The 239,779-nt window shown below is 43.7% G+C and overlaps 11 protein-coding genes, 1 long non-coding RNA gene and 1 pseudogene across 18 annotated transcripts; 6 read left to right on the top strand and 7 right to left on the bottom strand.

The window, feature by feature from the left end:
• Positions 1 to 16,669: 16,669 nt before the first annotated feature.
• On the bottom strand, positions 16,670 to 71,624 carry slc6a11a (solute carrier family 6 member 11a). Its single transcript, XM_041887893.2, has 14 exons — positions 71,369 to 71,624; positions 69,850 to 69,984; positions 68,861 to 69,001; positions 57,055 to 57,145; positions 56,679 to 56,811; positions 56,283 to 56,417; positions 55,715 to 55,818; positions 55,091 to 55,215; positions 52,113 to 52,225; positions 51,865 to 52,002; positions 49,628 to 49,730; positions 17,905 to 18,005; positions 17,563 to 17,733; positions 16,670 to 17,284 (listed from the first exon to the last, which is right to left on the bottom strand). The coding sequence occupies exons 1-14, from the start codon at positions 71,553 to 71,555 to the stop codon at positions 17,165 to 17,167; spliced, it is 1,797 nt and encodes a 598-aa protein (XP_041743827.1). The 5' UTR covers positions 71,556 to 71,624; the 3' UTR covers positions 16,670 to 17,164.
• A 41,245-nt stretch (positions 71,625 to 112,869) lies between these two features.
• LOC121575882 lies at positions 112,870 to 123,180 on the top strand. The gene is made up of 3 exons (XR_006002391.2): positions 112,870 to 112,998; positions 118,222 to 118,341; positions 123,095 to 123,180. It is a non-coding gene; the product is annotated as an uncharacterized LOC121575882 (long non-coding RNA).
• Positions 117,106 to 124,857, bottom strand: LOC121575881 (sodium- and chloride-dependent betaine transporter). 2 transcript variants are annotated; one of them, XR_006002390.1, is made up of 4 exons: positions 124,530 to 124,857; positions 123,102 to 123,236; positions 118,211 to 118,309; positions 117,106 to 117,537 (listed from the first exon to the last, which is right to left on the bottom strand). XR_006002390.1 is itself a non-coding variant. In XM_041889169.1 (3 exons), exons 1-3 carry the CDS (start codon positions 123,184 to 123,186, stop codon positions 117,446 to 117,448), a joined length of 276 nt encoding a protein of 91 aa, XP_041745103.1. In that variant the 3' UTR covers positions 117,106 to 117,445. The 2 variants fall into 2 exon arrangements, 1 of the variants encoding a protein (XP_041745103.1); XM_041889169.1 differs by lacking the exon at positions 124,530 to 124,857 and having other exon boundaries at positions 123,102 to 123,186.
• A 7,086-nt stretch (positions 124,858 to 131,943) lies between these two features.
• Positions 131,944 to 143,324, bottom strand: frs3 (fibroblast growth factor receptor substrate 3). The gene is made up of 7 exons (XM_041887892.2): positions 143,071 to 143,324; positions 141,779 to 141,903; positions 141,597 to 141,685; positions 140,729 to 140,915; positions 140,232 to 140,393; positions 136,033 to 136,157; positions 131,944 to 135,710 (listed from the first exon to the last, which is right to left on the bottom strand). Exons 3-7 carry the CDS (start codon positions 141,660 to 141,662, stop codon positions 134,322 to 134,324), a joined length of 1,929 nt encoding a protein of 642 aa, XP_041743826.2. The 5' UTR covers positions 141,663 to 141,685; positions 141,779 to 141,903; positions 143,071 to 143,324; the 3' UTR covers positions 131,944 to 134,321.
• Positions 143,325 to 148,310: 4,986 nt separating this feature from the next.
• Positions 148,311 to 151,210, top strand: tspo (translocator protein). Of its 2 annotated transcripts, none has more exons than XM_041887889.2 (4): positions 148,311 to 148,579; positions 149,899 to 150,076; positions 150,328 to 150,466; positions 150,717 to 151,210. In XM_041887889.2, exons 2-4 carry the CDS (start codon positions 149,901 to 149,903, stop codon positions 150,894 to 150,896), a joined length of 495 nt encoding a protein of 164 aa, XP_041743823.1. In that variant the 5' UTR covers positions 148,311 to 148,579; positions 149,899 to 149,900; the 3' UTR covers positions 150,897 to 151,210. The 2 variants fall into 2 exon arrangements, with proteins under 2 accessions (XP_041743823.1, XP_041743822.1); XM_041887888.2 differs by having other exon boundaries at positions 148,311 to 148,571.
• A 65-nt stretch (positions 151,211 to 151,275) lies between these two features.
• LOC121575071 (ubiquinol-cytochrome-c reductase complex assembly factor 2) lies at positions 151,276 to 153,190 on the bottom strand. Its single transcript, XM_041887890.2, has 4 exons — positions 152,990 to 153,190; positions 152,325 to 152,399; positions 152,015 to 152,084; positions 151,276 to 151,450 (listed from the first exon to the last, which is right to left on the bottom strand). Exons 1-4 carry the CDS (start codon positions 153,125 to 153,127, stop codon positions 151,338 to 151,340), a joined length of 396 nt encoding a protein of 131 aa, XP_041743824.1. The 5' UTR covers positions 153,128 to 153,190; the 3' UTR covers positions 151,276 to 151,337.
• A 55-nt stretch (positions 153,191 to 153,245) lies between these two features.
• Positions 153,246 to 154,268, top strand: LOC121575072 (mitochondrial import receptor subunit TOM6 homolog). Its single transcript, XM_041887891.2, has 3 exons — positions 153,246 to 153,416; positions 153,771 to 153,889; positions 154,002 to 154,268. The coding sequence occupies exons 1-2, from the start codon at positions 153,313 to 153,315 to the stop codon at positions 153,865 to 153,867; spliced, it is 201 nt and encodes a 66-aa protein (XP_041743825.1). The 5' UTR covers positions 153,246 to 153,312; the 3' UTR covers positions 153,868 to 153,889; positions 154,002 to 154,268.
• A 576-nt stretch (positions 154,269 to 154,844) lies between these two features.
• On the top strand, positions 154,845 to 156,450 carry LOC121575880 (annotated as a pseudogene).
• An 8,192-nt stretch (positions 156,451 to 164,642) lies between these two features.
• LOC121575069 (NAD-dependent protein lipoamidase sirtuin-4, mitochondrial) lies at positions 164,643 to 172,668 on the bottom strand. Its single transcript, XM_041887887.2, has 4 exons — positions 172,586 to 172,668; positions 165,690 to 166,180; positions 165,281 to 165,575; positions 164,643 to 165,054 (listed from the first exon to the last, which is right to left on the bottom strand). The coding sequence occupies exons 2-4, from the start codon at positions 166,178 to 166,180 to the stop codon at positions 164,902 to 164,904; spliced, it is 939 nt and encodes a 312-aa protein (XP_041743821.1). The 5' UTR covers positions 172,586 to 172,668; the 3' UTR covers positions 164,643 to 164,901.
• A 208-nt stretch (positions 172,669 to 172,876) lies between these two features.
• Positions 172,877 to 181,204, bottom strand: zgc:172271 (Saxiphilin-like). The gene is made up of 17 exons (XM_041887885.2): positions 180,913 to 181,204; positions 180,410 to 180,573; positions 180,157 to 180,256; positions 179,846 to 180,022; positions 179,105 to 179,267; positions 178,958 to 179,022; positions 178,668 to 178,825; positions 178,285 to 178,471; positions 178,022 to 178,170; positions 177,846 to 177,936; positions 177,668 to 177,727; positions 177,402 to 177,584; positions 174,651 to 174,798; positions 174,401 to 174,483; positions 174,033 to 174,217; positions 173,720 to 173,906; positions 172,877 to 173,611 (listed from the first exon to the last, which is right to left on the bottom strand). Exons 1-17 carry the CDS (start codon positions 180,965 to 180,967, stop codon positions 173,568 to 173,570), a joined length of 2,199 nt encoding a protein of 732 aa, XP_041743819.1. The 5' UTR covers positions 180,968 to 181,204; the 3' UTR covers positions 172,877 to 173,567.
• A 201-nt stretch (positions 181,205 to 181,405) lies between these two features.
• Positions 181,406 to 192,553, bottom strand: LOC123491682. The gene is made up of 8 exons (XM_045223325.1): positions 192,540 to 192,553; positions 186,812 to 186,907; positions 185,101 to 185,257; positions 184,933 to 185,012; positions 184,448 to 184,697; positions 182,583 to 182,782; positions 182,391 to 182,493; positions 181,406 to 181,979 (listed from the first exon to the last, which is right to left on the bottom strand). The coding sequence occupies exons 1-8, from the start codon at positions 192,551 to 192,553 to the stop codon at positions 181,800 to 181,802; spliced, it is 1,080 nt and encodes a 359-aa protein (XP_045079260.1). The 3' UTR covers positions 181,406 to 181,799.
• Positions 192,554 to 200,381: 7,828 nt separating this feature from the next.
• LOC121575067 (eukaryotic translation initiation factor 4E transporter) lies at positions 200,382 to 216,938 on the top strand. 4 transcript variants are annotated; one of them, XM_041887881.1, is made up of 19 exons: positions 200,382 to 200,702; positions 201,655 to 201,819; positions 201,913 to 201,986; positions 202,104 to 202,231; positions 202,463 to 202,722; positions 204,755 to 204,947; positions 205,688 to 205,887; positions 206,953 to 207,091; positions 209,280 to 209,459; positions 209,716 to 210,056; positions 210,926 to 211,006; positions 211,208 to 211,406; positions 212,898 to 212,998; positions 213,376 to 213,512; positions 213,948 to 214,020; positions 214,415 to 214,529; positions 214,847 to 215,173; positions 215,405 to 215,569; positions 215,776 to 216,938. In XM_041887881.1, the coding sequence occupies exons 2-19, from the start codon at positions 201,712 to 201,714 to the stop codon at positions 215,973 to 215,975; spliced, it is 3,021 nt and encodes a 1,006-aa protein (XP_041743815.1). In that variant the 5' UTR covers positions 200,382 to 200,702; positions 201,655 to 201,711; the 3' UTR covers positions 215,976 to 216,938. The 4 variants fall into 4 exon arrangements, with proteins under 4 accessions (XP_041743815.1, XP_041743818.1, XP_041743817.1 ...); XM_041887884.1 differs by having other exon boundaries at positions 209,716 to 210,005; XM_041887883.1 differs by having other exon boundaries at positions 205,688 to 205,857.
• Positions 216,939 to 218,128: 1,190 nt separating this feature from the next.
• patz1 (POZ/BTB and AT hook containing zinc finger 1) lies at positions 218,129 to 239,290 on the top strand. Of its 2 annotated transcripts, none has more exons than XM_041887880.2 (4): positions 218,129 to 219,468; positions 219,649 to 219,712; positions 220,757 to 220,928; positions 235,774 to 239,290. In XM_041887880.2, exons 1-4 carry the CDS (start codon positions 218,258 to 218,260, stop codon positions 236,292 to 236,294), a joined length of 1,968 nt encoding a protein of 655 aa, XP_041743814.2. In that variant the 5' UTR covers positions 218,129 to 218,257; the 3' UTR covers positions 236,295 to 239,290. The 2 variants fall into 2 exon arrangements, with proteins under 2 accessions (XP_041743814.2, XP_041743813.1); XM_041887879.2 differs by lacking the exon at positions 235,774 to 239,290 and adding an exon at positions 222,963 to 223,684.
• Positions 239,291 to 239,779: the final 489 nt, after the last annotated feature.

Genomic DNA, 239,779 nt, shown 5'->3' on the forward strand with positions numbered 1-239,779 from the left:
GGCCCATTCCTCCATGCAGATCTCCTCTAGAGCAGTGATGTTTTGGGGCTGTCGCTGGGCAACACAGACTTTCAACTCCCTCCAAAGATTTTCTATGGGGTTGAGATCTGGAGACTGGCTAGGCCACTCCAGGACCTTGAAATGCTTCTTACGAAGCCACTCCTTCGTTGCCCGGGCGATGTGTTTGGGATCATTGTCATGCTGAAAGACCCAGCCACGTTTCATCTTCAATGCCCTTGCTGATGGAAGGAGGTTTTCACTCAAAATCTCACGATACATGGCCCCATTCATTCTTTCCTTTACACGGATCAGTCGTCCTGGTCCCTTTGCAGAAAAACAGCCCCAAAGCATGATGTTTCCACCCCCATGCTTCACAGTAGGTATGGTGTTCTTTGGATGCAACTCAGCATTCTTTGTCCTCCAAACACGACGAGTTGAGTTTTTACCAAAAAGTTCTATTTTGGTTTCATCTGACCATATGACATTCTCCCAATCCTCTTCTGGATCATCCAAATGCACTCTAGCAAACTTCAGACGGGCCTGGACATGTACTGGCTTAAGCAGGGGGACACGTCTGGCACTGCAGGATTTGAGTCCCTGGCGGCGTAGTGTGTTACTGATGGTAGGCTTTGTTACTTTGGTCCCAGCTCTCTGCAGGTCATTCACTAGGTCCCCACATGTGGTTCTGGGATTTTTGCTCACCGTTCTTGTGATCATTTTGACCCCACGGGGTGAGATCTTGCGTGGAGCCCCAGATCGAGGGAGATTATCAGTGGTCTTGTATGTCTTCCATTTCCTAATAATTGCTCCCACAGTTGATTTCTTCAAACCAAGCTGCTTACCTATTGCAGATTCAGTCTTCCCAGCCTGGTGCAGGTCTACAATTTTGTTTCTGGTGTCCTTTGACAGCTCTTTGGTCTTGGCCATAGTGGAGTTTGGAGTGTGACTGTTTGAGGTTGTGGACAGGTGTCTTTTATACTGATAACAAGTTCAAACAGGTGCCATTAATACAGGTAACGAGTGGATGACAGAGGAGCCTCTTAAAGAAGAAGTTACAGGTCTGTGAGAGCCAGAATTCTTGCTTGTTTGTAGGTGACCAAATACTTATTTTCCACCATAATTTGCAAATAAATTCATTAAAAATCCTACAATGTGATTTTCTGGAGAAAAAAAATCTCAATTTGTCTGTCATAGTTGACGTGTACCTATTGTCACGGTTTCGGCCGAGGCGGCTCCTCCTCCTTGTTCGGGCAGGTTTCGCCGGTCGTCGTCTCCGGAGTTCTAGCTGCCACCGCTCTATGTTTCTTGTTTGTTTGGTTTTGTCTGTTAGTCACACCTGTTTTGTGTTAGGTCTCATTTAGCACCCTATTTAGTTTCCTTGTTGTTAGGTTAGTGTTGTGTGTAATTGTTCATGTCGTGGTTGCGCTACCCGTGTCGGTACGCTATTTTCCTTCGTTGCCTCCTTGTGTGTTTAGGAGAGTTTACGCACCTGTGTGTGCGCTCGCATTTACGCCTGTGTGCGTCCTTTTGCCTCCGGGCTGTTTTGGATATATTTTTGTGCTTCAGTAAAGTCTTGTTGGACTTATCCTCTGCTGCCTGCGCCTGATTCTACACCACACCTACACAGCACCGTGACAGAATTACACACCCTGACATGGAATCAGCAGGAGCACCCGTCGACCCCATGGAGGAGCGTCTCCTTGGTCAAGAGCACCGGATCAACCGAATCGGGCACGCCTTGGAGGGCGTCATGGACACCCTTCGTCGATGGGAGACCAGCGGGGTTCCCACAGCCCCACCTATCGCACCATCACCACCGGACAGCCAGCCCGTCCCATCGACCGGAACCCAGTGGGATTCGGCTCTCGCTCCCGAGGGCGTACGACGGCACCGCTGCCGGGTGTCAGGGGTTCCTCTTACAGGTGGAGCTCTACATTGCCACCATACACCCGGCGCCCTCGGGATACGAGAGCGTTTCCGCCCTCATCTCCTGTCTCACCGGCAAGGCGTTGGAGTGGGCCAACGCCGAATGGAGGGGAATAGACGCCGCCACAGTCACCTATGCGGAGTTCTCCCGTCGCTTCCGTGCGGTCTTCGACCATCCACCAGAGGGGAGAGCGGCGGGGGAACGTCTATTCCACCTCCGACAGGGGATGAGGAGCGCTCAGGCGTTTGCGCTGGAGTTCCGGACTCTAGCGGCTGATGCGGGGTGGAATGAGAGGGCCCTCATAGACCACTTCAGATGTAGCCTTCGGGAGGACGTCCGCAGGGAGTTAGCCTGCAGGGACACTACACTAACATTTGACCAGCTGGTGGACATGGCCATTCGACTGGACAACCTGCTGGCGACCCGCGGACGTCCCAGGTGGGGGCCTCCCATTCCACCCTCCAGCGCCTCCGAGCAGTGTCCGATGGAGCTTGGAGGTGCTGGCGCTAGAGGGAGTAGAGGTAGGAGCCCGAGGGGGGCAGTCTCCTGCACCAAGTGTGGGCGCGGAGGGCACACCGCGGCTAGGTGCTGGGGAGGGTCCCCTGGTGAGGGAGAGAGCAGGTCATACAGTGGGGAGTCCACCCAGGTGAGTAGGCGCCCTACTTACCCAGAGCTTTCTGTCGGACACATTACCTTACCTGTTTGTTTCCCACAGGTTGCACCTCGGTCCCAGCATAAGGCGCTAGTCGATTCAGGCGCAGCTGGGAATTTTGTAGATCGGAGATTCTGTGTTAAGTTAGGGATTCCCCTCCTTCCAGTCGAAAAACCCTTTCCTGTACATGCCCTAGATAGTCGTCCGTTAGGATCTGGGTTGATTGGGGAGGTCACAGCGCCACTTAGGATGATGACGCAGGGGGGTCATGAGGAGACGATTCAACTCTATCTGATCGACTCTCCTGCGTATCCGGTGGTACTGGGGCTTCCCTGGTTGATGACCCATGATCCTACTATTTCGTGGCGAGAGAAGGCTCTTAAAGGGTGGTCTGCTCAGTGTGAGGGGTTATGTCTGGGTGTTTCCGTAGGGGCGACCTCGGTGGAGAGTCCGAACCAGATGCCAGCACTGCACATTCCTCCTGAGTATGAGGATTTGGCGCTCGTGTTCAGTAAGACCAGAGCGGCACAGTTGCCACCTCATAGACAAGGGGGATTGTGCGATAGACCTCCAGACAGGAGCAGCGCTTCCGCGGAGCCATGTGTATCCTTTGTCACAGGAGGAGAAAAGGGCAATGGAGACTTACATTGCCGAGTCTCTGAGACAGGGATACATACGGGCCTCCACTTCTCCCGCGTCCTCGAGCTTCTTTTTGTGAAGAAAAAGGATGGAGGTTTGCGTCCGTGTATTGATTACCGCGGTCTCAATCAGGTGACGGTGAAGTACAGCTATCCACTTCCTCTGATTGGGACCATGACGGAGTCCTTACACGGGGCAAGGTTCTTCACAAAATTGGATCTCAGGAGCGCATATAACTTGGTGCGCATTAGGGAGGGCGATGAGTGGAAGACAGCATTTAGTACTACCTCCGGCCATTACGAGTATCTCGTCATGCCATATGGGTTAATGAATGCTCCATCAGTCTTCCAATCGTTTGTAGACAAACTTTTCCGGGACATGCAGGCGCAGGGAGTAGTGGTGTACATAGATGATATTCTTGTGTACAGTGCTACTCGGGCCGAGCATGTAGCCCTGGTGCGCAGGGTATTGAGGAGACTGTTGGAGCATGACCTGTATGTCAAAGCTGAGAAATGTCTGTTCTTCCAGGAGTCAGTTTCCTTTTTGGGTTACCAGTTGTCTGCGTCAGGGGTGAGAATGGAGGTGGACCGAGTGTCCGCCGTGCGTAATTGGCAAACCCCAACTACGGTTAAAGAGGTGCAGCGGTTCTTGGGTTTTGCGAATTACTACCGGAGGTTTATCCGGGGTTTTGGACAGGTGGCAGCTCCCATAACGTCTCTTCTGAAGGGGGTTCGGTGCGCTTGCAGTGGTCAGCTGAGGCGGACAGGGCCTTTGGGAGACTGAAGGACCTGTTTACCTCGGCGCCGGTGTTGGCGCACCCGGATCCCACTTTACCCTTCCAAGTTGAGGTGGACGCGTCTGAGGCCGGTATCGGGGCAGTTCTTTCTCAACGATCCGGTACACCACCTAAGCTCCGCCCCTGTGCTTTTTATTCTAAGAAGCTCAGTCCGCGGAGCGGAATTATGACGTAGGGGACAGGGAGCTGTTAGCCGTAGTACAGGCCCTAAAGGTGTGGAGGCATTGGCTTGAGGGGGCTCAGCACCCTTTCCTCGTTCTGACCGACCATCGTAACCTGGAATACATTCGGGCAGCTAGGAGACTGAATCCTCGCCAGGCTCGATGGACCATGTTTCTGCCCGGTTTGTGTTCAAGATCACTTACATCCCTGGGTCCCAGAACGGGAAGGCAGATGCTCTGTCCCGTCGGTATGACACGGAGGAGAGGTGCGTGGAGTCCATTCCCATACTACCGGGAGTCTTGTCTGGTGGCACCGGTGGTGTGGGAGGTCGATGCGGAGATCGAGCGGGCGTTGCGCACCGAGCCTAGTCCTCCACAGTGTCCGGTGGGTCGGGTGTACGTTCCGCTCGAGGTCCGGGATCGGCTGATTTATTGGGCTCACACGTCCCCCTCCTCTGGACATCCGGGTATTGGCCGGACGGTGCACTGCCTTAGTACGGGAAGTACTGGTGGCCAACGTTAGCTAGGGATGTGAGGGTTTATGTCTCCTCCTGCTCAGTGTGTGCCCAGTGTAAGGCGCCCAGACACTTGCCCAGGGGTAAATTACAGCCCCTGCCCGTTCCACAACGACCCTGGTCTCACCTCTCGGTGGATTTTGTTACCGATCTTCCCCTCCTCACAGGGGAATACCACCATCCTGGTCGTTGTGGATCGGTTCTCGAAGGCCTGTCGTCTCCTTCCCATGCCGGGTCTTCCTACGGCCCTACAGACCGCTGAGGCTCTATTTACTCACGTCTTCCGGCATTACGGGGTGCCCGAGGATATAGTGTCCGATCGAGGCCCCCAGTTTACCTCCAGAGTCTGGAGAGCATTTATGGAACGTTTGGGGGTCTCGGTGAGCCTTACCTCGGGTTACCACCCGGAGAGTAATGGGCAGGTTGAACGAGTCAACCAGGATGTAGGTAGGTTTCTGAGGTCATATTGCCAGGGCCGGCCGGAGGAGTGGGCGAGATATGTGCCCTGGGCCGAGATGGCACAGAACTCTCTCCGCCACTCCTCCACCCAACTAACCCCTTTCCAGTGTGTATTAGGGTACCAGCCGGTTCTGGCACCGTGGCATGAGAGCCAGATCGAGGCCTCCGCTGTGGATGAGTGGGTGCGGCGCTCGGAGGAGACGTGGGGACGCTGCACACGTCCATCTGCAGCGTGCCATCGTCGACAGAAGACGAGCGCCGACCTACACCGCAGTGAGGGGCCAGTGTACGCACCTGGAGATCGAGTCTGGCTCTCAACCAGAAACCTGCCCCTCCGCCTGCCCTGCCGGAAGCTGGGTCGGCGGTTTGTGGGGCCTTTTAAAGTCCTGAGGAGATTGAACGAGGTGAGTTACAGGTTAGAACTACCTATTGATTACAAGAATATTAACCCCTCGTTCCATGTGTCTCTCCTCAGGCCGGTGGTAGCTGGTCCACTCCAGGACTTTGAGATCGAGGAGACTCCTCCGCCCCCGTTGGACATCGAGGGGGCTCCGGCGTACACGGTTCGGACCATCCTGGATTCGAGACGCCGGATGGGGGGTCTCCAATATCTCGTGGAGTGGGAGGGGTACGGTCCGGAGAAGCGGTGCTGGGTGCCAAGGAGGGACATTCTGGATCCGTCCCTGATGACCGAATTCCATCGTGGTCATCCTGCGCGCCCTGCTCCGCGTCCCCCTGGTCGTCCCCGAGGCCGGAGGCGGCGCGCGGCTGTCAGCCGGGGGGGTACTGTCACGGTTTCGGCCGAGGCGGCTCCTCCTCCTTGTTCGGGCAGGTTTCGCCGATGGTCGTCTCCGGAGTTCTAGCTGCCACCGCTCTATGTTTCTTGTTTGTTTGGTTTTGTCTGTTAGTCACACCTGTTTTGTGTTAGGTCTCATTTAGCACCCTATTTAGTTTCCTTGTTGTTAGGTTAGTGTTGTGTGTAATTGTTCATGTCGTGGTTGCGCTACCCGTGTCGGTACGCTATTTTCCTTCGTTGCCTCCTTGTGTGTTTAGGAGAGTTTACGCACCTGTGTGTGCGCTCGCATTTACGCCTGTGTGCGTCCTTTTGCCTCCGGGCTGTTTTGGATATATTTTTGTGCTTCAGTAAAGTCTTGTTGGACTTATCCTCTGCTGCCTGCGCCTGATTCTACACCACACCTACACAGCACCGTGACACCTATAATGAAAATTACAGGCCTCTCTCGTATTTTTAAGTGGGAGAACTAAATACTTTATTTCCCCACTGTACATTTACCAACTGAGTGGAACATTCACATTACTAGGAGGGGTATGAGAAATCCTGTTGGAGGAAAAGGTCACGTGTACCGGTGTGATCATATGACGTCTATGCATTAATTAGAAACATGAATGGTTTGGTTGATGTGAATATATTAGAATATAATACATTTTATGTGAGTGTAATTTATTACGAGGGATTGGATAAAATAATAGGTGCTGACTTGCACACCCAAAAACGTAGACGTACGTGAGGGGTGGGAGAAAGTACATAGATCATTGATAGAAATAAGAGTAGGCATTATGATAACTATCTATCATTTTGAAGCAGAAGTATTTTAGTATAATAGGGGGAAAGAACATAATCCATTTGATTGAATTCGTTAGATCTGTTTCCAAATTAATGAATGTAGATTTGACTCGTTGACTGTTAAAGCTTCCAGCTTGTGAAATCTTAGTCCTGTAAAGCTATTTTCTGATAAAGTGTGTTATGTGCCAGATACTAAAACTACTGACCATTATCATTGGAATAAAGGAGGATTTACTTGTCATTTCAATTAAGCATAGATTCTGAATTGCTGACCTTAGCTGTTCTCTGAGAGATATAGCGGTGCATCACTGTTACACCAAACTCACTCCACCAGACCAAACAGATGTGTTATGAAACGTTTACCTTTGTCCTCTTTAAGCCTGGATCAGAGGTCTGGTTCAGAGTTGGGGTAAATGGGGTTGACTCGAACTGAAGGCAGTCGATTCAGGAAGCAAACTGAAATTTCAAAGCTGAAAAGGAGAAGCTAGACTATATATGCAAAAGTATGTGGACAGCCCTTCAAATGAGTGAATTAGGCTATTTCAGCCACTCCCGTTGCTGACAGGTGTATAGCATTGAGCACACAGCCATGCAATCTCCATAGACAAACATTGGCAGTAGAATGGCCTTATTGAAGAGCTCAGTGACTTTCAACGTGGCACCGTCATAGGATGCCACCTTCCCAACAAGTCAGTTCGTCAAATTTCTGCTCTGCTAGAGCTGCCCCGGTCAACTGTAAGTGCTGTTATTGTGAAGTGGAAACGTCTAGGAGCAACAACGGCTCAGCCGCAAAATGGTAGGCCACACAAGCTCACAGAGCGGGACCGCCGAGTGCTGAAGCGCGTAAAAATCATCTGTCCTCGGTTGCAACACTCACTACCGAGTTCCAAACTGCCTCTGGAAGCAATGTCAGCACAACAACTGTTCGTCTGAGCTTCATGACATGGGTTTCCATGGCCAAGCAGTCGCACACAAGCCTAAGATCACCATGCGCAATGCCAAGCGTCGGCTTCACCATCTGGCAGTCTGGCGGACTAATCTGTGTTTGGCGGATGCCAGTAGAACGTTACCTGCCCCAATGCATAGTGCCAACTGTAAAGTTTGGTGGAGGAGGACTAATGGTCTGGGGCTGTTCATGGTTCGGGCGAGGTCCATACAGAAATGGTTTGTCGAGATCGGTGTAGAAGAACTTGACGGCCTGAGCTGAGCCCTTACCTCAACCCCATCGAACACCTTTGGGATGAATTGGAACACCGACTGCGAGCCATGCCTAATCGCCTAACATCAGTGCACGACCTCACTAATGCTCTTCTGGCTGAATAGAAGCAAGTCCCCGCAACAATGTTCCAACATCTAGTGGAAAGCCTTCCCTGAAGAGTGGAGGCTGTTATAGCAGCAAAGGGGGGACCAACTCCATATTAATGACCATGATTTTGGAATGAGATGTTCGACGAGCAGGTATCCACATACTTTTGGTCATGTAGTGTATTTACATGTATGTCAAACTCTTTTCAATTTTGGGATTTTCAATTCAAATCCCTTCCTCAATTGACAGACTTCAATTCGAATTGACCCCAACTCTGGTCTGTATCATATATTGTAGGCTATATAATACATAGGCCTACATCCCACCAGTAAGGAGTAAGAATGAGCAGTGTTCGGTTTAAAGTGTTTTACTACATAAAGGTTAACAAAAGTATCTTATAAAACAGTATTAGTTCAAATAGAACATTTCCACATAAGTTGATATAATGACATATAGGTAACTGCCAAAATAAAGGAAACACCAACATAAAGTGTCTTAATAGGGCGTTGAGCCACCAGAACAGTGTCAATGTGCCTCGGCATAGATTCTACAAGTGTCTGGAACTCTATTGGAGGGATGCAACACCATTCTTCTACAAGAAATCTCATAATTTAGTACTTTGTTGATGGTGATGGAAAATGTTGTCTCAGGTGCCGCTCCAGAATCTCCCATAAGTGTTCAATTGGGTTAAACCCCCCTTTGCTCCTTTGCGACCCCTCTTTCAATGTCACTGAGATCTCTTCTTCTAGCCATGGTAGCCAGAATAATGGGCAACTGGGCATTTTTATACATGACCCTAAGAATGATGGGATGTTTTAATTGCTTAATTAACTCAAGAACCACACCTGTGTGGAAGCAACTGCTTTCAATATACTTTGTATCCCACATTTACTCAAGTGTTTCCTTTCTTTTGGCAGTTACCTGTATATACAATGTTCCAGGTGTACTTGTTGACTTTCAAAAAATACATCAAAACCCCTGCTGTGGTAGATTTGACTTGCAAGACCAACAGTTCACCAAGATATAACATGATACAGACATCAGAAATGGATTTGAAGTTTATCAGTAGACTGCAATGTAATGCATAATCTTTCGTGACCAAATCACGCACAGCGGTTTATAACATTATTGTTTAGAATTAGATCCTGAGGTTGTTCATTTTGGTTGTTCAAATAAGAATAGTTCATTACAAATGGGATGATTTGATTGCATGTCAATTTATCCGGTTGTCACGCCCTGATCGAGAGAACTCTCGTTGGTTGGGTCAGGGTGTGAGTTTTCTGTTGAGATCTATGTTAGTGTATTTCTAGGTGGTAGATCTAGGTTGTGTTTCTATGTTTGGCCGGGTGTGATTCCCAATCAGAAACAGCTGTCGCTCGTTGTCTCTGATTGGGGATCATACTTAGGTAGCCTGGTTGCCTACCTTAGTTGTGGACTAAGGTAGGCAACGTTACGTTGTTTCTTGTTTTGTTGTATGTTTATTTAGTTAATAAACATGTACGCTTTTCACGCTGCACCTTGGTCTGACCCGTCTCTCAACGATCGGGACAGAAGATCCCACCAAACGAGGACCAAGCAGCGTGCCCAGGAGCAGCAGACACCCTGGACACAGGTGGAGGAGCAGAGATCATGACTTGGGGGGAGATAAGAGAGGATCTGGCCAAGCATATGGAGGCCCTGAAAGGGAAGAGGGTGGAGAAGGAGAGAGTAGCCGATAGAGGACCCTGGGCGAAGGAGGAAGCCCAGGTAGGAGAGGAGCAACGGCGACACCGACGGCGCCGGCCGAGGAGGAAGCCCGAGAGGCAGCCCCAATAAATAAAAATTTGGGGGGGCAAAAGGGGTGGTCGGGGATCGAGAGAGAAGAGCCCCGACCACTGCACCCAGTGGGGCTTCCAGAGGAGTCCTCACTGGAGGAGGATTGGGCGCGGAGAGTAAAGGACTGCTTCTCGCACCAAGCCAGTGGTGCGTGCTCCCAGTCCGGTAAGGTCCGTGCCTGCTCCTCGCACTAAGCCAGTGGTGCGCGCTCCTAGTCCGGTAAGGTCTGTGCCTACTTCTCGCACCAAGCCAGTGGTGCGTGCTCCCAGTCCGGTAAGGTCCGTGCCTGCTCCTCGCACCAAGCCAGTGGTGCATGCTCCCAGTCCGGTAAGGTCTGTACCTGCTCCCCGTACCAAACCAGTGGTGCGTGTCGCTAGCCCGGTACGCCCCGTACCTGCTTCCCGCACCAAGCCAGTAGTGCGTGTTCCCAGTCCGGTACGGCCCGTTCCTGCTCCTCGCACCAGACCTGTGGTGCGTGTCTCCAGTCCGGCCCGGCCCGTGCCTGCTCCTCGCACCAGACCTGTGGTGCGTGTCCCCAGTCCGGCCCGGCCCGTGCCTGCTCCTCGCACCAGACCTGTGGTGCGTGTCCCCAGTCCGGCCCGGCCCGTTCCTGCTCCTCGCACCAGACCTGTGGTGCGTCGGCCCGGCCCGTTCCTGCTCCTCGCATCAGACCTGTGGTGCGTGTCCCCAGTCCGGCCCGGCCCGTTCCTGCTCCTCGCACCAGACCTGTGGTGCGTGTCCCCAGTCCGGCCCGGCCCGTTCCACCAGTGCCTGGTCCAGCACCGGCCAGCTGCTCCATTCCGGAGCCAGAGCAGTCCGCTCCAACGGGATCCAGTTCAGCTCTGGTCAGCGGCTCTACTCCGAGTCCAGACGTCAGCCCCTCTCCAGGTTCGGGGTCTCCCACACCAGGGTCCAGACAGGGATCGGTGCATCGTGGGAGGACTGAGAGGGGAAGCTCCGCGTTGAAGTCCAGACCGGTCCAGGGGTACAACGCGAGGCAGTAAGGGAGAAGACGTCACGCCCGGAGCCGGAGCCGCCACCGAAGCGGGAAGCACACCCGGACCCTCCCCTGTCATGTCAGGTTTGTGCGGTCGGAGTCCACACCTTTGGGGGGGGGGGGTACTGTCACGCCCTGACCTATAGAACTCTTGTTTGTTGAGTCAGGGTGTGGAAATCTGTGGTTTATTCTATGTTTATGTTCTAGTTATTCTATTTCTATGTCTGGCCGGGTATGATTCCCAATCAGAGGCAGCTGTTGCTCATTGTCTCTGATTGGGGATCATACTTAGGTAGCCCATTGCCTACTGTGTATTGTGGGATCTTGTTCCTGTTAGGCTGGTATGTGTATAGCCCTTTGGACTTCACGTTACGTTGTTTCTTGTTTTGTTTAATGTTTATTTAATTAATAAACGTACGCTTTTCACGCTGCACCTTGGTCCGACCCATCTCTCAACGTTCGTGACACCGGTAAAATAAAACGTCAACGTCAAAGCCTTGGATTGATGACCTACTGTACAGTCGTGGTCAAAAGTTTTGAGAATGACACAAATACTAATTTTCACAAAGTCTGCTGTCAAAGGAAATAAATGATCTCACTCCAATACATTTTAATAGAAAGTTAGCAAAAATAGATAAGATCTTGCTACCATGGAAAGGTAAATACCTGTCAATTTGTGGGAAAATCACCCTGATTAACTCTTTAGTATTATCCCAGTTTACCTATTTGCTTATGGTCTTGCCTACGCCTAGCGAACATTTTTTTTTAAATTATGAGAACTAAATATTTCATTTTATTTGGAACGGCAAGCCAGACAAAATTAAACGGGCCTATTTATATAATGAATATGAATTCGGAGGACAGAAATTATTAAATATTAAAGCATTAGACCTATCACTAAAAGCTTCAGTCATACAAAAGTTATACTTAAATCCGAACTGGTTCTCTAGCAAATTAGTAAGATTGTCTCACCCAATGTTCAAGAATGGCCTTTTTCCCTTTATTCAGATTACAACCTCTCACTTTCAGTTATATGAAAAGGAAATAATCTCCCAAATATCACTATTTCTAAAACAAGCCATAGAAAGTTGGTTGCAATTTCAATTTAATTCTCCAGAAACTACAGAACTGTCACGCCCTGGCTCTGGGGACTCTCGTATGTTGAGCCAGGGTGTTTATTTTGTTTAGGTTCAAGTCGTTGTCTATCTATGTTGGCCTGAGTGACTCCCAATCAGAGGCAACGAGTGTCAGCTGGTTGTCTCTGATTGGGAGCCATATTTAAACTGTGTCTTTCCCTTTGTGGTTGTGGGTTTTTGTTCGTATTTGGTTTGTGTAAAACCGTAGACATCACGTTATCGTCTGTTGTTTTGATCGTGTGATCATTCGTTTAATAAATATGTTCACCCTCAACGCTGCGCTTTGGTCCTCCTCCTTAGACGACCGTGACAAGAACAAATAATGCAACAAATATTGTGGTTAAACTCAAATATACTAATTGACAAAAAATGTTTAAAAAAGGTATAATCTTCGTAAATGATATCATCGGTAGGACTGGTGGAGTTATGTCGCACATGCAGCTAACAAAAACATATGGAAATGTCTGCTCTACCCAAAATTACAACCAAATAATTGCAGCCTTACCGCAAAAATTGGAAGAGGAAAGTGGAAGGGGAGAAAGTAAGGAACTTGTCTGTCGGCCTTGTATTAAAGAACATAATTGGTTAAAGAAAACTGTGATAAATAAAAAAGTATCCCAGTTTCATTTAAGGACCAAAGGATTGACAGCCGTTCCATATAGATTGCAAAATAGTTGGGAAGAGATTTTTGACGTACCGATCCCATGGCATAGTGTTTATGAACTGATACACAAAACGACACCGGATTCAAAACTTAGAATCTGTCAATTTAAAGTATTATATAAAATTCTTGCTACCAATAGAATGTTATTTATATGGGGGATACAATCTTCCCAGCTCTGCAGATTTTGCTGCGAAGAGACAGAATCATTAGATAATTTGTTTTGGTACTGTCCATTTGTAGCTTGTTTTTGGACACAGGTCCAGGAATGGCTAAAGGATTGCAATATTTACCTGGAGCTAACCCTGCAGATAGCATTACTGGGTGATCTGAAAAGTCATAGTCAATCGATCAATAATATAATAATACTTTTATCAAAAAAAAGTATTTACAATCTGTAGAAACAATGAGAATAGAAAGGTTCAGAACTTTTGTAAAACATCACAGTACAGTTGAAAAATATATGGCAAATAGAAATCCTATATGGATGGTGTTAAGAGATAGATGGGTGGTGTTGAATGGAGTTGAAGGATGGGACTAATAACAACTAACAACAACTAATAACAAGATAACCAATAATGTAAGCATACTGTGTCCATAATAAGTATATAGGTTGTAGGTTGGGAGCTTTTGTGAAAGAGCACAGTTAGAAAGATATGGCATATAGAAGCAAACCGGATGGACATCATGAAAATGATCGGAGAGGTTGAGAGTAGAAGAAGTTCAGGAGAAAAAACAAACAAAATATAAATATTGTAAAATTGACTGTGTCCATAAAATGTATAGTAAGTATAATCTGGAAGTAGAGGCCTAAGCATTGTTGTTCACTAGTTTACTCCAATTAGGGAAGGGGTGGTGGGGTTGGAAAGTAATAAAGGGGAATATTTTTTTTTTTAAAGGATATGTATGTATGTATGTATGTATATGTATGTGTGTATATATGTGTATGTATGTATGTATGTATATATGTGTATATATATATATATATATACACAGTGGGGAGAACAAGTATTTGATACACTGCCGATTTTGCAGGTTTTCCTACTTACAGAGCATGTAGAGGTCTGTAATTTTTATCATAGGTACACTTCAAAAAATCCAGAAAATCACATTGTATGATTTTTAAGTAATTAATTTGCATTTTATTGCATGACATAAGTATTTGATACATCAGAAAAGCAGAACTTAATATTTGGTACAGAAACCTTTGTTTGCAATTACAGAGATCATACGTTTCCTGTAGGTCTTGACCAGGTTTGCACACTCTGCAGCAGGGATTCTGGCCCACTCCTCCATACAGACCTTCTCCAGATCCTTCAGGTTTCGGGGCTGTCGCTGGGCAATACAGACTTTCAACTCCCTCCCAAAGATTTTCTATTGGATTCAGGTCTGGAGACTGGCTAGGCCACTCCAGGACCTTGAGATGCTTCTTACGGAGCCACTCCTTAGTTGCCCTGGCTGTGTGTTTCGGGTCATTGTCATGCTGGAAGACCCAGCCACGACCCATCTTCAATGCTCTTACTGAGGGAAGGAGGTTGTTGGCCAAGGTCTCGCGATATATGGCCCCATCCATCCTCCCCTCAATATGGTGCAGTCATCCTGTCCCCTTTGCAGAAAAGCATCCCCAAAGAATGATGTTTCCACCTCCATGCTTCACGTTTGGGATGGTGTTCTTGGGGTTGTACTCATCCTTCTTTTTCCTCCAAACACGGCGAGTGGAGTTTAGACCAAAAAGCTATATTTTTGTCTCATCAGACCACATGACCTTCTCCCATTCCTCCTCTGGATCATCCAGATGGTCATTGGCAAACTTCAGATGGGCCTGGACATGCGCTGGCTTGAGCAGGGGGACCTTGCGTGCGCTGCAGGATTTCAATCCATGACGGCGTAGTGTGTTACTAATGGTTTTCTTTGAGACTGTGGTCCCAGCTCTCTTCAGGTCATTGACCAGGTCCTGCCGTGTAGTTCTGGGCTGATCCCTCACCTTCCTCATGATCATTGATGCCCCACGAGGTGAGATCTTGCATGGAGCCCCAGACCGAGGGTGATTGACTGTCATCTTGAACTTCTTCCATTTTCTAATAATTGCGCCAACAGTTGTTGCCTTCTCACCAAGCTGCTTGCCTATTGTCCTGTAGCCCATCCCAGCCTTGTGCAGGTCTACAATCTTATCCCTGATGTCCTTACACAGCTCTCTGGTCTTGGCCATTGTGGAGAGGTTGGAGTCTGTTTGATTGAGTGTGTGGACAGGTGTCTTTTATACAGTGTGATTTTCTGGATTTTTGTTTTAGATTCCGTCTCTCACAGTTGAAGTGTACCTATGATAAAAATTACAGACCTCTACATGCTTTGTAAGTAGGAAAACATGCAAAATCGGCAGTGTATCAAACACTTGTTCTCCCCACTGTATATAAAAACATGGGGGATTGGAAGTGATGCAGACAATTACATTGATGGAAGTTCCAATCTATCTGCAATATTAAGCTGATCTACCCCCTAAAAAAAAAAAGTCTGCTGCCTCAGTTTTGATGATGGCAATTTGCATATACTCCAGAATGTCATGAAGAGTGATCAGATGAATTGCAATTAATTGCAAAGTCCCTCTTTGCCATGAAAATGAACTTAATCCCCCAAAAACATTACCACTGCATTTCAGCCCTGCCACAAAAGGACCAGCTGACATCATGTTAGTGATTCTCTCGTTAACACAGGTGAGAGTGTTGACGAGGACAAGGCTGGAGATCACTCTGTCATGCTGATTGAGTTAGAATAGACTGGAAGCTTTAAAAGGAGGGTGGTGCTTGAAATCATTGTTCTTCCTCTGTTAACCATGGTTACCTGCAAGGAAACACGTGCCGTCATCATTGCTTTGCACAAAAAGGGCTTCACAGGCAAGGATATTGCTGCTAGTAAGATTGCACCTAAATCAACCATTTATCGGATCATCAAGAACTTCAAGGAGAGAGGTTCAATTGTTGTGAAGAAGGCGTCAGGGCGCCCAAGAAAGTCCAGCAAGCGCCAGGACCGTCTCCTAAAGTTGATTCAGCTGCGGGATCGGGGCACCACCAGTGCAGAGCTTGCTCAGGAATGGCAGCAGGCAGGTGTGAGTGCATCTGCACGCACAGTGAGGCGAAGACTTTTGGAGGATGGCTTGGTGTCAAGAAGGGCAGCAAAGAAGCCACTTCTCTCCAGGAAAAACATCAGGGACAGACTGATATTCTGCAAAAGGTACAGGGATTGGACTGCTGAGGACTGGGGTAAAGTCATGTTCTCTGATGAATCCCCTTTCTGATTGTTTGGGGCATCCGGAAAACACCTTGTCCGGAGAAGACAAGGTGAGCGCTACCATCAGTCCTTTGTCATGCCAACAGTAAAGCATCCTGAGACCATTCATGTGTGGGGTTGCTTCTCAACCAAGGGAGTGGGCTCACTCACAATTTTGCCTAAGAACACAGCCATGAATAAAGAATGGTACCAACACATCCTCCGAGAGCAACTTCTCCCAACCAAAAGTGATAACTAAGTGGCTCGGGGAACAAAACATCGAAATGTTGGGTCCATGGCAAGGAATCTCCCCAGACCCTAATCCCATTGAGAACTTGTGGTCGATCCTCAAGAGGCAGGTGGACAAACAAAAACCCACAAATTCTGACAAACTCCAAGCATTGATTATGCAAGAATGGGCTGCCATCAGTCAGGATGTGGCCCAGAAGTTAATTGACAGGATGCCATGGCGGATTGCAGAGGTCTTGAAAAAGAAGGGTCAACACTGCAAATATTGACTATTTGCATAAACTTAATGTATTTGTCAATAAAAGCCTTTGACACTTATGGAATGCTTGTAATTATACCATAGTAACATCTGACAAAAATATCTCATAACACTGAAGCAGCGAACTTTGTGAAGACCAATACTTGTGTCATTCTCAAAACTTTTGACCACGACTGTATACTGAGTGTATTAAGCCTGGTCCTGGACTAAAAAGCATGCTCAATGGAGATTCTCCATTGACCATGCTTTTTAGTCCAGGATTAGGCTTAATCTGTGTCTGGGAAACCGGCCCAAAATGTTTAGGCGATCTAGGTGTAGCTATTTAATGAATGGTCTACAACCCACTAATCATTTCATTCATATAAGAAAAAGATGTTGCTATGATTTTTCACATTATGCTATAGATATTAAGTTGATTAAGCTAAATAAAACTATATGATACTGCACTCACTATACATTATACTGCAGTCCAAACCCAATAACCCCCAATTACTCAAGCACAACTCTGAGCAGCTACATTAACTATATAAAACACAAAGCCCCCCAAAACCCTTAATATATATATTTTAAGTTACAAAAATAGACTAGAATAGACTAAAAAAAGGTCTGGTTTCCCGGACACAGATTAAGTCTTGTCCTGGACGAAAAAGCATGGTCTCCATCCCCAAATTTGTTTTGTCCAGGACTAGGCTTAATCTGTGTCCGGGAAACCAGGCCGAAAAGTAATAGAACAGTCAGTCAGTCTATAGATTATTGCTGTATGTCTTCTCATCGTCAGTAACACGGTCTAGAGCATAGAGACCTGCCATCTCCTCCTTCATCATAGGAAGGTCATCTGCTGGCCGACAGATTGCCTGGAGGCGCTGGGGAAGCAAAGAGGTCTCAATATAAGTATAATCAATTTGCTGCAAAAGTATTCTTACAAATCTCAGAATAGCTCAGCAACTCTATGCTAGAGATGAAAGGACCAGATGAAAGGTCCCAGCCTTTCCGATCAGATTAATTGAATTGTATTTTGCCTTTTTCATTTAAACTTCCTAGATTGTTGACTTTGTAAATATGACAAAGTGCAACAACAAGAATCTTAATTTGATGCAATCATTCACACTTTTAAATGTTCCCATAATACAGTGCCACTGACCTGCCAGAAAGTCCCTTTGACCCGGTACAATTTGTAGACCATGGTGATGGGGATGAGAGAGAGGGAGGACATAGCCAGGAACCAGCCTAGCCAGTAGGCCCACCACGGGTACACATATGTGTTGTTGAAATTCAAAGGGCTGTACTTCAGCAGGGAGAATACAAAGGTTCCCTTGAAGAGAAAAAAAGTTGTCCGAAATATGTTGTTTCATTGTTGTTTTGATTATGTCTTGCCTTGACATTTGATAGACAGCAGAAAGTTTTATAAACATAATTGCAGTTGTATCCATAAATAAAAATAATTAATTAAATAATGATAAAAATGGACTGGGTTTAAACTCACTGTGCAGATAGTAGGGGTAATGTAGAGCCAACAATACTTCACCAGGAAGGAGGGCCTATAACCAATCATTTCCTCAATGTTGTCACAGAAGCGTTCAGCACCTTGGACATAGACAGACATGTTACAGGATGTCACGGTTTCGGCCGAGGCTGCTCCTCCTCCTGGTTCGGGCAGGCTTCGGCGGTCGTCGTCCCCGGAGTACTAGCTGCCACCGATCTGTGTTTCATGTTCGTTTGATTTTGTCTTGATGTTGTACACCTGTGTCTAGTTAGTCCTCGTTAGTGTCCTATTTAGTTCTCGTTGTGTGTGTCTGTGTTTGTGTGTGATTGCTCTTCTGTTTTGGTGTTTGAGCTACGTACTTCCCTCCAGTGTTTGGAGAGGTTTTCGCACATGTTAGTGCGCCGTTTGTTTGAAGCCTGTGTGCGCCGTAATTTCGCCTCCGGCCTCCTCGAGCTTCTTTTTTGTGAAGAAAAAAGATGGAGGGTTGCGCCCGTGCATTGATTACCGTGGTCTCAATCAGATTACTGTGAAATACAGTTATCCACTCCCTCTGATTGCGACCATGACGGAGTCATTGCATGGAGCGCGGTTATTCACAAAACTGGATCTCAGGAGCGCGTATAACTTGGTGCGCATTAGGGAGGGCGACGAATGGAAAACAGCGTTTAGTACCACGTCAGGTCATTTCGAGTATCTCGTCATGCCATATGGGTTGATGAATGCTCCATCAGTCTTCCAATCCTTCGTAGATGACATTTTCCGGGATATGCAGGGGCAAGGGGTGGTCGTGTACATTGATGACATTCTGGTGTACTCGTCTACCCGAGCCGAGCATATAACCCTGGTGCGTCGTGTATTGAGGAGGCTGTTGGAGCACGACCTATATGTCAAGGCAGAGAAATGTCTGTTTTTCCAGGAGTCGGTCTCCTTTTTGGGTTATCGGTTGTCCGCGTCAGGGGTGAGAATGGAGGTGGATCGTGTGTCCGCTGTGCGTAATTGGCAAACCCCAACCACTGTCAAAGAGGTGCAGCAGTTCTTGGGCTTTGCGAATTACTACCGGAGGTTTATCCGGGGTTTTGGACAGGTAGCAGCTCCCATCACGTCCCTTCTGAAAGGGGGTCCGGTGCGCTTGCAGTGGTCAGCTGATGCGGACAGGGCCTTTAGGAGACTGAAGGACCTGTTTACGTCGGCTCCGGTGTTGGCGCATCCGGATCCCACATTACCCTTTCAGGTTGAGGTGGACGCGTCTGAGGCTGGTATAGGGGCCGTTCTCTCTCAACGGTCCGGCACGCCACCTAAACTCCGCCCCTGTGCTTTTTACTCAAAAAAGCTCAGCCCGGCGGAGCGTAATTATGACGTCGGGGACAGGGAGCTGTTAGCTGTAGTTCAGGCCCTTAAGGTGTGGAGGCATTGGCTTGAGGGGGCTCAACACCCTTTCCTCATTTTGACTGACCATCGGAACCTGGAGTACATCCGGGCAGCGATGAGACTGAACCCTCGCCAGGCTCGATGGAGTATGTTTCTCACCAGGTTCGTATTTAAAATCACGTACATCCCTGGGTCCCAGAATGGTAAGGCAGATGCGCTGTCCCGGCGGTATGACACGGAGGAGAGGTCCGTTGAGCCTACTCCCATACTACTGGAGTCTTGTCTTGTGGCACCGGTGGTGTGGGAGGTCGATGCCGAAATCGAGCGAGCGTTGCGATCGACCCCAGCCCTCCACAGTGTCCTGAGGGTCGGAAGTACGTTCCGCTCGAGATTCGGGATCGACTCATTTACTGGGCTCACACGTCACCCTCCTCTGGACATCCGGGTATTGGCCGGACAGTGCATTGTCTTAGCACTAAATACTGGTGGCCCACGTTAGCCAGGGATGTGAGGGTTTATGTCTCCTTCTGCTCGGTGTGCGCCCAGTGTAAGGCGCCCAGACACCTGCCCAGGGGTAAGTTACAACCCCTGCCTGTTCCACAACGACCATGGTCCCACCTCCCGGTGGATTTTGTGACAGACCTTCCCCTCTCTCAGGGGAATACCACCATCCTGGTCGTTGTGGACCGGTTCTCTAAGGCCTGTCGTCTTCTCCCTATGTCGGGTCTGCCTACTGCCCTACAAACCGCAGAGGCCCTATTTACCCACGTCTTCCGGCATTACGGGGTACCCGAGGATATAGTGTCTGATCGAGGCCCCCAGTTTACCTCCCGAGTATGGAGAGCGTTCATGGAGCGTTTGGGGGTTTCGGTTAGCCTTACCTCAGGGTACCACCCGGAAAGTAACGGGCAGGTAGAACGTGTCAACCAGGATGTGGGTAGGTTTCTGAGGTCGTATTGCCAGGACCGGCCTGAGGAGTGGGCTCGGTACATTCCCTGGGCCGAGATGGCCCAGAACTCTCTCCGCCACTCCTCTACCAACCTAACCCCCTTCCAATGTGTGTTAGGTTACCAGCCGGTTCTGGCACCTTGGCAGCAGAGCCAGATCAAGGCCCCTGCGGTGGATGATTGGATGAGGCGCTCGGAGGAGACGTGGAACGCTGCCCACGTCCACCTGCAGCGGGCCATCCGTCGTCACAAGGCGAGCGCCGATCTCCACCGCAGTGAGGGGCCGGTGTACGCACCCGGAGATCGAGTCTGGCTCTCTACCAGAAACCTACCCCCTCCGCCTGCCCTGCCGGAAGCTGGGTCGGCGGTTTGTGGGGGCCTTTTAAAGTCCTGAGAAGATTGAACGAGGTGTGTTATAGGTTACATCTACCTGTTGAATATAAGAATATTAACCCCTCGTTCCATGTGTCTCTTCTCAGGCCGGTGGTAGCTGGTCCACTCCAGGAAGGTGAGATAGGAGAGACTCCTCCGCCCCCACTGGACATCGAGGGGGCTCCGGTGTACACCGTTCGGTCCATCTTGGACTCAAGACGCCGGATGGGGGGTCTCCAGTATCTCGTGGAGTGGGAGGGGTACGGCCCGGAGGAGCGGTGCTGGGTGCCGCGGAGGGACATCCTAGACCCATCTCTCCTGTCGGAATTCCACCGGGACCATCCCGCGCGCCCTGCTCCACGTCCTCCTGGTCGTCCCCGAGGCCGGGGTCGGCGCACGGCTGGAGCCGCGCGTCAAGGGGGGGGTACTGTCACGGTTTCGGCCGAGGCTGCTCCTCCTCCTGGTTCGGGCAGGCTTCGGCGGTCGTCGTCCCCGGAGTACTAGCTGCCACCGATCTATGTTTCATGTTCGTTTGGTTTTGTCTTGATGTTGTACACCTGTGTCTAGTTAGTCCTCGTTAGTGTCCTATTTAGTTCTCGTTGTGTGTGTCTGTGTTTGTGTGTGATTGCTCTTCTGTTTTGGTGTTTGAGCTACGTACTTCCCTCCAGTGTTTGGAGAGGTTTTCGCACATGTTAGTGCGCCGTTTGTTTGACGCCTGTGTGCGCCGTTATTTCGCCTCCGGGATTATTGTGCTCATTTACTACGTGAAATTTTCACTAAAGTCTTTTGGACTGAGCTTCTGCGTCCTGCGCTTGATTCCTGCACCACACCCACCTTCAGCACCCCTTGACACAGGATACCCACTGGGCAGACATTGGTTGAATCAACGTTGTTTCAACGTAATTTGTCAACATATTGTGACGTGGAATCAACGTGGAAAATACATTGGATTTTTAAAAAGTAATCAACCGGTACTGTTTTCATCTCATTTCAACCAGTGTTGTAAACATTGAAATATGGGTAAAACTTACATTTGAATACATTGACTTAACCTGACTAACAGGTTGTTACATCCATTTAATTTCAACATAAACATCAGAACTATGTATACATTGAAAGTGTGTGGAAGATTCCACGTAGAAACGCAAACAAATATTTGTCATCCTATATTCAATTGTACACTGAGTGTACAAAACATTAAGAACACCTTTCTAACCCTTCTCCTAACCCTAACCCTAACCCTTTAACCTAACTCAAGGGGGGGGCAAAGTACGGCCCGCCGGGCACTCAATCCAGCCCGCGAGACATTCTTTAAATGTATTAAATATTATTATATTTGAGTTACGATTTTTGGCCTAAATTACTCATTCCATGATATACAAACAACCTCCAATAGATGGCACTGTAGCCTGGCAGCGCGCTCTGTATTTGGGCCTACAGTCAGAATCAGAATCCGCTCAGTCATCATAGCCACTTCATTGCTTGACGACTCTTGACGTGAAAAATGAGTGCTGCGAAAATGAGTGGCTCTAAATGTAGTGTGTTTAAAGAAGAATGGACAGCAAAATACTTTTGCCAATAAAGTGTTGCCGTTTTTAAGGAATATAATCTCAATCGTCATTTTTCAAGCAAGATAGCTAAAAGTGTGTTAAAGCTGGAAAATGTTGTCGAAGTGTGTTGTAAAACTTTTCAACTTTATATGGGCAAGGGGGCTTAACCATCGTCAGTTCATTCAGCTGCTCAATGACACAGAGGCAGAGCACCAGGACTTGTACTATTCAAATGTGCGCTGGCTAAGCCTGGGAAAAGTATTTTGCCGTGTGTGGGAACTGAGCGGGGAGATAGGTATGTTCCTTGATCCGGTTGGTAAAGCTGACGACTTCTCCGAGTTGAAAGACACATTCTGGCTGGGCGACTTTGCTTTCGGTGTGAACATATTGGGGCATCTGAACGATCTAAATGTGAAACTGCAGGGAAATTGTGTTTTTGTGCATGAACTGTGTTCCAACGTGAAAGCATTCAAGGCTAAACTTATGTTGTTCTCCAGACAAATGAGCAGCCGGTCTCTCATTCATTTTCCTACACTGGCCGCACTTAACGCGCCCACATCGCAGTGCGGCACTGAGACATACAGTAGCACTTTAATCGACCTGCATGCTGAGTTTTCCCACCGCTTCTCAGACTTCACCAAGATTGAGACTGAGCTGGAGCTTGTATCATGCCCCCTGTCTTTCGACAGTGAGAAAGCACCACCAGACACACAATTGGAGCTCATCGACATCCAATGTGACAGTACTTTGAAGGAGAACTACAAAACAGCAACAATAGACCAGTTATATGTCTCACTGAATGAAACAAAGTTTCCAAACTTTAAAAATCACGCCCAAAGGATGCTTGTTTTATTCGGGTCCACATATGTGTGTGAACAAACGTTCTCAGTCATGAATTACAACAAATCCCGTCACATGTCAAATTTAACAAATGACCACTTGTCAGTTGTTCTGAGAATCTCTACATCAAAGATGACAGCAGACTTTGATGCCCTTGCCAAGAGAGGTGACCAGACCCATTGTTCACATTAAGACTAGAATAACCGTGACTGGGGTAGGCAAGGATTATGCTTTTTCATGTTGATGGTTATGCAGTGAGAATTATCCAGCAATGTACTTGGATACAGGTAATAACTAATCAGACGGATTTGGGCTGAGGTGATTGGATAACTGTAAATATGGCTCACAATGGAGATGAGAATTGTTCCTTAATATGCTTTCAAAAAGACCATTCCAAATGAAACGGATGCTCTTACCATATGTTTCACTCAAATTTTAGATCCTGCTGTTACATTTTGCATGTCTCTAGTCATATAATATATATATATTTTTTAAAGTTTGCATATTGTGACTGTAAGTTTGATTGTACTTTACAAGGGTAGAGATGCAGGATCTGTGTGTGTGTTTGACTGTGTCTGTGTTGTTATAAATTATATCAATTTTGTGAAAAATGTGTAGGATAGAATTGTTCTGCAAGCATATGTACACATACAGTACACTAGTAGTTGTACTATATATTATGTGGCCCTTCACTTGGTTTCAAAAACTCAATGTGGCCCTTGAGCCAAAAGGTTTGCCCATCCCTGACCTAACTCCTAAACTAGCTAAAGTTAGCCACCTAGCTAGAATTCGTAACATACCATACGTTTAGCAAATTCATAACATGTTGTACGTTTAGCAAATTCGTAACATATAATACAAATTCTAATTTATAACATATTTCTTTCTTTCCGTTGCATTGTTCCGAACAGCAATATAAAGTTCTGAACTGGTCGAACCAATAAAAAGTGCTGCTTTATATCGTTATTTTCTGTTCCTTTTTACATTTAGCTCGACATTAAATCACTTCACCAATCAGTGTGGATAGAGCAGCTTGCTAAGGAGTGGGTAAGCTATTTCATCTTTATAGGGAAGTAATTAAGAGCAAACAGTATTTTGCCGTAACAGCATGGTTTAATCATAATGAAAGACAAACACACACACTGCACTGTGCTGCCAGTCACCATGGACAGACAAGTGTATGGCGCAAGATGCGACTGAAATTTTGCGGGTGGGGAGAGAGCGAGAGAGGGTGGAGGAGGAGGCTTGGCTTGAAGTGCTGGCCATCTTGTTATGACATGCATTATCTGAATTAGGCTTCTATGGAGGAATTTTGAATGTCTTTGAACTTCAGAGATGTGGCTTAACGTTGGACCAGAGCTAACAATCTTGTGTGTACAGAGCAGCACTAGAATTAAAAACACGTCTTACCTTTTTGTAGTTAGTAAATCAAAATGTGAAATGTGATAACTATAGTATCCTTAACTAGCATTGAAAAAGTTAATCCATTCTTCTCTATTTAAAAATCTCTCTCCCTAATTTCTGAATCACGCTTGTAATGTCGTCAGTAGGCTATAGTAAGGGATGCTTCGGAGGGGGCGGGGCAGGTAGTCTACATACGCACAATGGCAAAGATTTCCAGCTGGCAGGCAGACACCTTGAGTGACACAATGAGGGCTTTGCATAGGCCCTTTGTTGCGATATGCTTGTAATGTAAAATAACGTTATTAATCGGTTCCCATGCTTTTAAAATAACGGTTCTGTTTCAGAAAAGTATAGATCACTTTCGTTCCCAGTTCTGATTCTGTTCCTCGAATAATTTCATTATTTTCTGTGTTTTGATTCAGTTCCCTGAACCGGTTCCAACCCCTGATTACAAGGGATTGGAGCAAGCAGGTTGGCTGCTAGGCATTTGATTATTACAGCATATTAATACTAGGTGTTTTATATCACTTGCACTTCTAGAGGCCTAAACAAAGTCTTCCAAACTGTCTGTGATTACAGGGCAAAACAGATGGACATGGTTGAATATTCAACCATTATATGTTTAAGACCCACTGCCAGTTTGATCGATCCCCTATATAAATGTTTTATTGTTAGGGAACTACTACCACATATCACTTAAATTGATACAGGACTCTCACTAACGGGTGGAACAAATATAGCCACTTTCAAGGCACGCCTTAAAATATGTTAATGAACCAGCGATTCTTTCCCCTCCACAATATGTTTCTACAATGCACCATCATTCATAGTGTGCGGAATTAAATACAGTATACAGCAAAACAGCAATACAGTACATTTTTGTTGAATTGTATTAAAAGCTGTTTTATACCACTGACAGTGAATACAGGGCAAAACAGATCAAAAGGACATGGCCAGCCACTCAACCATTAAAGGTTTGTGACTTGCTGCCACTCTGGCAGCAATTGGACAGTCAATTACTGTAGAGTTTCAGGACAAGGTTTCTAGAATTCCTAGAATACAGTATATTACTGTATTCTGTGGGGGTACAGTATTCTCACTCACAGGTGCAACAAATATAGCCTCTTACAAGGCACGTCTTTAAAATATGTTAATGATCCAGAGACTCTTTACATATTTTAAGACTCTTTACTTTGTTTAATGCTGTTGCAGATAAGCATGATCCGTATAAAAAACGATGGTTAAAGGACAGACCTAATCCTTGGTTCACACATGAATTGTCTGAGAAAGTACGGGAAATAAATATAGCCTGGGCTGATTCCTTCAGACATTTGAGAAATAAATGTCTATCTCCGGAAAAGCAAAATCAACATACTTCTTGAATTGTGTATCTGAGAGTGGTGGTAATCCAGATAACTTCTGGAAAGTGGTCAAATCGTTGAAACAAAACTCCACCCCCTCATTGCCACTGCAGGGTATGACAGCCTTTGGTCCCATAATAGACTAAATGGATATTTGTGGTGCTTTTAATAACCATTTTGCCTCAGATGGCCACCTTTTTCAAAGAATAGTTTCTGAGAATTCATCTAATTTCTCTAGAGTGAGTTTATTTAACACGAAACTGATTGTATAGAATGATGTACACCCAGCCACAATTTTTTTTAAATGTTAATTTCAACAATTTTATGTCTATGATGTATTTCAGGGGTGGGAAAACCTTTTGGCTCAAGGGCCACATTGAGTTTTTGAAACCAAGTGAAGGGCCACATACTATATGCGTGACAAAACATGTGAAGCCTTTATTCATTTTCACATTGACACGCAACTAATGGTGTACTGTATGTGTACATATGCTTGCAGAACAATTCTACCCTTGTACCATCTCTACTGTTGTTTTTTGTGAACAAAATTGATATAATTTATAACATCAGAGACACAGTCAAACACACACAGAGATCCTGCATCTCTACCCTTGTAAAGTACAATCAAACTTACAGTCACAATATGCAAACTTAAAAATAGATATACAGTGAGGGAAAAAAGTATTTGATCCCCTGCTGATTTTGTACGTTTGCCCACTGACAAAGAAATGATCAGTCTATAATTTTAGTGGTAGGTTTATTTGAGCAGTGAGAGACAGAATAACAACAAAAAAATCCAGAAAAACGCATGTCAAAAATGTTATAAATTGATTTGCATTTTAATGAGGGAAATAAGTATTCGACCCCCTCTCAATCAGAAAGATTTCTGGCTCACAGGTATCTTTTATACAGGTAACGAGCTGAGATTAGGAGCACACTCTTAAAGGGAGTGCTCCTAATCTCAACTTGTTACCTGTATAAAAGACACCTGTCACGGTTTCGGCCGAGGCTGCCTCTCTTCCTTGCTCGGGCAGGCTTCGGCGTTCGTCGTCTCCGGAATATTAGCTGCCACCGTTGTATGTTTCTATGTTCGTTTGGTCTTGTCTGGAATTGTACACCTGTTGTCGTTTAGTGTCATTAGTGTCCTATAAGTTCTCGTTGTGTTTGTCAGGTGTTGTGAGTGATTGTTCCCATTGTCGTGTTGGTGCGCTACCCGTTTCGGTGCGCTATTTGTAGCTTGCCTCCTTGTATTTTTAGGAGAGGATTTTCGCACATGTTTAGTGCGCCCGTTTGTTTACGCCTGTGTGCGCATTTTCTCGCCTCCGGGCTGTTTGGATTGTATTTTTGTGTGCTCCACTAAAAGTCTTTGTTGGACTTAACTTCTGCGTCCTGCGCCTGATTCCACACCACACCCACCTACAGCACCTACTGACAGAATCACTCACCTTCTGAATGGAATCAGCAGGAGCCGCAGCAGCACAGGAGACGTTGGAGGATCGGGTTCGGGAGCAGAACGACCAGATCCTGCGGATCGGGACCGCCCTGCAGGATGTGATCAACACGCTCCAACGCTGGGAGACCCGAGGAACACCCCCAACGCCACCGTCCCTACCATCACCATCAGCAAATCAGCCCATTCTCGCTCCGGAACCCAGAGGAGTTCGACTCTCGCTCCCGAGGGCCTACGATGGGACCGCTGCCGGGTGTCAGGGCTTCCTTCTCCAGGTGGAGCTTTACCTGGCCACCGTGCACCCGGCGCCCTCGGGACACGAGAGCGTGTCCGCCCTTATCTCCTGCCTTTCCGGCAAGGCGTTAGAATGGGCCAACGCCGAGTGGAGGAGGATAGACGCGACCACCATCACTTACGCTGAGTTCTCCCGCCGCTTCAGGGCGGTGTTTGACCATCCACCAGAGGGGAAAAGCAGCGGGGAGCGTCTGTTCTGCCTCCGGCAGGGGAAGAGGAGTGCCCAGGAGTTCGCGTTGGAATTCCGTGACTCTAGCGGCGGATGCAGGGTGGAATGAGCGGGCCCTCATCGATCACTACCGCTGTAGTCTACGTGAGGACGTCCGTCGGGAGCTGGCCTGTCGGGACACCAGCCTCTCTTTCGACCAGTTAGTCGACATGTCCATCAGGCTGGACACCCTGCTGGCTACCCACGGACGTCCCGAGGAGGTCCGTCCATTTCACCCTCCAGCGTCTCCGAGCCGAGCCCCATGGAGCTCGGGGCGCTGGCGCTAGAGAGAGGAGGGGTCGGAGTACGAGGGGGTCCATCTCCTGCACCAACTGTGGTCGGGAGGACACACCGCGGCTAGGTGCTGGGGATGGCCTCCTAGGGGAGAAGACGACAGGCCCCGCACTGGGGAGTCCTTCCAGGTGAGTAGGCGCCCCCACTCACCCAGAGCTCTCTGTTGCGCACTTCTGTATACCTGTGCGTTTTCCACAGGTAGCACCTCATTCCCAGCATAAGGCGCTGGTAGATTCAGGCGCGGCTGGGAATTTTGTTGATAAGAAATTTTGTTTAGCCTTAGGGATTCCCCTTCTCCCTGTTGACGTCCCCTTCCCCGTTCATGCCCTAGATAGCCGTCCGTTGGGATCGGGCTTGATCAGTGAGGTCACGGCGCCACTTAGGATGTGTGCGCAGGGGGGTCATCAGGAGATGATCCAGCTATTTCTGATCGACTCGCCTGCGTATCCGGTGGTGCTGGGCATGCCCTGGTTGAGTACCCATAACCCGTTCATTTCGTGGCAGGAGAGGGCTCTGATGGAGTGGTCTGCCCAGTGTGTGGGTCGATGTTTAGATGTTTCCGTAGGGGCTACCTCGGTGGAGAGTCCAAACCAGGTGCCCGCATTGCACGTTCCCCCTGAGTATGGGGATTTGGCTATTGTGTTCAGTAAGTCGAGGGCGACGCAGTTGCCTCCCCCATAGGCAGGGAGATTGTGCGATAGACCTCCAGGCAGGAGCTGCGCTCCCACGGAGCCATGTGTATCCTCTGTCTCAGGAGGAGAAGAGAGCTATGGAGACTTACATAGACGAATCTCTGAGACAAGGATACATACGGCCCTCCACTTCCCCTGCGTCCTCGAGTTTCTTTTTGTGAAGAAAAAGGGACGGTGGGTTACGCCCGTGCATTGATTACCGTGGTCTCAATCAGATCACGGTGAAGTACAGTTATCCACTCCCGCTGATTGCGACCATGACGGAGTCATTGCACGGGGCGCGTTTCTTCACTAAATTAGATCTCAGGAGCGCGTACAACTTGGTGCGCATTAGGGGGCGATGAATGGAAGACAGCCTTTAGTACCACCTCGGGCCATTACGAGTATCTTGTCATGCCATACGGGTTGATGAACGCTCCTTCAGTTTTCCAATCATTCGTAGATGAGATCTTCAGGGACATGCAGGGGCAGGGGGTGGTCGTGGTACATAGATGACATTCTCGTGTACTCGTCTACCCGAAGTCGAGCATGTGGCACTGGTGTGCCGAGTGTTGCGGAGGCTGTTGGAGCACGACCTGTATGTCAAGGCAGAGAAGTGTCTGTTTTTCCAGGAGTCGGTCTCCTTTTTGGGTTATCAGTTGTCTGCGTCAGGGGAGAAGATGGAGGTAGACCGGGTGTCAGCCGTGCGTAATTGGCAAATGCCAACCACTGTGAAGGAGGTGCAGCAGTTTTTGGGGTTTGCGAATTACTACCGGAGGTTTATCCGGGGTTTTGGACAGGTGGCAGCTCCCATAACGTCTCTTTTGAAGGGGGGTCCGGGTGCGTCTGCAGTGGTCAGCCGAGGCGGACAGGGCGTTTGGGAGGCTGAAGGACCTGTTTACCTCGGCTCCGGTGCTGGCGCATCCGGATCTCTCTTTACCATTTCAGGTAGAGGTGGACGCGTCAGAGGCCGGTATAGGAGCCGTGCTTTCGCAACGGTCCGGCACGCCACCTAAACTCCGCCCCTGTGCTTTTTATTCCAAGAAGCTCAGTCCGGCAGAGCGAAATTATGACGTAGGGGACAGGGAGCTGTTAGCCGTGGTACAGGCCCTAAAGGTGTGGAGGCACTGGCTTGAGGGGGCTCAACACCCTTTCCTCATTTTGACGGACCACCGTAACCTGGAGTACATCCGGGCAGCTAGGAGACTGAACCCTCGCCAGGCGCGGTGGAATATGTTTTTGACCCGGTTCATATTTAAGATCACATACATCCCTGGGTCACAGAACGGTAAGGCAGACGCGCTGTCTCGGCGGTATGACACGGAGGAGAGGTCCGTGGAGCCCACTCCCATACTGCCGGAGTCTTGTCTGGTGGCACCGGTAGTGTGGGAGGTCGATGCTGAACTCGAGCGGGCACTGCGCACCGACCCTAGTCCACCTCAATGCCCGGAGGGTCGGAAGTACGTTCCGCTCGAGGTTCGGGATCGATTGATCTATTGGGCTCACACGTCACCCTCCTCTGGACATCCTGGTATCGGCCGGACAGTGCACTGCCTTAGTGCTAAGTACTGGTGGCCCACGTTGGCGAGGGATGTGAGGGTTTATGTCTCCTCCTGCTCGGTGTGCGCCCAGTGTAAGGCGCCTAGACATCTGCCTAGGGGTAAGTTACTACCCCTGCCCGTTCCACAACGACCATGGTCTCACCTCTCGGTGGATTTCATCACTGACCTTCCTCCCTCACAGGGGAATACTACTATACTGGTCGTTGTGGACCAGTTCTCTAAGGCCTGTCGTTTGCTCCTATGCCGGGCCTTCCCTACGGCCCTACAGACCGCCGAGCGCTATTCACCCATGTTTTCCGGCACTACGGGTACCCGAGGATATTGTGTCTGATCGAGGTCCCCAATTTACCTCCAGAGTCTGGAGAGCCTTTATGGAGCGGTTGGGGGTCTCGGTGAGCCTCACCTCGGGTTACCATCCGGAGAGTAATGGGCAGGTGGAACGTGTGAACCAGGATGTGGGTAGGTTTCTTAGATCTTACTGCCAGGACCGGCCGGAGGAGTGGGCACGGTACGTTCCCTGGGCAGAAATGGCCCAGAATTCCCTACGCCATTCCTCCACTAACCTAACCCCTTTCCAATGTGTGTTAGGTTACCAGCCGGTTCTGGCACCTTGGCAGCAGAGCCAGATCGAGGCTCCTGCGGTGGATGAGTGGGTGCGGCGCTCGGAGGAGACGTGGGAACGCTGCACACGTCCACCTGCAGCGGGCCCTCCGTCGTCAAAAGGCGAGCGCCGATCTCCACCGCAGTGAGGGACCGGTGTACGCACCTGGTGATCGAGTCTGGCTCTCTACCAGAAACCTGCCCCTCCGCCTGCCCTGTCGGAAACTGGGTCGGCGGTTTGTGGGGGCCATTTAAAGTCCTGAGAAGATTAAACGAGGTGTGTTACAGATTACAACTACCTGTTGAGTATAAAAGTATTAACCCCTCGTTCCATGTGTCTCTTCTCAGGCCGGTGGTAGCTGGCCCACTCCAAGAAAATGAGATCAGGGAGACTCCTCCGCCCCCATTGGACATCGAGGGGGCACCGGCGTACTCAGTGCGGTCCATCTTGGATTCGAGACGTCGGATGGGGGGTCTCCAATATCTGGTGGAGTGGGAGGGGTACGGCCCGGAGGAACGGTGCTGGGTGCCGAGGGGAGACATTTTGGACCCGTCTCTCCTGACGGAATTCCATCGTAGTCACCCGACGCGCCCTTCTCCGCGTCCTCCTGGTCGTCCCCGAGGCCGGAGTCGGCGCACGTCTGGAGCCGCGCGTCAAGGGGGGGGGTACTGTCACGGTTTCGGCCGAGGCTGCCTCTCTTCCTTGCTCGGGCAGGCTTCGGCGTTCGTCGTCTCCGGAATACTAGCTGCCACCGTTGTATGTTTCTATGTTCGTTTGGTCTTGTCTGGAATTGTACACCTGTTGTCGTTTAGTGTCATTAGTGTCCTATAAGTTCTCGTTGTGTTTGTCAGGTGTTGTGAGTGATTGTTCCCATTGTCGTGTTGGTGCGCTACCCGTTTCGGTGCGCTATTTGTAGCTTGCCTCCTTGTATTTTTAGGAGAGGATTTTCGCACATGTTTAGTGCGCCCGTTTGTTTACGCCTGTGTGCGCATTTTCTCGCCTCCGGGCTGTTTGGATTGTATTTTTGTGTGCTCCACTAAAAGTCTTTGTTGGACTTAACTTCTGCGTCCTGCGCCTGATTCCACACCACACCCACCTACAGCACCTACTGACAACACCTGTCCACAGAAGCAATCAATCAATCAGATTCCAAACTCTCCACCATGGCCAAGACCAAAGAGCTCGCCAAGGATGTCAGGGACAAGATTGTAGACCTACACAAGGCTGGAATGGGCTACAAGACCATCGCCAAGCAGCTTGGTCTTGTAGAGAAGGTGACAACAGTTGGTGCGATTATTCGCAAATGGAAGAAACACAAAATAACTGTCAATCTCCCTCGGCCTGGGGCTCCATGCAACTCTCACCTCGTGGAGTTGCAATGATCATGAGAACGGTGAGGAATCAGCCCAAAACTACATGGGAGGATCTTGTCAATGATCTCAAGGCAGCTGGGACCATAGTCACCAAGAAAACAATTGGTAACACACTACGCCGTGAAGGACTGAAATCCTGCAGCGCACGCAAGGTCCCCCTGCTCAAGAAAGCACATATACAGGGCCGTCTGAAGTTTGCCAATGAACATCTGAATGATTCAGAGGAGAACTGGGTGAAAGTGTTGGCATCAACTCAATTCGCCGTGTTTGGAGGAGGAGGAATGCTGCCTATGACCCCAAGAACACCATCCCCACCGTCAAACATGGAGGTGGAAACATTATGCTTTGGGGGTGCTTTTCTGCTAAGGGGACAGGTCAACTTCACAGCATCAAAGGGACGATGGACGGGGCCATGTACCGTCAAATCTTGGGTGAGAACCTCTTTCTCTCCGCCAGGGCATTGAAAATGGGTCGTGGATAGGTATTCCAGCATGACAATGACCCAAAACACACGGCCAAGGCAACAAAGGAGTGGCTCAAGAAGAAGCACATTAAGGTCCTGGAGTGGCCTAGCCAGTCTCCAGACCTTAATCCCATAGACAATCTGTGGAGGGAGCTGAAGGTTCGAGTTGCCAAACATCAGCCTCGAAACCTTAATGACTTGGAGAATATCTGCAAAGAGGAGTGGAACAAAATCCCTCCTGAGATGTGTGCAAACCTGGTGGCCAACTACAAGAAACGTCTGACCTCTGTGATTGCCAACAAGGGTTTTGCCACCAAGTACTAAGTCATGTTTTGCAGAGGGGTCAAATACTTATTTCCCTCATTAAAATGCAAATCAATTTTCGTTTTTCTGGATTTTTTTGTTGTTATTCTGTCTCTCACTGTTCAAATAAACCTACCATTAAAATTATAGGCTGATCATGTCTTTGTCAGTGGGCAAACGTACAAAATCAGCAGGGGATCAAATACTTTTTCTGCCTCACTGTATATTATATGACTGGAGACACGCAAAATGTAACAGCAGATGTGTAAAAAGAAAATGATTCTAACATTTGAGTGAAACATATGGTAAGAGCATCCGTTTCATTTGGAATAGTCTGTTTTTGAAAGCATATTAAGGAACAATTCTCATCTCCATTGTGAGCCATATTTACAGTTATCCAATCACCTCAGCCCAAATCTGACTGATTATTTATTACCTGTATCCAAGTGCATTGCTGGATAATTCTCACTGCATAACCATCAACATGAAAAAGCATAATCCTTGCCTACCTCAGTCACGGTTATTCTAGTCTTAATGTGAACAATGGGTCTGGTCACCTCTCTTGGCAAGGGCATCAAAGTCTGCTGTCATCTTTGATGTAGAGATTCTCAGAACAGCTGACAAGTGGTAATTTGTTAAATTTGACCTGTGACAGGATTTGTTCTGGGTGGGAAGGGGACCGTCACTTGAGTGTGACCCGGTAGGGAGGACGCACCCAGTCTCACACTAGGCAAAGGGAGTGTGAAGTGTGAAAGGAACTCCTGTTCTGGGTGGGAAGGGGACGCGCACCTCTCCTGGACCGTCACTTGAGTGTGACCCGGTAGGGAGGACGCGCCCAGTCTCGCACTAGGAAGGGGGAGTGTGAAGTGTGAAAGGAACTCCTGTTCTGGGTGGGAAGGGGACACGCACCTCTCCTGGACCGTCACTTGAGTGTGACCCGGTAGGGAGGACGCGCCCAGTCTCGCACTAGGAAAAAGGAGTGTGAAAGATGCACGAATGACTATTGAAATAATGAGAGTAGAAAGCTATAAGCTACCGAGTGGTCTAGAAATAAGGAAATTAAAAGTGATAAGGCGTTTTTTGAGATTGGCTACAAAAAGGTGGTGGCAATCAGGAGAGATAAGTGTGTTACGAGAAAGACAAACGCACACATTTACAATAACTGAATTTTGTTTGGGAGAATCAAGAGTGTGGACATACTAACAGTAGGGAAATGAATGTCAGAGCAAGACGAAACTAGGGAACAGAGGACAGTACGGATATTACAGAAAGCTAAAGGGATAAAAACACAAAAAGAGACAGAAAAAAAGAGAAAGAGAAGTGCTAAAAATGTTCCAGACAGAAGGAGAAGGGCTACTAAAAAGTATGCAAAAGGCTAGGAGCATGTTGAGAAAGGATGATGAAAAGACAAACAGAAATAAAGAGAACTGGTCCATAGGACCCCCACCATACACCAGCGGACAGTACCCACTAGTGTCTGGAGTGGTAGAAATAAAAGGAGAAATAGAACTGGAAGCGGAGAGAGGGACTCCATCTGTGCCTTCTCCAGCAAAAGAAAGGGGTGTAGAAAGGGTAAGAAAGACTGAGCAGATTACAGAAATGAACCCAGAAAGGTTTGATTGTTACGAAGGGGTAAGAGAAGCCCTGGAGAGAATGCAGGTAAATGAGGAAGATGATGAGGAATCCCTGGATGGAGATATGATAACTGAAATTAATGTGACCAGTAAGCTGGTGGACAGAGAAATAAAAAGACTGAAAAGAGGGCTGGAAAAAGAAACAGAGAAAAAGGAAAAATAACAGAGTATGTCCAGAGAATGGGACCTCAGAGAGCTAGAAAGGGAAGAAGAAGGGGCAGCAGCTAATTTAAGGGAAACACCATATGATAAAGAAAGAAGAGGGAAGGTTGCGGAATAGGAGAACGCTGAAAAAACCTGAAAAGTATAGGGCACAATGTCCAATCTTGATAAGAGGCACGCAAGGGCATTATGTCCCATGGGGATCGCAGGACCTGAAAGGATTGGTCACCCGCTTGCCAGATATACATGATAGGGTGGGCAAGTGGATAAGAACCTTCGAGGAAGAAACTATGGGGAAACTACTGGCTGTGGGGGATCTGAAGGCACTGTTGGCAAGGGTGGTGGGAACAGCAAAGATGGAGGATGTACTGTGTGCCAGCGGCCTGAGAATGGCGGTGGGAGATCCGCTGAGGGATGGAGTGGACTTTGACACCTACCGCCCTGGATTTTGGCGGGCCCTGAGAGCGGAATACCCGGCAAGGATTGACCCCATGTCCCTGAAAGGGGAAGCGATGGGAGAAACAGAGAGCCCAGCTGTCTATCTACATGGACAGCTGAAACGATGGAGGCTGGAGACAGAACGGAATCCAGAAGGGGACCCATTGATGACGACCCTGTTCCGGAATTCTGTGGTAGTGGCCATGCCCCAGCCGGTGAGAAGCAGGCTGGAGGAAGTGGTGGGACTAACCTCAAAGTCACACAAAGAATTATGTGACCATGTAATCCATGCAGTGGAAAAATACAGAAAAGACAAACAGAGACTCACAGAACAGGGAAAAGACATTCAGAGAAAATTGACACAACTCCAGCTGGAAGACAAACAAAGGAAAGAAAAAAGTTCAAGCTCCAGTAACCACACCCACGCCAGACGTAGGGCTGGTGGCCGCGGTCTCCTCCGGAGGGCCACAATCGCCCCCTATGCTACTTGCCCAAGTACAACCCACACCACCAGTAGTGAATGTATATACCCAACGACCCCAGCAATGGGAAAATAAACAACAAAGACCCCAACAGAATAATCAGAAGAAAGGGCCAAGAAGTCCGCAGGGGCCTCCTGGAGTTTGTTGGGGATGCCAATAGCCAGGACATGGCAGACGCAACTGCCCCACAAATCCGTGGCAGCCACGACAAGGAAATGGGAATCAGCTCCAGTTCGGTTAACAGCTGACAACAATTACGCAACCCTCCCCATATTAGTATCAGAACACACCTCTGTCAACCTATTAGGAAGAGACGCCTTGTGTAAAATGGACATACACATTCGTTGTACTCCAGAAGGGGTGATCATAGATAAAGCAGGGTTGAACCTAGCAAATGTGTACTGGCTAGGAGGCATTAAATGAGAAGTAGATAAAACAATGGCAAAATGGGGTAGGTTTATTAGAGAGCAGATACCTAAAGCAGAAAATACAAAATCATAATACCACTGCGCAATGCAGTACGACCCCCAATGTGATCCCCTCCTGGAACAACTGTGGTTGCTGGATGCACACGGAAAATCAGCCCCTATCATATCCCAACATATAATCATTGGGAAACAAGGGGCGGCTATGAAAGTAACAGACGTGGAAGGCTCAGACTTCATAGCAAGATGGCATAACATTCCTGGTGCTGTCCCCCATATTACCTTATTGGTAAATAAAGGAGCTGTAGCGAAAGATCTAGGTCCCATGATGAAGCGAGCAAAAGCAAGTCGATGGGACAAGACAGACAACCCCTTGATTTACCACTCGGTGGATAAATCATTCATTAAAATACTGTGTACCACAGTAATGACCGGTGACCCACAGGAGGTAGAGATTACAGCTAGGCAACAAGTTCAGCTAGGGGAAGCAATAACGCCAGTGGCGAGTCTTAGACAAGAAATGGAAAAGAACATACCTAGCAAGGTATGGTCACAGCATGACACAGATGTGGGACTGGTAGAATCAGCTAGTCCCATATACTTCAGAACAAAACCAGACGCAAAGCCTCCTTGGAAAGCCCAGTATCACATGAAACCTGAGGCAGAAGAAGGCATAAGCAAGACAATTGAAGGATTAATAAAAACAGGGGTGCTAATAGAGACGCAGAGTTGCTGTAACACACCTCTGTTGCCAATCCTTAAAGCAGACAAACATAAATGGAGGTTGGTACATGACTTGAGGACAGTAAATGACATAGTGCAAGACTGGCCTGCTGAAGTCCCAAATCCCCACACGCTGCTGACCAATGTTCCTCCAGAAGCCAAGTATTTTACATTTACGTCATTTAGCAGACGCTCTTACCCAGAGCGATTAGGGTTAAGTGCCTTGCTCAAGGGCACATCGACAGATTATTCACCTAGTCAGCTCAGGGATTAGAACCAGCAACCTTTCGGTTACTGGCACAACGCTCTTAACCACTAAGCTACCTGCCGCCATTTTACTAATCTGTGCTCCCTCCTTGGAACAATGTCATACCGATTCCATGAAAGTCTTGACAAAACTAGCGGAAGGGGGACACAAGGTATCGAAAACAAAGCTCCAATACTGCCAGCCTCAAGTTGACGGACAGTAGCTCATGGTACAAAGGCAATAGCACCAGGACAATTAGAAGGCATCAGCAAAACACCGCTACCCCAAACAGTTGCCCAAATGATGACGTTTTTAGGGATGACAGGATTCAGCTTTGAATGGATAGAGGAATATGCTGTCAAAACAGCCCCTCTACGAGAACTTATGAAAAATGCTGGGCAACTAAACCTTAGGGCTAACCTTGATTGGACGAATGATGCCTTAACTGCATTTGAAACGTTAAAACAAGAAATGCAGTCTGCCCCGGCTCCAGGAGCCTCGGACTACAAAAAGCAGTTTCTGTTATATGCAGCAAATCGGTGTGACCGTTATGCAGCATCAGTTCTTATGCAGGAGTCCTGCAGTGGGCGACGGAAGCAGCCTATTGCATACTTTAGCACCAGACTGGATTCTGTGGCGCAGGGATATCCACCCTGCTATTAGGGTCTAGCTGCTCTGCAGTATGCATACGACAAAGCATCCACCATTACTATGGGCTACCCTATAGTAATGTACACACATCATAAAATAGTGGAGCTAATAGAACAGGGACAATTTGTGCTTACCAATGCAAGAACTTTGGAATACATGACCCTATTAACATACCCAGATGTCTCCATTAAACGCTGTAGTACAGTGATCCCGGCAGAAAGAATTATGTTAGAATTCGAGGGTTTAGCACACAACTGTGTGGCAGAATCATTGACATTCACCCGGCTTAGACCACACTTAGAGTCAACACCATTGCCCGATCTGGGAAATGGCTATGTGGAGGACTATTTTGTAGACAGGTCTTGTTACAAAGACCACACTGGAAATCAGGCTGGATTTGCAGTAGTGAAGAAACAAGGAAGGGAATTTAGAGAAGTAATGACAAAACATTGCCCACAGCCATGTTCAGCCCAACTGGCTCAACTTAAAGCACTTACTGCGGCCTATATGCTGGGGAAAGGGAAGACAGTTAACATATACACTGATTCAGCCTATGCACATGGTGTGTGTCACCTGTTTGGGGCAGTCTGGAAACAACGGGGGTTCAGGAAAAGTGATGGCACGCCTATACAACATCACAAGCAAATTGTGAAACTTCTGACAGCACTAATGTACCCGACATGGCTGGCTATAGTTAAGTGTCAGGCTCACAAGAAAAGCCATGACTGTTATCAGGGGCAATAATGCAGCAGATGAAGCTGCTAAACAGGCCTTTCAAATGCATCATCCCGGTGCTAGCACCAATGGTCATTGTAGAATCTGCACCTCAGTTAGATTACATCATTAGAATGCAGGAAAGGGCAGGACCCTACGAACAGACAAGGTGGCACCAAAGAGGAGCTATGAAAGATGTGACAGGGTTATAGAGATCCCATGAGGGTACTATTGTAGCACCCACCATATTACTTAACCTGTTAATAACAGATGCACATGGTTTTGACCATTGCACAAGTGGGGAAGTGATCAGGAAGATCAAACAGCAAGGATATTGGTCACCATATCTACAGGCAATGGTAGATGATACATTGGCAAAATGTGAAGTTTGCGCGCAAAACAATGTGCGCAAGGGCATAACCACGCCTATAGGTCACATACCGGTCCCAGAGGGACCATTTCAACACCTGGTCATAGACTACGTGGATATGATTAAGAAAGTGAATGGAAAAAGATACATGCTTGTAATTATAGATAGGTTCAGTAGATGGGTAGAAGCAGTACCATCAGCAGACCTAGGATGTGGTCCTCTGTAGCTCAGCTGGTAGAGCACGGCGCTTGAAACGCCAAGGTAGTGGGTTCGATCCCCGGGACCACCCATACACAAAAAAAAAAAAAAATGTATGCACGCATGACTGTAAGTCGCTTTGGATAAAAGCGTCTGCTAAATGGCATATTATTATTATTATTATATTATAGGATCAGGAAAAGTAATCAAATTCCTAACCAGAGAAGTGATACCCAGGTTTGGAATACCGACAGAAATCAGTTCAGACAATGGATCGGCATTTATTCAGAAAACAGTAAAACAAGTATTACAACAGCTAAGGATAAAACAACGACTGGGATGTGTGTATCACCCACAGTCGCAAGGGATGGTTAAAATAATAAATGGAACCCTCAAGGCTAAACTGAATAAAATCTGTGCTAGTGCAAAGCTTAACTGGGTGGATGCACTACCGCTTGCTTTAATGAGCTATCGCATGCAAAATAACAGAAACACGCACCTAACCCCGCATGAAATGCTTACGGGTCAACCCATGCCAGTGCCAGTTCTGAGAGGACCCTATAAAAGGTCCCTCACTTGAACAATTAGAAATGGAACTCAAAGCATATGTGAGACAACTAACTGCTATACATAAGACTATTTATCTCCAGGAAAAAAGATGAGAACCAGAGCCAGGACCAGAGGTGTCCGGTCCGGTGGTGCCAGGGGACCAAGTGTAACATCAGGGTCTTCCGAAAGAAGTGGAACCAGCCCAGGCGAGAAGGTCCATACAATTGGTTTGCGTTACGCCTTCGGCCATACAGGTGGAAGGAAGCACTACGTGGTACCATCTGAATTACTGCACTCGAGTCCCGAAAGGAGTCGGTGCACTACCCGCGAGAGATGAAGCTGAGGATGCTGAAACACCCGATAGGGAAGAAGAGGAAACAGGAACAGAAGAAGAAGGAGAAAGGATGGAAGCTCAAGCAAAATAACCACTTCCTGCTGGAGGTGGCTTAGAATCAGGGGATGGGGGAGGATGGCAGTAGGAATGCTGTTGATGAGCTACGTACTCTGGCTGATTCCCTCAGTAGAGGGACAGATTTCTCTGCCTTTGACTGGTCCCCCTAACAGAATTTGGAAACCAAAACAGCTAAGAAGAATTGCATGCTGGCAATAGTGAAAAGCACAGAAACAAGAAAAAGACGAGAAACAGACAGGATTAGAATGTCCATTCCTGCACAAACAAGAACCACGACGGAAATACAGAAAGCATTCGCTATTAAGGAGCAAGGGTCAGATGATGGATTATGTGGGTGGGCCCATCACCTGGATTATGGGGAAACCACATGGGACAACAGTAACTGTGATATCAAGATAATAAAAGAAGGAGACAGGTGGACCATAGACATAAGAGCAACAGCCCAAGACCCAGATAAACAATATGATGTAGTAATTACAAGCACGACATTCCCAGGAGGCAATGCTGAAGTCATTATTCCTTGGGCACGTACACCAGCCCCCTTACCTACTAGGGCCCCAACAGACGTGGAAGAAAGGGTATGGAAAGAGGCGCTGGGCAATGACTGGTTTAAGTGGGCACAATATAATACATTAAAACTGAATAAAGAAAAGTGTCTAGTATGCACCCCCTCCCCATTAAAGGAACTGATAGTAGTACCAAATTCCCACAGCTACCAGGACTGTGCTGATTTTAACCACAACTTCTGTCATCTAAGAGACTGGGAGAGACCGTACTGTCCAGCAGAATGTTTGTCATATTTAGGAAACCCGGAATATAAACAATTTTATAGTCGAACAGGGTGGGGGGAGTGGTGTAAGCAATTAGATTTTAGAATAGAAACCAGGAAAATGGAAGCACTGAAATATCAAATAGATTATGGGCAGAAGTATGAGTGCTACAACAGAACAATCGGGGTACATGATTTGGGAAAATTCAAGGGAAAATGTGAAACTACATGGCACCTGGATAAAAATTATCTATTGGAATGCGTATATACCCCCCAAAGGAAAATCTATCATGCAGCAGGGTGAAGTACTGAAGTGATAGTTACCCCTGAAGTATGCATCAGACACTGGCACTACCGCTGATCGCTCCTTATGAGGATCAGTCGTTGGCTGTGGCAGATTTCTTCTGGATCTGCCAAGGGCAACTCAGGGTAACATTACCAAAAGGATGGAAAGGGCTCTGTGCCAGAGTACAGCTAATACAGCAAGTTGTAATAGCTGACTGGGAGGCCCTAAAGGTTGATGCGCAGGATACCCAATTAAAAAGATCAAAGAGAACATATCAAACCAATCCCAATGTACAGCTAGATTCTATAGGCCAACCTAACGAATTGAAAGCTAGAAGTGAAATTACATCAGGATTTGAATCAATATTTGTTTGGATAACTCCCAATAAAAATTTTGAATGGATCAATTACATTTATTACAATCAGCAAAGGTTCATAAATTATACTGACTCAGCATTGACAGCTCTGGGAGAACAAGTACAGGCAACAAGTAAGATGACCTGGCAGAATAGGCAGGCTTTAGAGTGGCTCCTAGTAGAGACAGGTGGAGTCTGTGTTGTGTTTGGGAGCGAGTGCTGCACCTTTATTCCCAACAATACTGCCCCAGGTGGAGCATTCACTGAGGCAATGATCAAGCTTAAAGGACTAAGACAAGAAGTCAAGAACAATGCTGGGAATGATTCACATGCCTGGGACTGGCTGTTTGGATAAAGAGGGGGTTCCTATATGTTATGAAAAGATGAAGCTGTATAAAAAGAGAGCTCCGAGTCTGGGACTGGCATTTGCTCCGCGGACCAGCTCGGCTTGTTACTTTGTAATAAAGTATATTCTGAACTCACAAGCTCCAGTGTCTGAGAGATATCTTTGAGAAGTATTTTCACAACAAAACACAGAGTCCACTTTTCTCATTTTCGCAGCACTCATTTTTCACGTCAAAAGTGGCTATGATGACTGAGCACATTCTGAAGCTGACTGTGGGCCCAAATACAGAGCGCGCTGCCAGGCTACAGCGCCATCTATTGGAGGTTGTTTGTATATTAGATCTGGACATAGCACTCTTTCAGCCACTATGCATGTTTTACATGTTGTGTTAAATTGCCTAGATCATAAAAATCATTGTGCTGCCTTATTTATAGACTTTTCCAAATGGGCCTGGATCAGGAGTCTTGCAAATGCTTTAAGAACTATCTGACAGCCAGGACACAATGTGTGCTTACTGATGATGTCAAGTCTAGTTTCCTCGATATTATGAAAGGTGTACCACAGGGATCGGTTTTGGGACCTGTTCTCTTTACTATTTATATAAATAATATTGGTCTATCTATTAAATCCTGCAATATTAATCTGTATGCAGACAATATCTATATGTATGCCATTGCACCAACTGTTGACCAAGCTATGTTAGAGCTCCAATCTGATTTTGTTACATTACAGAAAGCCCTTGTTGATTTAAAACTTCTACTTAATATGGGCAAAACTAAATATATGTTGTTCTCTAATTCAGTATCAGGATAAATAGATAGATACTAATGGTAATGGAAATCGACAATCAATGAACAGCAGCGTAGTGGTAGTAGGGGAGGGAATGGCCGGCAGGGATGTAGCTCAGTTGGTAGAGCATGGCGTTTGCAACGCCAGGGTTGTGGGTTCGATTCCCACAGGGGGTATGAAAAAATAAAAAATAATGTATGCACTAACTGTAAGTCGCTCTGGATAAGAGCGTCTGCTAAATGACTAAAATGTAAATGTAAATGTAGTACTGTTAATCTAATCAATAATAATTTTAGCAGCAGTACACTCTTAGAAAAAAGGTGCTATCTAGAACCTAAAAGGGTTCTTCGGCTGTCCCCATAGGAGAACCCTTCGAAGAACCCTTTTTGGTTCCAGGTAGAACCCTTTTGAGTTCCATGTAGAATCCTTTACACAGAGGGTTCTACATGGAACCCAAAATAGTTCTACCTGTAAACAAAAAGGGTTATTCTACTTGGAACCAAAAAAGTGTTCTCCTATGGGAACAGCCGAAGAACCCTTTTGGAACCCTTTTTTCTAAGGGTGTAGTTGTTAGCCATTTAATAGTCTTATGGCCAGGGGATAGAAGCTGTTTAGGAGTCTGTTGTTCTGAACATTGATGCACCTGTATCGCCTGCTGGACGGGAGCATGGAGAACAGACCATGTCTCGGGTGGCTGGAGTCTTTGGCAATTTTTCAGGTCTTTCTCAGACACTGCCTGGCATGTAAGTCCTGGATGGCTGGGAGCTCACCCCCAGTGATAACCTGGGCCATACGCACCACTCTCTGTAGGGCCTTCTGGTCGAGGGAGGTGCAGTTGTGATACCAGACGGTGATACAACGAGTCAGGATGTTCTCAATGGTGCAGCTGTAAAGTTCCTAAGGATCTGAGGGGCCATGCCAAATCGTTTCAGCCTCCTGAGGGAGAAGAGGCACTGCCGTGTCTTCTTCACAACTGTGCTGGTGTGAGAGGACAGTGATGTGGACACAGAGGAACTTGAAGCTCATGACCCTCTCCACTGCGGCCCTGTCGATGTGGATGGGGGTGTGCACCTGCCCCTGTTTCCTGTAATCCACAATCAGCTCCTTGGTCTTGCTGACGTTGAGGGATAGGTTGTTATCCTGGCACCGCACTGCCAGGTCTCTGACCTCCTCCCTGTAGACTGTCTCATTGCCGTTGGTGATCAGGCCTACCACCGTCACACCTTCAGCAAACTTGATGATGATTGAGTTGGAGAAGTACAGGAGGGGGCTAAGCACACACCGCTGGGGGGCCGCCGTGTTGAGGGTCAGCGTGGCGAAGGTGTTTTTGCCTACTCTTACCAGTCACTGTTCAGGCATTGGACTGTGGCTTCACATTTTATTTCAATATACCTCTTTATTTAGGTTGATAGCATCACGTTGAAAGAATGACGTTGATTCAAACAAACCATTTTACTATCAACATTGAAATAAGGTCAAATAAAATATGTCTAATCAAATCTCAAATTCAGCATACACTGAACAAAAAAATTAAAACGCAACATGTAATGTTGGTCCCATGTTCCATGAGCTGAAAAGAAATACATGTTTACATCCCTGTCAGTGAGTATTTCTCCTTTGCCAAGATATCCATCCACCTGACATGTGTGGCATATCAAGAAACTGAATTAAACAGCATGATCATTACACAGGTGCTGGAGACAATAAAAGGCCACTCTAAAATGTGCCGTTTTGTTAAACAACACAATACCACAGATGTCTCAAGTTTTGGGGGAGTGTACAATTGGCATGCTGACTGCAGGAATGTCCACCAGAGCTTTTGCCAGAGAATTTCATGTTAATTTCTTTACCATAAGCCGCTTCCATCGTCATTTTACAGAATTTGGCAGTACGTCCAACCGGCCTCACATCCGCATACCACGTGTAACCACGCCAACCCAGGACCTCCACATCCGGCTTCTTCCCCTGTGGGATCGTCTGAGACCAGCCACACGGACAGCTGATGAAACTGTGGGTTTGCACAACCAATACATTTCTGCACAAACTGTCGGAAACCGTCTCAGGGAAGCTCATCTGCATGCTCGTTGTCCTCACCAGGGTCTTTACCTGACTGCAGTTAGGCATCAAAACCGACTTCAGTGGGCAAATACTCACCTTCGATGGCCACTGGCACACTGGAGAAGTGTGCTCTTCATGGATGAAATCCGGTTTCAACTGTACCAGGCAGATGGCGTCGTGTGGGTGAGTGGTTTGCTGATGTCAACGTTGTGAACAGAGTGCCCCATGGTGGCAGTGGAGTTATGGTATGGGAGGCATATGCTACGGACAATGAACACAATTGCATTTTATCGATGGCAATTTGAATGCACAGAGATACCGTGATGAGATCCTGAGGCCCATTGTTGTGCCATTCATCCGCCGCCATCACCTCATTTTTCAGCATGATAATGCACGGCCCCATGTTGCAAGGATTGGTACACAATTCCTGGAAGCTGAAAATGTCCCAGTTCTTCCATGGTTTGCATACTCAACAGACATGTCACCCATTGAGCATATTTGGGATGCTCTGGATAGACGTGTATGACCGCGGGTTCCAGTTCCCTCCAATATCCAGCAACTTCGCACAGCCATTGAAGAGGAGTGGGACAACATTCCACAGGCCACAATAAACAGCCTGATCAACTCTATGCGAAGGAGATGTGTTGCGCTGCATGAGGCAAATGGTGGTCAACAAGTCAGTTCGTCAAATTTCTGCCCTGCTAGAGCTGCTGTAAGTGCTGTTATTGTGAAGTGGAAACGTCTAGGAGCAACAATGGCTCAGCCGCGAAGTGGTAGGCCACACAAGTTCACAGAACGGGATCGCCGAGTGCTGAAGCACGTAGTGCGTAGAAATCGTCTGTCCTCGGTTGCAGCACTCACTACCAAGTTCCAAACTGCCTCTGGAAGCAACGTCAGCACAATAACTGTTAGTTGGGAGCTTCATGAAATGGGTTTCCATGGCCGAGCAGCCGCACACAAACCTAAGATCACCATGCGCAATGCCAAGCGTCGACTAGAATGGTGTAAAGCTCGCCGCCATTGGACTCTGGAGCAGTGGAAACGCGTTCTCTGGAGTGATGAATCACACTTCACCATCTGGCAGTCCAACGGACGAATCTGGGTTTGGCAGATGCCAGGAGAACGCTACCTGCCCCAATGCATAGTGACAACTGTAACAGTTGGTGGAGGAATAATGGTCTGGGGCTGTTTTTCATGGTTCGGGCTAGGGCTCTTAGTTCCAGTGAAGGGAAATCTTAACACTACAGCATACATTGACATTCTAGACGATTCTTTGCTTCCAACTTTGTGGCAACAGTTTGGGGAAGGCCCTTTCCTGTTTCAGCATGTCAATGCCCCCGTGCACAAAGCGAGGTCCATACAGAAATGGTTTGTCGAGATCGGTATGGAAGAACTTGACTGGCCTGCACAGAGCTCTGACCTCAACCCCATCGAACACCTTTGGGATGAATTGGAACGCAGACTGCGAGCCAGCCCTAATCACCCAACATCAGTGCACGACCTCACTAATGCTCTTCTGGCTGAATAGAAGCAAGTCCCTGCAGCAATGTTCCAACATCTAGTGGAAAGCCTTCCCAGAAGAGTGGAGGCTGTTATAGCAGCAAAGGGGGGACCATCTCCGTATCAATGCCCATGATTTTGGAATGCGATGTTCGACGAGCAGGTGTCCACATACTTTTGGTCATGTAGAATGACTCTCTCAGAATGACCTTCTTGATCCAAACCAGTCAGGTTTCAGGACTGGTCATTCAACTGAGACTGCTCTTCTCTGTGTCACGGAGGCTCTCCGCACTGCTAAAGCTAACTCTCTCTCCTCTGCTCTTGTCCTTCTAGACCTGTCTGCTGCCTTTGATACTGTGAACCATCAGATCCTCCTCTCCACCCTCTCCGAGCTGGGCATCTCCGGCGCGGCTCACTCCTGGATTGCGTCCTACCTGACCGGTCGCTCCTACCAAGTGGCGTGGCGAGAAGCTGTCTCCGCACCACGTGCTCTCACCACTGGTGTCCCCCAGGGCTCAGTTCTAGGCCCTCTCCTTTTCTCCCTATACACCAAGTCACTTGGCTCTGTCATATCCTCACATGGCCTCTCCTATCATTGCTACGCTGACGATACACAACTAATCTTCTCCTTTCCCCCTTCTGATAACCAGGTGGCGAATCGCATCTCTGCATGTCTGGCAGACATATCAGTATGGATGACGGATCACCACCTCAAGCTGAACCCTGGCAAGACGGAGCTGCTCTTCCTCCCGGGGAAGGACTGCCCGTTCCATGATCTCGCCATCACGGTTTACAACTCCGCTGTGTCCTCCTCCCAGAGTGCGAAGAGCCTAGGCGTGACCCTGGACAACACCCTGTCGTTCTCCGCCAACATCAAGGCGGTGACCCGCTCCTGCAGGTTCATGCTCTACAACATTCGGAGAGTACGACCCTGCCTTACACAGGAAGCGGCACAGGTCCTAATCCAGGCACTTGTCATCTCCCGTCTGGACTACTGCAACTCGCTGTTGGCTGGCCTCCCTGCCTGTGCCATTAAACCCCTACAACTCATCCAGAATGCCGCAGCCCGTCTGGTGTTCAACCTTCCCAAGTTCTCTCACGTCACCCCCCTCCTCCGCACACTCCACTGGCTTCCAGTTGAAGCTCGCATCCGCTACAAGACCATGGTGCTTGCCTATGGAGCAGTGAGGGGAACGGCACCTCTGTACCTTCGGGCTCTGATCAGTCCCTACACCCAAACGAGGGCATTGCGTTCATCCACCTCTGGCCTGCTGGCTCCCCTTCCTCTGCGGAAGCATAGTTCCCGCTCAGCCCAGTCAAAACTGTTCGCTGCTCTGGCACCCCAATGGTGGAACAAGCTCCCTCACGACGCCAGGACAGCGGAGTCACTCACCACCTTCCGGAGACATTTGAAACCCCACCTCTTTAAGGAATACCTGGGATAGGATAAAGTAATCCTTCTACCCCCCCAAAAAAAATTGTAAAGTGGTTATCCCCCCCCCCCCAAAAAAAAAAAAAATTGTAAAGTGGTTATCCCACTGGCTATAGGGTGAACGCACCAATTGGTGAGTCGCTCTGGATAAGAGCGTCTGCTAAATGACGTAAATGTGCCCTTGAGCAAGGCACTTTACCCTAATTGCTCCTGTAAGTCGCTCTGGATAAGAGCGTCTGCTAAATGACTAAAATGTAATGTAAAATGTAATGTAGTATATCAGTGTAATTTCCTTGTAACCAATAACATATCAGTGTAATTGCATTGTAACCAACAACATATCAGTGTAATTTCAACCACCCAATCAATGTTCCCTCTAAGCGGCCGCACACCTCCTCCAGGACTGCCGCGCAGAAGAGATCAAAGTTTGCACTATAGATCAAAGTTTTCTCTAATGTGATCTAATCAACATAGTATCAGCCCCTTTTCAATGCAACAAACCAAACCAAATTTAACTTTGCAAGTTTGAGTCTGTGATATTTGTTGACTTTCTTTGCTAGTTAGCGAGTTATTAGCCCAGTTATAGGTAAGTATTGGTCAGCAATGGGGGAATTACTTCTTCCTACAAGAGCACAAAACATGTACATTTCAAACTGTTTTTGAAAAGCGAGTCTATTTATATTACATTTACATTTTAGTCATTTAGCAGATGCTCTTATCTAGAGCGACTTACAGTTAGTGAGTGCATACATTTTCATACATATATTAAAGGAACAATGTTGTATTTTGAGACAGGATATGCAAATATGAATATGCAAATAAGCCAATAGGCAGAGGGTAGCCTACATTGTCTAGTTCTCTGTATGGTAATAATAATTAACTTTATTTTGTAAAGTGGTTTCTTGCATCATGCAACACAATACAATGAAATGTACAGTCACCTACTTGGCCCATGATGTTACAGACCAAGTAAAAAATCATAAATTAATGTCAAGCCCTGCATAATCTAAAAAAGTTTTTAAAAGTGATGATGATGGACTGTAGGCTGCATTGAACACCACATAGGCTACTGTAGGCTATATCATAGAAATGAAAAGCTATTTCCATGTGAAAATGATATAGGATTTATTCCATTGGTTTTGTTGGTAGGCCACTCTGATAGACCTACATTATGCTCAAATAGCCACAATAGCCTATTGGCTACGGTCTAAAGCAGTAACTTAAAGCGGGTACAGCCTGTTACGGAATCAGCCGGGGCTGCCCCTCCTCCTTGCTCGGGCAGGCTTCGGCGTTCGTCGTCCCCGGAGTACTAGCTGCCACCGATCTATGTTTCGGTGTTTGTCTAGTTTGTCCTGATTGTTTGCACCTGTTTCCCATTATGTTATATTGTATTCCCTTTATAAACCCCTGTCTCTCATTGGTTATTGTGTGTGATTGTTTTCCGTTAGGTCGGCAGTGCTGGTTGTATGCGTTATTTGTTCCTCCCTGTTTGGAGGTTTGTTTTGTACTTTCTTTACTGTGTTAAGTAAAGTACGTTCTGCCAGTAGTTCGGTGTCCTGCGCTTGACTTCATTTCCCACATACACGTCACCTTGACACAGCCTCAGTTTTCACTGTAAACGCAAGCCGGAAGTTGCACAGAATTCTCACAATATTAAAATTTCCGCTCACAAGACCTGAAAAATACTTACGTGGAATTTTCAACGCAATTTCAACTTATACATAGTTCTGTTGATTATGTTGAAATTAGATTGATGTAAGAACCTGTTAGTCAGGTTATGTCCATGTACAGTATGTAAGTTGAAGTTTTACCATAATTTAAATGTTTACAACACTGGTTGAAATTAGATGAAAACAGTACTGGTTTATAATTTTTTTTAAATCCAATGTATTTTCCACGTTGATTCCATGTCACAATAGGTTAACAAATGACATTGAAACAACATTGATTCAACCAGTGTGTGCCCAGTGGGTACTCATGTCCCTTTAAAGACTTTCAATGAACAGTCCCTTTAAGGACTTTCAATTACTTTACATTTTTATAGTGAGAGAAAATCTGACGAGGAAGCTAGCTTTGCATATGTATGTGTTTGCCCATGATAGTGTAATTTCTCTATTCTTACCATATATCCATCCAATACTGAGTGACTGGCATATGGAGAGGAGCAGCAGAGTGGCACCACTGCACACATAATGATCAAACAGCTGGATGATGTAGAGGCCACCCTGCGAAAACAATAAAGCTTCAATATCAATGTTTACAGATTTACAGTGCATTCAGAAAGTATTCAGACCCATTGACTTTTTCCACATTTAGTTAACGTTACAGCCTTATTCTAAAATTGATTAAATAAATGTTTTTCCTCATCAATCTACACACCATAATGACAGAGTGAAAACATTTTTTTTGGTGTGTGCAAATTTATTCAAAATAAAAAACAGAAATACCTTATTTACATAGGTATTCAGACTCTTTGCTATGAGACTCGAAATTGAGCTCAGGTGCATCCTGTTTAATTTTATCATCCTTGAGACGTTTCTACAACTTGATTGGAGTCCACCTGTGGTAAATTCAATTGATTGGACATGATTTGGAAAGGCACACACCTGTCTATATAAGGTCCCACAGTTGACAGCCATGAGGTCGAAGGAATTGTCCGTAGAGCTCCGAGACAGGATTGTGTCGAGGCACAGATCTGGGAAAGGGAACCAAAAAATGTCTGCAGCATTGAAGGTCCCCAAGAACACAGTGGCCTCCATTATTCTTAAACAGAAGAAGTTTGGAACCACCAAGACTCTTCCTAGGGCTGGCCGCCCAGCCAAGCTGAGCAATTGGGGGAGAAGGGTCTTGGTCGGGGAGGTGACCAAGAACCCAATGGTCACTCTGACAGAGCTCCAGTGTTCCTCTGTGGAGATGGGAGAACTTTCCAGAAGGACAACCATCTTTGCAGCACTCCACCAATCAGACCTTTATGGTATAGTGGCCAGACGGAAGCCACTCCTCAGTAAAATGCACATGACAGCCCTCTTGGAGTTTGCCAAAAAGCACTTAAAGGACTCTCAGACCATGAGAAACAAGATTCTGTGGTCTGATGAAACCAAGATTGAACTCTTTGGCCTGAATGCCAAGCATCACGCCTGGAGGAAACCTGGCACCATCTCTACGGTGAAGCATGGTGGTGGCAGCATCAGGATCGAGGGAAAGATGAACGGAGCAAAGTACAGAGAGATCCTTGATGAAAACCTACTCCAGAGCACTCAGGATCTCAGACTGGGGCGAAGGTTCACCTTCCAACAAGACAACGGCCCTAAGCACACAGCCAAGACAATGTAGGAGTGGCTTCGGGACAAGTCTCTGAATGTCCTTGAGTGGCCCAGCCAGAGCCCGGACTTGAACCCGATCTAACATCTCTGGAGAGACCTGAAAATAGCTGTGCAGCGACGCTCCCCATCCAACCTGACAGGGCTTGAGAGGATCTGCAGAGAAGAATGGGAGAAACTCCCCAAATACAGGTGTGCCAAGCTTGTAGCGTCATACCCAAGAAGACTTGAGGCTGTAATTGCTGCCAAAGGTGCTTCAACAAAGTACTGAGTAAAGGGTCTGAATACTTATGTAAATGTGATATCAATATATATCTTTTTTTTTTATAAATGTGCAAAAATGTTTAAAAACCTGTTTTTGCTTTGTCATTATGGGGTATTGTGTGTAGATGTAAGAGGTGGGAAAAAACAATTTAATCGATTTTAGAATAAGGCTGTAACGTAACAAAATGTGGAAAAAGTCAAGGGGCTGAATACTTTCCGAATGCACTGTAGATCTGTAAACATTGATTGTACTGTATATTGAAGCTTTATTTTACTTATGTACTGAACAAAAAGATAAACGCAACATTTAAAGAGTTGGTCCCATGTTTCATGAGCTGAAATAAAAGATCTCAGACATTTTCCATACGCACAAAAAGCTTATTTCTCTCAAATTTTGTTTACATCGCTGTTAGTGAGCACTTCACCTTTGCCAAGATAATCCATCCACGTGACAGGTGTGGTATATCAAGAAGTATATCAAGAAGCTGATTAAACAGTATGATCATTACACAGGTGCACCTTGCGCTGGGGTTAATGTTATGCACAACCATAAAGGACTTGGATCAAAAAGTGCTGCCCAGATCAACCCTTTAATTGCCATTGTTTAGAAGTTATTTAACTTACCTCACTAAGGCGCTTCAATTTATGTTCCTGATATTATATGCTCAGATATCAGAGAACCACCTCTACCTGTAGTCACACAACAACAACAGCAATAACAACAACTAGTCTGACAGCTGGTGTGCAGTGGAGACCTGCGTCTGTGACCTCTCACCTCTGTGACCATGATGAGTCCGACCAGGTAGCAGCAGCAGCAGATGAGCAGCAGAATCAGCTCCCTCCTGTAGCCCTTTCTGATGACGTGTGGGTAGATGTCCGTTACTGAGGTCATTAGGCTCTCAAGGCCGACAAACTGGGGAACATGAGAGAGGACAATGTACTGTACATGGGAGAGGAAGGTAGAGGAAAGAACAGCAGGGACAGGACACCCAGGTGGAGGTGTTGGTGGAGGTGAGCTCTAACCTGGCCATCCACTCCCAATAGGATGATCATGGTGAAGAAACAGACAGCCCAGAACTGAGGGCAGGGGAGGAGGGACACTGCCTGGGGGTACACTATGAACACCAGGCCAGGACCTGCAGCAGGGCAACAAGGAAAAAGTTATAGAATATATGTACCCAAATGCAATTTGATTGAATTAATTGAACGAAACATTCAGTTATGTGTAATAGTATGTCAAAAAAGTTGAAGATTCTATGATGTGAGACAGTGGCTGTGTCCGAATACCCGTACTTGCATTCTAAATAGTAGGCATTTTGGGTATGCGAAAATATAACGTTTTATATATGTGACGTTTAAAAAGAAAGTATGCTTTAAATGCCAGGATGTCATACTCATTTAGGCTTTTCATCTAGTAGAATTTGCTGCACACTATTGTGGAAGAGAATCGTCTTTCGAGACCTACGTGTGTTTGACAACAGCTGACAATCAGCTGAGGGGACGCGCTGTACCAAAATGAACGAATGGCAGGAATCAACGCAATTGCGCATTAAATGCCGCATTCTCAGTAGTATGTTGATATTTGTTGGTTACTGCATTCGTTTTTACTAAACAGTACGTTCTAAATATTCATTTTAGTAAGTAGTAGGCAAGACATACAGTATTTCGGACACAGCCAGTGCTTTTACCAGACACAGTAGACAAAGGTGCAGACAAAATCAAGTTCAGATGAGGAAAGTGAGCAGTTACAGTTGAAGTCGGAAGTTTACATACACCTTAGCCAAATACATTTAAACTCAGTTTTTCACAATTCCTGACATTTAATCCTAGTAAAAATGTCCTGTCTTAGGTCAGTTAGGATCACCACTTATTTTTAAGAATGTGAAATGTCAGAATAATAGTCGAGAGAATGATTTATTTCAGCTTTTATTTATTTCATCACATTCCCAGTGGGTCAGAAGTTTACATACACTTAATTAGTATTTGGTAGCATTGCCTTTAAATTGTTTAACTTGAGTCAAACGTTTTGTGTAGACTTCCACAAGCTTCCCACTATATGTTGTGTGAAATTTGGCCCATTCCTCCTGACAGAGCTGGTGTAACTGAGTCAGGTTTGTAGGCCTCCTTGCTCGCACACGCTTTTTCAGTTCTGCCCACACATTTTCTATATGATTGAGGTCAGGGCTTTGTGATGGCCACTCCAATACCTTGACTTTGTTGTCCTTAAGCCATTTTGGCACAACTTTAGAAGTATGCTTGGGGTCATTGTCCATTTGGAAGACCCATTTGCGACCAAGCATTAACTTCCTGACTGAAGTCTTGAGATGTTGCTTCAATATATACACATAATTTTCCTTCCTCATGATGCCATCTAGTTTGTGAAGGGCACCAGTCCCTCCTGCAGCAAAGCACCCCCACAGCATGAGGCTGCCACTCCCGTGCTTCAAATCAAATCAAATTTTATTGGCCACATGCGCCGAATACAACAGGTGCAGACATTACAGTGAAATGCTTACTTACAGCCCTTAACCAACAGTGCATTTATTTGTAATAAAAAAAGTAGAATAAAACAAAAAAGTGTTGAGAAAAAAAGAGCAGAAGTAAAATAAAATAACAGTAGGGAGGCTATATATACAGGGGGGTACCGGTGCAGAGTCAATGTGCGGGGGCACCGGCTAGTTGAGGTAGTTGAAGTAATATGTACATGTGGGTAAAGTTAAAGTTACTATGCATAAATAATTAACAGAGTAGCAGCAGCGTAAAAAGATGGGGTGGAGGGGCAGTGCAAATAGTCCGGGTAGCCATGATTAGCTGTTCAGGAGTCTTATGGCTTGGGGGTAGAAGCTGTTGAGAAGTCTTTTGGACCTAGACTTGGCACTCCGGTACCGCTTGCCGTGCGGTAGCAGAGAGAACAGTCTATGACTAGGGTGGCTGGAGTCTTTGACAATTTTGAGGGCCTTCCTCTGACACTGCCTGGTATAGAGGACCTGGATGGCAGGAAGCTTTGCCCCAGTGATGTACTGGGCCGTACGCACTACCCTCATGGTTGGGATGGTGTTCTTCGGCTTGCAAACAGCCACCTTTTTCCTCCAAATATAACGATGGTCATTATTACAGTTCCATTTTTGTTTCATCAGACCAGAGGACATTTCTCCAACAAGTACGAGCTTTGTCCCCATGTGCAGTTGCAAACCGTGGTCTGGCTTTTTTATGGCGGTTTTGGAGCAGTGCTTCCTTGCTGAGCGGCCTTTCAGGTTATGTCGATATAGGACTCGTTTTACTGTGGATATAGATCATTTTATACCTGTTTCCTCCAGCATCTTCACAAGGTCCTTTGCTGTTGTTCTGGGATTGATTTGCACTTTTCGCACCAAAGTACGTTCATCTCTAGGAGACAGAACGCGTCTCGTTCCTGAGCGCTATGACGGCTGTGTGGTCCCATGGTGTTTATAGTTGCATACTATTGTTTGTACAGATGAACGTGGTACCTTCAGGCGTTTCCCAAGGATGAACCAGACTTGTGGAGGTCTACAATTCTTGGCTGATTTCTTTTGATTTTCCCATGATGTCAAGCAAAGAGGCACTGAGTTTGAAGGCAGGCCTTGAAATATATATACAGCCTATCAGAAGCTTCTAAAGCCATGACATCATTTTCTGGAATTTTCCAAACTGTTTAAAGGCACAGTCAACTTAGTGTATGTAAACTTCTGACCCACTGGAATTGTGATACAGTGAATTATAAGTGAAATAATCTGTCTGTAAACAATTGTTGGAAAAATTACTTGTGTCATGCACAAAGTAGATGTCCTAACCGACTTGCCAAAACTATAGTTTGTTAACAAGAAATTTGTGGAGTGGTTGAAAAGACGAGTTTTAATGACTCCAACCTAAGTGTATGTAAACTTCTGACTTCAATTGTATGTTGTCAGACAGTATTTGGGTTGATCAGGAGGATAATAGGGAGTCACACCCTTGTAGATGAATGCCCTTTAGAGCCTCACCTGACTCAGCAACGACAGAGATGTCCACACCCTGTTCTCGAGCCATATAACCCAGTATGGAGAAGATGGCAAAACCAGACACGAAGCTGGTCCCACTGTTCAACAAGCACAGGTAGAAGGAGTCTCTGCAAGGCACAAAACAGTTTTCAACAGTTTTCAACACGACATAGTCATCCTCTTTAACATGCAGTGTTGTCATTGGCAAGGGTCTAATAATATGTAAATACAGGTCATTAACATTCATGGAAATTGAGGTAGGGTTGTGACATGACATGTTGTGCCATGACTCCTGGCGTACTGTATCTGAATGAGCCAACTTTCATTATATGCTCTGAAGAGATCTTGACCTGTAGTGTTTTCCAGATTAAACCCTGATGTAGACAGGTTGCTGTCGAAACGTTATTAAGTGACTAGAATGAATGCATCAGAGCCATGAGACTGTGCAGCTTTTCTTTTCTAAGGGTTCTACTCCTCCAGCCAGCACCTCGCCTACACAGATGTGCCTTTTTACTGTCTCCAGACTGACTGAAGAAATCTTGTGGCTATGAATCCTCATGGCACTTCTTCAATGTGCCACAATGTGTCACATTTTTTATCAAACCCACAGCCTAGTTGAAGACTCACTTGTAGCAGTTGTTGTTGTATTTGTTGTAGCTTCCAAGAGAGGTCAGGTAGCCCATGCATATAGCGTAAGAATAGAATATCTGTGTTCCAGCATCCATCCAAACCTTAGTGATTAACAAACAGACAAAGAAGAGTTAAACTGAAGTCATAAACTGAACATGTCACAACGGAAATGTATACCAGTAAGATGTGATGAGACTACAGAAGGACTTTTTTGGACAAAGATCAAGCATACTCCTGGACTAAGACTCAATGGCCTTGTGGTTAGAGTGTCCTCCCTGAGATTGGAAGGTAGGGAGTTCGATCTCTGGCTGTGTCATACCAAAGACTGTAAAAATGGGACCTGATGTGTTTCTGCTTGGCACTCAGCTTTGAGGAGATAGATTGGTGGTGAGGCCCTGTGATAGACTAACATCCTGTCCAGGGGGTGTACTTGTACATCAAAGCTGCCTCACGCTACAGTGACAGGAGATACAGTAGGCTGCTGTTCCTATGAGCTTTTTAGTCCAGGACTAGGCTTAATCTGTGTCTGGGAAACTGGCCCATACACTTATACTACAGATAATACCTGTGGATCAGCTAGCCGTGTCGCATTGGGATACAAGTAGTAGAAGATGCCATCTTTAGCTCCTGGAAGGGTCACTCCTCTGACAAATAGCACCACTAGCATGACATAGGGGAAGGTAGCCGTGAAGTATGCCGCCTATGAATTAGCAGTACAGGGTTAGTACAATACAACAAAAAACCAGTACAGCCACGCATACCAGTATTACCACACTAACTATGGACCCATTATCTCACCAAGTAACTTTACAGCTACAGAAAATAACCGTCTCTCTGTTTTTTTTCTGTTTGGTTGTTTTCTTATTTTTTACCTCTGATTTTAAGATTGATTGAGATTGGAATGATGCATGATGCATGATTATGAAACTACTGTCTAACTACTATATCTTATAACCCTCACCTTCCCAGTAGACTTCACTCCTTTCCAGACACAGAAGTAACAGAGAATCCATGACAGTAGAAGACACAGAGCCAGCTCCCATCTAATACCTCCCAATGACTCAATCCCATCTGATATCCGCAGCACTCGCCGCCTGTAAGGAGAAAAGGTTGACACCGCAATACATTTGATCACCAAAATAACATGTATTGTATGTAAATGTGTTGTAGTCTATTGTAGTTTATTGTATTCTTAAAATAATAAATTCAACATTGTGATACAGTTCCCTTTAAAAAAACAAGACCATGGTACCTGATTAATTTCTCATGTAAGAAGTCAAGCGTCTAATCATGAAAGATGTATTGGTGAAAAAACACAGCATTTATTATAGACTTACTGCCAAAACTCCACAACGGAAGATGATGAATTCAGGAGAGAACCAGTCCAATTGCTGCTGGCATTATTGGTGCCAAATGTCACACAAGCATCTGAAATACATTGAAGTCTAGTTGTAGCATGTTATAAACTTGACAGCTTCAAGTGGATACGCAAGCTAATTTACAGATCCTCTTAATGTAATTGACACAAAAGCGACTCGTAAATGCTAAACGCTATGGTGCAGATTTATCAAACCTGGTTTGCATAGGACAGTTTTAGGGCCTGTTTACTTTTTAAAAAAGAGAGTGGGTCATTCCATGAAAAGAGTGCCTTTTGCGTTCCTTTGATATTTGAAGTAGAAGTTGTGCACCAATATTGCATTTTAAAAGCCTGTTATACTAAATGATGTTCCCTTTAATACAGTGGCTTGCGAAAGTATTCACTCCCCTTGGCATTTTTCCTATTTTGTTGCCTTACAACCTGGAATTAAAATTGATTTTTTGAGGGTTTGTATCATTTGCTTTACACAACATGCCTACCACTTTGAAGATGCAAAATGTTTTTGTTGTTGTGTGAAACAAAGAAGATATAAGACACAAAAACAGAAAACTTGAGCGTGCATAACTATTCATCCCCCCAAAGTCAATACTTTGTAGAGCCACCTTTTGCAGCAATTACAGCTGCAAGTCTCTTGGGGTATGTCTCTATAAGCTTGACACATCTAACCACTGGGATTTTTGCCCATTCTTCAAGGCAAAACTGCTCCAGCTCCTTCAAGTTGGATGGGTTCCGCTGGTGTACAGCAATCTTTAAGTCATACCACAGATTCTCAATTGGATTGAGGTCTGGGCTTTGACTAGGCCATTCCAAGACATTTAAATGTTTCCCCTTAAACCACTCAAGTGTTGCTATAGCAGTATGCTTAGGGTCATTGTCCTGCTGGAAGGTGAACCTCCATCCCAGTCTCAAATCTCTGGAAGACTGAAACAGGTTTCCCTCAAGAATTTCCCTGTATTTAGCGCCATCCATCATTCCTTCAATTCTGACCAGTTTCCCAGTCCCCGCCGATGAAAAACATCCCCACAGCATGATGCTGCCACCACCATGCTTCACTGTGGGGATTGTGTTCTTGGGGTGATGAGAGGTGTTGGGTTTGCGCCAGATATAGCATTTTCCTTGATGGCCAAAAAGCCCAATTTTAGTCTAATCTGACCAGAGTACCTTCTTCCATATGTTTGGGGAGTCTCCCACAAGCCTTTTGGCGAACACCAAACATGTTTGCTTATTTTTTTCTTCAAGCAATGGCTTTTTTCTGGCCACTCTTCCATAAAACCCAGCTCTGTGGAGTGTACGGCTTAAAGTGGTCCTATGGACAGATACTCCAATCTCCACTGTGGAGGTTTACAGTTCCTTCAGGGTTATCCTTGGTTTCTTTGTTGCCTCTCTGAATAATTCCCTCCTTGCCTGGTCCGTGAGTCTTGGCAGGTTTGTTGTGGTGCCATATTCTTTAAATTTTTTAATAATGGATTTAATGGTGCTCCATGGGATGTTCAAAGTTTATGATATTTTTTTATAACCCAACCCTGATCTGTACTTCTCCACAACTTTGTCCCTGACCTGTTTGGAGAGCTCCTTGGTCTTCATGGTGCCACTTGCTAGGTGGTGCCCCTTGCTTAGTGGTGTTGCAGATTCTGGGGCCTTTCAGAACAGGTGTATATATATATAATATAATATATAATAATAATATAATAAATATAATAATATAATATAATAATAAATAATATAATATAATATAAGTATATAAAATGTTTTTCTTCATTTTTACTATTTTCTACATTATAGAATAATAGTGAAGACATCAAAACTATGAAATAACACATATGGAATCATGTAGTAACCAAAAAAGTGTTAAACAAATCAAAATAGATTTTATATTTGAGATTCTTTAAATAACCACCCTTGCCTTGATGACAGCTTTGCACACTCTAGGCATTTTCTCAACCAGCTTCATGAGGGAGTCACCTGGCATCCATTTAAATTAACAGGTGTGCCTTCTTAAAAGCTAATTTGTGGAATTTCTTTCCTTCTTAATGTGTTTGAGCCAATCAGTTGTGTTGTGACAAGGTAGTGGGGTATACAGAAGACAGCCCTATTTGGTAAAAGACCAAGTCCATATTATGGCAAGAACAGCTGAAATAAGCAAAGAGAAATTACAGTCCATCATTACTTTAAGACATGAAGGTCAGTCAATACGGAACATTTCAAGAACTTTGAAAGTTTCTTCAAGTGCAGTCGCACAAACCATCAAGCGCTATGATGAAACTGGCTCTAATGAGGACCGCCACAGGAAAGGAAGACCCAGAGTTACTTCTGCTGCAGGGGATAAGTTCATTAGCGTTATCAGCCTCAGAAATTGCAGCCCAAATAAATGCTTCACAGTGTTCAAGTAACAGACACATTTCAACATCAACTGTTTAGAGGAGACTGTGTGAATCAGGCATTCATGGTACAATTGCTGCAAAGAAACCACTACTAAAGGACACCAAAAAGAAGAAGAGACTTTCTTGGGCCAAGAAACACGAGCAATGGACATAAGGCCGGTGGAAATGTGTCCTTTGATCTGGAGTCCAAATTGGTTTCAACCGCCGTGTCTTTGTGAGACGCGGTGTGGGTGAACGGATGCTCTCCGCATGTGTTTCCCACCGTAAAGTATGGAGGAAGAGGTGTTATGGTGAGGGGTTGCTTTGCTGGTGACACTGTCTGTGATTTATTTAGAATTCAAGGCACACTTAACCAGCATGGCTACCACAGCATTCTGCAGTGATATGCCATCCCATCTGGTTTGGGCTTAGTGGGACTATCATTTGTTTTTCAACAGGACAATGACCCAAAACACACCTACAGGCTGTGTAAGGGCTATTTGACCAAGAAGAAGAGTGATGGAGTGCTGCATCAGATGACCTGGCCTCCACAATCCCCCAACCTCAACCAAATTGAGATGGTTTGGGACTAGTCGGACCGCAGAGTGAAGGAAAAGCAGCCAACAAGTGCTCAGCATATGTGGGAACTCATTCAAGACTGTTGGAAAAGCATTCCAGGTGAAGCTTGTTGAGAGAATGCCAAGAATGTGCAAAGCTGTCATCAAAGCAAAGGGTGGCTATTTGAAGAATCTCAAATATAAAATATATTTTGATTTGTTTAACACTTTTTTGGTTTCTACATGATTCCATATGTTTTATTTCATAGTTTTGATGTCTTCACTATTATTCTACAATGTAGAAAATAGTAAAAATAAAGAAAAACCCTTGAATGAGTAGGTGTTCTAAAACTTTTGACCGGTAGTGTATACTGAGATCATGTGACAGATCATGTGTCACTTAGATTTCACACAGGTGGACTTTATTTAACTAATTATGTGACTTCTGAAGGTAATTGTTTGAACCAGATCTTGTTTAGGTGCTTCATAGCAAAGGGGGTGAATACATTTGCAAGCACCACTTTTCCCTTATTTATTTTTTAGAATTTTTTTAAACAAGTAATGTTTTTCATTTCACTTCACCAATTTGGACTATTTTGTGTATGTCCATTACATGACATCCAAATAAAAATCTATTTAAAATTACAGGTTGTAATGCAACAAAATAGGAAAAACGCCAAGGGGGATGAATACTTTTGCAAGGCACTGTATAGACCACCTGGAGAATTCAAAGTGCCAAATGTCACCCTCTGTGACTTCTAGGAAGATTTTAACCCACTTAACCCCAACATTTCTCCAGATTTTTACCATCATTGCAAAGCCTTAGTTATTTTGTTGCTTTGACAAAGTCAACAATTCTGAAGATTATTATTTATTTCATGTGATTAGAGATTCATTTGTGTATGTCCCTCATTTTAAGGTCAACCCTGTTACGTGAACTGAATTCTCAATGTAATTGTCACGCCCTGGCTCTGGGGACTCTTAAATGTTGAGCCAGGGTGTGGACTTGTTATGTTTAGTTGTCTATGGGTGTTCTAGTTCGTGTTTTCTATGTTGGCCAGGGTGGTTCCCAATCAGAGACAGCTGATTCTCGTTGTCTCTGATTGGGAACCATACTTAGGCAGCCTGTTGGCACAGTTGATTGTGGGATCTTGTTCTGTATAGGTTTGTGTTGGTGAACCTTTAGACTTCACGTATCGTTTTGTTGTTAGTGTAAAGTACTCATTAAAAGATGTACGCCTATCACGCTGCGCCTTGGTCTGCCTCTTACAATGATCGTGACAGAAGATCCCACCAAAATAGGACCAAGCAGCGTGTGCAGGAGCAAACGCCGGGTATGGAACAGGAGGTTACTCTGGTAGATGTCCTCCTCGGTTGGGGGATAATCACAGAGGAGGAGGCCGTCCGCTACCGGAGGGCGATGAGGGAGGATGCCCAGGCAGGAGAGGAGAAGCGGCGCCAACCGGGTCGTCGTCGGACAGGCGAGAGGCAACCCCAATAAAAAAAATTGGGGGGGCACACGGCATGGACGATGGGGATGCTGGAGGCAGCTACAGGACGTATCGGCGGATTAGGAGAGGAGGCCACCAGGTTTGGGGGGCTGGAAGGGAGGTTGGCGGAGCCTAGAGGTAGAGCAGAGCCAACTCCCCGTACTCAGGCTAGGCAGCGTGAGACTGGGCAGGTTCCGAGTTATGCGGAGCTGCGTACTGTGCCGCGAGTGGTCCGGCACAGTCCTGTACGTCCTGTGCTAGCACCACGCACGTGTCGTGCTAAGGTGGTCATGCAGCCAGGACGGAGTGTGCCGGCTCAACGCTCGTGGCCTCCAGTACCCCTCCTCGGTCCCGGATATCCTGCGTCAGTGCCACGTGCTGTAGTGCCAGTACGAGTGCACAGCCCTGTACGTCCTGTGCTGATGCCTCACACAGAGTGTGTAGAAATAGGCATTCAGCCAGGACGGGTTGTGTCAGCTCTTCGCTCCAGACCTCCAGTCCGTCTCCACAGCCCGGTCCGGCCTGTTCCTGCTCCCTGCACCAAGCCAGTGGTGCGCGTCGTCAGCCCGGTCCGGCCCGTTCCTGCTCCCCGCACCAAGCCAGTGGTGCGCGTCGTCAGCCCGGTCCGGCCCGTTCCTGCTCCCCGCACCAAGCCAGTGGTGCGCGTCACCAGCCCGGTTCGGCCTGTTCCTGCTCCCCGAACCAAGCCAGTGGTGTGCGTCGTCAGCCCGGTCCGGCCCGTTCCTGCTCCCCGCACCAAGCCAGTGGTGCGAGTCGTCAGCCCGGTCCGGCCTGTTCCTGCTCCCCGCACCAAGCCAGTGGTGCGCGTCGTCAGCCCGGTCCGCCCGTTCTGCTCCCGCACCAAGCCAGTGGTGCGCATCGTCAGCCCGGTCCGGCCCGTTCCTGCTCCCCGCACCAAGCCAGTGGTGTGCGTCGTCAGCCCGGTCCGGCCCGTTTCTGCTCCCCGCACCAAGCCAGTGGTGCGCGTCGTCAGCCCGGTCCGGCCTGTTCCTGCTCCCCGCACCAAGCCAGTGGTGCGCGTCGTCAGCCCGGTCCGGCCCGTTCCTGCTCCCCGCACCAAGCCAGTGGTGCGCGTCGCCAGCCCGGTCCGGCCTGTTCCTGCTTCCCGCACCAAGCCAGTGGTGCGCTTCGTCAGTCCGGCACAGCCCGTGCCTGTTCCACCGGTGCCTGGTCAGGCACCGGTCAGCTGCTCCACACCGGAGCCTGAGCAATCCGCTCCACCGGTGTCCAGTCCAGCTCTGGCCAGCGGGGCCAGACCAGACCAGGGGCGCTACGGGGGGGGGTAGCGAGAGAGTGGTGGTCACGCCCGGAGCCGGATCCGCCTCCGAGGCGGAATGCCCACCCGGCCCCTCCTCTGTTGTGTTTGGTTGGCGCGGTCGCAGTCTGCGCCTTTGGGGGGGGCTACTGTCACGCCCTGGCTCTGGGGACTCTTAAATGTTGAGCCAGGGTGTGGACTTGTTATGTTTAGTTGTCTATGGGTGTTCTAGTTCGTGTTTTCTATGTTGGCCAGGGTGGTTCCCAATCAGAGACAGCTGATTCTCGTTGTCTCTGATTGGGAACCATACTTAGGCAGCCTGTTGGCACAGTTGATTGTGGGATCTTGTTATGTATAGGTTTGTGTTGGTGAACCTTTAGACTTCACGTATCGTTTTTGTTGTTAGTGTAAAGTACTCATTAAAAGATGTACGCCTATCACGCTGCGCCTTGGTCTGCCTCTTACAACGATCGTGACAGTAATATAGTGAAACTATTCCTTTTTAAACCTTTTTTTCAAAAGTAACATTAAACATTGAATAGTCAGATTATAGTGTAAAAGCAGGTGAGCTGGTTCTACTCTTTTTGGCCATTTTCTGGTATTTTGTGGTGGAAAACTGAGCGGGTCAAGCACAACATGTCAACCCTGTTGCCCATAGATTAGCCTCTGCTGAGTCCCCAACAACTGAATGTTCCGGTTTTCAGGGGAAATGGAAAGAAAGCCTGTGTACATTAACAAGAGCTTTTGAACATTAACAAGGCAACACTTAACTCCTCCAACACATTTGCTGGATTCGTTGCACAGTGCAGAAGAGAACCTCCCCCGACAGTTGTTTTTCTTCTTGTCAAGACCAGTATGTAGGGTATTTAGATTCAGGCGTTTTACACCTGATATGTTAGGTTCCCATAGATAGACAGGCTAGAAATGTAACAAAAAAAATGCCACTCCCTGTTGCACTCAAGCTTCCATTCCCCCTGTCACAAGGGGATTTATGGCTGATGTAAGATTAAATCATCAACACTGTTACAGTCAACCCTGTTAATTTATTTGTCACTTAATAGGCACTTACTATAATCTTTTTTTTTTATGTAACCTCTTGAGATGGGAAAGCATGTTTTTTATGAAGTTGAACATTTGCTCTTTATGACAGAATGCCAAAATTTGGGGAAATCAAAGTTTTTTTGACAAAGTTACACTTCTCAAAAGGCACCGAATTGGTAGAACAACCAGAGTACATTTGAATGTACTTAATTCAACCTGAGCAAAGACATCCGATGACAAGGTAAAAACGTTGATGTGTGTGGGGGTGGGGGGCGTTGTGTATAAGATGGAAATGGTAGTGAGCGTTAGTAAACAGCCTACATCAGACAGCTCCCCTCCCCTCACTGTTTTGTCTGTCTTCACTGTCTTCTCTTAAACTGTCAGAAGGTGTTCACCTGAACACAGTGACTGTTCATGATCTCCACTGAACTACCATGCCTGCCAGCAGTTTAGAAATTTGGGTGGATAAGACTGGTTGAATTTTGTTGGCAGCACCCTGTGCTTAATAACTAAACTACAAATAAAATAAAATTATATTTGTCACATGCGCCGAATACAACAGGTGTAGACCTTACCGTGAAATACTTACTTACAAGCCCTTAACCAACAATGCAGTTCAAGAAATAGAGTTAAGAAAAGATTTACTAAATAAACTAAAGTAAAAAATAAATAAAAATACAATGAAAAGTAACACAATAAAATAACAATAACCAGGCTATATACAGGGGGTACCGGTACCGAGTCAATGTGCGGGCGTACAGGTTTGTCGAGGTAATTTGTACATGTAGGTAGGGGTAAAGTGACCATGCATAGATAATAAACAGCGAGTAGCAGCAGTGTAAAAACAAAGGAGGGGGGGGGGGGTCAATGTAAATAGTCCGGGTGGCCATTTTATTAATTGTTCAGCAGTCTTATGGCTTGGGAGTAGAAGCTGTTAAGGAGCCTTTTGGTCCTAGACTTGGCGCTCCGGTATCGCTTGCCGTGCGGTAGCAGAGAGAACAGTCTATAACTTGGTTGACTGGAGTGTTTGACAATTTTTTGGGGCTTCCTCTGACACCACCTAGTATATAGGTCCTGGATGGCAGGAAGCTTAGCTCCAGTGATATACTGGGCCGTATGCACTACCCTCTGTATCGCCTTACGGTCAGATGCCGAGCAGTTGCCATACCAGGCGGTGATGCAACCAGTCAGGATGCTCTCGATGGTGCAGCTGTAAAACTATTTGAGGATCTGGGGACCCATGCCAAATGTTTTCAGTCTCCTGAGGGGGAAAAGGTGTTGTCGTGCCCTCTTCACAACTGTCTTGGTGTGTTTGGACCATGATAGTTCGTTGGTGATGTGGACACCAAGGAACTTGAAACTCGTCGTGCTTGGCCATGCAGTCATGGGTGAACAGGGAGTACAGGAGGGGACTAAGCACGCACCCCTGAGGGCCCCCAGTGTTGAGGATCAGCGTGGCAGACATGTTGTTGCCTACCCTTACCACCTGGGGGCGGCCCGTCAGGAAGTCCGGGATCCAGTTGCAGAGGGAGGTGTTTAGTCCCAGGGTCCTTAGCTTAGTGATGAGCTTTGAGGGCACTATGGTGTTGAACGCTGAGCTGTAGTCAATGAACAGCATTCTCACATAGGTGTTCCTTTTGTCCAGGTGGGAAAGCGCAGTGTGGAGTGTGATTGAGATTGCGTCATCTGTAGATCTGTTGGGGGCGGAATGCAAATTGGAGTGGGTCTAGGGTTTGATGGTGTTGATGTGAGCCATGACCAGCCTTTCAAAGCACTTCATGGCCACCGCGGGCGGTAATCATTTAGGCAGGTTACCTTCGCTTTCTTGAGCACAGGGACTATGGTGGTCTGCTTGAAACATGTAGGTATTACAGACTCGGTCAGGGAGAGGTTGAAAATGTCAGTGAAGACACTTGCCAGTTGGTCCTCGCATGCTTTGAGTATACGTCCTGGTAATCCGTCGGGCCACGCAGCTTTGTGAATGTTGACCTGTTTAAAGGTCTTGCTCACATCGGCTATGGAGAGCGTGATCACACAGTCGTCCGGAACAGCTGGTGCTCTCATGCATGGTTCAGTGTTGCTTGCCTCGAAGCGAGCATAGAAGGCATTTAGCTCGTCTGGTAGGTTCACATCACTGGACAGTTAGCGGCTGGGTTTCCCTTTGTAGTCCGTAATAGTTTGCAAGCCCTGCCATGTCCGACGAGCATCAGAGACAGTGTAGTAGGATTCAATCTTAGTCCTGTATTGACGCTTTGCCTGTTTGATGGTTCGTCTGAGGGCATAGCGGGATTTCTTATAAGCGTCCAGATTAGTGTCCCGCTCCTTGAAAGTGGCAGCTCTTTATCTCTGTGTGGATGTTGCCTGTGGCCCCGTGTAGCTCAGTTGGTAGAGCATGGCGCTTGCAACGCCAGGGTTGTGGGTTTGATTACCACGGGGGGCCAGGTGGGCCAGTATGAAAATGTATGCACTCACTAACTGTAAGTCGCTCTGGATAAGAGCGTCTGCTAAATGACTAAAATTTAAAATGTAAATGTAATCCATGGCTTCTGGTTGGGATATGTACATAGGGTCACTGTGGGGACGACGTCGTCAATGCACTTATTGATGAAGCCAGTGACTGATGTGGTGTACTCCTCAATGTCATTGGATGAATCTCGGGACATATTCCAGTCTGTGATGGCAAAACAGTCCTGTAGCGTAGCATCCGCGTCATCTGACCACTTCCGTATTGAGTGAGTTACTCATACTTCCCGCTTTTGCTTGTAAGCAGGAATCAGGAGGATAGAATTATGGTCAGATTTGCCAAATGGAGGGCGAGGGAGAGCTTTGTGTGTAGAGTAAAGTTGGTCTAGATTTTTTTCCCTCTGGTTGCACATGTCACATGCTGGTAGAAATGAGGTAAAACTGATTTAAGTTTGCCTGCATTAAAGTCCCTGGCCACTAGGAGTGCCACTTCTGGATGAGCATTTTTTTGTTTGCTTATGGCCTTATACAGCTCGTTTAGCGCGGTCTGTTGTGGAAATTCTAATCAAGTGAGAGAGACTTTGTCATTTCTTCAAACAATCAATCTTTATTTGATATCGATTAATTATTGCAATAATGGAGCTGGTCAACGACCCACCCATAGGTGATTCGTTGAGAGACCAACAAACAAGAAATGCTGACGTCCTATATAGTGGACCTAAAAATGCTTAGTCATGGATGGTTCCACCCCTACCCAGCAGATCCGGAGCTACCTTGTTAATAGGGTGAATGCACCAATTTGTAAGTCGCTCTGGATAAGAGCGTCTGCTAAATGACGTAAATGTAATGTAATGTAATTGTTGTGGCTATGCGTATCAGGTCATAGTGCACAAACAAGTGATAACGTTAGTTCCGTTACTACTCATATCTCCACACAGCTGTGCCCTTGGAAGATAGTAAAAGACAGGATGAACTGAAAAACTGTGGTCACTCTGAGGCTCTTTGTCTTGAATGTGTGATGAGGTTACTTGGAAGCAACAAGAAATGGAAACAATACAGGTCTATCTGTTCCTCAAGTTTATCCCCATCCCATGTCCTTGACTACACGCCCAGACCAGCTGCAGGGAGCTAGAGGGAACCATCCTTTCTCAGAAGCACAGCATTTGCACTAAAGAAATGTCTCTACTATTGTTAAGCATATTAATTGCTAACTATAAATATTAAACAAATCAGGTAAATACGTGATCTTTCTCCCACAGGTCTTAGTGCCAGCATCGGTTTGTGGTGGCTACGAATAATATAGATGAGAACTCTCTTGGTAGATAGTGTGGTCTACAGCTTATCATGAGGTACTCGACCTCAGGCGAGCAATACCTCGAGACTTCTTTAATATTAGACATCGCGCACCAGCTGTTATTGTCACACCCTGGCTCTGGGACTCTATATGTTGAGCCAGGGTGTGTTCATTCTATGTGGTTTATTTCTATGTTGGGGGTTCTGGTTTGTTGTTTTCTATGTTTGCCTTAGTGACTCCCAATCAGAGGCAACGAGTGTCAGCTGTTGGCTGGTTGTCTCTGATTGGGAGCCATATTTAACTGTCTGTTTTTCACTTTGTGTTTGTGGGTTTTTGTTCCGTGTTCGGTCTTTGTCACCGTGGACGTTACGAGTCATTTGTTGTTTTGTTCGTGCTTTAATTTAATAAAGTAAACATGTTCATTCATCACGCTGCGCATTGGTCTCTCCCTGACGATCGTGACAGTTATTGACAAATAGACACACACCCCCGCCCCTCATCTTACCAGACATAGTTGCTCTGTCCTGCCGATGCACGGAAAACCCAGCCAGCTCTATATTATCTGTGTCGTCGTTCAGCCTCGACTCGTGAAACATACGATATTACAGTTTTTAATATCCCGTTGGTAGGATAGTCTTAATCGTAGATCATCCAGTTTATTTATCATTATTTAAAGTAGTTGCTTCTGCAACGATTATCGAATACACTGTTTGATTGCCCCCAAAAGGGAAATTTTCCCACGGACCTGTCACGCCCTGGCTCTGGGGACACTGTTATGTTGAGCCAGGGTGTGTAATTCTATGTTTGTATTTCTATGTTGGCCTGAGTGACTCCCAATCAGAGGCAACGAGTGTCAGCTGGTTGTCTCTGATTGGGAGCCATATTTTACTGTCTGTCTTTCACTTTGTGTTTGTGGTTTCTTGTTCCGTGTTGGTTGGTGTATGTAACCAGGGACGTCACGGTTTCGTTTTGTTGTTTTGATCATTTATTAAATAAAGAAGATGTTTGCCTTCAACGCTGCGCCTTGGTCCTCCTCCTTAGACGAGCGTGACAGGACATGACCTGCAATTATTATTATTATTATTATTAACTGAAAATATTGATTTCATATGTTTTTAATTTCAAGAGATTATTACATATATAGACCATATAACGTTTTTTTTTTTTTTTTTGCAGTCAGTGGGGGCCCACTGGGCAGCTGGGGCCTGTTTCAATTGAAACCTATGAAATATAGCAGTCTGCCTCTGCACCAAGTTTCAATCGAGTCACCAGTACTGTAAATACCTGTGTTCCAGGCATTGTTGCAGTTGGCCCATGGCAGGTCAGCAGTGAAGGATGAGAACAGGTAGAGAAAAGCCCATGCCAAAATCACAATGTAGGTCATACATCCATATATAGTAATCACTTGGGCGGCATAGCCCATTCCTGATGAAGACAAGAAGAGAAACATATCAACATGCTCATAAAAATCAACAACCTAACATGATTATCCCATTTACCTTGGCTATAGTTGAGTCAGATTTACCACAGGGCCCCAGTCATTCTGAAAATATGTCTAAAATCCAAATCAATTTATGTTATAAGTAGCCCTTTCTGAACACTGTTTGATTTGCATTTTTTTTAAATAACTTTTTTATTCCTTGAAAGTTAGTGTGCTTGCTTCAGCTGTGACTCAGACTCAGTTGGTAATAGTGTGGCTCTAGCAATGCCAGGGTCATGGGTTCAATTCCAAGGGTCTGCTAAATGGCATATATTATTATTCATTCAACATTTTTTATAAAAATGTAATGCAGACTGGGTCTTCAGAAAGGGACACTGTTGTAATATGAGTTAGATATATGAGTTGGTGTTTTAAACATATTCTCAGAATGAAAGGGACCCTATATAACTGCACAGAAATCTTAATGAATGAAGATCACAAACCAATTTTTTTCTTTGTGTCTCACCACGAATAACGAACGCACACCCTATCATAGGGCTTACTCACTCTACTCTCAGTCTCACTCTACTCTTCATTGCTGTGTGCCTTATTTTACTTAAAAAACGTTTCAACTATACATAGATGTACCATCATCTTTTAACTTCTCTGTGCTGTAACAAGACAATGCTACACACATCTACATTATGACGTTATCTGTGAAACAGAAAATAAAGGCTCATCCTACCAGAGAGTTTGTCACAATGATAACAATGTAGCTTACCTGTGCTGCAGCAAAGGCATTTGAAAAAGTAACTTTTAACTTAAGTGCACAGAACTGTACAGAAAAACTCACCCTCAAACAGCGGGCAGATCTTTCTCCAGCAGGTGATGCCCCCCTGGCTGGTGTACTGGCCCAGAGCAGTCTCCAGGATGAACAGAGGGATGCCACAGGTCACCAGGTACAGGATGTATGGGATGAAGAATGCCCCTATAGTACAGGCAGGAGTCATATATATTAGGCCTCCATTCAATGCTTAGTGTTCATCTATTTTCAAACTTTAAACTTTAGTTGACACAAATCTCGTGACAGCCTTAATATAGCTGATTTGGTTCTGGGTGCCGAGATTAGTTGACACTGAAAGCATACATAGTTCTCTGTATCTTTCATCATTATACATCTGAACAATGCCATTTTGATCTGGCTCTTGTGGATCACACCCTCAATGTGGCTCTCATAATACACCCGGTTTTAGTAATCACATTCCCATTGCCTGCGACAGATGACCTCTCAGCCAGGTTCAACCTCCGTCAATCCTGAACAGATCACGCCACTGATATCTAAATCTACTGTGTAAACCAAGCACACCGCTGAAAGTGCAGTGTGGAAAATTATGGAAAGGTATAACTCCTCTGTATCATTCAACAATCATCAATATTATTTTAAATTGTGACCATGCAAGGTGAATGAATGTGTACTTATTTATCTCAAAGTGATGGGAATGAGAAACCAGCACAATGATCATGGGGGCATCTGGGTTCACACAGTTTGCAGGGGGTTCACCTAAAGTATTTGGATGCAGATTTGTTTCTTTGTGTCATTTCAAGGAGCTTTATATCAGCTAAACAAAAAACCAATCCTCCTCTTTCCTCTTTTTGCCTGATTTAACACCTGACCAGGGAACAAATCAACCATGCATTTGTAAACAAGAGAGAGAGAAAAGTGGAATAGGACAGGATAATTTCATCATCATAATATCATAATTATGCTCTCACAACCCAACTTTTTATTGCAAACTTGGATGTAATGTTATTAGGAATGGAATGTGTTATACAACATTATATTTTCTAGTATCTATTTTATAATGACACACAAGTTAAGCCTGTAGTATATACTGTATTATAAACTGTATTATAAAATTGGTTGTTTTAGCCCTGAATGCTGATTCGCTGACAGCCGTGGTATTAAAGACCGTATACCACGGGTATGACAAATACTTTTGTTTTACTGTTATAATAGCAATAAAGCACCTCAGGGGTTTGCTGTTTGTGTCGTGCCTAAGAACAGCCCTTAGCCGTGGTATATTGGCCATACAGCACACCCCCTCGGGCCTTATTGCTTAAATAACATACACAATATGCAATTCAGTGAAAAATATAAAATAAGATAAAATATATTTTGGGTAAATGTTAATGTTCTCTGATATGACACTGAAAGATATTTAGGTACAAAATGACAAGACATTTAAGACTTGCCTGTGAGTCACGAATTAAAAAACTGTGACTGTTAGTCATGGGAATAAAACAATTAAGACAGTGCTGGTGACCATATTTACAGTGTTTTCACAAGCAAAAATAAGACTTTGTTGACTCACCCCCACCGTTCTTGTAACAAAGATAGGGAAATCTCCATATATTTCCAAGACCAATAATAGCGCCAGCCACAGTTAGAATAAACTCCATTTTGCTATCCCATTGGCCACGCTCCTTCACACTCTGTTGGGTGTCCTGCACCGGCCCTGGGAGAGCCTCATGCTTGCCTGCAGAGAGAGGAGCTGCCATCCTGCGAGTGAGAGAGAAAGGGTCGGGAGGCAAGTTCTGCTGGTGGAGTCAGTTGAGTTCCTGCCTGGAGGTCAGTGGTTGGTGCAATTGTCTGCTGCTGCTGCTGGAGCTTTTATGGATAACAGCACTGTCAAGATGACAGCTGCATCTGCCTGAGGGGGGACCCAAAGACATGTGGGCTGACATGTAATTCATTAGCTAGCACTTGATCTTGATATTTGAGAGCTGCACATTTAGTGTGACTAACTTATTGGACATGGTCCAAAAGAATGCCTGCAGGTCTGTGATCCATTTAGCAGGGATGGAAGAGATTGATGTTTCAGCAGAGCTACACAGAACAAATACCTTTTTTGGGGGGGTCGGGGGGTGTATATTTTTTTGCAATGGGGCAGAGATTTTAAAATTGCAATTTTATAGCTAATCTCATGCTATTTTACAAATTTTGCCATGAGACAGAGAAAATGTTGCTGTTTTAAAGCTAATTTCCTATAATTCAAAAGATTGTATTCATGGCTTATGAAGTCTTCATATACTATCTTGGGGACCCAACCTTTACATGGATCTCACAGATCCATTTAACACATTTCAACAGGTGAGGACCCTCAAAAGGGCAATTTTCTCCTTGTACATTAACTGCTATGATTATTATCCCACAATTAAAAAATACCTATTTCATAAGTGTTTCATTTCAGGCAATTATACAGTGTATACGCCCTATAAAGTAGTTTAATAATCAGATTTGCGTTCAGAATCAGTCAGTGGGGGCCCATTACATTAGAAACTGGTGAAACATAGAGCTAAGTCTGCCTCTGGAAAAATATGGAACATAAAACTAAAAACACAATTCCTGAAGCCTTGACCTTGCTTGGGCCTCAAGTCCATCATTATGCCAATGGAGTTCATCATGGGCATACATCTTGAGGTCCCAGATACCAGCACAATGGGGAGGCCAGCCTGAAATACGGTTGGTATTTATGTATATAGGGCTGCTGACTTCTTAGCTCTGTGAGTGGCAGGCTGCATATGGTGACTCGTAGAGGTGCAGATAGAGAGGACAGGGGTTAAGGCAAGCGGCTAACCAGGAGCCTTTGGATTTCTTGTATTACATAGAGTACAGTATTCTCGGAAATACATTGATACTCTTTTACAGTATGTAGATGAAAAAGGATGGGTTGAGACTAGGGTCTTTATCGTGCGTCTCGTGTGCTGTGTCTGTCTCATGTGCTTTGGGTGTGTACAGTTTTAGTGATGGTACTGTAAGTGCGCTGACGGGTCAAGTGTGGGTCCTGATCATAGACTTTCACCCTAGGAACAAAAGTTCCTAGCTGCACCTTTAACCTGGGCACACCACAAGGGATCCTCAGCTAGTATCCCATTAGTAAAGAATGAGCCTGAAGACAGCCGAGGAGAATGAATGAGCACACAGTCAATAAAAGTATTTGTTCTTTCACACTATGAGGGATGTCTCCTTTTCAATTTAGTGTAGGCCTACATGAGTTCTTTCAAACAGGTGAACAGGTGAACTGTGGCAAAAGGAACTTGACAGGCTAGACTATGGAAGGTTTTGAATTTGTTTAAATTATTCAGTGGTTGAGTAAGCTTCATTGTGATGATGATGATGATTATGATGATTATTATTATGAGACATGAAATCTGAATGAAAAGATGGAGATGATACGTACAGTGCCTTCAGAAAGTATTCACATCCCTTGACCTTTTCCACATTTTGTTGTGTTACAGCCTGAATTTAGAATGGATTACATTGAGATTTTGTGTCACTGGCCTACCCACAATACCCCATAATGTCAAAGTGGAATTAAGTTTTTATTATTACAAATTAATAAAAAATGAAAAGCTGAACAGTCTTGTGTCAATAAGTATTCAATCCCTTTGTTATGGCAAGCCTAAATAAGTTCAGGAGTAAAAATTTGCTTAAGTCACATAATACGTTTCATGGACTCACTCGGTTTGTAATAATAATGTTTAACATGATTTTTGAATGACTACCTAATCTCTGTACCCCACACATACAATTATCTGTAAGGTCCCTCAGTCAAGCAGTGAGTTTCAAACACAGATTCGACCACAAAGACCAGGGGCACCTATTGGTAGATGGGTACAAATAAAAAAAGCAGACATTGAATATCTCTTTGAGCATGGTGAAGTTATTAATTACACTTTGGATGGTGTATCAATACACCCAGTCACTACAAAGAGGCGTCCTGCCGGAGAGGAAGGAAACAGCTCAGGGATTTCACCATGAGGCCAATGGTGACTTTAAAACGGTTACAGAGTTTAATGGCTGTGATAGGAGAAAGCTGAGGTTGGATCAACAACATTGTAGTTACTCCACAATACTAACCAAAATGACAGAGTGAAAAGAGGGAAGCCTGTACAGAATAAAAAATATATATAAAAAATGCATCCTATTTGCAATAAGGCACTAAAGTAAAACTGCAAAAAAATGAAAAAATGTGGCAAAGATATTAACTTTATGTCCTGAATACCAAGCGTTATGTTTGGGGCAAATCCAACACAGCTCATCAATGAGTGCCACTCTTCATATTTTCAAGCATGGTGGTGGCTGCATCATGTTATGGGTATGCTTGTTATCGGCAAGGACTAGGGAGTTTTTTCTAGGATAAAAATAAACAGAATAAAGCTAAGCACAGACAAAATCCTAGAGGAAAACCTGGTTCAGTCTGCTTTCCAACAGACACTAGAAGACAAATTCACCTTTCAGCAAGACAATAACCTAAAACACAAGGAGTTGCTTACCAAGATGACATTGAATGTTCCTGAGTGGCCTTATACATAAAATGTTTTCTTGCATCATGTCGGTCTTCCTCAATAGCTGAAGGCGTCATGTCATGTGACCAGGGTGATTGAAGAGAGCGGCTTGCCTTGTCTAATAAGATCTTGAACTGCAGTAGGGTTATACCATAGACTGTATAGATTAAATGCTAACACTTTATTTGGACAGTCCCAAATAGATGGTTTGTAGATGTTCAACTAACTGTCAACAACATTTCTACTATCCACTAACCTTAACCCTCTCCCTCTCCTTAACCCTTATCTTAAATTTAACCATAACCCTAACCTTAACTCTTACCCTAAACCTACTCTAACCATAATTGTTCATGTCATAATAAAAAGTACATTTTAATTCTACATACATTTCAAATCTACATTCAATTTAAAAGAAAATAATAAAAACACTAAATATTTTTTTTTTAAATGAAGACGTGTAAAAATGATCAGTATGGTATCCTGAGGGGAAAAGTGCATGTGTTTGTTTCAATGTGTTATTACACACCAGAGGTGTATCAGTAGTTTTGTCTATGAATGCAATGTCCTGTGTTTCTCCAAAACAATGTACAAAAAAATAAAACAATTAAGACCTTGAGCCAATACAAAACAGATTCCCTTGCCTCACATTTGTTCACCCAGAATTGCAGAAATCGTCTTATTTTAATGTTTTATTTATTCCTTATTTTACAAGGTGAGTTGACTGAAAATACATTCTCATTTACAGCAACAACCTGGGGAAAATTACAAAACATATTAAAAATACATAGTTAACATATAAAATATATAAGCAAGCAAAAAAACAAACACAATAGGAAAGCTAAAACATAAGACCAAGCATAGAATCATGAGGAACAAACATTCTTCTTTAAAAAGGTCCTCACACAGCCTTCTTTCTGATACAGAGTGCAGTGATATGTGCTGAAACAATCGCCTGTAATAAAGCGTAATGCACTATGATAAACAGCGTCCAGTGGCTTCAATACAGTGGCAGATGCATTCATATAGACAATATCGCCATAGTCTTAAGACTGGAATGAATGTCGACTGAATGATTTGTTTTCTGTTATTTAATTAAAGGCATGACCTATTCCCAGGGGCATCATGCACCCATTATTTAAAAAATGCCTGGCTACATAGCTTGATCAAATTATGTACAGTGAGGGAAAAAAGTATTTGATCCCCTGCTGATTTTGTACGTTTGCCCACTGACAAAGACATGATCAGTCTATAATTTTAATGGTAGGTTTATTTTATCAGTGAGAGACAGATTTCTGGCTCCCAGGGGTCTTTTATACAAGTAACTAGCTGAGATTAGGAGCACACTCTTAAAGGGTGTGCTCCTAATCTCATCTTGTTACTTGTATAAAAGACACCTGTCCACAGAAGCAATCAATCAATCAGATTCCAAACTCTCCACCATGGCCAAGACCAAAGAGCTCTCCAAGGATGTCAGGGACAAGATTGTAGACCTACACAAGGCTGGAATGGGCTACAAGACCATCGCCAAGCAGCTTGGTGAGAAGGTGACAACAGTTGGTGCGATTATTCGAAAATGGAAGAAACACAAAATAACTGTCAATCTCCCTCGGCCTGGGGCTCCATGCAAGATCTCACCTCGTGGAGTTGCAATGATCATGAGAACGGTGAGGAATCAGCCCAGAACTACACGGGAGGATCTTGTCAATGATCTCAAGGCAGCTGGGACCATAGTCACCAAGAAAACAATTGGTAACCCACTACACCGTGAAGGACAGAAATCCTGCAGTGCCCGCAAGGTCCCCCTGCTCAAGAAAGCACATATACAGACCCGTCTGAAGTTTGCCAATGAACATCTGAATGATTCAGAGGAGAACTGGGTGAAAGTGTTGTGGTCAGATAAGACCAAAATCGAGCTCTTTGGCATCAACTCAACTTGTCGTGTTTGGAGGAGGAGGAATGCTGCATATGACCCCAAGAACACCATCCCCACCGTCAAACATTGAGTTGGAAACATTATGCTTTGGGGTGTTTTTCTGCTAAGGGGATAGGACAACTTCACCGCATCAAAGGGACGATGGACGGGACCATGTACCGTCAAATCTTGGGTGAGAACCTCCTTCCCTCAGCCAGGGCATTGAAAATGGGTCGTGGATGGGTATTCCAGTATGACAATGACCCAAAACACACGGCCAAGGCAACAAAGGAGTGGTTCAAGAAGAAGCACATTAAGGTCCTGGAGTGGCCTAGCCATTCTCCAGACCTTAATCCCATACAAAATCTGTGGAGGGAGCTGAAGGTTTGAGTTGCCAAATGTCAGGCTCGAAACCTTAATGATTTGGAGAAGATCTGCAAAGAGGAGTGGGACAAAATCCCTCCTGAGATGTGTGCAAACCTGGTAGCCAACTACAAGAAACGTCTGACCTCTGTGATTGCCAACAAGGGTTTTGCCACCAAGTACTAAGTCAGGTTTTGCAGAGGGGTCAAATACTTATTTCCCTAATTAAAATGCAAATCAATTTATAACATTTTTGACATGCGTTTTTCTGGATTTTTTTGTTGTTATTCTGTCTCTCACTGTTCAAATAAACCTACCATTAAAATTATAGACTGATCATGTCTTTCTCAGTGGGCAAACGTACAAAATCAGCAGGGGATCAAATACTTTTTTCCCTCACTGTACAAACATACCACCTGTGAATCCTGCCCATCACCGGCAGCTAAAATCAAACACTCTCTCTCCTCCTCCATTGACAAAACTATCTGCATGTACTAGAGTATCTAGCATCCTGCCTAGCATATCTTTGCTACGTGGTACACGTTGGAAGGAACCACATACTAGGGAGAATAGGAGGGGGGTACTCTTTGCCTGGTCCAGTCAGTGTGCCCCCTCCGCAAAATAGAGCTGACAGACCTTTTTATAAATAATTGTGATAAAACATGGGCTTAAAACCTGAGTTTAGTAATTCATTTAACATCTGAAAAATTTATTTAAACGTATTATAAAAATGTGCCCTTGTGTCCCCTATGGGCATGAGGCCTCTGCCTATTCCTATAAAAGAAGCCCATTTTAATTCTTAACTTATCAACATGCTTTTTGAAGTCAAGCCTTTCATCAATCCAGATGCCTTGATATTTATAAGCGTAGACACAATCAATGAAGGCACCATCAGATACATTTCTACGTGATTTTGAAAATAACATATACTTGGTTTTACCTGCATTAAGTTCCAATTCCAACAGGAAGGCCCTCAAAATTGTCAAAGACTCCAGCCACCCTAGTCATAGACTGTTCTCTCTGCTACCGCATGGCAAGCGGTACCGGAGTGCCAAGTCTAGGTCCAAAAGACTTCTCAACAGCTTCTACCCCCAAGCCATAAGACTCCTAAACAGCTAATCATGGCTACCCGGGCTATTTGCACTGCCCCCCCACCCCACCCCATCATTTTACGCTGCTGCTACTCTGTTAATTATTTATGCATAGTCACTTTAACTCTACCCACATGTACATATTACTTCAACTACCTCAACTAGCCGGTGCCCCCGCACATTGACTCTGCACCGGTACCCCCCTGTATATATAGCCTCCCTACTGTTATTTTATTTTACTTCTGCTCTTTTTTTCTCAACACTTTTTTGTTTTATTCTACTTTTTTTATTACAAATAAATGCACTGTTGGTTAAGGGCTGTAAGTAAGCATTTCACTGTAATGTCTGCACCTGTTGTATTCGGCGCATGTGGCCAATACAATTTGATTTGATTTGATTTGAATTTCAGTTCCGTTCAGTTCAGTTCAACAAAGGCTTTCTGTAAGGAATGTGGACTCAGTCAAAAGTTTGGACACACCTACTCATTCAAGGCTTTTTCTTCATTTTTACTATTTTCTACATTGTAGAATAATAGTGAAGACATCAAAACTATGAAATAACACATATGGAATCATGTAGTAACCAAAAAAGTATTAAACAAATCAAAATATATTTTATATTTGAGATTCTTCAAAGTAGCCACCCTTTGCCTTGATGACAGCTTTGCACACTCATAAATGTCAAGAACAGTAAAACAATTAATCATAAGGAATAAGGTTTTGACGTATCTGTCCTATATCTATGAGATATAAGAAAGGTAAGAAAAAATATATATACACTTCATATGTATGTATGTAAGTTGTGACACATTGTCAAGATGAGTGCAGCCATAAAGCATGGAGAAGGCTATTGTTACTGAACTATACGATTGTAAAAGTTTTAGTTTGCTAATGATTAACAACATTTGGTGATTTTAATATCATCAACAATATTTAGAATGGAAATAGCTGATTCATAAGCTGGTGTTATAAAATTGTTTTAAAAAAAACATTTTGTTATGTATCATAACAGCGTTACAAAAGAGTATTCCTAAAGAGCTTGAACAGATCAGTTTCAAGATAACAGTAATTGACAGTTTAACAAGGTATTTTCACACCTTTCCACTTACCATATCAAGGCTGTCATTTAATACACAAAGTGAATGAATGGGGCGTTATTTGGGCAATTATCTTTATCTGTTGAATCCAAGGTGTTAATGGTTGGATAATTTATTTGTGTCCTAACTTGATGTGTTCTGGAGTTCCATAAGAGACGTACATGGAGTTCCATACATGGAGTTTCATAAGACCTTATCTTTTAGGGATGATGTGCTGCTTTTGCACCTTTGGCGAATTCCTGAAGAATTACCTCCAGAATGAATGTCCTGTTAATTACGGTCTTCAAACCTGCCAATCCTGACAATATTTCCTTCAGATGCCCAGAAACAGTCTACTGCCTATTGCCTTGGTTGCTCAATACCTACTGCTTGTCTATTTTTCTTTCGTGTCTACTTTTGCTCACCAATTTCAGCTCGGTTATGCAATTCCTGATATGTTCTTTCCTGCTTAGCTTACATAAATTGCTCATCAATTTGAGCTGAGGAAGATAAGAAGAGTCAGCCAATAAGTAATCCCTATTACCTTGTCTTTAAGGGATGATATACTGCTTTTGCACCTTTGGTGAATTCCTGAAGAATTACCCTCAGAATGCCTGTCATGTTAATTAGTGGCTTGACACCTCAAAGAAATCCTGCCAATGTTTCCTTCAGATTCCCAGAAACAGTCAGCCGACAAGTAATTACTCTTGCTGTATGTACCTTGAAAACCATTTTCTATTCACATACTGTCCATACTGTCTATACACACACCATTCACATACATATATACAGTGCTATGAAAAAGTATTTGCCCCCTTTCTAATTTTCTCTACTTTTGCATATTTGTGATACTGAATGTTATCAGATCTTCAACCAAAACCTAATATTAGATAAAGGGAACATAAGTGAACAAATAACACAACAATTACATATTTATTTCATAAACAAATTTATGCAACACCCAATTCCCCTGTGTGAAAAAGTAATTGCCCCCTTACACTCAATAACTGGTTGTGCCACCTTAAGCTGCAATGACTCCAACAAAATGCTTCCTGTAGTTTCTCACGTCGCTGTGGAGGAATTTTGGCCCACTCTTCCATGCAGAACTGCTTTAACTCAGTGACGTGTGGGTTTTCAAGCATGAACTGCTCGTTTCAAGTCCTGCCACAACATCTCAATTGGGATTAGGTCTGGACTTTGACTAGGCCATTCCAAAACTTCAAATTTGTTGCTTTTTAGCAATTTTCATGTAGACTTGATTGTGTGTTTTGGATCATTGTCTTGCTGCATGACCCAGCTGCGCTTCAGCTTCAGCTCACAGACGGATGGTCTGACATTTTGCCATGTGGTTGTCACGGATTCTGCCGAGGCTGCTCCTCCTCCTTGCTCGGGCAGGCTTCGGCGTTCGTCGTCCCCGGAGTACTAGCTACTCCGATCGAGGTTTCGGTGTTTGTCTTGTTTTGTCTTGAGTAGTTACACCTGTTGTCTATTATGTTTGATTGTTTAGCCTATAATTTCCCTTGTCTCACGTTTGGTATTTGTGTGTTATTGTTTTATGTCTAGTCGATGTTCGGCCTTGCTGTTATTCCATATTTCGTATATGGTGTTTTTCCCTCCAGTTGCGGAGGTGTTTGTTTTGTACTTTACATTTAGTCAAGTAGTCTGCCTGAATCTCTGTGTCCTGCGTCTGACTTCACTCGCCGCGTACACATCACTCCCTGACAGTGGTTTTGTACTGACATAGCTCATTCTAACATTTCTACTACTGTGCATATCATTCTTAGTATATGTTGTGTAAATTCATCCGTTTTAAATACGTACGTACTGCATTTGGATTACTGTTACAGTGCTATTTGGTTTGTTAATTGGATCCTTTCCGACATTTATAGATTATTTGTACTTGTTTGACATTTTACTGCATTGTTAGGGAAGGTTACATTAAAAATGCACCCGCAATTGTGTAGGTCCTGGGTTGGTGTGGTTACACATGGTCTGCGGTTGTGAGGCCAAATTCTCTAAAACGACGTTGGAGGCGGCTTATGGTAGAGAAATGAACATTTGCTTTTTGGCAAACTTGAGTCAATTTTTTGGACAAGATGGGTCCCATTATGCCTGGCAAAAACCAAACACTGCATTCCACAGTAAGAACATCATACCAAAGGTCAAGCATGGTGGTGGTGGTGTGATGGTTTGGGGATGCTTTGCTGCCTCAGGACCTGGACGACTTGCCTTAATAGAAGGAACCATGAATTCTGCTCTGTATCAGAGAATTCTACAGGAGAATGTCAGACCATCCGTCTTATAGATTATTTATTTCTTATTTATACTTTTTATATTTTTAATGTCTTGATTATTTGTACTTGTTTGACATTTTACTGCATTGTTAGGGACTAGTTACATTAAAAATGAACCCGCAATTGTGGAGGTCCTGGGTTGGTGTGGTTACACCTGGTCTGCAGTTGTGAGGCCAAATTCTCTAAAACGACGTTGGGGGCGGCTTATGGTAGAGAAATGAACATTTAATTATCTGGCAACAGCTCTGGTGGACATTCCTGCAGTCAGCATTCCAATTGCAAGCTCCCTCACAACTTGAGACATCTGTGGCATTGTGTTGTGTGACAAAACTGCAGATTTTAGAGTGGCCTTTTATTGTCCCCCAGCACAAGGTGCACCTGTGTAATGATCATGTTGTTTAATCAGCTTCTTGATATGCCACACCTGTCAGGTGGATGGATTATCTTGGCAAAGAAGAAATGCTCACTAACAGGGATATAAACAAATCCGTGTACAAACATTTGAGAGAAATAAGCTTGTTGTGCATATGGAACATTTCTGGGATCTTTAATTTCAGCTCATGAAACATGGGACCAACACATTACATGTCGCGTTTACATTTTTGTACAGTGTAGTTTACCAAGCAATTTATGCCATGGGCAGAGGAAATGGCATCTCCTCGCCACTTTTGTATTCTCTTGAAAATGTAATCTCCTCATTGAATTACAAAAATAATAAATACATTTACCTTTATTTTACCAGGTTAGTCTCATTGACATTAACATCTCTTACAAGAGAGACCTGGCCAAAATAGCAGCACACAAAGTTGCAGACACATCTACAACAAAACACAACACTACAATTTACACATTGAACAGCAAGTTGGTTTGGGAAAGTGTGGTGCAACTAGAGATCAAAACATTGACAGCTTTAAAAACTAATTTAAAGCGATGAGCTCCTGTAATTTCAGGTCCTTTTGAAGCTTGTTCCAAGCGGAAGGGGCAGAGAACTGGAAAGCTTTTTACTGGCCTTAGGCACAATCAACAACAATCACTGCCATTGACAGTAGTCTTACCTGCCAGACTGTCAATTTGAACCGATAAACCTTCCAGATCATCCACATAGGCACCAGAGCCACACAGGTGAGCCCAATGAACCATCCCAACGCATACACCCAGTCAGGGCACACATATATTTTGTTTAACTTTAGGGGCTTGCACTGTACCAAGGAAAACATGAAGGTACCCTGAAGAGACACACACAAATACATAGGCATGTCATTCTATCATAAATTGTTGAGGATTATTATTGTTTTTGTAGGTATGTTGCATGAGATAATATCATTCAAATTAATAACATTATGGTTATAGGCATACCATGTCATCATAAATAGTAGTCAGAGTTTTTTTGCAGGCATGTTGCATGATATATCATTCATATTAAAAACGTAATAATATTATGGTTGATGTTTTTTATGTATATTTTCCAGAGTTGAAAAAAGTACCTAATTGTCATACTTGAGTAAAAGTAAAGATATCTTAATAGTAAATGACTCAAGTAAAAGTGAAAGTCACCCAGTAAAATAATACTTGAGTAAAAGTCTAAAAGTATTTGGTTTAAATATAATTAAGTATCAAAAGTAAATGTTATTGCTAAAATATACTTAAGTATCAAAATAAAAGTATACATCTTTTAAAATTCCTTATATTAAGCAAACCAGACGGCACCATTTTCTTGTTTTTTATTTATTTACGGATAGCCAGGGGCACACTCCACAATTCACAAGCATTTGTCTTTAGTGAGTCCGCCAGATCAGAGGCAGTAGGGATGACCAGGGATGTTCTCTTGAAAAGTGTGTGAATTGGACCATTTTAATGTCCTGCTAAGCATTGAAAATTTAACAAGTACTTTTGGGTGTCAGGGAAAATGTATGGAGTAAAAAGTACATTATTTTCTTTAGGAATGTAGTGAGTTAAAAGTAAAAGTTGTCAAAAATATAATAGTAAAGTAAAGTACAGATACCCCCCAAAACTACTTAAGTAGTACTTTAAAGTATTTTTTACTTAAGTATTTTACACCACTGATATTTTCATTGAAGAGAGATTTGGGAAAAGTAGAGAACCACTCACCAAACAGACTGTAGGGGTGACGTAAAGCCAACAGTACTTCATCACCGGCCAGGGACAATACCCAGTCATATCTTCTATGTTGCCATAAAGACGATATGCTCCCGTACGTAAACAGTATAATAGGGAGTTTGGGTCTACTTAATTTACACCAGCAAATTCAGGAAATTCATCTATATGATTTTCAAAGAGTATTTTCAGTCTGTGAATTGTTAAATTCTTGCTCTGAATTTACTCAGAGGGAAGCTTTTAAAGGTTTAATCTGAAACACAAATATTTTATGACCCCAAAAGGTTCAGCTAGGTTGAGTAAGAACATATAGGGGTTAATTACAGTGCCCTCTGTAATTATTGGGACAGTGAAGCATTTTTTCTTCTTTTGGCTCTGTAGCGGGTGATTTGGACGGAGTCAGGCGCAGGAGGGTAAATCACAGAATAAATGGTTTATTCTGCAAATACAGCGGTACGCAGCAATGCGTAAAACACTACAGTGCAGTATTACTGCGTACTGGAGAAAAACAAAGCACACGGGTAAATATCCCGGCGATACAAATATATAAAGTTCCACCAAGCTATCGTTACCTCCACAATAAACAATCACACACAAAGACATGGGGGGCAGAGGGAATACTTATACAGGTACTGATGAGGGGATATGAACCAGGTGTGTGTAAAAACAAGATAAAACAAATGGAATAATGAGATGAGGAGCGGCAGTGGCTAGAAGGCCGGTGACAACGAACGCCGAAGCCTGCCCGAACAAGGAGAGGAGGCAGCTTCGGAGGAAGTCGTGACAGGCTCTATACTTCAAAAGTTGCGATTTGAAATCAAACAATGACTATGAGGTTAAAGTGCAGACTGTCAGCTTTAAGTTGAGGGTATTTTCATCCATATTGGGTGAACCGTTTAGAAATTAAAGCACATTTTGTACATAGTCCTCCCAATTTAGGTGATTAAAAGTATTGGGACAAATTCACTTATATGTGTATTAAATCAGCAAAAGGTTTAGTATTAGTCCCATATTCATAGCACGCAATGACTACATCAAGCTTGTGACTCTACAAATTTGTGGGATTGTGTCATTTTGGAGTCACTTTTATTGTAAATAAGAATAGAATATGTTTCTAAACACTTCTACATGAATGTGGATGCTACCATGATTACTGATAATCCTGAATGAATCGTAAATAATGATGATTGAGAAAGTTACAGAAGTAAAAATATCAGTCTGCACTTTAACCTCATAGTCATTGTTTGATTTCATATCAAAACTTTTGGAGTATAGAGCCAAAGGAAGAAAAACTGCTTGACTGTCCAAATAATTATGGAGGGCACTGTATGTTCAGTTAAATGATGGTATCTCTATAATAAAGTATCATATCAGAATATATTCCCATATTCCCATAAATCAAAGATCCCTGAGAATAAATAATTTTAACTAGACAGCAACCAGATGGGTAAACACCTTTTGACAGGATTTCAGCACATTTCTGGATACGTTCCCACATGCTGCATTGGGTGTGTCAGCAAAGACCAAGGGCCATATTAAGCTTCTTAGATTAGGAGTGCTGATTTAGGATCCGTTTTGCCTTTTAGATCAAAATGAATAAGATTACACAGACAGGGGGGGACCTGATCCTAGATCAGCACTCCTACTCTGAGACACTTGAAACATATGGCCACAGATATCACCATACAGTTCATAGTATTCCTACACGTTTTCCAAAAAGAGGTCAGGAGACATACAGTGCCTTCAGAAAGTATTCACACCCCTTAACTTTCTCCACATTTTGTTGTGTTACAGCCTGAATTTAAAATGGATTAAAAAGAGATTTAAATAGAGATAATGTCAAAGTGGAATTATGTTTTTCGAAAATATTACAAATGAAATCAAAATTAAAAGCTGAAATGTCTTGAGTCAATAAGTATTAAATCCCTTTGTTAAGGAAAGCCTAAATAAGTTCAGGAGGAAATATGTGCTTAAGTCACATAATAGGTGCATGGTCGAGCAGTGCATTTCAAACACAAATTCAACCACAAAGACCAGGGAGGTTTTCCAATGGCAAATTTACTCTAGTGCCTTATTGCAAACAGGGATGCTCAAAGGGATATTCAATGTCTGCTTTATATTTTTAACCTATCTACCAATAGGTTCCCTTCTTTGCGAGGCATTGGAAAACCTTCCTGGTCTTTGTGGTTGAATCTGTGTTTGAAATTCACTCCTCGACTGAGGGAACTTACAGATAATTATATGTGTGGGGTACAGAGATGAAGTATTCATTAAAAAAACGTGTTAAACACTATTATTGCACACAGAGTGAGTCAATGCAGCTTATTATGTGACTTGTTAGGCAGAATATTACTCCTGAACCTATTTAGGCCTGCCATAAGAAAGGGGTTGAATACTTATTGACTTAAGACATTTCAGCTTTAAATTCTTTATTAATTTGTAAAAATGTCTAAAAACAAAATTCCACTTTGACATAATGGGGTATTGTGTGTAGGCCAGTGACACAACATCTCAATTGAAACCATTTGAAATTCAGGCTGTAACACAACAAAATGTGGAAAAAGTCTGAAGGCACTGTATTAGATTCATCCTTGGGTGTTGCTGTCTCATTTTACATTTACATTTTAGTCATTTAGCAGACGCTCTTATCCAGAGCGACTTACAGTTAGACTCCACCCCTCTTATTAGAAGATGCCTTCAGATCAAATCAAATCAAGCTTTATTTATACAGCTCATTTCAGACATGGAATGCAACACAATGTGCTTCACAGGAAAAAACAAATAAAATAAAAACGGAAATATTTACTACACAACAAATATAACAGGATAAAAAATTAAATAATAACAATAAAATCTGAATGACTAAAAGCATCCTAAGGAAAAGCAAAGCTAAAAAGGTGTGTTTTAAGATTTATTTTAAATATGTCCACAGTTTCGGCCCCCCTCTGGCAGGCTATTCCATAGGCTGGGGGCATAGTAACTAAAGGCTGCCTCTCCATGCCTCTTGGTCCTAGGCTTTGGGATAGTTAAAAGGCCAGTGACAGAGGACCTGAGGGACCTACTGGGTACATAATTTAAAAACATGTCTGACATGTATTGGCTTGCACAATCGTGGATTGATTTCTGAGAGAGAAACGGCCGCACCTTGGCAATGCTCCTCAGGTGGTAAAAAGCTATTCTGGTCACAATCTTAATGTGATTCAAAATTGAGTTCAGAATCTAAAATAAAACCAGCAATAGGTACCTCGGTCTTGTCTTGATTTAGCTGAAGGAAGTTGTGAGCCATCCAAGTATTTAAATCACAAATACAGTCTAATAATTGATCCGTGGAACTAAAATCCTCTGGTGACACAGAAATGTAAAGTTGTGTATCGTCTCCGTAGCAGTGAAAATCAATGCTGTGCATTCTGATAACGCTGCCAAGGGGTAACATACACAACATGACCAAAGGTATGTAGACACCTGCTCGTCAAACATCTCATTCCAAAATCATGGGGATTCATATGGAGGTCGTCCACAAGAGCATTAGTGAGGTCGGGCACTGATGTTGGGCGATTAGGCCTGGCTCGCAGTCGGCGTTCTAATTCATCTCAAAGGTTTTCGATGGGGTTGAGGTCAGGGCTCTGTGCAGGCCAGTCAAGTTCTTCCACACTGATCTCAACTTATTTATTTTTATTTAACCCCCTTTTTCTCCCCAATTTCATCATATCCAATTACGATCTTGTCTCATCGCTGCAACTCCTCAACAGGCTCGGGAGAGGCGAAGGTTGAGTCATGTGACCTCTGAAACATGACCCGCCAAACCACGCTCCTTAACACCCGTTTAACCCGGAAGCCAGCCGCACCAATGTGAGGAAACACCGTTCAACTGACGACCGAAGTCAACCTGCAGGCGCCCGGCCCGCCACAAGGAGTCGCTAGAGCGCAATGAGCCAAGTAAAGCCCCCCCCAGCCAAACCCTCCATAACACCAAGGGTCGGCAACCTTTTCCATTTGGAGTGCCAATTTATCTTACTATTTCTACCGATCTGTGTGCCAGTTATAATTTTCATATGCACATTTTCGTGGAACAGTTATTTATTTTATAATAAAGTCTTCGTATCTCAAAATCATTGTCATGTGGTTAATAAAAATGATATCTAAATGAGAATTATACAAATCACAAAGTAACTTCTATTGCCATTGCCAACTATGTAAAAATAACCTACATAAAGCCAGCAAATAAAAGCATTGCAGCCTGCAGGTAGAAAATATCCTGATAAAAATAAATCACATTGGCTACACATGGCCTGTCTGCAAGGAACTTGAAACATTGTATCAACTATCAACTTGGTCCGGCTGAAGCTCGTGCTAGCAAACTTACAACATTGTATAAAATATTCTGGACCCTCAGAGTTTCTCGCACCAGTGAGCTCAAGACAGACACAGCTGTATTTGCGCAAGGGATAAGAAGTAATCACGCAGAGTGGTTGTCGAAAGGGAGAGAGCTGGAAAGATTTTTCAAATAGGCTACTGTCATTCTCAATGGATGTAAAAACAGACTTCATTTACTTGCTTTTGAGGTGAAGAAAAAATTACTTTGAGAAGCTCCACAGCTCATTAGTGGTGGTGAGTTAAGACAACCAGAAATACTATCAGATCCCCAAATGGGCACATTTATAAGCCAACATTTGCGTGCAGGCCAGGTAGCCTATAGGCCTACTTCTATGCGTAATCAGGTGCACGTCCTTACTCAACATTGACAGGAGCGCTCCAAACAAAACACAATGAATAAATTAACAACTGGTAAATGGAATTAAATAAACCAAAACTTGTCTCACAAGTGTAGCCTAGGTTGTGCGCTCTGCAAACATGTCCACTCCGACAATGAGAACAGTAAAATACTGTAATTATAATATATTGAATGCTTTAACAGATATTACGGTAACCAAACAAACATTGCAGATGAGAAATTATGGGAATTCATGGTAAATGTCCTACTGGTGATCCTGGTGTGCCATCCCCGCGGCTTCTGCAATGGATTAGTCCACTGAGACAGGCGTCAATCAAGACATGTGCTATACATTTGTTTTTGTTTTGCAACTGCTCGACTAAAAAATATTCTCGGCCGACCAACAGCCTATGGACCTAACAATTGACCAGTCAACTAAATGGGGTCAGCTCTACTCTCATCATTTATTTTATATACTTATTACAGCAATTTTATGGCTTTCTGTAGTGGCCTAATGTTGGTGGGGCATTTTACCCTATTTTAATGTTACTCCTGAATCACTATGATCAATAAAAACTTGTGGCGAACATTCAGTATGAATATGCAAATTAGATCCGGTTTTTGGTTACTGTGTGTTAAACATTGAAATGTATCTACAAAAACAAACATAACTTTAAATGAACTTACATCACAGTGAAAAAACCTAAACACATTAAATGTAGTAAATATACTAAAGATGTATTAAATGTCTTTAACAGAGCCCGGACTTGAACCCGATCTAACATCTCTGGAGAGACCTGAAAATAGCTGTGCAGCGACGCTCCCCATCCAACATGACAGAGCTTGAGAGGATCTGCAGAGAAGAATGGGAGAAACTCCCCAAATACAGTTGTGCCAAGCTTGTAGCGTCATACCGAAGAAGACTCGAAGCTGTAATCACTGCCAAAGGTGCTTCAACAAAGTACTGAGTAAAGGGTCTGAATACTTATGTATATGTGATATTTCAGTTTGTAATTTTTAATACAAATTCAAATAACCTGTTTTTTCTTTGTCAATATGGGGTATTGTGTGTAGATTGATGAGGAAAAACAAATGTTTTATCCATTTTAGAGTAAGGCTGTAAAGTAACAAAATGTGGAAAAGGTCAGGGGTCTGAATACTTTCCGAATGCACTGTATGTTCTGAAATGCAGGCAATAGGAATTAAATATTTGAAATTCAACATTGTATCTTGATTGTGTGTGTAGGAAAGGGAGGGGGTGAGATGGTAGAGAAGGTAAAAATATGCAATCAAAATTGAAATTATGATGACTGAAAATATCCCAAAAAAATTTATAAGTACAAATTTAAAAAGAAGAACAAATAATTAAAGGGCAGCAGTACCATAACAATACTTTAGTCTGATGTTTGGACTGTTTGGTTCATGAATTAATATAAATAAATTCCTATCTTATGAAATCTTATCTTGTGAAATAATACATATTTAGACAATAGGACTTTGTTTCAATGTGCTATTTAAAAAATGTATATATTCTTGTACATTCCCTGATGTGATGTACAGTGCATTCGGAAAGTATTCAGACCCCTTCCCCTTTTCATCATTTTGTTACGTTACAGCCTTATTCTAAAATAGATTAATTAAAATAATTTCCTCATCAATCTACATAAAATGCCCCATAATGACAAAACGAAAACAGGTTTTTAGAAATTTTGCAAATTTATTACAACAAAAAAACAGATACCTTATTTACGTAAGTATTCAGACCCTTTGCTATGAGACTCGAAATTGAGCTCAGGTGCATCCTGTTTCCATTGATCATCTTTGAGATGTTTCTACAACTTGGTTGGAGTCCACCTGTGGTAAATTCAATTGATTGGACGTGATTTGGAAAGGGACACACCTGTCTATATAAGGTCCCACAGTTGACAGTGCATGTCAGAGCAAAAACCAAGCCCTTCTCCCTCAATCTGGCCTTTATGGTCGAGTGGCCAGACGGAAGCCACTCCTCAGTAAAGGGCACATGAAAGCCCGCTTGGAGTTTGACAAAAGGCACCTAAAGGACTCTCAGACCATGAGAAACAAGATTCTCTTGTCTGATGAAACTCTTTTCAATTTAAATTATGATACAAAATTCTTGCAACCAATATAATGTTATTTATGTGGGGGATACAATCTTCCCAGCTCTGCAGATTTTGCTGCGAAGAGACAAAATCATTAAATCATTTGTTTTGGAACTGTCCATTTGTAGCTTGTTTTTGGTCACAGGTCCAGGAATGGCTGAAGAATTGCAATATTTACCTGGAGCTAACTCTGCAGATACACTACCGGGTGATCTGAAAAGTCATAGTCAATTGATCAGTAATATAATAATACTTTTAGCAAAAATGTTTATTTTTAATTTACAATCTGTAGAAACAACGAGAATAGAAAGGTTCAGAACTTTTGTGATACATCACAACATCACAGTACAGTTGAAAAATATGGCAAATAGAAAGAGATAGATGGGAGGGGTTGAATGGAGAAGAAGGTTTGAACTAATTCCAGGTGAAGCTGGTTGAGAGAATGCCAAGAGTGTGCAAAGCTGTCATCAAGGAAAAGGGTGGCTATTTGAAGAATCTCAAATATAAAATATATTTTGATTTGTTTAATACTTTTTTGCTTACTACATGATTCCACATGTGTTATTTCATAGTTTTGATGTCTTCACTATTATTCTACAATGTAGAAAATAGTAAAAAAAAAAAAAAAAAACTTGAATGAGTAGGTGTGTCCAAACTTTTGACTGGTACTGCACACACACACACATATATATATATATATATATATATATACAAACACACATATACACACATATATATATATATACAGTGAGGGAGAAAAGTATTTGATCCCCTGCTGATTTTGTACGTTTGCCCACTGACAAAGACATGATCAGTCTATAATTTTAATGGTAGGTTTATTTGAACAGTGAGAGACAGAATAACAACAAAGAAATCCAGAAAAAAACGCATGTCAAAAATGTTATAAATTGATTTGCATTTTAATGAGGGAAATAAGTGTTTGACCCCTCTGCAAAACATGACTTAGTACTTGGTGGAAAAACCCTTGTTGGCAATCACAGAGGTCAGACGTTTATTGTAGTTGGCCACCAGGTTTGCACACATCTCAGGAGGGATTTCGTCCCACTCCTCTTTGCAGATCTTCTCCAAGTCATTAAGGTTTTGAGCCTGTGGTCCTCTGTAGCTCAATTGGTAGAGCATGGCGCTTGTAACGCCAGGGTAGTGGGTTCGATCCCCGGGACCACCCATATATATACAGTGAGGGAAAAAAGTATTTGATCCCCTGCTGATTTTGTACGTTTGCCTACTGACAAATACATGATCAGTCTATAATTGTAATGGTAGGTTTATTTGAACACTGAGAGACAGAATAACAACAAAAAAATCCAGAAAAACGAATGTCAAAAATGTTATAAATTGATTTGCATTTTAATGAGGGAAATAAGTATTTGAACCCCTCTCAATCAGAAAGATTTCTGGCTCCCAGGTGTCTTTTATACAGGTAACAAGCTGAGATTACGAGCACACTCTTAAAGGGTGTGCTCCTAATCTCAGCTTGTTACCTGTATAAAAGACACCTGTCCACAGAAGCAATCAATCAATCAGATTCCAAACTCTCCACCATGGCCAAGACCAAAGAGCTCTCCAAGGATGTCAGGGACAAGATTGTAGACCTACACAAGGCTGGAATGGGCTACAAGACCATCGCCAAGCAGCTTGGTGAGAAGGTGACAACAGTTGGTGCGATTATTCGGAAATGGAAGAAACACAAAATAACTGTCACTCTCCCTCGGCATGGGGCTCCATGCAAGATCTCACCTCGTGGAGTTGCAATGATCATGAGAACGGTGAGGAATCAGCCCAGAACTACACGGGAGGATCTTGTCAATGATCTCAAGGCAGCTGGGACCATAGTCACCAAGAAAACAATTGGTAACACACTACACCGTGAAGGACTGAAATCCTGCAGCGCCCGCAAGTTCCCCCTGCTCAAGAAAGCACATATACAGGCCCGTCTGAAGTTTGCCAATGAACATCTGAATGATTCAGGAGGAGAACTGGGTGAAAGTGTTGTGGTCAGATGAGACCAAAATCGAGCTCTTTGGCATCAACTCAACTCGCCGTGTTTGGAGGAGGAGGAATGCTGCCAATGACCCCAATAACACCATCCCCACCGTCAAACATGGAGGTGGAAACATTATGCTTTGGGGGAGTTTTTCTGCTAAGGGGACAGGACAACTTCACCGCATCAAAGGGACGATGGACGGGGCCATGTACCGGGGCATTGAAAATGGGTCGTGGATGGGTATTCCAGCATGACAATGACCCAAAACACACGGCCAAGGCAACAAAGGAGTGGCTCAAGAAGAAGCACATTAAGGTCCTGGAGTGGCCTAGCCAGTCTCCAGACCTTAATCCCATAGAAAATCTGTGGAGGGAGCTGAAGGTTCGAAGTTGCCAAACGTCAGCCTCGAAACCTTAATGACTTGGAGAAGATCTGCAAAGAGGAGTGGGACAAAATCCCTCCTGAGATGTGGCCAACTACAAGAAACGTCTGATCTCTGTGATTGCCAACAAGGGTTTTGCCACCAAGTACTAAGTCATGTTTTGCAGAGGGGTCAAATACTTATTTCCCTCATTAAAATGCAAATCAATTTATAACATTTTTGACATGCGTTTTTCTTTAGTTATATATTTTACAATAGTTATATTTTGTTTGCTTTTAGTCCTGTACTTCCTCTACCCTCAACCTCTCTGATCATTTTCATGATGTCCATTTGGTTTACTTCTATATGCCACATCTCTCAAACTGTGCTCTTTCACAAAAGTTCATAACCTATAACCTATACACAGTTGAAGTCGGAGGTTTACATACACCTTAGCCAAATATATTTAAACTCAGATTTTCACAATTCCTGACATTTAATCCTAGTAAAAATTCCCAGTCTTAGGTCAGTTAGGATCACCACTTCATTTTAAGAAAGTGAAATGTCAGAATAATAGTAGAGAGAATGATTTATTTCAGCTTTTATTTCTTTCATCACATTCCCAGTGGGTCAGAAGTTTACATACACTCAATTAGTATTTGGTAGCATTGCCTTTAAATTGTTTAACTTGGGTCAAACGTTTCGGTTAGCCTTCCACAAGCTTCCCACAATAAGTTGGGGGAATTTTGGCCCATTCCTCCTGACAGAGCTGGTGTAACTGAGTCAGGTTTGTAGGCCTCCTTGCTCGCACACGCTTTTTCAGTTCTGCCCACACATTTTCTATAGGATTGAGGTCAGGGCTTTGAGATGGCCACTCCGATACCTTGACTTTGTTGTCCTTAAGCCATTTTGCCACAACTTTGGAAGTATGCTTGGGGTCATTGTCCATTTGGAAGACCCATTTACGACCAAGCTTTAACTTCCTGACTGATTGCTTCAATATATCCACATCATTTTCCTTCCTCATGATGCCATCTATTTTGTGAAGTGCACCAGTCCCTCCTGCAGCAAAACACCCCCACAGCATGATGCCGCCACCCCCGTGCTTCGCGGTTGGGATGGTGTTCGTCGGCTTGCAAGCAGCCCCCTTTTTCCTCCAAACATAACAATGGTCATTATGGCCAAACAGTTCTATTTTTGTTTCATCAGACCAGAGGACATTTCTCCAAAAAGTACGAGCTTTGTCCCCATGTGCCCTGCAAAACGTAGTCTGGCTTTTTTAATGGCGGTTTTGGAGCAGTGGCTTCTTCCTTGCTGAGCGGCCTATCAGGTTATGTTAGATACTTTTGTACCTGTTTCCTCCAGCATCTTCACAAGGTCCTTTGCTGTTGTTCTGGGATTGATTTGCACTTTTTGCACCAAAGTATGTTAATCTCCAGGAGACAGAACGCGTCTGCTTCCTGAGCGGTATGACGGCTGCGTGGTCCCATGGTGTTTATACTTGCGTACTATTGTTTGTACAGATGAACGTGGTACCTTCAGGCGTTTGGAAATTGCTCCCAAGGATGAACCAGACTTGTGGAGGTCTACAATATTTTTTCTGAGGTCTTGACTGATTTCTTTTGATTTTCCCATGATGTCAAGCAAAGAGGCACTGAGTTTGATGGTAGGCCTTGAAATACATCCACAGGCACACCTCCAATTGACTCAAGTGATGTCAATTAGCCTATCAGAAGCTTCTAAAGCCATCACATCATTTTCTGGAATTTTCCAAGCTGTAAACTTCTGACCCAATGGAATTGTGATACAGTGAATTATAAGTGAAATAATCTGTCTGTAAACAATTGTTGGAAAAATTACTTGTGTCATGCAAAGTAGATGTCCTAACCGACTTGCCAAAACTATAGTTTGTTAACAAGAACTTTGTGGAGTGGTTGAAAGACGAGTCTTAATGACTCCAACCTAAGTGTATGTAAACCTCCGACTTCAACTGTACGTATTATGGAGACAGTATGTTTTAAAATAGTTATCGTGTTCTTATTAGTTGCTATTAGTCCAACCCTTCAGCTCCATTCAACCCATCCCTTCTATCTCTTAACAACATCCATATTGGATTTCTATTTGCCATATATTTTTCAACTGTATTGTGATGTTTCACAAAAGTTCTGAACCTTTCTATTCTCATTGTTTCTACAGATTGTAAATTGAAAATATTTTTTTTTGCTAAAAGTATTATTATATTATTGATCGATTGACAATGACTTTTCAGATCACCCAGTAGTGCTATCTGCAGGGTTAGCTCCAGGTAAAAATTGTAATTCTTCAACCATTCCTGGACCTGTGACCAAAAACAAGCTACAAATGGACAGTACCAATACAAATTATCTAATGATTCTGTCTCTTCGCAGCAAAATCTGCAGAGCTGGGAAGATTGTATCCCCCATATAAATAACATTCTATTGGTAGCAAGAATTTTGTATCATAATTTAAATTGAAAAGAGTTTCATCTTGGTTTCATCAGACAAGATAATCTTGTTTCTCATGGTCAGAGTCCTTTAGGTGCCTTTTGTCAAACTCCAAGCGGGCTTTCATGTGCCTTTTACTGAGGAGTGGCTTCCGTCTGGCCACTCTACCATAAAGGCCTGATTGAGGGAGAAGGGCTTGGTTTTTCCTCTGACATGCACTGACAACTGTGGGACCTTATATAGACAGGTGTGTCCCTTTCCAAATCATGTCCAATCAATTGAATTTACCACAGGTGGACTCCAACCAAGTTGTAGAAACATCTCAAGGATGATCAATGGAAACAGGATGCACCTGAGCTCAATTTCGAGTCTCATAGCAAAGGGTCTGAATACTTATGAAAATGTTTTTTAGTTTGAATACATTTGCAAAAATAAAAAAAAACAGTTTTCGCTTTGTCATTATGGGGTATTTTATGTAGATTGACGAGGAAATTATTTTAATTAATCCATTTTAGAATAAGGCTGTAACGTAACAAAACGTTGAAAAGGGGAAGGGGTCTGAACACTTTCCGAATGCACTGTACATCACATCAGGGAATGTACAGTCGTGGTCAAACGTTTTGAGAATGACACAAGTATTGGTCTTCACAAAGTTCGCTGCTTCAGTGTTATGAGATATTTTTGTCAGATGTTACTATGGTATACTGAAGTATAATTACAAGCATTCCATAAGTGTCAAAGGCTTTTATTGACAATTACATTAAGTTTATGCAAAGAGTCAATATTTGCAGTGCTGTCCCTTCTTTTTCAAGACCTCTGCAATCCGCCCTGGCATCCTGTCAATTAACTTCTGGGCCACATCCTGACTGATGGCAGCCCATTCTTGCATAATCAATGCTTGGAGTTTGTCAGAATTTGTGGGTTTTTGTTTGTCCTCCCGCCTCTTGAGGATCGACCACAAGTTCTCAATGGGATTAGGGTCTGGGGAGTTTCCTGGCCATGGACCCAAAATTGTAATGTTTTGTTCCCCGAGCCACTTAGTTATCAGTTTTGCCTTATGGCAAGGTGCTCCATCATGCTGGAAAAGGCATTGGTCGTCACCAAACTGTTCTTGGATTGTTGGGAGAAGTTGCTCTCGGAGGATGTGTTGGTACCATTCTTTATTCATGGCTGTGTTCTTAGGCAAAATTGTGAGTGAGCCCACTCCCTTGGCTGAGAAGCAACCCCACATATGAATGGTCTCAGGATGCTTTACTGTTGGCATGACACAGGACTGATGGTAGCGCTCACCTTGTCTTCTCCGGACAATGTGTTTTCCGGATGCCCCAAAGAATCGGAAAGGGGATTCATCAGAGAAAATGACTTTACCCCAGTCCTCAGCAGTCCAATCCCTGTACCTTTTGCAGAATATCAGTCTGTCCCTGATGATTTTCCTGGAGAGAAGTGACTTCTTTGCTGCCCTTCTTGACATCAGGCCATCCTCCAAAAGTCTTCGCCTCATTGTGTGTGCAGATGCACTCACACCTGCCTGCTGCCATTCCTGAGCAAGCTCTGCACTGGTGGTGCCCCGATCCCGCAGCTGAATCAACTTTAGGAGACGGTCCTGGCGCTTGCTGGACTTTCTTGGGCGCCCTGACGCCTTCTTCACAACAATTGAACCTCTCTCTTTGAAGTTCTTGATGATCCGATAAATGGTTGATTTAGGTGCAATCTTACTAGCAGCAATATCCTTGCCTGTGAAGCCCTTTTTGTGCAAAGCAATGATGACGACACGTGTTTCCTTGCAGGTAACCATGGTTAACAGAGGAAGAACAATGATTTCAAGCACCACCCTCCTTTTAAAGCTTCCAGTCTGTTATTCTAACTCAATCAGCATGACAGCGTGATCTCCAGCCTTGTCCTCGACAACACTCTCACCTGTGTTAACGAGAGAATCACTGACATGATGTTAGCTGGTCCTTTTGTGGCAGGGCTGAAATGCAGTGGAAATGTTTTTTGGGGATTAAGTTCATTTTCATGGCAAAGAGGGACTTTGGAATTAATTGCAATTCATCTGATCACTCTTCATCACATAGTGGAGTATATGCAAATTGCCATAAACAAAACTGAGGCAGCAGACTTTGTGAAAATTAGTATTTGTGTCATTCTCAAAACTTTTGACCACGATTGTACAAGAATATATACATTTTTTAAATAGCACATTGAAACAAAGCCCTATTGTCTAAATATGTATTATTTCACAAGATAAGATTTCATAAGATAGGAATTTATTTATATTACTTCATGAACCAAACAGTTCAAACATCAGACTAAAGCGTCAGTTGAACTTGATGTGCACACTCAGATTGCAAATAATATTGCTCTTATCCATAATAATCTCATAATGTATACTGAACCAAAATATAAACACAACATGTAAAGTGTTGGTCCCATGTTTCATGAGCTGAAATAAAAGATCCCAGAAATCCATCCACCTGTAACTCAGTAAAATCTTTGAAATTTTTGCATGTGTCGTTTATATTTGTGTTCAGTATAGAAAGCATACCTCCACTGTATGTGCGAACTGTTGGCTAGAGCGCATGTGCCAAGACCAGAGTGGGCACATTTTCTATAAAACGTAACAGTAGAGTTGAAAATGCGATGGAAACCCATTTCACTTTTTATTTTTTGGTACATGGGAATTTACCAGCAAAAGTTATTTTATGTGCACTACGGCATCACGTACAACCTTTTATCCGGAAAAAGTGAGTTTGCTGGAAACATCACTGGGGGAAAATGTGCATATCAGTTTCTCATTGAAAGATGGGAATCTGTAGAATTACCCCTTTATGAAACAATTGTTTTTTTGGAGTACGTTTCTTGGAATCATGTAGTAAACAAAAAAGTGTTAAACAAATCAAAATATATTTGAGATTTGAGATTCTTGAAATAGCCACCCTTTGCCTTTATGACAGCTTTGCACACTCTTGGCATTCTCTCATCCAGCTTCACCTGGAATGCTTTTCCAACTGTCTTGAAGGAGTTCCCACATATGCTGAGCACTTGTTGGCTGCTTTTCCTTCACTCTGCGGTACGACTCATCCCAAACCATCTCAATTCGGTTGAGGTCGGGGGATTGTGGAGGCCAGGTCATCTGATGCAGCACTCCATCACTCTCCTTCTTGGTCAAATAGCCCTTACACAGCCTGGAGGTGTATTGGGTCATTGTCCTGTTGAAAAACAAATGAAGAATGCTGTGGCAGCCATGCTGGTTAAGTGTGCCTTGAATTCTAAATAAATAACAGTGTCACCAGCAAAGCACCTCCACACCATAACACTTCCTCCTCCATGTTTTACGGTGGGAACTACACATGAGAAGATCATCCGTTCACCCACACCGCGTCTCACAAAGACATGGCGGTTGTAACCAAAAACCTCAAATTTGGACTCCAGACCAAAGGACACATTTCCACCGGTCTAATGTCCATTGCTCATGTTTCGTGGCCCAAGCAGGTCTCTTCTTCTTATTGGTGTCCTTTCGTAGTTGTTTCTTTGCAGCAATTCGACCATGAAGGCCTGATTCACACAGTCCCCTCTGAACAGTTGATGTTAAGATGTGTCTGTTACTTGAACTCTGTGAAGCATTTATTTTGGCTGCAATTTCTGAGGCTGATAACTCTAATTAACTTATCCTCTGCAGCAGAGCTAACTCTGGGTCTTGAAATGTTCCGTATTGACTGACCTTCATGTCTTAAAGTAATGATGGACTGTTGTTTCTCTTTGCTTATTTGAGCTGTTCTTGCCATAATATGGACTTCGTCTTTTACCAAATAGGGCTATCTTCTGTATAACCCCCCCCTACACTGTCACAACACAACGGATTGCCTCAAACGCATTAAGGAAAGAAATTCCACAAATTAACTTTTAAGAAGGCACAGCTATTAATTGAAATGCATTCCAGGTGAGTACCTCATGAAGCTGGTTGAGAGAATGCCAAGAGTGTGCAAAGCTGTCATCAAGGCAAAGGGTGGCGATTTGAAGAATCTCAAATATATTTTGATTTGTTTAACACTTTTTTGGTTACTACATGATTCCATATGTGTTATCATTCTACAATGTAAAAATTAGTACACATAAATAAAAACCGTTGAATGAGTAGGTGTGTCCAAACTTTTGACTGGTAGTGTATGTCACTGGGGAAGTTCTATGAAAACATTAGGTACTGACCTAATGAGACTCTTAAGGGAACGTTATCTAAAGTTGTGGGAACGATTACTGTCAGCTGGGAAAAGACTGAAGACTAGAATGTAATGTGTCACTCACCTCAGCAGTAGCTCTTGATGGTACCCCCTTCGAAACACAGTCAAGAACACTTCAGACAGACAAACTGTGACCAGGGGCAGAGAGAGGGGCCAAGTCATGCTCTACTCCTACTCGTGAAGTCGCATGAACAACATTAAGCTCAGTCACTTGACTCTAAGCACTGATTAGAAAAACCATCATAAGAAATAATTGTATGTCTGTAATTAACAACGAAATCAGACAAAGAATAGTACAAAGTTCTCCTACTAATGTAGCCCAAATGGATAATATATCAAGAATGATTCATCTAACTTTTGATGTGTTTGAACCTTTGTTGTCTCACCTGCGTGTCAAGACCAAGCAAGATGAACATGACGAAGAAACATATGGACCACAGCTAAGGTAAAGGCATCATGGCCACAGCATGAGGATAGGCTATGAACTCCAGGCCAGGACATGTGGTCCTCTGTAGCTCAGCTGGTAGAGCACGGCGCTTGTAACGTCAAGGTAGTGGGTTCGATCCCCGGGACCACCCATACACAAAAATGTATGCACGCATGACTGTAAGTCGCTTTGGATAAAAGCGTCTGCTAAATGGCATATTATTATTATGTCGAAACATGAACTTTCTCATTTTCATAGATACATAAATAACCAAACATTATGGAAGTATTGTTACATATGGAAGTTAGTGGTAAACTATGTAAGTTAGTGGTGGCCTGGTCCCAGATCTGTTTGTGTTGTCTTGCCAACTCCTATGGTCATTGTCACGAGGAGTTGGCAAGACAGCACAAACTGATCTGGCACCAGACAAGGAAGTTAGTGGTACTGTTACCAGATGCTGCAACTTCAGATATGGGCAGCCCCTGTTCATATGACATGAAGCCCAACACAGAGAAGATAGCAAACCCAGCAACAAAGCTTGGATCGTCCATTCACCAAATACAGCACGAATGTGTCCCCCTAAATTAGGTACAGCTGCTAAGAAAAGGTAAGATCAGCTCTGGTCAAAACTCTTCTGTACAGGAATTTAAATAACTATATTGTAGATAAGCTAAATCTTCAGAAAATGGACAATAAAGAAAAGAAGGCAGAACCATGCCAGCCTTAACGGCCAAATACAGACGTTTTTATATCAATATCAAATAGTTTATGGGTAACAAGTAAGTACCTTACCGTAATAGATTTCCATTAAAATGGGCGAAAACAGCTTATTAGCAAAAAGCTATTTCTCAAGCAAGATTTTTGCTAGGACTGTCTGGGAGTGGTCTAAGTGGGGAAGGGACAACTGAAAACGAGCTGGTATTGGCAGAGAGGTTTGGAACTCTCTTAGTTATTGGTCTATTAAAACATTTACCACATGGTGATATCACCAAGGAAAGCCGAAACTCCCACCCATGCAAACCTGCTGATTTGAAGGTCATGTGTAGATTGTATTTTCAACCAGCAAATATCAGGAAATAACACTGAACATTCTTAGAACGTTCTCTGAACGTTACTAAAGATTTATTGTGGTTTTTATGGAAAGCTTTCTTCATGTTCTGAGAACGGAATTTAGAGCTTATTGATGTTAAAGGTAGACTCAGTGATATGACGTAGATGCAGAAAGTAAACAACATAGTGGGTCAATTTCCGCAACAACTAAGCGTTGACGTGTGAGGCTCAACTTCTCCACTATTTTGTGCCCGTGGCTACCACGCTGTGAACAGCCTGAAGCGAACCCATGCACATGCGCAGATACTGTGTGTGACCGTGTGAGAGCAAAGTCTTGCATCTCGCTCATCTCAATATCTGCGGTGCTGCTCATGGCAACGTCATTTAGCTGAGTCTACCTTTAATGTGTACAATACTTTTTAAATTGAACAATCCCAGATATTTGGCAAGAACTGACATAAAAGAGAACCATATATTCTCTGAATGTAATGAGAACATCGCTTAAGTCACACAATTTTTTAGATTGTTCCCAGAATGTAGTAAAAATATGACATTAAATATAACCACATTTCAGGCTAAATTCCAGTTAAACTTGAAAAGGACAGTAGGCCTAACTACTTACAAAAAGCGTGCTTCTGATGAAAAGCAAAAAAATTAAATGGCCGTATTAGACTGAAGGATAGCCTATAAGGTAATTTCATCAAATTTGAGGCTCTCCATGCTCATTAGTTGCTCATTCAACATACAGTATTTGCTGCTACTTCATTCAATCCCCTAACTGTTTTACATTCCCTGAGATCAACCAGAAATGTTTCCATGGCCAAATATTCCCAGATTTTCATAAGGTCACACATGTGGTCTCTCATTTCTGCGTCACCAAATTTTGCACAAGGCAAAAGAGTAGGCTATAGGTGCGCTTCAATTGCTCGTTCGGTGCAGTGGACAGCAGCGGTGTATTGCTGCCAGAGCCACCCATTTCTCACAATGGTGATTGTTTAGTAGGCCTAAAGTTACATCAAAGCTGAATCAATGTCTTGGAAGATCACATAATGATTCATTAGTATTCTACATAACATAATCAAATATAATAGCATAGTATAACTTCACAGTTGTTACACCAAAAACATCACCTAATTTCTTATGAGATGTATAGGATGGTTAGCTAAATAGTCCCCCAAAAAATTTGAATGGGCCAAAACTCAACAGCGCGTGCCAGTGGTGTGCATGTAAGTGTATGCACATCAGTGTTCTAGAATATTGGACTGTTGGCTTTCATACTTTTCGAATTCTCAGCGCAGCTCAAGCAATTTCTCCAACTGACAACACATTAAAATGACTAGAGGATGAGTACCGGAGCTGCGTTGGTTGGGAATTTGGGCTGTGTGTCCCCCGCAGATGGTGGTCTCAGAGCCGCATAGCTATGTCAACAGCGTCCATGGACTATGATTTACATTTAAGGCCTGCCCATAACGTTGGCCCTGACCATGACTAATGTATAATTGGCTCCAGAGGCTTCACCTTCAAAATGTGTTGGTGTAAGCTTTAGACCAATGTGTCTTGTTCTGGATTTATAAAGTATTCTTGATTGATTAAATAACACATCTTTAATTAAATAAATCATTTGAATATTGAGCTAACTGTAACTCTCCAAGATAGTCTGAATCAAACACTAATCCCCGAGAACAGCCTTCAGGACTAGGGTTGTCACGATCGTCTAGGAGTGAAGGAGACCAAAGCGCAGCGCGTTGAACGAACATGACTTTAATTGAAAAAGCACCGAAATACAAAACAAAAGACGACTCGTGAAGTCCACAGTACAACGACTGAAACACGGAACAATAACCCACAATGCCCACAAGAACACATACAGAATAAATATGGCTCCCAATCAGAGATAACGAGCCGACAGCTGACACTCGTTACCTCCGATTGGGAGTCATATGACTAATCAACATAAAACCCAAACATAGAAATGAACCAACTAGATCCCACATAGAAATACACCCAAAAGAAAATGACAACCCTGGCTCACAACTAAGAGTCCCGGAGCCAGAACGTCACAGTACCCCCTAAAGGCGCGGACTGCGACCGCGCCTCACAACCCCACAATAGGGGAGGGCTGGGTGGGTGTTGCTCCCCGGAGGCGGTTCCGGCTCGGGCTTGACCACCACCCCACTATAGTTACTACCCGCTTTCTTAACCTCCTCCCAATGACCACCCTCCACTTAAACCCACCTGGATTAATGGGCAGCACCGGACTAAGAGGCAGCACCAGGCTAAGGGACAGCACCGGACTAAGGGGCAGCACTGGACTAAGGGGCAGCACTGGACTAAGGGGCAGCACCTGACTAAATGGCGGATCCTGGCTGGCTGGCTCAAGCGGATCCTGGCTGGACGGCTCATGGCTGGCTGACGGATCTGGCTGCTCATGGCTGGCTGACGGATCTGGCTGCTCATGGCTGGCTGACGGATCTGGCCACTCATGGCTGGGCGGAAGGCTCTGGCTGATCCCGTCTGGCGGAAGGCTCTGGCTGCTCCTGTCTGGCGGAAGGCTCTGGCTGATCCGATCTGACGGAAGGCTCTGGCTGCTCCTGTCTGGCGGAAGGCTCTGGCTGATCCTGTCTGGCGGAAGGCTCTGGCTGATCCTGTCTGGCGGAAGGCTCTGGCTGATCCTGTCTGGCGGAAGGCTCTGGCTGATCCTGTCTGGCGGAAGGCTCTGGCTGATCCTGTCTGGCGGAGAGCTCTAGCGGCTCCCGGGTCTGGCGGACGGCTCTGAAGGCTCATGGCAGACGGGCGGCTTTGTAGGCTCAGTACAGACGGGCAGTTCAGACGGCGTTGGGCAGACGGACAGTTCAGACGGCGTTGGGCAGACGGGCAGTTCAGACGGCGTTGGGCAGACGGGCAGTTCAGGCGCCGTTGGGCAGACGGGCAGTTCAGACGGCGTTGGGCAGACGGGCAGTTCAGACGGCGTTGGGCAGACGGGCAGTTCAGGCGCCGTTGGGCAGACGGGCAGTTCAGACGGCGTTGGGCAGACGGACAGTTCAGGCCCCGTTGGGCAGACGGCAGACTCTGGCCGTCTGAGGCGCACCGTAGGCCTGGTGCGTGGTGCCGGAACTGGAGGTACCGGGCTGAGGACACGCATCTCAGGGCTAGTGCGGGGAGAAGCAACAGGGCATGCTTGGCCCTGGGGACGCACCGTAGGCCTGATGCGTGGTTCCGGGAACTGGAGGTACCGGGCTGAGGACACGCATCTCAGGGCTAGTGCGGGGAGAAGCAACAGGGCATGCTTGGCCCTGGGGACGCACCGTAGGCCTGATGCGTGGTGCCGGAACTGGAGGTACCGGGCTGAGGACACGCATCTCAGGGCTAGTGCGGGAAGCAGCAACAGGGCATGCTTGGCCCTGGGGACGCACATAAGGCCTAGTGCGGAGAGCAGCAACAGGGCATGCTGGACCCTGGGGACGCACATAAGGCCTAGTGCGGAGAGCAGGAACAGGCCGGGCTGGGCTGGCGACGCGCACCGTATCCCTGGTGCGAGAGGCCGGAACAGGCCGGGCCGGGCTGGCGAAGCGCACCGTATCCCTGGTGCGTGGAGTAGGAACAGGCCGGGCTGGGCTGGCGACGCGCACCGTTTCCCTGGTGCGAGTGGCCGGAACAGGCCGGGCCGGGCTGGCGAAGCGCACCATATCCTTGGTGCGAGGGGTCGGAACAGGCCGGACCGTACTGGAGGCACACACCACTGGCTCTACCCCGGGGACTGGAACGGGCCGGACCGGACTGGATACACACCTCAGTCTCTCACGCCGTGCCTCTACATCTCCTTTCCCTACTCTGGCCAGTGACCCCCTTAACCTGGTAGCCTCCTGAATCCTTCCCTTCTCTGCCTCCGTCAGCCCCCTTAACCTGGTAGCCTTCTGAATCTGCCTTGTGACAGCCTCCTGCTGCTCAGCTGCCCAAGCCATGTGCATGTCCCGTCCTTCCGACGATGGCCCTGCCGATGCCGTTGCTCCTCTCCTGCCAGGTTCTCCCCCTTCATCGCCCTCCGGTACCGGACGGCCTCCTCCTGGGTAATATGTCCCCAGCCGAGGAGGACATCCACCAACGTTCTCTCCTGACCCGGCGCCTCCTCCCATGTCCAGACCCTTTGCTCCTGGACGCGCTGCTTGGTCCTTTTGTGGTGGGTTATTCTGTCACGATCGTCTAGGAGTGAAGGAGACCAAAGCGCAGCGCGTTGAACGAACATGACTTTAATTGAAAAAGCACCGAAATACAAAACAAAAGACGACTCGTGAAGTCCACAGTACAACGACTGAAACACGGAACAATAACCCACAATGCCCACAAGAACACATACAGAATAAATATGGCTCCCAATCAGAGATAACGAGCCGACAGCTGACACTCGTTACCTCCGATTGGGAGTCATATGACTAATCAACATAAAACCCAAACATAGAAATGAACCAACTAGATCCCACATAGAAATACACCCAAAAGAAAATGACAACCCTGGCTCACAACTAAGAGTCCCGGAGCCAGAACGTCACAAGGGTTGGGTTGGAATACCTGCCTTCCTCAACACTGTTTTACAGACAGACATATTGAGGTGTTTTAGAAATCATATTATAAAGAGAGAATACTGTAGTTGTCCAATGCAGTTTCGCGGGGCCCCGCATGGTCCTAGCAAGGGGGCAGAGAGAAAAATGTGCGGTTTTAGAGCTAATCTAATGCTATTTTACAAATTTTGCCGTGAGGCTAGGTTAAAATGTTGCTGTTTTAGAGCTCAGGGATTCTTGAAATATTGGACAATCCCAACTTTTCCCCCACAAATATTTGTGTTAATATTAACATTTTAAATATATATTTTGATAGTATCAGCTATCACACCATGTAAAGGAACAACCTCCTATAATTACTCCTTCAAACACCATAAAAGGCAATTCATTTTTACAATTAGGCTATTGTTCAAAGTGTTTAAAGGCCTTGATTGTTTTATTCTAACATTAGATTATTCAAATATGTAGCCTAATACAAATCTCCAAACATATTTTAGTTTTATAGCACTATTAAATGCTCCAGGGCACTTTTTTATTAATTTCTTGCATTTTTGCATGTTTTTCTAGATTTAGAACATAAAACAACATTTATAAAGCAAACATTATCCCTTAGGTCTAGCACAGCAAATATTTAAATTGTTTAAGCATATGTTGCAGAACAGTGAATCAAATATTTTTTCTCAATATTGGCAAAAAATCTATCTTAAGGGGGTTAGCCATCAGTGATGGAGTTGACAAGCCACTGACAGAGTTGACAACAGATAGTCTACTCAAAACAGACACATTTTGGCCTCTAAAAAGAAAAGTTCAAAAGGCCTACAAACGTTTATAAAAGATGGAAAATTATTCATTTGAAAATCCCCAATACAAACAATCATTCTATCAGATCTTTCAGCACTCTGACAGAGTTGACATTAGACAAAAATCTGATGGAGTTTTTTAAATATTATTTTTTAGTGGTACACACAGTAGCAAAAACAACATCTCTGTTGCTTTATGGCTCTAAAACTTAATTAAATGTAACATATTTGAACCTAAATTCATATTCTATCCTAATCTATAAGGCAGATGGAGTTCACAGTTTATGGTTTGTGACCATGGTGATTCCTATATTGTTTGTTTAAATCTATCAAAAGTAGAAAACGTTACAGATCATGAGTGGTACTACAATGAGGACATTAATTAGGGGTCCTTATGGTATAGCTGACCCTGCTCATTCATGATTAATTTAAGATTTTAGACAAATCTCCGGACACATCTTTCAGGAATCACAGTTTTGAGAGACATATTCTTTAAAGTCACAGAGGGCTACATAAGATAATTGTTTAGTTAATATCCATTATTGCACGTTTTTTAAATTGTAAACACTTTTTTTTCGGAGAGATTGAAATTGGGATCCTATGCTAAGGGCATTTCCAGGAAATTAATAATATTGAACGTATTTTGAAAATTCCCAAAACAAATAATTCCCTTAAATTCAAATAAAAATCTTTTTTTTCAACTATGAAAAAAAATGTTTTCCCTGCAGGAGAAGGATTGGCCCGACTTTCGAGAATCCCTGAGCTAATTTTCTGCTATTCTACACATTTTGCCATGAGGCTGCGAGAAAATGTTGCAGTTTTAATGCACATTTCCTGTAATAAAAAATTCAAATATCATGGTGTTCATATGCTATCTGGGGGGCCCAACCTCCGGGTTCTGCGTGGGTGGGTGCTATGCCAGTGGTCCAATTCCTAGACCTTTTCTGTCAGACACTAACTGTATGATATCTTCTGCACTCAAGACTCGTATCTTCAATTAGCAGCTGCAAAAACTCCCAAATTAAAGTGAATACAGCTGGTAGGATTGAGTCCTATTGATTTGCTCTGATGATGATGAAGTATTATGTTGAACACATTGACAATATGTTGAACTGCTATGAGACTTTTGTGCTATTAGGTTGAATTTGTTTCAAAGGATGTGTGTTTACATACTAGTTGGCAACAGGAGAGCAATAGTAACTGTACAGATGTAGGATTCTTAATTTGATCACCCTGTTGCATGAGAACTTTCCTGCAAATCAGGAAATGTTAAACTTGTAGTGTATTTGAGGTTTTTAAGGCTTCTGAAGTTTGTAATTTCCACTTTGAAATTTGACTTGATTTTCATTACAAAAAAATGTATCAACCCATGCAAAAATGTCCATTAATTATAATCCACATAATAATTCTAATTTCCTGTTGCTGCTGGATTCTTTTCCTGCTGTAGCAAACTGGATCAAATTAAGATCCTACATCTGTATAAATCTGTAATTGCTTTGTTGAGATAAGATCATGATAAAAATGACCTTGATAGCACTTTATTTTATGGTGATAAATTACCAGGTATTTAATTAAAGATTACATGGTTATATGGACATTAGATAATAATAACTTCTGAAATACTTCATTGTGAGAAAAAGTGATCATGAGAACATTAGTGAATGACTACACTTGACTGTCCAATTAGCTGTCACATTCCTCTTATCAAATCGACATATAGCCCACATTTAATAAAAAATAAAAAATATGAGTTTAATAGTTCAAGACAAGTATTGTGCATACAGAATGTTTATTGTTCTTGCACATACAGGAGCCATGGTTTTGTTTCGTCAATAGACACCCCATGGTTTTAACCCATTAATACAAAATGGTCATACCAAATGACTTATCAAATAACTTCCAAAACTAACAGTCAAAATATATTATGTTACTTTGAATGACAGTTGAATAAGTTTAAAAGCAAAACGAATATTTATAATGTCAAGTTAAGCTATACCTCTGTGTCAATTCCCATCAGCTAAACGGGGTGCCCCTTAAGCACCACAGCACTACAGGGGTGCTATCTAAACATAATATAGGCTGGAAATTAAAACCTTAGTTTGGACATCGGAGTTCAAACTTGTCTTGAAAATACATGACAAAAAAAATACTGCGCACTTAGATAAATTGGGGAAATATTTCAGATTAGGCCTATATAAAAAGGTCCATATTATGCTAGACAGTGGCTGTGTCCGAATACCCATAGGCTACTTGCATCCTAAATAGTAGGCCGTTTGAGTATCCCAAAAAATTAAGTTTAATAGTATGCAACATTTCGAAAATCGAATAGCCTATACTTTAAATGCCCAGATACTCATTTCTGCTTTGACAAAAGCTGATCAATTAGATATGGGGATGCGCTACTGAAATAAATGAAAAGAGGAAACAACGCAATCGTGCATGACGCATTCTCCATATGCGAAAATATAATGTTTTATAGTAGGCCTATGTGAATTTACGAAGATCGCGTATGGTTTAAATGCCAGGATGTTATACTAATTTCGGCTCTTCTTCTAATAGAATTCGATGCACACTTTTCCACAATGCATTGGAAGAGGTGGGCTGCGAGTTCTCTTCATGTATCCAAACAACAAAACTAGGCTACTTAATTGGGAAGATGCTGAATAGGGAAGTTTATGCGGTGGTGTTACAATGTAGGCTAAGTCGTTTTTGTTCTCCTTAAAATTATCAAGAGTATTGCATCGTAGGCTACATCTTTGAAAGCCGAAAACAGAAGTATTTTTATTTTTCAATTTTTTTTACCCAAAGTGGATTTCTGTTTTCTCATTGAAAAGTATTTCTTGTTCTATTGGCCTTCGCAAGAGCTTTTAAACTAAATACTAAACCATCTTTGGATTTCTGAATGTGTCTACACTGGGGACTCGGGATGTGGCTGGGTTATTGATGTCATGACTCATGTTAAATCAGTCCTTTTGATTGTAACCTATGGATTGTTTTAGTTTTGTAGGCTAGGCTACCTATTTAATTATTTAATTTATGGCTCCAGCCTTAGCAGTCATTCTGATCTCGTTTCCATTGATCAGTGCTTTAGTTTATTATGTTGCTGTCCAGCAGTTCTGAATTTGCGATGCACCCGACTGTCCACGTTTTTATATGCAATAGCCTTTTGATTTGAACATTTGAAAAGTTTTGGTGTGTGTACTAGGCTATTTGATTTAATTTATCAACTCAGCAAAAAAAGAAACGTCCTCTCACTGTCAACAGCGTTTATTTTCAGCAAACTTAACATGTGTAAATATTTGTATGAACATAACAATATTCAACAACTGAGACATAAACTGAACAAGTTCCACAGACATGTGACTTACAGAAATTGAATAATGTGTCCCTTAACAAAGGGGGGGTCAAAATCAAAAGTAATAGTCAGTATCTGGTGTGGCCACCAGCTGCACTAAGTACTGCAGTGCATCTCCTCCTCATGGACTGCACCAGATTTGCCAGTTCTTGCTGTGAGATGTTACTCCACTCCTCCACCAAGGCACCTGCAAGTTCCCAGACATTTCTGGTGGGAATGGCCCTAGCCCTCACCCTCCGATCCAACAGGTCTCAGACGTACTCAATGGAATTGAGATCCGGGATCTTCGCTGGCCATGGCAGAACACTGACATTCCTGTCTTGCAGGAAATCACGCACAGAACGAGCAGTATGGCTGGTAGCATTGTCATGCTGGAGGGTCATGTCAGGATGAGCCTGCAGGAAGGGTACCACATGAGGGAGGAGGATGTCTTCCCTGTAACGCACAGCGTTGAGATTGCCTGCAATGACAACAAGCTCAGTCCGATGATGCTGTGACACACCGCCCCAGACCATGACGGACCCTCCACCTCCAAATCGATCCCGCTCCAGAGTACAGGCCTCGGTGTAACGCTCATTCCTTCGACGATAAACGCGAATCCGACCATCACCCCTGGTGAGACAAAACCATGACTCGTCAGTGAAGACCACTTTTCGCCAGTCCTGTCTGGTCCAGCGATGGTGGCGACGTTGTTGCCGGCGATGTCTGGTGAGGACCTGCCTTACAACAGGCCTACAAGCCCTCAGTCTGAGCACTGATGGAGTGATTGTGCGTTCCTGGTGTAACTCGGGTAGTTGTTGTTGCCATCCTGTTCCTGTCCCGCAGGTGTGATGTTCGGATGTACCGATCCTGTGCAGGTCTTGTTACACGTGGTCTGCCACTGCGAGGACGATCAGCTGTCCGTCCTGTCTCCCTGTAGCGCTGTCTTAGGCGTCTCACAGTACAGACATTGCAATTTATTGCCCTGGCCACATCTGCAGTCCTCATGCCTCCTTGCAGCATGCCTAAGGCACATTCACGCAGATGAGCAGGGACCCTGGGCATCTTTCTTTTGGTGTTTGAGTCAGTAGAAAGGCGTCTTTAGTGTCCTAAGTTTTCATAACTGTGACCTTAATTGCCTACCGTCTGAAAGCTGTTAGTGTCTTAACGACCGTACCACAGGTGCATGTTCATTAATTGTTTATGGTTCATTGAACAAGCATGTGAAACAGTGTTTAAACACTTTACAATGAAGATCTGTGAAGTTTTTTTTAGATTTTTACAAATTATCTTTGAAAGACAGGGTCCTGAAAAAGGGATGTTTCTTTTTTTGCTGAGTTATATGTTACAGCACTTTGGTTTCACGAATAAATGTGTTGACATGGAACTAAATTATCAGTTTCTGTCTTCAATTCTTTTTAAATAGGATAGATTGGCTATATGTGATAGTATGCCTATAACCAGCCTGAGAAGGCCTCCATTCCTATTCTATTCAGAGTGAGGCCTGTTAATGCTTGCATGTCTGTTTAATGTGGAAAACTCCACCCGGACTCGTCCCCACCCCACCTACTCAGCCAGTCAGACGCCGCTACTGCGTTGTGGCCATGGCATAGCCCAACTGCATACTTGTTACTAAACGGTACAAGCTAAATAGTATGCGACGATGAGTAGCCAACATAGTATGCAGTTTAAGTATGTAGTCCGGTAGTATGGGTATTCGCCCTTACAAAAAATTATTGCAGTTTTAAAACTGCAATAAATGTGCATTAATTGCAGTCGACTGTGGTATTTTGGACGCAGTAATTGCAGAATAACTGCAGTGTACTGCAGTTACACTGCACTGTAACTGCAGTTACACTGCAAAAGTACTTCACACACTGGACAGTTTTATCTCCATCTCTACATTCAAAGACTCAATCATGGACACTCTTACTGACACTTGTGGCTGCTTCGTGTGATGTATTGTTGTTTCTACCTTTTTGCCCTTTGAGCTATTGTTTGTACCATGTTTGTGCTGCTACCATGTTATGCTGCTGCCATGTTGTGTTGCTACCGTGTTGTTGTTATGTTGTGTTGCTACCACCAGTGGCGATTTTAGCATGTAAATCTTGGTGGGGCCCAAAAAAAAAGTGGGATGCATGCCAGCAAAGGCACTATACAACACAACACTAAACTAAACAATACATTAATTGCACTATAACGGTGACCACAAACTGTTAGGTCCTACATAAAGCTGTCCCAACAGCAGTCCCAACAACTTACCACTGCTACACCTGGCTATCAGCCGAGCCTTGTCTGGCTGCGAAACAGTTCATTCAGCCTCATTTACTGTCTTTCAAAAAAGATAGCTGATATGGCTGACTTGCTTAAATAAATGTGGTTTCTACTGACAATTGAGATGAACAAACTATGGCATAATGGGACGACAAGCGGATAAGAGGCAATCCATAATTTCGATTAAGACATTAATGAGCGAGCTACTACCGACGTAGTTAATATAACTATTTGTTCAGCACTTTTGAAATGTACAGCGACAGAATTCCGAACATGGGCCGTTCTTACAATGTTCTCCCTGTACACCAAGTCAGAACCATAGGATAAATAAAGGGGGCATATAAGCAGACAATGAAAGCGCTTACAATATTCGATTATTACATTTCTCTAAAACAGGTTATAGGCTACATGTGCACCACCAAGTCAGAACAGTAGGCGAAATTAATAGGTGAAAACAGACGAAATTATTAGGATGAGGCACTTGGAACGCCGTTTGGGTCTGTGCGTGTCAAAACAGATACACGTCAAATAACACTATTTGACGCGTTAAATCAACTTTTCATTTGACACGTCAAATAACACAATTCTATTATAGAATGTTGTGTGTGCTGAATTTGCACGTGCAAGCCAAGCGCCACCACTACTATCAGTAGCACTGTCAAAGTTGTACAAAAAAAAGTCTGCAAACAAGCACACACCGGCCACGAACGATGTGTTTACAATACCGCATTGGTGAAAATATACCCAATTATTTGGATGCACATGGTCTACTAACAGTTTACTACACAACATACACTTAGCATTGCTTTCTTAGCTACAGTATACATATCTCCCTTGCATATTACATCATTTATGCAGCAGCATGTAAGAAATTTTTGGACTCACCTTGTTGTGTTGTGCTGTGCTCAGTAAAACAGGAAGGTGGCGCGGCGTTCCTTCGTGGGCAGATTTTGTCATCAAAGTCTGGCATTCTCTGGATTTATGGTGGGAACTCTGAAAAAAACCACACAGCCACTCCACTGAATAGCAGGCTAGTGATTGCTTTGCAATGCTTGCAGTTAGCCACTAATTCCTTCCAAACCACTCATTGTTGAATTTGCGATTTCCAACTTGTTGTGTAATGTTTATGTCCAATGGCCGATGAGAAACCGATACGTTTTATCTATAATTTCTCTGCATATGACAAGGCTTGAAAAGGATTTGCCAGTAGATTGTCGACTTGATTCATGATGATGACTACTCGGAATTCCAAGTCGGGAATTTCGGGCCTCTTTCTAGAGCTCCGACCTGAAGATCACTGATGTCATTATTCAACCTTGTTTTTTTTCAGAGTTCCCAGTTGTCTGAAAGCACCACAAATCCAGAGAATGCCAGACTTTAATGACAAAGTTTGATGATTCAATTTGCCGACAAGAAGGACCACCGCACCACCTTCCTGTTCAAGTTAGCGCAGCACAACAAGGTGAGTCCAAAAATGTCTTGTATGCTGCTGCATAAATTATGTAATATGCCAGGGATATATGTATACTGTAGTTAAGAAAGTAATACAAAGTGTATGTTGTGTAGTAAGCTGTTAGTAGCCCATGTGCCTCATCCTAATAATTTGGTCCCTTACCCCTCATAACCTAGCCTATGGTTCTGACTTGGTGTACAGGGAGGATACTGTAAGAACGGCCCATGTTCAGAATTCTGTCACTGTACATTTCAAAAGTGCTGAACAAATAGTTATATTGACTACATCCGTCTTAGTTCGCTCATTAATGTCTTAATCGAAATTACGGATTGCCTCTTATCCGCTCATCGTTTCTTTATGCCATAGTTTGTACATCTCAATTGTCAGTAGAAACCACATTTTGTTTAAGCAAGTCAACCGTATCAGCTATTTTTTTTTTTTAAGGAAGTAAATTAGGCTGAATGAACTGTTTCGCTGCCAGACAAGGCTCTGCTGATAGCGAGGTGTAGCGGTGGTAAGGATTCACTCCATGGTGCTGAAAATAACGCTCTGCTGTTGGGACAGCTTTGTGTAGGACCTAACAGTTTGTGGGTACTGTTTGTCACCGTTATAGTGCAATTAATGTATTCTTTAGTGTTCTGTTGTGTTGTGTAGTGGCTTTGCTGGCATGCATTAAAAACAATGTTGAGTTTGCCCCACCAATATTTACACACTAAAATAATTTTGCACAGAGGTACACTACCATTTAAATGTTTTAGAACACCTACTCATTCAAGGGATTTTCTTTATTTTTACTATTTTCTACATTGTAGAATAATAGTGAAGACATCAAAACTATGAAATAACACATATGGAATCATGTAGTAAACAAATCAAAATATATTTAATATTTGAGATTCTTCAAATAGCCACCCTTTGCTTTGATGACATATTTGCACACTCTTGGCATTCTCTCAACCAGCTTCATGAGGTAGTCACCTGGAATGCATTTCAATTAACAGGTGTGCCTTCTTAAAAGTTAATTTGTGGAATTTCTTTCCTTCTTAATGCGTTTGAGCCAATCAGTTGTGTTGTGACAAGGTATGGGGGGTATACAGAAGATAGCCCTACTTGGTAAAATACCAAGTCCATATTATGGCAAGAACAGCTCAAATAAGCAAAGAAAAACAACATTCCATCTTTACTTTCAGTCAATACGGAACATCAAGAACTTTGAAAGTTTCGCTAAGTGCAGTCGCAAAAAACATCAAGCGCTATGATGAAGCGGGCTCTCATGAGGACCGCCAGAGGAATGGAAGACCCAGATTTACCTCTGCTGCAGAGGATAAGTTCATTAGAGTTACCAGCCTCAGAAATTGCAGCCTAAATAAATGCTTCACAGAGTTCAAGTAACAGACACATCTCAACATCAACTTTTCAGAGGAGACTGTGTGAATCAGGCCTTCATGGTCGAATTGCTGCAAAGAAACCACTACTAAAGGACACCAATAAGAAGAAGAGACTTGCTTGGGCCAAGAAACACGAGCAATTTACATTAGACCGGTGGAAATGTGTCCTTTGGTCTGGAGTCCAAATTTGAGATTTTTGGTTCCAACCGGTGCGTCTTTGTGAGACGCGGTGTGGGTGAACGGATGATCTCCGCATGTGTAGTTCCCACCGTAAAGCATGGAGGAGGAGGTGTTATGGTGTGGGGTGCATGCTGGTGACACTGTCTGTGATTTATTTAGAATTCAAGGCACACTAAACCAGCATGGCTGCCACAGCATTCTGCAGCGATACACCATCCCATCTGGTTTGGGCTTAGTGGGACTATCATTTGTTTTTCAACAGGACAATGACCCAACACACCTCTAGGCTGTATAAGGGCTATTTTACCAAGAAGGAGAGTGATGGATGCTGCATCAGATGACCTGGCCTCCTCAATCCCCCGACCTCAACCAAATTGAGATGGTTTGGGATGAGTCGGACGGCGGAGTGAAGGAAAAGCAGCCAACAAGTGCTCAGCATATCCTTCAAGACTGTTGGAAAAGCATTCCAGGTGAAGCTGGTTGAGAGAATGCCAAGAGTGTGCAAAGCTGTCATCAAGGCAAAGGGTGGCTATTTGAACAATCTCAAATATAAAATATAACAGCCTCCACTCTTCTGGGAAGGTTTACCACTAGATGTTGGAACATTGCTGCGGGGACTTGCTTCCATTCAGCCACAAGAGCATTAGTGAGGTTTGGCACTGATGTTGGGATATTAGGCCTGGCTCGCAGTCGGCATTCCAATTCATCCCAAAGGTGTTCGATGGGGTTGAGGTTAGGGCTCTGCGCAGGCCAGTCAAGTTCTTCCACACATTTACATTTGACATTTTAGTCATTTAGCAGACGCTCTTATGCAGAGCGACTTACAGTAAGTAGTGAGTGCGTACATTTTCATAAATTTTTCGTAATGTTTTCATACACACCGATCTCGACAAACCATTTCTGTATGGACCTCGCTTTGTGCAGTGGGGCATTGTCATGCTGAAACAGGAAAGGACCTTCCCCAAACTGTTGCTACAAAGTTGGAAGCACAGAATCGTCTAGAATGTAATTGTATAATGTAGAGTTAAGATTTCCCTTCACTGGAACTAGGGGACCTAGCCAGAACCATGAAAAACAGCCACAGACCATTATTCCTCCTCCACCAAACTTTACAGTTGGCACTATGCATTCGGGCAGGTAGCGTTCTCATGGCATCCGCCAAACCCAGATTCATCCATCGGACTGCCAGATGGTGAATCGTCATTCATCACTCCAGAGAATGTGTTTCCACTGCTCCAGAGTCCAATGGCGGCGAGCTTGACAACACTCCAGCTGACGCTTGGCATTGCGCATGGTGATCTTAGGCTTGTAGCGGCTGCTCGGCCACGGAAACCCATTTCATGAATGCCCGACGAACAGTTCTTGTGCTGACGTTGCTTCCAGAGGCAGTTTGGAACTAGTGAGTGTTGCAACCGAGCACAGATTATGTTTACGCACTACGCACTTCAGCACTCGGCGGTCCCATTCTGTGAGCTTGTGTGGCCTACCACTTCGCGGCTGAGCCGTTGTTGATCCTAGATGTTTCCACTTCACAATAACAGCACTTACAGTTGACCGGGGCAGCTCTAGTAGGGCAGAAATTTGACGAACTGACTTGTTGGAAAGCGTGTAGCTCAGTTGGTAGAGCATTGCGCTTGCAACGCCAGGTTTGTGGGTTCAATTCCCACCGGGGACCAGTATGAAAAAATTTATGCACTCACTAACTGTAAGTCGCTCTGGATAAGAGCGTCTGCTAAATGACTAAAATGTAAAATGTAACATCCTATGATGGTGCCACGTTGAAAGTCACTGAGATCTTCGGTACGTGCCATTCTACTACCAATGTTTGTCTATGGAGATTGCATGGCTGTGTGCTGAAATAGCCAAATCCACTAATTTAAAGGGGTGTCCACATACTTTAGGGTATGTACCCTAAAAAGTAATAGATATGGGGCCCTCCCAGATTTGGTCCCTGGGGAGCATGGCAGCCATTTTTCTAAATGGCCGACGACGGTAACACTGTTTTACAATTCAGGAGGACTGTTTTGAGATAAATCACCAAATCTGTCACAGAGCTACATTTATGGGGAGGAAGAGAGAGCGAAATCTAGCTATAGAGTCAATCTGACTCTATAGCTAGATTTTGTAGACTGTCGTAGCCCACCCTGTCATTGCATTCAATAGCCCTCAGGCACCAACAGTCCTCTGACACCCTCTCGGGTGATGTCTATGTGTGATGGGTGATTTGAAGAAGTCAGGCGCAGGAGGATAAATCACAGAATAATAGGCTTTATTCCGGAATACAGAGTTACGTAGTAAAGCGTCAAAACAGTCCAGTGCGCAAATCAGGCGCACTGAAACCAACAAGGCACACAGGGAAAAATAACCCGGCAATACAAAATACAAGGAGCTCCACCGAGCTTCACTATCCTCACAATAAACAATCACACACAAAGACAAGGGGGAAGAGGGAACACTTATACAGCTACTGATGGGGGGATATGAACCAGGTGTGTGTAATAAACAAGACAAAACAAATGGAATGATGAGATGAGGAGCGGCAGTGGCTAGAAGGCCGGTGACGACGAACGCCGAAGCCTGCCCGAACAAGGAGAGGAGGCAGCCTCGGAGGAAGTCATGACACTATGTAGTTGAGGTCCCACTAAACCCCAGGAGGATATACTGTATCTACCATGTAAATGTCTCAAGAGATACCTGGATTCTAATATTTCAATTTGTGCACTATATCGGACACTTTCTTCGTCAAATTGCAACTGTACAGTTACTGTAACTCCAAAAATATACATACGTACAGTATTTAGCCTCCAGTCAATGTCTCCATACCAAGTTGAGGATCTCATCTTTCAGACGCAATTGGAACTGAGTTAATAGCCCATAGCATTGTAAAGTTAGAGCTGAAAATCCGATATGGCAGGGAGTCCATATCGCCCATATCGGCGGCCATCTTGACAGATTAGCTCAATCGCCAATTTCTCAGCCTCTGAGTATAAGAGAAAACACTTTGAATGAATAACAGATACATTTTCATGACATGTTATGGATGAAATTGATCAAAATAACTGTTCAAAAAATGAAAAACATACAGAAACGCCTATTTTTAAACATCAAATTTGACTATAAAGGTGTGAATATTTGTTATATATGTTATGAAAGGTTAATAAAATTAAAAAGTGTTACTGCTTGACAGACAGTGTCTCTTTACGATCATTACCTATTTGAAGTTGGTGCTTTTAAGTATATGTTGGCACTTTTAAGGTTAACTGTTATTACCTGTGTAATTCACTTATTTTCTGTGTTATTAACGTTATCATCTGTTAATACCTGTTATTAACTGCTATTACCTTTGTCGTTACATGATATTACTTGTGTTATCACCTGTTATTACCTGTTATTGCCTGTGTAATTAACCTATTGTATAGTCAATATGTTTATAACTGTAACTGCTATTGTTACTAACTGCTATTACCTGTTTTATTGACTGTTATTACCTATTTTACTGTTATTACCTGTGTTCCAGGTGTTTACCTGTGTTACTGACTGTTATTACCTGTGTTATTGACTGTTATTACCCGTGTTACTAACTGTGGTTACCCATGTTACTAACTGTTATTACCTGCGTTATTGACTGTTGTTGCCCGTGTTACTGTTATTACCTGTGTTCCAGGCATTTCCGCAGCTGGCCCATGGCACCTCATCACTGAAGGAGGAGAACAGGTAGAAGAAGGCCCAGGGCTGGATGATGATGTATGACACTGCAGCATACGCAAACAAAGCAAATGTAAATGTAAGTGCACTTAAATATAAATGTAAATGTACACAGTTTCCTGTTTACAGGTTTTGTGTTTTCCACTCAGATAAGGTTGGCTTAGTGGAAAAAAACATTTGGTTAAGATTGGCTGTTTTGAGTAAATTCATAATTGATATTCATTGACAAGCTGAACATGTTTGTCCTGTACTATTGTGTTTTCAAAGTCATTGCCGACTTTGAGGATTTAATCCTGTGATCCCTGATGTCTAGATATTGTTTTGGGGAAATCATGAAGTTATATAAAGTAATATACAGTTGAAGTCAGAAGTTTACATACACCTTAGCCAAATACATTTAAACTCTGTTTTTCACAATTCCTGACATTTAATCCTAGTAAAGATTCCCTGTTTTAGGTCAGTTAGGATCACCACTTTATTTTAAGAATGTGAAATGTCAGAATAATAGTAGAGAGAATGATTTATTTCAGCTTTTATTTCTTTCATCACATTCCCAGTGGGTCAGAAGTTTACATACACTCAATTAGTATTTGGTAGCATTGCCTTTAAATTGTTTAACTTGGGTCAAACGTTTCGGGTAGCCTTCCACAAGCTTCCCACAATAAGTTGGGAGAATTTTGGCCCATTCCTCCTGATAGAGCTGGTGTAACTGAGTCAGGTTTGTAGGCCTCCTTGCTCGCACACGCTTTTTCAGTTCTGCCCACAAATGTTCTATAGGATTGAGGTCAGGGCTTTGTGATGGCAACTCCAATACCTTGACTTTGTTGTCCTTAAGCCATTTTGCCACAACTTTGGAAGTATGCTTGGGGTCATTGTCCATTTGGAAGATCCATTTGCGACCAAGCTTTAACTTCCTGGCTGATGTCTTGAGATTTTGCTTCAATATATCCACATAATTTTCCTTCCTCATGATGCCATCTATTTTGTGAAGTGCACCAATCCCTCCTGCAGCAAAGCACCCCCACAGCATGATGCTGCCATCCCCATGCATCACGGTTGGGATGGTGTTCTTCGGCTTGCAAGCAGCCCCATTTTTCCTCCAAACATGGTCATTATGGCCAAACAGTTATATTTTTGTTTCATCAGACCAAAGGACATTTCTCCAAAAAGTACGATCTTTGTCCCCATGTGCAGTTGCAAACCGTAGTCTGGCTTTTCTGTGGCGGTTTTGGAGCAGTGGCTTCTTCCTTGCTGAGCGGCCTTTCAGGTTATGTCGATATAGGACTCATTTTATGGATATAGATACTTTTGTACCGGTTTCCTCCAGCATCTTCACAAGGTCCTTTGCTGTTGTTCTGGGATTTATTTGCACTTTTCGCACCAAAGTACGTTCATCTCTAGGAGACAGAACACGTCTCCCTCCTGAGCGGTATGACAGCTGCGTGGTCCCATGGTGTTTATACTTGCGTACTATTGTTTGTACAGATGAACGTGGTACCTTCAGGCGTTTGGAAATTGCTCCCAAGGATGAACCAGACTTGTGAAGGTCTACAATTTTTTTTCTGAGGTCTTGGCTGATTTCTTTTGATTTTCCCATGATGTCAAGCAAAGAGGCACTGAGTTTGAAGGTAGGCCTTGAAATACATCCACAGGTACACCTCCAATTGACTCAAATGATGTAAATTACAGTGAGGGATAATGTTATTTGATCCCCTGCTGATTTTGTACGTTTGCCCACTGACAAAGAAATTATCAGTCTATAATGTTAATGGTAGGTTTATTTGAACAGTGAGAGACAGAATAACAACAAAAAAATCCAGAAAAACGCATGTAAAAAATGTTATAAATTGATTTGCATTTTAATGAGGGAAATAAGTATTTGACCACCTCTCAATCAGAAAGATTTCTGGCTCCCAGGTGTCTTTTATACAGGTAACGAGCTGAGATTAGGAGCACACTCTTAAAGGGAGTGCTCCTAATCTCAGCTTGTTACCTGTATAAAAGACACCTGTCCACAGAAGCAATCAATCAATCAGATTCCAAACTCTCCACCATGGTCAAGACCAAAGAGCTCTCCAAGGATGTCAGGGACAAGATTGTAGACCTACACAAGGCTGGAATGGGCTACAAGACCATCGCCAAGCAGCTTGGTGAGAAGGTGACAACAGTTGGTGCGATTATTCGCAAATGGAAGAAACACAAAATAACTGTCAATCTCCCTCGGCCTGGGGCTCCATGCAAGATCTCACCTCGTGGAGTTGCAATGATCATGAGAACGGTGAGGAATCAGCCCAGAACTACACGGGAGGATCTTGTCAATGATCTCAAGGCAGCTGGGACCATAGTCACCAAGAAAACAATTGGTAACACACTACGTCGTGAAGGACTGAAATCCTGCAGTGCCTGCAAGGTCCCCCTGCTTAAGAAAGCACATATACAGGCCCGTCAGAAGTTTGCCAATGAACATCTGAATGATTCAGAGGAGAACTGGGTGAAAGTGTTGTGGTCAGATGAGACCAAAATCGAGCTCTTTGGCATCAACTCAACTCGCCGTGTTTGGAGGAGGAGGAATGCTGCCTATGATCCCAAGAACACCATCCCCACCGTCAAACATGGAGGTGGAAACATTATGCTTTGGGGGTGTTTTTCTGCTAAGGGGACAGGACAACTTCACCGCATCAAAGGGACGATGGACGGGGCCATGTACCGTCAAATCTTGGGTGAGAACCTCCTTCCCTCAGCCAGGGCATTGAAAATGGGTCGTGGATGGGTATTCCAGCATGACAATGACCCAAAACACACGGCCAAGGCAACAAAGGAGTGGCTCAAGAAGAAGCACATTAAGGTCCTGGAGTGGCCTAGCCAGTCTCCAGACCTTAATCCCATAGAAAATGTGTGGAGGGACCTGAAGGTTCGAGTTGCCAAACGTCAGCCTCGAAACCTTAATGACTTGGAGAAGATCTGCAAAGAGGAGTGGGACAAAATCCCTCCTGAGATGTGTGCAAGCCTGGTGGCCAACTACAAGAAATGTCTGACCTCTGTGATTGCCAACAAGGGTTTTGCCACCAAGTACTAAGTCATGTTTTGCAGAGGGGTCAAATACTTATTTCCCTCATTAAAATGCAAATCAATTTATAACATTTTTGACATGTGTTTTTCTGGATTTTGTTGTTGTTATTCTGTCTCTCACTGTTCAAATAAACCTACCATTAAAATTATAGACTGATCATGTCACGCCCTGACTCAGGGGACGCTTATATGTTGAGTCAGGGTGTGTAAATTCCTTGTTGTGCTTGTTCTATGTTATAGGATCTAGTAGGTCTAGATCTATGTTGGCCGGTGTGGTTCCCAATCAGAGGCAGCTGTCGCTCGTTGTCTCTGATTGGGGACCATACTTAGGCAGCCTATTGGCACTAGTGGGTTGTGGGATCTTGTTCCGTGTGAGGTATGTTGTTTGTGTACCTTGGACTTCACGTTTCGTTTATTGTTTTGTCGTTGTTTATTCGTTTCAAATAAACATGTATGCATATCACGCTGCGCCTTGGTCTGACCCGTCTATGAACGAACGTGACAGATAATTTATTTGTCAGTGGGCAAACATACAAAATCAGCAGGGGATCAAATACTTTTTTCCCTCACTGTAGCTGTCAGAAGCTTCTAAAGCCATGACATCATTTTCTGGAATTTTCCAAGCTGTTTAAAGGCACAGTCTACAGTATGTAAACTTCTGACCCACTGGAATTGTGATACAGTGAATTATAAATTAAATTATCTGTCTGTAAACAATTGTTGGAAAAATTACTTGTGTCATGCAAAAGTAGATGTCCTAACCGATTTGCCAAAACTATAGTTTGTTAACAAGAAATTTGTGGAGTGGTTGAAAAACTAGTTTTAATGACTCCAACCTAAGTTTATGTGAACTTCCGACTTCAACTGTATAGGGTAAGAAATTGTAAACATTTATTTAAAAAATGATAATTGACATATGGATTACAGTACTATTGCCTTGACAGCGTTCTTAGTATTTCATAGTGAGCAACATTTTCATATGAGTAGATCTAATGTGGCTATTTCAGCTTGGGGTTACCCGTTATTTACAAAACCCATCAGCACAGTAAAGTGCATACTGTACATATTGCTAAAAGGGTCCCTAAAATGAAATGTTCTTGCAGCCATAAATATCCTATATTTTCACTTTCTCACTCACACGCACGCACACACACACGTTGGGATTATATACACTACCAGTCAAAAGTTTGGACACACCTACTCATTCCAGGGTTTATCTTCATTTTTACTATTTTCTATATTGTAGAATAATAGTGAAGACTATATGGAATCATGTAGTAACCCAAAAAGTGTTAAACAAATCAAAATATATTTTCAGATAGCTACCCTTTGCATTGATGACAGCTTTGCACACTCTTGGCATTCTCTCAACCATCTTCATGCGTTTGAGCCAATCAGTTGTGTTGTGACAAGGTAGGGGGGATATACAGAAGATAGCCCTATTTGGTAAAAGACCAAGTCCATATTATGGCAAGAACAGCTCAAATAAGCAAAGAAAAATGACAGTCCATCATTACTTTAAGACATGATGGTCAGTCAATACGGAACATTTCAAGAAACAAAAGTTTCTTCAAGTGCATATATTATTTTGATTTGTTTAACACTTTTTCGTTTACTACATGATTCCATATGTGTTATTTCATAGTTTTGATGTCTGCACTATTATTCTACAATGTAAAACATTTAAAAAATAAAGAAAAACCCTTGAATGAGTAGGTGTGTCCAAACGTTTGACGATAGTGTATGTAATTCTATGCTTGCAGTGGTAACCTTCAAAGAGAGTGCAGAAGTGTCTCCAGCAGGTGATGCTGCCCTGCAAGGTGTACTGTCCCATGGCTGTCCCCAGGAGGAACATGGGGATACCACAGGAGAGCAGGAACAGGACATATGGAATCAGGAATGCACCTGTGATGATGGTTACAGCGTTGTTATGATTGGGGCCGAGTCAAAACACATACATCAGTCACAGATACTTGTTTCCCCTTTTACTGTTTAGGCCCCACAACTTTTCCAATCAAGCCTATTCCATTTTAAAAGCTATTTAGATTACAAGCTACATTACAAGTTCAGGTAGCAGGGACAGTGTACAAACAAAGCCTGTGAAAAAGTGCGCAGGTGTCTCGTGAGTGTGTGTCACGTCTCCTCCCGTTGCTCCCGTCCAACGCTCTGATTCGCCGGTCTACTGAGCCACCGGTCTGAGTGCACCACCTCGGCAACACCGGAATGGAAACCCAACGCACCCTAATCACCTCCAGCGCACCTGCACCTCATCATCTCATCACCACCCCTATTTAGCCCTGGACTGTTCTGGATGATGTTGTGTGTGATTGTTAAGCTTTGTGTTGTGTACTCTATCTTTGTTATTTCTCTTTGTCATTGTTTAAGTAAACATTGACCTTGTTAATTCCTGCGTCTGCCTCTTCGTATACTCAGTACTCGTCACAGTGTGAGGTAGTATCCCTTCCCTCCATTTTTATAACACAGATATGGGAACCTCCACAGGTTTCCAAACCCCACCAAGGTGCCTGCGATGGCCAAGAGGAACTCCAGCTTGTTGGCCCACGGTCCAGCAGCAACAGGCTCTTTTTCTGGCCCATCACCAGACTGCTGTCCTGGGCAGGCAAGCCATGACTGTTCTCCTTTGGCAATTTCCTAGTCATGGTCACCAGCACACAGCATTCTTTGCATTAATGAAAATACACCAAAACCTTGTTTATTTAGGTACTTGTTAAAAATCCTTAAAGACAAGCACCGAATTTGAGAAATGTTCTCTTTGCTTTATTTCCAATTACATATCACCCAATCTGTACGTTCTGAACCTAGTGATCCCACCTCTATAATGTGAATTGGTGCCAATAGGCGTTCCGTCATCTGCAGTTGGGCATAGATAATGCTGGATCTCCAGGTTGCACACAGAGATGCCTTAGACCCGTGGTATTCTCACAAGTGTCTTTGAGAAAATTCAAATGTTGCATCCATTGTTCTGTGTGTTACTGCCTAAACCTACTCAGCTGACCTTACTTGGCACCAGTAGTAAGCTTAATTTATTTACCCATTTAGGATTACCAACATTAGAAATTGTTCACACTTTCACCAAGTCACATACGAGTAAAATTGTATGTCTATATATCACAATACTACACCATTTGGATACCATAGAGTGAAGTAGGCAGAACAAACACATAATAAAGCACTTACCCCTCAATTAACATTCCCCCCAAGTCCTCCCAGGGGTGTGGGTCTGGGTCTTTGCTGTAACAACAGACTGATCAGTATTCCCCTCAGGCAGAGTGCTCCTCAGCTACTGCATACCCAGAACAAAGCTGAGATGTCATGAGTAGCCTACACCAACAGTACCAAGAAACAAGTCAAACAAGTCATTCTTAAATTCGTTTGGTTTAGGTTGTTGTTTTCCAGTAACAGCTCTCCACATCTTTCATCATAATCTTCATGCATTGCCTAGAGAATTTGGTGATGGAGGAGGATGAATACAGTATACTACAGGTAAACTGATAGAAACACGTCAGCCTGGCTTGTATGAGCTTGTTATTATGGTAAGAACTGCTACAGAGCAGAACAACACAGAACAACTTCCTGGTAGTACTTTTCCACTGGGACCGAGCGGCTGGGGTCATTGAGATTGGCTCAGTTGCTAACAATAAAAAAAGATCAGTGAGCTGTCTCTGGTTTGCAGGTCATTAGGCTTTGGTTATTTGGTAATTGGGAAATGCTGATCATGGACCACTTGCTATGTTGTTATTTTATGACCCCACGTCATGTCCCCCACCAGCCGCAACCACCCCTTCTTCATGTCCGTCCCCCGGGGACCCCCTGCTGGCCTACCACATGCCCGGCCTGTACGCCGCCGACCCCAGCATGCGAGAGAGGGAGCTCCGCAACCTCAGAGAGAGGGAGCTCGGCGAGAGGATGAAGCCTGGCTTCGAGGTCAAACCCACAGAGATGGAGATCATGCATCCATCAGCCAACCCCATGGAGCACTTTGCCTGACATGGAGCCATGGCTATGCCCCACTTCGCTGGGCCACCCCACCACCCCTTTGGCCACTTCCATCCGGCCTTGCAGTACCACCTGGAGAGGGAGAGGCAGGCGCTGGCCCTGGCCGGGCTCCAGATGCGTCCGGAGCTGAGCTACGCTGAGCGGCTGACTGCTGAGAGTCTCCATGCAGAGAGGATGGCGTCTGTGGCTAACGACCCGGCCGCCAGGCTGCAGATGCTGAATGTAACCAGCACTCCCACATCCACTCACACCTACACCTGCACCAGCAGGATCCACTCAACCAAGGTGAGGGTAAGGACACTTCTATGTTTTTTTCTATCTTGTTTTTGTTTCATCTTCAGAATATGTCAATAATCCCTTCTCTCCCTTTATTTATTTGTAAAACAAGAAACCTCTCTGTGTTTTATTAACCATTTATAGGGTGAATTTCTGAGATGTGCAGTATAAAATAAAAAATGAAGACATTTTAAATAAGAAATGACTACAGCTGAAGTGGCCAGGTGCAATGTTTTCATGCAGTACTTATTTTTGCCTAAAATCTTCTGAAATGTCATTCATTCAGAGAATGTTAAGGTGCAGGTGTAAACTTTTCACTAGGTTACTGAGTTGGCCTGGTTACATATCCACCATAGCAGCTGGAACCGTGCAGAAAAGGACAATGTGAAAATAAAATATACGAGCCAGCATTGTATGGTTTGGGACAGCCCTATAGTGTGAATATGTTTACCAGCTTGTGTCATTAACAGTTAACCCACTGGTTTGGAAACAAACTGGTTGGGCTTCTCAGATGATATCCTACCCTGGGATTAACACAGCAGAGAACCATTAAAGGTAAACATAATTATCATAGATAATGTAGTTCAAAGGTACCCATAGAAATGCAATGAGAATTCATTCTAGTTCTGTTAAGGTACCATTATCTACAGGTGTGTTTCTCAACCTGTTTTGTATCAGGGACTGGTAACCTAGTGTATGATCTACAATCTTTCCTTCTTCGGGGGACTACTGTCACGCCCTGGCTCTGGGGACTCTTGTATGTTGAGCCAGGGTGTTAATTTATTTGTGTAGTGTCTATGTTTCGTTTTCTATGTTCTGTTCTAGGTTATGTGTTTCTATGTTGGCCGGGGTGGTTCTCAATCAGAGGCAACGAGAATCAGCTGTTGCTTGTTGTCTCTGATTGGGAACCATACTTAGGCAGCCTTTTGTGCACTTGTGATTTGTGGGATCTTGTTCCGTGTAGGTTTGTGTTATTGACCGAGGACTTCACGTATCGTTTTGTTGTTTTTGTGTTATAATTAAAAGTACCTATTAAAGTATGTACTCATATCACGCTGCGCCTTGGTCCGCTCATTATGACGAGCGTGACAACTACATACTGTACATTCAAACTAGCACTGTAGAAGTGACCAAACTATTGTCAGGTAACCACTTCAGGTGCCGCTCATTGTCAGGAACCAGAGGTTGAGAAACATTGGTCTATAGGATGTCAATGCTCAAAAGCATAACATTCACAACGTGATCTGTTACACTGCCTGGGTTCTTTTGTTAACACTACAAACATGAATTATTGATCTTAATATGGGTTGGGATCTTTCCTCTAGCGTCTTATATTACTGACACCAAACGGAGTAAAAACAATAAAAGCTCTGCTTTATTTTTGACACAATGGTTCATTAGTCATGAAACAAGACAGACGTACCAACACGACAAGACAACTATATAAGTCATATATATTTACAGCTGGATCAAAATCTCTAGTACTTACTACAAGACCATGCACTCTGTACAGAAAATCATAAAACGTGTTACACAGGCAGACACCAAGTGCATGCTCAAAGTAAAGTAGTAAACAATATTTCACTTGCCTAAAGCAGTCTCAAAATGAATATCATGTTGAATTTCAGGTTTTTCGTAAAACAAAGGTAAAACAGCATAATTATGAAGTCATATCCTATTGAAATGTAAATTATCCACTCTTACTGGGGGGGTCATTCCATTTCAGCAAGCCATAACACCCACCATCTCAGATTGTTCTGAAATGGTTTCTGTAGTTAGAAACAGATAAGATAAGCATTCCTTCAACATCATTTCTTTCAAAGACAATTTTAATTGAGAAATTAAGCTAATTGATTGAACCCAAATTGGCCATTTTAAATGTATAGGATTCATATAATATTCAATAAATATAGTACCCAACATCGGATTTGTACCAAACCTCTTCATGACAATGATTAAGACATGAGGAATGAAAATAAAAGGTCTAAAGCCACCCACGGACCTGCCAAACCCCACACCAAGCCCACCCAATGGCCAGTATACAGTATCAGTTCTCGATGTTTGACAAGTTGTATGAAGCTGCGACTTCTAGTAATGTTTATTCATACTATGTAATGTATTCTCAGTGAACTTTGTGTATTTTCCACCCTGTTCAGAGAAATTAGCCATTGAAGTCACTTGCATTTCCCCCCATAAATTAGTGTGAAAGTTCCAGATTTTGCCCACTAGATGCCACTGTTTCTGCTTCTGCCACACACACTTTTATCAATTTTGCTGGTCTCTTGTGTTTATCAAATGGATCACAATATTTAATTTGGAACTTTGGGTAGAAAACCAATAGAGGAATTAAAATAAATTGTGTGGTCATCATCACAAGTCAAGCTAGTCATCCATGAAAGAAATTACATTTTTCCTTCTCTTAGCAACCTAATGCATCAACTCAACTCTCCTTGAATAGTCCAACAAGTGCTAGCTCTCTGAGAGGGCTATCCCTATGGTGCAATTATCATATGAAGCCCAACAATTTGATGGAGAAATGGGCTAATGACTAAAATGTTGTGACAACCCTAATAAAATTATACAATTATAAACCATTGCATGGTTATGTTTCAATAAAATTATTAGAAAATATCTCTATATGTTTTGTCTGGATTAGTTAGGCCCTTAGAGACCATAACATTGAAATCATTAGATCTGCTGTAGCCTAATTGTTTGCTTGTTCACCAGGAATGGTATAACTAATGCAGACCTTTTTTGAAGGAAATAAACCACACACACACAGGGGCTATTTCCTGGACACAGATTAAGGCTATTATAAGTACAAACTGAATTGCTTTCATGGAGGACTGGCTTGAATTTTGAGGAAAAAATGTTGAGCAAAAGCTATTGGTTTTCTACCCAAAGTTGTTGTGATCCATTTACTAAATGCAGCAAAATGGATAAAAGGGTGTGGCAATAGCAGGAACAGTGGCCTCTAGTGGGCAAAACCTGGTACTTTTACAATAATTTACTGGGGGAAATGCAAGTGACTTCAATGGCTAATTTCTCTGAACAGGGGAAGAAACCATCACCAAATTTACCGTGAATACATTACATAGTATGAATAAACAATACAAGCAGGAGCTTCTTAATACTTGTCAAACATAGAGAACTGATACTGTATACTGGCCGTTGGGGTGGGCTTGGTGTGAGGTTTGGGGGGTCCGTGGGTGGCTTTTGACTATTTATTTGGAATCCTCATATCTTAATCATTGTTAAGAAGAGGTTTGGTCCAAATTGGATGTTAGGTACCATATTTATTGAATATTATATGAATCAAACACATTAAAATTGCCAATTTGGGTGCAATCAATTAGCTCAATTTCTCAGAGTTCAAATTATCTTTCAACAGAATAATGTTACAGGACTGCTTATCTTATCTGTTTCTAACTACAGAAACAATTTCATACCAATCTGAGATGGGGGTGTCGAAATCCTCTTTCTTGTGCTTTTTGAGGTGGAATGACTCTGAGGTCAATTTGAACATGTACAGGCAGCTGTTGATAATTTCCTCCAATGGAAAGATTCAATGTTAAAAATCCACTTTGGATTAAAATGGTCATCAAAATAAAATGTTATTTACAGTAGAATTTTAATGTTGACATTACATTTAGTCACATACAAGTCCCGCTCTTCAATGGTTTATATACCATAACTCTCACCAAATGGCATGCATTCATCATTTTAGCATTCACCAAAATGGTAACATTCACCAAATGGCATGCCTGTTTAGTTTTGTATTGGGACATTGGTGGGACAGGGACAGTGAGGGGTGCAGACAACATCCTGTATTATGCTGGACATCTTGTCTCAGAGTGGTGGTATATAGAATGTTTTTTATCCCACAAAAATAATGAGATGCTATGAGTTTCATCTTTCCACATTTCAACAGATGTAGCAAAAATAGCTTAGTTACAGTAACTCCAATGAAGATAAGAGAAGACCTTCACGGCATCATACTCATATATATATATATATATGTGTGTAATGTGTAATGTACATACAGAGAGATACATACTTACAAGTAATGCAAATATACGAAGAAGAAATTCAGATTGCACATTTTGAAATTGAGACAAAACTTTTGAACACTCACCTTTTCTTTGTTTTCAGCAAGGATAGAAACATTAAGCATAGTTGCCCTTCAGCTATTCAGTCTCTCTTTGCTTATTACATTCATACCGCAGGTAAACCCAAGACCAGAGGGTGAGAGACAGAGTCATTGGCGTCTCTCAGAGAGAGTCCTATAGAGTTCCTAGTGAATCTCAGACAGGTGTGTCCCTGGCCTTTAGTCAAAGTCATAGTACTCAAGGACATTTGGCACTCAGTCAAATATTAGTTTACATCACAGTCATTTAGTTTGGCCTACCCAACCTTTATATCAACCAATCAATACATATTCCATCACAGGCATATTATTATCATCACCATTAACATACAGGTTCAACAGGTTTCCATTGCTCTGGTCTTATTGGACTAGAAGAGCATTAGCTCAGCATGTGATTGGATGAAAATAACAGACCCCTGTCAGCATCATCGTCACCCACCAGTGGATATCACACATGCATTCAATGGTAAATAAATAAACAAATGAACAAACAAACAAATATTTTGAAGTACAGTACCAAATCAATGTAACATTGAGCTACTTTGTTTGTACCTTGGTAATATTATGGCACTAAGTGCATTTTGGACCTAGAGTGGCATTTTGAGGGGCTGTGGAAGGAAATTTACTTATTTTCACATAATACAGAGCATTGTGGCAAGAAACGCCACCTTATGGTGATCTGTCTGTCAGGCAGTTGTGATGAAATTACAGAAAAGAGCAAAAACCAGTTGTTTGAATGAAATTCTGGTCAAACTTTATTTTATGGTACACATATTAGCCACTAATTTGTAGTTTATAACTGTGTATATACATAGCTCATAAGGCCTTTACTGTGTCTTATTAGCTATACATTAGGCCTTAATTAAGTGTTTTCTTATTTAAACATAAGTCATGTGTTACCGGACAATCCTTAATCGTTCATCTTTTCTCGCATTTTCAAGGAACATCAAAGTGACAATTGATATGACAAGATATGATTCCCAAAAAGTCCTTTGTGGTCACTAAAGTGTCACTATTTCTGGTAACACTTTAGTATAGGGAACACACTTCAAGGTACTATTCCTGTGTACCTTTAAAATTAAGTGTCACCAAATTGATTAATTGATAACAATGACTGACTAATGAATATATAAACCGTCAAACCTTTAGAAACAGTCCGAACCACTGTATCAGTGCAAACACGATACACAGATATGTTTGCCATATGCCTTCTGATACCTAACCTGACCCTTTAAAAGGCTTCAACATTCGAAAGCCACACATCCTCCAGAAAGCTTGGCAACAGTCACTTATGGCACAATTAAGTCAGGTGTTGAGTAAGCGCAAATCTGCTGTATAAGACAATCAAGAAAACAGAAACATACATTTTTTCACGTGCTAATCTAAGCATGTATACAATAACAAAGTTATATAACAGGGGGCCTGAGAGAGGAGGGTCTTACTTACAATGCTGATTCACATAAAAACAGGGGATCAAATACAACAGACCTGTAGAACCATCAACATTAACACCTCGAACCTCGCACACATTGGTCTGAATAAACCTCATCTCCAACAATACAACTCTATTAAACCATTATTGCGAAATGTAAACACCCTTTAAATGTATCATGAAAATATATGTGTGCAAACGGATATATCCCTGTCTGAAAAATATCCACCAATAGTGAGTAGACCTACGTATCTCTTTCCATTAGATTAAATAAGCAGTTATGAGGATTACAGTTGCTAGGCCTGTGCTGCACCTTCAGCCACATTACTTCAGATTAGACAGCCAGATTGTAATGAAAACAAGGTTTGGTATGTGGATTATCACACCAATCCAAGTGAAATAAGAAATAGAAATGAGAAATTTAAACTTCTTTGAATTACAAACACATTTTCATACTGGTAGCCCTGATGCAGTGATCTTGAGTGAATAAGAAAATGGTAGTTCCATTTACTAAACAATATGGTAAACAATTAAGCAATAAGGCCCGGGGGGGTGTGGTATATGGCCAATATACCACGGCTAAGGGCTGTTCTTATGCACGACGCAACGCGAAGTGCTTGGATACAGCCGTTAGCCGTGATATATTGGCCATATATCACAAACCCCAGAAGTGCCTTATTGCTATTATAAACTGGTTACCAATGTAATTAGAGCAGTAAAAATAAATGTTTTGTCATACCCGTGGTATACGGTCTGATATACAACAGCTGTCAGCCAATCAGCATTCAGGGTTCGAACCACCCAGTTTATAATCCTGCATAGACACTACCACCCCAACCTCTTCTTACTATCTGAACTTCTACCATGACAAATAGCTTACATACTGTCTCAATATGTTTATAGCAGCATAAAACCACTGGAGTTGTGAAGACTAGATAGATATAACGAATCCGTTGTCTCACTCCAATATGGCTGTCAATGTATAGCCTAGTCTATGAGGTGAAATGTGTCTTTCTTGCCCTTTGTTGTCCAGTTGACCTGGATCAGCTAGACAAATTCATGAGGAGGAGTACAAAGGGTTAACAATATATAAACCCTGACCCCGTACAGTATGTATCAAGAGTCTCAGAGTAGGAATGCTGATCTAGGATCCGTTTTTCCTTTTAGATCATAATGAATACAATGACATGGACAGGGGAGAACTGATCCTAGATCAGCACTCCTACTCTTGATATATACGGCCCTTGACCTCCAAGCTCTTTCCTTTGTTTTTGACATGTAGGCTAACTCCTTGCCTCTTAGCCCTCAGGTTTTCTATTACACATCCTAATGGCACATTGATTTGATTCATAATTTTCAAACAGGTAACAGTAATGATTTGGCACTTTAATATATTAATACAGTCTTTCTTCTTCAGAATGTAATGTTATTAATTACAGGCATAACAATGGTATTACAATGGTGTCCCAGACAGTATGATGATGACTGGTGATACTTTGGTCTCCAAATCACCAACTGACTAGATTACGAAAAACTGTTTGTCACATTTTTTAGCAAAACAATCACAATATAGACATCTCAATGAATAAATAAATAAATACATAATATCCTCAGCCAAATGCTCAATGATATAAGACTTTCCCATCAACAGTTAACATTAAACATACTGATATATTCCCCTTTAAACAGACCCTCAGTTGATAACCCTCAGTTATCAATCTGATACTTACTAAAATAGTAAACCAGTACTTTTTATGTGAGGTTATTATTAATATATTTAAGCCATTATCACAGGTTATCAACTTCTCTAAAAAATGTAAGTTGCTATTGGTCTCTATAATGTTGCAAAAAAACAACAACATCCATACAATATTTGGGCCTGTGTGATGACATCACCATCTCGAAGGAGTTTGTCAGATCACAACCTTTCTGTTACTCCAGAGCAGGGATTCTGAACTGTGGGGACTTCAAAGGTAAAAAAGTGCAAAGGTAACCATAGTTTAGGAATTAGATATGGATTCCTATTCAAGTGGAATGATATGGGGTCAGAGATGAATTCAATCATCTCAATAGCTATGTCGTGTGCGTGTGCGGATGTTGAAAATCTATCAACACACTGTATCATGCCATCAAGGTTACTATTATTTCCATTTTAGATTCAATTTCAACGTGAAAAATGTATGATATTTAATCTTGGATTAAGAGAGAGAAAATCTATTCATACATTTTCTTTCTGTTATGGGGTCTTTTTTAGACTAAAAATATCATACTGGATAGGATGTAAGATTACAATTCCAAAGGATAATGTGCAAACTGTACTGCTCTGTACTAATTCCTGAGGGCAGATAGTTGTAAATATATATAATCAACTGTCCTTTCTATCAGTCACAGGGTCAGAAGAAGTGCTAGTGAGGTGAAGAATGCACATTATTATAATTAAATTGAGGGAATAACAAACTGTTTTTCATATCAGAAAATGTTCAGTCAATTTTACAATGTAGACTAGTAAACCTGAACACGATAGTGGCCCATGTTCGTAAACAGGGACGTAAAAGAAATAAAACAACAACACTGAATGATAACGGAATGAGGAACCTAGCTACTTTATGATGGGCAATACTCTTATATCTAAAATCAACCATCAACTCGTCCATTCCTGCTCCCACCCTGAACCAAACCCGGGGCCTTGGCACGCAACGCAACCACCACAAAGCTAAAAAAAAAAAAAACACTGCCAAAAGGTTTAACCCAAAACAATGGTAGCTAAAGGGTTTAACCATAAACCCAGCCAACCACGACCAAGGTTTCTGCTGCTAACTCAGACAGCATCTCACCACAGTGAGAAAGTGACCCACAATAATATGGCAACTTCAAACCAATCTTGCTCCATAAAGTGGAATATGCACAGATAGGTTTTAGTTCGTTTTCTAATTAGGTACCTGTATATAATCCATCTGGCCAGGACAGGACATGACAGGACAGGACAGGCAGATGGAAGGATGAGAATGAGGGATCCAGTGTGCTGCTGAGTTGCCTATACCTGTCTGTCCACCCAAACCTGTTTCTCTCTCTACTCCCTCCCTTCATGTTTCTCTGTCTCTTCCCCTCCTCACTGCGTCTACAGAGGCAGGTCTGTGCTATTGTGGCGAGTCTTTCTCGATGTCCCATCGTCCCGGGGGAGGGCTTTCTGCAGGTTGGACATGGCTGCTGTCTTCTTCAGGTCAATCACTGCGTAGAACTCACTGCGCCGTGGGGCCTGCTGGGGGCCACATTTGAGGGGCGGCAGGCGCTGGTGCTGTGGCTGGGGCTGAGACTGGGCTCCCCCTCCTCCACTCCCACCGAGGGCCTGGCATGGAGGCTCCGCATCGAGGTCCACCTGGATGTAGTTGAGCTGCCTCGACGGGGGCATGTGACCGTGCTCGCAACCCTCCCCCCGACCAAACCCTCCTCCAGGCCGCCTACGGAAATCAAAGCTGAATATTCGGCCGCCCCGGTCCGACTGGCGGTGGCACGGCTGGAGGTGCTGGGGGTGAGGGGGGCAGGCATGTCGCAGCCGACTGGGCTGGACCTGCTCTGTGTTGACATAGTTCTGCAGGGCGTCGCGGTGGATCCCCCCCCTCCCCAGCCCTTCCTGGTGGTACCCGTTGGGCGTCCCTGGACCCTCTGAAAACTCGTACTCGTCAAAGTCCTCCTCCTCTTCCTCGTACTCCTCCTCATCCTGTTCCTCGTCATCCTCGTCCTGCTCCTCGTCTCTCTGCAGGGCGCGGTACTCCCACACCGGCGGCAGCGACGGCAGGTTCTCGTAGTTGAGCAGAGCTGTCCGCCGGTGACCCCCGCCCATCCCCGCGCCCCGCTCACAGGGGTACCCCTGGGGGGGCAGAGAAGATGGGCCGTGGGGGTGCGGGTGGAGTGGGTGTGGGTGTGATTGTGGGTGAGAGTGACTGTCTCCGGTGGTGCTGCTGCTGCTGCTGGAGCCCACAGACTGGGACATGCTGCTGGGGCTAAGTCTCAGCCGGCGGCCCCCCCTTAGGCCATTGATATTCTCGTAGGTGAGCTGGCAGCCCTCCTGGTGCTCGTGGCCAGGGTGCCGGTGCATCACGTGGTGGTAGTGAGGGTGGTGATAGGAGTGGGAGTTGCACACGTGCAGAGGAGGTTCGTCCCCCTCTGTCTCTGAACCTGTGGTGCCCTCTACAGGCCGCATGGCGTGGGGATTGTGACCACCGTGCCTCTCCCTCTCTCTCTCCAGCAGGTGGCGCTGTGCAGGGGTGGGTCCCAGCATGAATTTGACCTCCTGAGAGGAAGGCTGAAGGAATACCTGGGGTTCCTTGCGTTGTTCCTCCAGGGGACAACAGTGCATGCTGGCCTGCCCACCTCCTTGGCCCACGACAGGCATGGCTCCCCGGGTTGACTCGGGGAAGGAAGTAGGCCGCACCTCGGGTAGGGAGTGTACACAGTGTCGACTGGAGAGTTCCCCATCCACAGTAACAGTATTCACATAGGTGTGAGCCTGCAGAGGGAGAGGGAGAGGGAGAAGGAGAGAGAGAGAGAGAGAGAGAGAGAGAGAGAGAGAGAGAGAGAGAGAGAGAGAGAGAGAGAGAGAGAGAGAGAGAGAGAGAGAGAGAGAGAGAGAGAGAGAGAGAGAGAGAGAGAGAGAGAGAGAGAGAGAGAGAGAGAGAGAGAAAGAAGAGATTAGCAAGGACTAAGAGATCACCCTTCCCTAGGATATTACAGACACATTGCAAGGTGAGGAGTCAGCAGTGGTTACAGTGCTGCTCGGTTCGGCACTATAATGTGAAAATCATACTGGAGAGGTGAGGGGTCAGTCTTACCTGGTCCTCCAGGCCCATGTGGCTGTGGCCGTGGGGGTCGTCAGTTAGAGAGGGCTGGGAGGATTCAGCTCTCATGGGATACCCCGGGTACCCGTTGGGAAAACCCTGGACGGGGAATGCTGGAGCTGGAGACAGAGAACAATACACACGGTGTTGAATGGGAGTCTGGGTGAATGAGGTTAGATGTTTTTATGTCTAATGGCGTGTGTGTGTTTCCGGGTCTCCGTTAGCCGGTAATAGCTGGCTTTTGGCCGATAAAAAAATATGAAAAGCTGATAAATAAAATTGGAGCCGGCGCCGGCCAATTGTTCGGGAGAAGAAGAAAAATCCCATTGCAAAATAATCACGTCTCCTGAGTGGCGCAGTGGTCTAAGGCACTGCATCGCAGTGCTAACTGTGCCACTAGAGATCCTGGTTCGAATCCAGGCTCTGTTGCAGCCGGCCGCGACCGGGAGACTCATGGGCGGCGCACAATTGGCCCAGCATCGTCCAGGGTAGGGGAGGGAATGGCCGGCAGGGATGTAGCTCAGTTGATAGAGCATGGTGTTTGCAACGCCAGGGTTGTGGGTTCGTTTCCCACGGGGGGCCAGTATAAAAAAAAAAAATATGTAATCACTAACTGTAAGTCGCTCTGGATAAGAGCGTCTGCTAAATGACTAAAATGTAAATGTTTTTAGCCTATTCATTGATGGAAATATCAGGCTATGTAAATTCATTTGTCATGCTTTTCAGTCTATATGTTAATTTGCATAACTTTGTGGAATTAAATTGCTGTGTGTATTGTTGTTAGTTCTTATGTATCTTATTTATCACATGCGCACAGCATACAGATATAGAGCCTAGTTTCAGTGGAAAATCTGTCAGACAGCAGGAGAGTTGCTGCTACAGCTCCTCAAACAGATTGTTTGTTGCTGCTGTATTGAAACGTGCTTTTATAAGCCCAATGATTACGCAACAATTCTAAATGCAATTGCATGTCAAAAACAGTTTTGATGGCCACGATTAAAAATAGCTATTATTTTTATTTCTCAACTGGTAGTCTAATTGAAGCACACTTCCCATTTGCCATTTAAGTGCATCTATAGGCAACGTTAGGCAGGCTTTAGACCGTCACACACCCCTTTGCCATAAGCTGGAGGCAGTATGCATTTTGAAACCATACACTTATTTGTTTGAAACCTTAATTAATTTCCTTCATATTATGAGGCATGTCTTACCTTGCTTCAAAGTAGCCTAGCAAAAATCTGACCATATCGTGTAGGCAATTATTTTATAAAGACTTCCATATTGCAACCAGTAGCCTATTTCTCTCATGTTCTATTGGTTTTCAAATCAACTTTCTTTAATTGTCCAGTAGCCAAAGGTACAATCTAGTCATATTAGCAACCCATGCTAGTTGTTAAATCTTTAGATCTCCCCTCTATCTATATTTCTAAGTTTCACATGAAATTCCTCTCATGTGTGCACAGTCCAGCTTTTGACAAGTGTTTTCCTGCAAATTGCATTATGGAACGAATATTTGCGTGTAGCCTACTGCCTTGTGCACATTGCTGTGCTTATAATATGAATAAATAATAGTTTAGCAACATTTTACGCTAAACGTTCTGATCTGTTGCATCAGCCTCATTGCTTTTTAACGTTCATTCTTATGTAGCCTAGGCCTACTGGTTGGATGAATTTGGGATCTATTGTCCCACAACTGTCCCAGAGTCTGTTTGGAATAGGCTATTTCTTTCTCGCACAGAACGATAAGCTGACTAATAGAATAGGTAAACTTTTCTACTATGGGGGATAGTAGATTGACATAGGCTAGTGATTTTGCTGTTCGTTACTCGTCTTGTTGGCTGAGGAAATGTGGACAGTTATTCTAACATCTTCAAAGTGTGCATTGGAATTTGGTAAGAAGGACACATGCCGTTGCATCCTCGAGTTGCATGTTCTGTTAAGATGAACTACCATAATCTATAAATCTAATAAAATGTGATTTCTGTCATTTTGAGTACCTATTCAGTTACGCAGCCAATGCATATGGGTCCGGTAAATTTCTCAAATGTCTGGTCAATTAAAATGCTGCTGGTCAATTGTCCGGCGCCACATTTTCCTAACGGAAACCCTGGTGTGTGTGTGTGTGTCACGCCCTGGCTCTGGGGACTCTTTAATGTTGAGCCAGGGTGTTAGTTTCTATGTTTTGTGTTTCTATGTTGGCCGGGGTGGTTCTCAATCAGAGGCAACGTGAATCAGCTGTTGCTTGTTGTCTCTGATTGGGAACCATACTTAGGTAGTCGTTTGGCATTTGTGTGGTGTGGTATCTTGTTCCGTGTAAGGTTTGTGTTTGGTAACCTTGGACTTCACGTATCGTTTGTTGTTTTTGTTCGTGTGTGGTACATCTAATAAATTATGTACGCATATCACGCTGCGCCTTGGCCCGCTTCATTAAATGACGATCGTGACAGAAGATACCACCTCGACTGGGTCAAGCAGCGTGAAGAGGAGAGAGGTTGGACTTGGGAGCAGAGGATGGAGAGTCTGGCGAGAGCCATGGAGGCCATATCCACGGGGGAGAGACAAGCCCAATAAATTTTTAGGGGAGGGGCTCACACCGTGGACGACGGGGCTGCTGGAGGCAGATAAGGGGCGAGTTTGTGGACAAGGAGAGAAGGCCACCGGGTTACGGGAGCCATTGGTGATTAGAGGGAAGGAAAGTGTAGAGGCACGGCGAGAGGTACTGAAGTGTGTTGCCAGTCCGGTCCGGCCCATTCCTGATCCCCGTATAAGGCCAGTGGTGTGTGTTCCCAGTGCGGTCCGGCCTGTTCCTGTCCCTCGCACCAAGCCTGTGATGCACGTCGCCAGCCCGGCCCGGCCTGTTCCTGCCCCTCGCACCAAGCCAATGGTGCGCGTCGCCAGCCCGGCCCGGCCTGTTCCTGCCCCTCGCACCAAGCCTATGGTGCGCGTCGCCAGCCCGGCCCGGCCTGTTCCTGCTCCCCGCACCAAGCCTGTGGTGCGCGTCGTCAGCCCGGTCCGGCCTGTTCCCGCTCCCCGCACCAAGCCAGTGGTGCGCTTCGTCAGCCCGGTTCGGCCCGTCCCTGCTCCCCGCACCAAGCCAATGGTGCGCGTCGTCAGCCCGGTCCGGCCCGTCCCTGCTTCCCGCACCAAGCCTGTGGTGCGCATCGTCAGTCCGGCACAGCCCGTGCCCGTTTCACAGGTGCCTGGTCAGGTACCGGTCAGCTGCTCCACACCGGAGCCTAAGCAATCCGCTCCACCGATGTCCAGTCCAGCTCCAGCCAGCGGGGCCAGACCAGACCAGGGGCACTACGGGGGGGTTGTTAGAGGGTGGGGGTCACGCCCGGAGCCGGATCCGCCGCCGAGGTGGAATGCCCACCCGGTCCTTCCCCTGTGGTGTTTGGTTGGCGCGGTCGCAGTCCGCGCCTTTGGGGGGGGGTACTGTCACGCCCTGGCTCTGGGGACTCTTTAATGTTGAGCCAGGGTGTTAGTTTCTATGTTTTGTGTTTCTATGTTGGCCGGGGTGGTTCTCAATCAGAGGCAACGTGAATCAGCTGTTGCTTGTTGTCTCTGATTGGGAACCATACTTAGGTAGTCGTTTGGCATTTGTGTGGTGTGGTATCTTGTTCCGTGTAAGGTTTGTGTTTGGTAACCTTGGACTTCACGTATCGTTTGTTGTTTTTGTTCGTGTGTGGTACATCTAATAAATTATGTACGCATATCACGCTGTGCCTTGGCCCGCTTCATTAAATGACGATCGTGACAGTGTGTATGTGTGTGTATGTGTGTGTGGTGTATTGCATAGACTGATTAGTAATGTAACCTTTGTTTTACCCCCAAGTCATTGTGTTTTCTACCCTTCCACCTCCCTGTCTGCTCTACTCGTCCACCTCCCTACCTGCCTCTGAACAGGTTGGCTCATGGAAACTGGGTTTGACGAAAGGATTTACTGGAAGACATTTCGGCACCAGATCCCTGATATCCGGAAATATTACTGAGTTTCCCCCCCAAACTATTTTCTAATCTTCAAACACATATTCTCAGCTTTTGCTTCACATCTGTCCTGCATTGCAGTGAAATTGCTACACAAACACCTTCACAGCCTTCAACAAAAGCAAAGATGCAATCATGTACTGTAGATGACACACACGTGTGTACTGGATGTTTGTGTGTGTGTTTATATTTGTGTTTGTGCTTACTGTTGGGTGTCTGTGGGGTGCGAGGCATGTCTATCTCTCGTGCATGCCCGCTGCCGGGCATGATCATAGGCTCCTCCACCACATTGATACTGTTGCACTGCATCAGCTCCTGGAGAAGGTTGAAGATCTCCTCCGCACGAGAACATTTAAACGCAAAGATTCCTGCACGACCACAGAGAAAACACACACATAAATGTTGAAGTTATCTTAAATGAATCCAAAACTGTTGCTGTTTGAATGCAAAGATTCCTGACCGAAAGGAAAACCCAGAAGCAAATGTATAAGTTATCTGACAATTCACTCAATGACAACAACCAACTTTAGGCTGCTAATATAACAGCAGCTGGCCAATCAGTTAAGTACAATTCTCCCATTCTAAAAGTAGAACACAAACATTGCCCCTATTCAGCTCTGCATATACACATGTATGTACACACATTTCATAGGGCAACATTTTGTCTATGTAGTATTAGCTATTCCCGGTGTTTCAGATTCACCCTGTCCAGTCTGGCAGCGCCGGCCACTCTCGAATGAGAAGAGGTTGGAGTCGTAGCCGTAGCGCCGCAGACACAGGTAGGGCCACCGAATGGCGTCCCTCTTGCGTGTGTGCAGGATGAGCTCGGTCTGGGTGAGCTCCATGGTCCCAGAGCCCAACTCATTCCCCTCATCATCCACATTGGTTACCTGCCATGGGAAAATACCAAAAAGTACAATCAAGTTATCCCAGTCATGTTTGTGGTCCCACTTGAAACGAGCTACAACTTATAAAGGCTTTATATAGCATACATATAGTCTTTGTAAGCACGACATAGATGCAGAGCATAAATATGTGGCTAAATTAAGAAGACAGGTTATTGTATTTGGAGGTACATTGTCTATAATGCAGTCATTAACTGTATACAAAGATTAACAGAGCACAGTACAGATATTAGGTATCATTAGATAGCTGGATAGCTGACTATCCATTGCTCGATGTGAGCAATAATAGCCGAGGGAATAGGACAAAAAAACAGGAAAGAACAGTTCCTCATAACAATAATATACCATCGACTACACTCTCAGAAAAAAAAGTGCTATCTAGAACGTAAATGGTTCTTCGGCTGTCCCCATAGGAGAACCCTTTGAAGAAACCTTGTTGGTTCCATGTAGAACCGTTTTGGGTTCCAGTAGAACCCTTTCCAAAGAGGGTTCTACATGGAACCCAAAATGGTTCTATCTGGAACCAAACTGGGTTTTCCCTGGAACCAAAAAGTGTTCTCCAATGGGGACTGCCGAAAAACCCTTTTGGAACCCTTTTTTCTAAGAGTGTTGGTAGCTGATACAACACACACTAGGTAGCAAACAGATGAGGGTTTAGAGATTAACCTTGAATTTGGTGAGATGGTTGTCTTGGATGGGGTCTCTGTATAGACAGCTCCAACAGCTCCCCATAGCTTCAGCAGGACAGCTGAAACCTACAGGACAGAGGGAAAGATACAGTAGATAGACATTATCCTATGAACACACACGCACGCACGCACACACACACACGCACGCAGTATTCCTACCCAGTCCAGGCCATCAGTGGGAGTGATCCCAGCATCAATCCCAGAGTCCTCTGCTGAGTGTCATGGTGGAGAGAGAGCTAGTAAGTTTGATGGACATCTTCAACAGGAGCAGTATTTTCTCCCTCCTGCAAGAGAGGAGAGTAACATGGTTAAATAATGGAAAGAAGGTTTACTACTGGGCCTGTATTCATAAAGTGTCTCAGAGTAGGAGTGCTGATCTAGGATCAGGCAGCCCTCTAATCAATAATGATCTAAAAGGTTAAACTGATCCTAGATCAGCACTCCTACTCTGAGACGCTTTATGAATACGGGCCCTGGTTTACAATATATATATTTTTTTTTTTACCAAAGTGAAGTCACCCAAACTCTGAGTATGAAGTAGACTAGGCCTAACTCATCACCTGTATACCAGAAATAAATGAGGACAACAATATCCAAGATAAAACCAGACATTAGAAGTGTGGGTCATGAATCCAAAGCGTTTAGTGTAGTCTGGTGCCACCCTTGGGACCAGAGATAAATAGCATGTCAGCTGGCCCAGATATTGGTATTTCCACTACTATGATGCATCATTTATTTTAATTGATGGTCATGTTGCATTTGCTACATTACCATGTTTATTAGGCCAAACATGTTATAACTTCAGAAAATGACTACTGAGAAAAACTGACTAACATGATTGTGTGCAATCCCCCCAATCAAACTGGACTTCCATTAGATGCACCAGCTGTCAATATGTCTTACCTGCCGATAATATGAGACAAATGCTTTGATCATTCACACACGTGATTTCTGTTAGGGCTTTCATACAACATGTATACAAAATATAGCCTACTGTAATAATTTGTGGTGTTTCTAATAACATATAAGTAGCCTCTATCACTGTGCTGACATATGCGATCCTGTCCTGATGTGATTTAGGCACTACCCTGTATTATTAAGCGGGAGGAAAATGTAAATTGCTATAGCCATAATCATATTGCCCCTTAATATGACTGATTTCATTATGTCATCCAAACACTAAGAAAACGAAACGCATGAGGATATCTAAAAACAAAAAAAACAATGAATCGAGACGTCGCAATACAAACGCACGATGACACCGACAGCATTTATCGATTTGCAGCTCAACAGCCGAACAGGTTTGATTGTAACAGAACACCGTTTTTTTTTTTGTATTTAACACTGCACCGACACTGTGAAAATGGTAGGGGACACATAGCAGAAAGCCATATCGCAGATATAACAGGTTTACTAGCTAAATGAAACATATAGCAGCGGTTGCTACTCACATGTTTGGCAAGGAATGTTAGGCTGGCTATACGAATCGGGAATGATCAAGAAGACTGCAAATTGTTGTCAACGGCGGCTGCGAGAGGAGCTAGTCAGCTAGGAGTCGGTTTCTGATGCTAATGGATATGACACTTGCTTAATAAGAAAGGAAAATAAATTATGTGAAAATAAAGCAATAAACTGTTGTTATTTTTTTCCCTTTACGCCCCCTGCTGCAGCACGGGCCTCTCTTTGACATTTCCCGACCACCGGGTTGAGAGTTCACAATCAGACAACGAGGTTTTGTGGAGAGACAAGAAGGTATAGAACGCTGGAGGACTGGATGTGATGTTTAAGATGTAAATATGGTTTGCTATAGGACGAGCTATATATGAGTTACTGTAGGTGGAGCAAATCATCCCAGTATGATCAGAAGGGGGCTTTCCATCCATAGCCTAATGCTCTTGTGAGCACTGAGTCACTAACAAATCCAATCCATTAGAAGAATAATGAGAAGAAAAAAACACACGCTTTATCGTTTGAAGATCATCTACTTTTACCTAATTCATCACCAGATGTACACTACTGGACCATGCTGGTTTTTATAAGTCTAAAGGACATAATTTCACTGCCCTTCAACCTTATATTGTATTATTTCTATTATATTCCTATTCTGTTATTTTCTATGTGATATCCAAGTACATCAAATAGAATATAATAAAATATATTTAATATGTATACAGTACCAGTCAAAAGTTTGGACACACCTACTCGTTCAATGGTTTTCTACATTGTAGAATAATAGTGAAGACATCAAAACTATGAAATAACACATATGGAATCATGTAGTAACCAAAAAAGTGTTAAACAAATCAAAAGATATGTTATATTTGAGATTCTTCAAATAGCCACCCTTTGCCTTTATGACAGCTTTGCACACTCTTGGCATTCTCTCAGCCAGCTTCACCTGGAATGCTTTTCCAACAGTCTTGAAGGAGTTCCACATATGCTGAGCACTTGTTGGTTGCTTTTCCTTCACTCTGCCGTCCGACTCATCCCAAACCATCTCAATTGGGTTTAGGTCAGGATTTGTGGAGGCCAGATCATCTGATGCAGCACTCCATCACTCTCCTTCTTGGTAAAATAGCCGTTACACAGCCTGGAGGTGTGTTGGGTCATTGTCCTGTTGAAAAACAAATGATAGTCCCACTAAGCCCAAACCAGATGAGATGGCGTATCGCTGCAGAATGCTGTGGTAGCGATGCTGGTTAAGTGTGCTGTAAAATTATATCCTGTACATAAAACTAATAACACTTGAAACTATATTCTAATGTACAGACTAGAATATGTTCCAGGATTCATCCGATGTCATTGAGGAGTTTACCACATCAGTCACCGGCTTCATTAATAAGAGCATCGACGACGTTGTCCACACAGTGACCGTTCATACATATACGAACCAGAAGCCGAGGATTACAGGCAACATCTGCACTGAGCTAAAGGCTAGAGCTGCCACTTTCAAGGAGCGGGACACTAATCTGGACACTTATAAGAAATCCCGCTACGCCCTCCGACGAACCATCAAACAGGCAAAGTGTCAATACAGGACTTGGATCGAATCCTACTACACCGGCTCTGGCACTCGTCGGATGTGGCAGGGCTTGCAAACTATCATGGATTATAAACAAGCCTACCAGATGAGCTAAATGCCTTCAATGCTCGCATTGAGGTAAGCAACACTGAATCATGCATGAGAGCACCAGCTGTTCTGGACGACTATGTGATCACGCTCTCTGTAGCCGATGTAAGACCTTTAAACAGGTTAACATTCAAAAGGCTGCAGGGCCAGATGGATTGCCAGGACGCACACTCAGAACATGCACTGACCAGCTGGCAAGTGTCTTCACTGACATTTCCACCGCTCCCTTACTTTGTAATACCTACATGTTTCAAGCAGACCACCATAGTCCCTGTGCCCAAGAACGCCAAGGTAACCTGCCTAAATGACTACCTGTAGCCATGAAATGCTTTGAAAGGCTGGTCATGGCTCACATCAACACCATCATCCCAGAAACCCTGCACTCCAATTCACATACCGCCCCAACAGATCCACAAATAACGCAATCTCTATTGCACTACACACTGCCCTTTCCATCTGGACAAAAGGAACACCTACGTGAGAATGCTGTTCTTTGACTACAGCTCAGCGTTCAACACCATACTGCCCTCCAAGCTCATCACTAAGCTCAGGACCCTGGAACTGAACCCCTCCCTATGCAACTGGATCCTGGACTTCCTGACGGGCCGCTCCCAGTAGGTGTGGGTAGGCAACAACACATCCGCCATGCGTGCTTAGTCCCTTCCTGTACTCCCTGTTTCACGACTGCGTGGCCACGCACGACTCCAACACCATCATTAAGTTTGTCATTGACACGACAGTGGTAGGCCTGATCACTGATGATGATGAGACAGCTTTTAGGGAGGAGGTCAGAGACCTGGAAGTGTGGTGCCAGGACAACAACCTCTCCCTCAACGTGAGCAAGACAAAGGAGCTGATCGTGGACTACAGGAAAAGGAGGGCCGAGCATGCCCCCATTCACATCGACGGGGCTGTAGTGGAGCGGGTCGAGAGCTTCAAATTCCTTGGTGTCCACATCACTAAGGACCTATCATTGTCCAAACACATCAACACAGTCGTGAAGAGGGCATGACAATGCCTATTCCTCCTCAGGAGGCTGAAAAGATTTGGCGTGGGACCTCAGGTCCTCAAAAAGTTATACAGCTGCACCATCGAGAGCATCCTGACTGGTTGCATCACCGCTTGGTATGGCAACTGCTCGGCATTCGACCGCAAGGCGCTACGGAGGGTAGTGCGTACGGCTCAGTACATCACTGGGGCCGAGCTTCCTGCCATCTGTAAGGTTCTGTATTTATTTTCTTAGTCAACCTTGTGTTCTTCGCAAAAGGCAGGAATCATGGTCACAGGCAGGCAATGGTCATACACAGGTAGACAAACAGGCAGGAGAATCAAAAACTAGGACTGAAGGCTATAACTGGTTCTCACAAACAAGCTAGGAAAAGGCTTAGTAGAGTCAAAATGAACAATACCTCACAAGGCACAAACAGAATGAACTGAACTAAATAAGGAGCTAATGAGACCAGGTGAGTAACAAACACAGGTGAATTAAATTAACAAAAATGAAAGACAGGGCTACGTTCAGGAACACAAAGAAACAGGGCTACGTTCAAGAACACAAGGTTGACTAAGAAAATAAATACAGAACCGTACACCATCCAGGACCTCTATACCAGGCGGTGTCAGAGGAAGGCCCAAGTACAGGTACCCCTTGTATACAGTATATCCTCGTTATTGTTATTTTATTGTGTTACTATTTTTCCTTTAGTTTATTTAGCAATTTTTTCTTACTACTTTTTTAAAACTGCATTTGCATGCGACAAATACAATTTGATTTGATTTGAATGTGACAAATAGAATAGAATATAATATATTTTCAGTACAGCTGGTAAAAAAAGGTATTCTATTCTAATGTACCTGGATGTGATGTATGAAATATAATAGAATGTAATAGAATATAAATAGAATAGAATGACTTTATCTCCCTTAGATAGAATTTGTGGCATTTGGATGAAATAAAAAACACATAACAGCACATTTCACACGTGGCAAATAGCTTACATATACGTATTTATATCTTCATTGTTAGTGTTTTTGTTGATGGCCCCAGGCCCACTCTGTGATGATGGTATGGTATCCACATTTTACAGAGTATGGCTTTTTAAAAAGTGAAAGCTTGCGCAGCTTCTGCGCAGCATTCTAGACAAAAGAACGACTGGTAGAGGTTATTGAATTATCGTTCTCCTAGCAGCAGGATATTATGCTGGCAGCACGATCGTGGATAATGTATTTTCTAAATAAGAGTCCCCCTGCAAAGACATGCTAAACTTTGGGAATATTTTTTTTGCACTATAGTGCAGTACAACTGTTTTTTTACAGCATTGCAACCACCTTTGAAAAAATAAATGGATCATTTGACCTATTTTGAAAGTGTACACAAATACTGGTAGGCAATGTCCAATTGCTGACACAAAAAGCTAAGTTTGGTTTAAAAAAAATAAAAAATAAAATGTTATGTGGGTGATGGACATGCCTAGGCAAACAAACTATGAAGGGAAATAAGTGGCTACAGTTTACACTTTTTTGTTATTTAATGAAATGTTGTTTTTAGAAAAGGGGTGTTTTACCCAAGTACTGGGGTAACTGGTACTCTACAACCCAATATGTATCCCATGTACAGTCTATTACAATGTATTGCAATTGGGGCTATGGAGGGTCAGAGTAAAAAGACAGCAGCAGGCCATGCGACACAGCCCCCCTCAAAAACGAAACATATTTGGTTAGTAGAGACTGAGTATTTTCCACCCCACTTTAGCCCATTGGGTCCCACTGTAATGCCGGTGCGTTTTGGACTTCTAACTCATTTTGAACATTGTGTGTTTCAGCTACAGACTTCTAGGTTGTACCATTGGATTCGTCTATTTCTTCTGCATCTGTAGATACCAACCATTAGTCTGATTAATGGGGGGCTGAGCTAGAGCAGATGGGGTGGAGAACGAAGTGCTGCTGGATATGTAAGACACAGACAATATTTATCCCACGTACTGTCTAATATTACAGTGTATTGCATTGGGGGCTATGGAGGGGGCAGAGTGAAAAGCCAGCAGAAGGCTGTGGGAGACAGTCCCCCTCGAAAACTAACCATATTTGTTTAGTAAAGACCCTAAGGAGTATTTTCCACCCCACGTTAGTGGAGACATGTAGAAAAGTAAGTTATCTCTCCAGCCCAATATTCTCACCATACCAGTGTCAACATTTACATTTACATTTTAGTCATTTAGCAGACGCTCTTATCCAGAGCGACTTACAGGAGCAATTAGGGTTAAGTGCCTTGCTCAAGGGCACATTTACGTCATTTAGCAGACGCTCTTATCCAGAGCGACTTACAAATTGGTGCATTCACCCTATAGCCAGTGGGATAACCACTTTAACATTGTATGTTTTTATTATTGGTCTTGGAAAATGTTTTTTAAACTATCTTTTTTGTTTGTTTTCATAAATTACTTATTGCTTTTTCTTGTTGGCCATTGATTAAAATGTAATATCTTTTGAATGATTTATCCACATTGCAATGTTTTGAAATGCGGTCATTACCATACGAACGTGGCTTCATCATTTGTACTGCTAGCAGAATACTAGTGTTTATAGAAGGGTTTTGTAACACATTGGGAGTGTCCTCCTAAACAAGAACTGCATGATAAGAGAACCCGATCCTTGAGAGAAGCATTTTATCTTAGTTTTTCAGAATGTTTTAGAAAGGTGTTGTCTGGCCACCACTCTGTTCATTTGCTCACCCTACCCTGAACCGAAGCCTACAAGCTCTGTGTAAGAACCGAAGCCTACAAGCTCTGTGTAACAACATCCTCGAACTATCGCACTTAACAGGTAAGCAGGTAAGACTACATTGTTTTAATAGATTGACACAAGTTTGACAATGTTGCAATTTATCTTGTTAGTTGTTACAAAGTTGCAAATTAACCATAACGTTCAATAATCATAAACGGAACAGAGTGGAGAATGGAGAAAGTATGGTTTGGTATTTGATAAATGTTTCTAATGTTCTATTTCCTCTTCTGATGCATGAATGGGATCTTTGTAAAGCCTTATGTGTCATGTGTTTATTTGAAACTAAACTTATATAGCTTGATAATGCAATTTATTTTTCCGTGAAAGTGGCCTACTAGGCCTAGCCTTCTGCCTACAATAACTTTGTTGATGAGTTGCCAGGAGAAGTGCTTGCGCAGGGTCCTTACATCATGTGATTGAATGACAGTTTAGTAATTTAGGTCATCAAAGGGAAATTCATTTGCAATTGGCATAGGTCTACTCTAAACTACTTTCCAATAAAGTGTTTGTAGTTTATTAATTATACATGCAGGCCTATAGGCTATAAGCAATTATTCAATCTTGTTAATTTATTATACCATTTAGAGTGCAGCAGTTTGGTAGTTTAGTGTCATTTTAATTCTGAAGTTGCAATAGGCACATCAAATTATGGGACCCACTTTTGCTATACGTGACGTATAGCAAAAGTGGGCGTAGATTTCAGCGCACATACGGGTGCACAGTGTCGAGAACAAGCCCCGCTGATGTCTGGATCTTGCAAACTATTCAACACACTGCGCATTTCCAATTTACCCCAGTGTTTCACCCAAAAGGCTCAGACTTTTACGCTACCATCTACGCGGGCCGGCTCTAACTTGGGGCCAAGGCAAGGCCGCTGGGGATTTCCGGGCTACATTTACACAATAATGGCTAACTGTGAACATGGGTTTATAGTACACCTTTGAAGGTTAACACTTTCTCTCAAAGCAACTGTTTTGATTATGCAGAGGTTGTTGATTCTCTCTTCACAAGTCTCCACTGTCAGCCCTAGCTATGGAAACACAATTTAAAACATCAGGGGGTATACACTAGTGTAACACTGGTGTTACAGTCGAAAAGCAGCAATAGAGAGCAATTGGCTAAACCTAACTACAGTAATGGATGTTGCTGTTTCAAGTAAACCAATGTAATCGCTGAATGTTTGCATCGGACAGTCCTTGCACTTTGAAACCCACGCCCACTGAGCGAAATGCCTTGAAAAGAGTGTCCCATCCTATGAAATTATAGCCTACTTTTACAAGTGTAATGAATTCTACTGAATAATAATTAACAGGTTTAACCAACGTAATGAACTAATCATTAACAGGCAGCTCCCTCTCTTCTCCAGACATGTCGTGGCTGCCTATGCTTGGCCTGACTGCCCTGCCTCATCTAGGGGGGCTCTATGGAGGCTACGTGACACGCAAGCAGGTGAAAACCTGGTACCCCACTCTCAACAAGCCGTCATGGCGTCCACCTAATGCTGCGTTCCCGATAGTGTGGACCACCCTCTACACAGGCATGGGGTGAGTGAGAGACAGCATACTCTATCAGGTTGAAAACAATTCTCTAAACCCCTTCCATTATCAGATTTTAATTGCAACCTGTAAAGCTACACCTATCTAGATTCTACATAATAATGCTGTTTCCCAACTGAATGTGGTGGAAATCAGCTTCACACATTTCATTCAGTAAAGCATGTTACCACTTGTTTTTTTAAATGAATCATGAAATATGGAACTGACATGCATTTTATTTTTGATGATCACCCTGATAGGTATGGCTCCTACCTGGTGTGGAAGGAGTGTGGGGGTTTCACTGAGGATGCTGTGGTACCTTTGGGACTCTATGGGTTGCAGCTGGCTCTCAACTGGGCCTGGACTCCCATCTTCTTTGGAGCACACAAGTTGAAAATGGTGAGCTCTCAGATATTGCAATGGTTGTGGGCTGAGCAAAAGGACTCATGGCTTCCGGTTTTGAGATTGAGTTCTCTTGGTACATAAAAACGTTTTTTTTTAAAGAGCAGTACACTCAAAATGAGAATTTCTCTGAATATTATTTTTGCCATTAGGTGATCCGTAGACACTTTCCATTGTAAAAACCACCTCCATTCTGCTGCCGTGAGTGTGACATGACACATGATCCATTGTGTCCTCTCTCCCCCAGGCACTCATAGAGATAGTGATGATGACTGGTGCTGTTGGAGCCACCATGGCATCCTGGTATCCCGTAAATCGCACTGCCAGCCTGCTCCTGACACCCTACCTGGCATGGCTGTGCCTGGCCACTTCCCTTAACTACTGCATCTGGAGAGATAACCCAGATGAGGATGGAAAGGAGGAGTAGGCAACACGGTATTCTCTGTACTTGGTTCCAGCTCCATTGGCCAAACAATTAAGCCATTTGTATAATGATGACATGCTACTGCATTTTTTTATTTTGTACATAAAATGTTTCTCCCATAACCTAATCTCCAATGAGAAATTGGGGCTAGGCTTTAGTAAGATTTAAGAAATTATGTTTTTCACACCCCTTTAATTTATTCCAATATTTCTGTTGAAGAAGCTTACCATGGCTTTGCATTAGACTGATATTTCCTTGTCTTATTACAAGGAAAGTACATGCCATATGTTGTTCATATTAAAAAACCTCGTAATTTATATGCCCCGTCATTTCTTCTGTATGGTACAATGGCCCTGCTTAAATGACGAGAGAACCAAAGAAATAAGAATAACGTTTTATTTCTAAAGTGGCTGAAGGGGAAAGGAAACATATACAGCACAAGTGCTACTTGTTTTCAGGAGCCTTCTCAGGGGTGACATCTTCTGGTTTGGTGGAGAATCGCTCTGTGAGAGTTTTCCACAAGCCCTTCTTCTCTTCATCCATCTGCTGCATGCTACCTGAGAGTGAAGAGACAAGAGAGGGGTTAGAGAGACATCAGAACCATTACCACCCTGTGGAGTTCCTTTAGCCTGGGTGCCAGTCTGCTGTTTCGGCTCTCTTGCAGACTGGGTGCCAGCCTCCTGCTGAAAGTGTGCGGGTGTCTAGTCTGCCAGAGGGCCCCCAGGCTAGTGCTAGTCTGTCTCTCCTCTCTAAGGAAAAAGCTTCTATGAACATGTTGGTATCCTCAAAGTCCACTAGATGGTGCTATGAGGCCAATTAACACTTCAGGTGTTGTTTTTGAGACAATATCATGACTGATATAGTAGTCTATGCTTATTTCAATGATGTGTCTACAATTGACAGTAGTAGAAGACATTAAATAATAATAGAACATTTGTTATCATTGAAGAGAAATAGGGAGGTGTGTATGTCCTCAAAATAAATACAGAAGCATTTCACTTGTGATGGCTAATTTATTGCAACATAACTAGCCACTGTCATATTCACATAGCTGCAAGTATAAATTAATAAATAAAGTGAATACTTGGGAAAATGGATATGTAGAGACATTGTGTCCATACCTGTTGCTAATATCATTCTACATTCTTCCACTGTGACACCTGTAAAACTGGTGTCTCTTGTGCGGGGGAACTGTGAACAGATATTACAGGAGTTAAAGGTGATGATAACCCTGACTGACATCACTTGGCTGATTCCAAGCTCTTTCATAGCTGCTGCAAGAAGCAAATGTATCAGGTAATGGACAGATATCGTTCTTTGTGGTCCCGGCTGTGGATTTGGGCCTATCGGTTGGTTAGGCCTATGCTATGATATGATAGTCTCTACATTAAAGCCAATACAATATCAATAGGGATATAAGGGAATACTTACTCGTTCTCTGTATACGTTAGTGTTAATCCGTGCCAAGCTTTCATACATTTGATCACACTTCTCTGGATCCGAGAGCTGTCAAGAAAGATCAGAACAGTTAATAGGGGATCCATACAATATCCACATCTAGCAACTATCCACATACAAATAAGGGCATTTTGTAAGATTTGGGGGAACAATCTGTAAGATTTCATGCAGTTCAACTTCAAAATAAGTGTGCAAATAACTAATGTATAGTTTCGAAATGTCTAAAACCATCATGTTAATATTAGGTCAGGCTACATTTCCTCAGCCCCATTCCTCAATTTACTTAACAGTGGCAGAAGAAGGCTTTTCAAATGACAGATTATGCCTTTGCCTTTTATAAGTAAACCACCCCCTCTGTGATGCTGCACTTAGCCTACTGCATGATTGTTTGGACTGTCGTGTCTCACAACTCAATAAAATCTCTTGAAAAACATTTGAAAATAGCTCTACAGGTTGCGTTTTTCATTACTAAACATGACGCTTGTTTAGCATGTAACTGCAAGGTCGATATGGACGGGTGCCCTATCATCATCATCATCATCATCATCATCATCCAACGCTAGCTAAATTTCTGCCTGAAGCTATCTAGCCACATTGGTTGGCGTTCTCGTGAGACATATGAAGTGGAATCGTTTTACCTGTGTGTTTTCACCTTCACGAAAGGCATGGGCTACTCTCTGTCTTAGAAACGTTCCTAAATCACGGCCTTTCTTTGATTCGTCCCGTGGCCATTCTTCGCAGAGTTTCAAGAACCGACGGTACCGTGTTGCAGACATTTTCTGTTATGGAACACAAAAAATCACGAATACGTTAGATAACGACATCGACCTGAGTTTGGCCGCTATCGGCGACCGTAGTTAAAACCTCATGGTGTTCCGTACTGGTGTTACATGTAAATCCTTCCCCTCGTTGGGAAATCGTTATTTAGCAGAAAGGCAAGCACTCACGCTAAACACCTGAGATGAGTGGAGCTGGGAAAAAGGCTGTCGGAGTACCGTCTGGTGGTGTCGGGGCATGGATCAGTACCGCATATCGGTTCGCTACAGATAGGAATGATTTTAGAAGGTAGTTATGATTAAACATAAATATTTCGTAATGTAACATTCGCATAGTAGCTAGCTAGCTTGCTAAACATGTGCATGCTTTGCCCTTGGATATACCGGTATGATCACCCTTAACGAATTGCTCAGCAGTCCTTGCACGCATAACATCAAACGACACATTTTGTGATACTTTGTGGGGTTGGCCAACCCATAACAATACACAACCCCCCCACACACACACACACACACAAGTGTCAGAGTCAACGTGTAACTAACTCAGTGAATTAATTAATTATTGTCTCCAGTGATTTATTCATAAAGATCCTTTTGTTGTATATAATTATATGAATTCATTGTTTAATGTGTCTTTATATAGGAACCTACTGGTCAACCTGGGCCTTTTTGCAGCTGGAGTTTGGGTTGCCAGGAATCTCTCAGATTTTGACCTGATGTCCCCTCAACCAATCACGTAGTGCTATAACTGAATGGATGTCGGTAGGTACAAGGCAGGCCTCACCTTAATTCATGTTTGATTACCTGGTATATGTGTAATATTGGTTGTTGCTAGTTGAATGAACACCAGTATTAATATCTCTTTTATTTTCAGGTGTCTCGGACCAAAATGACAGTCGAAGGGACAAGATATTTGCTTTATATTTACTGTTTTATTGTTGGTTGGTGATGGAATGTTAAAGATTGTCTGGAAACTGGTGTGCCTGGTAATTACTTTATTCAAACTGTATTGCTTTCAGTATGTCAACACACTTTCAGTTCTTTTTTTAAATATTTTGTTCTTGTTAGATGAAATGCACACAGTGACACTATAACTTACGGCAATAATTGACCTACTTAAATAAAGGTAATAATACTTTAACACTTGTATCTTAAGTGCTAGAGAGAACATCAAAACTGGGCTAGGTATGAAATCATTCATCAAATATAGAAATTCTTCAAGAATCTAAGTCAGTGCATGCCCATTTAGACATGGGGGCAAGCGAACCTGCGTGTGCCATGCTACTGCTGTCAGTGTCAACAAGGAAATGCGACGACCAGAAGCAGGCATACTTTGAAGTTACCGTTAGATTGATGAATAGTTTAACTTGAGAAACAATGATATGTAGCCTACTAATTAATTAGTCAAAGTAAATTATATGTGGTAAGAAAGGCATGAGCGGTGTTCTAAGTTTTGTTCAATTCATTACTAGGCTAGCTAATGTTTTTTTTTTTGCTAGCTAGCTACACTGTGCTAGCTAACTACACTGAACAAAAATATAAACGCAACATGTAAAGTGTTGGTCCCATGTTTCATGAGCTGAAATAAAACAAATCCAGAGAAAGCTTTTCTCTCAAATGTTGTTTACATCCCTGTTAGTGAGCATTTCTCCTTTGCCAAGGTAATCCATCCACCTGACAGGTGTGGCATATCAAGAAGCTGATTAAACAGCATTATCATTACACAGGTGCACCTTGTGCTGGGGACAATAAAAGGCCACTCTAAAATGTTTTGTTTTGTCACAACACAATGGCTGCAGTCCTAACTCAAAGTAGACAGCCCTTGACCCTAAACCCTCAGCCCTTGAATTAAGTTTTACATCGTCACATCCGAGTGTACCTTAAATGTCCCTTGCCCAAGTGAGGGAGAGTAATGATCGGAGATGCAACGTCCTTGGTGGAAATCTTGAAGTTGAGCTTAAAAACAACCAACCTAAAGCTATTAATGTACCTAGCAAGCTAACGAAGTTAGCTACAGTTACCCATACTAGCTGTCTAGCTAGTTTTATAGTTTGGTCATTTATTCCAATACATTTCAGAATTCCCCCAAATATGTTTATGAAGCTAGCTACGTTTTATAGGCTCCTCACTCCGAGACTAAGCCAATTTGCCAACTCTAAAATCAATGTCATATATATTTTAGCAAGCTAGTATCATAATTTTGTCTGCAGATAGATTAGCCTAATTTATTTATTTCAATTGACTGATTTCCTCATATGAACTGTAACTTAGTAAAATCTTTGAAATTATTGCATGTTGCGTTTATATTTTTGTTCAGTATAGTTCCCCCTGCAAGCTCGCTATGCTTGAGTTTGGTGCAAAACTCCTACTAACACACACTATTTCAATTGCAATGAGTATTCTGAATAAATGTTTTGGTCAGCATAGCGTTTCATTTCCCACGTTCAAATCACCCTAGGAGCAATCCATGGCTTCTTCAGACCTCTTTGTTGTTGCTGCTCGCAAGTGTCTGCGAGTTAGAAAGAATCCGTTCTCTGCCTCTGTGAGTCTGAACCTGGCTGCTCAGGTCCTGGCTGTGGACTTGGGCCTGAAGCCTGCTCTGCTAAATGACAGTAATACAGCATCTGCAGAGCATGTCCAACAGTATCTAAACTCTCTGCAGGCTGCACAACTTGTGTCCAAATCTCTAAAGACAGTGGTCATCAGTGAGAATTCCCTGATTGTGAACCCATCCCTGACTATCACAATCCTGGAGGAACTTCTCCTGAGGGGGACTGTGACCGTCGTGGATGTATGTCACTCACTGGAGCAGCTTGCCGTCACTGAGCTACAGTGGGGAGCTATCAGGGACATGATTAAGGCTTTACTTGCTCATATCAGACAGTTTGGGCAACAGAGATGATGTGACACTTGGAATCTGTGCACTCTCTTTGGAATTCTATTGGGCTACCCCTCCACCTACTGCTTTGACCAGAGCAGGAGCTTTGAGAATTGCCTAACTATGACTCTACTGGTGGTGACCAAGGCTATGGCATCATGGCAGGTTGGTGATGTTGGAACTGAGGCGGGTCACAGGTATTGCCTGTATTCCTTCAGTACCCCAGAGGTGCTACAGGCAGAGACTCAGTCAGTGCTGGATAACTGGACTAAACAACTTCAGGAAGGCTTTCAGGAGCAGACTGTCTTCTCTGGACTCAGTGTGACCAGGTCAACTGTCACCTTACCTTCTGTGGCTCTGTGATTCCAATGGCACTATGTTGATGGATATTATAGAACATATTATAAAATGGAATTATATAAGTCGTTTTATTTATTTATTGAATATGTAAATCCCCCTCATTTGGTAAATGCATTTGTCAGGGGAGTTTGCACCCATAACTGATGCTGTGGTGTTGACATTACCTAAACCATGTATGTGCACTGACAAGACTAGATCCCCCACAATATTATTATTATTAGGCCTATATATCTAAAACTAATCTTTAAAACTCTGTAGTTATTGCACCTATTTTCCATATTGGTGGTTGTCTGTAAAGTATATACTAGTTAGCTAAAGCGATGGATAGACTAAGTGGAAAGTAGAATAATAACCATTCATTCCTATGGATGACTATTACTTCCAGGGAGGATCAATAAGGCGGGCGCTAACTTCAGAATAGTGCCCTGTCAGCCATAGAGTATATAGTGCCTTCAGAAAGTATTCATACCCCTTTACTTATTCCACATTTTGTTGTATTACAGCAGCGTTGTCAAACTCATTCCATGGAAGGCCTAGTGTCTGCTGGTTTGAGTTTTTTCCTTTGAATTAAGACCTAGACAACGAGGTGAGGGGAGTTCTGTACTAATTAGTGACCTAATTCATCAATCAAGTACAATGGAGGAGTGAAAACCCGCAGACACTCGGCCCTCCGTGGTGGAATGAGTTTGACACGTGTGTTACAGCCTGAATTCAAAATGGATTACATTTTTAAAAAATCTCACCCATCTAAACACAATACCTAATAATTACAAAGTGAAAACCTGTTTTTAGAAAAGTTTGCAAATGTATTGAAAATTAAATGCAGAAATGTCATTTACACAACAAAAATATAAACACAACATGCAACAATTTCAAAGATTTTACTGTTACAGTTCGTATAACCAAATCAGTCAATTGAAATAAATTCATTAGGCCTTAATCTACATTTTTACATTTTAGTCATTTTAGCAGACACTCTTATCCAGAGCGACTTACAGTTAGTGAGTGCATACATTTTTTGTTTAAAAAAAATCATACTGGCCCCCCGTGGGAATCAAACCAACAACCCTGGCGTTGCAAGCGCCATGCTCTACAAACTGAGCTACACGGGACCACTAATCTATTGGAAAAAATTGTGTTTGACCAGATACAATGCTATTTTACAGTAAACAAATTGACAACAAACTTTCAGCATGCTTTTAGAAACGGACATTCAACAAGCACAGCACTTACACAAATGACTGATGATTGGCTGAGAGAAATTGATGATAGAAATATTATGGGGGCTGTTTTGTTAGACTTCAGTGCGGTTTTTGACATTATCGATCATAGTCTGCTGCTGGAAAAACGTATGTGTTATGGCTTTACACCCCCTGCTATAATGTGGATAAAGAGTTACTTGTCTAACAGAACACAGAGGGTGTTCTTTAATGGAAGCCTCTCAAACATAATCCAGGTAGAATCAGGAATTCTCCAGGGCAGCTGTCTAGGCCCCTTGCTTTTTTCCATCTTTACTAATGACATGCCACTGGCTTTGAGTAAAGCCAATGTGTCTATGTATGCGGATGACTCAACACTATACACGTCAGCTACTACAGCAACTGAAATAACTGCAACACTATTTTTTGTCATTTAGCAGACGCTCTTATCCAGAGCGACTTACAGTTATTGAGTGCCTACATTTTTTTTCCCATACTGGCCCCCTGTGGGAATCGAACCCACAACCCTGGCGTTGCAAACGCCATGCTCTACCAACTGAGCTACATCCCTGCCGGCCATTCCCTCCCCTACCCTGGACGACACAGGTACATACACACATACATATAGACACTCACCCTACACACACATACACATGGATATTGTATTGTGAATATGTGATAGTGGAGTAGTGGCCTGAGGGAACACACTAAATGTATTGGGTATGAAATAGTGTTATGTTATGAAATATAATGTCATGTAATATTTTAAATTGTATATAACTGCCTTAATGTTGCAGGACCCCAGGAAGAGTAGCTGCTGCCTTGGCAGCAGCTAATGGGGATCCTTAATAAATACGAATCTATGGATTTCACATGACTGGGAATACAGATATGCATATGTTGGTCACAGATACCTTAAAAAAAGTAGGGGCATGGATCTGAAAACCAGTCAGTATCTGGTGTGACCACCATTTGCCTCATGCAGCGCATAGAGTTGATCAGGCTGTTGATTGTGGCCTGTGGAATGTTGTCTCACTCCTCTTCAGATAGCTGTGCGAAGTTGTTGGATATTTGCGGGAACTGGAACACGCTGTCGTACATGTCGATAAAGAGCATCCCAAACATGTTCAAAGATGTGTCGGCATCGAGTAATTGTCTCTGGACCCCTCCCAGTTAGGGGGAGTGGTGAGCTCTACAGCAGAGTCTCACAACTCAATCGCTGGTTGAAAACTGTTTTCTGCCCCTCCCAAAATATAGAATTTTTTGATAATTGGCCCTCTTTCTGGGACTCACCCACAAACAGGACCAAGCCTGGCCTGCTGAGGAGTGACGGACTCCATCCTAGCTGAAGGGGTGCTCTCATCTTATCTATCAACATAGACAGGGCTCTAACTCCTATAGCTCCACAATGAGATAGGGTGCAGGCCAGGCAGCAGGCTGTTAGCCAGCCTGCCAGCTTTGTGGAGTCCGCAACTAGCACAGTCAGTGTAGTCAACTCAGCTATCCCCATTGAGACCGTGTCTGTGCCTCGATCTAGGTTGAGCAAAACTAAACATGGCAGTGTTCGCCTTAGCAATCTCACTGGAATAAAGACCTCCTCCATTCCTGTCATTATTGAAAGAGATTGGGCTACTTAATGTTAGATCACTCACTTCCAAGGCAGTCATAGTCAATTAACTAATCACTGATCATAATCTTGATATGATTGGCCTGACTGAAACATGGCTCAAGCCTGATGAATTTACTGTGTTAAATGAGGCCTCTCCTCCTCGTTACACTAGTGACCATATCCCCCGCGCATCCCGCAAAGGTGGAGGTGTTTTTTTACATTTACAACAGCAAACTTCAATTTACCCCCCAAAAAAGACTGAGTTTTCGTCTTTTGAGCTTTTAGTCATGAAATCTATGTAGCCTACTAAATCACGTTGTATAGCTACTGTTTACAGGCCTCCTGGGCCATATACAGTGTTCCTCACTGAGTTCCCATCGGACCTTGTAGTCATGGCAGATAATATTCTAATTTTTGGTGACTTTAATATACACATAGAAAAGTCCACAGGCCCACTCCAAAAGGCTTTCGGAGACAGTGGGTTTTGTCCAACATGCCTCTGGACCTACTCATTGTCACAGTCATACCCTGGATCTAGTTTTGTCCCATGGAATGAATATTGTGGATCTAAATGTTTTTCCTCATAATCCTGGAATATCGGACCACCATCTTATTACGTTTGCAATCGCAACAAATAATCTGCTCAGACCCCAACCAAGGATCATCAAAAGCCGTGCTATAAATTCTCGGACAACCCAAAGATTCCTAGATGCCCTTTCAGACTCCCTCCACCTACCCAAAAATCGGTTAACCACCTAACTGAGGATCTACATTTAACCTTGCTTAATTCCCTAGATGCAGTCGCACCCCTAAAAACAAAAAACATTTGTCACAAGAAATTTGCTCTCTGGTATACAGACAATACCCGAGCCCTGAAGCAAGCTTCCAGAAAATTGGAACGGAAATGGTGCTCCACCAAACTGGAAGTCTTCCAACTAGCGTCGAAAGACAGTACCATGCAATATCGAAGAGCCCTCACTGCTGCTCGATCATCCTATTTTTCCAACCTAATTGAGGAGAATAAGAACAATCCAACATTTCGCAAAACTAAATAAAAAGCAGCATTCCCCAAGAGAGGATAGCTTTCACTTCAGCAGTGATGAATTCATGAACTACTTCGATGAAAAGATCATGATCATTAGAAAGCAAATTACGGACTCCTCTTTGAATCTGAGTATTTCTCCAAAGCTCAGTTGTCCTGAGTCTGCACAGAACTGCCAGGACCTAGGATCAATGGAGACACTCAAGTTTTTTAATCCTATATCTCTTGACACATTCATGAAAATAGTCATGGCCTCTAAACCTACAAGCTGCATACTGGACCTTATTCCAACTAAACTACTGAAAGAGCTACTTCCTGTGCTTGGCCCTCCTATGTTGAACATAATAAATGGCTCCCTATCCACCGGATGTGTACCAAACTTACTAAAAGTGGCAGTAATAAAGCCTCTCTTGAAAAAGCCAAACCTTTACCCGGAAAATTTTAAAAACTATCGGCCTATATCGAATCTCCCATTCCTCTCAAAACGTTTTGAAAAAGCTATTGCGCAGCAACGCATTGCCTTCCTGAAGACAAATAATGTATACGAAACGCTTCAGTCTGGTTTTAGACTCCATCATAGCACTGAGACTGCACTTGTGAAAGTGGTAAATTACCTTTTAATGGCATCAGACCAAGGCTCTGCATCTGTCCTCGTGCTCCTAGACACATTCTTTTGGAGAGATTGGAAACCCTAATTGGTCTACATGGACAAGTTCTTGCCTGGTTTAGATCTTATCTGTCGGAAAGATATCAGTTTGTCTCTGTGGATGGTTTGTCCGCTGACAAATCAATTGTAGGTTTTGGTGATGTCATTTGGAAACACAATGTCAACTTTCACTGCTATGCGGACGACACACAGCTGTACATTTCAATGAAACATGGTGAAACCCTAAAATGTCCTACCCTGGAAGCCTGTGTTTCAGACATAAGGAAGTGGATGGCGGCACATTTTTTACTTTTAAACTTGGACAAAACAGAGATGCTATTTCTAGGTCCCAAGAAACAAAGAGATCTGCTGTTGGATCTGACAATTAATCTTGATGGTTGTACAGTCGTCTCAAATAAAACTGTGAAGGACCTTGGCTTTACTCTGGACCCTGATCTCTCTTTTGACGAACATATCAAGAATATTTAAAGGACAGCTTTTTTCCATCTTCGTAACATTGCAAAAATCAGAAACATTTTGTCCAAAAATGATGCAGAAAAGCTGATCCATGCTTTTGTCACTTATATATTAGACTACTGCAATGCTCTACTCTCCAGCTACCTGGATAAAGCACTAAATAAAGCACTAAATAAACACGGCTGCTAAAATCTTGACTAGAACCAAAATAATGTATCGTATTACTCCAGTGCTAGCCTCAGGCTTCCTGTTAAGGCTAGGGCTGATTTCAAGGTTTTACTGCTAACCTACAAAGCATTACATGGGCTTGATCCTACCGATCTCTCCAATTTGGTCCTGCCGTACATACCTACACGTACGCTACAGTCACAAGACGGAGGCCTCCTTATTGTCCCTAGAATTTCTAAGCAAACAGCTGGAGGCAAGGCTTTCTCCTATAGAGCTACATTTTTATGGAATGGTCTGCCTATCCATGTGAGAGACACAGACTCAGTCTCGACCTTTAAGTCTTTACTGAAGACTCATCTCTTCAGTAGGTCCTATGATTGAGTGTAGTCTGGCCCAGGGGTGCGAAGGTGAACGGCAACGCACTGGAGTGACGAACCGCCCTTGTTGTCTCTGCCTGGTCAGCTCCCCTCTCTCCACTGGGATTATCTGCCTCTGACCCTATTATGGGGGCTGAGTCACTGGCTCACTAGTACTCTTCCATGCCGTCCCTAGGAGGGGTGCGTCACTTGAGTGGGTTGTGTCAGACGTGATCTTCCTGTCGGTTTTGCGCCCCCTCGGGTCATGCGGTGGAGGAGATCTTCGTGGGCTATACTCAGCCTTGTCTCAGAGTAGTAAGTTGGTGGTCTGACATTTACTCCTGAGGTACTGAACTGTTGCACCCTCTACAACCTTGCTGGTAATCTATGAACGTTTGAAAATCTTGAAGAACAATCTGGCCTTAGTGGCCATGTACTCTTATAATATCCACCCGGCACAGCCAAAAGAGGACTGGCAACCCCTCAGCGCATGGTTCCTCTCTAGGTTTCTTCATAGGTTACTTTCTAGGGAGTTTTTCCTAGCCACCGTGCTTCTACATCTGCATTGCTTGCTGTTTGGGGGTTTAGGCTGGATATCTGTATAGCACTTTGTGACATCTGCTGATGTAACAAGGACTTTATAAATACATTTGATTGATTGATTGATTGAATGGGTGACATGTCTGGCGAGTATGCAGGCCATGGAAGAACTGGGACATTTTCAGCTTCCAGGAATTGTGTACAGATGCTTGCGACGTGGGGCCGTGCATTCTCATGCTGAAACATGAGGTGATGCTGGCGGATGAATGGCACGACAATGGGCCTCAGGATCTCGTCACAGTATCTCTGTGCGTTCAATTTGCCATCGATAAAATGCAATTGTGTTCGTTGTCTGTAGCTTATACCTACCTACCCATACCATAACCCCACCGCCACCATGGGGCACTCTGTTCACAACGCTGACAACAGCAAACCGCTCGCCCACACAATGCCATACACGCTGTCTGCCATCTGCCCGGTACAGTTGAAACCGTCATTCATCCATGAAAAGCACACTTCTCCAGCGTGCCAGTGGCCATCGAAGGTGAACATTTGCCCACTTAAGTTGGTTACAACGCCGAACTGCAGTCAGGTCAAGACCCTGGTGAGGATGACGAGCACGCAGATGAGCTTCCCTGAGACGGTTTCTGACAATTTGTGCAGAAACTCTTCGGTTGTGCAAACCCACAGTTTCATCAGCTGTCCGGGAGGCTGGTCTCAGACGATCCCGCAGGTGAAGAAGCCGGATGTGGAGGTCCTGGCGTGGTTACACGTGGACTGCGATTGTGAGGCCGGTTGGACGTACTGCCAAATTCTCTAAATTGACGTTGGAGGTGGCGTATGGTAGATAAATGAACATTAAATTCTCTGGCAACAGCTCTGGTGGACATTCCTGCAGTCAGCATGCCAATTGCACGCTCCCTGAAAACTTGATACATCTGTGGCATTGTGTTGTGTGACAAAACTGCACATTTTAGAGTGGCCTTTTATTGTCCCCAGCACAAGGTGCACCTATGTAATGATCATGCTGTTTAATCAGCTTCTTGATATGCCACACCTGTCAGGTGGATGGATTATCTTGGCAAAGGAGAAATGCTCACTAACAGGGATGTAAACAAATTTGTGCACAACTTTTGAGAGAAATAAGCTTTTTGTGCATATGGAACATTTCTGGGATCTTTTATTTCAGCTCATGAAACATGGGACCAACATTTTACATGTTGCATTTTGATTTTTGTTCAGTACATAAGTACTGTATTCACACCCCTGAGTCAATACATATTAGACTCACCTTTGGCAGTGATTAGGTCTACAGCTGTGACTCTTTCTGGGTACGTCTCTAAGAGCTTTGCACACCTGGATTGTACAATATTTGCACATTATAATTTTTTTAATTCTGTCGAGTTGGTTGTTGATCATTGCTAGACAGCCATTTTCTTGTCTTGCAATAGATTAAGTCAAAACTGTAACTAGGCCACTCAGAACTGTAACTAGAACATTCAATGCCGTCTAGGTAAGCAACTCCATTGTATATTTGGCCTTGTATTCTAGGTTATTGTCCTGCAGAAAGGTGAATTCTTCTCTAATTGTCTGTTGGAAAGCAGACTAAACCAGGTTTTACTCTATTTAGCTCTATTCCGTTTCTTTCCCTAAAAAACTCCCTAGTCCTTGCTGATGACAAGCGTTGGATTTGCCCCAAACATAACGCTTTGTATTCAGGACATAAAGTACATTTCTTTGCCACATTTCTTACAGTTTTACTTTGTGTTATTGCAAACAGGATGCATATATTCTGTACAGGCTTCCTTCTTTTCACTATCAATTAGGTTAGTATTGTGGAGTAATTACAATGTTGTTGATCCAACCTCAGTTTTCTCCTATCACAGTCATTAAACTCTGTAACTGTTTTAAAGTCACCATTGGCCTCATTGTGAAATCCCTGAGCGGTTTCCTTCCTCTCTGGCAACTGAGTTAGGATGGACACCTGTATCTTTGTAGTGACTGGGTGTATTGACACACCATCCAAAGTGTAATTAATAACTTCACCATGCTCAAAGGGATATTCAACGTCTGCTTTTTATTTTTACCCATCTATCAATAGGTGCCCTTTGTGAGGCATTGGAGAACTTCCCTGGTCTTTCATTTTGTATTAATTTGTACACATTTCTAAAAGCATAATTCCACATTATGGGGTATTGTGTGTAGGCCAGTGACACAAAATCAAAATGTAATCCATTTTAAATTCAGGCTGTAACACAACAAAATGTGGAAGAAGTTGAGGGATTTGAATACTTTCTAAAGGCACTGTACATGTACAAGCCCATAACACATGACTCTGGGTTAGTAGTAGTGTCCATCACCTGAAGCTGATTGCATTGCTGCCAGGTTGACCAAAAGGTAGAATAGTAGAGCCCATTGAATAGTTCTCAAAACAATACAACACGGTGTCTGTGGATCAGTGACTGAAGTCCTAGTGAGGCCTTCCGTCTGTCTTTGTAGTCAGTGAGGCTGAATGACAGACAGTACCTCCCCACAACGAGCACTGACTCTGAACTCTGCCAGGTGGTCGGCCCTGGTAGACCCAATGTTCAAGATGGCTACTGGGATCTTCTGGTCAGCTGCTGCCAGTAGGAATCTGTACCCAGAATACACCTGGAAAAAGACAAATGGATGTGAAACTTTGACATATTGTAAGGCTGTAGAGTTGTTTCCTTTGTGTTACGGTTCACTCTGTCACAGGGACATGTTTTATAAGTATGAATAACACCTGCGAAAAACAGTTGATTATGTCAACAACACAGCAACACTATCACTTTTAGAGGTAAAAATGTATGGTAGGTCCTGAATAATTATAACACCTGACCATTCTCATGCCCACCTGCAAAGAAGATCCAGCGACAAGAACCGCATCGGACTCAGCTAGTCTCTCATGTACAAACTGCACCGTCCTTCGGATCACTGTGTCCCCAAAGAATGTCACCTCTGGCTTCAATATGCCCCCACAATCCTTACACGAAGGCACTCTGAAGTGGAGGACCTGCTCGTCCTCAATGAAGACATCCCCATCGGGAGCCACACCGCCTGCCTGTACGCCCCAGCCAGGGTTCAGTGCTTTGAACCGCTTCTGGAGGTCCTCCCTTGGAGACACGGCACCACAGCCCAGACACAACACCCTGAGAGGGACACACACAAAGGTAAAAAGATTGTTGCTCTGAGCCAATGTCCTTGAAGAAGAAGTCAGTATGTATTGTGTGTGTGTGACAGACAGTACATTTCTGCCTTCCTACCTGTGTGCGCAGCCGTGCAGTTCAGTCAGTCCTTGGTGGCCTGCCTTGGAATGAAGCGCGTCCACATTCTGAGTTACCAGCCAGTGTACCTTCCCCTGTTCCTCCCACTGCTGCAGAGCCAGGTGTGCAGAGTTCGGCTGATGAGAAGAGAACTGTGGCCAGCCCACATAGTTCCTAGCCCAATAGCGCTGACGAGACTTAGCGCTGCGTATAAACTCTGCATATTGCATAGGTCGCCTGTCTGTGCGGGCGTAGAGACCCACCCCCTCTGAGCGGTAGTCTGGGATGCCAGACTCTGTAGAGAGCCCCGCCCCAGTGATGACGAAGAGGCGCGTGGCGCGGGACAAGAAGGCCTGTAGCTGCTCCAGGGCGTGGGCATCGATGGTGCTGCTGGCGGGCACAAAGCTCTGGATGCCCTCGGGAACTGATGATGATGCCCGCCTCGCAGGGGCTGTGCAACATAGTGCCAGGGATCTCCATGGCAACCGCATCTGCATACAGAGTACAGTGTAAGATTGATGCTTGATACATATAGGTCGTTCCAACTCAAATAGCACAAGAAAGAGGATTTCGACACCCACCATCTCAGATTGTTCTGAAATAGTTTCTGTAGATAGTAACAGATGTGATTAGCATTCCTGAAACATTACTACATTACACTCCAGTGTTGATTTAACCTTGTGGTTTAGGTTATTGTCCTGCTGAAAGGTGAATTCATCTCCCAATGTCTGGTGGAAAGCAGACTGAACCAGGTTTTCCTCTAGGATTTTGCCTGTGCTTAGCTCCATTCAGTTTCTTTTTTATCCTGAAAAACTCCCCAGTCGTTAACAATTACAAGCATACCCACAGTGAATGACTTGGGCCGGAGCAGTCCGGAACGCCATACCAGCACTTCACATTTTTGGGGAATTGTGTACCAGCTCCTCTATAAAAACAATGTAGCCTATCACTGGACCAGATTCACACACCAAGGCAAAAAAGGTTGATCAAAGCGGAACGAAGGCGGGATCTTCATTGAATAGCAATGGAGAGTGGCCATTCATTTCCTGATTCTGCTTTGTTCAAGTTTATTTGCCGCTAGTCTGTGAATCTGTGTGTGACAGTAGGCTGTTTTTACATTTTTATATTTAACCTTAATTTAACCAGGTAAGACCCATTGAGGTTAAAAACCTATTTTGCGAGGGTGACCTGGCAAGAAGGCAAAACAGGGAAATAGCAGCGTGTACATAAAATATTACAGAAAAATACAAAATAAACACAAAAGACAAAGTGTCACAAGTTACATATACAATTGAAGATTAGAAACAACTGCAGCTATCACAAACAGTGTTATCGATCAGAGTCTTAAAAACAGGCAAGGACACTAACTCTCCTAACTTTAATATATTTTGAAGCATGTTCCAGGATGAAGGGGCATTATGGGAAAAATATTGTTTCCCCATCTCAATTGGCCTTAGGAACAGACAAGGACAGCAGCGACTGTGAACGAAGACTGTTTTGAGTGACTGATCTGGTCAGTAAGGAACAGAGATACAAAAGGGAGTTGTCCTATCAATGCTTTGTACACAAAAGTGTACCAGTGCTTTAGCCTCCTGGTGGAGAGAGAGGTCCATTGCACCATAGCATACAAATCACAGTGTTGGGTGAGTGATCTAGCATTTGTAATAAATCTTAAAGCACAATGAGACACTGTGTCCAGAGTTTTTAAGGTACTTGCTGAGGGCTGCATATAGACAATACCACCATAATCCAGCATTGATAAAAAAGTGCTTTGAACAAGATCCTTTCTGACTAACATTGAAAAGCAAGATTTGTTTGTAAAATAGAAACCCCATTTCAACTTCAGTTTCTTGGTCAAGTTATCAATGTGCTGTTTAAAATTCAGCTTTTCATCTAACCATATCCCAAGATACTTATAGGAGGTGACCATATAAATTTGCTGGCCTTTTATAGTTAAAATCTGCAAGTGACTCCATCTGTTTACTTTCAGGGAAGAGAAAACCATACATTTTGTTTTCCTTGCATTAAGCACAAATTTCAATTCAAAAAGCTGTCTTTGAATAACATCAAAAGCCAACTGTAAGTCCTGAAAAGCCTTCTCAATATTAGATGCGCTCGAGTAATTGTGTCATCAGCATACAGATGGAGATTTGCAGAGTCAACAGTCTTCCCTATATAATTTATATACAGTGTAAAAATGATTGGACCTAAAATTGAGCCCTGGGGAACTCCTTTTGTAAGCCTTCGAAACTAAACACTAGCTAAATCACTTCTATGCACGCTTCGAGGCAAGCAACACTGAAGCATGCATGAGAGCGCCAGCTGTTCCGGACGACTGTGTGATCACGCTCGCCGTAGCCAATGTGAACAAGACCTTTAAACAGGTCAACATTCACAAGGACGCAGGGCCAGACGGATTACCAGGACGTGAACTCCGAACATGCGTTGACCTGTTTGTAATACCTACATATTTCAAGCAGACCACCATAGTCCCTGTGCCCAAGAACACCAAGGAAACCTGCCTAAATGACTATCGACCCGTAGCACTCACGTCTGTAGCCATGAAGTGCTTTGAAAGGCTGGTCATGGCTCACATCAACACCACCATCCCAGAAACCCTAGACCCACTCCAATTTGCACACTGCCCCAACAGATCCACAGATGATGCAATCTCTATTGCACTCAGCACCGCCCTTTCCCACCTGGACAAAAGGAACACCTACGTGAGAATGCTGTTCATTGACTACAGCTCAACGTTCAACACCATAGTGCCCACAAAGCTCATCACTAAGCTAAGGACCCTGGGACTAAATACCTCCCTCTGCAACTGGATCCTGGACTTCCTGACGGGCCGCCCCCAGGTGGTAAGGGCAGGCAACAACACATCTGCCACGCTGATCCTCAACAAGGGGGCCCCTCAGGGGTGCGTGCTTAGTCCCCTCCTGTACTCCCTGTTCACCCATGACTGCGTGGCCAAGCATGACTCCAACACCATCATTAAGTTTCCCGACGACACAACAGTGGTAGGCCTGATCACCGACAACGATGAGACAGCCTATAGGGAGGAGGCCATAGACTTGAAAGTGTGGTGCCAGGACAACAACCTCTCCCTCAACATGATCAAGACAAAAGGAGATGATCGTAGACTACAGGAAAAGGAGGGCCGAGCACGCCCCCATTCTCGTTGACGGGGCTGTAGTGGAGCAGGTTGAGAGCTTCAAGTTCCTTGGTGTCCACATTACCAACAAACTATCATGGTCCAAGACAGCCGTACAGAGGGCACGACAACATATTTTACCCCTCAGGAGACTGAAAAGATTTGGCATGGGTTCTCAGATCCTCAAAAAGTTATACAGCTGCACCATCGAGAGCATCCTGACTGGTTGCATCACCGCCTGGTATGGCAACTGCTTGGCCTCCGACCGCAAGGCGCTACAGAGGGTAGTGTGTACGGCACCGTACATCACTGGGGCCAAGCTTCCTGCCATCCAGAACCTCTATACCAGGCCGTGTCAGAGGAAGGCCCTTAAAATTGCCAAAGACTCCAGCCACCCTAGTCATAGACTGTTCTCTCTGCTACCACACAGCAAGCGGTACCAGAGCACCAAGTCTAGGTCCAAAAGGCTTCTTAACAGCTTCTACCCACAAGCCATAAGACTGCTGAACAGCTAATGAAATGGCTACCCGGATTATTTGCATTGACCCCCCCATTTTCTTACGCTGCTGCTACTCGCTGTGCATTATCTATGCATAGTCACTTTACCCTTACCTACAGTGGGGGAAAAAAGTATTTAGTCAGCCACCAATTGTGCAAGTTCTCCCACTTAAAAAGATGAGAGAGGCCTGTAATTTTCATCATAGGTACACGTCAACTATGACAGACAAATTGAGAATTTTCTTTCCAGAAAATCACATTGTAGGATTTTTTATGAATTTATTTGCAAATTCTGGTGGAAAATAAGTATTTGGTCACCTACAAACAAGCAAGATTTCTGGCTCTCACAGACCTGTAACTTCTTCTTTAAGAGGCTCCTCTGTCCTCCACTCATTACCTGTATTAATGGCACCTGTTTGAACTTGTTATCAGTATAAAAGACACCTGTCCACAACCTTAAACAGTCACACTCCAAACTCCACTATGGCCAAGACCAAAGAGCTGTCAAAGGACACCATAAACAAAATTGTAGACCTGCACCAGGCTGGGAAGACTGAATCTGCAATAGGTAAGCAGCTTGGTTTGAAGAAATCAACTGTGGGAGCAATTATTAGGAAATGGAAGACATACAAGACCACTGATAATCTCCCTCGATCTGGGGCTCCACGCAAGATCTCACCCCGTGGGGTCAAAATGATCACAAGAATGGTGAGCAAAAATCCCAGAACCACACGGGGGGACCTAGTGAATGACCTGCAGAGAGCTGGGACCAAAGTATCAAAGCCTACCATCAGTAACACACTACGCCGCCAGGGACTCAAATCTTGCAGTGCCAGACGTGTCCCCCTGCTTAAGCTAGTACATGTCCAGGCCCGTCTGAAGTTTGCTAGTGTGCATTTGGATGATCCAGAAGAGGATTGGGAGAATGTCATATGGTCAGATGAAACCAAAATAGAACTTTTTGGTAAAAACTCAACTCGTCGTGTTTGGAGGACAAAGAATGCTGAGTTGCATCCAAAGAACACCATACCTACTGTGAAGCATGGGGGTGGAAACATCAGGCTTTGGGGCTGTTTTTCTGCAAAGGGACCAGGACGACTGATCCGTGTAAAGGAAAGAATGAATGGGGCCATGTATCGTGAGATTTTGAGTGAAAACCTCCTTCCATCAGCAAGGGCATTGAAGATGAAACGTGGCTGGGTCTTTCAGCATGACAATGATCCCAAACACACCACCTGGGCAACGAAGGAGTGGCTTCGTAAGAAGCATTTCAAGGTCCTGTAGTGGCCTAGCCAGTCTCCAGATCTCAACCCCATAGAAAATCTTTGGAGGGAGTTGAAAGTCTGTGTTGCCCAGCGACAGCCCCAAAACATCACTGCTCTAGAGGAGATCTGCATGGAGGAATGGGCCAAAATACCAGCAACAGTGTGTGAAAAACTTGTGAAGACTTACAGAAAACGTTTGACCTGTGTCATTGCCAATAACTTTTGTTATTGACCAAACACTTATTTTCCACCATAATTTGCAAATAAATTCATTAAAAATCCTACAATGTGATTTTCTGGAGAAAAAATGATGAATGAAAATGGATGAAAATTACAGGCCTCTCTCATCTTTTTAAGTGGGAGAACTTGCACAATTGGTGGCTGACTAAATAATTTTTTCCCCCACTGTACATGTATATATTACCTCGACTAACCTGTACCCCTCACATTGACTCGGTACAGGTACCCCATGTATATAGCCTCATTATTGTTAATTTATTGTTGCTCTTTTATTTTTTTACTTTAGTTTATTTAGTAAATATTTTTTCTTAACTATTATTTTTCTTAAAACTGCATTGTTGGTTAAGGGCTTGTAAGTAAGCATTTCAGGGTAAGGTCTACACCTGTTATATTCGTCGCATGTGATAAATAAAATTTAACTTGATTTATTTGATTTATTGCACACAGTGTGAGTCCATGCAATGTATGTGAATTGTTAAGCACATGTTTACTCCTGAACTTATTTAGGCTTGCCATAACAAAGGGGTTGAATACTTGACTCAAGACATTTCAGCTTTTCATTTTAAATTAATTTTTAATGCCAATATTACCAGTTTCTAACTACAGAAACTATTGATGGAACAATCTGAGATGGCGGGTGTCATGGCTTGCTGAAACGACATGGAATGACTCATATGTTGCATTTTGTTGTTGTTGTTTTCTGATACACCTTTCAAAAAAGGAACCTGTTGGGATCATGTGTTTCACTGAGTAATAAACTCCATTGGTGGAAATGTCACTCAAAGGCTGCAGTCCAAACACATTATTTTTACCCCTCAGCCCTCGCGTTAGTCACTTTCCCTTGGGGGAATCCCCGTCGAAACCGGATGCAGTTTGATTGCCATCTTAAGTGGAGGTCCAATTCAAAACGTTGAGGGAGCGAGTGAATAACTTCATAACTATTGGGGTTGATTTGATTTAACTCCATAAACATATTTTTGGGAATTCTGAAATGTATTGGAATAAATGACCAAACTATAAAACATGCTAGCCAGCTATGGGTAACTGTAGCTAGGTATATGAATAGCTTTAGGTTGGTTGTTTTTATGCTCAACTTCAATATTTCCACCAAGGACGTTGCCTCTCTGATCATCACTAGCCGAGTCGCCCTTGCTTGAGCAAGGGACATTTAAGGTACACTCGGATGTGACGATGTAAAATGTCATTAAAGGGCTGAAGGTTTAGGGCCGATGACTGGCTACTTTGAGTTTGGACTGCAGCCAAAATCTCATCTGGTTGATGGGAGAATCTCAATTCTGTCTCAAAACCCATTGGAAGAGAAGGGCAGAGAGGCGGGACCTCTGGCTTTCTCATCCAATGGGGTTTGAGGAGGTGAGAGGACGCGAGGAGAGGTCGCAATTGAGATTCTCCCTATGTAAATTCAAGAACACATGATATTCCATGATGCCTCCTCGCAAGCTTGTCACATCTCTCATTAAAAACACAATATTATTAGGGTCACCAAGCAATGATTATATGTGTCTAGCTTTATCTGACTCAATAATTGCTCAGTTCGTTTTTTTACAGTGTTCGACTTTTGGTCAAGGCTGATTTGTGTATGTTTACAATATCTGGCTCATCATTGAACTCCTGTCATCAGTGACAAGGTTACGTTGAGGAAATGCGATAAGAAACGTATAACCACAAAAGGCATGAGTTAGACATTGTAAGTAGTAATACAATTCAGCGTAACGTACCTTATAATGGCACAAGGTAAACGATTTAATAAACAGCCGATAATGTAGCAGGCAGCCAACTCTTACAAAAGAGCGACAGGAAATACCAGTGTAACACAAAGAAAGGCAACAGCCGCTATTCACGCTGGGACTTGTAGTCTGGTGGATTGAACCAATGTACTAACGTTCATAGCTCAGTGTGTGTGCTATACCAGGGGGTTCCCAAACTTTTTTTGCGTCGGGGACCCCTTTTGTGTCAGCAAATTCATCAGGGTCGCCCTCATCAGAACACAACTCCTACTTTAGACTGCATAATTTTTTGTTGTTGCATACAAGCAGTTTTATGTTGACTTATACAGTGAATGTCCAGACTTGGGAAATAACATACAGTTTTTAAGCTAATGTCATGCAATTCTACACATTTTGCATTTTTAAACATAAAATTAGTGCATTATGTTCAAAACAATTTTGGGGGAATAGAAGAATTGTGTTGAACAGATTGATCATTGATGGAGTACTGTGGATACCAATCTCTGTGAGCCTCCCAGGCCCATGTTGTGCATTGAAGGGCTAAGAACAAATTGTGGATTAATATTACATTGTATTGTAACCTCAACTTTTTCCACAGATCCCTTGTCCAAAATCCATTTAATTTGTTGTCACTAGTAATATTCCTAAAAGATAATGTAAAAATATACATTTGTTTTAATATTTAGAGATTTGGCCGCAGACCCAGCTTTTGGTCATGTGTAGTTACACAGGGATGTGGAGGTCCTGGGCTGGTGTGGTTATACGTGGCTAAGTATCAAAAGTTTGAAAAAAGGCATGGTGCTGAAAAAAAAATAGGAAGCTTTCATTGAAATAAAAAATATTCAACATTCAGGTGGGTGTGGACTTTGAGGAATTACAAGTAGTAAGAAACAATATTACATTTTGGCAAGCCATTGGTTAGGGCCTCCACAATAGGTCAATGTGAAACGTGGTTGCTCTTCTCCTCTGTTGCTCAAAATATGCTGCACACGTCCTGGTTGCAAAATTCCAAGATGTCTGTCAGAGAGAAAATGGATACATACATTGGCTACTTTCTAGTCAATAACATTACAACAGTACACAGTTTCAGTATAGAAATGCACATAATAAAGTATCAATTTCCACCTGAGTGTGTGCAGTTGAAGACCGTCTCTGCTAATCTGTAGAACTCCTCTCCAAGTATGGTACGATAGTCCAGGTGACTGGTGTGGATGAGGCACTGAGTGGAATCTTTAAACAGCAGATCACTCTCTCCATACTGCTGGGACTGAAACAGCCTGAATTCTGTGTCTGGGTTGGATGCCAGAGTCTCCTTCAAGGGATGGGAACATTTGGAATGGCTTGTTAGAAGAATAAAAAAATCTTATGAAATTAATACAATATCGCCAGAATAATTAGGTTGGTTTAGATGCCTGTTCGTTTGACTCCTCAGTCTCACCTGTGACTTCATGAGGAAGTCATAGACGCGGGCAGTGAGCACAGGTCTTGTCATGATGATGTTGGGTGGGATGGCACCTAGGTTACAGTTCTCCCATTCAGATAAAGGTTCCCGCCGGCCATCCCCACACAAAAGCTCAAAGTCCCAGGACAGCCACCCATCCGCCCAGCCACTGGGGCTCAGACCTGGAGCACAACACAAAAACAAAATGTAATATCAAAAGGATCACAAAACCAAATGAGGAAAAACAAGTGCATTATGGCACAACCTGTTTGTGACTGTGAACATTTACCATTACTTCATGGTGTGTGTGAGTATGGTGGCTGTAAGTAGCCTAACTATGTATAAGAGTTGTATGAGGTTCTCACTGAGGATGTTGCTCTCTAGATTGTGCTGCTCAAGGAAGGCAACATCTCCAAAGCTCTTCCCACTGGCATCTCCCACCAGGCACCTGCACAAATAACCATAGGGCAACGTCATAAAAATCACAACAAATCTTTCACATATTGCCAGTTTTCTGTAAAGCACTTTGTGACAACTGTTGATGTAAGATTGAATGATTGCATATTTATCCATAAACAATTAATACAAACATGAAACAAGAGAGCAACTACTCACCTCAAAGCCCCCATGTTGCCGTAGTAACGCTCATTGTGGTTGTCTGCACAGCGTTTGGTGGCAGCCTCCCCGGTGCCCCCCATACACACTTTACAGAGGTTTCCCTGAGAACCAGGGAGACAGCCCTTCCAGAACACCTCGTTGTACACTAGGAGAGCAGAATACACATCCTCACCAAATATCAGGCTATTGTGCTGTAAGAATTTTGGGTCATTTCATGTTGTAGTCTACACATGAGGCTAAAAGGGTGAATTGCAGTATACCAGAGCTAGTTATCTACACACACACACACACCCACACACACACACACACACACACACACACACACACACACACACACACACACACACACACACATATAAATGCAACAATTTCAAAGATTTAACTGAGTTACAGTTCATATGAGGAAATCAGTCAATTGAAATAAATTCATTAGGCCCTAATGTGTGGATTTCACGATTAGGCAGGGACTCAGCCATGGGTGGGCCTAGGAGGACATAGGCCCACCCACTTGGGAGACAGGCCTAGCCAATCAGAATGAGTTTTTCCCCACAAAAGGACTTTATTACAGACAGAGATACTCCTCAATTTCATCAGCTGTCTGGGTGGCTGGTCTCAGATGATCCCGCAGGTGAAGAAGCCGGATGTGGAGGTCCTGGGCTGGTGTGGTTATACGTGGTCTGTTGTTGTGAGGCCGGTTGGACGTACTGCCAAATTCTCTAAAACATTGTTGGAGGCGGCTTATGGTAGAGAAATTAACATTAAATTATCTGGCAACAGCTCTGGTGGACATTCCTGCAGTCAGCATGCCAGTTGCACACTCCCTCAAAACTTGAAACATCTGTGGCATTGTGTTGTGTGACAAAACAGCACATTTTAGAGTTGCCTTTTATTGTCCCCAGCACAAGTTGCACCTGTGTAATGATCATGCTGTTTAATCAGCTTTTTGATATGCCACACCTGTCAGGTGGATGGATTATCTTGGCAAAGGAGTAAATCTCATTAACAGGGATGTAAACAAATTTGTGCACAAAATTTGAGAGAAATATTTTTTTTGTGCGTCTGGAAAATTTCAGCTCATGAAACCAACACTTTACATGTTGCGTTTATATTTTTGTTCAGTGTGTGTGTGTGTGTGTGTGTGTGTGTGTGTATTTATAGATTTCTTGACTTTTGCCACATTTTGTTACGTTACAGCCTTTTTCTAAAATGGATTAAATCTACACACAGTACCCAATAATGACAAAGCAAAAAGAGGTTTTTAGACATTTTTGCAAATGTATAAAAAACAAAAAACTGAAATATGACATTTACATAAGTCTTCAGACCCTTTACTCAGTTACTTTGTTGAAGCACCTCTGGCAGCGATTACAGCCTTGAGTCTTCTTGGGTACGACGCTACAAGCTTGGCACAGCTGTATTTGGGGAGTTTCTCACATTGTTCTCCGCAGATCCTCTCAAGCTCTGTCAGGTTGGATGGGGAGTGTCGCAGCACAGCTATTTTCAGGTCTCTCCAGAGCTCTGGCTGGGCCACTCAAGGACATTCAGAGACTTGTCCCGATGCCACTCCTGTGTTGTCTTGGCTGTGTGCTTAGGGTTGTTGTCCTGTTAGAAGTTGAACCTTCACCCCCAGTCTGAGGTCCTGAGCGCTCTGGCGCAGGTTTTCATCAAGGATCTCTCTGTACTTTACCCCGTTCATCTTTCCCTCGATCCTGACTAGTCTCCCAGTCCCTGCTGCTGAAAAACATCCCCACAGCATGATGCTACCACCACCATGCTTCACTGTAGGGATGGTGCCAGGTTTGCTCCAGACGTGACGCTTGGCATTCAGGCCAAAGAGTTCAATCTTGGTTTCATCAGACCACAGAATCTTGTTTCTCATGGTCTGAGAGTTCTTTAGGTGCCTTTTGGCAAACTCTAAGTGAGCTGTCATGTGCCTTTTTACTGAGGGGTGGCTTCCGTCTGGCCACTCTACGATAAAGGCCTGATTGGTGGAAGGTTCTCCCATCTCCACAGAGGAACTCTGGAGCTCTATCAGAGTGACCATCGGGTTCTTGGTCACCTCCCTGACCGTGGTCCTTCTCCCACGAATGCTCAGTTTGGCTGGGCAGCCAGTTCTAGGAAGAGTCTTGGTGGTTCCAAACTTCCACTTCCATTTAAGAATGATGGAGGCCACTGTGTTCTTGGGGACCTTCAATGCTGCAGACATTTTTCTGGTACCCTTCCCCAGATCTGTGCCTCGACCCAATCCTGTCTCGGAGCTCTACGGACAATTCCTTTGACCTCATGGCTTAGTTTTTGCTCTGACATGCACTGTCATCTGTGGGACCTTATATAGACAGGGGTGTCCCTTTCCAAATCATGTCCAATCAATTGAATTTACCACAGGTGGACTCCAATCAAGTTGTAGAAACATCTCAAGGATGATCAATGGAAACAGGATGCAATGGAGCGCAATTTTGTGTCTCATAGCAAAGGGTCTGAATACTTATGTAAATAACGTATATTTTTAAAAAAATTGTGCAAAAGTTATAAAAACATGTTTTCGCTTTGTCATTATGGGGTATTGTGTGTAGATTGATGAGGAAAAACATTAAATCTAATCCATTTTAGAATAAGGCTGTAATGTAACAAAATGTGGAAAAATGAATAATTTCAGAATGCACTAATAGATAGATAGATAGATAGACAGACATACATTTGATCATACAGGCAGGAAAGGGAGATGCAACTCCCAGGCAGGAACAGTACCTTGGTTTGGGTCGCAGGGAGAGGTGTTGTTGTGTTCCAGGCTGAGGGTATGTCTAAAGGGCAGCAGCCAGCCTGCAGGGCTGTACATGTAGCCGTGGCAGGAGCGCCTGCCCCCAAAGTTCCCAAAGAACACACTCCTGGTGGAACGCTTCACGACCGCCACACCAACGACGGACGGCAACACTGATGGGACACAAGGAATGGCTTAGAATAGATAAAATCATGTACATTTACAGATGAATGGACTTCCCTTCTGTTCAGCGCACCATCACTCTCTAAATGGGCTGCTTTTTCAGCTCCTCCCTCAGCCGGTACACAGGTCTTCCCTGAGAGAAGCGGAGGGAGAAAGATCATGAGAAAGAGTTGACAGACACTGATTGCAGTGAGTGTCCATGATAGATAACTAGTCTAGTTCTGTAACCATTACATTATTATCAGCCATACCATAATACTCTGTTACCACGGGGACAAGGCCACATTTCCCAGCGATGAATGCGTGTGTGGCGTCCAGCGAGACAGCATCCACCTCATCTCTCTGCCAACACAGTAATTGGAGATCGAGATGTAAGGCTGCATAGAATGACACTAGGTTATGGATAGGGTTATGATTGTCCGCTTACCTTAATCTTCTCGACACAGTCGCTCACGGAGATGGCTCTAACACACACCAATGGGTCTGACTTAATGCTGAGAGCCCACTGCTCACATTTCTTCTGTTCTGCATTGCTAATGCAACACCAACGCACAACACTGTCCTCCAATGAGCTTCCTATAGATACACAATGGATACACATATCGTTATGATGCATAATGTAGCAGCAAATTCGTTTTCCCAATGAGCAGCCTACATACACCCCCACTGCCCATGTGGGTAGGTAGGCACCTTCATGTCCAAGGCCTTTGAGGAGAGCCACATAGTCCAGCCCCAGCACCTGACTGATGTCCTTGTTGTCCTCTAGAATGGACAGCTTTTCGGTGACATCCTTGAAGAGCAGGTCAGCGGCACCGAACGGAGCAGAGTCAAAGAGCTGGAAACGCTGCCTCTCTCTACCCCGCCGGCCAAACGCCATCTGACAGGAAATCCATCAGACAGTCTCTCAGCAACGAAAATACAGACAATGGACATACTATGGATGACACATGCACATGGATGAACACAAATGGGATATACACAGATGTTAAATACAGTGGACACGCTTTCCCTTGCAAACCCAACCCTGTTTCACACTGATGCTGGAAGTGGTTGAAGACAGAATGGTGCACTACCTGTGCTGCCACCAGGAACTTGCGTGCGATCTTACGAGCATTGAGTCGAGTGACCATGCCCTGTCCTGGTCCTCTTCCCAGGTTGCAGCTCCCATAGTGGCTGAGTGGCGCATGGGTACCATCAGTGCACAATAGCTGGTACTCCTCCCGCTCACTCTCTGGAAGAGAGAAAACAGGGATAGCAACAGAGAGGAGGGGATGTTTCAACAGCTGTTTGACTAGTCTTGAGAACTCTGAAGTACTTGAATGGTAGTTGTGTATTGTTCCAGAATAGAACAAAATGTGTGTACCTTCAATACCCTCCAGGGCTGTATGGTCCACAAATGCAACATCCCCTGCCCCAGTCTTGAGACACCTGATAGACAAAGAGAAGGATTGTTGAATGACCATATCATTATTATCATTGTGTCTGTCCTGATATGACCCTCCCATCTGACCTGAGCGCTCCCTGGCTGTTGTAGAAGGGTTCGCCATGTGCCGTCTCACAGTGGAAGTTGCGCTGGGCGATGTAGGACTTCTGACCCTGACACAGGGCACACAGGACGGGTGCTATGGCAGCCGCCCCAGGAACACAACTGCCATTGAAGAAGGCACTGACCGCTGCCAAAGAAAAGAGTGGGGTTAGAGACCTTTCCTTTGTAGCGGAGGTGATTTGGAATCACGCTCTCGTGATGATGTAGGCCTGCCTGAGACTTGGAAGCTCTATTGTCGGCCTCTGACCTTGAGCATGTCCTTCTGGTCTAATGGTTAAGAAGTTGGATTGGTGAGCGGGAGTCCCGGGTTCTAATCCCACCAGTAACACCAGCGCTTCCCAAACTCTGTCCTGGGGACCCCAAGAGGCAGACGTTTTGGTTTTTGCCCTAGCACTACACAGCTGTTTTAAATAATCAACTAATCACTAAGCTTTGATTATTTGAATCAGCTGTGTAGTGCTAGGGCAAAAAACAAAAAGTGTGCCCCTTGGGGTCCCCAGGACAGAGTTTTGGAAACGCAGAGTTACATGTTACAATCTCTCGTGGACAGATTCTCACAAAGGTAATCACAATTGTTAACGGAATTCCCCTCAGAAGTAAACAGAAAATGACAAACTTTCGCGAGATAATTTTACTTCTGGGTAACCAAGATTACACGTAACAAAATGATGATTCACAATTTTAGGGATATGTCTATGTTCTTACCCTGACTGAGTGGCTGCTCCTCTGCCCAGGTCAGGTAGTTGCGGGACAGCAGGAAGCCCAGGGGTAGACTCCAGCCTGCCGTCCAGCGAGCCCCAGTATGACAGCTCCTCTGGCCCTGCAGGGAGCGCACGTCCAGGGTGCGGTTCCTCACCACCGCCACCGACAGAATACAGCCTCCTGGGCGAACAGGTGATGGAAATACAATAAACTGAGTCACGCAAAAGAGTGTCATAAACAAAAAAAAATCCCGTACACAGATTATGCCTAGTTCTGGACTAAAAGGATCCAAATCGTAAGTGTCATTAACCAACCGTCACTATAGATCTCCTTGGCGATGGCAGTGAGGCCAAACTGCTTCACTGCGGTATAGACTTCCCCTGCATCCAGTGTTACCATGTCAGCACGGTTAGCCTGGAGGAAAGGCATCAGATACAGTTGGCTATGAAGGAGCATCTGTATGGTAAACCTGCCCTGTCTGACATGAGAGTATCAGCATAAACAACATGAGAGGTTAGGCAAATAGTTAGTCTTTCTGGTATCTGGAGAGAGCAGATATTTTCTGACCCTGATCTTGTTGATGCAGTCGGTGGTGCTGTAGGCCCGGACACAGGAGAGCCTTGCGAATGCTGCCACAGCAGCAGGAGGCAACACTGCCACCAGGGCCTTGGCCAGCTCAGCACACTTCTTCTGCTCCTGCTCAGACACCGTGCACCAGCGCATCTTCTTACCTAAAACAAAGGGAATTAAAACTGGGTTTACTGATAGGTCCTAATATTACTCTGTAATAGCATCAATTCATCTGCAAAGGGAAATACAGAAATAAAAACTGTTGTAGAGGGAGAATACATTGTTACAATACTGTTTAAGATTAATTAAAATGTTGTATAGGACCATAACATTTTCAGAACAATCCCTGAAATTACGTGAAATCACAAAAACAAGAATATATTTGAATAAGGCAACATTATCCAGCAAGGCTCACCAAACGATTAACAATTGGATTTGAGTACCACCACCCCAAATTATACTAGACTAGATTAACAGATTGCATGACAAAAAACACTTACCCCAACCATAGTGAAGACAGATGAAAATTATTAGAATGGCATGAATTGCCCTCATTCTGGCCTCTGAAAGGACTGAAGAGCTGAACAAAACAAACGCAGTTTACTTTACGCAGAGAGGTTGGCGGACCCCTTCCAATTCGTCCTGAAATCCGTCTTCATAATTCAACATGATTTCTCACTACTACAGGCGACCGAGGCCGAAAGAAATCAAACTATTGTGCAAGCGTAGAACTTTCTAACTAGGCAAAAACAGGCGATTCTGCGCCACTGCTCTGCGCGCATCTGGAAAATATTTCCATGGAACGTCACGCGGACGACCCGCATCCAAGCACTTTTACGCGTTTGAGGTCTGTAGAAGTGTTGCCAGTATCTCACACCTCCAGTTTTTGTTTGGCTTATCGTGGTGAATACATTGAATGCATGATTATGTAATAAGAAAAATCGAGTGTTACCAAAATAAATGTAATAGTTTCGTGAAAATACAGTCCAGCACTGCAAAGTTTAATGCAGAAATTACCAAAATAATTAAGCATGTAGCCAATATTTTATTCAATAATGTACAAACACCAAAATATTATACATATATAAAAAAAGCCCATTACAGCATACAGTCAAGTGAATCAAACATAAATCAAACACAGCTGCCTTGCCATTCCATTCTTTCTCAGTCCAACCGATTATCACCAAGATTAGGGTTTTAAATTCAAAAGCTGCAATTTCCGTAAATCTTCCTCTATTTTGAATAATTATGTTTTATACTATAAAAACAACCAGTGGAGAATGACAACATGTCAAAAACATGGACAGGTGTATTGTCTCCTCAGAAGTCCTTGTGCTCCTCAATATAGGGCTAAGGTGCCCCTCCTTCTCTTACACCACTCCTTCTCTTACACCACTGGGTCCTGTCTGTCATCTAGTGTGGACTGAGTAATGATCAGTAGCCCCATGCTCTGGAGGTCTGCTGAGAATGGCCTGTCCCAGTCCCTGTCCTGTGGCTGTGCTGCTGTGGAGATCAGGCTTCTGCTCTGCCAGTTCACCTGACAGCCTGCCAATATGCTCCTCCATCTCTAAATAACAATACAAAAAGCTGGACATGAATCTGGAATGACCACAAAATAATGGGGAAAATCATTGCATGATATGGCATTGTTATTATATGCTTGACTTGTTGTAAACTCTGACTGCTCCCATTTTCATAGCTGAAGATTTATGGCTCACATGAAATGACACCTCCAGAGGAATGCATCCTAAATCAAAGCCATCAGTTTAGTTAATAATTTATAAGTGGATAGGAAACCAATGAAAAAAGTATTACTTAAATGATTGGTTCTTGTTTTCGTTATGGACTGTTGAACAGCCAGTATTTTTTAAATATATTTTTCATAAACACCACAATTGTTTTTGTTTATAAATCCTTACTTCCTCATTGTGGCCCTTACACATACCAATGACCGCAGCATCTTCCCTTCAAGTCTTACCTCATCCAGCTCTTGGCTGATAGTGTTCCTCTCCTCAGTCTCTCCCTCACTTCCACTCGTCTGCAGCCAGCTCCTCAACACCTCTTCAAGTCTTAGCCACGCCCTACAAGCATGCACACACACACAAATCCACCAGAATGTATAAACAAGATCTATCAGAAATGTTAAAATCACAGAGCTGTGAGTCCTTACTGGAGTTGCTTGCGGTCCTGTTGGAAGCACTGCATGTCCAGGCGGATATTGAGCAGCTCTCTGGTCCAGGCTAAGGTGGGATCCACACCATCCTCCTCCTCAGTTAACACATCTTCTACATCAGACTCTGGCTGTTGATGGAGGATGGTGAACTCATTGGGGGGCAGTAGTGAGGAGTCTCTTACCCATGAGCCACTAGGCTGCCTCACATAGAAAAAAACGGATATTGCATAAAGAAATCTCATTCAAAACACACACAGTACATGTGTTTTTGGAATATACAGTGAGGGAAAAAAGTATTTGATCCCCTGCTGATTTTGTACGTTTGCCAACTGACAAAGACATGATCAGTCTATAATTTTAATGGTAGGTTTATTTGAACAGTGAGAGACAGAATAACAACAACAAAATCCAGAAAAACACATGCCAAAAATGTTATAAATTGATTTGCATTTTAATGAGGGAAATAAGTATTCGACCCCTCTGCAAAACATTACTTAGTACTTGGTGGCAAAACCCTTGTTGGCAATCACAAAGGTCAGACGTTTCTTGTAGTTGGCCACCAGGTTTGCACACATCTCAGGAGGGATTCTGTCCCACTCCTCTTTGCAGATCTTCTCCAAGTCATTAAGGTTGAGGCTGACGTTTGGCAACTCGAACCTTCAGCTCCCTCCACAGATTTTCTATGGGATTAAGGTCTGGAGACTGGCTAGGCCACTCCAGGACTTTAATGTGCTTCTTCTTGAGCCACTCCTTTGTTGCCTTGGCCGTGTGTTTTGGATGCTGGAATACAATCCACGACCCATTTTCAATGCCCTGGCTGAGGGAAGGAGGTTCTCACCCAAGATTTGCGGTACATGGCCCCGTCCATCGTCCCATTGATGCGGTGAAGTTGTCCTGTCCCCTTAGCAGAAAAACACCCCCAAAGCATAATGTTTCCACCTCCATGTTTGACGGTGGGGATGGTGTTCTTGGGGTCATAGGCAGCATTCCTCCTCCTCCAAACACGGCGAGTTGAGTTGATGCCCAAGAGCTCGATTTTGGTCTCATCTGACCACAACACTTTCACCCAGTTCTCCTCTGAATCATTCAGATGTTCATTGGCAAACTTCAGACGGGCCTGTATATGTGCTTTCTTGAGCAGGGGGACCTTGCGGGCGCTGCAGGATTTCAGTCCTTCACGGCGTAGTGTGTTACCAATTGTTTTCTTGGTGACTATGGTCGCAGCTGCCTTGAGATCATTGACAAGATCCTCCCGTGTAGTTCTGGGCTGATTCCTCACCGTTCTCATGATCATTGCAACTCCACGAGGTGAGACCTTGCATGGAGCCCCAGGCCGAGGGAGATTGACAGTTATTTTGTGTTTCTTCCATTTGCGAATAATCGTACCAACTGTTGTCACCTTCTCACCAAGCTGCTTGGCAATGGTCTTGTAGCCCATTCCAGCCGTGTGAGGTCTACAATCTTGTCCCTGACATCCTTGGAGAGCTCTTTGGTCTTGGCCATGGTGGAGAGTTTGGAATCTGATTGATTGATTGCTTCTGTGGACAGGTGTCTTTTATACAGGTAACAAGCTGAGATTAGGAGCACTCCCTTTAAGAGTGTGCTCCTAATCTCAGCTCATTACCAGAAATCTTTCTGATTGAGAGGGGGTCAAATACTGATTTCCCTCATTAAAATGCAAATCAATTCATAAAAATTTTTACATGCGTTTTTTCTGGATTTTGTTGTTGTTATTCTGTCTCTCACTGTTCAAATAAACCTACCATTACAATTATAGACTGATCATTTCTTTGTCAGTGAGCAAACGTACAAAATCAGCAGGGGATCAAATACTTTTTTCCCCTCACTGTAGTAATCGCTACCTTAGTTTGAGTGTGGGTGGTCATGAATGAGAAGGGGGGCAGTCCTGGTCTAGTGATCCATAATGTGAGGCCGTTGGGAGACGAAGCTGGGGCGCTGGCTGTGCCAGTACGGGAGTGATGGGGAGGGAGGCTGCAGCAGGGTGGAGGCTCACTGTCACTGGGACCTGGGGTGGAGGTGGTAGAAGACTGGGTCTTAGATGTAGAGGAGCTGCAGGTGGTAGCAGCTCTTTGACCGGGGAGTCCAGCAGATCTCTAGGCCGTCGTGGTTGCTATCTGGAAGCACGCACCGCCACCCTGCACACAGTTAGAGAAAGTTACTGTGAGACTCCCAAGGATTGGAGACATAGGGCCAGTTTCCCAGACACACATTAAGCCTGGTCCTGGACTAAAAAGTGATTTCAATTGAGATTTTCCATGTATCCGGAAAACCCTCCCCATAAGGTGTAGGGTCTGATGTTGGCATAGTAACATGTGCCCACACTTACAAGTGGTTGAGGGTGCGGTCTCCTGCTCCCTGCGCCACTGAGTCTGTGTACGGCTGTGGGTGAGGCCCTCTGCGCCAGGGCTGAGCACAGAAAAGACAGGCTTAATACACTTCCACACAGACAAGGCAGACTATAAGATAATCAAACACAGAATCTGCTCACACACACCTGCTCCTGGCTGTGCAGTGCTATGTTGGTGCAGAAGCTGCCCATGTGAGTGGCTTGGGCCACCCCTTCCATTAGGAGCTGGTCTCTATAGAACTGGGCAGCCTGGGCCAGCCTCTCCTGTTTCCGGTGCTGCTCCGCGACCGACAGCCTCCAGCACCTGGAACAGAACACACCAGGGGATCAGACGTCTCATTCAGTATGTCTGATGAGTCTACACTCTTCTATAGGTTTCCACTCTATTCACCAGGGGACGTCTCATTCATTATGTCTATAGAGTGCCTTTCATATCCTTTATTCCAGCTGTGGCCTGGATATCATCAACGAGGAAAATATGTCTCTGACTTTACACCCATTAGCCTGGTCACAGAGCCATTTGTGATGTCTTGCTAACTCCTATGGTAATTGGCAAGAGCGCACAAACAGATCTGCACCCAGGCTATATACATCAACAGGGTAAGCAGTGGTAATCATGCAGGAGAGAGAATTCCTCCACTACAGACAAACAGAGAGAGAGGGATAATATCTCATGTGGTTTAGTTAGGCTGAAGGCCAGCTGCCAGTGAAGTATGTGTCCAGGTGTTACCTTGGCCTGCAGACTGAGGGACCAGTGCCAGAGGGCCAGATCTATCTGTTCAGCCTCTCTCCTTCTGTGCTGCAGCTGTGCACACCAGGGAAGAAAAACACACTCAGTTACATAACAGCCAGGAGTTCACCCCGACACTCAGAGGCTCACAGACGGACCAATGAAAGAGGAGATAATTAGATTATCTGGCCTTTCTTTGAGACAAGAACCATCCAAAAAGACTATTTTTCAATTAAATCATTGTATTTTAAAGTGACTTGAACACAAATTTCTCACACAAGTCTTGGCAAGTTGACCTTTAATATTTGAAATAAGCATGTTAAAACAGGAATTCATGTTAAAAACAGCAATAAACTCACCACAATTTTCTAGCGTGCAAAAAAGAGCTAGCATGTATTTTGTCTCAGCATTGAGTGTCCCCTTTCTTGCATCACCTAAATAAGGACCACATGAAAAACACAATATTAACACAGACTAACATATGATCAGAATGTATCAAATACCACACAACAGAGTTGAACATGCAGTACCCATCTACCTTATAGCTCTGCTGCTGGTACATAGTCCACAATCTGAACATACTGCAGAGAAGAGAGTGGTGGTGGTGCCTTTTGGCTTTCTCCATGCCTGTACTCTCCTCTACAACCTCTCTGCTTCGATCCCTCCATCTCCTGAAAGTCACCTGCTGCCACACTGAGACATTCAAAAATGATGGCATTAGGCTTCACATTTCAATGGAGGCTTCATTCAATGTGCCAGGAGAAGGATCTAACAGAAAATAGCATCGAATATTGAACAATTTGTCTCCATCTTAGTATCTCTTTACCTTTATTAATGTGACTGAGCCCTGCTCACTGCCTCTCTCTGCTGGTGACGGTTTGACACTGCACAAGATATGGCTTCCTCCAAGCCAACAGCACCTATAGGAAAATAAATGACATTTGTGGGTCAGTATTTCACACTGACTGAGCAGTAGTTGCAGCCAGAATCAGTCGTGGTAACAGTACTGATAACATATGAAGCAGTAGAAATGAATTGGTAGCTAAGTCATTGAGCTTCTATAATACTTTAAATAATAGCCTTAAACTAGTAGATAGTAGTAGATAGGTCTTAGATCAGCTCTAATACCTTAGCCTGAACACAGTGCTGGTAGTGTTTCTCTGCTCTCTGCTCCTGGCTGCTGCCAACAGGGCTGCAGTCTCCTTCCACACACGCAGAATCCTCCTGGGAAGACGTAATACAAGTGTCAGTTAGAAAGATTACAAAATCAATTACAAGTAAAATATGGTGGATAAAGAGATCGAGACTGTGGATCCATTTGGGTTGAGACATGAAGTCATGCTGATGCAGGCTGTAGCGCTCCTCTACATGCTCATTGACGTGCTGTGTCTGGAGGAGATGCTCCTACAGGGGATCATAGGCAGAGAGATTACAGCACGTCCCATAGGACACAAACAAACTAAGCAGGGTGGAGCCTATTCTGCGAGAAGCATCAATCAGGTCAGAAGACACATGATGACCAAATGAAATAATGAACAACAATAGAAATGTTAACTAACACTTAGAACAGTTGATGTAGTATGATGTATAACAGGGATTGGCAACTTTGAGGGGTGGCTAGCAGGTCTGCATACACACATCCATACCCACACATGCAGTCAGAGCCGGCCCTAGCCTTTTGGGGGCCCCCCCTCTTGACAGCGGAGCGATTTTGTTGTTGTTGAAGTTTTAGAGTTAATTTCCTGCAATGCTACAGATTTTGACATGAGGTGGAGAGAAATGTTTGCAGTTTTTAATATGATAACTGAGTGAGAGTGACTCACAAAATCAAATGGGGGCCCCCTGGTTGGTAATTCAACCATGACAACTACAAGTTTAGATAGCAGGCCGCTAGACTAACTTATCAATCTAATACATTATAGCTGACATGGGCTAATTGAGTGACATAACAAGAGAAACTGACGATGCAAAACCAAATTAGAAACTGCACCTTGTGTATTCTACTATTCTAACTGTCAAAAGTAAGTTCAGACCCAGAGTTCCTAAAAAAATGTAATACAATCTTCCAGTTGCCCATCCCTGATGTATATGATGTGAGCTCTGTTGTGCCTTCCAGGCCTGTAAGGTGTGTTTGAGAAGTCTGTCTTCATGTATGAGTCAATCTGATCCAGCCTGCTGTTCTTCGCTCTTCTGTGCTGGACATACTGACATCATACAGAAACAAAGAATGTAGGATTACTCTGGCATGCTCAACCGACAGAAACTTTCTCCCCATTAAGCAACGAGTCGGAGTCAGAGGCCGAGCCTCAGGTCTCTCCTCCACCCGTTACGGGGTCTGAACCGCCGAAGCCTCCCACCATTAGCTCTGACAAATTGAAAACCCAAGACATTGGTGACGCCATTACACGCAATATTAGACTTAAAAATAATCATCTAGCGATCATACACTGTTTACCAGGGGGCAGGGCTACAGACTTAAAGGCTAATCTGAAGATGGTGCTGGCTAAGGCTCAAACTGCAGAGTGTAGAGAGTATAGGGATATTGTTATCCACGTCGGCACCAACGATGTTAGGATGAAATAGTCAGAGGTCACCAAGCGCTGCATAGCTTCAGCGTGTAAATCAGCTAGAAAGATGTGTCGACATCGAGCAATTGTCTCTGGCCCCCTCCCAGCTAGGGGGAGTGATGAGCTCTACAGCAGTCACACAACTCAATCGCTGGTTAAAAACTGTTTTCTGCCCCTCCCAAAATATAGAATTTGTAGATAATTGGCCCTCTTTCTGGGACTCACCCACAAACAGGACAAAGCCTGGCCTGCTGAGGAGTGACGGACTCCATCCTAGCTGGAGGGGTGCTCTCATCTTATCTATCAACATAGACAGGGCTCTAACTCCTATAGCTCCACAATGAGACAGGGTGCAGGCCAGGCAGCAGGCTGTTAGCCAGCCTGCCAGCTTTGTGGAGTCCGCCACTAGCACAGTCAGTTTAGCTATCCCAATTGAGACCGTGTCTGTGCCTCGATCTAGGTTGAGCAAAACTAAACATGGCAGTGTTTGCCTTAGCAATCTCACTGGAATAAAGACCTCCTCCATTCCTGTCATTATTGAAAGAGATTGGGCTACTTAATGTTAGATCACTCACTTCCAAGGCAGTCATAGTCAATTAACTAATCACTGATCATAATCTTGATGTGATTGGCCTGGCTGAAACATGGCTCAAGCCTGATTAATTAAATGAGGCCTCTCTTCCTGGTTATACTAGTGACCATATCCCCCGCGCATCCCGCAAAGGCGGAGGTGTTGCTAACATTTATGACAGCAAATTTGAGCTTCTAGTCATAAACTATGCAGCCTACTCAATCACTTTTTATAGCTACTGTTTACAGGCCTCCTGGACCATATACAGCGTTCCTCACTGAGTTCCTGGAATTCCCATCGGACCTTGTAGTCATGGCAGATAATATTCTAACTTTTGGTGACTTTAATATTCATATGGAAAAGTCCACAGACCCACTCCAAAATGCTTTCGGAGCCATCATCGACTCAGTTGGTTTTGTCCAACATGTCTCCGGATGTACTCATTGCAACAGTCATACCCTGGATATAGTTTTGTCCCATGGAATAAAAATTGTGGCGCTAAATGTTTTTCCTCATAATCCTGGACTATCGGACCACCATTTTATTACGTTTGCAATCGCAACAAATAATCTGCTCAGACCCCAAACAAGGATGATCAAAAGCCTTGCTATAAATTCTCGGACAACCCAAAGATTCCTAGATGCCCTTCCAGACTCCCTCCACCTACCCAAGGACATCGGAGTACAACATTTGGTTAACCACCTAACTGCGGAACTAAATTTAACCTTGCGTAATACCCTAGATGCAGTCGCACCCCTAAAAACATTTGTCACAAGAGGATAGCTTTCACTTCAGCAGTGATGAATTCATGAACTACTTCGATGAAAAGATCATGATCATTAGAAAGCAAATTACAGACTCCTCTTTGAATCTGCGTACTTCTCCAAAGCTCAGTTGTCCTGAGTCTGCACAGAACTGCCAGGACCTAGGATCAATCGAGACACTCAAGTTTTTTAATCCTATATCTCTTGACACATTCATGAAAACAGTCATGGCCTCTAAACCTTCAAGCTGCATACTGGACCTTATTCCAACTAAACTACTGAAAGAGCTACTTCCTGTGCTTGGCCCTCCTATGTTGAACATAATAAATGGCTCCCTATCCACCGGATTTGTACCAAACTTACTAAAAGTGGCAGTAATAAAGCCTCTCTTGAAAAAGCCAAACCTTTACCCGGAAAATGTTAAAAACTATCAGCCTATATCGAATCTCCCATTCCTCTCAAAACATTTTGAAAAAGCTATTGCGCAGCAACTCACTGCCTTCCTGAAGACAAATAATGTATACGAAACGCTTCAGTCTGGTTTTAGACCCCATCATAGCACTGAGACTGCACTCGTGAAGGTGGTAAATTACCTTTTAATAGCGTCAGACCAAGGCTCTGCATCTGTCCTTGTGCTCCTAGACCTTAGTGCTGCTTTTGACACAATCGATCGCCACAATCTTTTGGACAGATTGGAAGCCGTAATTGGTCTACACGGACAAGTTCTTGCCTCTGGATGGTTTGTCCGCTGACAAATCAATTGTAAGTTTCGGCGTTCTTCAAGGTTCCGTTTTAGGACCACTATTGTTTTCACTATATATTATACCTCTTGGTGATGTCATTCGGAAACACAATGTCAACTTTCACTGCTATGCAGATGACAAACAGCTGTAAATTTCGATGAAACATGGTGAAGCACCAAAATTGCCTACCCTGGAAGCCTGTGTTTCAGATATAAGGAAGTGGATGGCGGCAATTTGTTTTACTTTTAAACTCGGACAAAACAGAGATGCTAGTTCTAGGTCCCAAGAATCAAAGAGATCTGCTGTTAGATCTGACAATTAATCTTGATGGTTGTACAGTCGTCTCAAATAAAACTGTGAAGGACCTTGGCGTTACTCTGGACCCTGATCTCTCTTTTGACGAACATATCAAGAATATATCAAGGACAGCTTTTTTCCATCTTAGTAACATTGCAAAAATCAGAAACCGTTTGTCCAAAAATTATGCAGAAAAGCTGATCCATGCTTTTGTCACTTATAGATTAGACTACTGCAATGCTCTACTCTCCGGCTACCCAGATAAAGCACTAAATAAACTTCAGTTAGTGCTAAACACGGCTGACAGAATCCTGACTTACTAGAACCAAAAAATTTGATCATATTACTCCAGTGCTAGCCTCTCTACACTAGCTTCCTGTTAAGGCTAGGGCTGATTTCAAGATTTTACTGCTAACCTACAAAGCATTACATGGGCTTGCAACTACCTATCTCTTCAATTTGGTCCTGCCGTACATACCTACACGTACACTACGGCCCCAAGATGCAGGCCTCCTTATTGTCCCTAGAATTTCTAAGCAAACAGCTGGAGGCAGGGCTTTCTCCTATAGAGCTCACTTTTTATGGAATGGTCTGCCTATCCATGTGAGAGACGCAGACTCGGTCTCGACCTTTAAGTCTTTACTGAAGACTCATCTCTTCAGTAGGTCCTATGACTGTGTAGTCTGGCCCAGGGGTGTGAAGGTGAACGGCAAGGCACTAGAGCGACGAACCGCCCTTGTTGTCTCTGCCTGGCCGGTTCCCCTCTCTCCACTGGGATTATCTGCCTCTGACCCTATTATGGGGGCTGAGTCACTGGCTTACTAGTACTCTTCCATGCCGTCCCTAGGTGGGGTGCGTCACTTCAGTGGGTTGAGTCACATACGTGATCTTCCTGTCTGGTTTTGCGCCCCCTCTGGCTTGTGCGGTGGAGGAGATCTTCGTGGGCTATACTCAGTAGTAAGTTGGTGGTCTGTTGACATCCCTTAGCAGTGTGGGGGCTGTGCTTTGGCAAAGTGGGTGGGGTTATATCCTGCCTGGTTGGCCCTGTCCAGGGGTATCGTCGAACAGGGCCACAGTGTCCCCCGACCCACCAGTCTCAGTATCTATGCTGCAATAGTCTATGTGCCATGGGCTAGGGTCAGTCTGTTATATCTGGTGTAATTCTCCTGTCTTACCTGGTGTCCTATGTGAATTTAAGTATGCTCCCTCTAATTCTCCCTCCCCTCCCGGAGGACATGAGCCCTAGGACCAAGCCTCAGGACTACCTGGCCTGATGACTCCTGGCTATCCCCAGTCCACCTGTTCGTGCTGCTGCTCCAGTTTCAACTGTTCTGCCTGCGGCTAGGGAACCTTGACCTGTTCACCAGACGTGCTACCTTGTCTTGGACCTGCTGTTTTCGACTCTCTCTCTATCGCACCTGCTGTCTCGACCTCAACGCTCGGCTATGAAAAGCCAACTGACATTTACTCCTTAGGTACTGACCTGTTGCACCCTCTACAACCACTGATTATTATTTGACCCTGCTGGTCATCTATGAACGTTTGAACATCTTGAAGAACAATCTGACCTTAATGGCCATGTACTATTTTAATCTCCACCCGGCACAGCCAGAAGAGGACTGGCCACCCCCCAGAGCCTGGTTCCTCTCTAGGTTTCTTCCTAGGTTCCTGCCTTTCTAGGGAGTTTGTCCTAACCACCGTGCTTCTACATCTGCATTGCTTGCTGTTTGGGGTTTTAGGCTGGGTTTCTGTATAGCACTTTGTGACATCTGCTGATGTAAAAATGGCTTTATAAATACATTTTATTGATTGATTGATTGAGTAACAGGTCATTAAAGTGTATTATAATCTCAAGAAAAATATTAAGATGTCATCCTGATCCTCACTGACATTTTACGGTCAGTCGTACAGTACCTGTCCCGGATCATGGTGACGTTGTCCTTCCACTGGCTCAGTGTGTTGTGGAGTAGAGTATGGCGGTACAGTGTGTCAGAGGCGCTCCGTTTCTCCCTCTCCTGCCTCGCCCTCCACTGCCAGTGGTCCCAGGCTCTACTCAAACACGACCTCTCTTCATGCAGCAAGGCCTAAAGGGCAGGACAGGTGGGCTGTGTCTGGGTGTATGTATGTACCATGACAGTGTGTATATATATCTCTGAGTGGTGTGTATGTGTGTTGTGACAGCTGTTTTACCATCCTCTCAGCCAGCTTCTGCTCCTTTCTCTCCTCTGAATGTCCCCACCAGGTGTAAAAGGCCCAAGTGTACTGACGCTGCCTACAGACGGTTAGAGTGTGCCACACACTAACAACATCATCATCATCACAAGGCTAGCTATATGTATTTCATAAATGTAGCCCAGGGCCCTTTTTCAAAAAGTGTCTAATAGTAGTTGTGCTGATCTAGGATCAGCTTTGCTTTTCAGATCATAATGAATAAGATCACATGGACTGGGTGGATCTGATCCTAGATCAGCACTAGGTCAGAAACAGGATGGGATTATGGAGTTGTGCTGTCTCTCTCCTCTCCCTGTGCTGTTTCTTCTGGCAGGTAAACTCAACCCAGGCAAGATGTGGTTAGCAAACCAGGCCTCAGCACGACGCTCCAGACCCTACAACCACACACAGTAATGTACAGGTAACTGCCAAAATAAAGGAAACACTTCAGTAATTGAGAGACACAAAGTGTATTGAAAGCAGGTGCTTCCACACAGGTGTGGTTCCTGAGATAATTAAGCAATTAACATCCCATCATGCTTAGGGTCACGTCTAAAAATGCTGGGCAGGCCATTATTTTGTCTATAATGGCTATGCCTCCATAGGATGACAATGCCCCCATTCATAGGGCACGTGTGGTCACTCAATGCTTTGATGAGCATGAAAATGATGTAAACCGTATTCCATGGACATCTCAGTCACCAGATCTCAACCCAATTGAACACCTGAGACAGCATTTTCCACCACCATCAACAAAATATGAAATTTTGGAATTTTGTGTGGAAGAATGTTGTCGCATCCCTCCAATAGAGTTCCAGACACTTGTAGAATCTATGCCAACTGAAGGTGCATTGAAGCTGTTCTGGCTCGTGGTGGCCCAATGCCCTATTAAGACACTTTATGTTGGTGTTTCCTTTATTTTGGCAGTTACCTGTAGGCGTGTGTGTACCTGTATGCATCAGTGCTCAACAAGCTGCTCTCTCCAGTGATTCAAACAGTTGCTCTGCAGTGAAGTGCTGTCAAGAGACAAACTATTTTCAGAATTACTCTTCTACTAACACGGAACACACTAGTTGTCTGGGAAGTCAAAAACATGTGTATGGATAGCGTTGCTGAAATTTTACAAAAGAAGCCTGCCTACCTGTAGTGGACGAGTGTAATCTTAGTCTGAAGTCCCCCATCTTCAGCTTCCTCCAGACGTTGCTGCCAGAGTATCCAATACCTGTCTGTAAACTACGGAGAAAACACATAACATAGCAGATGTGGTACTAACTTTGAAACAATTAAATTCAAATCACTTTTATTTCCTGGGAGGGAACTTCATGTATGATGACGAATGGTACATACAAGACGCATAACATAGAACACAAAAACATGTAGGCTACAGTGTTATCCTGGACCATGAATGCCATCCAGTGATTGAGATAAGAGGAACACTAGTATACATGATTAACAGAAGATGGCACCTTGTGGTTTCCTCTTAGCTTGGCGGAGGTGAACGTAGTTTATCCAGGCATGAAGTGCCTTTCTTTGCAGCCCATGAATGTAGTGCAGTGAAGCCTTGGACTCCCTCTCTCTCCGACTACAGGCGAGCACATGCCTATGACAGAATAAAAACATGCATCAAATCATACAAAGCTGCGAATGGACATTCATTGCAAATTGTCATTCACAGACACAACAAGGTAGTGAATGGACCTTCCTCTCCATTGTGTTTTTAGAGGGGGCGATGAGGATGTGAGGAATCAAGGAAATAATCATTGATCTGGATTGGTGGATACATCTCTTTATTGTAATTTGTTCTGAATATTCGATGAGGGTTGTTAACGGCAACCGCCTGTATTCAATGACGAGAGATTATATTCTACAGCCACATGACATGAATATCATGCATAGCCATCTCTAGACAACTCGAATATAAAGTTGTTGTTTTTTTCAAAATTGCGGGGATGTCACGTGTCCTACTTATATCAGCATACTCGTAACAATTTAAGCATTACGAAACTTCTATTCGATCAAATAAACATCACGTAGAAAATAAGACATTACGTTTTTGTTGAACAAATTCGACACTCTCGTGGTTTTATTTTCGTTGACATATTTTGGGTTGAGTAAACCCTCTCGCTTAGCCTTTTCCTCTCTGTGATTTGTCGCCACAGATGATTTGTTTACATTTCTACGGTTGTGGTTAGATGGAGTAGGCCTACAGGGGCCTGTTGCACAAAACTAGGATAAGGGATTAAGCCAGGATATCTTGGTGATCCTGGCTCAATTGATCCGTAATCCGGTTGCACTAAAGATGGATAGGGGGCAGGAGGATATGTTATGGTATAAATTACCATGGAGATTTATTCTGTGGAGCTAGCCTGCTCCAGACCAGGCTAAATTCCAGGATCTATTTAATCTCATCCCTAATGTCAGTCAGCAGTCACCACAAATGGAAACCAATAGTTATTTCACTGCTCACTATACATTGTTATCACATATAACTAGACCCACTGTCATTATTTAAACGTTTGTGATCATTCATTTCAATGATTTTGGATAAAAAATGATTTTTAGATGATGTTGCTATCATTAGATAATTTACAGTTTCCCATAGACTATAAGGCTATATATAAAATGATAGAATATTAGGGCCACAGAGGGGAAAAAAACACAAGTCATAATATTGTAACCAGTTGTTTTAAAGGAGGACAGTTGTTAAAATGACAGATGTGGGGCATTTCGTGAAATTGTACTTCAGTATGGTTTCATAAACAAAGACATGCTGATGTGCCAGAATATTAAGTATCACATTGTCATAAGTATCAAAACTGTAAAAACAATATGTAGCTTTTCTGCAGAAAGAACCAGCCTCATAAATTTATGACTTTATCCTTTTTCTTCAGTGTGGCCCTAGTACTCTGTCATATAAACAAATACACATTCCATATGAATATAAAACACAATGTTAACATTATGTTCCTTTATTGAATAAGGACAAAACAAAGCAGGTAAACCATCAGCTCCTTTCGAAACTGAAGTCACAGTGACTCTACAAGATGGAAAGCACAGAATCCAAGCATATTATACAAAATGATACATACACATTCAAAGGTCTGTATATAACACACCCTGCATGTCTGCACACTAAAATAAATGCAGGACAAATCCATACACATCAACTGAACAGACAAATGAATGGATGCAGTAGCCTCCCTGCAGCCTTGTATTACACACAGTATACCGCACAAACATCATAAGAGGCCAAATTCAGTAAAAAACGAACCCAAAACCCAAATTCCTCTGCCACCGCAGGACATATTTAACCAAAATTGAAAGCACACATACTAACTAAAATAATTCAACACATATTGGTCCCTCAGCAGCCGACCACTGTCGTCATCAGGGAAGATTGCCGGATTGTCCCAGTCCATGGCTGGTGGCACTCTGGGGGGCCCTCTCCTTCCTCAGGCAGGCCACATTGTGGAGGACAGCACAAGCCACAGTAATATCACATGCCCTAACAGGGCTGACCCTTAATTTGTGAAGGCAGTGAAAGCGTGCCTTCAGGAGGCCAAAGGTCATTTCAACTCTGGCCCTGGTCCTGGCATGGGCATGGTTGTAGGCCTGCTGTGCTTCCCTGGGGGTCTGTGAAAGGTGTCAGGAGAAAAGGCTGGCAGCCATACCCCTGTCTCCCAGCAACACACCAGAGAATTCACCTGTCAACACAAAATCTCATCATTACTACCTCATAAACACAGTGATATTCTTGACACAGCCATGATGGTTATAAATAGGGGTTGTGTGGCTTACCTTGTGATAGGCACTGATAGATTTCAGAGGCCCGAAAGATTCTGGAGTCATGGACTGAGCCAGGCCATTTTGCCACAACATTGCTGATCACACAGTCAGCATTGCAGACCATCTGAAATCATAAGATGAGGAATATTACACCAATCAATGCACATCACTGGCAATGCAGAGTGTTCGTCAATGGACAATATCAAAAAGTTATGTTCACCTGAACATTAATGCTGTGAAAGGATTTCCTATTCACAAAATCGGCCTCATGGGCACCTGAGGGGGCTTTTATCTTATGTGTGTGCAGTCCACTGCACCAATGACATTGTGGGAAACCTGTCACACAAAGTAATGAGTATCCTACTATGTGTTAACAGTTGTCCTGTAATTTGTAGATCCTCTTACCTGCAATCCTATAGAACTCCTCTTTGATGTCACAGAGTCTTCTGTGGCCAGGGAAGGAGATGAAGACATCTGCTAATGCTTTGATAGCCAGACACACACTCCTTATTGTGCGGCAAATTGTGGCCTTGTTCAGCTGTTCTGCATCCCCCCACTGAGTACAGGAAGGCTCCACTAGCAAAAAGCGCAAGGCCACACAAACCATTTGCTCCACACTCAGTGCATGGCTCCGTGCAGTGCGGTAGCTTAATCCTGGGACCCAGTAGTCTGCATAGATACCTGATGCCATCTGCAGAAAAACCTGTATCTTTCATATAGATGGTCATCAGGGAAGGCCAGTGGGTCCAACCGGTCCCTGAAGACCCTTTCTCGCCTGAAGGCTCTCCTCAGCACAAGTGCTTCTTCATCCACCACATCTCGCACGAATGGGCATGCCATTGTCAGAGCAGAAAGGAACACACAATTTTGGGCCTTCATATAGGCTAGTGGCCACACCTGGTGCTGGGGTGGGCAAAAGAGGGCGATGCCTTATAACGATGACTTGGTTGTACTGATTGCTGGGAAAATAAAAAACCTTAGAAAGATGCCACCGTCCTGTGTGCTCACAATAAGAGCCTACATGTCATGGCTCACTTGACTTTACGAGAATATACCTAATTTTTATTTTGAGCTGTGTCATCTTCTTGGAGCTGGGGGAGGAAAGAAAAATAATGATTAATACATTTGTGTTACAGTTAGCATACAGTGTACATTGAAGGCATATCTCACCTCCCTCTCAAGTTTTTTTATTTCAAGGTCCAGTTTCCTATTTGTCCTCTTTTATTTCGGACTCCAGTGCAAGATTTTCCATCTTTTTCTTCTTGTACTGAATGTCTATGTCTGCCAGTTCTATTTGGCGCCGGAGGTGGTTGCCATACAACTTTCTGATAGCTTGTGAGCTCTGTGAACACAATACAATTAGCGCAGCTGGAATTTGGCAGGATGTGGTGTCCTTTTATTAATACGCACTATGTTGCCAGGCTGGTTTTCCCACTGTATAGCATCTGGGTCCTGTAAAAGAAATTAGATTTTTTGATTTTGATGAGGACTCCTCACCATTGTAGAGTAAATAGTACTTTCACAGTCTTAACATGATACCTCATGCCTTCTGGAATCCAGAGAGATGGTCTCCTCCTCATCATCGTCTCCATCATGTGCTGTTGCTGCTGCACTGGGGCCTTCACCCTATCACATTTAATCGGATTCATATTGAAGCTAGTAGACAAGACATGCCAGGCCTACAGTATGCCTTTGATGGAGTACTCACTGGATCAGCATCGTCTGGTGCTTGTGTGCTGGTGGCTCTAACAGGAACACAGTGCTGCCAGACACTGCAAGGCAATAGGTAAACCAAAGTCAGACAGTCCAAATTGATTCAATATGAATGTGGTTGTATCCCATGTAGAGATGGAAGGACATACCTTGAATGAAGCGGGTGGCATCTTGGGAGGAACCTATGCTCGTCTCTTTCCCCCAGGGATCCCCTCTAAGACGGGCCTGCCTTTATTTAGCTCCAAGGCCATGTCCTCTGCTGGGGTAAGGTCAGCCTTTGGTGACCCACCACCCGTGCCTTGTCTGTGGGTATTCTTTTTCACTGCTAAAACAGTACAGACAATGTGTGAGCAGGCACCTTCTGGGTACAATATATGCTTGTGCTTTGTTAAATATTAGTCAGGGACCATACCATTCTGCAGAATGTTCTTGTATTTGATTTTGACCTGCTGCCATGTCCGTTTTGGCCCGTTCATGTTTAATCTACACACACACACACACACACACATTTAATGGAGTCACACTGCAAAAAATTACTTGGTATTTTTGTCTTGTTTTCAGTAAAAATATCAAAAAATGTATCATAGCTTTATACAGTGTGATGGAGTTACTTTACACAATTCCTCACTCATATCTGCAGTGCATTTCAATTAAAAATTTAACCGTTTCATAATTACAGTACAACTGCATTTTTGGAGATGTGAATTAAATATTTGAATTGTAATTGTGATGTTTCAGCGGAGCGGTGAGTGTGTAATTGTGCACTACTTACGCATTCAGGCGGTCTGCAATACTTTGCCACGCTTTTTCTCTTTGCTTTATCACTGTGGCGGTGTTGCCTTTCTTCTTAATTATATCTTTTACCTCCTCGTATGCCTCCATGAGGATTTGTGCTTCCGACGGGGAAAAAGTACGCGGCTCTAGTTGCCATGGTAAATCAGTTAATCTGTGATCTGTGGCGGGGTCTATTTGAGTGAGCCGTGAGCGCGCACCTATCCAGGATTGGTTTCACCTGGCTTAATGAATCCGTGTCTGCTCATCCTGGCTTGGTCTTTGTGCAACCAATTAAGCCTGGACGCACATGTTTTGGCTTCATTGAGCTCAGCTGAGTCATTTATCCCGGATGTCTTAATTCTACTTTTGTGCAACAGGCCCCAGCTCTATGTAGTGGTCGCGTCAGGGAAAACAGCTGTTGACAACCGTAGCATTAGCTAACGCTAACGCTAAACCTTTTCCTAACCTTAACCTCATTCTCCTAACCTGCTAAATTAATTCACCTAACCTGCTGCGTTAGTTCTCCTAACCTGCCACGTTCATTCACCTAACCTGCCACGTTAATTATCCTAACCTGCGACGTTAATTATCCTGACTGCTATGTAAACAAACCATCTGTGCCCAAAATCATCAGTATCACATCACCAAAAATAAAAATAAAACCTGTTACGTTGGCTAGCTTTGTGGGATCAATATAATTTATTTTTAACAAAATGTTTGGTGCTTCTGTCATACCCAGTGAAATAAATAAACATGCGGATCTTTATGGTAGTACCAATGACGGTTAAATTACCACTGTTCACAGTGACCGCGTGCTGTCTTGCAAACGTTACTGTAGCAACCCTCTGTACAAGTACTGAACTGATGAGGGTGATGTAAAGCACAGCGAATATTACCCTAAAATGACAGGGTATGGTATAATTTACAAATAAATAAAAAAGGTGGATGTGTTGAGTGCCATTTGGTTGGCCTTTACGTCAAATTATTAATTAAGGATAGGGCTAGTTTGTTTAAAAAAGCACATTGAAAGTATGAAAATGATCGATCAGTTTGGTCTTTCATCGATCCGCTTTGGAACGTCAACAATTAGCTGGCCATACATAATGCCTGATATAAAATTGCTCACTCGTAAAATACAAGCAGTCGTTTGTATTTCATGTGAATACATATATATTAATGTCATAGTCAAAAGAGACTATGTCAAAGACAGTAATGTTTTAAATTAATTATTTTTAATATTTTCACATGTTTGAGTAAGGCACTAGTGATGGGCACTATATAATCTTACGAAGGACCCTCATTCAGAAGCAGTGATCAGAGAAAAATCGCTGCTACGACTGAGAAAAGAGACATCTATTTCGACATTCGAACACAATCCCAGCAAGACGCCAGTATACGTTTGGATTTCTGTTCGTAGAAATATCACGGGCGTTAGCTGTTTGCCAAAATTACGACCCTAGCTGTTAGAAAAACGTATCGCACTTATTGGAAGGCTATATCTCCAGCTAGCTAGCTGGCTAACTAGCCATAGAGCTAGTTTAGCTAGCAAACGTAGCTAGCATCTGAGTCGGCTTCAAACTGTTTCTAAACAACGTAAGTTAATGGTTACCTTTTACCAACGTTTTTACATGTATATTTATCTGCAATTTATCCAGAGTCATATGTTGGCGTGTTTGTTTGCTTGGTTAACGTTACATATGCACTCGGCGTTTAACAATTGAATTGTCGAACACTAGCTAACGTTAGCTATCAGATTAGCCCAAAAGTCGCCGTTCAGGCTAACTAAACTAAAGTGTTGGCAGCTAACTAGCTAATGTTCGCTAACTATGTTAGTTAACTAGTTACCAGTAAACCAAACACGACGGTCGTGTAATTTGGCTAGATAATTGTCAGCCGTTCATCGAATATTTGACGCCGGTCGTGTAAATTGGCATGAACATAAGCATTAGCTACATCTGCCAACTCAGTTTTTGCCAATTAGCTAGTTAACTACGCAAATATGCTAACTAATTTAGCTACGTCCAGTAGATTGGCATTTTGGCAACTTTCAATTAGCTAACTAATGGTGGCCAGTTTCCTAGCATGCTAACGGTAGCCAATTTAGCTAGTTAATTGGCTACTTAATTGCTAGTCGTTAGTTTGCCTGTGCCGCTCAGGTATGCATGACATGTTGCCAGGCCAGCTTCCTTTGGAAAATTGGTTAAATCGGATTTTATCACCAGGGAACGTCGAAGCGCTCGCGCTAATCTCGTTCATATACCACGGTGCTTAATGTGTTAGGAAAGGTATAGTTTTTTCGACTAATGTTAGTTGGCTAGTAAAAGATGCTTGATCTTGGCTTGTGGCATTTTACTATTGTCTCGATATTACTACACAAACTACATTTAAAAGTATGCCAAAATTGTTTGAATATCAGTCTTGGCACATACCTTATCAGTAGTGTCTTCCTGACCAATATAGAATTAACTTTTAGGTTTATGAATTGTAATTACTTTTGGTAGGTAGTCCTGTGAGGGTTATGTCATAACAGTATGTCGTTTTTCAGCAGGTCAACTACTAGAGTCTTAGAAGTTATACATTGGTTTAGCCCCCTCAAAGAGTCATGGAAAAGGATGCTTGTGTAGAGGGGCAGGAGAATGGTGACACAGTGGTGGTGAAAGACCAGGTGGTCAAGGAATCAACAGGACCATCCCCTTACAGATACACCAAGGTAATTTGGAGACATGGCTAGTATAAGTCAATAGATGCGCAAGTTTGTGGATTGCTTCCTGGATTTAGGTTCCATAATTTGTTCTTCTTACAGGAGGAGCTTTTGGAGATAAAAGATTTCCCAATCTCTTATGAAAGGCCAGACTGTCTTTCTGAAAAATATGACAGGTGAGTGTTTTGCATTGTCACACTTTACTACAAAGCTTATAGTCCTAGCCAATCATGGTGGTTCTATGCTAACTGTTGAGTTGGTCCCTCTGGTTTGGTCTGATTTTCGGTCCACAGTGATGGTGTTTGGGACCCCGAGAAGTGGCATGCCTCGTTGTACCCCACCTCAGAGTGCAGCTCTCCTGTGGATGGATATAAGAAGGACTTTGTGGATGATAGGGTCCCTCTAAAACGTAGAATTGCAGGTAAATAAATAATGTAGTATATTGTTTTCGTAGCTGATATTCAAATGCCAGTGGCATACATTTCAAATCGTCTATTACATATTCAATAAGTGTTGAGGGGTTTTGAACTCAAATTCATTCGGCTGCCCTTAGAAGCACCACATTGCTTACACTTACTCTGCTTTGTAAAATGAAGCATTATAGTAAATGTTGAATGCCAACTATGTTTGTGCCTTGTGATGCTGTCGTCAGATCCCCGCGAGCGACTAAAGGAGGATGACCTGGATGTGGTGCTCAGCCCCCAACGTCGTAGCTTTGGAGGGGGGTGCGTAGGCAATGCTTTGCCTGCACCCACCCGCCGCCCCGTCAGCCCTCTGGAGAATAAGGAGAACGAGAGTCTCCGGCTGGGTGGGGCGCGGCGCATCGGCAGCGGCCGCATCATGGCGGCGCGAGGCTTTGAGAGGGAACCCCGCATGGAGAAGGAACGGGACTTCAAGGATAAGAGGTTCAGGGTTAGTATGTCTGCTGCTTCCTGATCTGCATTCAATTGAAACTATGTATCCCTTTAGGGCTATTCTCTGTATGTACCGACCCACAAAATAGCTATTTATTGTGCCTCAAGGGGTAATCAATCTAAATGACAATCAGGAGCTGTGTACAATCCATTCTTTCCTTTAAAGCTGCAATATGTAACCTGACCAAATTCACAGAAATGTTTAGTTATAGATTTGTCATTCTCATTGAAAGCAAGTCTAAGACTCCCTTTTTTTTTTTTTTTAAAGGGGGGGGGGGGAAGAAAGCGGTAGATCTTTTTCTGTGCACTTTCTGTTTCCTGTTCTGAAGTTTATTTTCTGTGCATTTTACTTTCGGTTTTGCACACCAGCTGAAAATACAATATTTTTTTGTTTATTGATATTTCACAGCGGTTTAGATGGTGCAATGGTTCTCAACACTATACGTTTCTTGTTTTGTCACAAACGTAAATTAGGCGAACAATTTGGAATTTAAGCAAAAAGGAAATGGCATATTGCACCTTTTTTAAATAAACTCAGCAAGAAAAGAAACGTCCTCTCACTGTCAACTGTTTATTTTCAGCAAACTTAAAATGTGTAACAGAGGTTAAACTGAACAAGTTCCACAGACATGTGACTAACATAAATGGAATAATGTGTCCCTGAACAAGGGGGGGGTCAAAATCAAAAGTAACAGTCAGTATCTGGTGTGCCACCAGCTGCATTAAGTACTGCAGTGCATCTCCTCCTCATGGACCGTACCAGATTTGCCAGTTCTTGCTGTGATCTGTTACCCCACTCTTCCACCAAGGCACCTGCAAGTTCCCAGACATTTCTGGGGGGAATGGCCCTAGCCCTCAACCTCCGATCCAACAGGTCCCAGACGTGCTCAATGGGATTGAGATCCAGGCTCTGCGCTGGCCATGGCAGAACACTGACATTCCTGTCTTGCAGGAAATCACGCACAGAACGAGCAGTATGGCTGTTGGCATTGTCATGCTGGAGGGTCATGTCAGGATGAGCCTGCAGGAAGGGTACCACATGAGGGAGGAGGGTGTCTTCCCTGTAACGCACAGCGTTGATTGCCTGCAATGACAACAATCTCAGTCTGATGATGCTGTGACACACCGCCCCAGACCATGACGGACCCTCCAGATCGATCCCGCTCCAGAGTACAGGCCTCTGTGTAACGCTCATTCCTTCGATAAACAAGAATCCGACCATCACCCCTGGTGAAACAAAACCACGACTCGTCAGTGAAGAGCAATTTTTGCCAGTCCTGTTTGGTCCAGCGATGGTGGGTTTGTGCCCATAGGCAACGTTGTTGCCGGTGATGTCTGGTGAGGACCTGCCTTACAACAGGCCTACAAGCCCTCAGCCTCTCTCAGCCTATTGTGGACAGTCTGAGCACTGATGAAGTGATTGTGCGTTCCTGGTGTAACTCGGGCAGTTGTTGTTGCCATCCTGTACCTGTCCCTCAGGTGTGATGTACCGATCCTGTGCAAGTGTTGTTACACGTGGTCTGCCACTGCGAGGACGATCAGCTGTCCGTCCTGTCTCCCTGTAGCGCTGTCTTAGGCGTCTCACAGTACAGACATTGCAATTTATTGCCCTGGCCACATCTGCAGTCCTCATGCCTCCTTGCAGCATGCCTAAGGCACGTTCACGCAGATGAACAGGGACCCTGGGAATCTTTCTTTTGGTGTTTTTCAGAGTCAGTAGAAAGGCCTCTTTAGTGTCCTAAGTTTTTTCATAACTGTGACCTTAATTACCTACCGTCTGAAAGCTGTTAGTGTCTTAACGACCGTTCCACAGGTGCATGCTCATTAATTGTTTATGGTTCATTGAACAAGCATGGGAAACAGTGTTTAAACCCTTTACAATGAAGATCTGTGAAGTTATTAGGATTTTTACAAATTATCTTTGAAAGACAGGGTCCTGTAAAAGGGACGTTTCTATATCCCATGGTATTTAGCACCATGTTAGATTCAATGTATACCAGTGACTCAATTATTTTTTTTCTTCCCTGCAGCGAGACTTTGGGGACAAGCGTGTGTTCAGTGAGAGGAGAAGGAATGACACAGAGGAGGAGCCGGAGTGGTTCTCAGGGGGCCCAACCAGCCAATCAGAGACTATAGAGCTCATTGGCTTTGACGACAAGATCCTGGAGGAGGACAAGCGCAGACCTAAACGGTCCAGGAAGAGGACTGACTCTGTGAGAGAAGGCATGTTATGCTGGGTTCTTCATACTTTATCATGGGGGTTGAGATGGTCCCCCAAAAGTGTCCCATTGGCTTTGCAGTGTTATGGATGCAATGCAGAGTACTGCGATGTTCTCTTCTCTTGGGGCCGGTTCAGGCTTGATATAACATGGACTTGTCTATAAAACTTGGACTTAAGTAAAAAAAAAAAAAAAACATTTGACTGAAGTCTGTTAAAGACATGCGCCGGTACTTTGACTAGTGTTTTTTTTTTCCTCACACTTTGGGCTGGATGTGTGAATGTGTAGGTCATTCATAATTTATTAGCTGAATTACGGTCTTACCTCAATTAGCCACGAAATCCATAGTTTGAAAGCGACTTTACTGGAAGCTGTGCAGCGCCATTTTCACTCGTGGGTGCTACTTTCAGAACTACTGGCTAAAAAGCATACAAAAGAACTTAGATATTCTCCGGTACATTTATCTCAAGTCTGAATAGGCCCCTTTATGAATAGTGGTGTATTTATTTTCTAATTATGACCACAATGAAGTGAAGGTCAATGTTTGTGGGTAATGAGCATAGTGTTCTTTTATAATGTACAGGTATGTCCTAAATGTGATTGATTTGTTTTAATGGTTATTTTATTTTTCTCCAGACACCAAATGATCAGTGGAGTATTTGCTGTGTGTAACTACTGTATGCCATTGGATTGTTTACGGAAACAAGCTACCCTGAATGTCTATTTGCACTCTGTTTATTGCAGTGGAATGTAATGGTGGGCTTGTGGAGGAGCCAGAGCAGGTGGAAAAAGAGTCTCACTCTACAGCAGACCAGGAGGTCCCACACCCAGCGGTCCTCCCAGAGCAGACTTCTGGAGACTTTGACTTCAATGAGTTCTTCAATCTGGAGAAGACCATGCCAGGACTGGCCTCTGTAAGTCCTGGGGAGCACTGCATGTTTAAGGTGTGTTTGGGTGCTATAAGTTGTGCACTATAGGCTAATGTCCACAATAATGTGTTGCTAGTCGACTCTAAATGCTCCACACATTGGGTTGTAGTTGGCTAGACATGGTCCTAGTTTTAAATTTAAAGTGTAGGTTAAAGGGATAGTTAACCCAAATTACACTTGTTTCCTTACCCTGTAAGCAGTCTATGGACCAGGTATGACTGCAATCATGCTTTAGTTTCCATGTTTTAGCATTTGTTGCACAAATCCCATCAAGTCATGGGACCTACATTAGCATTCTTTGTGCGTAATGTCCAAATCATCTGACCGTATCTAAAATTGATTGTGAAGCGCAACAAAGTATATATTTTTTTACCGTCATGCACAAAAAATGCTACTATTTATCCCATGACCTGAATGGGATTTGTGCCACACATGCTAAAACGATAGCATGTGAAAACTGTGCCAGGGAAACCAAATCTAAGCATGGACTGCTGTCATACCGTGTCCACAAAATGCTTACAGGGTGAGGAAACAATGTAATTTGTGTGAACTATCCCTATAACCTACACTGGAGGATAGTTGTGTTCCAAGGTTTTATCACTTGGTACTGTCTTTCTCCTGTTTGGGTGGTGGTGGTAGCGGCGGTATTGTCACCCTTGCCAGGACATTGTTCTTTCTAAGGTTTTCTTGCTGTATTGTCATTTTCCAGTTAAAGGTTGTCGTAAGGGAACAGGTTTCACCTCCAGTAGGGTGGTTTTGTTAGGTTTCAGTCAATGCAAATTTATGCCCATCCGTTCCAGTTTATTCAGCACTTAAGATCCCTTGCAAATGATTAGCGAAGGAATCTATAAAAATAAGGAAATCAGCTATGGGATAGGGAAATAATGTACAGATTCAATGAATGAATGGTACAATACCGTCAAAAAGCACGGACAAAATGCATCCCAAAAAAAGCCCAAAGGTGTGCAGATGGACAGCGCCGTAAACGTAAGTGCCACCTTTGCTCACACCTACCCTTTAGCAGTCTGCCACTCTGGGCCAGCAGCTTGCCTCTGACTGGCCTCTGGCTCTGTGTTGCAGATGATAGAGGATGTTCTGGGGGAGGGCCCTGTTTCGGCCAGCCGTTTCAGCCAGTGGTTCTCCAGTAACCTGAGTCCGTCAGGCAGCCGCTCCTCCAGCCTGCGCTCCACCCCCCACGAGGAGCTGGAGAGACTGGCTGGTAAGAGGGCTGCTTCGGAAATAAGTGTTTTGATTAATACTAATGTGTTGCCCTCAAGGATCAAACAGTCCCTCCAGGACTTTGCAGGGATGTTTTGTGATATCTGCAGGCAAAAATGCTTGATTTTATTGCAGCAATTCTACCGTTTTGCATGGCAATACAGTGAGGGGAAAAAAGTATTTGATCCCCTGCTGATTTTGTACGTTTGCCCACTGACAAAGACATGATCAGTCTATAATTTTAATGATAGGTTTATTTGAACAGTGAGACAGAATAACAACAACAAAAATCCAGAAAAACGCATGTCAAAAATGTTATAAATTGATTTACATTTTAATGAGGGAAATAAGTATTTGACCCCTCTGCAAAACATGACTTAGTACCTTGTGGCAAAACCCTTGTTGGCAATCACAGAGGTCAGACGTTTCTTGTAGTTGGCCACCAGGTTTGCACACATCTCAGGAGGTATTTTGTCCCACTCCTCTTTGCAGATCTTCTCCAAGTCATTAAGGTTTCGAGGCTGACGTTTGGCAACTCGAACCTTCAGCTCTCTCCACAGATTTTCTATGGGATTAAGGTCTGGAGACTGGCTAGGCCACTCCAGGACCTTAATGTGTGTCTTCTTGAGCCACTCCTTTGTTGCCTTGGCTGTGTGTTTTGGGTCATTGTCATGCTGGAACACCCATCCACAACCCATTTTCAATGCCCTGGCTGAGGGAAGGAGGTTCTCACCCAAGATTTGATGGTACATGGCCCCGTCCATCGTCCCTTTGATGTGGTGAAGTTGTCCTGTTCCCTTAGCAGAAAAACACCCCCAAAGCATAATGTTTCCACCTCCATGTTTGACGGTGGGGATGGTGTTCTTGTGGTCATAGGCAGCATTCCTCCTCCTCCAAACACGGCGAGTTGATGCCAAAGAGCTCCATTTTGGTCTCATCTGACCACAACACTTTCACTCAGTTCTCCTCTGAATCATTCAGATGTTAATTGGCAAACTTCAGACGGCCCTGTATATGTGCGTTCTTGAGCAGGGGGACCTTGTAGCCCATTCCAGCCTTGTGTAGGTCTACAATCTTGTCCCTGACATCCTTGGCGAGCTCTTTGGTCTTGGCCATGGTGGAGAGTTTGGAATCTGATTGATTGCTTCTGTGGACAGGTATTTTTATTCAGGTAACAAACTGAGATTAGGAGCACTCCCTTTAAGAGTGTGCTCCTAATCTCAGCTTGTTACCTGTATAAAAGACACCTGGGAGCCAGAAATCTTTCTGATTGAGAGGGGATCAAATACTTATTTCCCTCATTAAAATGCTAATCAATTTATAACATTTTTGACATGCGTTTTTCTGGATTTTGTTGTTATTCTGTCTCTCACTGTTCAAATAAACCTACCATTAAAATTATAGACTGATCATTTCTTTGTCAGTGGGCAAACGTAAAATATCAGCAGGGGATCAAATAATGTGTTTTTTTGTCCAATTTGTCTGGAAAATGCACTGACGAGGGAAGAGTTTGCCGTGTGGCTTGATTTAACCATATTATGCGGTAAATGTGCAGTGATTGGTTGACATTGAATGCCCTCTTTGGTACTGCCATGATGGGTCTGTTTTTTAAATGAGAATACTGTGACAATTTGACTTTTATGCAGAAAAAGTGCAGTGATTGGCGTAATTGTTGATTTTACAAGAAATTGCACTCACGGAATCCTGACGGGACTGCTCAAATACACATGTTATCGTATGTAAAAAAATAAAGTGTATCCCAACATGGATTTCAAGTAAGGGACATGCATATTGGTACAGAGATTGCTGCGCAACATCTATAATAATAATAATATGCCATTTAGCAGACGCTTTATCCCTCTGCATACTTTTTTTGGCCCATCTTGCGCACACATCTGGAACTCATCCGCACAAACACAAACCCTCTATGGCCTCCTTTTAGTTAAGATGCCTTCTGTTCAAAAGTATTAGAAAAACATGGCCACCCTGAAATAAACACATTTTTCGTAATTATAAACGTAAAGCCACAAAACGTTTGTTTTGATATGACTGTTCATAACTTTTTTTTATAGCCACAATTTCTGAAATTACATACAAAGCCCTCTAAGGACTACATGATGCCTTCTGTTTTGATGACTGAGCACCTTATCTAATGAGGATTTCGGAAACTGTTACTTACCCTCTTTCAGGGCAGGACCCCCGCTGCACGTCCCCTAGCCAGATGGGCCCTGTCCCCTACTTCACCCCCATCCAGTCAGTGGATCACCGGGACAAGGTGGACATTCTGGAGCTGTTACACAAGGCCAAGATAGACCTGAAGCCTCTCCTCTCCAACCTCAATGTCAATAAGCAACGACTACAGCAGAGCAGTGAGTAGCAATTGTTCATGTGACCAGTATTTCATTTCCATTGGGGTCGTTTCAATGGAGCACGCAAACGAAAACCTTTTAATGGAAAACAGTAATTATTGTTTCTTATTAAACAGGTCCAGGTAGTTCCACCATGTTTCAGTCTGCTTTCTTCTGTTTGGTGCCTAATGAACAAAGCCCATGTCATATGGTGAATTTGCAGTAAGACGTGTACAATGTTTCCAGCACCTTTTAAAGCCCTCGTCTTGTCCCCTAGCTAACTCTGGTGTAGTGCTCTCTCTGGAGGAGGTGGAGGGAGGCCTGAAGGGGCTAAAGGTGGGCTCTGAGCAGAACCACCAGCACCAGGCTCATCGGAAACCCCATCAGCACCAGAATCTGCATCGGGGAGGAATCATCAGAGGCAGCACCAGCAGTGGCACGCCCTTCATGGCTGAGCACTTGGAGCAGTCTCTAACAGGCGGTGTAGGCCCCAGTGCAGGGCCCCCTAGGTCACAGGCCAGAGACCCTGACATGTCAGCCTTCAACAAGCTGGTCAGCAGCATGAAGGCAAGTGGAACTCTGCCCACCCACCCCAAAGCCAACCAAGTGAACAGCAACGTAAGTGTGCGGCTCACGGATGATGTTTAAAAAGCACCGACTGTCCTGTCGGCATGCTGCCTCTCAGGTAACGCTGGATGTGTAAACCCTAACGGCTTTGAGCTGCATGCTGCTTCAGGTAAACGGACCCGTGTGTGTGCTGCTGTAAGTTTGGCCTTTACATCACATGTAAGCGCTACATGTAGGTTCTCAAAACCAAATTATGCATGCACGCTAACATCCTAACCATAACTGAACTCCTAGACCAATAGTTGTCAGGTCTGGAAAATGATGGGCATAAATTTGTATAGTTAAGTTTGAGTTCCTCCTTCCAAGGGTTGTTCTGGATTCACATGAACCCCTATGAACTAACACGTCAATCAAATGATTGCATAGAGAAGATTTACATTAAACCTTAACGTTATCCTTTATCAAATTAGACTGGGTTACCCTAATGGCCTGTGACATTCGTGGGGTTTTGTGCCCTGGTGAATTTGTAAGGGTCTGTCACTTTGGTTTCTGGGCATGGAGTTATATCTACATTCAGCCATGCTCTTCTCCATCCCAATGGGCTTTTCATCTCTGACCATCAATTGTTACATTTTGGTTGTTCATCTGTCATGACCAATATGCTACAACGTTAGAATTGAGTCACGTCAAAAATAGGTTTTTAATGTCTTATATGTAACAATCTCATTTTCTATTGGATGACATCTATGTAACTTGTATTTAGACTTTTGACAACGTTGTACCAATGCGATATCAAACAATGTTAATTGGTCTGATGCATAACATTTATGCAACTGAAAATGCCCAGAGGGATCGGTTTTGAAAGCGTGTCCACAACCAAGACTGCTGTCTGATTGCACCTTCTTCCACCCCTGTTACAGCTCAATCGGCCCACAGACCCTGCTATAGTGCCCCTGCCTGAAGCCACAGTGCCTGCCCCACTGCAGAAGAACATATTCCAGGTGTGTGGTTTGGGGCTAGCCCGTGTTGTCAGGGTGTGTGTGGAACTCTTAAGTAGTATTTATTGAAGCTGTTGAGTTTGATAGGCTGTAGCGTTAAAGAATGGCATTCTGGTTGTGGTGCTTGTTAAGGAATAGGGGGCTGTTGTTGAATAGTGCTGGCGTTATGTTGTGTGGCTCAGTTGGTGTGTGTAATTGTTACAGGAGCTTCTGGGTGCCCAGGGCCCTCCCCGTAGCGGCTCCCCTACCCTCCACAGCGTTCTAGGCAGCACTGACATCCCTCCACCCCCTGGGCCTGGTCTTCAACACAGCCTGCTGCAGCACAGGGGGCCCTCGCCTCCACTCTTCCTACAGAGGGCTCCTTTGCCTGACTACTTCCATGGACGCATGCGGCCACCCGCTGGTAAACATTACATCAATGTGGTGCTCATTTAGGGCACACTGTAGCTATGGAAACAAAACAGGGCTCTACAGTGCGACCATTTTCGAATTTGTGCTTAAAAATAAATGTGCGAACTGAAAGTCAAGTATGAGCATGTGGAGGTTGTGATTTTATAGGAAAGAAATTACTGCCTTAGTTGTTTTCAAACTATTTCTGCTGCTTTATTTCATAGCGCGTAGCTAATCACACAGAACTATACTGAACGAAAATATAAACTCAACATGCAACAATTACTAAGATTTTACTGAGTTACAGTTCATATAAGAAAATCAGTCTGAAATAAATTCATTAGGCCCTAATATATGGATTTCACATGACTGGGCAGGGGTGCAGCCACTGAAGAATGACATTTTCCCCACAAGGGCTTTATTAGACAGAAATACACTCTCCCCCCCGATGATCCCGCAGGTTAAAAAGCCGGATGTGGAGGTCCTGTGCTGGCGTAGTTACACGTGTTTGTGAGGCCATTTGGACATACTGCCAAATTCTCTAAAACGACGTTGTAGGCAGTTTATGGTAGAGAAATAAACATTAAATTATCTGGCAACTGCTCTGGTGGACATTCCTGCAGTCAGCATGCCAATTGCATGCTCCCTGAAAACTTCAGACTTCTGTGACAAAACTGCACATTTTTTAAAGTGGCCTTTTTATTTTCTCCAGCACAAGGTGCACCTGCGTAATGATCTTACTGTTTAATCAGTTTCTTTATGCCATACCTGTCAGGTGGATGGATTATTTTTGCAAAGGGGAAATCCTCACTAATAGTGATGTAATAAGCTTTTTGTGCGTATGGACATTTTCTGGGATTTCAGCTCATGAAACATGGGACCAACACTTTACATACACTGACAAAAACATAAAATGTAGAGTTCCATATCCCACCTTGTGCAGCAATGTGCACTTCTGAAAGATTCATTTTAAGAAGCGCACAGGCATTAAGTTTGAATTTACCTGAAAGTCTATTAGTGTGACTTTAGTGTTTCTTGGCTGTTTACATCGTTTTGTTCACACGCTAGATTGTTTTTCAATGTTTGACCTTGCTCAACTGCTAGGAAAGAGAAGTCACAGAATCTAATCTCCAGTGTTACCAACTATTTTTCAGCGAGAATATTTTACCATTAAGTCACTGGAGGGGTCTGAAAACTCACCAAATATAGCGACAGTCGCTAAGTTGGCAACACTGCTCATCTCAGACATGAGTCCCACAGTTACCACAGTAACGGCCTGCCCCTTAAAGGGACAGCTGAATATTTGTCTCACCTAAGTGACTCTATTTGAGGGTACATTGTACTTGATTGTGCATGGAAAACTCTAAAAATGTTTTATACATGAACTTTTAGGAATGTATTATCATAAACAATCTTCCTCAAATACTTTCGTTGTGCACCTAACTGTCTTTGTACTCCTATATTTTTCAAGTGACTGATTTGTCTGATTGGTCTTGTGTTTCAGGGTACCCTGTTGGTCCACAGCCCATGATGGGAGAGCAGTTCCCAGATATGCATAGATCCCTCAGCCCTGGACATGGACCCACCCTACACCAGCAACAACAGGTTAGAGATACTGTTTATCAAATTGCCCAATATTGGGACCGTAAAGCACATCAAATCTAGAATTTGTGATGGTGCAACACCCTTTGTTAGATCTTGCGTTGTCTTGGTAACCAAACAATTATGGCATGCAAACTGGAACCTGGGATGGGGTGTCACTCATTCCATGGAGGGTCTGTCTGCAGGTTTTTGGTTTTTCCTTTCAATTAAGACTTAGATAACCAGGTGAGGGGAGGTCTTTACTAATTAGACCTTTAATTCATCAATCAAGTACAACGGAGGAGCGAAAACCCGCAGACACTCGGCCCTCTGTGGAATGAGTTTGTCATGTGGTGTAAGTGAAAACTGGTGGTAGATGATACTGCTTTCTTTGCCTCCAGATGAGGGCGCTGTCCATGGCTGTGGACCAGGCTGAACTGGAGGCTCTTATCCAGCAGGACCTTGCTCTCCATGCCCACAACGCCTTCCAGACCGGTTACAACAAACGGCCTCCGAACAAGGCCTACCAACACAACAGGTGGCTTTCACTTTTTGTCGCATTGAAGTAGGGTTACAATTATATTTTAGTCATTTAGCAGATGCTCTTATCCAGAGCGACTTACAGTTAGTGAGTGCATACATTTTTTTTTTCATACTGGTCCCCCGTGGGAATCGAACCCACAACCCTGGCGTTGCAAGCGCCATGCTCTACAAACTAGCTACACGGGACCCTTGGGGGTGCCCAACATATTTCACAATTATGAGGGTGACATTGTTTTATGGGGGGCACCTGATTTGTTATAGGGGTTCCCATCCCTCCTGTAATTCCAAAGTTTTTAAGTATAAATTCTTTTTTATCGTTTTTTTATATTTTAAAGTTTGGCAACCCAAAGCATGAAAATGTATGCATTTATTTATTGCTGGATGTACATTGACGTGTGTGTGTGTGTGTGTGTGTTATCTGGCAACCCAGGATGAACGGATCCCTTGGTCCAGGCACTTATCCTGCAGGCAGACACTCCCCTGGCAACACAGTCACCAGCATGGTACGTCGAAAGGTTGTCTATGTCGTATTCATTAGGCACCAAACGGAAGAAAACAGACTAAAACAGGGAGGGACTACCTGAACTTGTCCAATAAGAGACACTCATTACATCTTCTGGTGAAAAACATTGTGCGACCCTGTTCAATCCCTCCACTAATTCAAACCCATAGTGGTTTCAGGAAATAAGTGCTTATTTATTGAACTGTCTGTTCAACTCTATTCCCTCTATGCACAGGACATAAAAACATGATTTATTGTGACCATAACTCTTCCTTTAAAGTGGATGTTTCCCAACTGCTCAGAATTTATCAACTGTCTGGTTTAAGTTGCATGTTAACTTTTTTTTTTTATGCCCTCCTAAGTAACGTAACTACTGATGCTTGTGTGTTGTACAGCTGTCACCATCTTTCGTGCCCACGTCTGTGATCCGTAAGATGTACGAGACGAAAGAGAAGAGTCGAGATGAGCCAGGTAGTCGTCCAGACAGCAAGGAGGGCCACTCTCAAGAGGGTACGTTCACCAACTGCTGTGTTTTTTTTTTGTTGTTGTTGTCAATTGAGGTTGTCAGTAATGACATTGTTTGGGAAATGCATTGAAGGCAACCTCGGGTAAAACCAGGGTTCAGACTGGTGTATTGGGGCTCTTATATTTTGGGGTGTTATTGATTGACAAAGGCACATTTTAAATAACGATAACAAGTAACACATGGTATTGAACTAGTTCTCTAGTCAGGTGGAAGAATTCCCTCGTCTCAATGTCTCTGATCCTTACTTGTGTAATGTTGGTGCTTTCTTGTCTAATGGAGCATTTGTGCGCCTGTCTTATAGACAGGAGCTCTCCCAGCTCTTTCCTGGATGGGATGGGTAATAGTGGTTCTCAGTCGGGAGGGGTGAAAGCCTCCCAGGTTCGCCAGCACGCCAAGGACCACGAGGACCGCCCCAGGCCAGGCTCCGCCGGGCACCACACCCCCACCCTGGTGTCCCCTGGGTCGGCCTCTCCCTTCCCCTGCCCCATCTACCCGATACCACTGCTATCCCACGGACATGTGCCCATGGTGCGCCCCCCTCCGCCCCAGCTCCACCCCAGCCTCGTGCAGAGGATGCTGGTGCAGGGCATCCAGCCACAGCAGCGAGGCCCTGCTCTGATGCAGGCAGGTTAGTACTGGTCTACCTGTTTACAGTACCTAGCTATTCTAAGCCATCACTATAGGCCACTGCAAAGGGTTTTATAAGTGCCAAGATGAGTTGACACATGCCTATAGTATTACCAGGTGCATGTAGAAAAACTATAGTTGGAGTTTGTTTACAGGATGAGTTGACCTGCAATATATGGTTGAGGTGTGGGAACTGTTGAGGAGCTCACTGAAATCTCCTTTTCCATCCTAGGCATATTTCCGCAGCATGTTGACCTCGCTCAGCGTCAGAGTTTACCGCCTTCCCTGCTAGGACAACCCCTCTACCCCCTAGGGGCGACAGGACACCCCCTCTTACCTCCCCGAGCCAGCAATCATATGCAGCTAGCGCTAATGCAACAGCAACAACCGAGACCAAGTGAGTGACATTTTCTGTTCAGTCTGTCATTGTTATTATTTAACAAGTTCAACATAGACACCTGTTTTGCATGTGTTTTAGCTATGTTTATGCATACATGAGGGCACCACAATCTTGGCACAATGGATCACTTTTTTTTAAATAACATTAGTTTCCCAATGTTCCTAATGGCCTTCACTGATGAATTTTATTCTCTCTCCTCCCAGTGCATCCAACAGTCCCAGGCCACGAGTCGCAGAACCACGGCCCTCACCGGACGAGCCACTCCCAGCGACATGGGGGTAGCCTCACTGGTGTGGGGGGAGCTGGTCTGTCCAAGTGGTTTGGCTCAGATGTGCTGCAGCAGCCCCTTCCTTCCATGCCTGCTAAGGTCATAAGTGTAGATGAACTGGAGTTTAGGCCCTGAGGAGAGTTTCATACAACCAGAATGCTGGATAAAGCAATACTTTATTTTCCACCTCCCCATTAATGAAAAATGTGAACTTTAATTTTCTAAGACTAAGCACAGATCCTGGAGAATGAAGAGTCTGTGTCCATGTTTTGTCTTAAACCTTGAAGTCACTGGTAGAGTATTGAAGAGACCTACACTTAAAGGGAAAGACTACGAGTTCTATATATTTTCTTTTTTTGCAACATGTTTTGGGGTCTTTGTTTTTGTACCTTTTTTTGCAGTAAAGATGAAGTAAATAATTTCTAGGCCCAAAATTGTACAGACTAGGAATGGATCTGATTCTACCTGTACATAAATGAATTTTTCTTTTTTCTTGAAGGTTGTATCTTGCTGTTTAAGTGAGAACTGCCGCAGTCAGACATAATTGAGCCGCGAAGAGAGGGTAGCTGCGCTTCTTTGTGTCCTGGTAGTTTTATTCCCCCCCACATGGATTTGAACTGCACTGAGAAAGGGGCGACTGCAAGTTCAATACCTATGTTTGATTGTGCAGTTGCCCTGAGCGTTCCCCCTCAAACGATGTCCTCCCTACGGCTGGGTCAGTTGGTGGCACTGCCTGCCATCTGTCTGGAGAGGAGAGGTGGCTGGAGTGTTACAGGACGCCCCAGGGGGAACAGCAAGTGCTGGTTGTGCCTTTCTCTGTGACTCTCAATCTTTCTGTGATTCCTTACATCCCATCTGCTCGCTTGCCTCCTTTTCAACAGTATTGGAGGAGAAGGTGTAAGGAATTGAGGAAAGATTTGAGCCCACAGCTTTTTTTCTTTACCGCATCCCCCCTCCGCCAGTCACTGGAACAGAAGCACTTCTGAATCACGTTATCACATTTGGGGGTGGGTGGTAGAGATTCGGTTTATGGTAATGTGCTATTAAGTTATGAAAGCACAGAATAAATCAAATGTTCAATAAAAAAATTAATCACAATTGCTTTGTTCTCGATTTGTATCTATTGAACTAAGATTGCAGAAGCCTTAAAATGTGTGCATTGGAAATTGCAACAGTGTGTGAATACTGCATATTTGGAACAATGAGCTGCTAAGACTGGGTGTCTGACACTAAACTGGTGCCTACATTGATGTCATTTAATATTTGTGGGATTGTCTGATTTGTTATAGTAACTGTCCAGTGACAATCTCACTTAAATGCATATTCTGTCGACTCGTCCTACAATGTACTTGTATTTGTGGCCAAAGCATAAATTGGAGGAAACTTGAATCTGAGACTGTTTAATAAAATATGCTTGCCATTTACTCATAGAACATGTCATATTGGCTGAGCTGGCCAATCAGCAGTGTACTTGGGTGAATAATGACTGGTACACACACCATTATGTTAGGGTATGCCCACACCATTCGAACAGAAATGCTGCTTTTTATATTAAGGAAAACTCACTCATTGTAATTGTCATATTTCATAGATCTGGACAGTTTAAGGAAAGCAGACACGTTTTCGTTTTTTCTCCCAATCTTATTGAATGTCCCTCATGGTTTGTTTACCTTTCTGCTTTTGGGGTGACACTGACGAACATGGAATTTCAAATTGAGTTTCGGTTCTCACAATTACTTTGCCTTACTGTCAGAATATGAGCGGGCTATTTGCATATGCGGGTAGCGCCTTTAAAATTGCAATTCTCCATAGGCCTCTGCAATGTGTGAATGGCAGCAACACATATACATGTTTTATAGAATATTGTGTACAGTCAGAATGGGACGGGTTATAAAATAATGCAACATCAAAGTTATGGTTGGAGTCCTGTCTGTATATTTCAACTTTTTTTTGTACTGTATTATATTCTAACATGCGCACGGTCGCACCCTTTTCGTTCTGAAAGCTAGACGGTCAGCCTTTTCTCAGCAGCGGCTGGGGGAGGGGGCTTTTTGGATTTAAAAAAATGTGAAGGGAGAAACCAGGAAGAGGAATATTATGAACGTATTTCACAACTTCAACCCCACCTCATGTATCCTAAATAGCTATAGTGTCTATTAGAATAATAGCTTTTAGATCAGATACTCTACATAGTGTATGTCTAAAAGTGATGTGAAAATATAGAACGATACCCCCCCCACTTTGAAACGAAAAGGTTAAAGTTCACAGGAAGCTGGGGGGCTGCCATTTTTCCCTGCTGCTAACGTTTAGATGCTAAAGAGGGAAGGGTGGTCGTCGTGTGTTTTTATTTAATTTACCCCGACTATTGAGCTGTATACACTATTTGTTTCTCCACCCCTAGTCGCTAACCTAAATTGATGTTGAATGAATTCGGCATGGAGAGAATAGCGGAGCAGTCGTGGAATTCTTCATACACCTATCAGGTGAGCAATCATAGCGCGCAGATGCTACACAACCTCAACATTCAGAGGAAAGATGGAGGCAGGTTTTGCGATGTGATCTTGCGCGTTGGCGAAGAGAGCTTCCCTGCCCACAAGGCGGTACTGGCGGCGTGCAGCGAGTACTTCGAGTCCGTTTTTGGTTGTCAAACGGAGGGCGACGGGGAGGCAAAAGAACTTGAGATGCATACGATAAGCCCCAAAGTTTTTAAAGACATTTTGGACTTTGTCTACACCTCTAGGATTGTGGTACAATTGGAATGTTTCCCCGAGTTGATGACAGCTGCTAAGTTTCTGTTAATGCGTTCTGTCATCGAGATATGCCAAGAAGTAATCAAACAGTCCAATGTACAAATCCTTGTACCACCCTCTCGAGGAGGAGACGTCAGTTTGTTCCGTGCCACGGGGGGCTCTGAATTGGGTTTCAAATTAGCCGTAGACAACATGTCAAATGGGAATGGCAATAATGGGCAAACACATAATGTGGACGGAAGTCATGCCAATGACACTGTCGTGTCGGATGGTAGCCCCCAGTCCACTATGCCAGTCCTGCAGCCCGTGTCTCCATCAGAGAAGACGGGCAACCCGTTCCAAGAAGAGGGCTTTCCGGGTTCCAAGAGAGGCAGGGGGCGACCAAAGAAGGTGACAGCCATAGAGCATATACATTACAACCACAACACCTCTGACGTTAAAGAAGACATTGAGCAGCTATTTCCTTGTGGAATATGTGGCAAAGCATTTACAGAGGCTGTGCGGTTGAGAAATCACGAAGCGCAGCATGGAGCTTCCAGCCATGGCGCGAGTATCGGAGGCGGCCCTACCTTGATAACGCACTCTGGTCAGCCCGGTCTGTTGGAGAATGGCATGCCCTTGCATGGAACAGTAGATAACAGCCGTAAACGAGAGAGGACGAGACGTCACGTTGGCTGTGACATTTGTGGAAAGGTGTTCCGGGATGTATACCACCTGAACCGACACAAATTGTCTCATTCCGGGGAAAAGCCATATGCTTGCCATGTCTGTGGCCTGCGGTTCAAGCGCAAGGACAGGATGTCATACCATGTGCGGTCACACGATGGATCTGTGGGCAAACCTTACGTCTGTCAAAGCTGTGGAAAGGGGTTTTCAAGGTGAGCTATGGACAATTATTATGGTAGGTCTACATTACCAGCACTACTTCCAGGGGAATTCCCTATTCTATTCTAAGCATTCTGTGTTTGAGGGAAAATAAAGACAAATTGTCTTCTTACTCAGAATCATTTGTGTACTGTCTGCATCTGTCTCAACATGCCTATGTTTGTTTTATTCAGGCCAGACCATCTGAATGGGCACATCAAGCAGGTTCACACAACAGAGAGACCCCATAAATGCCAGGTGAGACAATAGTAACAACTGGATTCTCTTAGGAGAGTTGATGTGGATGCAATATTTGTCACAATGAATGAACAATACACTTCAAATCTGTCACTGCTTGTTTTAATGATTGAGTACGGTTACTCAATGACAACCCAAACTAATATAATAGTTTGTTTAAAACGTTTACATGCTTTGCAAGATGAACGATTTCTCTAATAATCCTGTTTACATGGACACATCTGAAATCAGGCTACCTGATGGGACTTAAATAAATGCAGAAAATCGGCAATCAAAGTAAACGTTCTACCAACGTACCATGTTATTTTTGAAAAATGTGTATGTGAAAACGATTTCAGTTTTTTAAAACTCACTTCACTAGTGCATAAGAGGGAGACTACCGGTGCTGGCACATGCACAGATCAAGTACACCGCTGGAATGCTGATTAAGCTGTTTACATGTCAGAAAACCAGGTGTTTTAATCCGCATATGCTTACTTTGATTTTGACGTTACACCGATTTTAAAGCTGCAATATGTAACTTTATGGACAACCTGACCAAATTCACATAGCAATATGTGTTATAGATTATAAGAAGCGCTATATTTGTTCTATGTGTGCTATTTCTATGCTCCTCGTTCTTAAATTTAGTTTTTGCATCTTTTACTTTCGGGTTTGTACACCAGCTTCAAACCGCTGAAAGTACTATATTTTTGGTTTTGGAAAATATATTTCACAGTGGTTTAGATACTAGAATGACTCTACATTATACTTGCTTGTTTTGTCACATAAACAAAAATTAAGCAAACGATTTGAATTTTGGCAACCAGGAAATGGCAGAGGGATTTTTGCGTAGTGCATCTTTAAGATAAGCAGAGTAAAGTGTTTACATGACTACTGCCATACTCGGCCTACTGCCAAAGTCAATTAAATATGGAATTATTAGTGTGCATGTAAACATACTCATTCTTGTTGATTAGAATATGGTTGATGGTAAATGAATACTGTTTCTGTACGTAACATGTATGAGGGCATGTTCTTTACCTGTATTTTCCTCCTCTTCAGATTTGTAATGCCTCCTTTGCTACAAGAGATCGCCTGCGGTCCCACCTGGCTTGCCACGAGGACAAGATCCCGTGCCAGGTATGTGGGAAGTACCTCCGGGCTGCGTACATGACCGACCACCTCAAGAAACACAGTGAAGGACCTCACAACTACTGTAGCATATGCAACAAAGGTAACCTCAGGCCTAGTGTGCAGCATCATCTCCTCATACCTGTCAGGCTTCCATTCTATGACTGTGTCTTCTTGTTTCTTAGATTTGTATGTGTTTTCTTGTTAGCCTGCCTCTCTTCCAGCATGGTATTTCCATCTTGCCACAAGCAACAAGGATGATCTACCAATATTTTTACTATTCAAATCTAATACTATAGTAACTACCTCAGCTGGTGCAAAGAATTTGGGTTGCTTTCTACATAAAAGCTTGTGACCTGCAATCACGGGCTATCTGCAGTTCATAGTTGTAGTGTCTGCATGGGTTGTCCACTGTTTTTCAAGTTGGTTTTGCAGCAAGGAGCACACGAGACGTAAACACATATAACAGACCCACATGAATCACAATGATACTAAGTATAAAGGTAGTACATACAGTGGGGTCTGAAATAATTTACACCCTTGGTAAAGATAAACAAAAATGACTGTATGAAATATATAATTCAAATACTGAGCTATATTGTATGCTCCAAAAATTTGGGAAATTATATTATTTTATACTAAAACAATTGCTCAGAGAAAGAGATTTTGTTTAACAAGTAATGTTTTTTTCTCAAAAAGGTAGGGGTAAAAATGGACACCCCTGTTTTCAATACCTCACCTTGCAAGGATAACGGCACTGAGCCTTTTTCTAAAATGTTTTATGAGTTGTAGAACACATTGGGAGGGATCTTAGACCATTCCTCCATACAGAATTCTTCCAGATCCTTGATATCCTTAGTCTGCACTTATGGACTGCCCTCTTCAATTCAAACCACAGGTTTTCAATGGGTTTCACATCCATAGACTGAGATGACCATTGTAAAATGCATATTTTGTGGCCAATTAACCATTTTCTTTTGGGATTTTGATGTGTGCTTGGGGTTATGGTCTTGCTGGAAGATCCACTTGTGGCCAAGTTTCAGCCTCCTGGCAGACAACCAGGTTTTTGGCAAAAATGTCCTGGTACTGGGTAAAGTTCATGATGCCGTTGACCTTAACAAGGGCCCCAGGACCAGTGGAAGCAAAATATCCCCCTAACATGAAAGATACACCACCATATTTTACAGTAGGTATTGGGTTCTCTGAGAAAAAAAAGTATTACTTGTTAAACAAAATCTCTATCTATGAGCAATTGTATAAGTATAAAATAATATAATTTCCCAATTTTTTGGAGCATACAAAATAGCTCAGTATTTGACTATATAAAATAAATAATTAATTCTTCCTCATCTTTATCAAGGGTGTCAATAATCTCGGACCCCACTTTACAATGCTCGTGCATCAGTTATTGGTTGGCAGTCACCATGGTTGCTTCTTGTTTGTTGTTGTCCTCTCTGAACATTCTCTTGCTGCCATTCCAATTTACTATCTTGTACAGTCAGTATGTTAATGCAACACAGGTCTCATTAATGTAGTAAAGTAATTGATGGTTAATGATTTGTCCAAAATGGTGGTGTCAGCTGCTCCTAGCAGATAGTGCTATTGTTTTATTTGAGAAAGGCTTGATTTCATATGTTAAGGTTTCAAGACTTGTTTGTCTTACCTGATTGTGTGTACTACTGTAGATTATTTCTGCCCCCCCCCTCTGTGCAGTTTGTCTGTATTGGGTTGACTTGCTTCTTTTGTCTTGATTTACCTGGCTAGACATGGTGTCATTCTTGTGGTAGGCCTAATAGCTTAGATAATAGAGAACAGGGGTTGCACATTGTTGACTCTTGCTTGAGGTTACCCTTCCTTTTGTAGGTTCACATTCTTCCTTGCCTTTTGAAGTTAGATGCACTTCCAAAAGCTCAGCTCAGTTCAACAAAATCATATTATTATCCCTGGTACCAGCTCTTATGCTTGTCTGCATGAAAATATAAAACAGTTTCACGAAAGGTGGATGTGGGAACAATTTTTTGTTGTTGTTGTCCCACAGTCATCTTTGGGTACATAACAACAGGGGGCATCCATTCTCTCCCTGCTGGATGTGTAGTGCCACTGCCCTTTTGTTCTGTGTTCTTCTCCTGGTTTCCAGGTTTCTCCACTGCATCCTACCTTAAGGTGCACGTAAAAACGCACCACGGCTCACCATTACTCCCCTCTACCGCCCCAGCACACGGTGCCTTCCCTGAGCTGCAGAACCATGGCGGCACCCCCTACCACACGGGACGCCAGTGCGCAGTGGAAGGCAAGCAGCCGCCCACCCCGCTCCGCTCCACCCTGCCCCCTAGCATATGTCTCTTTATTGCTTTGTATTGATCATAATCTGCTCTGCTGCTGCTTGTGGGGAAAACATGCTGCATCTGTCTTTAGAGCAAAAACACAAGCATACACAAACACATGCACACATAAAATATATAGGCATTCCTGCCTATGCCTGTGCAGTAATGCTAACGCCAAAGGATCCATCTGCTCTCTGTGCCTCCATCAGCTAACGGTAGGGACACTGTCTTCAGAAGAAGCGCCATACATACAAGCTGGCTGATCTGGCTGTCCTGGCTGAAATGATGTATAGGGTGGTTCTGTATTAATTAAATCACTTTCTGACTGCACCCCTTTTGATTTGAACGAAACCTTCATAACCTGTTTGCCCATGATGGAGGTTGTTAGAAAGTGACTTTTCGGACCTGAATGCCGAAACATTCCGGAGATCGAGGTGTTCATAGTTGACCCATTTTGCATACCCACCCTACCATGAGACATCCATGTCTCCGTCACTGTAAAAAGATAAACGGTTGAGTTTGATATCATTTGAAACAAACAGGGTTGTTAAACTATTTGTGTAATCTTTTTACCTTTTAATGTAAATTATCTCAAAAACGCGTAAACGTATGGTGTAGCTTAGACTAGAGGTCTTCTTGGGTCCAAAAAGTTGGACCCGGACCTGAGAACAATCAGACCCGAACGGACCTAATAACAACCAGACCTAGACTCTACCCGTACCCTAACGGATTCGGATTTAGACCCGATTGGACCCAAGTGACAAAAGTATGTTTGTCAGCCAAGTTGCTCTTCTGGTTAACTAATAGGTCTTTATATGTTGGCTAGGCCTTCTATAAGTTAATAAATTCACCTTTATTAGTGTAAAATAAATATGCTATAGCAGGGATGGGCAACGTTGATGGTGGAGGGGACCCCCCAAAAAATCAGCAAACATCATGAGGGGCCACAGTGGCTCGCAGGTCTGCTACCCACATCCATACCCACACAGAGCCGGCCCTAGCCTCTTGACAGCGTAGAGAAAATGTTAGAGTTAATTTCCTGCAATTCTACAATTTCCATGGGGTGTAGAGAAAATATTGTAGTTTTAAAGCAAATTTGCTGTAATTCTACACATTTTACCATGAGGCAGAGAGAAGATTTAGCAATTCTATATCTCATTTCCTGCAATTCTACTCATTTTGCCATGGGGTGGAGAGAAATGTTTGCAGTTTTTAATATGATATCTGAGTGACTAACAAAATCAATGGGTGTCCCCCGGTTGGTAATTTGACCATGATTACTACATTTTTAGATAGCCTATCCAACTAATTTGCTAATCTAAAGAATGTTTGCTGACATGGGCTAATTGAGTGACTGCTGATGCACAACCAAATTTTGTAATTGCACCTTGTGTATTCTATTATTCTGACTCTCAACAGTAATATATATATATATATATATATATATATATATATATATTATATTATTATATATATATATATATATATATATATATATACACACAGTACCAGTCAAAAGTTTGGACACACCTACACATTCAAGGGTTTTTCTTTATTTTTTACTATTTTCTACATTGTAGAATAATAGTGAAGACATCAAAACTATGAAATAACACATGGAATCATGTAGTAACCAAAAAAGTGTTAAACAAATAAAAATATGTTATATTTGAGATTCTTCAAATAGCCACCCTTTGCCTTGATGACAGCTTTGCACACTCTTGGCATTCTCTCAACCAGCTTCTCCTGGAATGCTTTTTCAACAGTCTTGAAGGAGTTCCCACATATGCTGAGCACTTGTTGGCTGCTTTTCCTTCACTCTGTGGTCCAATTCATCCCAAACCATCTCAATTGGGTTGAGGTCGGGTGATTGTGGAGGCCAGGTCATCTGATGCAGCACTCCGTCACTCTCCTTCTTGGTCAAATAGCCCTTACACAGCCTGGGGTGTGTTTTGGGTCATTGTCCTGTTGAAAAACAAATTATAGTCCCACTAAGCGCAAACCAGATGGGATGGCGTATCGCTGCAGAATGCTGTGGTAGCGATGCTGGTTAAGTGTGCTGTAAAATTCTAACAAAATCACAGACCGTGTCACCAGCAAAGCACCATCACACCTCCTCCTCAATGCTTCCCGGTGGGAACCACACATGCGGAGATCATCCGTTCACCTACTCTGCGTCTCACAAAGACGGCGATTAGAACCCAAAATCTCAAATTTGGACTCATCAGACCAAAGGACAGATTTCCACCGGTCTAATGTCCATTGCTCGTGTTTCTTGGCCCAAGCAAGTCTCTTCTTCCTATTGGTGTCCTTTAGTAGTGGTTTCTTTGCAGCAATTCGACCAGGAAGGCCTGATTCACACAGTCTCCTTTGAACAGTTGATGTTGAGATGTGTGTGCATTTATTTGGGCTGCAATCTGAGGTGCAGTTAACTCTAATGAACTTATCCTCTGCAGCAGAGGTAACTCTGGGTCTTCATTTCCTGTGGCGGTCCTCATGAGAGCCAGTTTCATCATAGCGCTTGATGGATTTTGCAACTGCACTTGAAGAAACTTTCAAAGTTCTTGACATTTTCCGTATTGACTGACCTTCATGTCTTAACGTAATGATGAACTGTCGTTTCTCTTTGCTTATTTGAGCTGTTCTTGTTATAATATGGGCTTGGTCTTTTACCAAATAGGGCTATCTTCTGTATACCACCCCTACCTTGTCACAACACAACTGTTTGGCTCAAACGCATTAAGAAGGAAAGAAATTCCACAAATGTACTTTTAACAAGACACACCTGTTAATTGAAATGCAGTCCAGGTGACTACCTCATGAAGCTGGTTGAGAGAATACCAAAAGTGTGCAATGCTGTCATCAAGGCAAAGGGTGGCTACTTTAAAGAATCTCAAATATAAAATATAAATAACACTTTCACGTTTTTTGTTGTTGTGGAAATTGAACCACGGGCCTACAAAAGTTGCCAATCCCTGTGCTATAGGCTATGCAGAGCCGTGGTCAGGTCCACTCTGGTCTATCACCTGTAGTTATATAGACCCGATGACAATGAAACAGGACCCAACCCGGACCCGAGGGAAACGTTAGTATTTTGGACCTGGACCTACTCAGGTCTCGGGTATTCGGTTCAGGTTGACCCGTGAAGACCTTAGACCCTATTTTACATCATCTGAGGTGTTTGTTGTGCCCGTCATTGGTTGAGACACTGCATACTTTTGAATACAGGGTGGGCTTCATTTCAATCATAGTAGAGTTCATAGAATGGACTTATCCCTTCAGACCACTGCAATTTAGCTGGTACACCATTGAAACATTAGCTTCCAATTACTACAGAAAGATGGCGGCCGGTCCACCCACTATCAAATGCCAAGTTGAATGTCTATTCTATTATGCATATTTCTATGAGTTCAATAGGTTTCCTATGGTATTGACAGTTTTTAATTTAAAACAGTGTATATTCCCACTCAATACAACATTTACTGATTTCCATCTTTGTGGTTCAATTTGAGAAAGTTGAAATGTCAATTGTATTCACATTTTAGTACATTTATCTGCCAAAAAATGACACCCAGCCTGTATTCTAGAGTATGCTGTCTCAAACGATGGTGGGCACAACAAACACCTCAGACGATTTAAAATGGGGTGCTCTTCTGTATGGCTTTATTGAGAAGAGAGGAGGAGGAAAGTGAGAAGAAGTTGAATGGGGAACTTCACGTTTTGCTTTTTACTAAACATATAGATCATGTGAATTAATCTTTTAATAAGGATAACTTTTACTCAATAGGTTAGAATCTTTATAGGCCTTGAAATAAAAAGATTACTTAATCAAGATGAAATAAAAAATGTAATTGCAGCCTTTGGCATCTTTTTTAATGGGGCACTGCCCCCCAGTGGTACATTTTGGGACACTGCAGGTTGTCAGGGACTCAGCTCATCAATAGCTACAACAAAGAAGTGGATGTATGCCACCCCATTTTCCAAATCAAGGCTCAGACACACAGAGACTGTTAAGCTTAATAGCCTTAGTGCTACACCCATCTGTCTCTGTTCAGCATGGCAATGTGAACGCTGTCTGAAAACGCTGTTTGTTGCTTGCTGTCATCTCCATCGCCTTGTGGCCATTGGCTAAACGATGCACTAATGTTGTTGCATGTCTATTGGGTCATACAGTATTGTGCAATGTTCGTCTGGATTCACTGGAGCTTTTTTCAACTATATTATTGCCATGGCAACCAGCAACAGCCTATGGATTTGGCTGTACAGTATGTCAGACTCTGGCAGAGAGAGAGAGCCAAAGCAGTGTAGAGAGAGAAGTTTAGATTCTGGGCAAAAATCAGTTTTCTGGTTGTAGAAATGGGGTTCCTAGTGATCACCTATCTCCAATCTAAAATCGTTGAAATGTAGCGGAATGCCAGAATTCAAAATCAATTGACCAGCTGCTTTTATTTAGAATAAAGAACTGTAGAATGTCACTGCCTTGGATGTGCCATTGTAGTGTGACTCTGATCATAACAGATTTCATAGCATCTTCATTCAGCACCATTGTCAACTGTTTTGGCCTGATTGGCATGAGATGAGGGGCCTGTGCTGCAGACAGAACCATGTTCGAGGCTCAAGGATTGAGTAGTAGTGTTAAAGTGAGTTGGAGGAGCTGATAAGAGAATGGATGAAAGAAAAAATATATTTTATAAAGGAAATAGAAAGGAATAGCATAAAGAATAGCTGTAGACTTCATAAAGGAAAAAGTTATTTTACAGAGAAGAAATACCATTGCAAACATTCAATTCTCTAGAACAGACTAGCAGTCTGCTGGCTTGGCAAGTAATACAGGAAAAAGTTTCATTCACTGGACAAAGTAAAGCTACTAAGTGAAAGACCTAGTAAGGTCTGAATAATATTCGGACTACATTGACTGTATGGTTTCCTCTGGCCTTGTCTGTTGTCTTTGCTGTCCCCACTCTACTCTCTGTCGGTGGCTTGGTGTTTGTCTGTCGTTGGTATAGACCTGTGCAACAGTCGCCGGCTGCTGGTCACCTTCCAAGAGGCAGAGGGTCACTGCTTTCTCCCCCAGCCCGGCCCTCCCTTCCTGGGCCTGCAGCCCGAGCTGCTCCTGGGGAAACCAGGGCCTGGGGGGGCTCCGTATTTCTGGGAATGCTCTGCCGGCCTGCCTGGGTTCCACCCCCTCCACAGGCCTCTGCCAGGTCAGTACGGGCTAGCCGGAGGGTGGGGTCTGGGCCGGGCCTGGGCGCTAACTAGGCCCACTGATTGGACGGGTAACAAGGGTTCCACTGTAAAGGGTTGGTTGGATGAGGAGATTCCAACCTCTATGGGTGCATGTGTATAAAGAGTAAAGGACATTTGGTTGACTGGATGCATGAGCAAAAGGTTTCCTGGAAATAAGCCGCTAGAAGTTTGCGGATGTGGAGACATGAGATGTCGCAGGAGTAGTTCCGATGTGGTTTTGGTATCGTGATAAAAACATGACATCTGTATCAGCCGATACAATGGCCTATTTCAGGGATGGGCAACTGGCGGCCCCCCTTTTGTAGGCCTTTTTTTTAGGAACTCACTTGGGGTCTCAACTTACTGTTGAGAGTTAAAATAGTAGAATAGCAGTTTCTCTTGTTATGTCAGTCACTGACAGTCACTTAATTAACCCATGTCAGCAATTGTTGGATTGGTAAGTTAGTCTAGCCAGCGATCTAAACTTGAAGTAATCATGGTCGAATTACCGACCGGGGAGGCCCCATTAATTTTGTTAGTCACTCAGTCAGATGTCATTAAAAAATGCAAACATTTAACTCCACCCTATGGCAAAATGTGTAGAACTGCAGGAAATTCGCTGTAAAACTGCTCATTTATTTATCTGCCCCATGGCAAAATGAGTAGAATTACATGAAATGTGTTACAAAACTGAAGCATTTTCTCTACGCCCCATGGCAAAATGTGTAGAATTGCAGAAGATAAACTCTAAAATGTAATTTGTTTCTCTCCGCTGTCAAGAGGGGGAGCTGCTAAAATGTTTTGCTCGCAAGGTGGGGGGAGGGAACAAAATGTCACTTAGGGCCCCCAAAAGGCTCTGACTGCATGTGTGGGTATGGATGTGGGTACGCAGCCACTGCTGCCCCCTCATGATGAGTTCAGATGTTTTGTGGGCCCCCACCTACATCAAATTTGTCCAAACCTGGCCTATTTCATGTCAGATATTCTGGGCTGATATTGTACAGTGTTCAATCAGAGCTAAACTAATCTGCCATGGCATGCTATCAATAAACACAAAAAGCTGTTGTGTAGAATTGCGTTTTTTGCCCGAAACTCACAAAGAAGAAACAGACTTTGCTCTCAATGAAAAGCATATTATCTATTGGGTAAATGAATGAAGCTGCGGAATGTCTGCTTACCGCATAATCTGAACAAACGTGCCCTCTGTTCCTATAAGTATATTATTCGCTAATGTTCAGTCCCTGGACAATAAAGTAGACGAGCTCAGGGCGAAGATCTCCTTCCAGAGAGACATCCGGGACTGTAACATACTCTGTTTTACGGAATAATGTCTCTCTCCGAATATATTGTTCCCGTCCGTTCAGCCAGCGGGGTTCTCCGTCCATCGCGCGGACAGGAAGGAAGAACTCTCCGGGAAAAGAAAAGGCGGAGGGGTTTGTTTCATGATTAACAATTCATGGTGTGAATGTGGTGACGTACAGGAACTCAAGTCCTTTTGTTCTCCCGATCTGGAATACTTCACCATCAAATGGTGACCACATTTCCTCTCAAGAAAATGTTCTTCAGTCATCGTCACTGAAGTGTATATTCCACCCCAAGCCGACACCGCGACGGCTCTCAAGGAACTACACTGGACTATGTGCAAGCTGGAAACCGCATATCCTAAGGCTGCATTTATTGTAGCTGGGGACTTAAATAAAGGAAATCTGGGGAAAACGCTACCGAAATTCTATCAACACATCTCCTGTGCTAGACACGCAACACGGACCCTGGATCATTGCTACTCTTCCTTCCGGGACGGCTAGAAGGCCCTTCCCCACCCTCCCTTCGGCAAATCAGATCACGCCTCCATTCTGCTCCTCCCAACCTATAGGCAGAAACTTAAACAGGAAGCTCCCATGATAAGGACTGTTCAACGTTGGTCTGACCAATCGGAATCTATGCTTCAAGATTGTTTTGATCACGCTGACTGGGAAATATTCTGGGTCGCCTCTGAAAATAGTATTGACGTATACACTGACTCTGTGACTGGGTTCATCAGGAAGTGCATAGAGGATGTTTTTCCCACTGTGACGATTTAGAACTTATCCACACCAAAAACCGTGGATAGATGGCAGCATTCACGCAAAACTGAAAGCCCAAACCACCACATTTAACCATGGTAAGATGTCTGGGAACATAGACGTGTACAAACAGACCAGCTACGACCTCAGTAAGGCAATCAGAGGCAAAACTACAGTACAGGGACAAAGTGGAGTCGCAATTGTAGAATAATAGTGAAGACATCAAAACTATGAAATAACACATATGGAATCATGTACAGTGGTTTGCCAAAGTATTCACCCCCCCTTGGCATTTTTCCTATTTTGTTGCCGTACAACCTGGAATTAAAATGGATTTCTTGGGGGTTTGTATCATTTGATTTACACAACATGCCTACCACTTTGAAGATGCAAAATACTTTTTTTGTGAAACAAACAAGAAATAAGACAAAAAAACTGAACTTGAGCGTGCAAAACTATTCACCCCCCAAAGTCAATACTTTGTAGAGCCAGCTATTGCAGCAATTACAGCTGCAAGTCTCTTGTGGTATGTCTCTTTAAGCTTGGCACATCTAGCCACTGGGATTTTTGCCCATTCTTAAAGGCAAAACTGCTCCAGCTCCTTCAAGTTGGATGGGTTCCGCTGGTGTACAGCAATCTTTAAGTCATAGATTCTCAATTGGATTGAGGTCTGGGCTTTGACTAGGCCATTCCAAGACATTTAAATGTTTCCCCTTAAACCACTTGAGTGTTGCTTTAGCAGTATGCTTAGGGTCATTGTCCTGCTGGAAGGTGAACCTCCGTCCCAGTCTCAAATCTCTGGAAGACTGAAACCGGTTTCCCTCAAGAATTTCCCTGTATTTAGCGCCATCCATCATTCCTTCAATTCTGACCAGTTTCCCAGTCCCTGCCAATAAAAAACATTGGGATGGTGTTCTCGTAGTGATGAGAGGTGTTGGGTTTGCGCCAGACATAGCGTTTTCCTTGATGGCCAAAAAGCTAAATTTGAGTCTCATCTGACCAGAGTACCTTCTTCCATATGTTTGGGGAGTCTCCCACATGCCTTTTTGCGAACACCAAATGTGTTTGCTTATTTTATTCTTTAAGCAATGGCTTTTTTCTGGCCACGCTTCCGTAAAGCCCAGCTCTGTGGAGTGTACGGCTTAAAGTGGTCCTATGGACAGATACTCCAATCTCCGCGGTGGTGCTTTGCAGCTCCTTCAGGGTTATCTTTTGTCTCTTTGTTGCCTCTCTGATTAATGCCCTCCTTGCCTGGTCCGTGAGTTTTGGTGGGCGGCCCTCTCTTGGCAGGTTTGTTGTGGTGCCATATTCTTTCAATTTTTTAAATAATGGATTTAATGGTGCTCCGTGAGCTGTTCAAAGTTTCTGTTATTTTTTTATAACCCAACCCTGATCTGTACTTCTCCACAACTTTATCCCTGACCTGTTTGGAGAGATCCTTGGTCTTCATGGTGCCGCTTGCTTGGTGGTGCCCCTTGCTTAGTGGTGTTGCAGACTCTGGGGCCTTTCAGAACAGGTGTATATATACCGAGATCATGTGACAGATCATCTGACACTTAGATTGCACACAGGTGGACTTTATTTAACTAATTATGTGACTTCTGAAGGAAATTGGTTGCACCAGATCTTATTTAGGGGCTTCATAGCAAAGGGGGTGAATACATATGCACGCACCACTTTTTGGTTATTTTTAATTTTTTAATTTCTTGAAATAAGTTATTTTTTTCACTTCACCAATTTGGACTATTTTGTGTACAGGTTGTAATGCAACAAAATAGGAAAAACGCGAAGGGGGATGAATACTTTTGCAAGGCACTGTAGTAACCAAAAAAGTGTTAAACAAATCAAAATATATTTTATATTTGAGATTCTTCAAATAGCCACCCTTTGCCTTGATGACAGCTTTGCACACTCTTGGCAAACTCTCAACCAGCTTCACCTGGAATGCTTTTCCTACATATGCTGAGCACTTGTTGGCTGCTTTTCCTTCACTCTGCCGTCCGACTCATCCCAAACCATCTCAATTGGGTTGAGGTTGGGGGATTGTGGAGGCCAGGTCATCTGATGCAGCTCTCCATCACTCTCCTTATTGGTAAAATAGCCCTTACACAGCCTGGAGGTGTGTTGGGTCATTGTCCTGTTGAAAACAAATGATAGTCCCACTAAGCGCAAACCAGTTGGGATGGCGTATCGCTGCAGAATGCTGTGGTAGCCACGCTGGTTAAGTGTGCCTTGAATTATAAATAAATCACGGACAGTGTCACCAGCAAAGCACCCCCACACCAAACACCTCCTCCTCCATGCTTTACGGTGGGAACTACACATGTGGAGACTACACATCTGTTCACCCACACTGCGTCTCACAAAGACATGGCGGTTGGAACCAAAAATCTCCAATTTGTACTCTAGACTATTGTCCGTTGCTCGTGTTTCTTGGCCCAAGCAGGTCTCCTCTTGTTATTGGTGACGAACTAAAGACCTTCTTCACCCGCTTCGAGTAAAACAAAATTGAGACGCGGGCCCCCAATGCTCACGAGAACTGTGTGCTCTCGTTCTCTGTGGCCGATGTAAGTATTTTAAGCGTGTTAAAGTTGCAATATGAAGAAATCACTCCGCCATTTCCTGGTTGCTAAAATTCTGCGTAGTGTAGAGAATCATTGTACCATCTAAACCACTGTGACACATATATTTTCAATAACCACAAATAATGTATTTTCAGCCATTTGAAGCTGGTGTACAAAACTGAAAGTAAAAGACGCAACAATGAAACTTAAGAACGGGAAGCATAGAAATAGCGCACATAGAACAGATCTACCGCTTCTTAGACTCTCCAGACCATCAGACTGTTAAACAGTCGCCACTAGTACCCTGCCCTGAGCCTTAGTCACTGTTCTAGCCGGCTACCACCCGGTACTCAGCCCTGCACCTTAGAGACTGCTGCCCTATATACAGTGGGGAGAACAAGTATTTGATACACTGCAGGTTTTCCTACTTACAAAGCATATAGAGGTCTGTAATTTTTATCATAGGTACACTTCAACTGTGAGAGACGGAATCTAAAACAAAAATCCAGAAAATCACATTGTATGATTTTTAAGTAATTAATTTGCATTTTATTGCATGACATAAGTATTTGATCACCTACCAACCAGTAAGAATTCCGGCTCTCACAGACCTGTTAGTTTTTCTTTAAGAAGCCCTCCTGTTCTCCACTCATTACCTGTATTAACTGCACCTGTTTGAACTTGTTACCTGTATAAAAGACACCTGTCCAAACACTCAATCAAACAGACTCCAACCTCTCCACAATGGTCAAGACCAGAGAGCTGTGTAAGGACATCAGGGATAAAACTGTAGACCTGCACAAGGCTGGGATGGGCTACAGGACAATAGGCAAGCAGCTTGGTGAGAAGGCAACAACTGTTGGCGCAATTATTAGAAAATGGAAGAAGTTCAAGATGACGGTCAATCACCCTCGGTCTGGGGCTCCATGCAAGATCTCACCTCGTGGGGCATCAATGATCATGAGGAAGGTGAGGGATCAGCCCAGAACTACATGGCAGGACCTGGTCAATGACCTGAAGAGAGCTGGGACCACAGTCTCAAAGAAAACCATTAGTAACACACTACACCGTCATGGATTAAAATCCTGCAGCGCACGCAAGTCCCCCTGCTCAAGCTAGCGCATGTCCAGGCCCATCTGAAGTTTGCCAATGACCATCTGGATGATCCAGAGGAGGAATGGGAGAAGGTCATGTGGTCTGATGAGACAAAAATAGAGCTTTTTGGTCTAAACTCCACTCGCCGTGTTTGAAGGAAGAAGAAGGATGAGTACAACCCCAAGAACACCATCCCAACCATGAAGCATGGAGGTTGAAACATCATTCTTTGGGGATGCTTTTCTGCAAAGGGGACAGGACGACTGCACCGTATTGAGGGGAGGATGGATGGGGCCATGTATCGCGAGATCTTGGCCAACAACCTCCTTCCCTCAGTAAGAGCATTGAAGATGGGTCGTGGCTGGGTCTTCCAGCATGACAACGACCCGAAACACACAGCCAGGGAAACTCAGGAGTGGCTCCGTAAGAAGCATCTCAAGGTCCTGGAGTGGCCTAGTCAGTCTCCAGACCTGAACCCAATAGAAAATCTTTGGAGGGAGCTGATAGTCTGTATTGCCCAGCGACAGCCCTGAAACCTGAAGGATCTGGAGAAGGTCTGTATAGAGGAGTGGGCCAAAATTCCTGCTGCAGTGTGTGCAAACCTGGTCAAGACCTACAGGAAACGTATGATCTCTGTAATTGCAAACAAAGGTTTCTGTACCAAATATTAAGTTCTGCTTTTCTGATGTATCAAATAATTATGTCATGCAATAAAATGCAAATTAATTACTTAAAAATCATACAATGTGATTTTCTGGATTTTTGTTTTAGATTCCGTCTCTCACAGTTGAAGTGTACCTATGATAAAAATTACAGACCTCTACATGCTTTGTAAGTAGGAAAACCTGCAAAATCGGCTGTGTATCAAATACTTGTTCTCCCCACTGTACATAGTCATTGAACACTTGTCACTTAAATAATGTTTACATACTGTTTCATCCACTTTATATGTCTTTACTGTGTTCTAGTCATGGCTCATCCTACATAACTAGTTTTTTTGTATTTATCTGGATTATGTGTATATTTATTTTATTATTATTGCTAGGTATTACTGCACTGTTGGAGCTAGAAACACAAGCATTTTGCTGCAACGGCGGTAACAGGTAGCTTAGTGGTTAAGAGCATTGTGCCAGTAACCGAAAGGTCGCTGGTTCTAATCCCCGAGCCGACTAGGTGAAAAAACTGTCGATGTGCCCTTGAGCAAGGCACTTAACCCTAATTGCTCCTGTAAGTCGCTCTGGATAAGAGCGTCTGCTAAATGACTAAAATTTAAATGTAAAATGTAAAATCTACAAATCTGTGTAGGCGACCAATAAACTTTGATTTCATATGAATTACCAACATATCTTCTAAGAATTGCAGTACAATTCTACTTAAAAACAATATTATATGAATTGTTTTGTCAGGGGAGTAGATGGTTAGTACACATAGCATTAAACTGTCCTGTTCGTGTTGCAGGTGGTGTTGGTGGTGGAGAGCAGTGCTGCCTGGTGGTCTAAATAGAAAGATTTTGTGTTGTGTGCGCATGGCCTAATTTTCCCGTTTTTCTTTTCTCTCCCCTTATCCTTCCCCTGTGTCCTTCCCCTCTCCCCAACCCCCACCATCTCTCCCACGCCACCATCTCTCCCTTTCCTCCCAACTTCCCCCTCCCCCAACCCCCTTTGTCTTTACCTCAGACGGGCAAGAGAATGCTGGGAAATGCCCCCATCAGGGAGAATCTGAGGGAGACGAGCCGTCGTTCAGGGAGCTGTCCAATGGCGACGAGATGAAATCCCTGCACAAGTCCGAGGGGGAGGACCTTGGGTCTCTGACGCCATTCGCCTGCAATGGAGCCTCTGCCGGTACTGGGGCCGTGCAGGGGTCGCCACCAGGTGGCGCTAAAGCCAAGACCAGCCAGGACTCGCCAGAGAAAAAGTTCCCCTGCAGCGAGTGCAACCAGACCTTCCGCACCAAATCCTACCTCAACAAGCACGTCAACAGAGTGCATCATCATGGGGTCCAGAAGAGTCTGGTGGTGGGTGCAGGGTCGGGGTCAGGTCTGGGGGAGCTGGGTCCTTCCCTGGGCTCGCCCTTCTCCCCTCAACAGAACATGTCTCTACTGGAGTCGTTTGGCTTCCAGATCGTCCAGTCAGCCTTTGCCTCGTCGCTGGTGGACTCTGAAGCAGGACATAGTGGGATGGAGCTGGGGGGGAAGTGACCCGTAGGTCTGAAGGAAAGTGGGGGAACGTTGCCCCTAGGTCTGTCAGCCTATCAGATGGAAGGGAATGACTACTCTTACGTTGTCTGTAGACTGTCTTTAGACTGCTTTGATGTTGATGGCATCATCTCTCACTGTTGTTGTTTATCACATTCTGTCACCTTTCTGTGTCATGGACCTTGCTATTACTATCAATATAAATGTTTTCATCTATACCATTTCAGAGCAATATATCAAATGTACATAAACATGAATCATTTTAACATTAAGCTTAAAAAAAAAAGTACACGATTTTTTTGAATCTGCTGTCTATCTTTGAAGTCTACCGTAAATCATATTTTTGTTTTTATTGTATTTGTATTGTTTATGACATAACCATCCCCTTATGATCCATTACCAAACACACGCACATATAAGAAACATATATTAGTCAATGCTGTTATTGTTATTATCATGTCTGGTCCAGGATTTTTTCTCTATCAAAATAGGGCTTAGGTGGTGGGTGTGGCAGTGGGCGTGGCCAATGGCACGGTCGCCGACCAAACATTTTAGAGGCCCTCTTGGGCGCAGAGAGAAGATGTTGCTGTTTTAAAATCTAATTTCCTGCAGTTTCACCATGCGGTGGAGATAACATTTTACAGTTTTTAAAGCTAGTTTCTTGCAATTCCACACATTTTGTCATGGTGCTGAGGGAAAAAATATATATTTTAAAGCTAATTTCCTGCATTTGTACACAATTTACCATGGCTTATCTATGTTCTTATGCTATCTGAGTGACTCAAACATTATAACAAAATCAATGGGGGCCCCATGCCATGACAATTTTTTTTTTTTTTTTTTTACATTTTAGATTATCCCTGACTGTCTAGTTTTGATTTAGATCCAAAGAGGATCTTATTGAAAAATATATAGGCCTAGGTCCATTATCTTTTCCACATACGTTTTCACTGTTTGGACATATGCTGCCCGGCCAAGACTTTTCTATGCAGAAAATACCCTGAGGTCCTAGTCATACTGGTAATCTATGGGTTAGTACGTACGTTGACTGGGTCATTTTGAAATGCTTTGTTATTATCTACATGGTTTTCACAGCTGCAGTGACACCTTCTAACCCAAGCTTTCCCCTTACTTCAGACAGAGCTACTGATGGGGAGAGGCTGCAGGTGGACCTCTAGTCCAACTCTGAATATAATAATAGAATCAGTCAATTCTACCAGTTTCTGCAGGGCAAGAATAAAACCGTATGCCTCACTATGGCTGTTACATTTGAGAATGTTTTATTCTCTTATTATGGCATTTTTAAGAAGAGATGTATTTGTTAGTCACATACTTGTTAAATCAGTTCTGGATATTCAACAGGGACCAATTTCAGGTTTGACTATTAGAAATCGTGAGAAATGTAGAATATATTTTATTAACTTATTGATTGCCCTGTCCGCTTTGTGCACAGTTTTTTTTTTTTTAATAAATTGATGTTTGAGATGTCAATGTGCTGTGCTGATTTTACTCTTAATTTATGCTAGATACGGGAGGCCTACTAGGGAGCGACTAAAAGAGCATGTATGCTGAAATATCTGTGTGTCTGTGTGTTTGGTGCTCTGATATGTGTGCTTTTGTCCTCCGAATGTAATCAACCAGAAGGCTTTTAGTCTGTATTGTTTGTCCGATAATTTTGCTCTGTTACTTTCAGTACATTCCTGCTTTTATTTATAGTTATATTGTGATTGTAACAAGTGTATATAACATTCATATATTCATATATATATGAAATGCGTATATATATGATAAAACCTAATGATTGATTTTAATAGTTTGTCAATTAATGGGGATCCTGTGTGTGTGTGTGTGTGTGTGTGTGTGTGTGTGTGTGTGTGTGTGTGTATATATAAATGTTTTTTTCCTTCCTTGCCAATGATGGAAAGAGACGTGTAGGTTTTGGTGGTGGTTGTTTGATTTGAAAGGTTTTCCTCACAGTGCACGCCCATGATCTGCTGTGTACTGTTCTGGATATAAATGTTTTTGGGGGTGAGGATGGGGCGAGAGTTTGTTCACTGGATAGTGACAGAGGTTTCGCTGTTCACTGTAGACCTGGGTTCAAAAAGTACCCGAAAAGCATTTGTTTGAGTCTGACTGGAGTGACTGATGGGTGGGTTTGCACTTTTGGGACTCTTCTATTGTGCCAGGCAACCTAAATGAAATACTATTTGAACCCAGGTCTAGTTCACTGTGCTGTTACCTGGCTCTGGTAGTGTACCCACTACCAGTTTAGTGATATGACCTATGGCTTTGATCAATCAGTCTGTTTAGGTCATATTAAGCTCTTTTTATGTCCCCACTGAATAGTGATGCTTTTCACACAGCGAATGGAGTAAAAAGCGTTTATTAAGGCCTGTTTTGTGTTATTTATTGGATAAGTGAGCGACGATGCTGTTTAGAAATATGCTCTTATATAATTGGTGGTTGTGGCAACACTTGGGATCGCCCATACATGCTAATCAAATCATCTGGTGGTATTGTTTGGTTTATCTCACCTGTTTTGGTACTTCAATTTATAGGATGTTTTTATTGATTGATTGCTTGGATACTTACCTGTGCCGTTTTCTTGTCTTATTCTGTTGGTCTGTTGCAAAGTGCCTTCCCAATACTGATTGTGCACAGCAGTGGATTTGAAATGTGAGATAAAAAAGGACCTTTCTCTCGAAATGGTCAATCATGCGCAGATTAACTTGCAATGACACTTTTGTACGCATAAACACATGCAGAAGATGTACATTTGTATATGTATGTTACCTTGGTATTTTATCTCTCTACTCTGCAAGATTGTTGAACTTAATTTTTTTTTTCAGTTACATGTTTTGTTATAAAACCTTTGGACATATTTCAATATAAGCATACTTTTCTATAGATGTCTGTTTTTGTACACTGTTTTTGAGTCTGCAATCTCTGTCTAATTGATACAGAGATGGGGATTCAATAAAGATGTATCTGAAACTGTTCCTTAGTGTGTTATTATCTTTGGTGTGTTTATTATTGTGCTAAAGTTTAGGGTGAGTTGACTTTGATTTACTCTGAGCATGACACATCATGGTTCACTTTAGCCGTGCCACTATGACTGGATTCAAGCTTTTCATGAGGCCATAAGTAGACTGGAGGTGTGTTGGGTCATTGTCCTGTTGAAAAACAAATTATAGTCCCAGTAAGCCCAAACCAGATGGGATGGCGAATTGCTGCAGAATGCTGTGGTGGCCATGCTGGTTAAGTGTGCCTTGAATTCTAAATAAATCACAGACAGTGTCACCAGCAAAGCACCCCCACACCATAACACGTCCTCCTCCATGCTTTACGGTGGGAACTACATATGCGGAGATCATCCGTTCACCCACACTGCGTCTCACAATGACACAGCGGTTGGAACCAAAAATCTCAAATTTGGACTCCAGACCAAAGGACAAATTTCCACCGGTCTAATGTCCATTACTCGTGTT

The sequence above is a fragment of the Coregonus clupeaformis genome, chromosome 10, assembly GCF_020615455.1.
Source record: "Coregonus clupeaformis isolate EN_2021a chromosome 10, ASM2061545v1, whole genome shotgun sequence".
NCBI classification, from domain to species: Eukaryota; Metazoa; Chordata; class Actinopteri; order Salmoniformes; family Salmonidae; genus Coregonus; species Coregonus clupeaformis.

What these genes read in the sequence shown, in the direction of transcription:
- zgc:172271 (XM_041887885.2), bottom strand. Translation starts at nt 180,967, where the DNA reads ATGAGGGCAATTCATGCCATTCTAATAATTTTCATCTGTCTTCACTAT. An exon ending in GGAGCAGCCACTCAGTCAGG is followed by an intron (nt 179,268 to 179,845) that starts GTAAGAACATAG and finishes TTTCTTTGGCAG; the next exon opens with CGGTCAGTGCCTTCTTCAAT. An exon ending in GGCAACATGGGGGCTTTGAG is followed by an intron (nt 174,484 to 174,650) that starts GTGAGTAGTTGC and finishes TTATTTGTGCAG; the next exon opens with GTGCCTGGTGGGAGATGCCA.
- frs3 (XM_041887892.2), bottom strand. Translation starts at nt 141,662, where the DNA reads ATGGGGAGCTGTTGGAGCTGTCTATACAGAGACCCCATCCAAGACAAC. An exon ending in GCGCTGCCAGACTGGACAGG is followed by an intron (nt 140,394 to 140,728) that starts GTGAATCTGAAA and finishes GTGGTCGTGCAG; the next exon opens with GAATCTTTGCGTTTAAATGT. An exon ending in CACCCCACAGACACCCAACA is followed by an intron (nt 136,158 to 140,231) that starts GTAAGCACAAAC and finishes CTCTGTCTCCAG; the next exon opens with CTCCAGCATTCCCCGTCCAG.
- LOC121575072 (XM_041887891.2), top strand. Translation starts at nt 153,313, where the DNA reads ATGAGTGGAGCTGGGAAAAAGGCTGTCGGAGTACCGTCTGGTGGTGTC. An exon ending in GATAGGAATGATTTTAGAAG is followed by an intron (nt 153,417 to 153,770) that starts GTAGTTATGATT and finishes GTCTTTATATAG; the next exon opens with GAACCTACTGGTCAACCTGG.
- LOC121575071 (XM_041887890.2), bottom strand. Translation starts at nt 153,127, where the DNA reads ATGTCTGCAACACGGTACCGTCGGTTCTTGAAACTCTGCGAAGAATGG. An exon ending in CTAACGTATACAGAGAACGA is followed by an intron (nt 152,085 to 152,324) that starts GTAAGTATTCCC and finishes ATCTGTTCACAG; the next exon opens with TTCCCCCGCACAAGAGACAC. An exon ending in TAGAATGATATTAGCAACAG is followed by an intron (nt 151,451 to 152,014) that starts GTATGGACACAA and finishes CTTCACTCTCAG; the next exon opens with GTAGCATGCAGCAGATGGAT.
- LOC121575069 (XM_041887887.2), bottom strand. Translation starts at nt 166,180, where the DNA reads ATGCGGTTGCCATGGAGATCCCTGGCACTATGTTGCACAGCCCCTGCG. An exon ending in CTGCACGGCTGCGCACACAG is followed by an intron (nt 165,576 to 165,689) that starts GTAGGAAGGCAG and finishes TGTCCCTCTCAG; the next exon opens with GGTGTTGTGTCTGGGCTGTG. An exon ending in TCGCTGGATCTTCTTTGCAG is followed by an intron (nt 165,055 to 165,280) that starts GTGGGCATGAGA and finishes GTCTTTTTCCAG; the next exon opens with GTGTATTCTGGGTACAGATT.
- LOC121575067 (XM_041887881.1), top strand. Translation starts at nt 201,712, where the DNA reads ATGGAAAAGGATGCTTGTGTAGAGGGGCAGGAGAATGGTGACACAGTG. An exon ending in TCTAAAACGTAGAATTGCAG is followed by an intron (nt 202,232 to 202,462) that starts GTAAATAAATAA and finishes TGCTGTCGTCAG; the next exon opens with ATCCCCGCGAGCGACTAAAG. An exon ending in CCCTACACCAGCAACAACAG is followed by an intron (nt 212,999 to 213,375) that starts GTTAGAGATACT and finishes CTTTGCCTCCAG; the next exon opens with ATGAGGGCGCTGTCCATGGC.
- LOC121575881 (XM_041889169.1), bottom strand. Translation starts at nt 123,186, where the DNA reads ATGTTCCTCCTGGGGACAGCCATGGGACAGTACACCTTGCAGGGCAGC. An exon ending in CTTCTGCACTCTCTTTGAAG is followed by an intron (nt 118,310 to 123,101) that starts GTTACCACTGCA and finishes CGTATGCTGCAG; the next exon opens with TGTCATACATCATCATCCAG. An exon ending in CGGAAATGCCTGGAACACAG is followed by an intron (nt 117,538 to 118,210) that starts GTAATAACAGTA and finishes TCTTATACTCAG; the next exon opens with AGGCTGAGAAATTGGCGATT.
- patz1 (XM_041887880.2), top strand. Translation starts at nt 218,258, where the DNA reads ATGTTGAATGAATTCGGCATGGAGAGAATAGCGGAGCAGTCGTGGAAT. An exon ending in TGTGGAAAGGGGTTTTCAAG is followed by an intron (nt 219,469 to 219,648) that starts GTGAGCTATGGA and finishes TGTTTTATTCAG; the next exon opens with GCCAGACCATCTGAATGGGC. An exon ending in CTGTAGCATATGCAACAAAG is followed by an intron (nt 220,929 to 235,773) that starts GTAACCTCAGGC and finishes TCTTTACCTCAG; the next exon opens with ACGGGCAAGAGAATGCTGGG.
- LOC123491682 (XM_045223325.1), bottom strand. An exon ending in AGCACTGTGTTCAGGCTAAG is followed by an intron (nt 185,258 to 186,811) that starts GTATTAGAGCTG and finishes GTTCTGTTCCAG; the next exon opens with GTGCTGGAGGCTGTCGGTCG. An exon ending in CAGGACCGCAAGCAACTCCA is followed by an intron (nt 182,494 to 182,582) that starts GTAAGGACTCAC and finishes GCATGCTTGTAG; the next exon opens with GGCGTGGCTAAGACTTGAAG.
- slc6a11a (XM_041887893.2), bottom strand. Translation starts at nt 71,555, where the DNA reads ATGGCAGCTCCTCTCTCTGCAGGCAAGCATGAGGCTCTCCCAGGGCCG. An exon ending in GACTCATCATGGTCACAGAG is followed by an intron (nt 49,731 to 51,864) that starts GTGAGAGGTCAC and finishes TTGTTTTCGCAG; the next exon opens with GGTGGCCTCTACATCATCCA. An exon ending in TCAAAGGGACTTTCTGGCAG is followed by an intron (nt 17,285 to 17,562) that starts GTCAGTGGCACT and finishes TTGCTTCCCCAG; the next exon opens with CGCCTCCAGGCAATCTGTCG.
- tspo (XM_041887889.2), top strand. Translation starts at nt 149,901, where the DNA reads ATGTCGTGGCTGCCTATGCTTGGCCTGACTGCCCTGCCTCATCTAGGG. An exon ending in ACCCTCTACACAGGCATGGG is followed by an intron (nt 150,077 to 150,327) that starts GTGAGTGAGAGA and finishes TCACCCTGATAG; the next exon opens with GTATGGCTCCTACCTGGTGT. An exon ending in GAGCACACAAGTTGAAAATG is followed by an intron (nt 150,467 to 150,716) that starts GTGAGCTCTCAG and finishes TCTCTCCCCCAG; the next exon opens with GCACTCATAGAGATAGTGAT.